Source organism: Balaenoptera ricei, chromosome 5, assembly GCF_028023285.1.
Source record: "Balaenoptera ricei isolate mBalRic1 chromosome 5, mBalRic1.hap2, whole genome shotgun sequence".
NCBI classification, from domain to species: Eukaryota; Metazoa; Chordata; class Mammalia; order Artiodactyla; family Balaenopteridae; genus Balaenoptera; species Balaenoptera ricei.
The window spans coordinates 29,179,510-29,467,867 of record NC_082643.1 but is presented as its reverse complement, the minus strand read 5'-3'; the positions used below and the strand labels follow the sequence as shown (position 1 = coordinate 29,467,867).

Below are 288,358 nucleotides of genomic sequence, written 5' to 3'. Positions count from 1 at the left end.
GGGCCTGAGAGAGTATTTAAATAGCCTCTTAAAGACTCAGCTAAGGAATCAGCTTAGGGATGACATCTTACATGGTCAAATCACTGTCCTTAAGGATGCAGCATATATGTTAAGCCAGTGATCACTATCTATAATCACTTCATGTGCTGTATCCTAATATCTAGAACACACAGAAATGGTAATTAAAGGATCCAAGTAGATTTGGCCCCATTCACCACACTCCCAGGGACCCATTAGTGAAAATTGTGTTTTTAATCCTTGTAACTTAGGCTCTTCCAGATCAAAGGCCTTGTTCTCAGTATATGTGTGTAGAGTAGGGGATATTTCCTCTAGGGATATAGTAATGATTCCACTGCATCTAAAACAATAACTGCCCCCTGATGATTGGGGGATCCTTATGTTGACAGATCAGCAGGTAAAAATGGGAATTACTATACTGGTGGGGATCTCTGACTCTGATTATCTTGTAGAGTTGGAGTTGCTGCTTCATATTGGGTATGGGGAGGAAGATGTCTGGAACTTGGAGGGTTCACTGGGACACTCCTTAGTGCCTCTACGTTTGGTGATAAGGGGAAAGGGCAATTCAAGCAACCAGGGCCTGACATGGGCAAGATAACCAGGGCCAACTGCTCAGAGATGAAGGTCTGGTCCTCCTACAAGCAAGCAAGTCAGATTAGTGCAAGTGTTGGCTAAGAGTTAAGGAAATCTAGACTAGGTGGCAGAGCGGAGAGATGATGGATATAGATGATGGCCTTGGGACCAGCCACAGCAGGGAAGAGTGTGGCTTGTTTCACGAATTCTGCTATTTTCAGCCTTTTTTGGCTCCAAGGTCAACCCTTTACCAATGAGGTTCAAGCGTCAGAAGGTAACTGCTCCAACTTCCCTACCCTTCAGTGGATTAGTTCTGGGATATATTCTACCTGATTTCTCAGAGCACCCCCAGTGGTGGTGAACCCCAGTTGTCCAAAGTGGTAGTCTGCTTATCAATGCACCTTTTGGACTTTCCCCTTTCCTTCTCTTGTTTGTCCACTCCATCCTACAAGCTTTCTGGGATCGCAAATTAAACAACCCACAGTCCAGTCCTTCTCACAGGGTCAACTTTTTGGGAAGCCCAAACAAAGATGGTGAGCTTTCATTATAAGTTTGTCTACCTGTACTTATTTGTTATTTGCTATGAAAAAATTTTATTGAGAAAAAGATTGCCATTTTAGTTGATAGGCCTAAGTAATACATATTTGTAGTAATGGTAAAAATGTGAAGAACAGTTTTTAAAGTATGATATTTTCACTAGTTTATAAAGAATGAGGAAATTGAACTTTGAAAAAATATGCAGTAATACATACTTATACCATAAGAAGAAGAATATTTTAATAACTATGAAAAGAGTTGGCAGGGCTGTCAACTATCAAGGAATTATTTTGAAATTGCTATCACTGGCCAACTACTATGATTAATGAAATCAACATTTTGCAGGAGAAATAAACATCACAATTCAAATTTAATAGGTATTCTTTTTTACTTTAAAAGTTGTTTGAGCTATTAGGTTACTCAGGGCACGTTTATCTTTCACTTTACAGAAGAGTTTTCATATACATGCATACACACACACACACACGTCTTCACATTTTACACATTTTCAAAGGGTAGCTCTACAGACTCATACATTTTAACTTTGGTAACACATGCAGTATTTCCCCTAGAACGTAGCTTACCAAGAAATCTGTGTTGGGGGCGAGTGTACGGTAGTTTTTCCTTTATCTCCTGCACATAGTATGAAACCCTCCAGAAGTGACATTGCTAAGCCAGATTTAGAAAGACCTCCACATTCACAGAGAGCAAGAAAATGTCAGTGTTGTCCTGAGAAAGCCAGAGAGTGGTCAGACGTCAGCAGTAAACAATATCTGCTCATTTTAAACTATACAGATAATTTGTTGAATAAATCCCATTTTATTTGTCTTCACTTTCGATGGAATGTTAGTTTCTGAAACCAAATGATATTCAGATTCATTCTTCGCATAGGCATATGGAATACCCAAATTGTGTCTTTGGCAAATTGCCCCCATCCAGGCTTCCCTGAACCTCTATTGTTTTTGTCTACCTAGTACTACTTATTGCTTCTTCTGGTGACAACTCCCCCACTTTTTGGAAGAATTGTTTCTCTATTTCAACCATGTGGGACCTTCTAATTGCAGAGCCACGATTTTCTGTTCCTGACATAGTGGCAGGAATGTGGTTAATCTTCATGTATTATCCACTGTCTTTCATGGTGGCTCCAAGAGGCTATGGAAGTGAAACCAATTAGAGGTCTTCTCCAGGGTTTTCCAAGAAGGGATAGGGATGGAGGGAGAGCCCTTTCTCTTCTAGTGACGATGCCTGAAAGAGCCATGGAGCTCCACCACATGGAGAAAGCTGGTCGGTAAGAATGAAGTCAAGTTGCAGAGACAGGTGATACAAAGGTTCAAGTCCTTGGTTCCAATGTTTGAGGTCCCCACTGCCCTCTTCTGGCCTCCACTGCCTTCTGGGGCTTGGCCATCCCCCTTTTCCCTCTATTCTGGGAGCTCCCCTAATATCTTTCCCATTATTCCTCTTTTGTGCTCAAGGTAAATCAAGTGAGTTTCTGGTATTTGCAACCAAGAGCTCTGATGAATGTCTGGCATTTACTTTTGTTTATTTGATCAAATAGTTATAAAATCACTCCCTAATTAGGCAAAGCATTCTACTACTTCTCCGTTTTGATTTCTCAGTCAGTGACTTCTCAGGCCTGGATGCTTCCTTACTGGGATTTTTCTTACCTGTTGCTCTCCCCACCCCTAGCTTAGATATTGACTAAAGCTGTTCAACGCTGCTGTCCTGGCTGCAGATTACAGAGGTAGGTAGACGCCACCTCTCGGGGCAATAGCCAACACATCTCTTTAAATTGTCACATTACGAAAGCTCAGTGTTTTCAGGCCATTCCTAGGACTATCCTGACCTTTTAACCCCAAGGATAAAAGCAAGAGAGCTCACCAAATAGCTCTTATTACAGGACTACATTACAGGACTGACAATTCTTAACATTTTTTGGATACAATTCTGCAGACCTGCTTCAATGTTGTTTTTAGGGGTTTTGTTTTCTAGTTCACTGAGTACTACCCCTGCTTTTAATCTTTTTAGAGTCGCTATGATGATGCATGAGAGTCAGCCATTTTCAGTTTAATTGTCACTCTTAATTGTTGTAGGTTGCTCGGGCCGCCATAACAAAATACCATAGACTGGGTAGTTTAAACAAGGAATTTATTTCTCACAGTTCTGGAGACTGGAAGTCCAAGGTCAAGGTGCTGGCATGTTGAGGTCCTGGTGAGGGCTCTCGTCCTGGTTTGCAGATGGCCACCTTCTCACTGTGTCCTCACATGGTCTTTCCTTGGTATGTGGGCACAGGGCAGGGGGGAATCTCTGTCTCTTCCTCTTTTTATAAAGCCACTAATTCCATCATGAGAACTTGGTCCTCATGACCTTATCTAATCCTAATTACCTCCCAAAGGCCCCATCTTCAAATAACATCGCATTAAGGGTTAGGGCTCCAACATACGAATTTAGTAGGGGCGGGGGGGCACACAAACATTTAGTCCATAACACTCTGATCAAAATTTGGAATTTGCAGAGGGAATATTTGATTGGCCTAACTTGGGTCATGTGGCCACCCTTGGCTAAGAGGTGGGCACCTATTTTAATCCCAACAAACTTTATCCATTGGGAAGTGGTAATTTTCCAAGGGAATTCAGATGCTATTGTCAAGAGGAAGGAGTGCCAAGCAGTTAAATAACCAGAAATGCCCACTGTGGGCAGCTTGCAACATTTCAACAGAGCTAAACTGAACACAATTGGATATTAATTGCTTTGTGAAATATCACATTCACCTGTAATATGTAAATAGATGAGAATGTTTCTCATGAAATTCTCACTAACATTTTTCACTTCAGTTAGCCTTACGAGGGATGCTAGAATCTTCTTTTTTCCTTCTTTTCATTTTTTCAGCAGAAAAAACAAAAAAACCCTCAAAATTCCAGAAGGAGGCTTTTCTTTAAAACATTTCCTTACTGGATCTATCTATCCCGACGTGGAAGGTTATACGTTACATGTCGCTAAGTGAAAACGAGCAAGTTTCAGAATAGCATGGAATGTCATTTTGATAAACTATTTAAAATACAAATATAACTGAACATGTTACCAGAAAGTCTTCATGCATACGCACCAAGCTTGTAATAGTGGCGTGGTAAGCAGAGTAACGGTCCCTCAAGTGTGTCCACATTTTAATCCCCAGAACCTGTGAATATACTACCTTACATGACAAAAGGAACTATGCAGATATGATTAAATTAAGGATCTGCAATGGGAGGATGATCCTGGATTATCCAGGTGGTCCCAATACAATCACAAGTGCCTTATAAGTGACAGAGGGAGGCAGGAGAGTCAGTGTCAGGGTAATGAGGTGTGAGAAAGGCTGGACCAGCCATTGCTGGCTGTGGAGAGGGGAGGAAGCCAGGAGCCAAGAATGCAGGCAGTCCTAGAGGCTGCAAGAGGCAAGGAAATGCATTTTCCCCTGGAACCTCCAGAATAGAACTCAGCCCCTGCAGCACCTTGATTTTCACCCAGCAAGACCTAGTTTGGATTTCCAACCTCCAGAACTGTAAGATAATAAATTCATGGGGGATTTTTTTAAGCCACAATGTTTGTGGTAATTTGTTACAGCAGCAGCAGGAAACTGATGCAAGTGGTTATTCTGGGGAAGAAGGTCTTGGGGGAGAGGGAAGTGAGAGGAGACATCAAAGGACATTAATACTTGTAAACTGGGAATTTTTGCAAGAATATCATTTGTATGCTAACCACTAATATATGTCTTTTGCAGATACTTTACAAACAGGTCATTACAAATAACTCATTTTCAAAAGACTTTGCTGAATTTGCTGAAATTATCAGTTTTTTTAAGGAAAAAGAATTTGCTACTTAACATTCATAGACTTTAAAAAAGTGTGTGCATATGTATGAGGCTTGTATTAGTCAAAGAATGTGTTAAGTTGCATGCATGTGTGTGTGTGTGTGTACACGTACCTATTTATTTATTTATTGGATGAAGGTCAGGGTTTCTTTTTCTCTCATGTAACTTGAAGACTAGAGGTCCAAAGGAAGGAGGCCCAGGGCTAGTTAGAGGCTTCAGGGTTATAAGTTTCTTGGTCTCCTTCTCAGTCTCTTGTTCTGCCATTTGCAGAGAACACGGCTTTCACTCCCAAAGTTGCCTCATGGCTATAAAATGGCTACAGGAGCTCCAGCCATGACATCTGTATTCTTGGCAAGAAAAAGAAAGAATAAAGTGGGAGGCGGAGGCAAAAGTGCCTCACATTCCAGCTGAGTCAGCCCCTCTTAAGGAACATTCTTTAAATTGGCATTGGCAATAATCTAGCCACGTGGCCACCTCTGTCCATAAGGAAGGTTGGAAAATGTAGGGTTTCAGCTGGTTACATTGACATCCTCAACAAAATCAGGGTTCTCTTAGTGAAGAAAAAGGGGAGAGATCAATTTTGGGTAAACAATTAGCAGCCTGTGTACAGACTTCAGTGACAACCAAATTATAAAGCAGGGACCTTTGTAACTATGTCTTTAAGGAGAAACATTATGCCATAATGAACAGTAGTTAACCATTCAAGGCAATATAAATAGACATACCATAAACATTTTATAACTGTTTAAAGCTAACCCATTGGAAAAAACGGCAATAAAAATTTTAAACCTAAAAAAATTAGTTCAACTCTGAATTGGTTTGTAGGACATCAACTCAGTAAATTTACTTTTTTTTTTAATAAAGTTATTTTTTTAAGCTTTTTTTGATGTGGACCATTTTTAAAGACTTTATTGAATTTGTTACAATACTGCTTCTGTTTTATGTTTTGGTTTTTTGGCCACAAGGCGTGTGGGATCTTAGCTCCCCGACCAGGGATCGAACCCTGCATTGGAAGGCGAAGTCTTAACCACTGGACCACCAGGGAAGTGCCTCAGTAAATTTACTTTTAAAAACAGTCCTAGTTTGAGATGAACTTCAGAAGGGATATAAAGTACCCCTCTTTGAAATTTTTATGCAAAATGTTTGTGTTCGAGCATTTTTTCTGGTTAAATGCTGCATACCAGGAGGTTGATGACCCAAAAAAGCTAATAACCATGGATCTAGGTGTCGTGCCCATTTGCAAGATACCAAACAACTTATCTAACTGAATTTGAACTGGGTTTCATACAAACATTCTCAGGCCAAACAAAAACTACCTGATGGAGTTAAGAGGGCTGGGGGGGGGGGGGGACACAGCTCGAGTCCAGGGGCTGATCAGAGACAAGTATTACATAGCAAAAGTCATAGGCTGTCCAGCCTCTGAAGAAGCAGGAAGGGACCAGGTCTCAGGCCCCCAGAGACTGAGCCACGGGGGCAGAGTAAGTGACATCCTAGAGAGGGCAGTATTTCATTTTGAGTCTGAGAAGTAAGAAAAGAACAACATAGACCATCTGTCTGATAGATCTACAAACACAGATATTTGGCATTTAGTATTAAAACTGTTTATCAAGCTCCCAATGCTGCTGATGAACAAATAGGAGCCTCATGTTCTGGGTTGCACGGTTGATGTGGGGGGAGGAGCAGGGCTGTCATCCATCAGTCTAATGAATCTACCCACACAGGTTTAAGACTTCAAGAGACTTGGAGATTAGGACAGAGTCAATTGGCTTATTTCATCCAAAGGGTCCCCAAAGCAAAAACAAGTGGTATAGTTGCAACATAATGGTTATCTGGCTTTGTAAACACCTGGAATTTTATTGACCAGGGAAAGAGCACCACTTTGGGGCTCCATCCTGGGTGTCTAGCCCACCTGTCGCCTGCCTCTGTTGTGGAGCGGAGAGCCTGTCTAATCGTTGGAAGTTCTCCGAAGTGGGGTGCCCCTCACAGGATTCTCAGAGCAGTCATTGCATTGCGAGAAGAACATGTTAGAACACTTTAAAATTGAATATCTTAAAAACAAGGGAGGGAGTTCCCTAGCCGTCCAGTGGTTAGGACTCTGTGCTTCCACTGCAGGGGGGAAGGGTTCAATCCCTCGTCGGGGAACTAAGATCCCGCGTGCCGTGCCATGCAACGTGGCCCCCACCAAAAAGGGAAATATGCGTGACGAATTTTCAATACGTGGACTGACAGCGGCAATGACACTAGGTAGAGATGTCTGATGGTCAGACCTCACTCACCGGAGGGGACATGTCTGTGGAAGGGTAGGGGCTTCACAGCTCGTGGGCACTGACTGTGGCATCCCACTGCTTCCGGTGTCTGGCAACACATGGACATTTATTTACGCCAGTTAAGTGGATTTATAGATCATAGTATCAAATTTTATGTAAACTAGCCTCACAAAATATACAAAAAACCTTAAAAGATTACATGGGAAAGAAAAAAAAACTCTTCTGATTGAAGATCCGACAAAGGCAAAATCAAACCAGATAATGGCAGAGTTGACATTTGTGGTCCTAAAACAAGGTTTCTTCAGCTACATGACACAGGAAAAATAAGGACGATCTGATTGGACCAGACAAGAAGTGGTTCCCACCAAACTGAAAATATCCAGAAGACTACCAGAAATATGGAAGGATATCTACCATCATGCACCTAAATTTCACTTTAGGTGTATCTATCGAGCTTATATTGCATCTGTGAAATGTCTTTTTCAACTGTGACAGCCATTAAAACCAATGAGAAAACAAACTGAACTCAGAAGGAGACCTTTGAATTGCTGTATCACAAAATGTCAAACCCCAATTTTCAAAAATAATGAAGCGTATTCAAACACATTGCACTGATTAAAAATAGCATTTTCAAGAAAAAAATTCATGTCACGAATAAAAATGAAAAATATTTTCAAATATTGTTAATTTCCAACTTAGATCATCCTTTGAAAACATCTATTTTGTGTATGTTATGATGTGCATCATATATAAATACAGCAATATGTGTATAGAACAAAATATAAATAGACATCCTTGAGAGTTTCTACTCAAAATGTTACTTACTAGTGGCCTGTACAATCAAAAATGTTTAGAAATCATTGCTGAAGATGATAGAGGATTGTAGTAATTTACTAATAAAATTATCTAATCCTCATCACTTTGGTAATCTTCCTGGATAACGTAATGCTTTAACCCGGTTAAAATATGATCTCTCCTTCCTTTAAACTCCCACAGCTGTAACTCGAAGGTAACTGTGCTTTGTCTTCTACTAATTACACTGAACACTTTCTTCTTGGATTATAATTACTTGAGTGGATGTGTGGTCCTCCTATAGACTTGAGAGAAAGCACACTGTGGACAGAATTAGGGTTTGAGTCATGGCTTAATTATTTATCTCCTCTAGCACTTAGCACCTAGGAGATGCTCATCAAAAATTTATTTGGAAGTTAAAAGAAAATGAGTAAGTGTCTAGAAGGCCTTTAGGACTGATGATCACAGTGGACAGTTTCATTATTTGACAAGTCATTGAGATAAACCACTCACTGCTGAGACTTGCCCAGAGTGAGTACTCTTTCCATTAGAGGGAACGTTTTCATCCTCTGATTGTACGGGTAACCGTTTATGCAAAAGACAGCTCGTTTCTGATCAGAAATAAAGGAGCAATATATTTAGCTAGTGTTTGTGGCTTGGAGATGCCTAGCTCATTCTCATGTGTTTCCTTTTTCTTTGGCCACAGGCGTGCTGCATGGGGGATCTTAGTTCCCCAACCAGGGATGGAACCCTTGCCCCTGCAGTGGAAGCGCAGAGTCTTAACAACTGAACGGCCAGGGAAGTCCCATGTGTTTCCATTTTAAATGACTGGGTCAAGCACAATGTTCTATATTGTTCTCAGCTTGACTCCTACATATATGGTCGTAGAAAACAAACTCAGTATCGTATTTAGCTAATTTATATATAGAGATTTTTAAATAACCTGCAATGGCAGATAACCTCACTGTTCAAAATAATCTTAATAGCTCGATTACTTATAAAATATGCAATAAGTTCTAATGGACTGACTCCTTGACAGTAGGAACTAAGTGGAATCTTGCTTTATGTGCTGACATGAGAATGTCTTATTTGACTTCAGCCATGTATCTGATTTAGTCGTGTAACTGATTCTCTTTTTTTTAATGTCAAAATTATTTTAATATGATCTCTCTGCTTGGAACAGGTCCATAAGTTCCCCTTGGTTCCTCAGTAATTTCCCAATTTGAAACCCCAGATCTAGTAAAAATTTAAAATTCTCCATTTGCCTTTGCAAGAAAGTCAGTGATAATCTGCTAGTAATTTGGGGGGTCATTTCTGCCCTACTAAATTCTGAAAGATTATGAAAAATTACTAAAGTATAAAAAATAAGTAGGAGATGGGTCTCACTAAAGAGATATGTTCTTTTATGACTTCTGCCCCAATTTGCCCATGCTTGGTAATGACGCACAGCGACTTATTTTTTACTTTCTAAAGAATTGATAACATGGAAGGACATTGGGCTGCCCTTGTATGAATATAACCCAACTGCCTTCCAGCTCTAGGGTTCAAGATTAGAATTGTTTTTTAGAAACAAGAAATAGATTGAGCTGAGCCATCCATAGCCCTACACTGAGTTCCCACTGTGACCGCTAGCACATAGAAAATCACTTGGTTAATGTATGATACTAATGAGCCTGAGATCAAAAGTCCTATTTCCATGCAAGAGAGTTGGTATATATAGAGACCCCATAGCACAGTCATAGCCCCAAGTACCTTCTGCCCTCTGGAATATACATGTCTCTGTTCGTGTGGAAATGATACAAGCCTTGGGTATGTCAAATGTTATGCCGCAAAACAAAAATCTCTGAAAACTTGGAAAGAGCCTTTTATAATGATTTCAATTCTGAGGGCTGGGATGGTTCATCTTATATGTCAACTGGACCAGGCTAAGGGATGCCCAGATAGCTGTTAAGACGTTATTTCTGAGTGTGTCATGAGGGTGTTTCCAGAAGAGATTAGCATTTGAGTCGGGAGAATTGAGTGAAGAGAATTGCCCTCACCAATGTGTGTGGGCCTCATCTGATCTGATGAGGGCCTGAATAGAACAAAAGGCAGAAGAAGGGCAAATTTGCTCTCTTGGCTTGAGCTGGGATATCCATCTTCTGCCCTCCGACATCAGTGCTCCTAATTGTCAGATCTTCAGACTCAGCCTGGGACTTATGCCATCACCTCCACGTCCACCCCGGCTCCCTGCTCTCAGTCTTGGGCCACAGGGCTTGAACTGGAACTACACCCCTGGTTTCCCTAAGCCTCCAGCTTGCAGACAGCAGATCGTGGGACTTCTCAGCCTCCATAATCATGTGAGCCAATCCCTCATTATAAATCTCTGTATCTTCTAGAGAACAAACTAGTGGTTACCACTGGGAGGGGATGGGGGAGGGACAATAGAGGGGAGGGGGAGTAGGAGACACAAACTTTGGGGTGTAAGATGGGCTCAGGGATGTATTGTACAGCACAGGGAATAGAGCCAATATTTTGTAATAACTGTAAGTGGAAAGTAACCTTTAAAAATTGTGTAAAAAATTAAAAATAAAAAACCTCTATATCTGTATCATCTATGCCTATAGCTATATCATCTCCTATTGGTTCTATTTCTCTGGGGATCCCTGACTAATACAAAGATGCTCTTCAGCAGATGGTCTTTTTTAAATTGAAGTACGGTTGATTTACAGTATTGTGTTAGCTTCAGGTCTACAGCAAAGTGATTCAGTTATATTTTTTTCAGATTATTTTCCATTATAAGACATTGAATGTGGTTGCCTGTGCTATACAGTAAATCCTTGTTGCTTAGCTATTTTATGTCTAGTAGTTTACATTCATTAATCCCATACTCTTAATTTATCCTCCCCCCTCCCTTGCCCCATTGGTAACCATAAATTTGTTTTCTATGTCTGTGACTCTGTCTCTGTTTTGTATATGGATTCATTTGTATTATTTTGTAGTTTCCACATATGTGATACCATATGATATTTGTCTTCAGACAGTCTTGAATGAAGAAATTATATCAACCAGGATCACTAGGTAAAAATGGAGAGCAAACTAATTTTTAAAGGGATCCATCCAGCCTCTCCATGAAAAGGGCACCGAGCCAATGTTGAGTCCTCATATTCTGAATTTTTGGAAAACAATAAAAATGAAGGACCCTGAACAAAAAAACTAGTTTTTCCTGTCTTGTTCAGTGTCAACACACTACAAGTTTTCTATAATGATACATTTTTATAATAATAAAAAGAATGCATTCTCATTTTATAAAATCAGGAAAACTCCAAAAACTATGGAGAATAAAATTTAAATTATCCATAATCCCACAATTCATTCAATTGCTTATTCGAGTAACACATATACAAAATTGCATACCTTACTATGTGCAGAGCATGTCTCAAGGCTCACCATCCAGAAATGTTAACTTCCAATTGCTTTCCTTCCAGCCCTTTTCTCAATACACTTTTGATAATAAAATAGGAATCAGATTATATACAGTTTTGGGTTCTCTTTTTCACTTAACATAGCATAAACTTTTCCAAATTATCAAATAATATTCAAAACAATGATTTTAACAGCTGCATAGTATCACATCACATGAATTTACACTAGTTTGTTAAACCATTCTACTTGAGAATATACACAATTATCAATTTTTCATTATTATAAATAATGCTGTGAGTAATATCCTTTGGCCACATATCTGATTATCTTTGGAAAATTTTCCTAGGATTTGGATTGCTAGACCTAAACCCTCGAACATGTTTAAGGTTCTAGATACACAGTACTCAGTTGCTTTCTTGAAAGACTGAAATGGTTTACATCCACCAGCTAAGAGAATGTCTGTCACAGTGAGATCCCATCCCTCAAAACAATGAGTATTAGCATTTAAAAAAGTCTTCGCCAACTGGGTCAAAATGGTTTTTCTTTTAATCTACATTTCTTAGTTTACAAGGTAAGTCAAGCTTTTAAAAAATATATATGTACCTTCCTTCATAAATTAGCTATGCATGTTCTTTGTCATATTCCAAGGAGTTGTTAATATTCCTTCTTAACATTCCAGTCTTACTATTGATCACGGAAGGCTTTGTCTTGTTGCATTCTGAGATCTAGCCCCTTGGTTGAGGCAAAGGAGGCGGGGTGGAGAAAAGGCTCGGAGTAGAAAGGCAGACTTGCTCTCTTAGTCCTTCCATCAACAAGGGATGACCTGGGCTAAGTCTCTTGGCATGTCTGAGCTTCAGTTTTCCCCTCTGTAAATAAGAGGATTTAATTAAGGGCCTTCCGGTCTTGTGACCACATGATGCTATAAAAAGATGTTATAGATCCATAGTTTCAAAATCTCCTCCATTATCATGATTTCATGAGCTTTCGGGAGGTAGTGTTAGTGGAGAAGCATCAACATGTAAGCTTTCTCCTGTTCCAACCTAGGGCTCCACTACCCACCAGCTGTGAGCAAATCCCTTCAGCGTTCTTAGCTCCCTGATCTGTAAATGGAAACTTTGTCTTACACGTTTATTGTAAGAATGAAATGAAGTAATAAAAATGAAAGTTTAAAGTATAATATACCACACACATATGTATATATATATGTGCACACACACATATATGTATATATATGTATACACACATATATGTATATATATATGTATACACACACACACATACACATACCTATACTATGAAGTTGCATTTAAAAGCATTTACTTTTCAAAAAAAAATACATAAATAAAAAATAAAAGCATTGACTGCTCATAAATCTCAGTGCACAAAAAAAAGAAAAATTATTTTTTGGACCCCATTACATGGACCCCACTTTCACATGAGACTCTAGACTCCGGGGCTCCAAAGATAGCAAGGTCACAAAGAAAACGTAAATAGAAACAAATGAAGCTAACCCTTCTTTTTCTTAATCTTCCAAGGATGGAGCCCCAAGTGATATATATATATGCAATTTTCTAAGGTAATTTTGGCTATCATGATTTTCTCCTTGTGAGTGAACCGACTCAATAGCTTAATTCACACATTAGGTAGGTGTGTGTATGTAACTATATGTGTGTGTATGTGTGTGTGTATAAGTATACATATACACATACATATACATGTATCTCTCTCACACATGTATATATGACTCACATATATACACCATGAATATATATGCATATATATATATATATATATATATATATATATACATATATCTCCCTTCTGTATGCATATGAGAACAAAAGTATGTTTAAGCTTGCCTCTCAGATTTTTCTGGAGAAAATGTGATTAGAAAAATGCAAACGACTCTCATTTTAATTCTTTCCTTTCACTTTTATCATTTAAAACTCATACATTTGATGGACTCTATATTTATAAAACTTGCTTAATGTATGGTATATTTGTATTGATCTGTACCAACAACCTCAGTTTGTCAGCAAATTGTACTTATACACCCACAGGTAAATATAGCGCTGTTCTGAGCACTGAGACTACATAACATGGAACAGACACCAGCTTGTGATCTAGGGGAGACAAGACATGTAAACATGTAATTATCTACATATGTACATAAATACAGTTCTGTAATTAAGGAGTGGATATGGGAGGAGGGGGATTTTACTGGTGGGTTAGTGATGTTTACTTCTTTCTTCCCCATAATATCCTGGCATTTTTCTCCCCATACCTGGGACATGAATTATATAATGCAGTCATTTAGGTTACATATCACATGGACATAAAAAATAGTCATTAATATTAACACCATTAAAAAACTGGCCAGAGGTATCTCTTCACAAAACAGGCCAGATTTGTCATTCTGGCAAAAGAAAATGGTAGCAAATATGAGCAAATTAAAAAAAGAAAATGAGCAAATACTTTTGGACTAAATTCAGCTTTCATAAAAAGAACAGATACAGGGTTAAGTATGAGGGTATCCCCTGTCCTCAATCAAAGGAACAGGGTGTGGAATATTGTTCGTGCTCTAAGACCTATTTTCATTTTCCTATTCATTCTTCACCAGCCCCCCTGGTTTTGTTTATTTTTTCCCCCAGCAAACATTCTTGTATGTGTTAAGCAACATTTCTAAACACTTTTCACATACTAACTCATTTGATTCACATAATAACTCTATGGGGCCACTTTACAGATGTGAAAACTGAGGCACCAAGAGATTAAATAACTCTCCGAGGTAGCTAGGATTCGGCTTCAGGAAGTCTGGCTTCCGGGTCTACATTCTTGACCCTGAAAATTGCACTCTCTCCTTAGCTGGATGGTGAACTGTGTGCATTTGAGTAGCTGAGGGGACGTGGATGGAATGAGGAGAGAAACAAAGGCTTTGAAAGTTATCCTGTCATTTGAGAACTTGAAAAGAGAAGAGAAAAGGAAGCCGACAGCCCGGGTTACTTGTGTGAAGGCAATGGAAGCAGTGGAAGAACAGGAAGTGGAAGAAAAAGGCAAAGAGACATCCGCGTTTGGCCTGCTCATCTCCTTGGTGACCGGATCTGGTGGTTTGGGGCTGAAGTAGCTGGAACTGGCATCTTTGCTTTCAGGCAGCAGGTGTAACTGCACCGGATCCACAGGGCTGCGTCTGCAACAAACCCACCAGAGTCTCTTTTCACCGACATTACGAAAGGGGTGGCGGAGGAAGCGTTGCTCTCTTACTCAGGCTAAGGAGTAGCCGCAATAAAAGTATTAACCTCTAGGTAAGATTACATTCTGGGCCTCAAAGGAAATTTTCCAGAAGGTGCCCTTTACCAAGTGTAAATTGGAAACAGTTTCCTCTCTTGGGCAAGTTGACTACTGCAGGCGGCAGAGAAAATGCAGTTTTGTGAAGACTTCGGTTTCTCTGATGCGTTCTCTTGAAACACAAATATCTAACAGGGGTGGCTGAAACAGTACATCCAGTGACTTTTTTCTTCCCTGTGTCCTTGGATCTTAACTTTGCCTCTGCCCTTAGGTGCCTATAGCATGGGCAAGAGATGGTAAGCACTTGCCAGCTGCAGGGAAACGTCCCCCTAAAGAAATTGGTATCAGCAATGAAGGAAAATGAGATTGTTTTCCAAGAGGTAAACAACAAAATGAACTACTGTAGAGCACAGGGAACTATATTCAATATCCTGGGATAAACCATAATGGAAAAGAATTTTTAAAAGAAGGTATATATGTGAGTGTGTGTGTGTGTGTGTGTGTGTATAACTGAATCACTTTGCTGTACAGCAGTAATTAACACAACATTGTAAATCAACTATACTTCAGTTTTTAAAAAATCAATATATATTGTATGGAGCAGAGATGTGCAACGTCATCACGTTGATCATAGTAACTTAATGGAAGATATCAACACAGCTAACGGAATAGCGGTCAATTTCAAGCCGTGTTGGATACTATGGGAGAAGGACAAGGAGAGAGCAGAGAGGCAAATTCATGCGCTCTGTTTGCCTTCTGAGAGTTTGCTAAGCACTGTGCTGAGGACAGTTAACAGATCTGACTTGCCCTGCCTTCGTGGGACCCCAAGCTCACAGCATCCATCTAAGAATAACTCGGGGGAAAGAGGCAGTCCAGGCCTTGGGCTTGCTCATTTGGGGCTATGAATGTTATTGCCCTTCCTGTATTGCCATCTGATGCTCATAGTTGATCACCCATCCAACTTGCAGACTATTGCAGAGAACAGTTGCACTCGCTCACTCCACCCTTTTATTCTTTTCTCCCCAAAGGAGGAGGAGTTACCCAGACTCAGGACAGCCTATCAACTCCTGGCCTCGTGTGCCAGGGGGCGGGGTCACGGCGTCAGGGCACAGCTCCTGCCCCTCGGACTCTTTTGCTCTCTTTGATCAGCCTGCCCAGGCCTGGGGCCTGTGAGCCTCACGTCTTCACTAGGCTACCTTCTGCCTTTTCTTGCCCTAGCTTCTTGGGATGCATCTTGGGGCACAGGGTGGGGGATGGAGGGGTAAGTCAGTTTGGCCTTGCCAGTTTGGGTGAGTTGGAGCCTGGGGGCTTCAAGAGACAGGCACTGCTTTGATCCCTAAACATTCCCTGGGCCTCTTCCTCTCACTGAGACCCCTACATGAGTGCAGGGTGAGGACTGGCAACCCTCACCTCCAAGAGATGCTTCAGGCCATTCTGACCTGATAATATTCAATCCTTGGTAGTCACCACCTCCCACCCCTACCCTGTCCCATTTTCTGTTTCTTCTTTTTTTTCTTTTTCTTTCTTTTTTTTTTTTTTTTTTTGCTATTTATTTTGTTTGTTTTTGTTTAATTTTTATTTTTACTTCTTAAACTTTTTGTTTTATATCAGAGTATAGTTGCTTAATAATGTTGTGTTAGTTTCAGGTGTACAGCAAAGTGATTCAGTTATACATACACATGTATCTATTCTTTTTCAAATTCTTTTCCCATTTAGGTTTTTACATGATATTGAGCAGAGTTCCCTGTGCTATACAGACCCTGTCCCCTTTTCTAATTCCAGGTTCACCAAGCAAGCTTCAATTGGGTTTTGAGTTCCCATGTTTATACTTATGCTTATGCTTGCTTCAGTGGTCCAGGCTGTGGCACAGTTATTCTCATCATAAGTTAATCAACAGACATTCTGGTTGTCCACGCCTCTGGGAGCTTTAGACGGCATGACCTGTGTCTGAGAGACTGACTCTCAGGTTGCCGACAAAAGTGGGCATCTGAGCCTGCAGAGCCGAGGAATGGGTACCTGCCACCAAATTAATGGCATCCTGTGAGCTTGTGCATGGCAACCAGCTTCCTGTTAACCCTTGGAAGCACCAATAGCTGCTGTCCCTTTATACGTAAAACTTCTACAAGAATAACCTTGTAAAGACTCTGAGAGGAGGGAAGATAATGCAGACAGAGCACCTAAGAGGTTGCCTGACACCAGGTAGACAATAAATATGGGAGTTACTGCTGTTATTGTTTGCATTTTAGAGATAACTATACATGTCTTGAATTACAGTCAGCCCTCCATATATGCGGGTTCCACATCAATGGATTCAACCAAGCTCAGACCAAAAATACTGAAAAAAAAAAAGTTCCAGAAAATTTCAAAGAGCAAAACTTGAATTTGCCACATGATGGCAACTATTTACCTAGCATTTACATTGTACTTAAAACTATTCACACAGCACTTACATTGTATGAGGTATTACAAGTAATTTAGAATGATTTAAAGTATATGGGAAGGGCTTCCCTGGTGGTGCAGTGGTTAAGAATCCGCCTGCCAATGCAGGGGACACGGGTTCTAGCCCTGGTCTGGGAAGATCCCACATACCGCAAGAGAAGCCACCACAGTGAGAAGCCTGTGCACCGCGACGAAGAGTAGCCCCCACTCACCGCAACCAGAGAAAGCCCGCGTGCAGCAATGAAGACCCAACACAGCCAAAAATAAATAAATAAAAATAAAAATAAAATAAAGTATATGGGAAGATGTGTATAAGTTATATGCAAATACTACACCATTTTATATAAGGGTCTTGAGCCTCCATGGATTTTGGTATATTCAGGCATCCTGAAACCAGTATACACTATACACTTAAAAGGAGTAGTAAATAACTACTATCCATAATAAGCAGGAGGCATTCCTTCTCATAATAGGAGACGTTCTTTCCCAACGTTATCTGTAGGCAGTAAGGTAGCAGTGAAGCCACAATATTTCTAAGGACCTGCAATTCTCTAGCCTCTTATAACTCATGCAATTACTTGGTCCAAACGGCTATGTCCAGCTCAACTCTCTTGCTGACTATGTGAGTTCTAAATTCTCCCAGGTGCCATCTGCTTTAAAGTGGCCTGCATTCATGACTCGCCTCAATATCTAATTCTAACCCTGCAAAACACAGGTCGTGGATATACATCCTGCATACGAACCTGTTCACGTTCCCTGTGCACTCACAAGATCAGGGTACATTCTCAGCTACCTTCTCGTTAGGCCCTCAGAGGCGTTCATTAATGCTCTGAGGGGCTCACACAGAAGGGCCTTCTTTGACCTCCACCTCCAGTAAGAAATCCACCACCCAATGCATATACATGCACAAGTGTGCACACATGCAAAAGCACACACACACTTATATGACCGAAACAAAACCCTTATAAAACAATACTTACCCTTACTATACAGATTAATTCTATTTTCTATTCTATTCTTTTTCTTTAAAAAAAAAAAAATACTGACTGAGACCTACTAGATTGATTTCAAAACCCACTAAGGACTCAAGACTGGCTATTTTAAGACATTGTTGTAAGTCCTGTGCGTAGAAGTCCCATGACTTGTGTTGTGTACCCAGCCTTGTTTGTCACCATATTTTCTCCTTGCAAGTCCTAAGAGTGACTTCTGCCTACTCTGAGGCTTTGTTAGGGTTTTTCTGTTGTTGCTTTTTGACATTTTGGTTAACAGATGATAATGTAGCATGATTTTAATATTATTAAATATTAGAAACTTATAAAATGTGGTTCCCAGGAAAGGCAGTTTAAGTATTCAAAAAAACAATTTCTGGGAAACTGGGTATGTTGAGCCAGTCCACGGCATGGAGTGGGATTATTGTTACTGTGCTTCACCCTATTAAGAGATCATTATCAAAGTACAAAAACCATCCAGAAACCTGGCACCAGGCTGGGACCCACTGGAGAGCGGGTACCCAGCCCCACTCTCCACGGCCCCCTGGCCTGCTGTGTGGTAGAGCGGAGGGAAAGCTCAGGGTCTGGGAGTCAGACCCAGGTTCCAAACCCGATGACACCATTTCCTAACTGCTGCAACCTCAAGCACACCGTGTAATCTCCCTGAGCTCCGGTTCTCTCATCTGTGAAATGGCTCTCATACCAAATCCATGGGCTCTGCCGGGATTGAGTGGGATTGTGTTGTGTGCATATCCATAGAACTCATTATGAGATGACCTACCACAATCAACAGTGCCCCTGTCCCTCCTAAATCCCTTTCAATAATTTGAAGTTTTTGTTTGTTTGTCTTTAAATAATAATTTGAAGTTTTAAACTACGGGCCAGGAATGGTGCCATGAGAGAAAACCAGTATCTATCTTTTTCCCCTTTCATTCTCAGGAACTCAGCATCAGATTGATCATAACCCTTGATTCATGACAGTGTCATCCTTGGAAGTCATGCATAACCTGCTTTTGCTTATTTGGTTAAATAATTATTTTTAACAATATCATAAGCACCTAGGAGCCCACCACCTTTAACCAAAGCTAGGACCTTGATGATAGCCTTTATCACAGTGCATCATGTGGTTCCCTCACTCCCTCCTCTGCACCCATCTACCTAATCCCCTTGCCTCCCTTCCCTCAAAGAAACCTTCATTTTTTTCTCTTTAATTCTTTAGAATTTAGAAAACCTACTGTCTTGGATGGAGTCAAGTTCAGGACCATGCTAAGCTGAACTTTGGGTGGAGCCTGGATCATTCATAAACCAGGCAGACACATGGGGTGGAGGTAGTGAGTATGCTGTAATGAGTATCTCTGCAACCCAAGATTTTTGTCACTGCTATTCCTCTTGTGGGGCAGTGGAGCGTCTTCCTTTTCCTCCTCCTCTGGTTGTGCATTCATTCTGTGCCATCCTCAGGAAAACAACACTGTGGAGGAAGTAAGGGGAAAGTTGAGCACAAGATAACTTGGTCTCTGATTAGTCCTCAGAAGCACAGTGGAAGCTTTTCCAAGGATCAATGGCCTTGGCTGAAGTAGGCTATGTATATCTAGACTGTGCTACCACTTTCTGGGTACATAGTTTCAGCAGGGAACTAAGCCATCACAAGCTGGCATGGAAAGACCTTGTGACTCTTGTTTACGGGGACAGGAGAGACCCTCAGCAGAGATAGCAGGAAATTCTAGCTCCACAAGCATAAAGAGATAGAACAGCTAGCTCCTGCCCTCTGTGTTTTCCCTCCGCTCCTTTCCCCCTCTCCCATCCCACTTTTCTCTTTCCTGGGGTTGAAGAATGCTTATATAATATCTTTTTGTGGAGAGTTAGCTCTTAATTATCCACTTTGTGGCATTAAAAAAAAAATCCTAGGTAAATTTCCCCCTCCATCCTACACATTACCGTAGCATCATCTCCTTTTCTGACTCAGCTAGTATACTCTCAAAAAGCAGGTGGATGCCAACTCATTATAAAATTAGCTAAATCAAGTGTGCAAACATATGCATTTCAATGTTGTTCATAAATTTGAGATGATCAGAGCTACTACTCTCCTCTCTCAAGATACTAATAAAAGTTTTACTTGAAGCCTATTAAATTGTTCCTTAGCTCTCTCCTTTCTAGAATAAATCATCTCATTTTTTACCCCACTGTCACAAGAATAAGAACCACTCCACCTACTTTCCACCCCCTAGTGCACAGATTATAGGGTGCAGGAAACCCTGCCCAAGAAATTGAAGGAAGTAGAAGAAAAATGAATTTCAGAACTTCTGCTGAATGTCATCAGAGATAGAGGGCATTTTTGTTTAGCCAGGTACCACTGATAACCAAAAGTAAGTCCAGGCCACTTGGAAAGCCCTAGAGTGTTAAGTTGGTTAATATATTTAGGTAGCAAGCTCTAAAATGGGGGAAAGGGGAGAGAAAAAGAGGAGGTCTCCAGGGCAAGAGAAAGACAGCGAGAAAGGAAAGACGACCAGTGTGAGGTTCCCCAATGGCACAGTCACTGAAGAGCTTCAGACGATGATGTCTGATATGGAACTTCATTTGAAGTTGGCTCCTGTTCTGAACTGTGCTAAAAGTCTTCATCCCTTACCCTCAAACTCTCACTGTGAGTGGCTCTACCCTACAGCTGGACGGTCATGGTGCTTTGGGGAATGAAGGAGTAGGCAGAGTGACCAAACTAAGCATTGAGCATGTTGGAAAGAACACTGCAGCTACGGGATGACTTGGCTGTTGGGGAGGCAGCCCTCAGTGTACACCACAGAGGGGACACTATGTCTTTCCTTCATTCAACAATCATTTTCTGAGAATGGAGCATGGGGCTGGAATGATGTTAAATATGTAGGATGAATAACACACAGGCTCTCCCCGTCACAGGTCCAAAGCCTAGAGGAGAGGGAATTAGGCAGTTATTCCAGCTCCATGGGATAAGAACAATAAAATAATTTATAAAGACACACAATGCATTAATAGCATGGAGGAGTAGAAGAAGATCCCAGAAGAGGTGATCCTTCAGTCATGTTTCAATTAAGAATTCTTTGGCTTCAAATAATAGAAAAAAACCAGCAATCAGATCCAGGGCCATAATTTGCCAACCCTTAGCTTAAACAAATAGAAGTCTAATATATATATGAAGAAACTCAGAGATGTGTGGTTATTGGTTGTAGCTTGGGAGATCCTGGTTGCCATTATGATCCCAGGCTCTTTCCATCTATCGGCTCTGCCTGCCCTCATGCTTGTTTTCTCATGACACAAAATGACTTTAATAGCTCCAGCATTGGGTCCACCCATGTTCAAGACAGGAAGAAAGAGGAAGAGGCAGCCCCAGCAGCTCTACTCTTGTGCTTGTCCCTTTTATTAGAAAGCAGAAACTTTCCCAAGAGTCCCAAGTGGTTGTAGATTTCCCCTTTGCTTCATTGGCCAGGACTGAGTACACGGTCAACCATGGCAACCAAGGAGGCTGCGGAAGAGACCATCTCTCTCCTTTAGAAGGAAAATGAACAAGGGAGGAGGACCTGGGAACGTGGTTGGGTCCATTCCAAGCAACTGCCATAAGCTGGATCCTAGTGAATGTAACAAACTGCAAAATGGACAAGGAAGGGTATTCAATATAAAGAAATGACAGATGAGAAGTCATAGAGTTGGGGGAAAAGAGCAACGTATTCTAACTGTTTACACAAGTTCATGCGACTGCAGCCCAGATGTGAACAGGGAAATGGGGAACAGTGGGAGAAGGCAGGGCTGAAGCATGATGACTTCTGTGGGCCTTGCCAGTGAGCTTGGGTTCTACATCTTTTTGTATCCCTAGCACCTAAGAGTGCCTTGATAAAAGCAGATGCCCAATACGTGTTAATGGTTCTTGAGACCAAAACAGAAGACAAACAAACCTCGATGGCTGAGGAAATCCTAACTAATTAAAAAGTAAAGATTGAGTCAAGTTTCTTGTTTTTGTGGCTCATGTTGTCCCCTTGTCTTCAATTTTGTTTTTATGATTAACCCCTAAACTGTACCAAGATAAAAGGGAACCAGCTATACCCGAGGATTGCCCATGCTCCAAAATCTTAGCCCCAGTCTAGCAACAAGCCCAGTGCAGCCCTGGGCACTGCCCAGACCCTCTCAGTCCGCTTCTTACCATGTTTGTACACCCTTCTTGTCTTTGATGTGCTGTCACATTCAACAGCCAGCACCAGCGGTTCTTCTTTGGAGGATTAACATTGCTACTGGAACCACATTGCCCACAAGTAGAGAGAACTGGAAATGCCTGAAAACTCCCAACCCCTGGGGCAGCTCTTAACCAATGACTGACAGCAGTGGGAATAAGAGACCCATCTCCCTTACCCAGGGGCAAGACAACTCTGAGGTATCACTTACCCTACACTCAGCATAACTTCCCCAGTGGGATTGGGTGGAAACCACCCTCTGCCAGTCTTTACTGAGATCCCATGCTTGCTTGGCATCTTTTTCTCCCCTGTCTGCTTCTCCCATACCTTTACTAGTCTCTCCTGGAAGAACTTCCTTAGTAAATCACTTGCTCATGGATCCTTATCTCACTAAATAATTGTTCCTGGGGAGCTGGAACCAGACACCCTATCTTGTATTACCAGGTAATACTTTATAGGTTTTGGAATTAGTAGGATCCGTTGCTAGAAACAGAAACTACCCAGATGTGTTAAACAGAAGGAATTTAAAATGGGAATTAGGCCCTTACAAATCACTGAAGCAATAATGACTGAGAATTTTCTCCAAATTAATGTCAGACCCCAAACCATGATCCAAGATGCTTACAGAACACCAAGAAGAATATATGGCAAACAGAAAACAAAACCAAAATAAACAAATAGAAACACACCTAGGCATATCATATTCCAACTGCAGAAAATCAAAGATAAAGAAAAAAACCTCGAAAGAGGCCAGAGAGGGGGAAAAGGACCTTACCTATAGAGAAGCAAAGATAAAAATTACATCCAACTTCTGTTCAAAAGACATGCAAACAAAAAAGGAGGTGAGGAAAATAAAGTGTTGAGAGAAAAAATCCACCAACCTAGAATTCTATACCTTGTAAAATTATCCTTGAAAAGTGAGGGAGGAAGAAAGACTTTCTCAGACAAACAGAAATTGAGAGACCTTGTCGCAAGTAGACCTGCCTTGCAATAAATGTTAAAAGTTCTTCAGACAGAAGGAAAATGACATAGGTCAGAAACTTGGGTCTAAATAAGGAAAAGAAGAGCATCAGAGAATAAATAAGTGAAGGAAAAATAAAACTTTTGTTTTTCTTAATTTTAATTGATCTAACACAACGGTCCCCAACCTTTTGGCACCAGGGACCGGTTTCACACGGGATGCGGGGGTGGGGTGGGGACACGGTTCAGGCAGTAATGCGAGTGATTGGGAGTGATGGGGAGCGGCAGATGAAGCTTCCCTCGCTCGCCCGCTGCTCACCTCCTGCTGTGCGGCCCGGTTCCTAACAGGCCACGGACAGGTAGCGGTCCATGGCCCAGGGGTTGGGGACCCCTGATTTAGCAGATAAGAGTTTGTTCAAAATAATAATAGCAACTATATATTTGATTATGTATGTTTATGTATATGTCTTACATATATATGTGCTTATGTATGCTTATATAGAAGTGAATGAATGACAGAAATGATACAAGGGACAAGAGGGAGGAATCAGGATTATTTTGTTACTATAAGGTACTTACATGACTCATGAAGTGGTATAATGTTATTTGAAAGTGGATTTGAATGAGTTATTAATGTGCATTGCAAACTCTAAGGCAACCACTAAAAAAGTTTCTTAAAAAGGGAGTACAATTAATATGCTAAGAAATGAAAGAAACAGAATCATATAAAATGCTCAATTAAAACCACAAAAGGCAGGGACTTCCCTGGTGGTCCAGTGGGTAAGACTCCAAGCTCCCAATGCAGGGGGCCTGGGTTGAATCCCTGGTCGGTCTGGTTGGGGAACTAGATCCGGCAAGCATGCTGCAACTAAGAGTTCACATGCTGCAGCTAAAGATCCCGAGTGCCGCAACTAAGGCCCGGCACAGCCAAATAAATAAATAAATAACTATTAAAAAGTTAAAAAAAAAAAAAAAAAAAACTACGAAAGGCAGAAAAAGTATGGAAAACAAAAATAGAACAAAGAACAAGTGTAATAAACAGAAAACAGTAACAATATGATAGCTATTAATCCAACTTTATAAATAATCACTTTGAATGTCAGTAGTCTAAATGCACCAATTGAAAGATAGAAACTATCAGAGCAGATCAAAAAGCGAGACCCAACTCTATGTGGTCTACAAGAAACCCACGTGAAATATAAAGATACATATAGAAGCATTCCATAGTCCTTTGATTAGATTTTAGTCTTTTAGTGAGCCTGTGCCTCTGGACTGTGCACTTCACAAGTATGTCTCAGTTTTTTCTCCCCTCTTAGGTGTGTCAGGATGGCTAGAGTGGGTTTGACTGGGGTATGTCCCTTCCTCAGGTCAGTTCCGCTTTGATGATACCCCAGGCGATTAGGCTCTGGTTAACCAGATTCTCCCGAGGGCAGGTCTTGTTAAGAAGAACAGAGCTCTCTGGCATTATTTCAACATGGTTCCTTTCCCCCCTCCCTTCGCAAGAAGCATGAGGAGATTTTTCTCTGATATTTATTGTGGAAATCTGGTCAAGTTCCTGGAGATATAACTCAGCATATTGTGGGAGCCTCCTCATGAAAGGGTGCCCCCGGAGTTTTTAACTTCTGAACTTCCAACTCTTTGTCAGTTACAATTCAGGTTTTCCCACCCATGGCGCATAGTTCATTGGGAGTCTCTGCTCCAGTACGCTACGACTTCCTGTATTCGCCTGACTCTCCAATCTTGCGGGCAGCAGTTTGCTGTGCGCCCTCCCCTCTCTAGCGGATCCAAGAAGAATTGCTGATTTTGTAGTCTGTTCAGCTTTTTACTCGTTGTTGGCTTGGAGTGGCAACTTCCAAGCTCCTTACAGGTGGAACCGGAAACCGGAAGTCTCCACGGCTTTATTCCCAATTGCCAAAACGTGGAAGCAACCAAGAGGCCCTGGAGTAGATGAATGGATAAATAAACTGTGGTACCTCCGGACAGTGGAATATTATTCAATGCTAAAAAGAAATGAGCTATCAGGCCATGAAAAGACATGGAGGAACCCTAAATGTCTATTACTAAATGAAAGAAGCCAATCTGAAAAGGCTGTACAGGTCTTCTTCATTTTTGAAAGTTGCCTATATGATACTTCATTTTTATGAAAGACCTGCATTAGTACCTGTTTTCACTAACAGAAAGAAATCCGAAGAGGATTTTCACTTTTATGAAGAAAGGTGAAAAGCGAAAATAGCGTTCTGCGTTTGTTTTGTAGCAAACAAGTTCCTTCCCAGGAACCACACTCAGCAACTCAGTAACAAGCCGCCATTGCTTTGAACTGTGTCTGTGGGCATCTGTGCTTCATCTCAATTTATTTCGTGCATCCATTAGCAAGATGTGTCCTAAAGGTGAATGCTTTTTCGCTTTACACAATTTCAGCTTACCAAAGGCTTCGTAGGAACTACTTTCGGATACAAGGGAAACCTGTAACCTGTGTGATTCCAGCTACATGGCATTCTGGAAAAGACAAATCTATGGAGACAGCAAAAAGATCAGAGGTTGCCAAGGGCTGGGGGAAGGGAGTGATGAATAGGCAGAGTACAGAGAAGTTTTAGAGCAGTGAATCTATTCTGTATAACATATAATGGTGGATACATGTCATTATGCATTTGTCCAAACTCACAGAAGGTACAATACTAAGAGTGAACCTTAATATATACTGTGGACTTTAGGTGATAATGATGTGTCAGTGTAGGTTCGTGGATTGGAACACGTGGACCACTGTGCTTCAGGATGTGGATAGTCAAGGGAGTTGTACATGTGTGGGGCTGGGGGCCATATGGGAACTAGCTGTACTTTCTGCTCAATTCTGCTGTGACCCAAAAACTCGTCTGAAAGATAAAGTTTATTAATTTAAAAAAAAAAAAAAGGGTAAGGTGGTTCATATCTCAGTATACACAGCTTATGATTAGATGGGTGGGGGGAGCAGGTTTCAGACAGTTGGTATAGAACGATCCTTTTGCATGTGTAAAAATGTCTAGAAGGTCATAACTCAACCATTAATAGCAGTTCTCTCTAAGGAGCAGAATTGAATTGTGGGAGGCGAGGACGTTGTTGGATGGTGGACTTCCACTTTTTATTTTAAATACTTCCTCAATATTTAAACTTTTTTAAAGCATCCGTTACTTTTATAATCAAAATTTTCATTTTAGAACATTCAAAAGAATGAAAAGAGGGAATTTCCTGGCGGTCCAGTGGTTAGGACTCCACACTCTCACTGCCGAGGGCCCAGATTCCATATCCCTGTTCAGGGAACTAAGATCCCACAAGCTGTGAGATAAGAACAACAATGACAATAATAGAATTAAAGAATGAAAAAGAAATTGATGAATAAATAAAGGAGTCTTTCCATGCAAGCCTCTTTGGGGTCTCCGTTTGTTTTTCTCTCTTGTCAAGAAGAAATAACATCTCATGGTTGTGAAAGTTAAGCCACGTGATGCATGTAAATCGATTCCTCCAGTGCCTTGTTTGAGTCACTTTTCATTCCTTCTTGCCCCTTCCCAGTTGTCTCCCAGCCCCCATCTTCTCTTCCCTCCAATTCCCCCTCTGAGCTTCTAAATCCCTATACTCCTGTCACCCTCTTTTCAGCATCCCCTCTGCCTTCCGTTCTGCCGCCACCACCCTCAACCTACCCCATCCCCACTGTGCAAGATGGTTACATTTTATGCAAAGAATGTATTCCTGGAGACCTCATATAATTCAAAACTTACATAATTCAAGCCTGCTTTTCCCACAGGACTGAATATAAAGTGCATGCAGGAGGGGGATGAATCTTGAAGTGCATAAATCTGCAAACGTGGTAATGTATATTTGCTTTAAGACTGCTTTTTATTTTCCCTGTATTTTCTCTAATATTTTGAAGTGCTCTCTCTTAAATTAACAGCACAGAGCATCATGAGAGTTGTCTGGCCTTCTCAATGGAGATTTAGCACATCCAAGTTCTGTACCAAAGTCCCCGACTCTCCTGAGTGTTTTACAGCTCTACCACTTAATGAACTCTTGGGTGACCTTGTTACAGGATTATAGGTTGGATATAAAGAAAATTTTAAATTATAATGGCAGTTAATGTTAAAATAACAGAGGAGAAGCCATCAGGTCTATCACAGACTTTGGCACGCAGGTAAAGGCTGTGGTTCAGTGGGCACTTACAAAGGATGACGGTTAAGGTGCTGCTGCCCCATGACCACAGAGCGAACACAGCTTCCCAACTGCTCAGCCCGCCAGCTCTGATAGCGTGTGATTCTTTTTTGGTTTTTTTGTTTTGTTTTTTTTTTCTTTTGAGGAAAATAAATAATATTTTCATTTATTGAGATACTTTTTCAACTACCTGATTACCTCATGAAACTCTCAAGACTTTATTATCCACATTTTACAGGTGAGAAAAATTTTTTTTAAATTTTTATTGTAGTATAGTTGATTTACAATGTTGTGTTAGTTTCAGGTGTACAGCAAAGTGAATCAGGTATATATATATATATATATATATATATATATATATATATCCACTCTTCTTTTTTTTTTTTAGATCCTTTTCCCATATAGGCCATTACAGAGTATTGAGTAGAGTTCCCTGTGCTGCGTTTTATAGCTACTTTATTTATTTATTTATTTATTTTTGGCTGTGTTGGGTCCTCGGTTCGTGCGAGGGCTTTCTCCAGTTGCGGCAAGCGGGGGCCACTCCTCATCGCGGTGCGGGGACCGCTCCTCATCGCGGTGCGCGGGCCCCTCACCACCGCGGCCCCTCCCGCCGCGGGGCACAGGCTCCACAAGCGCAGGCTCAGTAATTGTGGCTCACGGGCCCAGCCGCTCCGCGTCATGTGGGATCTTCCCAGACCAGGGCCCGAACCCGTGTCCCCTGCATTAGCAGGCAGACCCTCAACCACTGCGCCACCAGGGAAGCCCAGTGTGTGATTCTTGATGAAGGTTTTTAATGGGGGGAGAGGGAGATTCCAATTATCTTCAGTTTTGAACATAAAGTGAAACTGCCAGTGTTTTACATAGCACTTGTTCAATTTTACATAACTTCAATAAAATACCCTGTATATGGAGAAAATGTCTTGTTTCTTAGCTTACCCTTCAAGGTTCTTCTAGCTTCTATCTCCATCTCCAACTTTTTCTCCTTGGCACTCCCCTCCCCAGCCATACTGACACTTGTTTTCACCTACCTTAGCACATTTTTATTAGTTTTAAATAGTTCAATTTAGAAATGAAGATAATACAAGAAGTAGGCAAAAATAAAATGAAATTCATCAACAATTTCACCACACAGAGATAGTCATTATTAATATTTGGTTGTGTTTCCTTGCAGTCTTGTGCTGTCTACACGAACACAGAAGTCAGAGTATGTAGGTAAATTTGTATATGTAATTTTTAAATCACAAAGTGATGATTCAGTAATATTGTTCTGCAGCATACTTTTTTCACCTTATAATGTCATTAATCATTCTTCATTATTTTGTTAGGAACTTGATAGGCTTTGACTATATGCATATCCCATAATAGATTGAAAGAGTCCTATATTTTTGAATATTTAAACTGTTCACAAATGGGGGCTGTTGTGAACAATGCTGAAATGAAAATTCTTGTTGCTAACTCTTTACAAACTCCATGATTATTTCTTTAAAATAAATTACTGCAAGTAGGATTTCTGGGCCAATGAGAATGAAAAATTTCAAGGCTTTAAATATGCATTGCCAAATTGCCCTAGAAGTTGGAAACAATTTGCATTCCCCTTAGAAATATCTATGAGTCACTGCATACTCATTTGATGTGAGCCTTCTAATTCATCTATCTTCTCATTCATCTATCTTCCAAATTCAGATTATGATGTAAGAAAACCCCCAAAGGCAACCATGTTAATTTGTTATATTTTAAAATAACTTCCTATTAGTAGAGGATGCCACGGAGCCCTCAGTGGACTCTGCTCGGTTATTTCTTAGACTATAAGTTCTGAGAATGTACACAGTATGTATGCGTAAATCTCTCTTGGTACAGGACCACATAGAAGCAGGCTCTTAAATGTCAAAAAGCATTTATTAAGTGGGCTGATAAATGTATTTCACTTGCAGGCCTGATGTAAGTTATTTGTCTTTCCTTGGTCTCCTGTTGATGGCTTATTCATAGTAATGGATGGCATGGTTGAGTTCGTATGTGTATGTGTATCGTTTTGCCTTGATTGTTTAATTTTTAATTGATGGATATATGCTTCTAGCCTTTTGATGGGTACATTTTGTAAAATATTTAAAATCAATGAATTAATCTATGGTGCCTCAGAGACTGGATGTATCAGTCCCCTTGTGGGGACTGAGTCTATTCTGTTGAAATGTAAAAAATGGAACTCAGTTATTTCTCATATCATCCAGTACTAAGTGACAGTGGCAAGGTCACTGCAAATACACGCACAATGGAACCCAAGTTCATGTGGGAGATAATTGTCTCTTCTCACAAGCCTGTTTCTGTGTCTTCTATTTAAGGTTGGCATTTTGCAATGAATCCTACTCAAAGTTCTTTCTCTTTCAAGCATGTAACTCATGTGTATTTTGCTCTGTAACTTCCAGGCAAGGAACTAGAATTAGTAAAACAATAGCTCTCTCCCTCTACTCCTCTCTCCTGGGATGTCTGGTAATCTATCAAGAGACAGTCAAGTCATTAAGGGATTGATCCATCTGTTCATCTAAGTCATCCATTCAGAAAATGCCCAGTTAACAAACATCTCACACTAAGGGGCTAAAAAAGTCATGTGACAAAGAGGCACAACAATTACCGTAAAATCACATTAGCAAGTACATATATTCCCACTTTGGACACTCCCAAATCCTTCCTTCAAGTGCCAAAGGAAACCCCTTATGAGATGCCATTCTCTAAATTGCGGCTGTTTTCTCAAGGTGTTGACTGCTGCCGCAGGCTCTTAGTAGGAGGTGATTACTGCTTTCTCCTGGAATGGTGGGGGGGAGTGAGGGGATGGAGAATCTCACAGCCCTGAGAGGATTCTGAAAGGGAAAGAATTTAAATGAATAACCCTTTTTCTCAGGCTCACTCAGGTGGAAGAAGTCAGTACCTAGAGAGTATTACCCCCCCCATCACCCACACCCTGAATAATGGAAATCTTCCCATCAGTTGCAGCTTCTAGCCAGTATGCCTCTGAGGTATTATACATATTCTGTTCCTTTCCTTGAACTTTTTGCAAGTCAAGCCTAGTAGCTGCAAAGGGTAACAGCGAACAAAAAAATCTGATTTCTGCACCATGACAGCAATAATGCAAGTGGGGTTTTGCCATAAAAATCCCAGCACTGATGGTGGCACCAGCCATGGCCCTATCTGCCTGTAAACATGTCAACATACCAAATGTGATTGGAATGCCTTTCTGGTCCAACCCGCCCCATATCCTGAGTTCCTAAACCAATTATTGAGAGAATGAAGATGATGAAAGACACACTATTAAAGAAAAATCCATCTTTATCTAAAAGCGCACTAAGCAAGTATTGAAGTTCTCCATATTTGCTCCCATGTGGGTACCATTTCTCTGGTCAGTTGTGGCAGAATTCACATATGCCCATCTTAGATGAAGTGTATTGGTTTTCTCTCTTTACCTTTTTTTTTCTATTTTAGTTTTTCTGGAGATATTGAGCATCTTGTAAACTTGTTCTCTTTACTTGTAGACCAAATGTTTGATTTTGAAAGCACCTGTCCTGGTTAAAGGACTTGATAAAGTGTTGAAGGAAAATGATGCTTATCGTGAGGTGGCAGGGAAAGCAAATACAGCTGCCATTCTGTGTAGACAATCCATTGCCTACAAACAATCCGCTCTCACAGAAGACTTTCACTCCACTCTGTTTTTCAGAAACGAGACTCACCATACCCAAGGATTTTGATGAAGAGTCAATGGGCCAACAGAAATAAGAATGAGCATTATACTCGGGTCACAACATACAACTGGAGCTGAGTGTTAGGTGCCAACGAACATGTGCCATGGACTCATCTCTGTCTTGTTGAACTGACTCTGCTTCCGGACCTGTTCTGCCCAAGATGGAGCCATCTTTTGTGAAATACATCACCACCAGAGTGCTTTGTTCTGATAATGTATTACTCTAATACATCTGTTGCTTTAATGATATAGTGATGTAACACATTATCAGAGCAAGGACAACTGATGATATATGATGGGAAGAATGGTGCCATTCAGAAAATGAAGGATTCAAGAAAAGATTCATTAGAATTACAGGATAATAGCCAACACATGCGGACTCTGGAAACTGTAATCTTGGTCTGTTTCCTACAGTTAGATAAACACCTCCCTAGCTCTGCACCCCATCAGGCACCAAATTCCATAAAATATTGGTTGCTACATATTTTATAAACTCTTTATACATACTAACAATATCTCCCATGAACCTTGGGTCACTGCAGGCTCATTGTATCCAGTTACATTGTTTTTACTAGAAAGTCCTCCTTATTTACCCCTAACCATAGGAAATCAAGTAACATTGACCTCTGGACAGTCAGAACAGCATATCATCTCTCATTACAATAATCTGAACTCCAATCATTGTTCAACATTAATTATTGCCAAGGCTATAGAGTTTTTTGGTACTTGACAGTTGATCTTCATCCTATCATTAACCTGAGGTCAATTTAATCCCAACCTCCATTTTCAGCACCATACAAACAATTTATTTTTGCATTTTTTCAAACACACAAAGACAAACAATGTCAGACTGCTCCACATTGTTCTACGCATGACGAAGATTAAACATTTTTAAAGACATTCATACATCAGAGTTTGGAAAGCACCAGTCGATGGGAGCTCTGGAAATGAGATGTCGTGGTGATAGGTTTTCCTGTAGGAGAATTACATAAGAAAGGATTCAGAGAGAGTATGAGTTGAGGACTTAAAATACATTTTATTTTCGAATTTTTATTTGGCTCTGTATAAGCCAAGAAGAATTATAGTTAGCCTCTACTATACAAAACTATCCGCTATGGCATAGAATACCATACATTTAGTGTTTCTTTTTTGTTTTTGTTTTTAAACTTTGGGTTTATTTATTTATTTATTTATTTATTTATTTATTTATTTATGACTGTGTTGGGTCTTCGTTTCTGTGCGAGGGCTTTCTCTAGTTGCGGCAAGTGGGGGCCACTCTTCATCGCAGTGCGCGGGCCTCTCACTATCGCGGCCTCTCTTGTTGCGGAGCACAGGCTCCAGACGCGCAGGCTCAGTAGTTGTGACTCACGGGCCTAGTTGCTCCGCGGCATGTGGGATCTTCCCAGACCAGGGCTCGAACCCGTGTCCCCTGAATTGGCAGGCAGATTCTCAACCACTGCGCCACCAGGGAAACCCGCATTTAGTGTTCTTAAAGCCATGAGCAGAAATGATAGAAGAATTCAGAAATTTTATCTGCCTATAAGATTTCCTTTTTTCCTCCTGGAAATCAGAAGTCTGAACATATAGGAGAAAGGAAGCTGGAATTCCTGCTGAGACATTTATTTGGTGTTCTCTATTCTTCCTGACCTCATGCTTATATTGAAATGCCAGAAATAACAGTTTGACACAGCAAGGGCCATTGAAACAATAGTATTTAATGCATTTAACTGAAGAGAAAGTAAGCATTGTAAATGTAATCACAGCCAATTGCAAGTTAAACAATGCTTTGCAGAACTTTGTTGAATTCTCCTCTGCTGAATAAAATAGAAAACTTAAAAAGAAAAACTGCTAAAAAACATAAAACTAGGAAAGCATCCATTTAAAATTTTCCAGAGAATAAACACTTTCACATACAAAAATAGGTGGCTTTATATCCACGTATAAAATGTTATATATGAAAAATGGTTGAAGTCAAAGAAGTAAACAAAATCAACATAAACCCAAAACCCCCCTCTTTAGCTGTATACATTAATATATCTTTATTTGGATTATAAGTATTTATGTAGCTTACCAAGCAGTTAAGATAAAAATCCAATGTTCTCTGTTACGACTTTGCCTGGTGACAGAGTAATGACATTAAGTATAGATGTTTAACAACAGTCCAGGCTGAATACCGGCACTTCCTTTGTCTCTTGCTGTATCCACCAGAAAGGAGAAACTGAAATGCCTTAACCTTGGCAGGAAGAGTGAAATGTTTACCTTCTCCAAAACTATTTACTTGAGCAGGATTGAAAAATATGGCATACCAAATTTGAGATTCTGACTTGTTTCTATATGACTATTAATGCAGAATGTGGGGTTGAGGGTACTTCACACGTGCAGCTGGCATTGATGTCAGCTATTGCTATTCTCCTGACCTTGAACAGTAAGGGACTAGTTTCAAATCTGCCTCAGAGTGATTCCCAGGGAAAGCTCTCTGGTCACCGGCTATACCTTTAGTGATCACGAGACACAAGGGAAGCCGGGCTCCTCTTGTCCTAATGCCAACGGCTTTCTCACTTCCAGGAAGGAATGCGGTGCAGGGACGGAGTGAAAGTTCCCCTTTGTTGCTGAACTTAGGAGTTGACAACAAAAACAGGTGGGTGATAGAAATCTTAATAGAAGTCTCCCTGCCTTTCTGGCAGGCTAACATTCTGCATCGTGACCCAGTAGGCAGATCTGCCTGCCGTTCTGTGGGAACTCAAGGACAAAGGGACACAAGGCCAAGGCTTCCTGGAGCCCTAAAGTGTCTGGAATGGGGAGTTAAACTTGAAATTACCCCTTGGCCTTGGGAGAAAAGGGCTCTGTACACTAAGGCCTAGAACTAACTGGAGACCAGAAGGGTCATCTTGTCACTCTATCATCAATTCTTAGAAAATACAAATTTTAGCAGGAAAGGGGTTAGAATTACACTTTAAACACTGAGTATAAATTGAACTACACCAACTCACCTTTATGCTGATGTTTGGCAGGGGTCTTCTTGGAACTTTTATTTCAAAACCATTGTAGATAAAATCATTGTCTTCTTTTCCTTACTCCTCTTCACAAATTCTCCTCAGTCCCCCAATCTAACTGGCTTTTTTTGTAACATAAAGACATGGGAATCTTGATGAGAAAAGAAGTACATGTATGGGATCTCTAGTGGCCTTTAGCAAAGTATTATTTAGTATAGATCATGCAAACCTGCCAAAGGCAGCTGGCATTTCTCATGACACATCTTGTTAAAGATTTCTTTGGAATCTCAGAAACCTAATCAAAAATCTGAGTCAGTTAATACTGAATTTTTAAGTTATTTTAAGTAATTTCATGGTCACATACTGAGTTCTTCTACTCAGTGATGACTTTCCACATTATTTTAAAAACATCTAAATTTAATATGTCAAACAGAAAATGTTATTATCATGCATTTGTATGTCTGCATACCCAGAAGGATGGGGATTTCAAGTTAGATTTGTCTCACTTCTGGCAAACCACATGTGAAGATGGCATCTGGCCGAACTTGTCTGTAATGAGGAAGCAGAATCTTGGCATTCACCAATCTCCACTGCTGCTTTGGGAACAACAGTCCTAAAGTAAACAAGGAATGATCTACACCTTGCTGGGTGCACAAGAATGCGTGATGACAAATTCTCTCCAAAATCAGGGACCACCTTTGTGCAATTCTGTAAATGGATGCCGAGAATCAGGTCATAAGACCTGATCTAGTTATAAGATAACTAGATCTGTCTTCTATAAGATCTATAAGATCTATCTTCTAGTTATAAGATAAATAAGTTCTTGGGATATAATGCACAGCATGGTGACTATAGTTTACAATACTGTATTGTACATTTGAAAGTTGCTGAGAGTAAATGTCAAAAGTTCTTATCACGAGAAAAAAAAATTGTAACTATGTATGGTGATGGATGGTAACTAAACTTATGGTGATGATCATTTTGCAGTATATGCATATGTCAAATCATCACATCGTACACCTAAAAGGAATCAATGTTACATGTCAATTTTATCTCAGTAAAACTGGAAGAAAAAAAAAGATCTACCATATTAACCTGGAAGGACAAACACATGATCTCATTCTTGGAAGACTTTGTAAGTGAAAATCCCACAGAAACAAGTTGGTGTAGGTGGAATACCATAAAATATGTGGGAGCAAGAGTAGAACAGGAGAGGAGTGCTTAAGCCTATAGCATTGAAGAAATAGTCTACTCCACAGCCTTCTCTCCAACTGCTGACAAAGAGCCAGTGTCGAAGGAAAGACACGGGCCTTTTGCACGGTGGGTAAGGTGCTGAGTTCTGGCTGCCCGTGAAAGCGAGTTGAGCCAGACCAAGAAAACTCTGGGATGATGAAATTCACTCAAGAGTGAGCATAATAAAATCTCAACCTCTCATCAATGCCCTTTCCCCAAGTTTGCCTTCAATCATCACATCCTAAACCTCACATTGGACACCTGTATTCACAGGCCAACTTGAGCACAGAGCTCCATTTTCATGCAATCTAGATTCAATTGCTCAAACTGCATGCACACATTTATCCTGCTCTCGCAAATGTTGTTTTATTCATTAAAACGTAAGCTCAATATGCCTTACACAGTAAGGCCAGTTAAACAGAAAAGCGTGAAAGGATACGATGTATAAAATGTAAACAACAGTCGTCCCTCAGTATCTGAGGGGGATTGGTTCCAGGAACCCCTCGGATACCAAAACCCACAGACACTCATTTCTTTTATATAAAATGAGATAGTATTTGCACATAACCTATACACATCCTCCTGTATACTTTAAATCATCTCTAGGTTACTTATAATACCCAATGCAATGTAAATAGTGTCCACACAGCAAATTCAAGTTTTGCTTTTTGGAACATTCCAGAATTTTTTTCAAATATTTTTAATCCCTGGTTGGTTGAATCCGTGGATACAGAGGGCCAAGTGTAATTTCTCAACAAGCTTTCATTGAGTACCAACTGTGTAACCAGCTCAAAGAAGACTCAAATTAAATTCAAAATGAAGTTATGGACCATTAAGGTTCTTGATACATACACATTTCCAAATTGCTTTCTAAAAGGATTCAAACAATTGGCACTCCCACAAGCACTGGAAGAAAATTCCTGTTTCACTTTATGTCTTGCATTAAAATTAAAAACTTAAGTAAAGAGAGTGTGTCACACAAATTGTATATTATATAAACCCAGTGTCCTGTAGCTTTAAATATCTGACATCTTAGATATCAGAGGATCTAGCTTATAGCCTAGAGGATGGAGCTTCACATTTTAAAACAATAGGCACTAGTTAGGTGAGCAGTAAACAGAACTGTTTTGGTTATTTTTACACAGAAGCCAAGGTGCTTATGACCGCTTTTCATTTAACTCCAAAATCTATGGATTTGAAAATTTCCCTACACATCCATGATTTTCATGCAATGATAATCATTATCTCCCCTCCCATATTTAGAGATCCTAGATCCACCCATACCTTGATGAAGTGAGTCTATGTGCTCCTGTTTTTATTAGGTGACCCCAACTCCATGGCCAAACCTGATTGGACAAAGAGAGAATACCTAACCCAAGCTGAGCCAATCTGATTCCTCCTATTAAATATTGAAACACTTTAAGAATAAGTCTCTGAGCAGCAGGAATCAGTCAGATGGAGTCCAAATTTGGCACCATGAAAAGTCAAAGCTGAAATGATGGGCGGGCCAAAATTCGGAGTGGTGAATGGGAAGGTCGGCAGAAAGATGAACTAGAGAGACATGCAGAGAGAAGACCTCACCAGCACTTGAGTCTTACTGCCCAGTGACTGCCTCGTTCTTATGAAGTCTTCCTGTACTTCCTGCCACCGGGTTCTAGGAGATCTTTCCATGTCCTTAAAATTTATGCTATTTTGTAGTTGAACCAATTTGGTAAGAACAAACTCTCTCTGAGTATTGATTTTTCTACCCCCATTTTAAGATGCATTTCTCCTTCCTTCTCCCTGCCACTTAACAAAATTTCTAAAACAAGGATTTATCATAAAATCCAATGCATATTAAATGTAATGGGGGTGTTTCCTCTTGAAAATCACTAGATTGATGGTACATCTTGCATGTGATGACATCTCAGAACTGGAGGCTATAGAACATGGATGAAGGCAACCAGATAGGTTGGCCAGAGGCATGCTATTTACCCCCATGTTCACAGGTTAAAAGGGTCCTAATATATGGGTCTAGGCAGAGACATCTAGACATCTAGACATGTAGACTGTGTGTATATATATCACAAATTCAAAGTGTTGGGTAATTTTAAAAAAACAAATTAGGAGACAAAGCTTATTATATGTTTCTGAGTTCAACATTTTTAAACCAGTAAGCCCACTCATCACCAAAAAGTCTATATACAGATTGTCCCATCTGAAACATAGTTAGGGATTAACACCACCATCCCTAATTACATAATGAATTTTTTTAAACCCTGTTTCTAGATTTCGAGAAATTGAAAATTTCTACCAACTCTATCCAATAGAAAACAATAAAATGAAGAAACAGAGTTTGCTAACTTTGACCATCCCCAGAATCTGACTTAGCAACTTATGGCTTTCTCCATAGATGGACAAGGGATCTGATTTAGGAATTGAGTGTCACTCCCCGATGACCACAAAAGCCGCAGCCTCTCACGCCCCCTCCCTCTTTTCAGCCCATCTCCCTCTTGCCCACTGCAGGAAGGAAAAGAGCCTGCTTTCGTCTAAGGAATCTGAGAATTGGACACACAAAGAGGACTGTCAGAAGCACGGAGAACACCCCACAGAAGACGGTTCTTAAAGGGAACCACGTGTGTCTGGCATCTGTTTGCCATCCCTGTGCTGGTGGCGGGCTTTTATGAGTTCTAATTTCTGATGGGAGCAAACAGAACTACGAATGCATCCAGGGAATACACCTGGTGAGTACTTTCGTCGTTTCTGCATTTCTATCCGTCTGCTTGTTGTACTTCTTAATTTCTCAAACCCTCTAAAAATGCGTTGTGAGAGAACATAATGCAAATCCAAAAAAAATTAACAAATAATAAACATTCACATAGGATTGGTGGAATCATGCAAATCCTTTTGCTCATTTCTATGGGAGCCAAAGTTTGATATTGACTCAGATAACCAAAAGGCTTTTTAATTATTGTAACAGAAATATATTTGCTGCCCCGCCGGATGGGGATAATCATATACAGAGATAATGCTTCTTCATCTGCTTTCTCTCTGTCCAAAGGCCGGCAGACCTGCAACAGAAATGGAGTCAGCCGACACCAAAATTAAGAAAAAGCTCACATTCTGCTTCACAACTCACCAAAAGGCATAATTAGACAAAATCTGCCATCCAGGCCAAATGTTTAGGATCACCACTTTCCCAAAGAAGATGAAAGAAATTTTCAAAAAGTAGTCTTCCCTCTGGAAGTTTCCTCTAAAAGATGTATGATCTGGGATCCTTTGAAAATGAGTGCTCCATATTATACCTTTGGAGTTCAGCAATGTTCCACGTAAGGAGCAAATCACTTCTGAATCCCTATCTAGTGTTTCCCAATATCTGTCTAGACTTCCCTCCGTAGAAGTTAGGTTGGTGGCACAGTTCTTGCTGAGATGCCCACAGAATTGATCAACATGCAGCGGAAACCTCAGGATGACGTGATTCGTGCTATTTTCGGGTGATGAACGGAGGCTTGAAGGGGGAGAAGTCAGGAAGGGCTTCAAAAGAGATGAGTGTTGAAAGATCCAACTCAGATGAAGGTGTGAAGTCCACGTGGATGGCTTCGTGATGAGCTGCAGACGAAGTTCCCCACCTAATGGATGCATGTTCCCCCTTTTAGCGGGGAGACAGACAAAATATTCTGGGGGCCAGATTCAGTGTGTGGGCCTTCCAATTTATGTCCCCTACTTTAAAGGTGGCACAGGAAGCATTTTAGGGAGTGGGACAACATCCATAAAAACACAAAGTCAAGGAAGGGCAGGTAAGTCTAGAGGAGGTACAGAACTATGGGTAGCTGGCGGCAGTGTTTCAGGAGGGATGGGAGAGAAGATGGCTGTGGTTGGTTGGGATTGACAAAGGCTTGGAAAACTACTCTACTAATGTTAGGTTTTATCCTGAAAGCCCTTGCCAGCCAGATTATGTCTCTAAGCAGTGGGATGACATGAAAAGATTCCCTTTTAGTAAGATAATTGCCAGCAGGGCTGTGGAAGAGAGAGGCTGGAAGCAGGAAGACTGGTGAGTGATGTCAGGGACACGTGAAAGAGGTCAAGGCAGCGGCGATGGGGGTGGAAAAGATCAGTTCAAATTGAGGGATATTTCCGAGGCAGAAGAGATAAAGCTTGGATGTGGGAGTGAGAGAGAAGGAGACATTAGGAATGATTCCAAGGTTTCCAGCTTTAGTAAATGCTTAGGTAAAAATACCCATAACCAAAATTGAGAATTGAGGAGAGGAACAAACTGGAAGAGTGGTCATTTCTATTTGAGATAAACGCAATTTTAAATAACTGGGGTTGAAGCAGGTGGCAATATTTTTCTTTCTCTCTCTTTATTGTTTTAATTTTGAAACATCCCAAACATACAGAAAAGCTGTAATTACAGTACAAATGAATTACCCCTTTAACCCTACTAATTATGTCTAAGTTGCTGATCTGATGCCCCATCACCTTATGTAAAGAATACATAATTCTTTAGTACGTATTGCCTACAAACAGGAACATTCTCCCACATAAGCAGAGGATCACCACAAAATTAGGAGATTAACTTGAGACACTACTACCATCTAGTCCTCCACTCTCAGTCAAGTTTTGCCAAATGTCCCGTCAATCGTTTTTAGCAAAAGAATCCTGTCCAGAATCCTGGGCTACATTTAGTTGTCAGGCATCCTTCAGCCTGGAACCGTGCCTCCTTCTTTCCTGGCCTTCTTGTCCTTGACTCTTTTGAAGATTCCAGGTCACTTATTCTGTTGTACGTCCCACAATTTGGGTTTGTCTGTTATTCCCTCGTGATTAGATTCAGGTTATGCGTCTTTGGCAGGAAAATCACTGTGATGTTACGTTCTTCTTATTGCATCTTGTCAGGTGGTACATGATTTCAGTTTATCCCATTACTGGTGATGTTTGCTTTGATCGCTTGATTAAGGTGGCATCTGCCAGTTTTCTTCACTTTACAGTTACTCTTTTCCCCTATGTAATGAATAAGTACATTTGCTATTTCTCATCAAACTTTCAATTTCTTCATTCATTAGTTTATATCAGAATGGATTCATGATTTCTTTACTCAGTTGGTTATAATCCATTACTGTTATTATTTATGGATACGCTTAAACCATCCCAGATTTGGCCAGCCCCTTCAGGCTAATTTCTGTGTCTTTTGGACAAGGATGTGTCATTCTTGAAACACTTCCTTGCTTTCTGGCATAAATTAAGATATCCCAGGCTCATCTTGTACTTTCCCTACCAGCCCGGAAATCAATCATTTCTCTAAGGATCCTTGGTCCCTTTCTGTGGAGAATAATATTTAGAAGCTACATCCTGGGAGCTAGATGTGCTCATATTATTGGCGTGTTCTAGGCTCTCTCAGTGTACAGAACTAGGGAATAAATTTGTGCATTGTGCATATCCATCTACACACACACACACAAACATATATAGGTTCTCACACACATTTGTATCTCTACTTTTCATTTTTTATTTTATTTTATTTTATTCATTTTTGGCCTCACCGCGTGACTTGTGGGATCTTAGTTCCCCGACCAGGGATTGAACCCACGCCACGGCAGTGAAAGTTCCGAGTCCTAACCACTGGACCACCAGGGAATTCCTTGTATCTCTACTTTGTTAATCTATTCACATTTTCTGACACACACTGATACTGCTGATTCCAGTGTAATGGCACTGGGTTCCTTCTAATTTTCTCCTTTTCCACATCTGTAAGTCCATTATCCCATAGTAAAAAACCTGGCTCTCTGGTTACCTTTGGTCAGTCTACCATGTGTAACCCAAACCCCAGCTCTTCTGTTGTCCCCTCCCCTGCACGGGTGTCCTCCTCACCTCGCTCAGCCTATGACACTGGCTGCAGGCTGCCCCCATGAGAACCCTGCTCAGGCTCCTGTAGCCCATTCTGGGGCACACCCCACCCTCCCCGCCCGCTACCTTAGGTTCAGACACCTACCTTGTTCTGCCCCACCTAACAGCTTTAGGACCAAATTGTTCAGGAAAACAAAGGAAGAGAAAAGAAGAGCATAGAAAAGAAAGGAACAGAGGGGAAGGGAAGAGAAAGAAAAAGAGGAATGTAAAATATAGGCTTAGCTTAAAGGGGAAAGGAATTCACAGACAGAAGAGGTCCTCTCAAAGTTAAGGGAAGGGGATTTCCCTGGGCCAAAAGAGATTCCCCCCAGAGCACAGGGAAAGAAAGAAGTAGAAATCACTAAATGTCATCTAGAATAGCCCTCCATGAACCTCACATAACCCACCCAATAATTAGCTTTTGATGCATTTCATGGACTTGTATATTAACAGTTAAAGAGAAGCTTGCTACAAAGTGTAGTGATATGATTGTTATTTCTGGTATCATGACTGGACATGGCATCCCCTTGACATTTCAGTCAACAAATCATTTGAAGACCATTTGAGGAAGAAATACAAGCCCTTAGAGTTGTCAAAAAACCTTCCATTGATACTTTCTGGTAAGATCAATAATATGTCAGCATCGAAACTTGCAGAGTGGCTGTCATTGTCTTGGAAAAAAATACAGAGACAATAGTGGCACTCTCTCTCTCTTAAAAATTGCTACATCACCAATGCTGGGGATAACACAGAGGAAGATTTTGTGTGGCAAACCATAGGTATCAATGACTCTGCTTTGAAAAGTGATTCAGAAAATTCAGACACTATTGTAGTCAAGTTCCCTTACTAATACATGCACGAGAGTGATACATAATAAAAACTATGCCCCTAAGTCTAGAAAAGCCCTTTCAGTAAATATTAAAATATGTTCTAAGCCATAAGAAATCACTGTGCTGTTGTTTAACTGGCATCGTTATTTCCCCTAGTGGTTGTAAAATGATGACGTATTTTACAATCAATATCCTCTTTTTTCAGTAGCATGGTAGGAAACAGAGAAAGTGGCATTAGTGAGTTAGACTGAGAAAAGAGCCTTGCAAGGTATAGAATGAGAACTAGACCTGAAAGAACAGGAGACTGTAGTCTAAAAAGAGAACAGTGATGTTTCAGAGGTGGGGTGATTCTTGACGCTAACGAAGTCCAGAGGATGGTCTTGGTAAAGATTTGGGGAGAGAGAGACCAAGGTCACTGGCCTACAAGAGATTAAGGAGCTGTGAGGTAGGGTGTTTAATGGATCCTCTCCTGGACAATGACGTACCCGAGGCTGATGGCAGGAATTGGGATGGAGAGCAAAACAGCAAATAGGACTTCCAATTGCTGCACAAAAGCAGGAGGCTCATTTGGACATCGGAAGATTGCACCGAATAATGATGGGAAGAGGAGGCAAAGTTGTTACAAATTTTTTTATGAATCTTCAAATTCTTAGGAGAAAGTTTTAAAACTGTCTGTATTATGGTAGACTAAATACACTGCCATGAGAAAAGTTTTGTCTAACTTTCTGACAGTCATTCATTTTGATACCAAATGAGATTCCTATGGAATATGATCTTGATAGAGAAACATGGATTAAACTGAATAGACTTATGCAAATATCTGAGTTTGGATATTTTGAAACTCCATACAATTAATGTCTTGAACTGACTTCCTGTGTAAATGTGGAATTCAACAAATAACCCAGTAGCTTGATGTAATCTACGGCCATCAGAAATGCCCATTTGGTTGAAGACACATTTGCATATTGAATAATAATGCCAAATAGTGGCTTATTGACTTGATGGTTGATATTTAAAGCCATAGGAAGAAAGATAAACATAGCACTTGAAAGCCTAAGACCATTCTATACTTACATACTATTCCCTTGCCACTTTGCAAAATTAAACCACTGTGGGCTGGTAAGGAGATAAGTTAGTTGGGCCATGTCATAAATTAACTTCAAACATCAAAGCCAAATAAGTAAACTCAACTTCAGAAATGATCTCTTGGCTCAGACTTCAATAAACAGAGAGACGGCAGAGGGTTAATCCTTTGCTTGTTGGAGGCCAAAGATAGCGATGTGGTCCTGATTGTTCCAGAAATCGTACGAGAAAGTGTGCTTGTTTGAAGGTATTCGTAATAAATAAATGGTGCAGTCATGGTCATGAGAATAGGGACAAATGAAATTACAGCATGAGGACCAAAGCAATTGTTTTAGGAAATCTATTATTTATGAGAATCATCACAACCACTCAAAGCGTACTCAGAGTTGGGACAGTGGCGCTTCACAGCTGTTGAACCTAAACCCTCCTCTTCCTAGGACAGCACCGGCTGCAGGACAGACTACAAGACAGATGACCTTTGGGAGGATCTAACCATTGTGTGTCCTTAGCATCAAGGGAAAGATGGTCAAAAGAGAGATTTTTGCCTCTCCAGAAAGAATGCTGCACAGGAAATAAAAGTTGAAAATGGCACTCCATGTGGTAAATGAATATTAAAGAAGAGCCATTAATGCCACATATTTTAACCATTATAGGAATAGTCTTAGGGTGGGGAGATTTTTTTTTTCCCTACAAGAGTAATAAAGGATCCACTAAAAAAATCATTACTGGCTGCATGGAAATGAAAACACTACCACTATTCATTTCTTCTTCTGAGAGAGAGGAAGACAAAGCATTCAACTTCCAAGCTTTTAAAGTAATAGTGAGTTCAACAAATACAAGTCATAAGACTAATGTCTTTAAAACTGCCTCTGTTATGGTCAGTGGAGGGAAAAAGAAGGGACATGAGAAAGTTGAGGAAATGAAAGAAAGTAGAGAAAATAAGATGATTATATTCAGTCAATGGCTTTTCTTCCCAGACTCTGCTCCCTGCTCCACCCACATGTGAAGGCCTGCGGGGGTCTCCCTTTTCTACCTACCCCACAAACAGCCCCATTTCCCTCCTCTGCCACCCACCATCACACGTGGGTTAATAAAACGAAGTCATTCCAGGGGACTTCCCTGGTGGTCCAGTGGTTAAGACTCTCTGCTTCCATTACCGGGGACACGGGTTCGATCCCTGGTTGGTGAACTAGGATCCAACATGCTTCGCGTCGGAAAAAAAAAAAAAAAGAAGTCCTTGCAAACCCTCTTCAGGGACCTTCAGTTCCCAGTGTCACCTAAGTTTGAACAAACAACATTTTTTTTAACTTTCCTGAGAAGTTCAAAGTGGTTAGATTTAAACGGCCCCCCATTAATATGCCCCAACTCAGTATGTTTTCATCTCTTCTTTTTTCCCCCTATCTCAGGAAAGATGGTGCCCTTTCCTGTGTTCCAGCCTCACCCGTCCCCCTTGATCCTGAAGACTTCCTCTGTGGCTCTGTCCTTTCCACTAGTTCCTTTCCCTCTAGAAATTCATATTCTGTAATAGAAGCAACAATAAGAAATAACATCGGTATGGAATTTTTAGTATACAAAATGCTCTTGTGTACATAATTTCCTTTGAATCCTCACAACCTAAAAAAATAGGTATTATTGTTTTCCCACTTTTAAATCTCTGAGAGGTGAGGGGACTCGCCCACGCTCACAAGTGATGAGTGACTGAGTAAGGACTGTAATGGAAGCCTTCCAATTTCAGCCCCATCCTGCCAGCCGGCCGCCTCCTCCTTGGAATTGCCATTAGCAGGGCTATCCGCCTGTTGAGGGCACACACGCTTTCCTTGCTCAGCTGGTAAATCCCTGTGACCCTCCCAGGGGCCCTGCAGGACTGAGAAGCTGAGAGCTCCCAGGCCATCTCCTGCCAAGGCTGGTCTCACCCATCAACTCCAGGATGCTTTAGAAAGATAACCATTTTCCACGTGCCATGACTTGACAAGGTTGGGAAGTCCTAGGATGACCCATCACCCTGGTTTACCCAGGCTTCTCCCAGTTTTAGCACTGAGAGTTTGACACTTGGGCCTACAGGGAAGGTTAGTCACTCTGAGAAAGCTCTAACCACCTCTGTGTCCCTCAGACCGACGGTGTTTCTTATACACTGTCTTTTATGACTATGTTTCAGATTCACTCAATAAACATTCCTTGAGAGCCCTGCTGGAGTCAACAGCACTACCCTAGCCCTGGTACACAAAAATGAACATTCCGTGTCTCTGCTGCAAGGGGCTTGCAGTCAAGGGGGGAAGTTGGTATGTAGTCAAATGAGCACATGATGTGGAGTGTGATTGTAAAAACAAAAGCCAAAACAAAAATAACTCTGAGCATTACGACAGCCACAAGAAAAGAGGATTTCAGGAAGGAGAGGGTGACCAGTAGAATCAAACGCTAATGAAAGGATGAGGCCTAAGAGGAGCCCACTGGATTTGGTGGCTAGAACTGATGAGAAAGTAATTCAACTAGCACAGCCAGGGCAGAAAATAGCAGGTAGTGAGGACAACAGCCAGAGCCATCCTCTAAAATTTAAGCCAGAAGACTTCCACTTTTGATCATGAAGGGGTAACTGGTCACCAGACTAGCCCTCCCACCATAAACGACTAGAAAACTGGACGAAACATATGAATCAACATCAGCTGGACACTGGGCAACTGTCATCCCTAGGAGGAGTAAGCCCAAAGGAGCACGAGCTTTCTGCCTGGAGATATTTACTGGACCCTGGTTCTGGCGGGAAACCCAAGCAAAACACTGAGCTGAGGAGAAAGACTCAGGGCTCACAGAGGCAAACTCCTGACCTCTCTGCCTTAACTCTGCTGTTTTTTCCAAAGCGCAAGTCACCACCTGTCATTACAAGTTTTATTTTTTTCATTGTTGTTATTTTCTGTCTCCTTGTGACTCCCTCTTCAGGAATGTAATCTTCATAAGGGCTGCGCAGAGATACTATCTATTTTATTCGCTGTTATATCCCTAAAAGAGTGTGTGTAGTAGGTGCTCAGTAAGTATTTTTGAAAGACTGAAACAAAAAGGGAGTAGGTAATGAGGAAATAATGTCAGGAAACAGACAACTCTTTCAAGAAATGTGTAGATGAGGGAAAAGGAGAGATAAGTTGGAACCACAACAGTGTCATAGAGTTTCAGGAAGGGTATTTTGTAGAGAAAAGGGCTCTAAAACATGACCATATCTGAGGAATCCTGGTTGCATATGGTAGCAGGCTGATGGGCTGTAACCTCTGAAGATCCCGCTAAGGACTGGCAGTTGAGATGTTCAGTAGGGATGAAACTGAGGGAGAGTTGGGGGGTTAGAATATGACTAGAGAGAAATTTCACAACTCAAGATGGTGTGGGTGGTCTATTGCTACATAATAAATCTCTCCTTAAAAAGAAAACCAAAGGCCCAAAATGGAGTCAGTTATGCTCGACCATGCCACCAAACTGGGGCTTCATATCTAATCTAACTGAAACTTCAACCTCCCCCCAGAAATGCAGTCTTACTGCTCAGTCAGGAATTTTCTGGTCAACACCAATGAAGTAATCTGTCACGTGGGCATTCTCCAGCCCCCAAAGGAGGATGAGGTCATCTGCCACATAGACCCTTTCTGTTACCTGTAGGTAAGTTACCTAAGCCTGAAATTATCTTTTTTGTTTAGGACTTCTTTGTGTTGCCTTTAAAAACCTCTCCTTTTCTATAACCCTTTGGAGCTCCTCTCTACTTGCTAGATGGGATGCTGCCCAAGTCATGAATTGTGCAAAAAAAACCAATTCAATCCTTAAAATTTACTCCATTGAATTTTGTTTTTTTAGCACATCCCCCACTTTAGTGGCTTTAAACCATAACAATATATCATTCCTCACGCTTCCGCAATTTGGGTTGGGAAAGTGTCCACGGTGGTTTCTTCACCAACATGTCTGGAACCTCAGCTGGGATGGCTGGAACAGCTGGGGACTGGCCCAGCCTCTCTCTCTCCACCTGGGCTCTCACATAGCTAGCTTGAGCTCCCCCACAACATGGTTGTCTCAGAGTAATCAGACTTCTTGCTGATTCCTTGAAGGGAGGAAGTAGTAGCTGCCAGTTGTCTTAAGGCCTGGGTTTAGAAGATTCCAATGTCTCCTCTGCCACACTCTATTTACCAAAATAAGTTTCAATGCCACCTCAGGTTCCAGGGAAGGAGAAATAAATTATACTTCTTGATGCGTAAGGCAGCCTGAACCTACGGGGAAGAGAAACTTATTGGGAGCCATTTTTGGAGGCTAGCTATCCTGAAGGCTTAGAAAGGAACATCTTACATGACAATGAAGTCCAAGGTTAAGATGAGGCCACATCAGTGGCTGAGTGGAGATTATCATCCCCAGAGCCTAAGAGGTCAAGAGTCTGAAGGGTTTTGTCTTCATTAACAGGAATACCAGAATACCAATGGATGTTGGCATTCCATGGAACACAGATCTGAAGTCACTGGGGAAGAAGGAAGCTTTCTCTAGATGAGACATGATGGCGGAAAGGATGGAGAGAGGCTGGCATAAGTGAATGGTAGACTTCAGAAAAGAAAGCAGTGGAACTGAGTGCAATTAGCAGAGTTCAGGGAGGGGATCCCCTCTTCTCAGCCCATGAGCAAGAAGAGTGGCTTCAGCTGGAGAAATTTAGTAAGAGAATTGCATCATGACAGAAATCCAGGTTTCGGTTGCATTGATGAATAAGGGACCAAATTAAAAATGTAAACAAAATAGAGGGATTCCCCATGGCCAAAGGCAGATGGCAGAAAGATGCCATTGGGTAAACAGTAGTACTGAAATCCTGCTAATGGATGTGGGAATAGAGATTTGCTGGGAGAGTATTGTCTAGGGCGGTGTAAGAGGGATACCAGGAGGGAAGAAGTTGAACATTAGCAAGTAAGATGGAACTATTGCTCTTGCTGGCATTCATCCACTCAATGGGGGAGAGATGGTGAATGTTATCTGATCCAGATTGGTGTCAAGATTTTACATCCTGGGGGACTTCCCTGGCGGTCCAGTAGTTAGGACTCTCAGCTTCCACTGTATGGGGCACAGGTTCAATCCCTGGTTGGGGAACGAAGATCCTGCATGCCGCGTGGTGCAATCATGCTCGCTCGCTCTCCTCTTTTAAGTAAAGGAAGGAGGTATAAGAAGTAAGACATTCTGCGACATTTTTGTTGGCCAAAACAAAACAGAACTAACACAGTGTTATTTCAGAGGTTTACGGATTCGTTTGTTTGTTTGTTTGTTTTGGTTACACACCTGAGCCCAAGGATTACCAAGTATTTTACACACACTCAGCTCTCTTACTCTATAACATAGGTCAGCAGAAAGCACAGCTCCTAACCTGGCACCTCCCCCCCACCCCACTCTCTAAAAGGAACACACTTACTGATTTATAGTTTTTGCTGCTTTTACAATATTTTAACTTTGGAAGAGAAGTACACTTCTCTTTTTCATTAGGAAAAAAAGAGGACGGCAAGGAAATAGGGTGGTTGCAATCTGAATTGAATTAAATATTTTCTTATTTATTTTGTTTTGTGTTTTTCTTTCTCCTCCTAAGAGGTAAAATACACCAATTATGGTTCAGTAGAACTTGTTACTCAGTGGGAACAACCATTCACAGGGTTGAAGAGAAGAACACGGGCACGTCTGTCTGCTCAATCTGGTCTTCAGTGGCCTTCTGCCTTGGAGCGGGCAGAGAGGTGAGTGGACCTCTCAATTCTGTGCAGCCTATGATCCAACATACTTCCCGGAAACATGAACATTCTTGCCCCTCTGGCTCCAACACCATAAAACTGGAAGAAGGCAGGTTTGCTCGTGTGAGTGGGCTGTGGCTATGAGGGGGCCTAGGTGAGCATCCGTCTCCTGTCTTTACTAAATAAGACATAATAAAATAAGATGTCTGAATGGATAAGGAAGATGTGATACATATATACAATGGAATATTACTCAGCCATAAAAAGGAATGAAATATGCCATTTGCAGCAACACAGATGGATTTAGAGATTATCATACTAAGTGAATAAGTCAGACAGAGAAAGACAAATATCATATGCTATCACTTACATGTGGAATCTAAAAAAAAAAATGATACAAATGACCTTATATATAAAACAGAAATAGACCCACAGACATAGAAAACAAACTTTTGGTTACCAAAGGGGAAAGGGAGGGAGGGATAAATTAGGAGTTTAGGATTAACATATACACACCACTATATATAAAATAGATTAAAAATAAGGTCCTATGGTATAGCACAGGGAACTGTATTCAATATCTTATAATAACCTATAAAGGAAAAGAATCTGAAAAAAAGATATATAGATAGATAGATAAAACTGAATCACTTTGCTGTACACCTGGAACAACTATATTTCAATTTCAAAAAAATAAATAAAATAAAATGAAATAAGACATCTACCGAACTCTCTTGCCTAACACTTAAGCCTAGGCAGAAAGTTATCTGGCATTGACCCAACTTCTCTGAGGCATGGAAATGACTTACTTAAGATAATCCAGTCAGAAGCAGCTATAGAAAAACCACCTACTCCGTCTATACAGCAGCTTTCCCCGGGGACAGATTCCTTCCCTTCCATGAAAAAAGGTAATTCACTCCCCATCCACACCCACACCCAAGTCTCAAGGTCGAAGCCGGGTTAAAACAAAATTAATGTCTCGTGTGTGCGTGTTTTAAATGTTTCAGTAAAATGAACCTCTACCTCTTCACTCCTTAGATCATAGGAATTGCTTACATAACAGGGCACAGGAATTGTGAGGAAGGGAATCTACTTTTCCTCCATAATTGCTAATGATCTTTTCTCATTGTCCCTGGGGATTCCAGTACTTCGAATACTTCCCAGCAACTTCTTAGTTCAAGTCCTGACCTTTGATGCCAAACCAATCCATCACACTTTCCTTCTGGAGCCAAGAGTAGTGGACATTTGTTTTCTGGCCACTCAGCGTCCATACACCCTACTTCCTGTAACTGTGGTTTGGGGAGCCCCAGTGCACTCATCCCTGCTCCCTGTGGCTCCAGGGGCACGCCTACCACCCTCCCCCACACCAAGGGTCACTCCACGAGGTGACCCAGGCCTACGAGCACCGGCACACTCCTCCAAGGCCAAAGGTAAGTAAATGGCCAAACCAAAGGCAATGAAATACAATGAGACCTCGGGGATAACTTCTGAGGAAGAGCCCCTCTTACTTCCCATGCTGGATTTGAGAGGACAAAAAGGTTGGAGCAGTGCCTCCATTTTACTACAATGCGGACGCTGCCATGAAACCACTCCAGTAGGAGGAGGGGCTGGGAAAAGACAGCAGCACAGCCCAGAGAGCTGGCAGAGCTCAGAATCCAGGAAGCCTGAAGTAAACTTATCCTCGGACTTTTCAAAGAACCACTAAGTCTCCTTTTTCCTTAAGAGAGAATTTTGCAACCAAAAGAGTCATACCTGCTGCTCTGAGCATCATTCCAGAGACCTGTTTCTAGATATCTGTGATATTTATAAGCTCACTTTTTTTGCACACTAAATGGTTCTCGCATCCGCCAACAAATGTCCCCATTTTGTTGAAGCCGTCTTCGTTAATTCTGTGCAATCTAATGTTACAGCATAAGCATAAGCATAAAGCATAAGCTCTTTACACTTTTACAGAATCTTCTGTAACTTTCTCTCCTTCGTGTTCATTCACTTTTAATTCAGCAACAATTTATTGAGTGCTCAGCCCTTGTTCTTAGAAGTCATGAGGTGCACAGCAAAGGGAGCAAGCAACAAAGTGAAAAAGCAACCGACGGAATGGGAGAAAATATTTTCTAACTGTCCGAAAGGGATTAATGTCCAAAATATATAAAGAATTCCTACAACTCAGGAGCAAAAAAACCAATAGCCCAGATAAAAAATAAACTAAATACTTAAATAGACACTTCTCCAAAAAGACATAAAAATGGCCAACAGATACATGTAAGGACTCTCAATGTCACTAATTATCTGGGAAATGCAAATCCAAACCACCATGAGCTATCATCTCACACCTTTCAGGATGGCTATTTTCAAAAAAAAGCAAAAGATGACAAGTGTGGCAAGGACGTAGAGAAATTGGAACCCCTGAAAGCTGGTGGTGGGATTGCAAAATGGTGTTGCCAGAATGGCAAATAGTATGGCATTTCCTCACAAAATTAAAAGTAGAACTACCATATGATCCAGCAACCCCACTTCGAGGTACATATCCAAAAGAATTGAAAATACTATCTCAGAGAAGTATTTGTACACACTCATGTTCATTGCAGCGTGATTCATAATAGCCAAGACATGGGAGCAAACTAAATGCCCATCAACAGATGAATGGATAAAGCAAGTGTGTATACACATGCAGTGGAATATTATTCAGTCTTAAAAAAAGAAAGAAATTCTGGGGAATTCCCTGGCAGTCCAGTGGTTAGGACTCTGCACTTTCACTGCCATGGCTGGGTTCAATCCCTGGTCGGGGAACTAAGATCCCACAAACCAAATGGTGTGGCCAAAAAAAAAAAAAAAAAAAACAGAGAGAAGGAAATTCTGCAATATGCAACAACACAACAACACAGATGAACCTTGAGGTTATTATGCTGAGTGAAATAAGCCAGTCACAGAAGGACAAATATTGCATGATTCTACTTATATGAGGTATCTAAAATAGGCAAATGTATAGATGGTAGAATGGTGGTTGCTAGAATCTGGGAGTGGAGGAAGGACAGAAATGGGGAATGACTAACCCATGGGCATAAATTTTCAGTTGAGAAAGATGAGTAACTTCTAGAAACCTGCTGTACAACATTGTACTTATAGTTAATAATACTGTATTAGACACTTAAAAATTCATTGAGGGTAGATCTCATGTTAAGTATTTTTACCACAATAAAATGCAATTGAAGGAGGAGGAGGAGAAGGAGGAGAAGGGGAAGAGGAAGAGGAAGAAGAAAAGAAGAAGAAGAAGAGGAAGAAGAAAAAGAAGAATGAGAAGGAGGGGGAGAAGAAGGAGAAGAAGGAGAAGAAGGGGAAGAAGGGGAAGAAGAAGAAGAAGAAGAAGGAGAAGGAGAAGGAGAAGGAGAAGAGGAGGAAGAGGAAGAAGAAGAAGAAGGGGAGAAGGAGGAGGAGGAGGCGGCATGAGGGATGAAAACCTCAGCTTCAGCAACCATGCATAATTACAGAACAAGGTGGTGTGATCAGGAGAGGGAAATGTACAAGGTGATGGATAGCCCAGAGCAGAGGGCCTGGTTGGAAGAGCTGGGCGCTCCCAGCATGTGTCCAGCTTTTCTAAGATCTTCTGTAAGGTTGGATATTTGATCAAGAAAGCCTTTTCCTTCTTCTTTCATGCTCACTTTTAATTTTCTTTCTGTCTTGGACGATGAAGTGTTTGGAATCAAGAAGGCACAAATTCATTCAACATGGACAAACATTTATGAGCATCGGCTGTGCGCCTGGCACGGTGCTGGGCCCTGGGAACAGAATACCTAGTGTCACACAACTTACATTCTAGTGGGATATACAGACCACAAACAAGTAAAACATAAATAAATATCTAATATGATGTCAGCTGCTTATAAGAAAAGTAGAGCAGAGTTGAAGGATGGAGATGATGGGCAGGAGTTGAGGTGTGGGGTCTGTGTTAGATGAGGTGATGAGAGAAAGCCTCTCTGAAAAAATGTCATTTTTGCAGAAACATGAATGTAGTTGAGGTTATATGCTGTGTGATTATCCGGGGGAACAGCATTTCAATCAGAGGGAACAGCAAATGCAAAGACCTTGACAAGGATGACTTCTCCATCAGACCCAGTAGACACAGGGACACAATACTTTTAGGGGCCCATGAAAACGTCTTAATTCCTTTTAAAATCAGAAGGAAAAAATAAACTTTCAGATCAAAGGAACTATTTTAATGTATAACATTATACATTCATCCTTCTGCCAACGCAGTCATAAAATATAATCTGAATGTTTTTTAATGGAAGAACGTGCCCACAAAAGTCATGATGCAACCTTGGGCCCTGAAGAAGGAAACAGCTGGGCTTGTTGGAAGAGAAGCAAGACTATGTGACTAGACATGTCTGAGCGGAGGGAGGGGAACCAGAAGTGAGTTCAGAGAGGTAGGTTAGGTCAATAGGCAGGGAGAGTTTCGAGTCCTGGCTTGAAGTTGGGAGTTGCAGAGTGAATTGCTAAAAGGGAAAGGAGAGGCAAAGCAAAAACTCCAGCGCTCAGAATTTTTGACACTTTGTTGAAGTCTGCAATTGCAACATTGAACATTTCTGGCCATTTCAAGCAAGGTGCTCCCATTGACTTTTTAACTTTTCACCAACTTCTTATGGGCTACCAACTCCACCTGCATCTTGAGATCACCCTCTGCTGCATCTAAGCTTGGTATTTTCCTTCTGCCCTTGTACCGGCTTCATTGTGGGGTAGAATAACTTAGAATGACGTTGAAGTACTTTGTGATATTCAAATGCCATAAAGACGTGTCTTGCTGTCATTATAGTGAATAATAAGAAGTAATAATGCCTCCACCCAGGGATGGACTTTGGCTGAGAGACAAATGACCTTTCTTGCTGGCTCGTCTGCCTTGTGTCCGTACCCAGCACATTCAGGAATCTCTCAGCCACAACCAATATTTCAAGAAGGATTTGTCACAGTGTGTTGTGAACCCATAAAGTTTATGACACTGCTTGTAGCTGCTCATTTACTAATACCAGTGATATTTAAAGCTCCTCATAGCGAAGGCCTGGGCCACTTGCTGCCTCGCCCCTGTGCTGTCCTACATCCTGTTGAGACAATTGAGGTCACCTCCCTTCTCTCGTGTGCACACTCACATTGAAAATGACCTAGTGGAACCGGAGCCTGAGCCTGGCCAGCTGGGAACTCCCAGCATCCCCCAGACCTTTCAAGGTCCTTTGCAAAGCGGGCTGTGTGAGCGAGGAAGCCTTTTTTCCGCCTTTCTTCTTAGAAGGAAATACATTGGGATGCCTTAAAGTCTGTGAGGTCAAAAGGGCTCACGGATATTGTCAGAGTGTCTTTAGAAAGCCACTTTTTATTACATTCTCCTGGATGGGCAAATAGCAAATTAGAAATAATATTTTAAAAGTCGCTGTATTCTAGGGTTAGGGAGGGTTTTACAGGAAGGATGACAATTGGTTTTATTGAGTCCGAAGGGGAGGAGGAGCCCTGTTGGAAATTTCAACTTTTAAACTTGCAAGACTGCCTTTATCTTTCGGTAGTGAATGTGCCAGGAAAGGGGATGGCAAGGTGTAAGGGAAAAAAAAGTTTTGTTTTGGCATCTTTCAGTGTCTCTCCTCTTGGAGACTCATCTGGTTGCTGACGGACACAGCTTCTAGAAAGCAAAGTCCACGGATGACCCAGAAAGCCCCCTTGGGGGTCTTTTTCAACTGTAGGTTAATTTACAGTGGAAATGCAAATCCATCCAAGCTGCAGTTCCAGAATTCAGAAAGAAATTAAAGTATTGCTTATACACGGGCTTTGAAAATGTCTGATCAGGGAATAACAGTCCTGGATGTCTCCTTTTCTCTGCTTCTTCCCTTCGAGGTTAGCCAGCATTTGCGAATAAGTGAGCCAATTTACGAGGCCCAAAAGAAAATGAAATAAAACCTAAAACACTTGAGTCATGTAATCAGAGGCAGCCTCCCAGAGACTGCAGTAGATCAGAGGTGGTAATCTTCCTGCCCCCCCATCCCCTCCCCTCTCCACCTTTTACACACCCACTACGTTCTGGCCTGGGTGCAGGACCCAGAGAGACTGGAAGGGCTCCAGGGGAAAGTAGCAAAGATGTAAAAAGGGAATCTGGGAAGTACCAGGGCAGCTCTCTGCCAATATTTGGAGAATAGTCATGTAAAAGGGCAGACCTGTGCAGTATGGCTTCAGAGGGCAGAAGAAAGAACAGAGAGTGGAAATGCTAGGTTTCTTTTCACATTTTTTACTGTAGTAGAATGTATACAACATAAAATTTACCATCTGAACCGATTTTAGGTGTACAGTTCAGTGGCATTCAGTACATTCACGTTGTTGTACATATTGTCCTTGATCCATCTCCAGAAATTTTTCATCCTCCCAAATTGAAAGGCTGTACCCACGAAACAATAACTCCCCATTCTATCCTCCCCACAGTCCCTGGCATTCACTATTTCGTTTTCTGTATCTATGAATTTGATTACTCTAGGAATCCCATATGAGGAGAAGCATACGATATTTACTACCCCTTTGTGTCAGGCTTATTTCACTCAGCATAATGTCTTTAAGGTTCTTCCATGTTGTAGGATGTGTCAGAGTGTCCTTCCTTTTTAAGGCCGAGTAATATGCCATTTGTATGTATACACCGCCATTTAACCATCAGTGCAAATTTGGGCTGTTTCCACTTTTTGGCCACTGTGAATAATGTTGCTATGAACCTGTGTGTACAAATATCTGAGTCTCTGCTTTCAATTGTTCAGTGTATGTACCCAGGAGTGGGATTGCTGGATCAAATGCCAATTCTATATTTAATTATTTGCGGAACCGCCATATTGTTTTCCACAGTGGCTGCGCGTTCACACCAGAGTTCCAATTTCTCCACTTCCTCACCATTACTTATTATTTTGTTTGTTTGATAATAACCATCCTAATGAGTGTGAGGGAAATGCTAGATTTTGACTGACTCTACAAAAGAACTATCTCACAGTAAGTTTTGTCCAGTTAGATAGACTCTTCCTGATTATTTGGGATGATCAAATCAGAAGTTAGGCTAAGTAAGTGCTAACCCACTCCCCACGTGGAGAGTCTATAAATCTGTGATCCACCATGGTATTTGAGGGCCTTATTTATTTTTTGGTCTGATGTACATAAGATAAGAACAATGTATGACTTGCAATGATTTATTGGGGGTTATGTGTATATAAAGGGGAGATTGAATACTGGTGATTCACAGATTTGACCTACGATGTAATTTGTTTGGCATATATGTCCCACTGCTTAGAGATTTCACAACAAAATTTAGATTTCCTGCTTCTCTTAAAAGATGGGAAGACATGTGCGAAAGGGTCCACAGTCCCTGGAGTAGAGAAACAGGAGGTGGCCTCACTGCTCTGTTCAACTGTGTGCTACCCACTCCCCACCCCCAGCCCCTGTTGTTCATTTAGACAACCTCTCAATTATAAATGAACTGTGAATTTAGGTGATTTATGTACTTAAAGAACTTTCAATAAGATACAAGCTCTTTGACCAAAGCATCTGGAATAGGAGATTTTATCACATTTATCATTTTTCCTGAGGTTCATACATTCAATTATTTTGTTTTGTTGATTTTTAAACAAAAGTAACTGGATTAAAACCTAAGGTGTTACCATTAGAGCCTTTTTACTGAAAGGATGGTAACTTGTCATTATATTTGTTTCATGACAGCAGGGACCACGGTTCCTTTATCATACTGTATACCCAAAGCATAGGTGGCCTAGGATGATATTAGCCATTACTCTGCATTCAATGTTATTATTATTAATTATTGCATATGTTTTGCGGCAAGTTGAATGCTTTGTCGAACAGATAACTAACAGAGTGACACAGGTACTTGAAATAGTGTATAATTAAAAGCATTCATTCATTCAGAGCACATGGAGACTGGACTTGTCTTGTGACCTTAGTTCTTTCAAGAATAAGATTCCAACCTAAGACTTGGTTAAACATTATCAAACTTTGTATATGTGGGCTTTGTTTTGTTTGGGTTTGGGAAGGTTTTCTGGTATAACATTCCTTCTCTGAATTCAGAGAAAGTCCAGGTTTATAAAATAAATTTTATTTTTGATATTATATTTTTAGATTTTGTTTGCCTACCTGTTTTAGACAAAAAGAAGTGTTAAAAGGGAAAAGGTAGTCCTCATTCAGAACTATACTTTTTCCATAGGTCTATAACATAGACTTGTAAGTAATCCAATGTGGGTTATGATTTATGTCAGTTGAATGCCAAATAATAGTGGATCATTTATTTTGTTTTGGGCACAATGATGGGGGTGGAAGAGAGAGAATAGGTTGGTTTAAAACAAATCAAATCTTTTATTGAAAACCTCAATAAATGTTTTATAAGTGAAATTTATAACTGAATGAATGCCACAGTGCCTAAAATTCCTGCTATTAAAGTTGCTGCTCTGGGATAAAGCATGGGGAGTCTAGAAAGCAGAGGTAATATATTCAAACTTTTCCTCTAGTAGCCAAAGAAAACGAAAACTCATCCTCCGGGAATCTAGGGATAGAGCCTGAAGAGGTTTCCGGGAAAAATTTCTTTGAGACCTTGCATTTTCACTTGAAGTGCACTTAGAGTTTGGACCTCATAGCATAGTCTGTGCCATCAGGAACAGTTACTGTGCTTAGGGCTTCACACACTGGACTCATTTAAATCCCAAGCCAATGTCCTAGGGTAAGGACAATGCTGTCATTACCCCCACTTTCCAGGAGAAAAACCAAGGCACCTGGTATATCCAAATATATCTTAATAAAAGTATGTTTTAAATTATTTAAAAGTTAAATTACATAACTCTCTGCCAACAAATATTTGAGTGAAAGGAGCATTCCAGAAAGACAGACATGTTTATTCTGTGATATCTTGTACTTTCAGGCTACTTTATGCGTATCCCTATTGGAAAAAACACAAGTAAAAGCGATTTGTACTGCTGAAGACACTGGCATAGAGTGGGTAATATACTTAACTGTTCAAAATGTTTAAATTTTAAATTCAAAAGAATCTTTAATTATGACAATATATTTTAATAATGCAGACAGTAAAAAAGAAAAAAATGAACAGCTCTCAGTATTCCACTGGCTATCATTTTGGGGGGAATAAAACATGAAGGCACCTTGGGAGGTGGGGGAAAAAAGGAGCAGGTATATTTTGAATGAAGAAAGACTATGGGCTCCACCTGTCAGGAGAGGGTAGGTTTTGGGACTTCTCCGGTAGTCCAGTGGTTAGGACTCTGTGCTTCCACTGCAGGGGGCATGGGTTCAATCCCTGGTCAGGGAACTAAGATTTGGAATGCTCATTGGGTGGCCAAAAAAAAAAAGTAGAGGGTAGGTTTGGTGGGCAGTGCAATAGGTATTCCTGGGCGCTAAAGGGAGCAGCACTGCTGAGAGGGTAAACGGGCACCAAATATGTGGAAGTGGGGGTAGGAGAAAAGACAGAAGGTGTAAGGAATGGGTCCTGGAGAAAAACATCACCCACTTGGCAGTTTTGTTTAGGTCACCCCAAATTTATTCAGAGTGGAACTGAGATGGTCCTAGATCATGTGGGCCAAAGACTTTCCTTTGGGCAACTGATTCTGTTTGCTTTCTTTTTTTTTTTTTCCATCTACTATATTTAGTCAGCTGAGGTGGCCATAAAAACATACCATACACCGGATGGCTTCAACAACAATTTATTTTCTCACAGTTCTGGAGGCTGGGAATTCTGAGATGAGGATGCCAGCATGTTCAGGTTCTGGTGAGGACTCTCTTCCTGGCTTGCAGATGGCTGTCATCTTGCTGTGTCCTCACATGGCCTTTCCTGAGAAGGAGAGAGAGACAGAGAGACAGAGAGACAGAGAGAGAAAATGAGAGCTTTTTGGTGTCTCTTCTTATAAGGGCACTAATCCCATCATGAGTACCCCACCCTCCTGAACTTATATAAATCTAATTACCTTCTAAAGGCACCATCTCCCAATATCATCACATTGGGGGTTAGGGCTTCAACATAGGAACTTCGGGCAGACAAAATTCAGTCCATAGCATTTGCTAATTATGTGCCTAATATTGGGTCAAGGCTTATTATTACCTCTCACGTAGCTTCGTTCCCTGTTCTCAGAGTTCTTGGCTGGCCTGGAGAATTTCTATACTTTAAAGGAAAAAAAAAAACTCCTCCTAGTTTCATGGGAAATAACAAAGAAGTGTTAAGTAAAATAAGCCCTGGAGTTCTGCAAACTCTACACTGTCAAGGATAATATCTCTGTTTGCTCACTATGGCATTCCCAGTGGCTTGTGCAGTGTCTGGCACAGAGAAGCACTCATTAAATATTTGGCGAATGAATGAAAGGAGCTTGGATCAGTCTATGTTCAGGCCGTGAACAAAATTCACCTCAGATGATTCAAATGAAGAGCCTTTAACCAAGGGACTACTTATTGGGGTGTGGGTGAGGTCATGGGAATAAATGAGGGCTGATGAGGCATCCGGAGACTGGCAATGATGGAAGGCCATTACCACGTCTAAGGCTGAAAAAACAAGGGGAGGAAATAGTGTATCCCAAGTCCGGCGATGTCTGAGCTGTGCTCAGAAGCTGTATTCACGGAGGGACAGCGTCACAGCCAGAGACAAGGCATCAAAGCAGGGAGGGGGAACGAAGAAATATCCCTACCCCTCTGCCCTCCTACTCTTTTCCCTCCCACAAGTACCTCCTGTTGGCTGGCCCAGCTGTACATCAAGCCAGCCAGAGAGCTTGGCTGATGCAGTCACTAGAGGTCAGTTCCTAAGGCTCAGAATAGGGCGGGGAGGGAGTAGAATGGAGGAGGCAAAGGTGGAAGAGCCAGAGAAATGTGACCTCGACAAGGCACAGTGAAGTCCACATCCATTTCTGCTTGTCTCCGTTCTGGTTACTTGCAGAGATGACTTTGCTCTCTTTAATAATGTAACAATGGATGTCTACGTGGGAGCTCATACTTGTCTGTCAGGAAACCGGAAGCAACATTTCCTGGAGAGACTACCAGGGCATCTGTTTTGCCCCTTCTCTCCTAGACAAAAAGCCAGAGTCTCTTACGTATAGAATGGATGGACAACAAGGTCCTCCTGTAGAGCACAGGGAACTATATTCAATATCCTAGGATAAACCATAATGGAAAAGAATATAAAAAAGAATGTATATATATGTATAACTGAGTCACTTTGCTGTACAGCAGAAATTAACACAACATCGTAAATCAATTATACTTCAATTAAAAAAAAAAAAAAGCCGGAGTCTCTTGGCCTCTAGGGCATGAGGCCTGACCCATCTGTTCCTTGGGTTTCTGCTGGATTGATGGAGGGAGATAACTGGGGCTGAAGGAGAACACTAGTCATCGAATTATAATGTCCATAACCGCAGGTGAAAGGGGCCTTGAGCAGAGTCTTAACTGGGTGTGCCTCAGTTTCCCCAGCCATTAAGTGGAAAAAGAAGTGGGTCAAAGAGTTGATGTGAAGATGAATTACACAGCCCTTGATATAGTATATCCTTCTCCTCGCCGTATGTCACTGTGTTGATCTCAGACAGAAATACTGCTGGAGAAAACATTTACATTATGCAAAAGGCAAAACAAATCTTCTCATGGACACCCTACAAAAAAAAAAAAGGCCATCAACAACCTAACCTTTCTCTAAAACAACAAACAACCTGGCACAAACAGAGCTTGCACCTCCTGGGGTGCAAATTTCTAGAAGCATGACCTTTGGAAATTCAGTAATTCCTGCGATGCCTGTAGTCTGTTTTTAAGGACATCTTTGCCAGGAGCTGTATGGCAGCCAGTTCCCTGAGTCCCTGGCTTTCCCACAATACAATGTCCCGGTGCAGCTCCTCCGTCAGAGTGTAACTCCACACGAACTTGTTAATCCATTCACCAGAGTCTGTTTACTGAGAGGACACTTGCTGAACCAGTTGGGCTTCAGATGCCAGGACAAGTGTGTGTATTGTGGTTTAGGCTTTCTGTTTCTTCCTGCTGTTTTGAGCAATTAGTAGGTATTTTTTTTGGTCCTGAAGTTCCACTTTCCCCATTGTTCTTGAATGCAACGTGGAGGGGGGATGAGGTTTCAGAAACTGCTGCTGTAAGAGAACCTGTTCTTCCAACGTGAAAGTGACCCTTTGACCTGCCGTTAGGGTGCTGGGTTGGTGACTCATGCTTTCTGCTTTTAGGGTAATAGATTTGCACCGGTACACTGACCTCCTTCCAAAATACCTATGACCCTCACTGAAAGACTTCTGTAAGACAATTAGCCAAGGCCAAGTGTACCACGGGCTAACATTGGAATGGGATCTGAAGTTGGGCTTCATAAGCACTCTTTTCATGGAGGTATAAACATTTGATTTTGAAATGTCTGCAATGTTTCTGCTTAGAAGTGTAATACTTCCTCTCCTCTGCTTTTATTTTGAAGATTTCCAATTTTTTTATCAACAGTATATTCTCAACGGAGTCTATCTCTACGATTTGTGAATTTTTCTTTGTAATTTAAAAAAGTTTCTTGTAGACCCCATAACTACCCTTTATTCATATTTAAAAGAACCTTCCAGAAGCTAGTAAAATAATATCAAACCTATGCTGAGTTTTCCAGGTCCAATATTTAAAGGCACTCAGTTCTCTCATTTTGTATGTTACTAAATCAAACGCTTCTAAGTTCTGGTAGGTTTACTTAAATCCAATAGGATGAACAAATATGCCTTCACATTATCCTATGTTTGAGCTCTAATTTTCTGGAATAGCAGACAGTCACTAGTGAGATTCAGCTAGAACAATCGCCCAACGTCTCAGTCCCTCTAGTTTTTCGTCTGTGAAATACAGGGCTAAACCAAGTGATCTGCAAGGTACCTTCTGGCCATAAAGTTCTGTGATTCTAATTTGAAACTCTATTTTTCCCTCTTTATTAAAAATATTAAAGTACAAGATTAAGTGATGTAAGAGGGGGAGCATATAATAGCTAATTCCCATGGCATTATCATTTGCTGTTTTATATAAAAGTACTTGTAATCCAATGAAAAGGCATAGCCAACTGCTCAATAACCATGAAGACACAGTTGGAGCTCAGGGTAACTTGGTCTTTCCTCTCATGAGATACCTAACTACATAAAGTCTGGCAAAAAAAAAAAAAAAAAAATGGATGGAGGCAGATCGGTGTGACTACAGACCACAGAGATAGGAATCATGGAGGAAAGAGTATAGGGAAATCCACAGAAAGCTTTTTGATTGGTTTCTGTTCCCATTTTATTTGCTGATGACCAGTAGTCATGAATTGGGCTGTGTTATCTTTCTGTTTTTGGTTATCCTTACAGCCACACAACACTATAGTCTAAAGAGGGAGTTGCTTGACCTGTGAGTTGGATAAACAACCTTACCAAGATACCCCGGGTGGGTGTCCCATAGTGGGAGAAGAAGATGGGGAGTAGAATCAACAAAGGGAAAGACAGACATTGTAGAGACACTGAATCAGAGCCAGAGAGGGGCCGTGAGAGAAGCCACAAGGCATGAGGGGTCTTGCAAGAAGAGAGCAGTATGATTTGAGGCAGGTCAGAGGGTGACTGGGTCAGGCAGCAAAGAAGTACATTAAGAGACCAGACAAATCAGTTGGAAAAATGCATGAAAGTGGGAGCAGCTGCTTAGGGGAGTTTTTCATCCATGTAGATAAAAAAAAACAAGGCCCAGGGAAGCTACATTGATAGAGATGTTAAGAATCCCAGCAAATGAGGCTTGGGAGACAGGAGCTTAAGACTCATTTGGGGTTCGAGTTTGGAATAAATAAGGAGGGACTGAATGATCCAATCATTACAGCTGACAGGAAGGTAGGGAAACAGATCATAGAGATTGGAGATCAGGAACTTACCAAATCTAAATACCACTTGTGCTCCGAGATGGTGTTGAGATGAAGAACTATGGGGGAGAAATTTAAGGGAAAGATCCCAAGCACAAGAGTTTGGATGGAAGACCTCCAAAATGCCCAGAAACCTTACCTTCACCAGGTTCTCTGTCAGGTCACAAGCTTGTCCATCCACAACTTTTGAAAGCATGGTTAATCCAAGTTGTGACAAAACTTGCTGATCCCAGCCAGGCCCTGGCCTCCTAAGAACACATGTACAGATGACAGCAAAAGCCTCCCCCCCTCCGTACATGATGGCTGGTCATCGTCACCAGATACTGATTTACAACACGTGAGGTCCAGGTCAGGAGAGATGACAGACCCATATCTCTGCCTTGGGACAGGCACTCATTATTTAAAATGTCAGATGTGGAGGGCTTTGGGGGTTAAGAGCGTCCCTGTTTTAACTCTTGAGGCTAATAGCTCAGGCCCTGGGAAAGAGAGAGAGCTGGTCTTATTGTTCTAAGGGGTCTGAGGTCGGAAGAGGGTTGGGCCCTCTGTTCAGAGGAACTAGCCTCTCCACATGGCTGGACAGCCTGTACCAACAGTCCTTGGTGAATATACTACTTGCCCTCTGTGACAGCTCATTTTATGTGTCAGTATGACTGGGCTAAGGGATACCCAGATAGCTGGTATTATTTCTGGGTGTGTTTGTAAGGGTGTTTCCAGAAGAGATGAGCATCTGAATCCATAGGCTGAGTAGAGAAGACTGTTCTCACCAGTGAAGGTGGGCATTGTCCAATCCACAGAGGGCCCGAATAGAACAAAAAGGTGGAGGAAGGGCAAATTCACTCTCTCCTTGAACTCTCCTCTTCTCCTGACCTTGGACACTGGAGCTCCTGGTTCTCGGGCTTCTGGACTCAGACCAGGACTTACGCCATTGGCTCCCCCCCGCCACCAATTCTCAGGCCTTTTGACTTGGACTGAACTACACTCTTGGCTTTCCTGGTTCTCTGTCTGACAGTTGGCAGGTCATGGGACTTCTTGGCCTCCATACCCTCATGAGCCAATCCTTATAGTAAATAAGTAAATAAATGAATGAATGAATGAATAATATTTATTTCTCTGAAGAACCCTGAGTAATACATCCTCTCTGCATCTCATAAGGAATCTCATCAAAGAAGCCAATCTTGGGACACACAAAACCAACTCTCAGTTCCTGGAGATAAGTGGGCTTCATTTTTTGAGAAGTGTACCAATATTTACAATTGGATTTCGAGACTAGTAAAACATCCACCGAAGTTCTTTTTTCTCTTTAATTGTATCTCAATTGATTTCTAGGGCAGTGTTTCTCAAGCTTTTTGGAATCAGGACTCCTTATACTCTTAAAATTATTGAGGTCCCCAAAGAACTTTTGTTTATGTGGGTTATGACTTGATATTTACTACATTACACATTACAACTGTGGAATTTCTAAAATATTTATTTATTAATTCCTATATAAATAACAATAATGAATACAAGTTAACACATTTTTATGAAAAATAATTATATTTTTCAAAACAAAAAATTTAGTGAAAAGAGTGGCATTGGGTTACATTTCTGCAAATCTCTACAATGTCTGGCTTACTAGAAGACAAGCTGGATTCTCATACCTGCTTCTGCTTTCAATCTGTTGTGATATGTTGCTTTGGTTAAAGACATAAGTAAAGAAAATCAAGCCTCACACAGATATGTAGCTGGAAGAAGGGAGGAACATTTTAGTAGCCTTTTCAGATAATTGTAGATATTTTTCTTTGACATACCACCAAAACTTGGTGAGTGCTAATTTCTTAAAAGTTACTGACTGTGGAATCTGAGACCATGTCAATGACTTTTTACACTCTTACATTAAAATCCACTGGTTTATCTTGTACTTTAAGTAGATCTTTACTACAGCATGATCTTGTAACATCATGTATTGGTCATTTGGAAAATATTGCACTCCACAGTTCTTCCAAAACGTTGGCACAATATCAAAAAGTCACATTCATTAATATCACTATGAATCTCATCAGAAACATATGTAAGTATCAGGAAGCTGTTAAAGTCACAGTGATGGATACAAGTTATCTAAAATTCTAATTTTCACTTCTAACTACAAATATTATCATTGCCAAAAAATACCACGAATTGTTTTCTTTGAAGTTACAGGCTCACTTCATTCATTTTTGGAGAAATACCCAAGTCTGAATAATCATAGTTTGCGTGTCAGTCTTTCTTTCAAGTAAAAATAATATTCCATGGAAAAAGCAGCTATATCAAACCATCTCACGAGCGATTTTCCTTGAGATAACGATGTACTTCAGTATGCAGCAGAAGTACTTTCTATGTACCTAACATTTTGCCACAAAGAATATTTAAAAGTCTTGCACTCAAGGGTCGAGATTTAATAAAATTAATAATTTTTACTGCTCCATCAAGGACGTCTTTAAATGAACCTTTCTTTGTTTCTTTAAGCGAAGATGAGAATGACTACTAATACTTTTTTGGTGCCATTGCCTTGATCTGAGCTGCTAAGGTGCCGCCATTTTATTCCCATTGCTTTTAATCATCAGTGCAGTGTCAACACAGATAAAAGAGCAAATAATATTTTGAAAAGAGTTTTGACCTCAGGGACCCCTCTAGAGCCCACACGATTCTAGGGGGGGCGGTGCTCCTCTACCACCCTTAGTAGTACTTGGGAAAGGATAGAATTACTCCTGTGAGAGTGAGGGTTTATGACACATTGTCTTAGAATATATAATTTTGAGAAAATCTATCTTAATCTTACATTTGAGAGGTGACAGAGATGGAGGTGGAGAGAGTACTATAATTATTAAGATAAAATATGCTTTCAAAAACTTGGGCCATGGGGGTGAATCAAATAGAATATTCCAAAATAATGACTACGGTCAACAGTAATCCAAATTCATGGGTACGTGCATCCAAGAGGCACGCATTCCCCAAATAATTTATCCACTCGATTTTGAAATCCATTGTAGCAACCTCCAGCTATTTACCTTCCTAATATTTTAGGTTCGTCTAACATTAAAATTAGCTTGTGTTCCATAAACATCTAGGCATTGAGGGTGAGATGCCAGTGCCCTTGAAGAGTGCTTTGTAGCAGAGAGAGATACTAAGTTGAGATTGAAACAGAAGTTGTTCTGTCCTTATTTCCATTTTCTATTGTTGTGTACTACCTCAAATAATTTTTGGAAAGAGGTAGAGGTATGAACAAATTCAATTAAAAATGCTTTTGGCTGTTGATAGAACACCTATATAATTAAACGTTGACAGCATTTGCCTGCGTGCCTTTAAAAGGTTGCAGGAAACGTACTCTACTTTGAAGAAAGGCTTAAAGTGTGTTTTCAATTACAGTGTACTAAGCACTGGAAAGAGTCAGCAATTCAGGAAAAGGTAGTGGTGTATCTGTGCCAAGTAATAGCCCCCCATATCCCAGCTAAAGGCTCTGAGGGAGCGATGGTGAAGTGTTGTGGCCGTTCTGTTGACCTTGTATTAGGTTTAAAGATGCTACACACTCAGGGCAATGACTCTGTTTAGAACGGTAGGCTCTGATTTATCATTCATATACTAACTTCACGTCCAATGCTACTGACAGTAGTCAAAATCATGGCACCAGTTGAGTTTGATCTGAGTTGGAAGATAGTTCTATTTCAAATTGGAACTCGGGGAAACTTAACTACCAGTTTACTTAAGACAATATTCAAGGAAGAGTTTGTTTAAGCGTGATGTTCCATTTCAAACTTGACTGCTCTCTGTTTGGTTTTAGATTGAATCCAAGCAGGTGTTTCAAAACCTGCGTCAGATAGCATTACCTGTCACTGGGAAGCTAGATCTTTCAGGGGAGGTGGCAGAGAGGGTTTCATCCTGAGATTTCACTATCCATGAAAAACATCTTTTGGGAGATATAACACTCTTTAAGCTTCTCCAATGAAAGTGTGCAATGTGAAAGCTTATTGTTATTTTTGAAGGGGGTGTGTAGGGATTTAACTCCCATGACTGTCTTGAACACCACTCCAGTTGTGAGAATTCAGTCAGAACCTCAAAGAGGCATTAGCTACCCGTGTAAGCGTATGGAGTGTCATTTTAATGTTCTGTATCTTTGCCGTGCCTCCACCTTCTTTGATGAAAAAGTCTATTTTAAAATTTGTAAGAAAATATTTAACATAATAAGATGATGAGTCAGAGGTTTGAAAAAGCTAAAAAGGGAAGATGTAGTTAAATAATGCACCTTTTTTATTTTTTAGCTACATCTGACTCACGACGTATAATGTATTCGGCTAAGTTCAAAGTTTTCTCTTACAAAGAGAGTTTTATGAAACAACTCTTCTTCAGACTGTTTTTTACTTCAATTATAGTAGCAGGTTTTGGAGTTTAAATCATTAACAGCCTCTGAGTGAACTTTTATCCAAATGACTGCAAGTCGCAAAGAGAACAGTCCTCTTTCACCAAGTACCTTTTGTGCTGGAGTGAGACCCGTCCTTTTCTATTTTTCCCCTTTATGTCTCTCTTTGAAGAAAGATGTGTGATTTGTAAAGTAATGAAAGTATGTATCAGTTAATGAAAACTGCTATATTGAGCTCACAATGCAAACTGGAATTGCTTCAGGGTAAGCTTCACATACCTTCAATAAGCAGGGAAAAAAGTAAATTTTAGAAGTCAAGATTGCTGTAGGAGTATCATGTAGCAGTTAAATCGACCATCAGGGGTGACCTAATCTTATTTTTCCTCCTTTGTCAAGGAGCTGTAATTTTCATTTAGGCAGCCTTTTCCAGTTTTAACTCCACTGGACACTCCAAAACGGGGCACTTATTCCATCAACCTAGTTATTGATTTCACCATATGTTATTTTATTTTATTTTATTTTTTGCTATTTTTATTGTAATGTTTTTGGAGAGTGCGTGGGAGACTGTCACCTCCACAGACTTAAGGTGAATGGGTGAGAGAGTAATTCTCTGAGTGCCAAAACCCTGAAGAATTTATGTAGTTTAATCAACAAAAGAAAGTTAAGAGAGAAACCTATTTTCTCTCGAAAAATCAGTAAGAATAATGAAATAATCGTTGTTTCAAGAGTGGGAAAAACTTTTTTTCCCCCTAGATCTGGCGAATAGCGGGATAAATTTGAAGAAGTCCATCCCACCCCCGCACGCGCGCCCCCCATTCTTTCCAGACAGAGCGGTTGCAAATCCCAGCCTGAGTCCGCCCTGGGAGCCTTAGGGCACCTTCCTCTTTGCTCTGTGTGTGTGTGTGTGTGTGTGTGAGAGTGTGTGTGTGTGTGTGTGTGTGTGTCTAGCTCTCGCTCTTTCCTTCAGTCTGTGCCTCTGTGTGTGTGTGACAGAGAGAGAGAGAGAGAGCGCGAGAGGAGAGAGAGAGAGAGCGAGAAAGAGAGCGAGAGAGAGAGAGAGAGAGCAAGAGAGCGAGCTGTGAGCTGTGCTGCCGCCGCCGCTGCCCTTTGATCCCGACATTAGTGTTAGGGGCTCGGAGACACAGAGCGCGGCCATAGACACCGACGCACCGGCACTCATTTATTTATACCTCCCATCACACACGCGAGCATAGGACACACACACACTCACACCTATTAGATCCGTTTCCATTGAAGAATATTACGCTCGGGGACAAGCCAGGTGCACGACCAAAAAATTAAAAAAAAAAAAAAAAAAGGAAAAAAAAAAAAAGAAAGGAAAGAAAAGAAGAAAACCCCTCTTCTGGCTCCAGGAAACAAGCTTCAACCCATTGCACACACCGGAGAGAAGGGGTTTCCCCCTGCCCGCCCGCGCGCCCCCCAACTACCTCCCCTCTCCTGCCAGTGTCTGCCTCTCTGCCCCCACGGGGGTTTATTTGATCTCACATTAACCAAGGAGGAGAATGTGAGAAAAGGGGGAAAATGCCCAGGAGGAAGCAGGAGCAGCCCAAGCGCCTTCCCTCACGTAAGTCATCCCTTCTCCACCTCCTCTCGTGCCATTTTCTCGCCCTCCCTCTCCTCTTTCCCCTCCGCAGCCTCCTCCGTTGTTTTCTGCATTAGTTTAGGGTTACAGAGGTGAAACTGACAAAGACACAGCCCGGGTTACTCCTCGTTTAGGTCTGTGCTGAGGCAGCCATGTTGGTGATGATCAGCCCCGTGCCCTTTCTATTCTCTCTCTCTTTTTCTTTCTTTCTCTCACCCCCCCCCCTTTTTTTTTCCTTGAGATCGGGCTTTTTTCCCTTTTCCCTCCCCCTCCCCCTCCTCACTCCGGGTTGCTGGGGGGAGGGGGCAAAAGAAGGGAGGAGGGGAGTAGTGTGGATGCCGGGGTTTTTTTAATCGGGGGTGGAGGGGAGGTGGGAGAGGTTGGAATCTTTTTAAACAAGAAATTCTTTGCGGATCCCGGTGCCTGAGGGTGCGGGGGTCGGGGCGCGCGGAGGGCTGGGGGCCGTGACATGGCGTTTGGGGGTGTCGGGGCGAGGGCGCGCGGCCGCCTGCCGAGTACGGGATCCAGGGAGAGGTCCGTCTCCGGCTAAAGGTTGCGCCGGGGCTGGTCGGGCCCGGAGCCGCCGGCGGCAGCGGCGGCGGCAGGAGCAGGAGGCGGAGGTGGAGGAGGCGGCGGCGGAGGAGGGGAGTCGGGGGCGGGCGAGGCGGGAGCGGCTGGGAGGGTGTGGGGGCACCGCACACAAACACACGGGTACACACGCGCCGCCGGGCGGCTGCTCCCGGGGCGCCGGGGCGAGGGGGCGCGCCGGGGCGCGGGGGGCGCGGGGCGGCCGGGCTGGGGGCGAGGCCCGGCAGCGGCGGGCGGATGTGGGGTGCGGGAGCTGCGCCGAGGCGGAGGCAGGAGGCAGGGCGGCTCGCGGCGCGCGAGGTCCCTGCAGAGCCGAGGGGAGGGAGGAGCAGGGCTCCTGGCCGCAATAAAATGCGGGGTCAGTCGGAGCAGACGGAGCCGGGCGAGACTCGGGCTCTCAGACCCCCCTCCCCGGCGAGCCTGAGCAGAGTCCAGGACTAAAGTGCATCACAGCCCTCCCCGGCTGCAGCCACACACCAACTGGAGACACACACCGCCGGCACGGCCCGGTCCCCTTCCCCTCCTCCACCCGCGCCCCTGGTCCCTCTCCGCCCTCCCTCCGGCTTTTCTTTGCGAGACTCTTAACTTTTCCCCCACTCCCTCTCCAGCTCACACCCCCCCCCCCACCCCAATCTTTCTCCGCTTTGAGTGTTCCGAGATGCTGCTAAAGCTAAAAGTGAAGGAGAAAGAAGCAACTAAAAATATCCCCCGGGGCCGCCCGGCTCCTTGAATGCAGGGAGGAGGGGGCAGGGGAGAAGGCGTGGGGCGGGGTGACGGGGAGGAGGGGACGCCGGAGGCGCCGGAGGGAGGGGTCGGGGGAGACGGAGGGTCAATTTCTCTTCGCTCCCCCCGCACTGCTCCTCTCTCCCGGCGGTTTGGCGCTGCTTGGAGCCCGAGCCTGCAAAACCCGGGCTGGGGGCGGGAGCGGAGCCGGAGCGCCCGCCCGCCCGGGTGTCAGGCCGACGTGGTCGGTCACCTGAAGTTCACGGAGGGTGGGGGAAGGGTTAAGGTTATGGTGTCTCGGGCTGGGGTTGTGTGTGAGCGTGTGCGTTTCCGCTGCAGACAGGCAGCGCGATCGATCTCCCCCTCGCGAAATCTCCGCGGCGGTGCCTGCCCGGGGGACGGGCAGGGGGCGCGGGTAGCTCGGGCCGGGCGCCCCCGTGCCTCCGTGTCACCCGGGCCGCGGCCGAAGTGGCGAGCAAGGGCACTCGCAGGCAGCCCGCTCCGCAAACATTCCTCTTTCTTTCCCCTTCCCGGTACGCAGGAGTCGACGCACAGGGCTTGGGTTGTGCTTTTTTTCCCCTTCCTTTAAAAAAAAAAAAAAAAAAATGCCCCTGTGCAGTCCTTTCTTCGCCTGCCCGCTAGAGGTTCTGAGGATAATATCACATATGTAATATATATGCACATAAAATCATTCGCAGGCGGCTGGGTGTGTAGGGAAATTTTGTGCGAGGAAGGAGAAGGCGGCGGAGTCGGGGAGGGCGAGTTGGGAGGCTCCGCGCTGCGATTCACAGAAAACTCGCAGCAGTTGGTGGAAGTGTGTGCGTGCACATGGTCGGCCGGCCGCAGTTCCCAGCTCTTTTCGGGGGCGTTTGGGGGCAGGGAGAGGAGGCAGGAATCCTGGGGGGGCGTCGGGGGAGGCTTGCCCTGCTCGGACAAAATGGGCTTCAGTGTTCTCTGCGAACTTGCCCTTAGATGGCAACTTTGGGCGCTGATGAGCTTGTGTGCGAAAACCAGGGCGGTGAGGTTATTTGGTCATTTTCCTTTCTTCTTAAAAAAAAAATCTTGGCGGGGTGAGAGGGAGGGTAGGAGGGGAGAAGGGATTTATCTGCTCGGTTGTGACGGAGATGGAACGCCTTCCCTCCCGTTGTGGGTAGTGCAGTCGGGCAGCTGCAGCCTGCCCTGCTGGTGACCTTGACCCTGACCTCGTGCGACTACCCTCTCCGTCTGAGAGGAAATTCAGGCTCCATTTTAGCTCGTGTGTTTTGGTGGGCCTCTCCAGTGCGCTGGGGCCTGGTGATTAAGTTGTATTTTGAGAGTGGGCTCTCCCACCCTGTTCTCTAATTGAATACTGTTATCCACTCAAGTTAAAAAAAAAAAAGAAAGAAAGAAAGAAAAAATCAACTCCTTCTCTCAGTCACATAAAGCCACTTTTACTGAAGTAAAAAGCAATTACCTTTAGGAAGCACCGTAAAAGTCCCTCCAGTTTTTAAAGAGAAGCCTAATTTGCGAAGCTTTCTCCACTTACCTTTGGTTTGAATGGACTTTTGTGGATGTGTGCTGCCTGTTTTAAGCATGGTTTACACATGTTTTGTGAGCAGTTTGCATTTGAGCTAAGAGCAATTTCTGGGCAAATGGTGTATTTTGCAATTCAGACACAGAAACCCAAGGCTTGCTAAGTGCTGAGTGAGTCTTGAAAGAACTTGCAGTGGGGTGGACTTTGGTCAAATTAGTGTTAATTTGTATTTAATGTAGAATATAATTGTAGCCCTAAATTCCAGTTTTAATGCTAAGTTCTTTGTTTATTTGTTTGTTTATTTGTGTGTGGGGGGCAGCCGGATTTTTCTTTCCCTGGAGAACCATTTTGTATCAAAGTTAAAATATAGAGAGTTGGGAGTTGATTGCTCTAATAGACTGTCATCCTGAGTTTTTAAGAAGTTATATAGGGGCTGACTTAACATTTCTCCATAAAAGAAAGGAGTGATATGAGTGGTTTTCAGGGTGGGAAAGGTCAGAGGGGGGATGAGATGGGGAGGATTGCTTTTGAAACCGAAAAGCCTTCTGAGTAAATACAAGTGCTTAAAAGCCACTATTGATGTAACGTTTTTAGAATTTAGAGAACCTGTAAACACATTTAAGAAGTTCAAATTAGAATACAAGAAAAGAAACTTGTGATAACTGCATCTCTAGAAAATTTAAGATGCTTTCCACTTCCTCTTAGGTCCCCCCCCCCTTGCCTGTGTACCCTTCCCCCCATAAACCATTGCTGCTAATAAACTCTTTCTATGTGTTATTAAATATGATACTAGCCAGCCACAGTGGGGAATCTCCAAAGCCCACAGTCCTCCCACCCTATAGCACAGACACCAGGGAACCTGGAAGTTCCACCCTCCAGTAGATTAGTCCTGGAAATCCAGACTAGCACTTGGTATTATCTGATACCAAGTCTGGGGTGAGCCTCAGCCCCTGGCACGGAGTCCCAGCAATTCCCCAGGCTGGGCTTCGTTCTGCTAAGGTTTCCTAGCTCCTTCTGTTCAACTAGACACCCATGGGACTGTTCAGTACTGAATTAGCTTTGGGGATGGGCGAGCCTTTAACCTGACACTACTAACCTAAGCGTTAGATTTCTGATTTAAAATTCTACACAGTCCTTTCCTCCTGGGCCTCTGAAGTAAGTGTGTGTGTGTGTGTGTGTGTGTGTGTGTTTGTTTTTGTTATGTGGGCCTCATACATATGCAGAAAAACAAATGGACTGTCCTATAGAATTGAATGGTGATCCTATTGGCTGCAAATCAAAAAGGCGAGCTGCACTAGCTTTCAGAGGTGACCCCCAACCAAGGGTGTTAAACCTAAACTATTTTTGAGAAGTGGATTTCAAAATTATTATTCAAAATAAAGCCTTTATTTCTTGGCCTAGAGCAGTAATTATCATTTTGGGATTTAAATACGACTCTGCTGCAGTTGATGGCTCTTTTACAAAAGTTCTTTCCATTAACAGGGTCCAATACCATGTTCCAAAAAAATGTCCTAGAGGTCCTTGGAGCTATACCATGTGCTTATCTTTAGCAGAATCCCGAACTGCAGCGTTTAAAAACGTTTGTCAGCCTGAGAAAGAGGAAGAGAGGGAAACTGATACCGTGACTGTTTGCCAGGCCTGGGGCTCAGCCCTTTGTGAACATCATTCCATTTGGGATCACAAACTGGAGAGGGAAAGGGGTGTGTTTGTTGCATCTGTAAAACCTTTGACCATCGGTGCCATCAGCACTTTTAAGATTTCCTCATTAGCTTCAACTTACCCCTAAACGGGTATGAGTTTAGATTCTCTTCTGTTTATCATTGGAAAGCTGCCCGATGCCTATTCCCGAGGGGGACCACAAAGGAAAAGTTCATAAAACAGTTGTTTTGTTATTCCAGTATTTTCACTGTTTACTCAGTTGTGGGTCAAGACCAGAACAGGTTATTGTGTTCATCATGAACAAAACTTTAAAAATTCTTTCTTGCTTTCTAGTAAAATTGGGAAACAAAATGACTGAAAAGCAACAGGATCCCTTATTTTTATATTTTTACGGGTCTTTATATGTCTGTTGAAAGATAGAAGGTAGAAGATTGAACTCTTTCCCTTACTTATTCTTATTAAATTTTTTCAGTGAACAGACAGTACCTCCTGACTAGGACAGGGACCATGGGGAAATTTTTAAAATCTGAAATAGAAAACTATTTCACTTCGGATGATTCTGGGGTACCACAAAGCAGGCTTGCTTGATGCTGGGCGAAAATGCCTATCTGTTCTCCTTAAAGAAATCCATGTATTCCTAATACAGTAAGTAGGGTCCACTGAACTTTGCTGTTAAAATAAGGAAGATAGCTCAAAATTGCATTCCTTCTAATGCTGCAAAATAGTTTCTAATAAAAAAAAAATTGATTTTTAATTTGTCTATGTGTTGCCATCTCGCTCTGGGGATGACACAGCTGGTGTGAATTGACAAGTCTCCTGCACCAAGTGTTAATAAATCACGTTGGGGAAGTATAAATTGGACAGCTTTTGGCCAGTGTTAGAGCTTGCTGTGCATTTGAGTTTTTAGAGTCTTTGAATGGCCTGTTAGGAGAGTTCCTAGGGAGGTGTGGAAAGTCTTGATCTCGCGAGGCTTATCAAATTAGATGGACAAAGGCTGTGGAAACAGCCAAGGGATCTTGTTGTACTGATGGAGTAACCAGGCAGGCTTCTCCTGGGGTCACAAGTTGGTTTAAAATACAAGGATTAATTAATTAATGTCAAGATGTCCTTGTAGGAAAGACCAGATTCGAAATGTGTAGGTAAAGCAGTTTATTTAGTAATCCCAGGAGTTCAGATTGTGTCTGAATGATTTCGTTTCCCCAAAGAGAAAAACTCATCCGGTAGCACTAACCCTGGTCACTTCGTGCAAAGTGGTGTCTTTGGACTCAAAAGATGATAAGGTGCGAAGGAAATGATGGTGGAGCCCAGATTGTCAGAGTGGAAAAAGTTCTCTTGGTTTCCGTGACTGGTCAGTCATGCCCTCTGTGAAAGCTGAGGGCAGCTTAGTCCTGGGAGGAGGTTAATATATCCTTTCGCTTTCCTCGTTTGAAGTTGCCTTGTCTCTCCTCCACTCTTCCTTTTTAAATATCTGCTGGAGTATTAGGACAGGAGGACCGAAAAACAAACACAACAGGCTGGAGCTCATCTCTCTATCCTGAGTGATGTGTTAGTAATTTTCTATAATTTAATCAGACTGATCGCAGAACAAGATAATGAGAGTGTGACCTACAAAATAGGACTTTTGGGGGCGTGAAAGGCTTTCTAGCAGAAGGTTTTTACAGGACCACGAGCTTTGTGGTGACGGCGTAGATTTTGACTTTCCTCTTATCCGAAAGAAATCCAGACCAGGCCTAGTGATGGTAAGACATGTGGGTTTTTTTTGTTTTTTGTTTTTTTTTTCCATCAGATTTCATTACTGCTTTGGCCTCAGTAAAGGCACTCTAGAATCACATTTTAGAGATGCAGATTGTCAGTGAAGACGCTGTGTCCTGTTTCTTTTCTATTTCCTACTTTCTAGGTGTAGCTCAGTAACGCATACCATCTAGGACCATGTGTACAAAATACTTTATGGTTTATGGTAGCTGAAATGTCTTTTGTCATATTTTATAAGAAACTAATGTGCAAAGCACAAACCTCAGAAATAGCTAAGAGATTTAGTGGGCTGAAGTTTCTAGCTGCTTTCCCCCTTCTGTTTAGGAGCAAGTTTTGTACTTCTATCCTCCGTCTGTACATTACATTTTTATGATATTAGAGTATAGTATATATGTCTAGATGCTGAAGCAGGGACCTCTCAGATGGCTTTATCATTCCCCAAGGACCCACCTTGGGATAGAATCGCTGTAGTTACAAGGTAGTTTCATAAATTAAAATCAAACTTTGGCTTGATACTAATCTTTAGCTGCATGGGTGCATATTGCTGTTTATTTTATAAAAGTCAGCCTCACTGCCTGTGTACACACACACACACACACACACACACACACACACATACACAGAAGCTGCACTGTAGCTAATTTTATAAAATGTACAGTGATACACGCCCACGGTCTGAAATCAGCATGAGGCCTTTAGCCACTCTGTTTTTCACAGACTGACCCAGAGTTATAGTAAATGCAGCAGATTCTGTGTGCCTAAAAAGGATATTGTTTCCAGCCTCCCATTCCCTTCTTGTTAAAAAACCTCTACCACTGAAGCTCTCTCGAGTTCTTAAATGACTAAGGCTTAGGTACTCTTGCTTCTGTTTTTAAGAAATTCCAAATTCAGCCAAGTTCTATCTCCCAGCAAGGAAGGAATGCGTGGACCTTCTCCGAGGCTTGGGCCTGAAAAAGCCAACCCCAAAATAATCCCTCTCTCTCTCTCTCCCTCTTTCCTGTAATTTCTCCATGGGTCAGAAAAGTGGTTAGAGCCCCATTAGAAGTGAGTTGTGAAGGGAAAAAGATGAGGGCTGAGAGAAATGTGCATCTCTGGATGAATTGTTTTGAGTGCTCTGAAGAGGTTGGCTTTCAAAGGGGAATGGAGAAGCCCAGGGAAGATGGTCTTTTCCATGATTGATCATCAGCAGCCTGCTTATCTGTGCTTTCGAAACAAGCTACTGTACTTGAGGAGGGTGATAGATTTTTCTAAAGTTACATAGTGCCAGTGTCTTGGGTTGTCTGGTGGTATATTTTATTTATTTATTTACTTACTTATTTTTATTATTATCGGAGTATAATTGCTTTACAATTTTGTGTTAGTTTCTGCTGTACAGTAAAGTGAATCAGTTATATGTATACCTATATCCCCTCCCTTTTGGACCTCCCTCCTACCCACCCCCCATCCCATCCATCTAGGTTGTCACAGAACACTGGGCTGAGCTTCCTGTGCTTTATAGCATGTTCCAACTAGCTATCTATTTTACGCATGGTAGTGTATATATGTCATTCCTAATCTCCCAATTCGTCCCACCCTCCCCTTCCCCCCTCTGTGTCCACATGTCCGTTCTCTACGTCTGTGTCTCTGTTCCTGCCCTACAAATAGGTTCATCTGTACCATTTTCCTAGATTCCACATATATGCGTTAATATATGATATTTGTTTTTCTCTTTCTGCCTTACTTCACTCTGTATGACAGACTCTAGGTCCACCCACATCTGTACAAATGACCCGATTTCATTCCTTTTTATGGCTAAGTAATATTCCATTATATATATGTACCACATCTTCTTTATCCATTCATCTATCGTGGGACATTTAGGTTGCTTCCATGTCTTGGCTATTGTAAATAGTGCTGCAGTGAACATTGTGGTACATGTATCTTTTTGAATTATGGTTTTCTCAGGGTATATGCCCAGTAGTGGGATTGCTGGATCGTATGGTAGTTCTATTTTTAGTTTTTTAAGGAACCTCCATACTGTTCTCCATAGTGGCTGTATCAATTTACATTCCCACCAAGAGTGTATGAGGGTTCCCTTTTCTCCACACCCTCTCCAACATCTATCATTTGTAGAGTTTTGATGATGGCCATTCTGACTGGTGTGAGGTGATACCTCATTGTAGTTTTGATTTGCATTTCTCTAATGATTAGTGATGTTGAGCATTCTTTCATGTGTTTGTTGGCAATCTGTATATCTTCTTTGGATAAATGTCTATTTAGATCTTCGGCCCATTTTTGGATTGGGTTGTTTGTTTTTTTGATATTGAGCTGCATGAGCTGCTTGTAAATTTTGGAGATTAATCCTTTGTCCGTTGCTTTATTTGCAAATATTTTCTCCCTTTCTGAGGGTCGTCTTTTTGTCTTGCTTATGGTTTCCTTTGGTGGTGTATTTTTAAAAGTTTTTGTTGTTGTTTTGTAACAAGAGAGAAAATATCATGTGATTTTTGCCCTCTTTTCACTATGTCTACTGTATACTGTACATCTTAAGTAAAAAACGGAGACCGTACATGCTTTTTAAGGTCATAGAGCAGTGGTCCAGTGTACAGGCTCTGGTGCCAAGCTGTTTAGATCTGAGCTCTGACACTAACTAGCTGTGTGACCTTGGGCAAATTACTTAACTTCCCTGTTCTCTGGTTTCCTCATCTTTCAATAGTGATAACAGTCCCTATATCATAGGGATATTGTATGGATTAATTGAATACCTATATAAATGTCAATATTATGTACACACACAAAGCCATACCTAATTAGTGGCTGCTTTGTAGAAAGAGCTCAAGAAAGATTAGCTATTATGAAGTATATGAAATGTTTCCATTTGCTTAGTGTGTGATTACACTATAGGCATATCTGACTCAGAACTTTTTGGTGATGTCTGTGTTTATTATTATTTTTAAAACTTTTCCATGTATCTCATAGAGTAAATAATAGGATACGGTAAAATTCTTTTATAAGGCTGTATAATAGGGCTTGACAAGTACTTGTTTCATAGGCCAACAATATTACTTTAGGCTTTTACTACAGGAACAAGTTCCTCTGTGTGTATGATTTGACCTGAATTATATCTAAATTGTGTAATAATCATATGAATTTTGACTGGGTTTTACTGTAAAGTGATGATAGTAAATCCACAGTCCCAGACTTACACTGAGATTCAAATGAGAAAATAAGTGTTTAATAAAAATTTATTTATTCATTAATTTACCAGTCAATCCACTGATTAAAATTACCCAGGGGAAATTTCTATTGGGTTTTCCATGTGTTACATAGGTAATAGTTCAAATTTTGCGCAGAAAGAAGGAAAGACAGGGTCTGCTGTTTCTAATTGCAGGGGACCAAACCAAGAGAACATTAGATGATTTAGGGTTTTTTTTAAATTTTAATTTTATATTGGAGCATAGTTGATTAACAATGTTGTGTTAGGTTCAGGTGTACAGCAAAGTGATTCCGTTATACATATACATGTATCTATTTTTCAAGAATTTTAGAAGAAGGATTGGGGTATGTGTGTGCTGTATGTGTGTGTTGTGTGTGTGTTATGGATGATATTAGAAGTCACAAGCTAGTGGCCTACTGATATGTTTTGCCCCATACAGTATGTTTAAAAACTCGAGACAGCTTTTGGAAATGGTCGGTTTCACATACAAATCCAGATTTCCAGCTTCTTCTGAAAACTTGGACGAGCAAGCAGCACCAGGCCACCTCCCCACATGGCAGCAATCTGCTGCAGTCGGTGGCGGCTGTCTCCCTTCCCTGGCATGTGCTCGCCAGTCTGCCACAGTTCCTGCCCCTGGGCTGCCGTGTCCCCGTCTGCATGTACATCTGCCCACCCCCCTGAAGTGTCTTATCTCCCGGCCCCCACAGGCCGGAGTTTGGATTAGAAACTGTTCTATATTCCCCGATATTCTGTAATCTTTTAATTTATCACTGAAGCTAGTGTACGATAAACCACATCCTATGGAAGTATCAGGAATCTGTCTAGGGTCGGGATTAAGATCCTGGTACTAGATGCGTGAGCTCCATCCTGGCTGTCCCACATTTTGGCTGTGACCTTGGCAAGTTTCTGCACTTTTCCTGTTTTCTCATCTGTAAATTGGGAAAACGTTGTAGGTCCTATGGGGACAAAGTGAGTTCATCCATGTAGATATTTTGATTCGTGTCTGGCACATAGTATGTGCACAATAAATGCTGGCCACATTAAGACACTCGAGGTGTGAATTTCTTTCTTTTTTTTTTGTGAATTTCTTTCAACTAAAGATCTCAGTACGATTGCTTTAACTGTGCTGTATAATCAGTCAATGACAACTGTTGTTGCCTATCAGTTTCAGATCATCATCAGCCAACCCAGTGGTTCTCTACCCTGGTAGCCCATTATAATCACCTGGGAGATTTTAAAAATACAAACACCCCCCAAGATTTAAATTTAATTGGCCCAGAGTGGAGTCTGGGCATGGACATCCTTTAAAAGCTCCCCAGGTGATACAAATGGATAGCAAGAGTTGAGGACCCTTGAACTAACCAGAACTCCCACTCTGGGCTGATGCCATGTCAGCCAAAAATAAAGGCATGATTTTGAGTCTGGGCAGCTTATTGATGAGAATCTGTTAAACTCTTAAAACCTTTAAAAATAGCTCATGGATCTGAGTAATTGACTCCAACTCCTCCAGATCAGAAACCAGAGGTTCAGGGAAGGACCTGTACTAAGCAGGAGACACAGATTCCAGTCTTCTCTGTCACCTTCTCCCACCACAAGCACCAGGGTTTCTCACTAGCGTTGTGACCTTGGGTGAGTCACTTGACCTCTCTGTACTTGCGGAGTGCCGTCTTGTAAAATGGATAACAGTACATTAACCACACCTTCTCTTTATAGAATGCTTACTGTCCACAAAACATTTTTGTCAATACCATCTGCCTGTGAGGCAGGCAGGGAAGAGCCCTTCCTCTTACCAATTGGACAGACGTGGAAACTGGGCCACAGGGAGGAAGAAACTAGCTTGAGAGGTCACCGGAGCGAGTACTATAAAAGGCTGGAGCCCTGTGAAGGGCGGGTCTCTGGGCTCAGAGCTGCTCTGAGGTCTGTGAAACCTTCACGGGGTCTCAAGCTTGAAGGATATGCCTTCACCACCTGCACCTCTTCTCAGACCCTGCACTGCAGGAGGCCCCCTAGGTGCTGATGGAACACATACGTTGCCCTGTGATTCACAAAAACTTGTGCCACCAATTGTATTTCTTTCCTCAAAGATTTATTTTGACCTTAGACTAAGCAGAGGGTCATGCATCATAGAACAGAGTCACATGCAGTGATGTACTTTCTGGGGTCTGAATTATGTGCTCCATATGGAGAACACTGCCTTCATGTAATGGCCTAGAATAGTGAGTTGTTTTCTATTCTGTGCTTGTTTGGCCCTACTTGTTAACCCAACAATCCTCTCTGGATCATGAAACACAGCTGTATTTGGAAGGAAACAAAGTGTGGGACACCCTATGCTTCAGGAAATATTCCGGAAATGTGCTATATGATTTCTCCCTTCTAGGGGAAAGCAAACCTCCAATAATAACTTACTGGGTTTTAATCTGACCTTAAGAAAGAGGGAAATCAAATTATAGTGAGCTGCTTTCTGACATTTATAGAAAGAGAGGAATTTCATAATCTAGAAGTAGGGTTTGGGTTGGCTGGATGACTAGATCACAGAAGTGCTGTGTACCAGTGGCTACTCAAATACATGTTGATAGATGAGAAATATATACAAAAGAGAAGAAAAGAATACATGTATTTTATTTTATTTTTTTTCCTTTCTTTTTTTATTAATTTTTATTGGAGTATAGTTGCTTTACAATGTTGTGTTAGTTTCTGCTGTACAGCAAAGTGCATCAGCTATACATATACATATATCCCTTCTTTTATTGGGTTTCCTTCCCATTTAGGTCACCACAGAGCATTGAGTAGAGTTCCCTGTGCTATAGAGTAGGTTCTTATTAGTCATCTATTTTATACATAGTAGAGAGTACACGTATTTTAAATATGATTTGTGTACTCCATGAGACTGGAACCATGGAAATCACAGATACTAACTGTTTATTAATTTATTCTTCAAAATCTATATTGGCTTTTAATGACAAAAGGAGTGCATGTTTAGTATAAATAATTAAAGCAATGTAGGAATATTTATAGTAAGATGTGAAAGTCTCGTTTCCCAACTTACACCCCCAGAGATAACTGCTATTAATCAGCAAGCAATATTTAAAATTCAGCCATCATTTGAAAAATGGATGCATTTCAGCAGAGTTGGCTAAATTAATGTAAGAACTGAATTCAGGACAAGGGTGATAACATTGGCCTTGTGAACTGATTAGATCACATGCATAATAGTGAATTCCAGATTGAGTGCCCTGATTTAAAGGGGGACATTGATAAACTACTCACCAGAAGGGAGGCAACTAGAATGTCGTAGGCTCTTGAAATCATCATGTGAGGAATTAACTACTGAGGCAATTGGGAGTACTTAAGTTGAAGAAAAATGTGAGGGTGGATAAAAATTGTGCATGGTAGCTACATTCAAATATATGAAGTTCTGTCAAGTGAAAAAGGGAGTAAACTTACTCTGAATTGTCATTCATCCTAAATTCTCACCTTGTGTCTGCTAACTGATACTTGATTCATCCATCCATTCATTCATTCATTCATTCAGGCAGCAGTAACTGAGTGCTTCTGTGCCAGGGATTAAGGATCTGTGGAGCTGAATAGAATATGGTCCCGGCTCACAAGGATCTCAGAGCCAAGCAGGCAGAGAAGGAGATGGAAACAAATAACTAAAATTCAGCTTGAAAAGTATTTTCATAGATTTCTGAAATGCTGAGCAGAAAACAGACACTAGGATCCACAGGGTAGAAGTTATAGGGAAGATAACTTTGGTTTCTTAAGATAAGGGCCTGTTGAATAAATAAAACTGCCCCCAAATGAAACAGAAGATCTTGTGTTTACAAAGAAGCTGGTTCCACCACCTGTCAAGGGTGATTTTTTTAAGGACTGCAAGTAAAGAGGGGGTGAGATGGGGTGCAGAAATGTTGAGAATTCTATCGAGCAAATGCTTCTTTGCTTGGTTTCTCTTATAAAACAGGAAATCTGCTCCTACAGCGGGGAGAAAACATCTTTCAGTATAGTGAATTGAAAGGCTTTTGGGAATAAGGATACATGGATGTCAACACACATTAGAGCAGTGAGGATTTGATCAGCTGAGAGTTGGAGCCCCTGCTTGGTGCTCATTCATTAAGAAAAAGTTTTGAGCATTTACCTGGCTCATAAAAGTTGTATAGAACGCAGTCTGTGCTGACAGTTCTTTCAAATGTTGACACAAAACAATCACAGAGGATAAGTACAAATCAATATGCCAACAGCTGCAAGACAATAATGTATGAATTAGGTGTGTAAATGTTTGAGGAAACTCAGAGGGAGAGTAATGGATAGAAGATTCTTGGAGAGGATTGGTACCTAAAGCATCCTCAAGGATGTGATGGATTTAGATCTTGAGACGAGAGAAGAACGTTCCAAGCAGAAGAAATAGCATTATCCAAAAGAGGTTGAAATAAACCAAAAGTAGGCAGGAGACACTAAGGAACTTCGTTGAACCAGAGCGGGCATATTGGTGATGTAAGGATAGGAAGTAGGAAAAATGTAGTAGGAGCTGGCCCAGGTGATAAGAGATTATGCTGGTTAAGTTTAGTGTTTTGGATACAGCACAAAATCAACTGTGAAATTTGGTAGTTTTTTCATTGTGCTGTAGATGGAGTTGGAGGATGATGGCCTGAAGGAAGAAATGGCCTTTTTAAGTAGGGAGGGCTGTTGAAAAATCAAAGTGAATGGATGGCAGTGGCTGTGACTGCTGAAAGTGTCCGAGAAGAGACCTGCCCCGGTGATGGGTTTCTCTGGGGCCCGTGCTGCAGACCCTCAGCCAGGGCTTAGTCCCTGCCCCTCCTCCAACCACCCCTTCCATACCTCTTTGGTTTCCTTTGGCAAAGAAAGCTTTAATGCAGTGTCTCCCTTTGGAGGTTGCAAAGTATGTGCCATTTACAAAAAATAATATATCTAACATTCATACATATATAATGAAGCATAATGGTTAAATGAACATTAATAAACCTACTGACCAATCTAACAGATTTCAACGCTAGCAAATTTCTCCTGTACTCTTCTCCTGCTACCTGTTCCCATTTTCCTAAATTTTCTGTTGACCATTCCCCTTGCTTTTTCTCTATAGCTTTACCACATTTAGTTTTGCTTGTCTTTGAAATTTATAAAAATGTAAAAGTATTAAAAAGGTGGCAAATAGCATGCATTCGGCACCTTGGATTTTCATCCAACTGTTACCTTTGTGCAATGTATTCATGTTGATGCATTTAGCTGTGGTGCATTCATTTTCACTGCTTCCTAGTATTGTACTGTAGAAACATACCACAGCGTGTGTGGTTTGTTTCTACTTTTTGCTGTGAGAACAGTGCTCCTGTGAACGTGCAAGTACATATCTCTTTGGCCTGAGTGAAAATTTCTCTAAGACACTGGTTCTCAAATATTTGGGTCTTGGGACCTCCCAAAAGTTATTGAGGACGTCGAAGAGCTTTTGTGTATATGCATTGTATCCATCTCTATATAGCATAACAGAGATTAAAATTGAGCAATTAAATATTTTTATTGTTAAAAATAATGGTTATAACCCGTTATCTGTTCATTATAAATAGGATATTTTTATGAAAAATACCTTTTTCCAAAAAAATTTAGTGAGAAGAGTGGTATTATTTCATAATTTTACAAATCTCTTTAATGTCTGACAATACAAGATTATCATATCTACTGCTGCATTCAGTCAATTGCAGCATGTTGTTTTGGATGGAATATATGAAGAAAATCTGACTTCACACAGATATGTAATAGCCTTTTCAGATAATTACGGCTATTCTTTGGTACTTTGCCAAGACTCAAAAAGAGGGAGCTTCTTAAAGCTATCCCTTAGCCTAGTTCATTGTAATGTGGAATCTGAAACCATTTCCATGAATTTTTTGTATTCAGTTTCATTAAAACCTACTGGTCTATATTGCAGTTCGAATGGATCATCATGGATGTACCGTCACACATGAGTTATTTGGAAAGTATTGTTTCGCTAAGTTCTGTAGATCTACCAAATGTTGAAACATTTCATTATACAGTATAAAAAATTTATTAATGTCAACACTGGTCTTATTTGAAAAGTCTGTATTGGAAAACTGTCAAGTTCACAGTGTAGGGTACGGGTTTTCCAAAATTTTAATTCTTGCTTGAAAGCTTGAATTTTATCATTGTCTACAAATGCGGTCAGCTTTTCCTTAAAGTATCAACCTTACTTCATTCACTTCCAAGAAATTGTCTGCCAAATACCCAAATTTGAATGACCAAAGTTTGTCAGTTATTCTTTCAAGTAAAAGTGATATTCCATGAAAAACGTTGCTGGTTCTGCTCCCAACTCAATCACACACGTACTTTTCCTAGATACAGCCATCGTACTTCAGTCATGGCAGAAGTGCTTTATGCACACATTTCATTACATTTAATATTTTTAAAAAGTTTACTCAAGGGTCAATCTTTAATAAAATTAATAATTTCTACTGCTGCTTCATCAAAGATATTCTTTTTTTTATATATATAATTTTTTTCTTTTTGACCACGCTGCACGGCTTGTGAGATCCTAGTTCCCTGACCAGGGATAGAACCCACACCCCCTTCACTGGAAGCGCAGAGTCTTAACCACTGGATCGCCAGGGAAGTCCCCCACCAAAGACATTCTTAAGTGAAACTGGCAGGGCTGTTTTGTTTTGTTGTGTGTGTGTGTGTGTGTGTGTTTACTGTGAGTGTGTGGTGGTGAAGAGTGCAGTGATTATTAGGATGCTTTGGTGCCACTGCCTCTATTCGAGCTAAGGTGCCAGCATTTTACCCACCATTGCTTTTGTGTCATCAGCGCAAATGTTAACAGAGTGAAAAGGGCAGATAATATCTTAGTATTGCTATGAAAACAGTTTTGATCTTGAGGATCCCTGAAAGGGTCTCAGAGACCCCTGGGGATCCACAGACCACACTTTGAGAACCACCTCTCTAAGGTGCCCGCAGGGGAACGGAAATGCCAAGTCTTGGTGTTTGTGCTTCCTCAGCTTTGCTTGATAATGTTACAATGCAGCACTTTGTGGCTATTTGCACTGAAGAACCCCAAAGGCAGGGGACCCTTCTCTCACAAGGGTTCTCAGCCTCTAGGAGGTTTCTTTGAAGTATCTTCGAAGTCTTTTGTTCCATCTGCAAATTTGGATGAAAACAGGCATTTTGCTCTATAACATATATTGTTTTAAAATAATGTTTTAAATAAACTTAGCAGTTAAATTACTTTCCTTCCCCACAAATACATATGTCAAAACGTTGATCTATGAAGATGCTCCATGTTCATCCTGTGACTTCCTGGTACCCCCTTTAGAGAAGGAGAACTCCTGTGGATACCACGGGTTCAGCATGATTTATCGTGGAGAGTGTATTGTTGCATATGGAGATGCCTGAGATTTTCAGGCCCGGGGAGCTGGAAGGATTTCTGGTCTTCTTGTGATCCCTTTCTGGGCTGCTGGCCCCACCATTCATGAACCCACCGACCCAAGACAGAAACCTGGCTGTAATCCTACATGCGACCCATTTCCTTTCCTCCCACATCAAATGGACCACCAAGTCTTTTGATTCTACTTCCAGAATATCTGTAGCATTCATCACGCACCCTCCCCACCACTGCTTTCATTTATGTTGTTATTTTCTCCCATAAGAATTAACATCTTTTTTTTGCCTCAGTCTCATCTCCTCTTCCCCCACCCCAGCCTCTGTATAATCCAGTCTTTACACTGTAGACTTTCTAAAAGACTCATGTAATCCAGATAATCCTTATTTAGGATCTTTCAGGCATTCCCTGAAAGGATAAAGTTTGCTATTCTTAGCAAAGTATAGAAGATGCTTCATCTTTTGAGCCCCCTTTCTTCTGCCCTCCTGTGTGTCCCTTATTTCAATCGTATCGAGTGATCTGTTTTGCAGACCACCATGCCTATATCTCCTTACCTTGGCATATTCTTTTCCCTACTTCTGGGATGTCTTCAACCCATCTGATTGGCCTGATAACCTTCTTCTTATCCTTCAACACTCAGTCCTCTGAGAAACCTTCCCTGCCTCCCCTCCCCCCATCATTGTCCCACCTCCCGGCCAGAATTAGGCATATTAGGCGTCCCCTCCCATGTTTCCCATGGATCTCTCATCATACCTCCCATGCTACATTATAATTGCTTATTCGTCTATGTCCTTATTGACTGTAAGCTTGGGGCATGGATTATTTCTTACTCATTTTTGTACATTCTTGCACATAACAGTACTTGGTATATAGTAAGTGGTCAGTAAATATTGTTGAATAAGTGAATGAAAGGAGAGGTTAAGAACAGGTCACAGAATCCAAGATAGAAGGCGTTCTATATACATTATTGAATATAGGAATGAGTGAATGAATGCATGAATGAATGAAAGAATGGGTCACAGAATCCAAGACATAGGAGGTGTTCCATCAACATTGTTGAATGAACGAATGGAGAAGTTAAGAATGGGTCACAGAATCAAAGGGTTATAGGGGTACAAAGGACTTGGGGGACTATCTCCTGCTATCTTCCTCTCTCAGAAATGAGAAAACGATTTGCCTGAATTGTTTAACTGGGCTGGGTGGAGGTGATGAACAGTGCCACGAACCTTCCCATGGATGTGGCCTAGCAATGACTGGAGAAAGTCATGTGCTTCCGGAGGAGACTTGCCGACAAGAACAGGGGCCATGGCCTGCACCACAGGGGGATACCACAATCTGAGTGCCAGAGAGCACTTTTGTGGTTGGAAGTTTGTGGCATTCCAGACTGTAGAGTCTCCCCTCTGTTATTGGCTGCTGCTCTCCGTCTCTGTCCTCAAACTGTGCCAAGACTGTAAGATTTTCCTGATGACGGGGCATATTCTACATCTGGATTCCATGGTTATAACAACCAGAAGTTTCCTGCCCTTTTTGGTTGAGGTGATTATGATATAGAGCTGGGTAGCAATAGCAACAATTTTGAGGTAAGCTCTACTATTTAAAATACCCTGTTCTCTCATCTGAGATTTCTAGGTGCCTGGGAGGGAGGGAAAGGGAAAACTATATTCACTACGTGCTAACTCTATATGCCAAATACTTTACTTACATAATTCTGATTTACCTTGACAATGACCCTATGAAATTGCAGGTATTAATATCCTGTTCTACACATGAGACAGTGAGCCTGTAGATGTTGGTAGGGTCTAGTAGGAGGCAGAGTGGGATTCGAGTGGCATTTTCTGGTGCCAAGGCTTGTGCCCTTTCTGTTTTGCCATGCTGCTTCATGTTCTAGAAATGTTGTGGTTTTTTGGTTAGGCAAAACCTATTGTCGCCTCATTTTATCAACTGGGTGAATTCTTGAAGTTGCATATATGTTATGTACTTAAAAGGAGGAGAATCTGTAGTTTTCTAGTTCAATGTTGTCTGTGCTTGGCAGTTTGCACAAGCCTTGCCATCTCTGCAGGACCATGGGGCCTGAGAGAGGGAGCAGGTGTTATTACTCTACTTTACACAGACAAGGGATCTGAGTAATGGGAGGGAGTGTCCCACAATTGTCTGGTTCATCTCTGTGGTCATAACATCCAGTCTATGGATTGGTATTTAGTAGGCTCTCCGGTTTTTGTTAAATAAACATCAGGAGTTATATACCTGGTAAGTTCCAAATTCAGGCTGGAACCCAGGTCTCCAGATCTGAGCTCAGTGCTCTGTCCACTGCTAAACCATCCTGCTTTTTCCCAGAGCCCTAAGCAGAGAGATGCAAGAGTGAACTCTCATTGGCCTGTGTGGGATTTGGGAACCCTCTGATATGGCTATCTGGTGGATTTCCACAAATCTAAATAAGCACATCTGGCCCCTTAGAATAAGATCTCTTTATTGTTTTTGTTGCTCTTCCTTTAAATACTTCAATATAGGATTTTAAATCATTTCCTATCATGAATTTGGTAAAGTAGCAGGATACAAAATTAATGCACAGAAATCTCTTGCATTCTTATACACTAATGATGAAATATCTGAAAGAGAAATTAAGGAAACACTCCCATTTACCACTGCAACAAAAAGAATAAAATACCTAGGAATAAACCTACCTAAGGAGACAAAAGACCTGTATGCAGAAAACTATAAGACACTGATGAAAGAAATTAAAGATGATACAAACAGATGGAGAGATATACCATGTTCTTGGATTGGAAGAATCAACATTGTGAAAATGACTATACTACCCAAAGCAATCTACAGATTCAATGCAATTCCTATCAAACTACCACTGGCATGTTTCACAGAACTAGAACAAAAAATTTCACAATTTGTATGGAAACACAAAAGATCCCGAATAGCCAAAGCATTTTTGAGAAAGAAAAACGGAGCTGGTGGAATCAGGTGCCTGGACTTCACACTAGACTACAAAGCTACAGTAATCAAGACAGTATGGTACTGGCACAAAAACAGAAATATAGATCAATGGAACAGGATAGAAAGCCCAGAGGTAAACCCATGCACATATGGTCAGCTAATCTATGACAAAGGAGGCAAGGATATACAATGGAGAAAAGACAGCCTCTTCAATAAGTGGTGTTGGGAAAACTGGACAGCTACATGTAAAAGAATGAAATTAGAACACTCCCTATCACCATACACAAAAATAAACTCAAAATGGATTAAAGACCTAAATGTAAGGCTATAAAACTCTTAGAGGAAAACATAGGCAGAACACTCTATGACATAAATCACAGCAAGATCCTTTTTTGACCCACCTCCTAGAGAAATGGAAATAAAAACACAAATAAACAAATGGGACCTAATGAAACTTAAAAGCTTTTGCACAGCAGAGGAAACCATAAGATGAAAAGACAACCTTCAGAATGGGAGAAAATATTTGTAAATGAAGCAACTGACAAAGGATTAATCGCCAAAATATACAAATAGCTCATGAAGCTCAATATCAAAAAAACAAACAACCCAATCCAAAATGGGCAGAAGACTTAAACAGACATTTCTCCAAAGAAGATATACAGATCGCCAACAAACACATGAAAGGATGCTCAACATCACTAATCATTAGAGAAATGCAAATCAAAGCCACAATGAGTTATCACCTCACACTGGTCAGAATGGCCATCAAAAAATCTACAAAGAGTAAATGCTGGAGAGGGTGTGGAGAAAAGGGAACCCTCTTGCACTGTTGGTGGGAATGTAAATTGATACAGCCACTATGAAGAACAGTATGGAGGTTCCTTAAAAAACTAAAAATAGAACTACCATACGACCCAGCAATCCCACTACTGGGCATATACCCCGAGAAAACCATAATTCAAAAAGAGTCATGTACCGCAATGTTCATTGCAGCTCTATTTACAATAGCCAGGACATAGAAGCAACCTAAACTGTCCATCAACAGATGAATGGATAAAGAAGATGTGGCACATATATACAATGGAATATTACTCAGCCATAAAACGAAACGAAATTGAGTTATTTGTAGTGAGGTGTATAGACCTAGAGTCTGTCATACAGAGTGAAGTAAGTCAGAAAGAGAAAAACAAATACCGTGTGCTAACACATATATATGGAATCTAAAAAAAAAAAACCCATGGTTCTGAAGAACCTAGGGGCAGGACAGGAATAAAGATGCAGACATAGAGAATGGACTTGAGGACACGGGGAGGGTGAAGGGTAAGCTGGGACGAAGTGAGAGAGTGGCATGGACATATATAACACTTCCAAATGTAAAATCGATAGCTAGTGGGAAGCAGCCGCATAGCACAGGGAGATCAGCTCGGTGCTTTGTGACCACCTAGAGGGGTGGGATAGGGAGGGTGGGAGGGAGACGCAAGAGGGAGGAGATATGGTGATATATGTATATGTATGGCTGATTCACTTTGTAATAAAGCAGAAACTAACACACCACTGTAGAGCAATTATACTCCAATAAAGATATTAAAAAAATAATCATTTCCTATCTACCTGCCACTTCTCAATACAATGATTGGAAAAGGATCGATTATCCAATAATAGACTCATGGAGGACGCACACCAGGAAGATCCCCGAGATCATCTAATGCAGCGTTTTTAAAACTAAAAAGAAAAAAAAATTAGTGAACCCTTGTCTTTAAGGAGAGCGCTCGTGTATAGATAAGATCAAAGTTGGGCTGCAGGTTAGCCGTGTGCTGAGGTGCAAGGTAAGTGGATCCACACAGCCAGGCCCTTCCCTGGAGTCCTAGGGTTTTTGAGGGTGTGGTTTATAAATCCCTGATCTATTCTAAACCCCCTTATAGATGAAGAAACCGAGGCACCAGGGTCCTTAGTGACGCACAGAAGTGGCTGGCTTAAGAAGACGGTGATGAAACTTGTTGCCATCTGTCCGAATTTCCAGTATTGTTTTAAGCACCATTCTGCTTTGATTATAAAGAAAAATTACCTACTTTTGTGCCTGTTTCTGTGCAGCCCCTTGAGCTAAGAATGGTTTTACATTTTAAAGCGTTGTTTAAAACAAATAAGCAATGGCAACAAAAACAAAAAAACAAAGAATATGGGACAGAGACCATATGTGCACCACAAAGCCTGAAATATTTACTGTCTGGCCTTTCACAGAAAAAGATTGCTGACCCTGCTTTACAGGATTCACTACTATTGACGTTAGTGTGGAAATACCAAAAGAATTTGGCTTTCTTCTAAGTAGCTTCAAACCATGTAGATTGAAAACAAAGCCTGAGTAGTTGAGAATATTTATATCAAAAAGCTTTTCAAATGAAAGCTTTAAATGGCCCTATAGCTTTTCATCCTCCTTTTCAAATACCAGTTATTGGTGGAGGATAAGCTAGGTAACTTAAGTTCTTATAACATGTGGGAGAATATTGCAGCCAGAGGGCTGCAGAGAGTTCTAAGTTCTATAAGATGAAAAAGAAGTGGTGTGGTTATTCAAACAGAGAATTGGGGCATTTTACAGACTCCCAAAAGGTTAACAACGAGAGGAGCTGACATACAAATAATATAAGAGGTCACTCCCGGGAAATGGCCAGGCTCACTTTGGGGCCATACATCTGTGCGTCAGAGGAATTTTTTGCTGTTGTTGAGCATTTACCTTGGGGTTGAACCTTCATCTGAAGCAACATTAGACATATTCCCTGACCTCAGCCTTATCACTTGATGCATTTCCAGAAGGACTGAGCTTTGTTGGGAAGCGGAATGAATGTTTTCTTCTCTGGAGCATTGCTCCTGGTGACAGACAACTAGAAAACAGTGCCAGGTTTCTTTCAGGTGAAAGACTTAGCAAAGTTTTCTTAGTGAAACCCCAAGTGGGCATGCCTGAGGAAAGTCCGGGAAGAAAGGAAATCACCCCTGGAATTCTTCAAAGAGACTTAAGTGGACAAAACCGGTGGACTCCGGGTTGTTAAGGGACTGTTAATCCAGCTCCAGGGTATTCTGGCTCTTGGAATTGCCCTGGTTTGTTGGTTGCTTGTAGATTTTGTTGTATCCACTGTCTTTTGGCCTTCTATCGTTGACTTCGTATGTGTGCGCCAGAAGGTGGGCAGGGAAAAGAAAGGGAGAGAACAAATAAGAGAACATTTGACCACTAGATAGCAGCCCTGGCACAAAGCCTGGTTCCAGTAAAGGTTAAAATTGTTGGCCTAAATCAGTGTTTAAAGTTGACTTTGAGTTAGGGTTGTCCTTGTAAGTGGTGTTCTTTGGTGTCATGGATTCTCATGCATAACCCAAAGAAATATTCTCACACAATTCCAGTGCACCATCTCCTTTTGTGAGTATGTGGGAGCTAGGAGCTGCTTCCTCTGCAGCTTTTGTTTTATGTGTATTTAATCACTAAATAAAAAGCAATTTCCTCTCCCTTGCTAACTCTCTTATCCCCTAAGGCTCTTTTCCTTCTGGATATACATATATTTTTAGTCAATAAAGGGCTTACTGTGTGAACTTTTCTGTTGGCAGTCAGAACAATTGTGACTGTGATATGTTTCATTCCAAGGTGCCTGCTGTCAACACTTGGTAAATGTGCTCACAAAGAAATGTATCATTTTATGTATAAGCTAAGATTTTACTACGTAGCCATTTATCTCTCTATAGAGGGCTGTTCTTAGACTACAGAGTGCATTATTATGTTATTACGGCTTGTTGTTGTTGTTAAGTTCTTTTTTGATCTATTAAGAATTTCCTGGTGATTTCAGTAGTTTGGTAATTTATCGTTCATCTTAGAACAGGTATTGGTAATGTTGGGATGAAAACATTTACACAAGAGGAAATAAAAGTCAAGGAAGCAGATAATCAACCTATTTATCAGCCTTAGCAGACAATTTTTCTGGTAACACCATGGTAGTCATGGTAAATTTACTTCTGATTGCTTGAGGGGACAAATTCTATATGCTTTTTGTAACATGGAGGTGCCTGAAAGGGTTAAGTAAGCATCAAGGAATCAGTCTGTGGACTAACCAGTCCTGTTTTGGTCTCTCGATTGGCCTTCTGGCCAGTGGGTTCATACTATATTTTCAAGTATCCCCTCCTTTTTAATTTGCTACAACATATGTGGTGATGAGTACATATATACACACATAGATAGATAGATAGATTTGTTTGTTTGGAGATTTCTAAGTTGCTCTAATAATAAAAGACTTCTCTTGCGTAATGTCTTTTTCAAAATCTTACATTTGACAGAAATTTGGCTAAAGTTTAGAGAGAAGCAAAAATAAACTTTTAGTCTATAATCTCTGCAGCCTCAGGTGACTTCACACTGAGTGGCAGGGTGGTCAGTTTTGTGCAATAAACCCAGCTTATACAAAAGCTACAGTACCAGCTGAGGCTATGGTTTAGAATCCAGAGGTGAACAACCCCAGAAAAGAGTCTCAGGCCTTCATTCAAACTTAAGTGTATTTGTTTTCTAGGGCTGCCATTACAAGGTGCCACCAATTGGATGGCTTAAATGACAAAAAAAAAATTTCTTTTAATAATTATTCTTAATCGATAAGATCCTATGACAATTATATGCAATAATTTAATACAAACAAAGCAAATAGATATTGTATTCCCATGATTCAAAAGAGGGTCAAACGAAAGTAATGTATTGTCTCACTGTTCTGGAGGCCAAAAGTCCAAGATCAGCGTGTCAGGAGGGCCATGCTCCTTCTGAAGGTGCTAGGGAAGTATCTGTTGTGGGTCTCTCTCCCAGCTTCTGGTAGTTTCTCGACTTGTGGCAGCACAACTACAGTCTTCACATGGCTTGTCCGTCTCTGTGTGCAAATTTCCCCTTTTTATAAGGACACCAGTCATATTGGATTAGGGCCCACGCTAATGACCTCATCTCAACTTGATCGCCTACAAAGATCCTATTTCTAAAATCGATGACATTCACAGGTACTGGGGGTTGGACTTCAGCATCTTTTGAAGGGACACAATTCAACCTATGACACTTGGTTTTCATCTTTAGTTTGCACAGTTTTAATAAGCCTGGTGATTGTTTTTTCAGTTATGGCAGACAAAAAAGTTTCAAATTTAGAAGGAAGGGGCTCTGTGTAGGGCATAATAGAAAAAAAAAATGAAGAAGTCAAAAGACTATTAAAGTAAGAATAGTAACTTAAAATACCATTGCTTGGGGCTATTTAATATGGGGGCAAGCTGCTGAAAAGTCCCAGGAGTTTCTGAGACACATCTCAGAACATAATAATCATGTTACAAACACAGTAATTATGTTTCACACATCCTGTTTGAGTATGTATGCATTTTTAAATCCCATCAAAACAAAATAAAAATATGCTGACTACATCAAGGTACTTTGGTACTTTTTGATTACCTGAAATATTACTTTTTTGTCAAGTTACTCATATTCCGAAGGTATGAGTTTGAACCTCGCTTTGTCACTAGGTGTGTATATTAAGTAAGCCTTTTGGAAACTTGGTTTCCTGGTCTGTAACGCGAAGAGAGTACAGTCTACCACGTAAAATTATTGTGAGGATCAAATTTGCTGGTGAATATTAAAACACCCAATATAGAACCAGGTACATTTCCAGTGCTTTATACATGATTGTTTACTCGTTCAACAAATGTTTATTGGGAACCTGCAGTGTTCCAGGCCTCATTCTAGGATTCATTCATTCACTCAGCGATGATCACTTAGTGATTTAGTAGTAGAAGCACTGACCTCTGCATTGGGACATCTGAGCTCAAGTCCCGTCTTTTTTGTGAATCAATATGGGACCTCGGGCAAATCACCAGCTCTCTCTAGGCCTCTGCCTAGAGGCTAGACCTATGAACTCATCTCCAAGGCTTTTCCATCTCTAAAATAATACCTATAACAAAATTCAGTTTCAACAAATAGAGTTGTAGTTCTTGATATCCTACGGATCCATTGTATCCTCCTGGGAAGTTACCTTCTGGGCTTCTGCTTTGCTCTCTGAAGTGGGGCGTACCAGGACGAGTGCTGTTTTCTGATAGTAATAATAGTAACACTGACAGCCGCCCCTTACTGAACTCTTGACACTGTGCTACATACTTTTCATACATTCTTGCTTCTCCGAATAGGGTACATGTTTCTCCAAAGCAGGTGGGTATCCAGAGGGAAATGGTGCACTTTCCAGGAGAATAAATGTTTCTGGACGGTTTGTGAGAAATACCCCCGTATTATTAAGTAAGGACAAGCACAGCTATAGTATAGAGTGCAGAATTCACTTGAAATGTTAAGCTAAAACTCAAAGAAATGTGGGGCTTCCTGGAGGGGGCATCAGCTTCAGTCCCACGTTTCCCTAAGCTGCTGTTGTCTTTTCTTGGCCACCAGGGAGGCTCTGGTGGAAAAGTTTGCAAAACAGGCTCTTTTCCCTATTCTGTGTTTGACTCACATGAGAAAAATAGAATTGTCATTTGTAATTTGGAAAACAGTTCTCATTTCCAGTACAGACAAGGGCTACCTTTCTGATTGTTAAGCCCATTCTTCCTTCTTTTTTAAAATATTTATTTATTTATTTTTGGCTGTGTTGGGTCTTCGTTGCTGCGCACGGGCTTTCTCTAGTTGTGGCGAGCCGGGGCTAGTCTTCGTTGTGGTGCGCGGGCTTCTCATTGCGGTGGCTTCTCTTGTTGCGGAGCACGGGCTCTAGGCACGCAGGCTTCAGTAGTTGTGGCTCACAGGCTCTAGAGCACAGGCTCAGTAGTTGTGGCGCACGGGCTTAGTTGCTCTGCGGCATGTGGGATCTTCCCAGACCAGGGTTCGAACCTGTGTCCCCTGCATTGGCAGGCAGATTCTTAACCACTGCACCACCAGGGAAGCCCCAAGCCCATTCTTCTTTCTCATTCATACATGTGGCAAATATTTGAGTGTGTGCTCCAGTGAGTACCATTCTAAGTGCTGAGGATACAGCAGCAAGCAAAACAAAGCTTTCTCTCTTATGGAGCTTCTATTCTAATAAACAGTTATGTTTGAGGGGAGACCTGAGGAAGTAAGGGAATCAGCCATGTGGCTCTTTTTGGGGGAAAAATCTTTCAAGCAACGGGAATAGCAAGTGCAAAGGCCCTGAGGCAGGAGCCTACTTTATTAACAAGGCAGAGTGGTAGCAGATGAAGCCAGAGGGATACAGATTATGTAGGGCCTTGAGGTCAAGGTAAGGGTTTTGGATTTTATTCTGAGAAATGTGAGAGGCCATTGTGGAGGCTTTGTGGATGGAGTAGTGGAGTTGGAGATATTTTTAAAAGCTTACTCTGGCTGCTGGCTAAGAATAGTGGGGCAAGAATTGGAAGTAAGGCAACCAGTCAGAAGGTTACTGCCAATCTCCAAAATATACAAGCAGCTCATGCAGCTCAATATCAAAAAAACAAACAACCCAATCCAAAAATGGGAGGAAGACCTAAATAGACATATCTCCAAAGAAGACATACGGATGGCCAACAAACATGTGAAAATATGCTCAAAATCACTAATCATTAGAGAAATGCAAATCAGAACCACAATGAGGTATCACCTCATACTGGTCAGAATGGCCATCATCAAAAAATCTAGAAACAATAAATACTGGAGAGGGTGTGGAGAAAAGGGAACCCTCCTGCACTGTTGGTGGGAGTGTAAGTTGATACAGATACTATGGAGAATAGTATGGAGGTTCCTTAAAAAACTAAAAGTAGAACTACCATACGACCCAGCAGTCCCACTACTGGACATACACCCTGAGAAAACCATAATTCAAAAAGAGTCATGTACCACAATGTTCATTGCAGCTCTATTTACAATAGCCAGGACATGGAACCAACCTAAATGTCCATCGACAGACGAATGTATAAAGAAGATGTGGCACATATATACAATGGAAGATTACTCAGCCATAAAAATAAACGAAATTGAGTTATTTGTAGTGAGGTAGATGGGCCTAGAGTCTGTCATACAGAGTGAAGTAAGTCAGAAAGAGAAAAACAAATACTGAATGCTAACGCATATACATGGAATCTAGAAAAATGGTACTGATGAACCTAGTGGTAGGGCAGGAATAAAGATGCAGACGTTGAGAATGGACTTGAGGACACGGGGGAAGGGGAGGCTAGGACGTAGTGAGAGAGTAGCACTGACATATATACACTACCAAATGTAAAATAGATAGCTAGTGGGAGGCAGCCACAGAGCACAGGGAGATCAGCTCGGTGCTTTGTGACCACTTAGAGGGGTGGGATAGGGAGGGTGGGAGGGAGACGCAAGAGGGAGGGGATATGGGGATATATGTATACGTATAGCTGATTCACTTTGTTATACAGCAGAAACTAACACAACATTGTAAAGCAATTATACTCCAATAAAGACGTATAAAGGAAAAAAAAAAAAAAAAGGCTACTGCCATGGTCCAGGCAAAGGGTGCAGTGCTGTATACGAGGGTGGGAGTTGTAGTAATGGTGAAAAGTGGCAAAATTTGGGATGTATGTTGAAAGTAGAACCAACAGAATCCACAAATGAATTAGATGTGTGGTGGTGGTGAGAGAAAGAGGATAGAGGAGACTGGCTGTGGCCTTTTGGTCTAAGCAGTTACAGGGATGGAGGAGTTGCCATTCACGTTGAGATGAGCCGTTTGACGGAGGAGCTTCGGTAGTTCCTCGGTCACTGGAAGATCTGGCAACTTTATATGAGAATATTGAAACTGGCTTAGATACTGTTTGGAACTCACTCTGAAGATAAGGAGCGATGTGTTAATTTGTGATACCTTTGTTTTCCTCGTGGACACTTCCAACAAGAATTTGCAAACACTGCTGTGTGCAAAATGCTCATTTTGACCCAGGAGCCCGCCCTGCTATCTCAGTCTGCGGACTCTTATCCTCTCCAGACTTCCTCTCATTTCCCCATGCCCTCACGGCACCTTTTCCCCAGTTGGACTGGTGACAGGGATCTGGTTGTCTTCTCCACCCTGGCAGTTTAAAATAACTAGCAATTCTTACATTTTCTTCTTGGCCACGCTGACAGCGGATGGGTGCCACCGGGCATCGGTGTTCTGGAACTGCGGTCTCTGCGGCTTGGTCCTGAAGAGCCGATTACCTGCCCATGCCTGTCACTCGGACTGTGGACTTGGAGCCCCGAACCCCTGAAAGGTCTCTTCGCTGAGGGCAGAACCGGTGTGGGGGGATGTGCTGAGGCTTTCAGCCTACAAAGGGACAACTGAAAAATTGGCAAGTAAATCGGCCTAAACGAGGATATGTTTTACGCTCAGAATCACAAAATGGGTTCCGAACCGCCTGATGTGCAGCATACTAAACCTTTATGAAACATTAGAGAGGTCATTGCTTTTGTCCTCCTGGTGCCTCTTTCCTCTCCTTTCTTCTGTGACCCACATTGAGCCATTGTTAAACCTGCCCTCTAGCTTCAGCGATAGGTCCAGGGAGTGGCACGTGACCTGCAGCAGTCAATCGGAGGAGGAAAGACCTTTCTCCCATGGTACGTCATTGAGAGTGAGAACCCAGAACCTCTGCGGCCAGGTTTTTAGCCTCCTGGGAAAGGTGGTCCGAGAGGAGATGTTAACCTCCGAGAAGAGACTAGAGGCAAATGAGAGGGAGCCCTATGGTGCTTTCCACACCCTCTCTGAGGGACATTGTGTCCCTCTCAGTGATGTAGGGACCAAGAACATCACCTATGGCTTCCTGCAGTCCTGCTTGTCATTTACAACCACAGAAGCCCTACTACCTACCCCTACTATGGGCAGGGCTTCGAGGGGAAATACAAAAGTGACTTGACTCACGGTCCTGCCCCAGGAATGTATAACCTAACGGTTTGATTTCAAAAGTAGTGGGGACTTCCCTGGTGGTGCAGTGGTTAAGAATCCGCCTGCCAATGCAGGGGACTCGGGTTCGATCCCCGGTCCGGGAAGATCCCACATGCCGCGGAGCAACTAAGCCTGTGCGCCACAGCTACAGAGCCTGCGCTCTAGAGCCCGTGAGCCACAACTACTGAGCCTGCACTCTAGAGCCTGTGCTCCGCAATGAGAGAAGCCACCGCAATGAGAAGCCAGTGCACCGCAAAGAGTAGCCCCTGCTTGCCACAGCTAGAGAAAACCCACATCTGGCAACGAAGACCCAATACAGCCAAACATAAATAAATTATAAGTAGGTAAGTAAATAAATAAATCAAAAAAACCCGCAAAGTAGTGAGTAGGGTAAGGCAGTTGGTCAAATCTGCCCTTAACAAATCAATAGACGGTGAGTTTTTAAAATGTGAAGAATCTGGAAACATTTTCCTTAGGTGAGTTTATCTAACATTGGTCACCAGAATATTAGCTTACTCCACAACTGGGCTGTTTCCTGTTTGATAGCTCACAGAGGAGCAAGCCCTCTTATGAGTGAATTTCCAGTGCCGTCTGTTGAAATCCTCTTCATCCTCCGAGGTCCATTTCCAAAGCCACCTGCGCAATTGGAATGATTTGCTCTCTTACGCACACACGACTCTTGCTTGATGGTACTAGTCATTGTGTTTCATAGGATTGCGCATTCCTGGCTTCCCTGTTGATTATAAACTGTTGGCCTAGAAATTGTTGCATCCCCGAGGCGCCCTGTTGCAGAGAACAGTTCCCCGAACATGGTAAATGCTCAGTAAATGTTGAATTAAACCAATTATCAGCATTGGTTTTACGAATAACTTTTGTACACGGCTCCACAAACTTTGCAAACTGCTTTTGTATACAGTTGCAAGGAAAAGTCTGTTGTATGAGTTAAGGTTTGTATTCCAGGTATAACTGATAATACTGATAGTGACGTGTGGCCTTTAGCTATGGATGTGTATTAGGTGGAAAGTGAAAACATGGAAGATTTGTAGATGAAAATGAGCCAGAAGGTTAGGGACCAGGTGAATACACCTGTGGTCACAAGAAGAGGGTGTTGGCTGCCAGAGGCCTGACCATGAGTCAGCTCCATCCAGGCGAGTCCTGAGAGCTTAATCCTGGTTCTCTGCAATACCTGCTGGTGAGATTCATGTGGCCCGACTGGTGGGAATGGTTTGTGGGTAGACTTAGAAGTGAGGCTTTTTGGCTTCCATCTCCACTCGCTTTCACCTCAGCCAAAAGGCGTGAAAATAGGCGACTCCTTATATATTTTTTTCTCTCTCCTCCCGATCTTTCTGAACGAGGACCTTCTGAGTTGAATATCAGTCCAATGAAATGCATCTGATTAAAACTGTCAAACTGAAAAGGAAGTGAGTCGAAAAAAATGCAGCGAGAGTTGTGGCTCTCAAGTTACCCAGTTTCTCTGCTTGAGGACTGAATTGTAAATAAATGTGTTAGTGAAATTTGGTTTTGTTTTCCCCAAAGGAGAAGTCTTTGCCACATGGAAACAAAATGTATTCAGCATATTCTCATTCTGTAATTGCACCGTTTCTATTCTTAATTCTTCGAGTTTCTGATTTAAAGGGAAACACACCAAAACAGACTGTTGCGTAAAATTGACAGGAATGAGTGTGAACCTGGCTGTCAGAGACATAGGTTGTCGTAAAATTAGCAATGGAAATAGCTTCCTGTTCTGGAGGTTAAAAATAATGGATCTAGAAGGGAGTTATTTACACGGGCAGCTCGGAGGCTTCCCCAGGAGCCTGTCAGGAGAGCTGTGAGATCCAAGGTGGAGGCTGGATGAGCGGGGAGCGTCTGCAGGACAGTGGCCTGTGCGCTGCCCTGTGATTACGTGCCACTGTTCCCTGCCGGTGACAGACCAGGAAACAGAACAGCCTCGCAGCCCCGGGTGGGGCTGGGGGATGGGGTGTGTGCGTGGGGGGGAGCCTCAGGTTGGGAAAGAGCGTCAAAAGTCAAGCCTCACTTGTTCTGAAGTTCGTGATGTCCAGCAGATTAATCCCCTAGATTGCAGGAATGCTATTGGAGCATCCCGGTGAGAGAACCTTTTCTCATCATGCGGTGTGAAAGGCGCGGGGGGTGGGGGTGGGGGGGTGGCTGGCGGGTGGCGCTGCAGACCCCGCTGAAGCGGAGCTCCCCGCAACTGGACCAGGAAGAATGAAACTGAATGTGAAAATAAAACAACAGCCCAGCAGAAGGGAAACAAAATTAATATGTGGGGGAGAAAATCCTTGTTGCCGCCGTTTTATGAACTGAAAGCCTATTTGTCGAAGCCTGTCGGGACTTTTCTCTAAACCTCTGCAGGTCCCAACTTCTCTTGCACTCATTTCTCTGCGTGCATCTTCCACCTTTTACTTGACCTCAGGTGATGACAGAACAATTTCGGAGATGTTTCTCCTCGGGTTTCTGGTCTGGCTCCTTCTAGGTCATGCCTTACAATTATTTGCTGGTTTATTACTTGAAAAACCTCGATTTCAGGAGCAGCATTTTTGGAAAAGTGATTAATAGAATATTACGAGTTTAAAAATATTCTTTAGGTAGCCGAGTTTCCTTGCACTGTACAAGAGAGTGTATGTATCTCAGTGAGCATGTCTGCAAAGCAGGGAGAAATGGATGGTTAAGAAATATCCCGGGGTTTTAAAGGACGTAAATTGGTCTGTTTAAGAAATGTTTTGTTTGATTGTTTGCTTGTTCTCGGCTGTGTTTTGGTGAGGTTGAGGAAGTTGCTTTAAAAGTGGATATCAACTGTTTGTATCACTCTTTTTTTTTTTTTTTAACTTTTTATTTTATGTTGGAGTAAAGCTGCTTAACAATGCTGTGATAGTTTCAGGCGCACAGCAAAGCGACTCAGCCGTACATATACATGTATCCATTCTCCCCCAAACTCCCCTCCCATCCAGGCTGCCACATAACATTGAGCAGAGTTCCCTGTGCTATACCGTAAGTCCTTGTTGTTGTTTTTTTAACTCTCTTTAACGTTTGGATCTCCTTATCACTGCTTGATGGGATTAGAGCCTGAATTCTTCAGTTTTGGACCCACTCACCGGCTTCAGCACATTTGGAGGGGGAATATTCTTGCTCACTTAGGGTCTGGAGGGGGCAGGAAATTAAACTTTGCCTTTGGAGCTTTGCCAATAGATGTGTTGAATTCTTCAGGCGTTCGATATCAATTTTTGACCTCAGCAACAGAGAAGAGGCAGAGAGGGAATGGAGAGATCAGAGTATAGGAATAATGGATACTTACCTCTTAATGGTTTATCTTAAAATAAAGAGTGAATACTGTCCTTATGACTGAGAATTCTCTTGCTGATTTCTGTTTCCAGAGGGTAGAAGGATAGCTGGCTGGGGGTGAGAGGACAGCTGCTCAGAGCTTTCTAGAAGTTGCTATTCAGAGGGCATCTGGCAGGGGCTTTGAAAAGGAGCCTTAGGCCAGGTGTTGAGAGATTTGGGTTTTGGGTTCCAGTGTTAGCAGTAGGTTAGCTGTGTGCCTTTGATGCAATCAGGTAACCTTTACCGTTTTTAATAGTCTCAGTAAAATGACAAGACTGGACACATTTGTGGTTGTAATTCTTTGTGGTTCTCAAAACCCTGATTTTATGTACCTTGTTAATTGCCTCATACTACAAGGTTCTAGACCAGTCTTCACTATCTCGAGCTACTCTAGTTTGACAAAAACATAATCTACAAGTATTTCCTTTTGAAACATACATTTTCCTATGTTAGTTCATTTAGTGAGTGCTAATAAAGATCAAAGGAGAGATCCTTGAACAAGATCTTCAACTATTCTTACTGGAGTGATTTTTAAATCTTTTACTTCTCTTATTATTTATAAGATCATTCCCATGTGATTTTTCCGAAGGATGAGGTATTTAATCTGAAATCAAGACAGGGGCTTTGCCAAAGGAACGTAAAATTAGCCCTATTGTTGAAATGGATGTTGACTGCTTGGTGTTTGGTAAAAGCATCCCTACGAGAAGCCGCTGGGGAGATGGGTAGTTCTGGGTTCCGCCGATTTCAGGAAAGATGAAAAATGTTGAAATCAAATGGGAAGAAGGAAATGTGGCAAATCACAAGGAGCCAGACTGTTCTTAACAGAGAAAACTCAATTCTGTCTGCTTTTTTCCAGCAAATTCCATTTGATATTTTATATTTTCTTGATAACTTAATAAGGAATCTCAGGAAGGAGTTGCAGAACTTTAACTTAGTGAAAGAGAATTTGTCATTTGTGACATTTCTCCTCTAAAGAGCAGGGGAAGATCAGTGTATTAGCTTGTAGTTCGTACGTTACTACTTGCAGCTATTTCTATTGGGAAAGGAAACAGCATGTTATACAGCAAAACTTGGCACAGTGGGGGATTTTGGCTCAGTCCCTAAACCTTCACGGAACTCTGCTAGGGACCAGGCATTGTGCTAGGAACATGTGGGATCTGTACATAATAAGAAAATCCCTGCCTTCAAGGAACACCACCACTTAATTTTTTAGAAGTTAAGTCCGTAGCAGACAGTTCATTTAGAGTAATATAATACCAATATTTAAAAAATGGGAATGTTGGGTCTGCATTCCAAATATGCACAGAATCCGGCTACTTCTCCCCACCTGCAATCACCTTGAGCTGGCCTCCCTGTTCCCACCTTGTACCTGCGTTCTCTTTTCCACACACGGCCAGAACAAACCTTTGAAAACCTGAGTCACATCATGTCACTGCCCTGCCCCTCCCCCTCCAGTGGTTCCCAGTTGCACCAGATGCAAAAGACCTTTCAATAGTTTACAATGTCCTACTGATAGGCATGGCCTCCCTCCTTTATAACTTACACATTCTCCCTCTCTCTCTCTCCCTCTCTCTCTCTCTCTCTCATTCGTTATTTCTCTTTCTCTCCTACTGCTCTGACACTCACTCACTCACTCCACTCTCCCCACACTGGCTTCCTTGCTGGTCCATGCACATGCCAGGCAAGTTCCCACATCAGGGCGTTGACAGTGACCCCCTCTGATCTGCCTGGGCCCCTCTCCCAGAGATGGCTGCCTGACCAGCTGCTGGCATCTTTCAGGTCTTTGCTCAAATGTCACCGCCTCAGTGAAGCCTCACCCAGCTACCTTATTTAACATGACAACTCACCTCCTACCCCTTACCTCCAATCCTCCTTGCCCTGCTCTGTATCTTTTCCCATAACACTTACCACCCTCTGGCTTACTGGAGGATTTACTCATTTATTCATTTTGTTTAACATCTGTCTTTCTCCACTGGAATGTAAGCTCCAAGAAGGCAGGATCTTTGTTTTGTTCAACGTTGTTCAGTCTAGAACAATCTAGAACAACGCCTGACTTGCAGCAGGCACTCCCTCATTATTTGTTGAACGAGTGAGTGAATGAATGAGAAAGAGAGATTAATTCTGACTGAGAGTTCTAGGCAGAATCATGAGGAAGAATCCTTTGAGCTGGCTGTTGAAGGATGGGCAGAGTTGGACCGTCGGGTTTTCTAGGGAAAGACATTCCAGATCAAGGGAATATTTTGAGCAAAGGTAGAAAAGTGGCGGAGCCCACTTGTGCTCCTGGAATGGCAAAGAGTCCCAACTGACCGGTGCCGGGGGCCAGTGAGAGCAGTAAGAGTGGACAGATAAACTAATGGATAGAAAAATAATGAAAGGGGACTCTGGGTGGAGTGAGGGAACAAATTAGTAATCACTGCCCATGTTGAGAGGGCAGGCAAGTCGGGGGTTGGAATCTCAAACAAGCAGCATGCGTTGTCCCTTTAAGAAATCAGGGAGAGATTGTCCCTTTAAGAAATCAGGAATGTGAATAGTGTTTGCTAATGAGATCTCATTTTTATATAGTACTTGACTGTTTTCAAAACATGGTCACATGTTTATTATGATGGAGGCTTCAGAGCAACTATGTGAAGTTGGTATAATAGCTAATAGGCAGGTTTTTATTTACATGATTTGATCAACTTAAAGTTAATTGCATTTTACTATATCAAGCCAGCTAAATGACGCGTCTGAGGTTGTGGAGTTAGAAAGTGGAGAAGCGGCTTCCCACTGCCTTGGGTCTCATCACACTGTGTTTTCCCTTCTGCCAGTCTGCCTCTTTCATTCCCACACGATCCTAAAGATGTCATGCTGGGATTTTTCACCAGGGTACAAGCTTCTTCCCATTTCCCCCATCACTGAAAGTAGCGGTTTCTTCTTTACCAGATCCATTTTTCTCTTTCCTCCTTTTCCATTTCACTTTATCTGGAATAATTATGAGAACGATGAACACGTGTAGAAGGTGGGTGTGTTTTTACCTTGGCCTGTTCGGCATCCTTTCAGGCTTAGGCTGAGACGGTCTGACCCAGCACCTGACGTGCTCTAAAGTTGTGTCTGTCTTTCGTGTGGTTCTTGGGTGGAAGGGCAGAGGAAGCATGTCCACGACTCCATTTGAGTGTCTTCAGGCTTGCTTGTTGCTCGCTTTGGGAGTAAACCTGATCTTCTTAATTCCCCCAGATATTAGTAGGCAGGACGAGGCGGAGGGAGAACTCAGTGAAGGAGAACACTGGTATGGGAACTCTTCAGAGACGCCGTCGGAAGCATCCTATGGAGAAGTCCAGGAGAACTATAAGCTGTCCCTGGAGGACCGGATCCAGGAGCAGTCCACTTCCCCCGACACCTCCTTGGGAAGCGGGACCCCCAGCAGTCACACGTTGGAGCTGGTGGCACTGGACGGTGAGGTCCTGCGAGACCCACTGCAGTGTCCAGATCACCTCTCTCCCGGCGTGTCTTCTTTGTGTGATGATGATCCCGCGGGCTCCACCAAGCCCTTGAGCAGCAACTTGAGGCGGCTGCTAGAGGCCGGGTCCCTCAAACTCGATGCCACAGCCACGGCCAATGGCAGGGTGGAGTCCCCAGTCAACGTCGGCTCGAATCTCTCCTTTTCCTCACCGTCCCACCATGCCCAGCAGCTCAGCGTGCTGGCCAGGAAGCTGGCTGAGAAGCAGGAACAGAATGACCAATACACTCCAAGTAACCGTTTCCTATGGAATCAAGGTAAGTGGTTGCCAAACTCAACCACCACCTGCGGCTTGTCCCCGGATTCAGCCATCCTCAAACTGAAAGCTGCAGCCAATGCTGTTCTGCAGGACAAGTCGCTGACCAGGACGGAGGAGACCACGCGATTTGAGTCCTTTTCCTCCCCTTTCAGCTCCCAGTCTGCCAGCTCCACCTTGGCAGCTTTATCCAAGAAAGTCAGCGAGAGAAGCTTGACTCCTGGCCAGGAACACCCGCCCCCGGCCAGCTCTTTCCTTTCCCTGGCTTCCATGACCTCCTCAGCGGCCCTTCTGAAAGAGGTCGCAGCAAGGGCTGCTGGGACCCTTCTGGCTGAGAAATCATCACTGGTGCCTGAGGACCCTCTCCCGCCACCGCCTTCAGAGAAGAAGCAAGACAAAGTGACCCCGCCGCCACCTCCGCCACCTCCGCCACAATCCTTGGAATTATTGTTACTCCCAGTTCCTAAGGGAAGAGTGTCTAAACCCTCCAACTCAGGTATGGATGCTTTCATTTCCATCATCTTGTAAGTCTTTTTTATTTTTTTACCTGTCATTTGCAACGTCTAATTCATTGCCTTCTTCGCTTGGGTTCCCCATCTGATCTGAGGCAGGAATAAAAAAGCAGGAGCATGACAAAATATTTTAAGTAAGCAGCCTAGGGGGTTCTTTCATGTATGTGTGACACAAAAAACTTCACCAATAGCTTTAGTTATGAAAGGTAATGAATACTCTTAGAGACATACAGTACTCCTCCGTTGCATAGAAATGATTTTTTTTTCTTTTTCTTAGCAAGTTCCGGCTAGGTCCACACAAGATATATTTAATAGGGGAAGATCAAAGCACCTTTGTCATGGAGAGCATGGCATCACTGAACAGAGGGGAGAAGAAAAACTCACTGCTTTTGAAACAGTTGACAAGAGAGAGCTTACCGTCCTACTGCCTCCATGACAAATGGACTTTTGTATCAGCAGTAGCTATTCTGCCCTAATGTACCACACTGTATACTTTCCTGTTAGCATTTATATTAATTTTTGGTGGAACGTAAGCCTTGACTTATCTTGTTCTTCCATAATTTCTTGTCACACAAGAACTCTGAAGAGTATTGTCATTCAGATATAATCAAAGCATTTCCTGCAAATGCTTTATTTTATTCCAGTCCAATCAGATTCTGAAGGAATGTGCATGTGGAAAATGTGAATCATGGGTTTTTCTTGTGGAGACGGTCTTTCCAAAGGAGAAGTGGCCGTTTTATAGAGCCTTGACATTCACAGTTATTCATCCGAGGGAGAAATTTAGTCACTTGAGTCCTCACAGTGGAAACATCGTTTCTTGTACTGGTTTGTTTCTAAATTATGCCCATGGTAAATGCAGGGTCCCAGAGATGGATATATGGAGTTTCGGATGTCTCTTGAGGATATCCTGCCAGACTGGAACAGGAAGTGGGCCATGTGTGTCCTCATCAGTAGAAATGCTGCCATTGTGTGTGTCTAGCCAACTTTTGATTATTTGCAGCCATGTTGATGACAGGGGCTTAGAATGGCAAATAATTGACTGAACAATCACAGCTAACATCAGTTTGATGCATTTATGACAAATTTCCATTTAAATTGCTGAGTGAGCTATATGCCCTCATTATAATTACTTGAAAACTTGTGTAAACAGCAGAACAGAACTAGGAAAATGGATATGTGGAACTTTTATGACTCTTTAAGTGATCCAAACTGCTCACTCCAGGGTTTCTGAAGTGTCAATAAAATCCTGGAATGTTGATTAATTCTGAGTTTCCCTACTCTTCACTTCTCACTCGCCATCTGGGGAAATAAAGAGAGAAATGGCTAAAATTAGGAAATGGGAGACAAGCAGAGGGAGTGGGGTAATTTTGCAAGGGAATAAATCACTCCTGGTTTATAGAAATTTCATTTAGGGGTAGCAGCAGAAAGAGAGGTATGGCTATCTAAGTAAAATGTCACTTTATAAGTATTCTCCATCTGGTTATTAAATAACTGTATTAATGATGTTTCTCCTGTAAATTCACCTGGACATTAGTTACTTGGAAAAGCTTACACAAAATTAGTAATAAACTTTAGATGGCTAAAGGCTTGGAAAGAGGGAACTGATAAAACTCTCTCCTGACGGCAGACTCTAATGGCTTTGTAATTTTCAAGTGTCTTGGGTGTAACCAGCAATAGTTATGAAGTGTGATCTTTTCACTCAAGTGACTAGATGCACGTGAAGAGGAGAGAGAGGTCACGAGCTTCCAGGGTGGGCGATAGACTGTTTGCCTGTTTTGTTGCAGGATCTACACTCCAGGAATGAGATGTGCTCCCTTTTTGGTTTAAATGCACTTAATCCGTGCCCATACCTCCACAGGCTTCTCAGCAGAATTGAATATGGAGATCTATAAGAAATTGATTTTTTCTTTTTTCTTTACTGAATTCATTCTGTTGCTGAAACACTTAATATTTGAATCAATGAACATGTTCCAACTGAAAGAGGAGAGAAAAGAACTTCTCAGAATGGGGCTCTGCCACCCCTTTTGCTGATGGACAGGGACCTGTGCCCCCTGTTTTGCACATGCCTCTGTTCACAGTGCAAGACTTGGCAAAGCAGCTCCATTGACTGAGTGATTGTATTTAAAAAAAAAAAAATTCATTTGGTAAAACTCACGCAAGAGAAAAGATCGCTGCAAAGAGAAACACGAGGGCTCTTGAAATGATCCCCTGTGTGTCCATGTGGGCGCATCCTAAATTCAAGTTCTGTTTCTTTAGAACTTTTATTTATTAAACCATAGTTGATTTACAATATTGTGTTAGTTTCAGGTGTACAGCTTCAGATTCTTTTCCATTATAGGTTATTACAAGATGTTGAATATAGTTCCCTGTGCTATACAGTAAATCCTTGTTGTTTATCTATTTTATATATAGTGATGTGTATCTATAAATCCTTTACTCCTAATTAATCCCTCCCTTCCTTTCCCCTTTGGTAGCCATAAGTTTGTTTTCTATGTCTGTGAGTCTATTTGTTTTGTAAATAAGTTAGATTCCACATATAAGCGATATCATATGATATTTGTCTTTCTGTCTGACTTACTTCACCTAGTATGATAATCTCTAGGTCCATCCATGTTGCTGCCAATGACATTATTTCATTCTTTTTAATGGCTCAGTAATATTACATTGTGTGTGTGTGTATATGTATGTATGTGTATATATATATACCACATCTTTATCCATTCATCAGTTGTGTGTGTGTGTATATGTATGTATGTGTATATATATATATATATATATATATATATATATATATATATATACACCACATCTTTATCCATTCATCAGTTGATGGACATTTAGGTCGGTGGACAAGTTCTGTTCCTTATTGCATGGATTGGAAATAGGAGAGGGGGTGCCTCTGTGCACTTTTCACTTAAAGTGAATGTCATTACTTCCCAGCATCCTAACTGGATTAAGGGTTAAGAAGTTGATAGAATATCTGATTTTGTTATTTACTTTGTACCATGGAGAGATAATTTGGCTGATGTTACTTGAATCACTGGTTTTTGAATCTGAGGAGTGGAAGGGAAGGTGGGTCTTCTCCGTCTGCCCCCTCCTCTCCCTTTCTCCACACGGTACTGTTGGTTTCAGGACCACCTGGGGGCTGGATTTGGATGTGACTTGACTTTACCTAAAAAGCATTATGGGAATGCAGTGAGAGCTGTCACCCACACCTCTAAACAGTTCTCGTGATTATTTTTTTCCTTTACTTTAGAAAGAAATCTTAGTTTAATTCAAAATAAGTAGGTGGAACGACTTCTCACAGCAGGGAAAGGGTTTCTGTTGCCTACTACTTAAATAAACAAATAATAACCAAAAAAAAAAAAAAATCCACAGAAATAAGTTACACACCATTCCGATTTCAAGGGGGGCTTTACATTTTAAAGCTGTTTCTCAAAATGTTGCAAAAAGGGCATATAAAGTTGATTCTGGAGTTACAAAGGGAGATGTGCTAGAAAAGCTAGTCCTGTCTTGAGTCATTTAGACACTAGCATTTCTTTGACCTTCTTTAGGTCACGGGAAGTCCAAACCATGGAAAAAAAAAGTGTCTTTTAGGTCTGCCCTTATTTGTCTTATTTGAACAGGATTCGGTTGTTGCCAGGTCATGGTGTATTTAATTCCTTAAAGAGTCCACCACTCGATAGCCGTTCCCCCTGCAAGGAGAGGTGACACTGGAGGAGGAGGTTTCTTTCATGTGACCCTGCGCCCCGGCACATGCCACACTGCTCCTCTGAAAGGGGACATGATAGAGAGAAGATCATGTCCATTTACTCTAAAGATAAATGTCACACATTGACTCAATTCTCTTTGAAGCTACTGTTCTGTTGCAGCTCAGAACAAAATAAATGGTTTTTATTTTAAAGACAAAGTTTCTTGTAGAAGGCCAACAAGATTCCCAGGATGCCAGGCTCCTGGTTAAAAGAAATCACTAGGCGAGTTTCCGAGAGAGTGTCTCCAAAGCATCTTATTTTCCTGAGTAAAATTTAAATATGCTTAGAAGCAAGCTGGTCTCATATAGCTGAGAGCTAAGAATATTTCCTGGGTCAATAGATACAGTTTTCTGGCTGCTGTTTTTATTCCTGTTTGTGAGATGTTATTAACATTATTGCAAAAGCAGAGAAAGTCCAGGAAGGTCAGGTCACCTCTTCTGATACTCCCCTTAGGTCCATTGTTATTAGAGCCGTAATCTGGGGATGATCGCATAGAGGGACTTCCTTAGAAAATTCACTTTTTAATCAAGATTCAGAACTATCTGTCACCGATCTCAATTATATTTCCCCAGTGATTTAAACTTAGACTGCTTCTAGATATCAGACTTCTCTCTTAGTTTTACTGAATGCTTACCAGTTGTTAAAATATGCATCGACTATCTTGATGTCAGTAACAGCAGAAAGACCCTGTGACATCCATTGCCAACATAGGTTTTGTTTCCCTGAAATAGGAGTTGAGAGACATGCCCAAGAAATTCCATGGAAAGATGTTAAATCCATGTATATGGTTAGGAAGGAGGATGATGGCTCATCCTACAGAGATACGCACTAGTAGGTTAGTGGGCCTAGAGGGGGGACGGATGGTGCAGGGATTAAACACACCCAGAGCCACCTGGCGTCTTAAACTCCTTCGATGTGTATGGAAAGGTCTGTTTGCAGAAACGACCCACTTGCAAATTATCTTGCTGCTTAGGATATAACAAGGCAAAGTTTGATTTCAAAGCCTACAAAACAATTACATTTGTTGAAAAAATGACCTACCTTGAGTTACAGCGATTTAGTTAAAAGCCTCCATGATTTTTTTTTTTTTTAACCCAATGAAGTTTTTATGTATAGACAATAGGGCAGAGCACCAACCGGACATGAAGAGATTGGCTGTCATCCCCACCCTTCCACTAACAAGCAGAAGGACCATAATAAGCATAAATCTCAGTTCAGTTTCCTCAACTGTGCACTGAACTGGTCGGAATTTATCCTCCCAGATTGTTTCGCGCTTTAAAATTCCTTGCTTTTGCTTTCTTTATTTGTCTATCAACTCAAAATAAAACTTTTTCTGTTTTTGAATTAAATATGTTGCTTCTTAAAATTCCCTATCAAACCTTCTGCAAGATTGTCTCTCTGCCTTGGACAGATCCTGTCCATTGTAAATAGATGACATATATCATTGTACTTTATTAATGAGGTAGTCACACTGCATGCATTTTTAACATTAGTTGCTCCAAAATTCATTTTGAAAATAAGTGAGCTATGAGTATGTGAACATCTCTATAAGTATGTGATCATCATGGTTTATATACTCATTCTTTCAACATGTGTATTGCCATACTCTGTGAAAAGCATGCGCTCTTGGGTTAACATACTTCCGCTGGGACTTACTGGCAGCTTCCTGGACCTTTTTCTTCCATTTCCAGCCCATGTTTCATTTTTTGATACTCTCTTGACCCAGCCCTTTCCACTTAAGTTCAGTATGGTCCAACACACAATGACTGAATTGTACTTGGTCCCCGGCGTTGTTTTCGATGCTAGAGACACTAGGTAAGGACTTCCAGCTCTGCCCTAGCCAGTTCCTGCCTCCACTCTCTTCTTCTTTTCTCCTTCCATCTTTTCCATCTTTCTGTTTCCCCTGCTGAGCTGAATTTGGCCATCAGAGTTCTGCACAAGCTGAGCTGGACCTACCTGAACAGCACAGTGGATTGTTGCTGAATTTTATTTCCTCTTGGCTCCGGGAATAATCTGCCATGTTGGGCCAAGCCCTGAGCTACATATTTCTTATGTGATGTCAGTTGTTTAAATTTACATCTGCCTGGGGGCTTCCCTGGTGGCGCAGTGGTTAAGAATCCGCCTGACAATGCAGGGGACACGGGTTCGAGCCCTGGTCCGGGAAGATCCCACATGCCGCGGAGTAACTAAGCCCATGCGCCACAACTACTGAGCCTGTGCTCTAGAGCCCGCAAGCCACAACTACTGAGCCCTTGCGCCGCAACTACTGAAGCCCGTGAGCCCTAGAGCCCGTGCTCTGCAGCAAGAGAAGCCACCGCATTGAGAAGCCCGCTCACTGAAACAAAGAGTAGACCCCACTTGCCGCAACTAGAGAAAGCCCGCACACAGCAACAAAGACCCAGCGCAGCCAAAAATAAATAAATAAATTAATTAATTTAAAAAAAAATTTACATCTGCTCTGGTGGTAAGTGTTCTGCTTTGGAGGGAAGAGTTTATTGTCACTACTATTCTTACCATAGCTACTACAGATAGCCTCCATTTACTGCATGACAGGCCTTTTACACACATTTAGTATTGCTTTTTATTCCAATAATATTATTGCTTATAAAGAGAAAATGTTTTCTCCAAGGGAGCAAATTAGCAGCTATCCATCCCACCAGGTCTAGCAGCATTTGGTGGAATTTAGTTTTGTTTGCAGTGGTACTAACTAGTGGTGTATCTGGGGGAGGTTGTTCATCGGACAGTTGTAAACTAGGTAAAATTATGAACACTTCAATCCTGTTGCCTCAAGAATGTGTGGTTCATTCCGAGGAAGTGGTCGTATTTCCTTAGGCTCGAAATTTGAGTGAAATTTACAGCTGTCAGTTCCTTGAAAATATTTTGGCATACAAAATAGAGTCCATCCTTACTTCCTCTTTTCTCTAAAGTAGTTAACAACATCGTATACGCGTGGAGGGCATCCTACTAAAATATGAATTTTTTTAATAAATAAAAATGCAGATATTACCAGGGGAAATTACTGGCCAATTTTTAAACTCGATCTTTGTGTTCTGGTTACTTTTATCACTGGCTTCTGTCTTCCTTTCCTGCAGCGATCAGTTAAAAATGTCAAATAGATACAGGAGTGTAGCTATTTGACCACATATCTTGCTGTTAGTTTCTCTTCAGTATGAGTATTTGAATTCTTTTTTCCCGGTCAATCCAAGGACACCCTAATTTGTGCACCATGCATGTATATTTTGATATTAATTAAAGCTCAGGAAGCATAGCTCCCAAATAAGATACATTTATATGAAATATGAATATGCAGGGTTCAATGTAGCATAGTCTGTGATCCATTTGCCATGTAGAATACGTGATTAGGGTAGGGGCTGGGAGGGCGTCAGTAAAAAATAGGAAGCCTGTTGATCACATTAGGCAAAGCAAGTTCTCTGGGGGAAGCCAGCAGTGTTCCTCTTGTCAGTAAATGCCCTTCGATGGCCTTCCTATGATGTGCCAGGAAATCTCAGGTCAGTGGAGGACATCTCAGTTTTTCTCTCCTCTCCCAGACAATCGTGTAAAATTAGGCCGTTTAGGGTTTAGACGGTAGGAAGTACTTCCTGAAGATGGGAATTAGTGGAAGCCTCTTTGTGTATCTCTTTCTTACTACTTTGATGTTCTTACAACCCCAAGTAAACATCATCATTTCCCCCCCCTCTGGCTTATGACACTAATCTCACCTAGGGGCCTGATTCGGTCTTTTCTCTCAAATCTGTTGTTCAACATGTCATCTTTGTGATCAGGGTATCAGAGTGGAGGGAGTGACAATGCAGGATTGAAAGTGAGAGGCCGAATTAGGGATAGGTCAGGAGAGGTCAGCAGAGGCAATCAACAACGAGACGCAGCAGGAAAGCTCGCTTGGGTTTATAAAAAGCGTGTTTATAGGCCTCTGCGAAGTGTGCTTTTCCTAGAGTAAAAGGAAATCCTCAGTCCCCACCCCATCCCCCAATCAAAAAAAGGAAATACTTGTGATGGAACACATCACAAGGAGAATTTCCAGACTTGAAGGGTATATTTTCAGATAGAGGATTCTTTTTCCAGGTGCTTGGTTGAGCTAACCAATATTGCTTACACCTGTAAAAATGGCATCTTTGGCGTGCCCCGACTTTATTCCAGAACTCTTCTGATTCCATCCATTTTAAGTGGCTCTTTGCATGTGGAGATTCAGTTGACTCCATGAATACATAATATGATCATTTTAAAGTTTACACTTGGGAATATTTCCTTTTAAAATTATGAAAGTAATGCATATATTAAAAAATTCCAATGGTACAGAGGAATATACAATGAAAACAAAAGTTTCCCACCATGACTCCTTCCCTTTAATCCACAGTCCTTTAAAATGAACTGCTTAATGTTTTCCTGGGTACGGTTCTAGACAATTCTCATACAAATAAAACATCATTTTTTTAAAATAAGATATCATTTTTTTGTTTCATTTATTCATCCCATTCTTCCTATTCCCCTCTTTTTTTTTACTTTTTTTGCTCAAGTATTTAAAAGCAAATCCCAGACCTCATATTCATTTGCTTGTAAATATTTACATATATATAAGGACTTTAAAAACAAATAGCCTCGATAACTATTACAACATTTAACAGGATCAACGATTGCTACATGGTATTATGGAACACCTAGGCTATAATCAGTATTTTCTTAATTATCTCAAAAGTGTCTTTTTATAATTGCTTTGTTCAAATCAGGAGCGAAATAAGCTTCACACCTTGCGTTTGCTTTATATGTCTCTTAAGTGTCTTTTCATCTATAACCTCTTCCCTTCTTAAAATGCCAGTTGAAGAAACTGGGTCATCTGTCCTACAGAATGTCCCACATTCTGAATTTGGCTGATTCCATCCCTCTTGGTGTGTTTAACATTTCTAAAAAACAACCTGTATTTCCAGTAAATTTACTAGTTATCTAGAAGCTTGATTAAATATTTTGTAAGAATATTTCATAGATGGATTATCAGAGGGCACACAATGTCTGTCCCATTTTTAGTGATGTTGAGATTAATGGTTTTAGGTGTTGTCAGCTTGATTCATCCTTTAGAAAGTCCCCTACCAACCTTTCACTTAATGGTCTGAGAAGCAATTGATTCCTATTTTTTAGAAAATAAAAATAGAATCTCCCTAGACACATAGTTTCAATTCTTGCTTTATCCACCAACTCTAATATCTTGGACATGTTTCTATATTAGCATCTATAGGTCTAGTTCATTTTAAAAAATGGTTTCTCATCTTTTATTTCATGAGCGTATTACAACTTATTGAATCAGTTTGGAAATGTTCCTGATCCCTCATGATTAAGAACAGACAGTCTGAGTCCTTAACTCTACTCGTTTTTAGTTCCTCTATCCCTAAATCGCAGAGGCTAGTGTGGCCCTGAGCAGTATAAGTTGATAGACCAGATGTGTAGCAACAGAGTGTCACAATAGACACCCTCCCCTTTGGGGCTGGTGGAGGAGAGAGTGATCTCAGCTTTCCTTGGAGGAAGTAGTTGGTTTGTTGGCTTTCCTGAAAAATGGAAGCATTTGCAGCTACCCGGCTGTAGCTCTTCCCAAAGTGAGTAGTGGGGCCCAGTCGCCGTGCAGAGGAGGGCAGTGCATCTCAGTGGCCACCAGAGGGACAGAAGCAAGAGGGTGGCAACCTCTGACCTTAAGACCCCCTGATGGCCAAACTGGCAGCAGCATCTGCTGAAGCCGAAACTGAACAAGTCAGCAGTAGGAGCCTGAAATTTGTCTCCACTGGAGTTGGGCTTGTGAGGTTTATGATGGCTGTTTGGTTTTCACTGTGGTGTTTTTCTCGGTCCCATTTGACTTGTCTTTATTTCTTACCCTTTTCCAAGTTCAGGAATTCAGATGTGAACTCGAGTCTGGCAGTTTCCTTCAGGAAACAAAGGCTCTGAAGTCAGGCTTCTCTGGGCTGAGCTGGGACAGATGCCCTCCGAAGTGTGGGATGGCCTCTGGAAGCAGGGCTTTCCCAAGGCAGGATGATCAGATTCTGAAAAATGGAGGCCAGATGGAAGTAATGAGATGAACGTGGGTTTCTACCTGAAGAAAAGCAGTAATAAAGCTTCCTCATGGATATAAAGTCTTGGAATGGCAAAAAACAAAACAAAACGAAGCAAAAACAAACAAACAAAAAAACCCCCAAAAACCCCACAAAACCCCAAAACCCAAAAAACCAAAACCAAAAAAAACCCAAAACCAAACAAAAAACCCCCTGAAGCCCCCCAGTTCCTTGTTAGTGTTCTTTATAGAGCAATGCATGTGAATTAGCGCTGGACGCAATGTGCCTTTTTGTTTTCCTTAATTTTCCTGTCTTTCTCCTTCTTCCAAGCCTCAGAAGAGGAAAGCGGAAAGCCTTTCCAGTGCCCCATATGTGGTTTGGTTATAAAAAGGAAGAGTTACTGGAAGCGGCACATGGTGATTCACACAGGTTTAAAAAGTCATCAGTGTCCGCTCTGTCCATTCCGGTGTGCTCGCAAGGACAATCTCAAATCCCACATGAAGGTAAGCCACCTGCGGATGGGCCTCACAGCGAGGCAGGCACAGCCAGGGCCCTGGCACAGATCCATGCCCAGAGCTCAGTGCTGAAAGGCAGATTGCAATGCCAATGAAGCACATTGAAAAGGATCTTGTAAAGGATTTCATTATAAGCATCTTCAAGTCCATTCGACAACCCAGAACTTAAAGCAGAGAGCAGCTTCAGTATCCAAATAATATACGTAGTGTAGAACCATCCTTTCCTATTGGGAAGCAACAGCCTAACCTGGCCTTGCACGGTGATGCATTTTGGGGCACTAGGAGGAAAAGTTAGGGGAGAGCAAGAAGCAGGGAAAGACGGGTTCAGGAAGGACTGCTGGACCTGCCCCCCTTCCTGGAGGGAATGCCCTCTTCTGCTGTTGCTTTGCCGTCCAGCTTACACACCCAGAGGCACACCCAGAGACATCTTATAGGGAGCGTGAGGACATTGAAAGACACCTGGGCTTTAACTTTCACCCTGTGGGAGACTTGGGGGCCACTCCTGACAAGACTGAGTCCCCTTGAGGCTGACAGTGTTTGAGCCGTCATAATTCCCGGGATCACACTTAACAAACATCTAAAGACATTGTTTTCACTGTCCTATTAGGAGCGACTGGGGGGCTTGCGCCTGTAATGAGCATATAGGGAATTGACTAGACTATGTGTCACTCCTATGTGAGCTGGGGGGAAACTTTTTAGCAGACCCTCTTAATGCTAAGGAATGCAAAGAGGAAACCCAAGAGATCAAAAAAGCATGGCTTCTGAATTTGACAGGTTTGCCTTTAAATCTTATTGTGTAACTTACTAGCGAAGTGGTGAGCAAATGAGTCTTTAGACTTAATTTTCTCATCTGTTAAATGGGAATGATTATGTTCGTCTGGAAGGGATATCATTAATATTTAAGGAGGTATTAGCAAAGTATCTGACACAGAAATGTTCAATGGTAGTTATTTAATTTCAATAGCTATTGTTGAACACCTTAATAATAATAACCATCATTTTCACTGATGTTTGCAATATTGTCTCACTGTTGACATTATTTATAAAGTGTTTACTTTCCTGCCATAAGAAGTAGAGCATGTGTACATAATTTGCTTTTTTCAAAATATTGCAGTCTTATCCTTCTGAATAGATCAGTAATCACTGTTTAGAATTGTTGATCTAAAAAGGTATGATCAGACAGAACCTCTACTGACTTTAGGAAATTGCTTGGAAAATTAAAAAAAAAAATTAAAGCCATGATATAATTTGTTTTCTACCATTTGCCTTTGTCTCCAGGGAGTAGCAGGCCCTTCATTTTCAGAATCCATTTAACCAGGGGTTCTGGTTGGTTGAATTTTACTGAGCCGACTCAGTGTTTTACTTGCATCCTCCTCATCCTCTGTCAACTCTTTCCCAGCGTAAAATCTTGTATTTTACACCTGCAAAGTGGATTTCATTAGCAGGATGAGCCTTCCAAAGAAATGCCTTTAAAACTAAAATTTGTTTTTGTTACCGTCTCCTACTCTGTGTTTAGAAATCAGGTCTGGCAAATTTAAAGCTTCAGTGAGCAGAAAACTTGCATCTGGCCTGACACCTTGTAAGCCTGTTTTCAGCTCAGGGTCACTTAAAACAACCTATTTATAAACCCATGGGGAAAAAAAAAAGCTGGGTTTTCAATAGCAGGAACTGCTGACCCTGAAACTACAGGGAGATGAGTTGGGTGCCTTGATGATACAGACCGTGGGCCATGACAGCGTTGCAGATGAGAGCAGCCAGGGATCTGTGGGTCGTGGGGTCTTAGAATGCTTTCAGAACAAATCAATAACCAGTACAATAAAGCAGTGGTGTGAAATGACTACTTTATTCAAACTCATGGTGTCCCAACCTGTTGAGCTTTTGAGGAGGGGAGTGTGAGAGGGGCTTATGCAAGTTTGATTTCAACAGATGGTGTCCGCTTTCTTTTCTGTTCTCCACCTCACTTATGGGCCTGTGTTTTTTGCTTTGATCAAAGAATTCATGATTTAATTTGGATGAGGCATACTTTCATTTTGGTAGATTTTGAAAACATAGTCTACAGAGAAATGTAATGGCTGTGGCCTTAGGAATGAATATTCTTTGCTCTGTGCGCCAGAGGCTACAAGATGGATAGATTTTCTAAAACAAGCCCTACCTCAGAAGTAGGGGCCGTATAGCCTATAGATTAAGATCTCAAACTGCGTGGTAAAAAAAAAAAAAAAAAACCTCAGTTAGAATCTCGATTCCGTGACTTTCAGTAGCTGTGGAGCTTTGGGTGAATCATTTAGCCTCTCCAAGGCTCCGTTTCCGCTCGTGGAGATAATAATCACACGATCTATCTCACGGACTTGTTATAAGGGTTAAATGAGATAACAGATATAAAGCACTTAATATGATGCCCAGCATGGAGAAACACTCAATAAATGCAGCTACTGTAGTAATTATTATCCAAAAGCCATCTGAATATATATTTACATTTAGAAATAAATCGATGACATGGCATGAAAGAATTACTCTAAATTTTATTGCTTTTCTCTCTTCATGACATAGCTTTAGTGTTGAGAATTTAGAAAAACTGATAAAAAGAATCTGAAACTGGCCCTTAATCCCATCACGCAGAAATAACCATTATCATCCTAATCTGTATCCTTCTATATTGATTACATAAAGCTACTTAAGGAAAAATGGGATTCTACTTTATTTGTTCAACAACTACAGTACTTACTGGGTTCAGGCACTGTACAATTTTCTGAAAGCCTGCCTTTCCTCCTTCATATATCATGCAAATGTTTTTATGGCTTGCTGCGGAAGGAGCTTGTAAATGCCTCCAGCTTCCTCGGGGTTATCTTAGATTTCCATTAAGTCTTTTACAACTTTCCTGGATGAGCGAGCATACAGGAATTAAATGCGGAATTCATAAGCTAAAATTGAACAGAGAAGGTGAGGAGGGCTGAGATCGGGAACGTGGGTGAAGAAACGGCAAGAAGTAGGCAAGGGTCAGGGCGCCGACTTTCTCTAGTCTCAGCCCTGCCAGCTAAGGAGCTGCCTCCTAGGTAAGCGCCCCCCCCCACCCCCGGCCTGCCTGGTCCCCTCAGTGAGGTGGAGGAGATGCTTCCCGAAGTGTCCTCGTGTTTGTCCAGCTGCTTCCAGGAGGTGGACCCGGTGATGCAACAGCCCTTATACTTCCCACCTCTTGGGGTGGTGACATGCTCTCTCTGTGAAGGATGACCAGCAGAAAGCAGGTGTCTATGTGACCTGGAAAGAATGACACGCTTTAGTCAAGTGTTTCCTGACGGTAGCCGACCAAGAAGGGTTTTTAAGCCGATGTCGGGCTAAAGAGAGTACAGATGATCCCGGAAAGAGCTTTTCTGTCGGGAGAGCAGGGGAGAGCCTTCCCTCCAAGGTCAAATGCGAGCTCTCGCCCCTCCGGGAAGGTCTAGCTCTTATAAAATTCTAAGTGTGACCGTCAACACTTCATCCACTGTTTTTCTTTTCAACGGTCACTCATTTTTCTGCCACTAAATATAGCCGGGCCAGGATCGGGTGGAAGAGGAGAGCCGCATACAGGACTTGGGCACAGACGCTTTTGAATCCAGGGCTCCCTGTTTGATTTTAGAACCTGGGCTCTGTCCTTTTCCTTTTTCCAGAAGCTGCTTCCGGAGCTTCTGTTCTTGGATTAGCTCCTGTCCTCTCCCGGGGCAATAGATGTCAGGACACTCCTGAAATGGAATCTGCCCCACCGCACTGCTCCCAGGGACGACGGAAGCTTTCAGCCTCATGACCTTTGCCACCTGGTTCCGGGGCGAGCTGTGGCTGGCACCTGTCAGGGTCCCCTGGGGCTGTGACCTGAGGCCCCCAAGGTGCTTGCTCCTGTGTGTACTGGTTGGAGGAGAGGGTGGGGAATCTTCCCGATTCTGTGAGTGAGAAAGTAAATGAATCGCTCTGCTCCAGAGTGAGGTCCCTTTGTTGTGAAAGAACAGAGACAGTTAACAGCTGGTGACAAAGAGTGTGTGTCCCCCCAATTCCAGCCCCTCCCGAGGTGGCAGAGGGGAAGCCTTTTAATGAGCAAGGCTTTGCTGTAACTGAATGTAAGTGTATACGGTTATTTCTGTGGAGAAATTCAGGCTTTGGGGGACCCAGAGTCTCTTCTGTTGTTTTTTTCAAAAAGCCACAGTGGGGTGCTGTAGTGACAGGATCTCACCATTAACTTTTAATTTCTTTGCTTTTGTTGGTCACTCCACATTATTTAAAAGTATGTTTTGGCTGGTGAATAATGCTTTTGGATTGCACTCAGAATGCATAAACGGCTGTAGTAAAACTTGCACTCTTGGAAAGGAAGCCCGTGCAGAGGGGCCAGGTGGCCCAGTGGATTAAGGAATCTTTAACCTTTAACCTTCCTTAGACCTGGGTTCAAATCCTGCCTAGATCACCACTCAAAGATGAGAGGTCGGTTTGACTTGGGTTTTGAATTCCAATCACTCGTTTGTCCAAAATCACACAACTCCCCAAATCTTTTGGCCCAAATCTCCACCATTGTCAGTTGCTACTCAAGGGAGGGCCAGTCCTGAAATAGCAGGGTGGAGCAGGTCAGCACTGAAGTACATTGGCAGAGATGAATGGGGAAGTTACAAGCTTATGAGCACCTGCCAGCTCCAAGCCTGGCTCGGGCCAATGCAATGATTTCCTCACTTTTTCAAGCACTGAATTTGATTGTGACAGGAAGTAAAAAAAAGTTTCCAGCCATTTTTACAGGTACTGTGCAGGCAAGGCTGGAACTGTGTTTAAAAGTCTGCATTCTTTCACTGCAGACAGAACCACGTTTGCAAACACTGGTTTCATCTTGCTGAGACAGCTTGGTGGGCATCAACCCCTGGTTTTTGTCCCCCTCTGCTTCCTTTATATGTCATGTTGCTCTAGCCACGTGCTTCGGGGTCTCAGTTTCTCTGTCTATGAAACGGGAATACCCTGGAGGCATTATTTGCCACATTCTTAATTACCTAGAGAAGCATTTTTGAAAATGGAAATTATGTTTGCAAAACATAACTAATTCTCCGGGTGGTAATAATTGGGTCCCTGCAGTGTATTTATATTACTTGACAGGTTACCTCTATTGACCCCCAACTAGTAATTATGTAAGTTCAAATTGTGCTGGGTTTATAATGTTTTCTCTGAAGACATCAACCGAGATGGGATGACTAGAATATTAGGAGGATTCTACCCCAGACGGCCTCCATTGGCAGACAGCATCCTCCGTTGTGAGTACGGCTTTACTAATGGATTCTTAACCTGCGTGGACCTGCTTTATGTTTAGGGATGGCCCTCACGACCTGAAGCACGTAATGAAGTGCTCCTCTGGTGATGAGATTCCCCGGGCCAGCCCTCTGTACTGTGAGGAAATTGTCGCTGAGTAGCGTGGATGTACAACAGGGCGTCTTCCGTCAGCACACAGTGGCTAGCTCACTCTTCTTGCTTCTCCGCCAGGTTCATCAGCACCAGGACCGGGGAGAGACCTTTCAGTGCCAGCTCTGCCCTTTCACTTCCTCCCGTCACTTCAGCCTGAAACTCCACATGCGCTGTCACCAGCACTTCCTGAGGACAGAAGCCAAGGTGAAGGAGGAGATCCCAGACCCCGATGTCAAGGGATCTCCCCACCTCAGTGACAGTACCTGCCTGGGGCAGCAAAGGGAAGGAGGAGGGACAGAGCTAGTGGGGACCATGATGAAGTCCAGCACTCCAGAGAGGACTAGCCAGGGTGGGGCTGGCGTCTCGCCTTTGCTGGTGAAGGAGGAGCCCAAGGAAGATAATGGCCTGCCAACCTCCTTTACTCTGAATGCTACCGACAGGCCGGCCAACCACACGAAGCTGAGAGAGCCCTCCGATTATGCAGCCAACAGCGCGTCCGCATTGTTCAGCCAGGACATCTCTGTAAAGATGGCGTCTGATTTTCTCATGAAGCTGTCAGGTACTTGAAGAGGGTTGTCCTCTCTCTCTCTCTCTCTCTCTCTCTCTCTCTCTCTTCTCTATCTCTCTACCAGTGTTCTCATCTACAAAATGAGCTGGTAGAACTAAGCGATTTCAAGATCGCTTGAGATTCCAGTTGTCCGCACTCTCATACATTTTCTCCTTGAGACTTGTTTTTTGCAGTCCTTTGGAAGTAGGCGTGGCTGTGGTTTGGGTCTAAAAACAACAGGGGTCGTTGATTTCCTTCCGGTTTTCCCCCTTTATGAGTTCTTGCTGTGGGGGACAGGTCACAGCGTGAGCCAGGGTGGCGACAGTTCTTTGTGTGACCTTGAGCCCTATTTAACTTGTCTCTCCGTTGGGTTCTTTAAAGTGCTTGTATGAGTCATCTTGCTTTGTGTTATTCAAGTTCTTTATTGCCTTGATTTAAAAGATGTTTAAAGGACATGTATACAGAGACTACTATTAGCAATTATAGAGTTTTCAAATTTGAGCAAATGATAAAATTATCTTTAAATTTTGTTTTTTCTAAGGGAAAGTGTTTTTATTGTGGTAAAATATACCTAACATGAAATTTACCACTTTAACCATTTTTAAGTATACAGTTCTTTGGCATTAAGTACATTCACACTGTTGTGTAATCATCACCACCATCCATCTCTGGAACTTTTTCATCCTCCCAAATTGAAACCTTGTACCCATTAACCAAGAATTCCCCATTCCACCCTCCCCTCTGCCCCTGGTAACCATTATTCTATTTTCTGTCTCTATGAACATAACTACTCCAGGTACCTCATGTAAAGTGTGATTAAAAAAAGTTTTTTTTAAACATTCTTTTGCAACTGCCCCAGTGCCTTTTAGAAAGAAGATGGAGTATGTTTTAAAAACTTATTACTAATTGATATCACTTTCACCATCAAATTATGCATGATGTTTCTTTTAGTTTGTTTTCTTTTTTTCCCTCAATTTCTTTAAGTTGTGGAGTTGAATGGGGGATGTAGAGATGCTGAGGGAGCGCTGTTTTTCCTGACGTTTTGGAATGAGAAAACATGTTGTGGGTCTGTGCTGCTACTCATTATATTTTTTAATGTCTGATTTTAAATTTTAAAAGAGATGTGGAGGGTGGGGAAAGGTCGGCTGAGAATTGGTTCTATCTTTCAGTGAAGATGGCAGTCCCCACGATGATTTCCAAATGCCATTTCAGCTCTTTGGAGATTGACAATACCCTTTTAAATGGAGAATAATTGGTCACCACCTTCCTTTAAATGGGCTGTGAGTCGCATTTCACTAAATGTCATCGCCAGGTGAATTCGAGGTTCTGCTTCACTCTGAAGTCCCTTTGCTCAGTGACACTTCAGTCAGGTCTTCTGGAATGTCCCCATCACCCCAGGTCTTTGCCCCTCAGGAGTGCACTGCGCTGGTTGGAAGAAATGAGGAAAGGCAGGGGATGGAAATGAGGCATCGCAGAAAGAACTGGGATGGAAATGTTAAAGGGAGGCATCCCACCCTGCAAGATGAGTGAGCTCGTCCTACACCGGAAATGATCGGGTGTCAGGAATTCAACCGTGGCAGTGAAGAACGCTCTTCCCTTGTCTTCTCCTCTTCCATCCCAACCTAGGGGGACGTGTGCTCTTTGAGACTCTGCTTTTTGTATTTAAACATTTTTGAAAATGTGGGGGAAATTCAGGCTTCTGGTTTTCCTTTTGCCACTGATCTTTTAGTTTTCACTTCTAGGAGATCGCTGGTTCTTCTTTGATGGTCTCTCCCACCAATGTCATAGCAAAAGGGGCTCCTTTTCTGGGCTCTTCTAGCACTTTCCCAAGGAATGCAATGGCATATTCACGTAGCATAGCTTAGAAACGGGGACATTTCCTTACTTAGCAGACAGGGGAAACTCAGTATGAGGTTAGTAACTCTTAGGAAGAGGGTACTCCCTTTACTCCAGGACTCCGGAAAGTTTTTAATCCTGAGGAAGGTGAGGGGGGTGGAGGAAGGTTTGATGGCACACAATTCCTGCTGAGCTCAGTTGTGAGTGCCCAGCATCAGGCTGTAATTAGCCCCAGACCCAGTCTCAGGGAGCACAAGATAAGGCCTGTGGCTTCTGGGAGCCAGGCTTGCAAACAGGAAAAACACAAGAGGAGACGCCAGTCGGTAGGTTGGGGTGAAAAACTGTGCACCCAGGCCTTATACTGTGATCTGTTTTCTCAGTTGGCTATTGATAGGGACTTGTTTACGGGTTTGGCAGTCGCAGTATTTACTGACTGATCAGTTGGCATAAGAAAACAGATAACAAATGCACGCTGTTTATGCAAAAGGCCTGTGCAGCTATTTTATGGTGGCTTACTAGAGGTCCTGAAACCTGACTTGTGTGCACTGTTACCTAGCAACCTGTTACAAAGTCACCGGGGAGTGAGATGCATTGGTAATTTTTTTGTGTGTGCGCGTATTTGGATGTAAATGTAAACTTGGTGACAGTGGCAACGCAGCCCACGGGAAAAGGAAAGGAATACATTATCCGGAGGTGAGGGGGGGTGATTATTTATTTATTTTTCTTCCACTCGCTCTCTGGTTGGTCAGGCTCTGGAATTGATAGCTCCCATCATTGTGGTGTTCTAACTGTCTGTGTCTGTGACTGTGATCCCGGGACCAAAAGGCCAGATCCCGGGGAGCTGTGCCTGAGTTTCTAGCTCTTTCCCTTATCAGATGTCGGGTTAGCATCAGGCCTTGTCCCTAGGCATCATAACGGCGCCATTGTTCTTGCCATGAATTTTTGAGCTGGGCTCTGTGTGTGCACCTGCTGGGACTCTAGGGTGCAGCTGTTTGTGGACACCGGGGCTGGGAGTCTCTGTGCCAGCCACATCACAGTCTGCAGAACCGGAGCACAGTGGCAAATTCAAGCGTGTCCGTACCTTCTTGTTTCCAAAGGAGAGATGGAACACACTTGATTCTTTCTTGCTTGGTGATTAAGGGGAGTCTTTCTTGCTCCCACTGGATTAAAAATCACTGGTGGAATCCTCTTTTTTTTTTTTTTTTTAAACCTTATAAATGTGTAAAGCATGCTTACTTTTTTTTTTTTAATTTATTTTATTTATTTATGGCTGCGTTGAGTCTTCGTTGCTGTGTGCAGACTTTCTCTAGTTGTGGCGAGCAGGGGCTAATCTTCGTTGCAGTGCGCGGGCTTCTCATTGCGGTGGCTTCTCTTGCTGCAGAGCACAGGCTCTAGGTGTGCGGGCTTCAGGAGTTGTGGCTCACGGGCTTAGTTGCTCCACGGCATGTGGGATCTTCCCAGCAGATGGCTCGAACCCATGTCCCTGCATTGGCAGGCAGATTCTTAACCACTGCGCCACCAGGGAAGCCCTGGAATCCTCTCTTAAAGGGACTCTAAATCCTTCCCTCCCTACCCCCATTTTGAGGTTTCCTAGTGTCTGTGATTGTGAAATCAAACCCCTTCCCCGAACCGTCTACTCTTCTTCTGCCTGAGCCCACACTTAACATTCCTTCGTCCCTCAAGATTAACCTTGTCCCCTAGGACCAAGGCTTTCCAGGCTCAGCACCGTAACTGATTCAGGGAAGAGGATGGGACAGTCCCTGCTGCTGGCTTTCTGGGCTGATGGAAAAGAGAATTTTGCAAACTCTGCTCCAAGTTTCAGCCTAGGAGGCAGGCCTTTGAGGGCTGCAGCCCTGCATATTTGCATAGATCTTTCTTGGGAGCCAAAAGGTAGATGCAGACTGTCGCACGTCAGGGCAAGGGATTCAGTAGCCGCATGACTGGGGCTGTGCTGGGGAGAGGAGATAAAATTCCTACTGTTTCTGTGCCTTCTCTCCTTTATCCAGTAGCAGCTCTCACCTTGACTGACATTAGATTTACCTGGGGAGTTTTTTTTTTTTTAAATGCCAGGGTCCAGCCCCACTGCCAGAAATTATGATTTAGTTGGATAGGACCTAGACCTAGACATTGGTGTTTTCTTTTTCTTTTTTTTTTTTTGGCCACACTGCGTGGCATGCGGGATCTTAGTTCCCCAACCGGGGATTGAACCTGCGCCCCCTGCAGTGAAAGTCTTAACCACTGGACCACCAGGGAAGTCCCTAGACATTGGTGTTTTCTTTAAAATCCTCAAACGATTCTAAAATGCGGCCAGGACTAAGGACCACTGATGTGGAAGATAAACTTGGTACCTGTTTTTTTGTTTGTTTGTTTTTCAGTACACCTATAGTTTTTCAGTGCAGCTCTCTTCCCTCACTTTCTATCCAAGACCATGAAAAAGGCCTGGTGGTTTGGGATGGGTCTGAGGCATTCACTATAGGTCAAGGTTAACAGGAACTGGAGGCCTGGGTGAGTCATGGTCATTGAGCCCCACGTTTTCCCTCGTGGAGCCACATGACAGGAGAATTAAAAGAAGCATCTTGGTATTCTCCAGTTAGAATTAGAAAGTCTCAAGACTCATCTAGAACATCTAGGAACTGGGAATATCATCATTAGACGCCTGATTAAAAGTTGCCTGCTGTGGCCTTACATCATTTCTCTTTCTGAAAACTACACTTTTCAAGATATCACATTTAAATCTAACTCTCCAAATTAGAACCAAGCAGTTGACAGAAACTTGGCATCTCAGTTGTTGGCTGGGAATATCTTTTTATCTTTTTGTACTTGGTTTTTTGAAAATAAAAGATACAAGTCATTTCAACTATTTTTAGTTTGGAAACTGGCCAAAAAAATTTATCCTGTCTCCCACATTCTATTAATTTCATAAAATTCGGGCCGAAACATCTTAACCATGAGGGGTGGACTTTGGAAAACAGTGACTTGCAAATGGGTCCACGCTGAACTGTTTCGAATGTGTTAGGAGCTCAGTGGTAAAATGGCAAAGGTTTTCTTGAATAAACGAAGGGCAGCTGGTGAACGTTTGTGTTGTATCTTGCAGTTTCCCATGGGCCTTTGTTCCGCCACCTCCATCTCTTTCCCATAATGTTATGCATCTGTAGTTACAATACGGTTTGTCTGTAAAGGGCAGCTCCTTATCCTGTGATACCTTTGTTTGTGCTGCGGAAGAAGGACGGGGCCGGGAGATGCCTGTTAACGAGGCATCCTTATTACCTGGTGGCTCTGATTGGCTTTCTGTCAAACATCTTAGCATCCTTCTACCAAGGAAGTGCCAGCCTTCTGCCATTCACGCCCTCAGGCTTCAGTGCCATTAGCTGGGGCTCTCTCCACGCCTAAGTGTGCCTACCCCCGGTGGGTTTATTGTTGGCAGTCTTCCTTTGCATCTTCAGTTTGGCCCTTTTTTTTTAACCCTGCCTGGCTTTTCTCATGATGGGCACTCACTGATCACTTGACTAAAATTCCTGGTGTCAGAAGCCACATTGTGGGCCCTCACATGTTCAGGCAGCCCGAATGTCCTATTGAAATCCTGGATTTTACCGAACCTGGTGGGTGATTCACATGAGAGGGAGAGTGTGACGCTTTCTTGTTTTTCAGTGACTTGCTGCTCCACGAGATGAGGGCTGATCTGAGTCACAGAAGGGAACAGGTGGCGTAACAAGAAAGTGGGACCTGGAGTTACACACGTGCTCAGGCCTCCAGGGATGGAGACTTTGTGACACTGACTCACTGTTTATGATTTTTCCTTAGCAATCACTTACATAGTGCCTGCTCCTTGCCGTTTAACCCGTTTGAACTTTATAACAACCCTAGAGGAAGATACTGTTGGTATTCCCATTGTACAGATGAAAACTGAGAAACAGAGAGGTTTAGAAACTTGCCCACATTTACACAGCTAGTAAGTGGTGGGACTGGGATTCTAATCCAGGCAGCTGGGCTCCAGCATCCCCTTCCCCAAATCACAAAGTAAGGAAGTGGTGAAACTGGAAGTTGGCTCTGTTCTCTGCCCTTGTCTTTGTAGAGTCAGAGTCCCCAGCAAGGGAGCCATTCTCTGAATGTCGTATGTTCGATGCCACCGGAAGTTGTACTAATACTTTTAGGCTTTTCAGGCATTGTTTAGTGCAGATGGAGTAGTAACAGTAAAGCCAGTTACAGTGTGTCTTCAATGGCTCGTAACAAGCATGTAGTTGAGGAAACCAAGACCGGAAGTCAGTAGTGTAGAAGGGTTGCCACTGGAATCCAGACGTTTCTTTCCTCACTGTGCTGGATAGAGTTCATCTCATTCCAGAACTGTCCGCAGAGTAGTTGTTTATCTTGATAGACTCTTGGGAAAATTGATCAAACTCTATGTTTCTGCAAAACTGAATCCAGGTCATTTTCTTCCTTGCCTCAGAAGTACATTTTCTTCCACTCACTACTGTTGTTACTATTGTTACAACTTCTACTATTGTTATCCTGAGGCTTATTACTAATCAGATGGGTTTCCAGTGAGCCAGGCGCGGTGCCAACAACTTGATGTAATTTCTCAGTTAACCTTCCCAACCACCCTGTTAATGTTAAACCTATTTTATAGATGAGGAAGCTGAGGCTTAGTAGGTTTTGGCGACCGAGGGATAGAGCAGAGATTCAGCACTGCCTAACTATGAAGCTTGGCTCCTGACCACTTAATGAGCTATTACCTAATTTTTTTTTTTTTTTTTCTCAATCGAGTGAACTGTCTTTTGACCTCAGTCTGCTTCACTGTTTATTTTCCTTGGCTTCAAACCATGACATCGTTTTTAATGCATGCTAATTCAGTCACTAATCTGGTTAAATTTTTTTGTGTCTTCAAAATACACCCACAATCCATCCCTCGAGGGCGGCCTTTCCTGGCCCACCAGCTCCCTCCCGGATGCCTCCTCCGCCCCAGGACCCTCCCTCCCCGCCGCCAGGCCTCCAAGGCGTTAATGGACTCTTCTGATACCTCTGGCGTCAGGTTGTGCCCCTGCCTGGCTTCTTTCTCCTGAATAATGGTATCCCTACTCCTCTCAAGAAAAATGCTGAGTTTTCACCAGCTGGTAGACACTCCCCCTGCCCCCCATTTCCATTTACCTGCCTTCCCTCATGTTCCAGGAGTCCGGTCATTGGAAACATGGAGTTCCATAAATCTTCCTCCTGTTAGGTAAAATGGGGGAGGGGGGTTCTAAAAAGAATTAATAATGTTATTAAAACCAAAATAACTAGGGACTTCCCTGGCGGTCCAGTGGTTAGGACCCTGCGCTTCCGCTGCAGAGGGCACAGGTTCGATCTCTGGTCGGGGGACTAAGATCCCTCATGCTGTGCGGTGTGGCCCAAAAAACCCCACAAAATAACTAGTTTAATGCACCTCTGACCCCCAGTGGTTCTGTATCTTTGTAGAGAATTTCTAGCCACATTGCGCTTTATTGCTGTGATATCCACCCCTACTCCCCGCTCCAGTGATACTTAGAATCTTAACATCCAAGTTGACACTTGTATTACTGCTTGTGTCTTAGTCTTGCCTCTTCAACTATATTTCAGATTGCTAAGGGGTGGGGAGGGGCAGCGGCAGGGGATGATGTTTCCTTTATAATGTCTTTATCTTTGTATCATCCACAATGTATTCCGTGGTAGATGATAAGAAAGGTATTCCATTAGTCATATATATTCTGGGAGTCAGGTTTTCAGAGGTTGTGGTATTGCTTCACTTAAAAAAGATTTACAAATTCACAACCAGCTCCGTAGTGCCATAAAGAGTACGGAAGAAAGAGGTGGTCCATGGGAAGAAAGCAGGCTGTTCAAAGGGAGCCTCAAAGGGTGTGAGTACCTTGGTGTTGGCCGGGACCTCAGCTTCTGGGGCCAAATCTAGGAACCGGAGTCGGTCACACAGGGAGTTAAGTAACAAACTGGTCCACAGTTTAGCAGCTCAACACAATAGCCATTTACTTAGCTTACGAGTTTGGGGATTGGCAGTTGGGCATGGCTGACCGGTGTGCTTTTTCTGGTCTCGTCTGGGCTGACTCATCCATCTGCAGGACCTTGCCAGGTTGCCAGGGCATGGCTGGTCTAGGTGAGCCCCAGCTGGGAGGGCTTCTCTCTGTCCCCCAGGGTGTCCCATCCTTCAGTGTGTTAGCCTGGGCTCGCCCACATGGCAGCTGGGCTGGCTTCCAAAGGAGAGAGCAGAAGTGCTCCAGGTCTCTGGAGGCTGGGCTCAAAGCTGGCCCAGCGTCACTCCCACCACCTTCCAGTGACCGAAGCCAGCCACTCCAACCCAGATTCAGAGGGCGGGATAATCTGCTCCACCTCCTGATGGGAAGATCTGCGGAGTCACATGGCAAAAGGGGTGGGTTTTCAGGCAGAAGGGATCCTGATGACCATTTTGCAGTCTCCCAACGCCCAGAGTTCTTCAGACTCACTGGGTGTTCCACAAAGACAAAAAACCCTTAAAATACCAATGTATGAACCAGAATGTCAGTATAGTAATTTAAAATGACAAGTGTAACAATCAAGAGCAGATGTCATCTGGGGCAGATGGTCACCGACTTCCCTGAAGAGTGTTGGAAATATATGATCCAATCTTTAGGTTTTCTTTTTTTCCAGTCTCAAGTCACCTCAAGCTGTTCTTACATGCAAATCACTCCACGGCTGTTCCTACAGTTCATTCTTTGGATGTGTTAATAGCGTGAATTTAAAATGCAGTTTTCTCTCCCATCTACTCCCGGCTAGAGGCTTGATCGGTTTTCCAGGACTGGTCCTTCCTGCTTTTGACAAGGGAGATATCCTGTCTGTTAAGTGGATTCCTGCAGATAGCTGCTCTCGCTCATTATGTGTGGCTTGTAGTAGTTTCGTTCACGGAGAAAAGCCTTATTTATTTATTTTAAAGTTCTGTGGCACTGCCTATTGTTATTACCCTTGACCCTGCTCGAAAGGCTCTTTTGTTTTCCCTTTGTCGCTATGTCTATAATCTCAGTAGCTGTCACAGGGGACCTGCGCGGCCCTGGTCCGCAGACATAGACACTGAAGTGTGACCGAGGATTAGCTCAGGTGGGGATGAAAGAGATAATGAAATATAATGAGAAATATAAGATGGTTAAAACTCCGCTAAACACTAAATATAAAATGACTTAAGGCCAATTAAGTAGTTTACCTTATGAGAGAGCAAGATTTGAAAATATTTAGCTAATGTTTTAAATAAACATTCTATTTGAATATAATATGCTTCACTGTTATTAATTATTATTTCATGAAATCTCGGCTTTCCTTATGATTTCCGAAGGCAATTTATTTTCTTCTCACCCAAAGTGTATCAACTTGTCAAAAAATCCCAGGTGCCCAGACAGATCATACATCCTTACATACACTTACAAGGGAACTTGGGTAGTTATAACAGCCCTGATTTGTGATCTGGAGAGTTGAGCTCTGATTCTGATTCTTTCATGAATGAGCTGTGTGGTTTTAAAAAGGTCATATCATTCTCTGAGACTCTGTTTTCTTATTGTAAAGTAAGGGAGTGGAAAGCAGTAATGGTTTTCATTTTGTTTGTTTTTAAACATTAAACCCATTTTTTTCCAAACAAAATCTTAAGGGCAGACTCAATATATAAAACACAAAGAATATGTAGTTTAATGTATTTTTAAATTTAACTTTATTTTTTAGGTTCTCATGTATTATATTTATTTATTTTCAAAGTCCAGCAATTCGAAAATAGTTGCTAAGTGATAATCCCACACACGTGAAATTAGTGTTATGTTAAGATGAGGTCTTACAGCAGTATAAGCATCTAGTGTATTTCTAAATTTATTTTGCTGATTGCAGCTTCAAGAAATACCATTTACACAGCGACATTGTGGCAAATGAGATAAGATTTTTAACAATTCACCTTGTAATCTCAGGATCCCTTTAATTAAATGTATTCAGCTGCTTGAAAGAAGAGTACAATAATAAAAAGTTTTTGCTTCAAAGCTGACAACATTTAGCAATTGCCCTTATTCCTTATCACGATAAAGGGCAGACAAGAAGCACCCCAAACTTTCAGCATGTACTAAAGCCATCGATAATTCTATTTTAGCTACTTGGTTATTACTCAGACCATTATTTGGAAGTTTATTTAATCTCGCTAGTCTCAGATTCTTCATCTACAAGATGGAGATAATGGTAGTAACTACTTCAGAGGGTCGTTGAGAGGATCAGATAAATTAATCCAAGGAAACAGCATACTCCCTGGCCCATATTAAGTGCTCTATAAATGACAGAACCAAATATGTGTATATCTACATATTTCTGTCTGGCTGTTAGCCATGATCAGAAGCTTCACCAAAGCAGATACACTTGAAACTACCCTGGCACCTAATTTAAGGCAGTGGTCCTCAACCAGAGGCATGCTCAGGGGAGAGTAAGGAAATGTCTAGAGAAATTTTTGTTTTCACGACTGAGAAGTGCTACTGGCATCTAGTACGTAGAGACCAGGGGTGCTGCTAAACATCCTACTGTTTGCAGGACTGTCATCCACAGCAAATTACCCAGCCCAGAATGTCAGTGGTGCTGAGGTTGAGAAAGCCTGATTTGAGGCATACCTAGAGACTCTAGTCGTACCATAATTGTACAGTTTTACATGCACAGGCCTGAATTTTTGGAAAGATTAGTGTATAGCCAAGCACTTCCTTATTTATGACATATTACTAGAACTCTGCCACTCCTAAGAGGTAGGGAGAACTGCATCACAAGTGATACACAAAACTGAATTAACTTGTTAACTCAAGTTAACCTATCAGTGGTCTCCAGTGACTTGACATTTTATATATAACAGAGCTGAGGGTCCACATTTTAAAATTAAATTTTAAATTAGTTTCAATAATCTTAAAAGCTTACATTGGAAACCGACATTTATTGGAACCCCAGAAGCTTATCCTAGGGTTGGTTCCTTGGGACACTGTTTGAAAACCACCAAATCTGTGGTCCCTTCCAGGTCCAAGGGTCTTTGGCTCTGCTTTAGGGGGAGCTAGTAAGTAAAATTCTCAATGGCCTAGCTTTTTCATGTACCAGTTCAGCAGTCACAAAATTGCCAGAGTCTGAACTGAAAGAGAGCTGGGTCTTATTAAACTCAAGGAAAGTGTCGTTTTCCTTCACCAGAGGAAACGGACAAAACAGAGCAGTAACAGTCATGTTGCCGTCCCTTCTTCCTCTTCCACCCTCTTAGATCTTCATAAAATTCTTCCCCACCAGAAAACATGCCTTTCCTTCAGCTTACACGCCACCCTTCCTCATTTCTCGTTCACAATGCTTAGTTCACATCGTATCACTTCTGCCCAGAGCCCACAGTGCAACTGCTTGAGTTAGTTTCCTTCTTAAAGGCGCTTGGACTATCTTGGAGAGAAAGGAGAGCGCTTGGGCGCATTTTCAGCCAGAAGCCCTGAAGTCTAGTGTCTCTGATTTGGAGAAGTCAGTCTGTTAACCTCTTGGGACCTTAGTTCCTTCACCTGCAAGATGAAGGTAGTAACGATGCCTGTCTCTTGTGGTTGATGGAAGGATCAATTCCTGTATAACTATTCAAATGCTAGTTGTGTGCGTTACTGAAACAAATAATGGTCTTTAAGGAAGTTATACAGCATTGTCCTGGGGGTGGGGATGAGAGGGGCTTAGACAGAATCTCGAAGTGTACTGAGGACACCTCGCCGGAAAGACGGGTTCCTTTTACAACTCATTAATGCTGGCCTATTAGAATTAGAAGCTTGGAATCATTTTATCCCAGTGGCTTTCCCGTTCCTTTCCCATATTAGCCTTTGTCTTGAATCCTTTCTAAATCCTGATTTAGAAAAAGCTGATTTGCTTCCTTTCAATGGCAGCCCAACTCCATCGAGCACATGAACTTACAGATGTACATAATTTTTAATCATAATTTTCTCAGGTGGCAAAGTGTTTGAACAGTGAGAGAAGGGAGCTCTTGGTCAGTGGGGCTTCCTCACCGCATTAAGTGGAGTGTCTGGAAGCCTAACGATACATAAACGGAAGTCAAGGTAGTTGCTGTGAAAGTCCTTTACAAACTGAGTTCCATACGTGCACCCATCTTCTTGTTAGTGGTAAGAATGAAGTAAAGGCTAGGCAGTGAGTCTTAAATTACTGCTTTTCTCTTAGCAATTTCCCCAAAGAGAAAACAACTTTAGTTTCACCTTTCCCTATAGAAAAAAAATTTTTTTTAATTAAGATAATAAAAAAATGATGGCAATTATGCAGTCATATTGATGTTAAAATATAGGGCTTTATGCACTATTCTCAGTGTAAATATTTCTGGTAATTGAAAAAAAAAGCAGGGTAGCCTTCATATTGCTATTTTTACATCATCTATTTAGATCCCAATGTTTGGGAAACTAAAATCTGGACAAATGAGTGTTTCCCACATATTTTTTGATATGTCATTAGCCATACTTACATTTCCCTAGCACATTACTAGTTTTATGCCATTCTTGACATTGTCAGAATGAAAACCAGGTATGAAGTACCTTGCAAGTTTATAAAACAGCAACATACAGCTTGTCTATTATTTTTTTAAAGTGTCTTATTACAGTTCTGTTAAATCTGGGTTGTACTAATAATGCCAAATATCTTTTTTTTTTTTCTTAAGTCTTATGTAGCACATATTCTGACTAATGCTCCCAGAAGCTACTTATATCTTCAGAGAGCATTGGCTTCGTGGTTGCCCTCTCCAGCAGTTGGGATTTGCTTCTAGGGCCTCAGTAGTTTCCTATCTCTTTCCTAGGCTCACTTAGAATTTTTTAAAGTTTCAAAAATAAAAGATGGAAGCCTGAAGCATTTTTAAAAATATATAACCATTCACTTTATATTGTTCCTACCCAAAGAATCAAAGTTACAGACTTAATAGACAGCACACCATTTATTTATTATTATTATTATTATTTTTAATTTTCTTTATTTTTTTGGCTGCGTCGGGTCTTAGTTGCAGCATGCAGGATCTTTCGTTGCGGCGCACAGCCTTCTCTCTAGTTGTGGTGTGCAGGTTTTCTCTCTCTAGTTATGGCGCATGGGTTCCAGAGAGCGTGGGCTCTGTAGTTTGTGGCATGCAGGCTCTCTAATTGAGGCACACGAGCTCAGTAGTTGTGGTACGCGAGCCTAGTTGCCCCGCGGCATGTGGGATCTTAGTTCCTCGACCAGGGATGGAACCTGTGTCCATGCATTGGAAGGCAGATTCTTTTTTTTAAATGATACAAATGAGCTTATTTATTTATTTATTTATTTATTTATTTATTTATTTATGGCTATGTTGGGTCTTCGTTTCTGTGCGAGGGTTTTCTCTAGTTGCGGCGAGCGGGGGCCACTCTTCATCGCGGTGCGCGGGCCTCTCACTATCACGGCCTCTTGTTGCGGAGCACAGGCTCCAGATGTGCAGGCTCAGTAGTTGTGGCTCACGGACCTAGTTGCTCCGCGGCATGTGGAATCTTCCCAGACCAGGGCTCGAACCCATGTCCCCTGCATTGGCAGGCAGATTCTCAACCACTGCGCCACCAGGGAAACCTGGATGGCGGATTCTTTACCACTGGACCACCAGGGAAGTCCCCGACAGCACACCATTTAATTACTCTATCGTGACAAACTTAGGATGCTCTTGGAAAGGGTTTTATGAAGGATTCTGGAAGAAAGGTTTAGGGTGAGAGAAGCTTTAGGAGGTGGCCAGCAACCACGCCCTCCTGCTGGAAGTGGTTGAAAGGGGAGAAATGTGCTAGATAAACAGAATCCTCTTAGGAACCTCCTTCTGTAGAGGTCCAAAATACATGCTTGAAGATTGCCCTAGAGACTGTCTTTGTTCCCTTGGGCTCAGATGCCAATGGCACTGTCCCCAGAGGGCTAGATTTTCAGCACTTTCCTTGAGATTTTTCTGGGTTCCTCCTTTAGTAATGCCAGAGTCCAAGTGATCATTCAGAGACACCTCAGTAAGAGCTGTGGGGTAGTAGCAGAGCTTTTAACTTTATCTGGAAGGTCTTATCCCCAGTCTCATGATCAGACTTGAGGAAAGCACTTCCGATTGCCTTTGGTGGAATATTTTGGGATTTGTAGCTTTTGTTTACCACAAGTAATAATGGAGTGCCAACAGATGTCACTGATTTGTGACCAACATATTATATTTACTCAACAAATATATGTTGAGCTCCTGCTGTGTGCCAGGCCCAGTTCTAGGCACTCGAGATACATCAGCGTTAAAACAAAGATTATTGCCTTCATGAAGCCTACCTTTGAGTTGAAGGAATAGACCATAAATTGTTAACATAATAAATAAGAAAATTCTGTAGTATGGATTAGTCTTTAGGGCTGCCATAGCGAAATACCATAGACTGGGTGGCTTAAACAATAGAAATGTATTTCTCACCCTTCTGGAGGCTGGAGGTCCAAGATCAAGGTGCTGACAGGTTTGGTTTCTCCTGAGGCCTCTCCTTGGCTTGAAGATGGCTGCCTTCTTGCTCTGTCCCCACATGGTCTTTCCTCTGTGTGTGCACATCCTCTGTGTCTCTCTTATTCTCAGGACACAAGTCATATTGGATTAGGGCCACCCCCTGATGGTCTCGTTTAACCTAATTATCTCCCTATCTCCAAATACAGTCGCAGTGAGGGTTAGGGCTTCAACATTTGTATTTGGGGAGGTGGGACATACACAATTCAATCCATAACAAGATGTTGTCTGGTGATAAGTATTTTGGATAAAAAGGAAAATTAAGGACTTCCCTGGCGGTCCAGTGGTTAAGACTTTGCCTTCCAATGCAGGGGTGCAGGTTCAATCCCTGGTCGGGGAGCTAAGATCCCACATGCCTCGTGGCCAAAAAACCAAAACATAAAACAGAAGCAATATTGTAACGAATTCAATAAAGACTTTAAAAAAATTTATTGAAAAAAAAAAAAGGTGGGGGAAGACTTCCCTGGTGGTCCAGTGGTTAAGAATCCACCTTCCAATGCAAGGGACACGGGTTCGATCCGTGGTCAGGGAACTGAGATCCCACATGGCGCAGGGCAGCTAAGACGCGCACCACAACTACTGAGCCCACGTGCTCAGGAGCCCACGTGCCACATCTAGAGAGCCTGCGTGCGGCAACGAAAGACCCCACATGCCGCAACAAAGACCCGACGCAGCCAAATAAATAAATGAATAAATATTAAAAAAAAAAAAAAAAGGAAAATTAGAGTAGGGTAAGAGAGTTTGGGGGACTGCGGGTACTATGGGGTGGGCATCACAGTTTTGATCAGGGTGGTCACGGTCTTCATTGAGAAGGTGGTATTTTAGCAAAGACTTGAAGGTCAAGTTACATTCAGGTGTTGTTGTAACACAGGGACCAGAGATGGAGGAGTGGTGTAGTGGAGCTAGGCAGGGGACACAGGGTGGGCAGCCCATGCACCTGGCTTCTTGTCTTAGCTCTTCATCTTTCTGGTAGTAAAACTTCCAAGTGTCACTTTAGCCCTCTGGGGTCCAGTTCCCAAATATGCTGGTCTGTGTGAACTTGTGACTCCAGCAGGGATATTCTTCGAAGGGCATGAGGTATAAAGAAAGGACTTTGTGTCTAGGTATTGGCTGGAGGTAGATGGTGGGCAGGGGGTGATAGGCGTGCCCTTTGGGGATATATTTTCATCCTTTTTGTTGTTGTTGTTGTTAAGCAGGAGTGGGCTTAAGTCTCATTCTTTTTTTTTTAATAAATTTATTTATTTATTTGTTTATTTTTGGCTGCACTGGGTCTCTGTTGCTGCGTGTGGGCTTTTCTCTAGTTGCGGCGAGCGGGGGCTACTCTTCATTGCGGTGCGCAGGCTTCTCATTGCGGTGGCTTCTCTTGCTGCGGAGCACAGGCTCTAGGCGTGTGGGCTTCAGTAGTTGCGGCATGAGGGTTCAATAGTTGTGGCTTGCGGGATCTAGGCACACGGCTTCAGTAGTTGTGGCGTGCAGGCTCAGTAGTTGTGGCACACGGGCTCTAGAGTGCCCGCTCAGTAGTTGTGGCTCACGGGCTCTAGAGTGCAGGCTCAGTAGTTGTGGCACACGGGCTTAGTTGCTCCGTGGCATGTGGGATCCTCCCGGACCAGGGCTCGAACCCTTCCTTGTCCCCTGCATTGGCAGGCGGATTATTAACCACTGTGCCACCAGGGAAGCCCAAGGCTCATTCTAAGAAGCATTTCTAAGAACTCTGTATTAGGATGAGATCTTGTTTCTTAAAATACCAGCACATCTAAATTAACCAACTTAAAGGTCCTACTATGTGGCCCTTTAAAGGCGAGCAAGATGGCTGTGAAAGTGACAAGTGGTAAAAGAGGCTGCTAGTCTTCCTTCTTGGTTTTTCCCAAGAAAGACCAGGAAGTAGTATGTAGCTCAGTGGGTGAAGGCCTGGTAAGGTGTAGCCAAACCACAGAATCTATCCCATAATAGGCCAGTTAGCTCTGCCCTGACCACACACTCCACACCAGCCAACCATGCTAGAAATGGAAAAAGGACATTAGTGGAAAAACTGGTGAAATCTGAATAAAATCTGGATCTTAGATCATAGTAATGTGAATTTCTTCGTTCTGACAAATGCTCCATGGTGTTACATAAGATGTTAACTTTAGGGAACACTGAGTGAAGGATGTAGGGGAAGTCTTTGACCCCTCTTTGCAACTTCTCTGCAAATCTAAAATTATTCCAAAATAAAATTTTTTTCTCTTAAAAATGCCCATTGTGGACTCGAAGATAACTTGGGCTACAGATATTGACCAGAAAGACAATGCCAAGTGCATGCCCCACTGTTTGTGGGACAGTGGCATCAGCTTATAATAAGGCAAAAGTGTTATATCTCCATTCTGAGCTTTTCTCTTTGGCAAATTCTCCATCCTCACCTGACCACCGCAGTCTAGGTTTTTGCTTTGGTTTTTGCCTCTGACTCATGTTTATATTCAATATTTTATGGCAGAATAACTGTCTGAAAGCATTATTCTATAATAGGATTAGGTAGGTAGAGTGCTAATAGGTCAGAGAGGCAGCAGCATATACAGGAAAGAAGACACTGGAAACCAAAGAGAAAATGCCCAAACACTTTGTAGAGGCAGCGCTTCCTAAAATACGATAGGTTCCAAAGATTCAGAAGCCCGCACTCTTCTGAAAGTCCTACGCTCATGGAGTGACTTCCATTTTTGTGCTCAGGGCTCAGCCTATTTTGATCGGGTTGTGGTCCCTCCTGTGTAGGCACGATGTGATCATGCACTGTATACTTCATTAAGTTGGGAACAGCTAAGAGTGGGACTGGCCTTTCATACATGTATATGTGTGTAATCCTTTTCTTCTTTTGACAGCTGCAAATCAGAAGGAGCCCATGAATCTTAATTTTAAAGTGAAAGAGGAACCTAAGGAAGAGGAGGCTCTAAGTGCCACGTTGCCTCGGTCCAACTATGTGTTCAGCCCCGAGTCTGAAGTGCCAGCCCCGAGCGTCTCTGAGGACACCCTTAAGCCCCAGGAAGCAAAGGGCAACGTACTAAGGCGGGATATGTCAGTCAAAGCAGCATCTGAACTTCTCATGAAACTATCAGGTACTTGATTTCTTCTAAAATATTCACATTCTGATACCATCACTTGCAAGCCACCTGGGCTGCTTCCTGCATGGGTTATAATTAGCCTGATGGCGGCAATATCACATTATTGAGGTGAATTCAGGAATGATTGGATTACTTGGCTAAAATTCCTGTGTTGTGTGTGAGTCTGTTTGCGGATGTCAGCCGTGTACCTGTCTTAACCCTTTCCTGATTATGCCTGCAAATTGTTGGAAAACAGTGCTGTTTTCTAAGATGCTGTAGGTCATAATTTTAAATGGGTTCTAATGACATTCAAAGCACTTCTGTCAATTGATCAAAATAGCTATTCTTTCCTAATAGAGGACCTTGCACTGTTTGGTGTTTTTGTACTATATTCTTTAAGAACCATTAAAAATATTTTTCTGAACTTAATAAACCATTAAGATGGCACTTGAAGTGATTACCGATAGAGTAGCAATAAGATTTTATAAATAGAAAATCTCATAATGGAATGTTACAGTGATTAATCTAAGTTCTTAAGGCAAACAAATAATTTTTATTAGTATCTAAATGTCATTTCAGCCTATCAAATGTTGGCAAAATGGGTTATAATTTGAAATTCATGTATTTTGGATTTTTTCCCACCCAGTCTCCTATCTGCCCCATGCCCTTCAGAACAGATAGAAATTTAGTGTGTTTTAAAATTCAAAGGTATGACTTTAAGAACATGGAAAGAAAAGTTATGTAAATAATAGTACTTACCAATTCATATCCCATCCTTAGTTCGCTGCTGCTTAAAAATAATTTTTAGAGACTCTACTCAAAATACTAATATGAATCAAACACTGTTTTCAGTTTTGTAACTTGGTGTGCTTGTAGGATGAAAGCAAGATATGTATTAGGGAGACCCCTTCCCAGTGTAATTCCACCAGCAATTCTGTGTTTCTGGTTGACCAGTAGGTTGGAAAGTAAGAAATTAATAATTATTTACTTAGGGTTGTTGTATTAGAACAGTTGAAATTCCTGTATTTGCCATTTGGTGGGGTTAAGAATTCTTTCCTTTGATGTTAATTTAAAACACACTGGAACTTCCGGGGGACATGATTTGTTACAGATAAAGCATAATACAGTTATTACCTTGTCGCCCCATTTTTCTAAACTTCGCAGTGATAACGGAGCTTCTCCTATGTAAATGGGAGTTCTAGCAAGATTGTGCTAATTGCTAAAAGCTGCAAGTTTAAAAAAATGATGTTCGAGCCCACATACTTTGAACCCTCCCTCCTGTGTCAAAAGGTCTTGGTGACATGCAGTAATCTGTCTGTTGGTTTTCCAGTCAATTCAGAGAGGTCACACAGCTCTCTAATGCTTCTCCCATAACATAGAGTTTCACGCTCTTCCAACAGTGACTCCTATCCCCTCCTGGTGGTAAGATTCCAGTGTGCAATATTTCTATTTCAGAGTTTACTGTGCAGCCAGCACTGAGAGCAGAGGAAGCTAGGGTGGCACCAAAAGATAATATGCAATAATGAGATTTCAGGAAAGATGTTCTCTAAGGAAAACATTTTATCTTAGTCCTTTTGGATGATGCAGTTTGAGACAATGAAGTATGAAATCATTTCCTAGGTAATAAGAGGTTCCCGAAATAGCATATAGGTAGGCAGCCATGCACATTTAATGATATTTTTGGTCAGCAATGGCTCTTCTAAATGTTTATGTGGGGTGTTAGTGAGTACACGTGCTGTGGGGTTCGACACTAGTTGAATCTGGAATTCCCTGGTCGTCCGGTGGTTAGGACTCCACGCTTTCACTGCCGAGGGCACGGGTTCCATCCCTGGTCAGGGAACTAAGAACCTGCAAGGTGTGTGGCGTGACCAAAAATTAAAAAAACAAAAAACAAAAACAAAACAAAAAAGATAACAGTTGAATGGATGACATGGTCGTGTTTCCACAGGTCATCTGCCCTGCTTCATGCTGTGGAAATGAAAACTTGTTTGAAGACTAAGATAATTATTGTTTTGCCCTGAAAAAATTTTCCAGTATTCTGTATGCTTTGACTTAGGTCAAAGAAATATGCTTCACAGTCTCTACCTTCTAGATGCTTGTGGTCTAGTCAGAAGTCATCCAGGGCAATGGAATTCATTCAATCAGTGATTTGCACTTGGAACTTCATACTGCTACAGTCTAGCAGACTGTGGTCACTAAACTGCGAAGAAGTTTCCAAGTCAGCCCTAAAAATAGGAATGTGACTTAAAAAAAACACAAATGTCTTTTCATTCCGAAGCCGCAAGGTAAAGAGGACTCACCCTTTATTAGGTTTAAAGTGGATATTAGGGTTTCTAATCACGGATGGCTCGGTGCTCTTGGAAGAAGGAAGATGTTAGGAAAAAACCGCCTATGCTGTCTTTCCTCAAGTTATAATTTTAACAATTTCAATGTTTACGCCCTGAAAGCCATCTGAGGAAAGGACCTGTCAGTGTCTTCAGGCCCTCCTTTCCATGCTATTTCCTGGTATAGACAAGAGTAGTCATGCGTTTCTCAAAGCATCTGTGCAGGTAGTCAGGGCTGCTCCTCGTCTAATACCCCAAAGCCTTGATGCAGGTATTCCTGTGGGTGGGAGTCCCTGCCTTGCTAATTTTCATTTATGGTCTTCTGTCCCGCTGGGGAAAATCCATATGTTTAGGAAGAGTTAGGTGAGAAAAGTACGTCCCATGCATTATCATACATTTTTTTCCTTCTTTCAGTTTTGACCCAAAGAATAGCTACCATGTGGAATCAGAGGATTTTTCATCTCTCTTACTTATTTCCTTGAGATTCAATGCTACGACCTGTCGTAGTTTAGGCCCTTTCGGTCTTTTCCTCGAATTAGCAAGACGAAACTAGTCAACCATTTGGCTGCCTCATTTCCGGTTTTAAATTAATTTATGTTAACTCCTTCACGATGGATGTTGGGCACATGGCCAGGTCAAATATCATGTGAAACTTTCCTAGGTGGAGAAACCTCTGTAGGCATATTGTTTTCCAAATTAACATGTATGTTTTATGGGGAAAACACAGATGCGTTAACAACCAGGTGAAATTTTTCATTAACTGTGTGTTTAGGAAAATCTGAGTTTTCTTCCTTCCTATTTCCAGTTGTCAATTGGGCAGTCAAGTGCCTGACAGCTGGACCAAGTAAATTGATTACCATGAAGAAAGCAACCCGCTCTAAGGAAACCACTGGGTGTCTGGGACTACTTGTTGTTACATGACATGAGAAAGCCGAGATAATCAGACTTTTCTGCTAAGTGTATATTTGCCAAAGATAATTCCCAGAAGTCTTGATTTAAGGAGGCCAAAATCCTGAAATCCAATAGAGAGACTAGGTTACATCAGACAGACTAAGAGAATCAAGTCAGTCTTAATCTCTGGTTTTGCAACGTCTAGTGACTCTGAAAACTTAGAGAACAGATGTGTTATCACAGATGTGATGTAATGCTCTAAGTGACCCAAAGTTTTATCTGCTCTGTCTCTGTTGTGCTTTAAGAGAAGTAGCTATATTGTAAATCAACTATACCTCAATAAAGAAAAAAAAAGAAGTAGCTACGCTCAAAGAAACAAAGAAATGCCCTCTTCTACCTTGGTCGTGCATATATAAAATGTACCACATGTATAATTGAACCAAGAAGTAGTAGATAAGAATGCCATTTAAAAATATGAGTCCCACAAAAAAGAAGTAGCTGGAAAGCTGGAGCTATTCAGAATCATTAATGAAAAAGTAAACATTTAAATTGATCTAACATGGTAAATAAAACCTCACATTAGACCTTGATTCAAAATACGTCTGTTGGTTTTCCTTTTTCTGTGCTCAAAGAGGGAAACTGCATCGATTTATATTCATTTCTGATTTATATTCATTTATCCCCACCTAGTCTTGGAGAGAAATATAAATTATAATTGCCTCTTGTAGAGGAATCCAGGCAGGTCCTGGATTTGAAATACATAGTGATGTAGGGTTCAGGGAATCACCTACGTAAGAAAGGGCTTTAGTGCAGAGATATTTAGAAGCAGGTAACTTGGCTAGGATGAAGTTTTAAGGTGAATTCAATCTCCGAGGTGAACTGAAGCAGAGAGGAAAGGTACCCAGAGACTGGCTTTGTGAACAGTTTTAATTGGGGCCCTTTTGGTTGTAAGTAACAAATCCTCTTCAGCTAGTTGAGGCAGGAAAGAGGAATTTAATGGAAGGTGCAGGTTTGGGGTTGACTTCTGGAATGAACCCAAAGGTAGGGATGCAGTAGGGTGTCAGGCATCCCCTGAGGCCAGAGACTGGAAGACCGTATGGAGGCCAGGAGGTCCCTGCCCATCCCTGCTTCTCTGCTCATACAGATGGACTTTTTCTGATATCCAGCCCACATGGTAGAACATGACAATTGCCATCACCTTCTGAGTATACCCCTTGTTCAAAAGAGCAGCTAAACAGAAATGTCTCTTTTTTTTTTAAAGATTTTTTTGATGGGGACCATTTTTAAAGTCGTTATTGAATTTGTTACAATACTGCTTCTGTTTTATGTTTTGCTTTTTTTTGGCCGCGAGGCATGTGGGATCTTAGCTCCCTGAACAGGGATCAAACCTGCACCCCCTGCATTGGAATGCGAAATCTTAACCACTGGACCGCCAAGGAAGTCCCTAAACAGAAATGTCTTAGTCCCAATCCCAAATTCCAGCTGATTGCCTCAGCTCCGATTGGGGCCCACCAGTGGAAACTTCTGCTGTATCTAGGAACAAGGGCATGTTGAGCAGACATGGCTGCTGTCATGTAGGATTGCTGGGAGGAGGAGAATCCCCAGAAACGCACCTTGGATGGGCAAGAGTGAGGGTAGTGGGAGACCAGGAAGATAAGCAATATGTCCGAACCCCAAAAGTTCGAGGAGCAGATTACGGGCATTGCTGTTAATTAAATATTGAATGCAAATGTGTTTTGGCCTTCGGGTGATGCTTGCCTTTCCTCTCTGGTGGAGAAGACTGCCCAGCCAGGACCCAGCCTACCCAGCAGCAACTCTGTATGTGCCGAGGCCCTGCTTCTAAGTGTGGTCCCCAGACCAGCAGAATCAGCGTGAGTTGGAGAAGACCGAGAGGTGATAGAAATGCAAATTCTTGAGCTCTACTGTGGACCCAGCTGAAACTCTCGAGTTCTTTATAAGCCCTACAAGTGATTCTGAAAGCTAAGTTTTGAGAAGCACTGTGCTGAGGAAATGGTTAATTAGAGAAAGAAGTTCGGTCCATCCAAAAAAAGAGCGCCTTGGGTTGAAACTGACAGAGAAGAAAGCTCTCTTAAATGCACATTTTGCCTTTTAAAAAGAATCATCTGTCTTCAGTGGAGATTCTTTTTCATTTATTAGGAAATAATGGTATCTGGGAACCTTTTTTAGAAGGGTACGTGTACCTAATAAATCAAGATAGCGTTGGTTGTTAGCCTCAGATAATGCTGCTTTTTTCCCATGTGCTTTGCTGTTAAATTTCAGGATTATTCCTGGGCAACGTGTGCATTCCTTTAGGAGGGAAAAGCTCTCCACCCTCAGCTCCAACAAATCCAAGGTCACGTCGGAGACTCTGCTGTTCTAAAGAATTCCTTGAGATAAAGTAGGGATTTTAGCTAAATAAGTTCTCAGGGCAAAAACTATTCACTGTTCTATTTGATATTTCTCCCTTGGAAAATCGTAGTCTATCAAACTTTTTTATTTTTTTAATTTTTATTTATTTATGGCTGTGTTGGGTCTTCGTTTCTGTGCGAGGGCTTTCTCTAGTTGTGGCGAGCGGGGGCCACTCTTCATCGCGGTGCGCGGACCTCTCACTATCGCGGCCTCTCTTGTTGCGGAGCACAGGCTCCAGACGCGCAGGCTCAGTAATTGTGGCTCACGGGCCCAGTTGCTCCACGGCATGTGGGATCTTCCCAAACCAGGGCTCGAACCCGTTTTCCCCTGCATTGGCAGGCAGATTCTCAACCACTGTGCTACCAGGGAAGCCCCTATCAAACTTTATAAGCTATGACTTCAGTAGTTATCTGCAAGGATGGAAAATAGGTGTCTTCAGTTTATATTAATATCATCTCTCGTTTCCCTCCTTCAAACTTACGGGTTATTTAATTGAATGGTGGAAAGAACCTGGGAGGCCTAGTTTTACCTAGTTCCTGTGATTCTCCTTGCTTACAGTGGAAAGTAGAGCACACTCCTAAAGTGAACAGGTGGACAAGTTAGCCAACTATAAAAGAGTTAAAGAGTAATTTAGAAGCATCAGTAAAAAAAGTATTTTATTTATTTTATTAATGCTGTCTATTTATCCCGTTGTCAAATAGGTGGTGCTGAGGAATTTGAAAGCATGAAAATGTCAAAATGGCCTAGTCTAATCAGTCTGCACTTGAAAAATGCTTTTTTTCACTTCAGCTTTTTTTGAGCACCTAGAGAAACCTACTGAACCCGGTACTCTACTTTTCTAATTATATATATACATATATATATATATGTATATATATATATATTTTTTAGATTGTTATGTCTCAGAGGGGACTTCTAGACTGCTTTTAAAAATACCATCCCACTTTCTCAACATCTTTATTGAGATATAATTCACATACCATAAAATTTACCTATTTAAAGTGTACAGCTCGGTGGTTTTTAGTATATTGACAGAGTTGTGCAACCATCACCACGTCTAATTACAGAACATTTTCATCCCCCCCAAAAAAGAAACTTTATACCCATTAGCACTCACTCTTTACCTCCCATCTCCACCAAATACTCTCCCAGCTCCTAATCTACTGCCTCTCAATAGATTTTCGTATTGTGGACATTCCACATGAATGTAATTACCCAAGAAGTGTCTTCTTCCACTTAGCGTAATGTTTTCAAAGCTCATCTATGTTGTAACATGCATCAGCACTTTATTCCTTTTTATGGCTGAATAATATTCCATCAGATATTATTGGAATGGATATACCAATAATGCAATACTAATTTTATACATGGTATTAAATGGATATACCACATTTTGTTTATCCATTCATCCATTGTCGAACATTCGGGTTGTTGCCCAACTTTTGCTGATAAGAACATGTGAAGTTTTTGTGTAGACATATGTTTTGTTTCTCTTGGGTATATACCTCAAAGTGGAATTCCTGGGTCAAATGGTAACTCTACGTTTAACATTTTGAGGAACTGCCAAGCTGTTTCGCAAAGCAGCTGCACCATTTTATATCCCCACAGCAATGGATGGGAGTTTGAATTCTTCCACATCCTTGCCAAAAGTTGTTATTGTCTGTCTTTTTTATTATAGCCATCATGCTGGGTGTGAGCTAGTATCTCATTGTGATTTTGATTTGCATTTCCCTGATGACTAATAATGGTGAGCATATTTTCATGTGCTTATTGGCCATTTGTATATCTTTCCTGGAGAGATGTTTATTCAAGTTCTTTTCCAACTTTTTAATTGAGTTATTTGTCTTTTTACTTTTGAGTTGTAAAAGTTCCTTATATATTCCGGATGTAAGTCTCTTATAGGAGGTATGATTTGCAAATATTATACTTTCTCTCATTCTGCTGATTGTCTTTTCACTTTCTTGATGGTATTATTTGCAGCGCAAAAGGTTTTAATTATAATCCAATTTATCTCTCTTTTCTTTTGTTGCTTGTTGCTTGTGATAATTAGGGAATTATCACATTTCCATAATTCCAAAAATTGGGTAAAAAATGAAGACTTGTTTAATATTAACATGAAAGCCTGTCTTTATGTATATTAGCACCATATTTAGTTTTCAGCTATAAAGCCTATGAAACCTAACTTGACCTCCCTGATTTCTGTTTTTGCTATAGCATTATTCTGTACTTCAGCTGATGGCAAAGGATATTCATATGTCAACTTTTTAAATGACTTTTAATGAATATCACCAACAGTGGTCTTACAACTAATGAGGAGATCACTTTGTCATTGCCATATATATCCTAAGCTACTCTCAGGATATATGTGTGTGTGTGTATATACACACACACACACACACACATACACAGAAACCCATAACTGGGGGAGTTAAATCATAAATAAGCAATTAGACTCTTTTTTTAGCACTTGAAAACTCAGTGAGAATTGCCGATGTTTGGAGTGCAGAAACTCTTATATAAACAGAGAATAGATCACTTTAATAAGATAAAAATGTAACCTGTGTATATATCCAGAGAATTCCTTTCCTGAAGGTCTAGATTTTGTTAAGCTCAGAGGGTATACCTTGGTGTTATTTATCTGGTTGTTTAGACAGGACAGAGTGGGAAATAGCTGTATGCAGCTCTGGAAGAGCCATTCTCTTCCCAGCAAGAAGAGGGAACTTGCTTCCAACAGAAGCTCCCACCATAACTGGTGTTACCTTCACCCTTTGACTAGTAAGCGCCCTTCTATTTATCTTGGGATTCCACACACAGCTTCCAAATCCCCGAGCCCATATACCTGAGTGGTGGCTTCTGCTTCCCGCACCTCCCGGGGGAGGTCTCTGGGCTCACACCCCAGGCCAGCGCCTCTGTGCCTCCTTTTCCCCTTAGAGCCCTCACCCTTTGGCCACCCTTTTGCTTTCTTGACCCGGCTTCCTTCACCTCCCACACTGAGGCCTGGGCCTCAGAAAGGCCAGACTCAAAAGGGCTCTTGTTTTACTATCATCTCCCCGGTGCAGGGCACATATGTTAATATAGCTACAAAAATTTGTATTGGCCTGTGTTTCAGAAACCAGGCAAAAGCTCAGAAAGGAATTTCATAGGCTCTACCTTCACTACAGATGCCGTTTCTGTTTGGCTGGACCGGGGGATGGAAGTCTGTAAGGCAAAGGGTGCAAGCTGGGGTTGGGCGTGGTGAAGGGGTTCCAGATCCTTTACAATACTGAGCAAAATAACTGAGAATGACACCTAGGAAATGTGATCGCAGTCGGCCTAGCGTGCCCGTCTCCTGTATTCCTGTGTCATTTTCTGTTTTCTGATAGAAATAAAAAAAACATTTCTACAGACATTACACATGACACAAACAGTAGCACAGAGAGGCCATTAGTAAGTACTATTTGATGGTGACAGCTCTTAACAAGAAGCTTTATTTTCTGAGGGAGCTGATGGCAGTGTGAATGCAAATATTTGTGTAACCAGTCAAACATTCTGTTCCATTTTTCTCTCAGAGGACCAATTTCCCTGCCAGGTAGAAGCTGTGCATCTTGTCACTGCATTACAATCTCTTACACCACTCTTCGCTTTTTATGGCTCCTCCCCTCAGACTCTTTGTCTGTATATTACCACAGTTAGGGTCTTGTGAGGGAGAGCACGGTCATTATTTTCCTCAGGGAGAGGTCTAAAACATTCTCATTCCACGATGGTTTTTCTTCTCATTGCCGTATTAACCCTTAACCTTTACCTTATCCATGTCAAAGAAGGGGAACATTTGCATGTATAATTAAACCCCATGGCTTCTGTGCCCATCTGGCTACAGGCTGGTATCACAGCCCTACCTCTGGAGAAGGGAATCCTGTGTCTGATGCTGAGTGGCCACATCCCACCGTCCCACTGAGCAGGGGTTCAACTGGGTGGTGGTACTCGGGCCCATCAGCCACATTGAGCACCGGAAGATACACACAGGGTGAGACTGATGGAGCCCATTTCCATTGGGCCGGGGAGTGTCTATATTAGCCCAAGAATGGAAAACTTTCCTGAAGAGAACTACTTCTCCCTTTTGGCTTCTGTTACTCTTATAGGAAGATGAAGGCTTGAAGAGTGGTATTTTCTCATTATCAAAGTGCGAGAACCTATGGCATTCTTGGTCTTCTTCCTAATAAGTCTTCTATTTACTCCACCCATGTATACATTTTCCCCATATTTAGGCCATCTTGAGTTCGTGCTCTGAGTTGATTTACTTCCTGTTTTCTAAATATGGGATAGCAGCTGGATTCGAGCACATTTCCTGGTTTCTCGTGGCTTCCACATGCTTATATCATTTATCTCCACAGCTGGAGAAGTGAGGGGCAATGTTAGAATATACATGTGACCCACCATCTCTTATCTTATGTCCAGAATCAAGTGGAGAGGCTCACTGTTTAAAGAATACATCACGAACTTGTTTCCTTACTTCCTCTGACTGCCAACCTTAGCCCCGTAAACCCACCTAAACACACACACACACACACACACACACACGCATGCTTCTCTCCTGTCGCTACCAAAACTCTTCCTACTGTTTCGGAGTCGGAGCAATCAGGGGGACAGCCTTTCTGGAGGCTTCCTGTGGTCCACATCCATGTTGCCAAAGGTATATTTAATAGCCCTCTGGTCGAGAGGGAGAGAGACCCTTAGCAGGGCTGAAGGATTAATGGGACTAAAGGTGAAATGGCAGTGATTTGTGGGACTTACTTACCTTGGAAGCAGAATCATTGTGCCTCACTCCACCTTTAAATAGTGGCAGAAATCTTCACTTGGGATTCATCAGTGCTTACGTAGCCAACCTATTGTGTGTTATGTAGATAATTTTTTTCTGCACTTATTTTTTGAAAGCTGTAGAATAAAGAAGAAAACTGGGGACTCGGGATAATTTAATCGAGACAGATGGTTGTCTCCTTTCAATCACTTGTATTAAAACCTTTATTTTTGGGACTTTCCTGGTGGTGCAGTGGTTAAGAATCCACCTACCAATGCAGGGGACATGGGTTCTATCCCTGGTCTGGGAAGATCCCACATGCCATAGAGCAACTAAGCCCGTGTGCCACAGCTACTGAGCCTGTGTGCCACAGCTACTGAAGCCCGTGCACTTAGAGCCCGTGCTCTGCAGCAAAAGAAGCCCCCACACACCGCAACGAAGAGTAGCCCCCGCTCGCCGCAACTACAGAAAGCCCGTGTGCAACAACGAAGACCCAATGCAACCAAAACTAAATAAATAAATAAAATTGATTCTTAAAAAAAAGAAAAACTTTATTTTTTTATCTTTATTTAAAAAAATTTTTTTCAAAACAAAACATTTTATTGAAGTATAGTTGATTTACAATGTTGTATTAGTTTCAGGTGTACAGCAAAGTGATTCAGTTATACATATATATATGTACATCTATTCTTTTTTAGATTCTTTTCCATTATAGATTATTGCAAGATATTGAGTAAAGTTCCCTGTGCTATACAGTAAGTCCTTGCTGGTTATCTATTTTATACATTGTAGTGTGTATGTTTATTCCACCCTAATACTGTATAACATAGTTTCTCCTAAAAAACGTTGTTCATATTAGAAAGATTTTCCTATGTGACTCCTCAGCTTTCTTGGAGATGCCCAGGGCTGAAGTCCTCACCCCGTGTGTAACAGGGAGAGATCAAGCCTGAGGGCCTACTTCTCAGTTAGGGGTCCCGCCTCCTCGTCCCCCTCCTCCTGGTTGACTGTTCGTCACTCTTCACCACCTGCGCTAGAGAGGACACAGGAACAGAGAGAGGAAGGGACATTAAGATGAGTCACTTACGTTACTTGCAAGTAGCTTTGATTTTTAAAACATTCGGAAAAGAAGGTTGAAACCCAGCTAAAATGCATTCGGAGACTATCCGTGCACTCCATGTCTCCAAGAAGTATGAGGAATTAGAGCCCAGAGGGAACGTTTCCCACTGTCACATGGTCTGGTCCCCACTCCAAGGTTTCCCACAGGCATGGTACCAAGGATGTTGCCCCATCGTAAGCAGAGGCTCATGTATCATTGGCCATGAGGGCTTTGATTTTTGGCAAAAGTTTGTAAAGGGGGTTAAATGAACTCTGTACCTTAGCTCTTCTCTACTTCTCATCATAGCTTTCCTTTTCTTCTTTATGGTGTTTCTTTTTGTTGTTGTTGTTTTCGTTCATGTTCTCATTCATTCAGCACTATTTATTGAGCCCTAATATTTTCTAAGCCCCATTTTGGGCACTAGGGACACCAAGGTGAACAAAACAGTGTCCTTTCCTGCGTGAGCCTGCATTCTCTTCCCACCCCATCCACCGCCGCCCATGCTCACTCTGGGTCGTGCCTGTGTTCCACTCTCTGTTATTATGCAGTGTTCTGCTTTCTGCACCATCTTACCAGCCCTTCCCTGCCTGCTGGAAACATTGACCGATGGAAGAAAAGCAGTCAGGGCTTCTCAACAGAGATATCCTTGGGACACGATTCAGTAATATTTAGCACCACCTAAGAAAAGCATTTTAAACTTGTCTGCATATACTAAAGCCCTTTTACCATCTGTTAGTGGAAAATATTTAAAAGTTTGGTAAGACTCTCAGTTATTGAAATAAAACTCTTCATTTGCTCCTTCCTCTCCTTGGGCATTAAAGACTCCCTCTTCCTCCCTGAGTGTCAAGCAATGGCCAACCCATCACTGGACAGAGATGGATCTTGCTTTTTGGTCATTTTTTTATGTCAGCAGGAATTCTGCTGAATCTTTCAGGAGTTCTGTTCAAAATCTACATGCACACCCCCCCCCCCCACTGTTCCTGCATTCAGGTTCATAGAAAGATATATAAAGGCCTATTAATCACAACAGATGAGGTGGACAGGACTTAGATTTATTAAATGGCAAAGGACAATGATGTTAAATCGCTTTAGGCTTAGATCAGATACTTTAATTGACCCTTTTTCTTTCTTTTTTTCTTTTTTTAATGTGAGACAAGAAGAGTATATTCTGGACGTTAGATGAAAAATAGGTTAATTTTTTAAAAATGAGATCATTTGGAACGTTACCAAATGGCAGACATACAGTTTAAATGCACATCTTTAGCTAATTCCTCATGAAATCATCAAATGAAAAGAAAACAAGACGGTTGGGAGAGGTTTTACTTTAACACCGGGACACTCAGAGTTCAACAGATAATGGCTGGACCCCTCCACGTCGTCTGATGGTTGGAGAAGCTGATCTCCTGGAGCCCCCAGTGACTCAAGGATTTTAATTCTTGTCCTTGGGACAAAAGTGAAATTGAAGGCAGCATTTGTTATGCGTGATGGACGTATTCTGACTAGTGATCACCTCCCCCATGGCCAGTCTGAGGGACCTTCCTAAACTACCCTGTGTAGTGTAACCCTGGGCAGTGTCATACCCTGAATCAATTCCAGAACTTGTGCTGCAGCTCTGGGTCCCGTTTAATGGCCAGTCTGAAAACACTGGCAAATGCCCAGCTGAGGTATCTCAGACGTGGACTTCTTACGTTGCTTGCTGATGTCAGGGAGGCGAAGACTAATTGAAAAATGCTCAGAAGAATAAACTTCAAGTGCTTTGCTCTGATGGAAAATGATACGTTTCTTGGACCCCTGAAAGTGAACTTCCAGGTCTCACTGACTCTTTATGATCTTTAAAGTTTGAGTTCTGTTGTTTTTTTTGTTTGCTTGTTTCAGGGCATATTTTTCCTTGCAGACACAGAACAACTAATAAAGTGGAACACTGGGTGCTCCTTATTTTGTCTTTCTGAGTTGACCTCCTGCTTACCCCCTGTCCACTTAATTGTGAATTCTAGTGTGCAGAGCTCACTCTTCAGACATTTGTTAATTCTCCTTCCTAAGTTGCCAGGTAGTGTACTGATAAAGAGGGGAAATGCAAGTTCTCTTATGGTTTTGCTGATCCAATTCAAAGGGCCAATTCTGATAAAATATCTTTGAAATTGTTATAGGAATAAAAAATGTGGGGCGTGTGCGTGTGTGTGTGTGTGTGTGTGTGTGAGAGAGAGAGAGAGAGAAGAAGGAAGGAGCATACAAAAAACCTAGACCCCTCATTCCACCATTTTAAACAAGATTCTCCTAATGTTTAGATTACTGTGCAGATTGGTTTCACCACCTGGGAAAGATGGTCTGATTTAATTAATCAATTAATTATCTAATGAGTTATTTAAGTTTGTGTAGAGCTTTGCGTGTTTTCCTCATAGGTACTGGCTTGATCTCATGATTTGCTCAGTTCCTTCGGTGCAGTTCTGGGTGAAATGTGTGTGTGTGTGTGTGTGTGTGTACTGGAGGTCATTGTGAGGTTCTTCTGTTGAAAAATACTGTTTTTTCCTTTTTTTTTTTTTAATTGAGGGGGAAAAATTCAATTCCCTACCTCACACCATTTAGTAGCCGTGCCCTCAGCTGTGCCTGTTACCCTCAAGTCCAGAGACCATGCATTTTATTCATTCCGGAGAATAAGCCTCCCATTCTGCTGTTCCAAGAAGATGCAGTGGAATGCTGTTCTTGAAAGTTCTTGTGTATTCGGAAAACTAGAGAAAAACTGCTGCACCTCTGTTTTCTTTCGTGGAGAGCGTTTCTTCTCTTTTTCCCCAGGAACAGATGACCGATGTGCCCAATAGGGACAGTAGGAGCCTGTGTTGCCTCTCCTGGGATGTGGCAGCTGCTGTGGATAAGCCCCAGGCATGGGTTTCCTTCCTCAGAGCAGGACTGGAGAGCTTTTACCTCACCAAGGACCACTGTAGAGACAAATGAAGTTCATTTTTTTTAACTGAAGTATAGTTGATTTACAATGTTGTGTTAATTACTGTCGTACAGCAAAGTGATTCAGTTATACATACATATACATTCTTTTTTCTATATTCTTTTCCATTATGGTTTATCATAGGATATTGAATATAGTTCCCTGTGCTATACAGTAGGACTTTGCCGTTTATCCATCTATATATAATAGTTTGCATCTGCTAACCCCAGCCTCCTGCTCCATTCCTCAGCCCCCTCCCCCGGCAACCACAAGTCTGTTCTCTACGCCCATTATTCTGTTTCTGTTCCTTTGTGAACAGATAGGTTCATTTGTGTCATATTTTAGATTTCACATATAAGTGATATCATATGGTGTTTGTCTTTCTCTTTCTGACTTACTTCACTTAGTATGATGATCTCTAGTTGCATCCGTGTTGCTGCAAATGGCATTAATCCATTCTTTTTTATGGCTGAGTAGTATTCCATTGTATATATGTACCACATCTTCTTTATCCATTCGGACAAATGAAGTTTAATATATAACTTCCCATGGAGAAGCATGTACCAATCCAGTCCTTTAAAGAACTTAAGACCTGTCTCAATGTTCATGTCCTTCTGTCCCGTGTGATGGCTCCTGGAGAGAGACAGGGCAGGAGACGAGAGAGGGAAGGAAGAATCACACTCAGCATCTATGCATCAGGTTCTTAATTTTCATAACAAGAACGGAACTGTGTTCATGTGCATTGCACTGGGGACGCAGCTCCAGTTATAGGGTGAGGAGGGCGTGGCTGCCCAGGGGCTCTTTCCCTCCCACCTGCTGCTCTCTGAGAATGCAAAGCGTGACGCAGAGCATGAGACTTCTGGGAAATAACATTGCCATTTCTGCTCGAGCAGGGCTGGGGCTCGGTCTTCTCCCTGTGCCACCCAGGAAACACAGCCCAACTCTTCATTCCGTCTTTTTTCTTAAGGGTATTTATTTTTTTAATTTCATTTTTATTTCATATTGGAGTATAGTTGATCTACAGTGTTCTGTTGGTTTCATGTGTACAGCAAGGTGATTCAGTTATACATATACATATATGCGTTGTCTTTCAGATTCTTTTCCCATATAGAATATTGAATTTTCCCATTACAGAATATTGAGTAGCTGATTTTGGCAAGGACAAAGTTAAGTAAGAGAAAGCAAAGGGAGACAGCAGCTCGCCTTCATCAGATTCCAGCGGTGAGCCAAGCACTGCCATGGCATGATGTTACCATGCAGTCTCTTTTCTTGTTCCTGGTCATCTGTTTCCCTTTACTTGGTCTTTTGACCTGCATTGTCGTTCACAAAGTGTTAAGTAATGAACCCGACACCTCCAGGAATCATTTTTTTTTTTTTTACCTGGACCATGTTTTTGTGCCCAACCCAGAACTTTGTATCTTTGAGGATGGCAAGTTGGAGATAAAAGATTTTTAATTTATCTGATTGACAGGGGTATCACTCTAGAAAGTGAATTGTTTCCAGATGGCATCGTTGGCATTGCTTCTAGAGGCTCTTTTAAGCTTCTTGTTATTCAAAAACACTAGCTCAGGATCATGATGGCAGTCCAGAGAGAGAATGGCCAATTTTTGTTTTTCATTTCAATGCCACTGCCAGTGCTGCATCCTTTCGTATTTTGTTTCAAGTTCATAGCATACGTGAGTGTCTGCTGCAGACAGAGTGTCTCCGGCAGTCAGGGAAGGGAGAGGAGCATTGCACACCTACTGTGTGTTCTGCCTCAGGTGATGCATGTGACAAACAGCTATTAATCGCATCAAATGTGCAAAGTCCGGGGATGAAAGATGAATCAGAGCCAGGCTGTCACTGAGCATTCAGTCCACAGGGGAAATGAAATCTGTAGACAATAACCACAGCGCAGTACAATGTTGGCAAGATCTGAGCAATCTAGAGGTAGGACCGAGGAGGGAAAGGTGCCATCTGATGAAAATAAAAGAAGGCTGCTCAGAGAGGAGATGTCTAAGTTATTTTGAAATCTGTCTAGGGAATTATCAGGGTATTTAAGAGGGAGTAAGATGAGGAATGGCCGGGCGTATTCGGGCAGCTGGCTTAGTTCAGTATTGCAGGGAGAGTGGGGCTGGGGCTTTTATATAGGGCAGAAACTAAGGAATCACTGTACGGGTGCAGGAGCCCAGGGGCGGGAGTGGGTGGTGCCTCTGCCCTCACCCCGCTTCCCTCTGCCTTTCTATGCACATGGCTGCTATGCTGGACCACTCGCTCTCCACCTCTTCTCGCTTCTTTTTAATTTAAAAAAAATTTTTTTTTTCTTTTTTGGCTGCGTTGGGTCTTCGTTGCTGTGCGCAGGCTTTTCTCTAGTTGCGGCAAGCGGGGGCTACTCTTCGTTGCGGTGCACGGGCTTCTCATTGCGGTGGCTTCTCTTGTTGTGGAGCACGGGCTCTAAGTGCGTGGGCTCAGTAGTTGTGGCACACAGGCTCAGTAGTTGTGGCTCGCGGGCTCTAGAGCACAAGCTCAGTAGTTGTGGTACACGGGCTTAGTTGCTCTGCGACATGTGGGATCTTCCCAGACCAGGGCTCGAACCCGTGTCCCCTGCATTGGCAGGCGGATTCTTAACCACTGCGCCACCAGGGAAGTTCCTCTCCTTGCTTCTTTTCTTCTTCCTCCTCTGTAGGAGTAGATGGTAACATTTCCTCCCCATCCACCGCTCTCTACTCGACCTCCCTTGCTGATCTCACCCAGTCCCTTGGATTCAGATGACTTCCAATCTGTCTTTCACTAGTGATTCTTCTCTTACTGCCTCTAAGCCATCACGACCTCTACCTCCTGCAGGAATTACAGATACTTAGCCAAAATAGGTATGAAAATCTTCCCTCATGTTTCTCCCCGACCGAACTTTTCTGTTTTTCTACTCTTATTGATAGCATTTTCCAAACCTCAGAGGCCTCTAAAAGTCAGAGAATTGTTATTTTCTTTTAATCTCACCTCTCCCTTGTCCAGACCATATGCATGGTTTCTTCACAATTACTCTCACATTGGTCTCTTCATTCTTGATTCAGACTCTTATTCAGTCCACCACCAGTGCCTCTGCGTTCAGCCTCTGGAATATCTTGTGAGTCTTTTCTACCCTCATGACCTTTAGTTCAGGCTCTCATCATCTCGTTGCTTGGATTACTACAAGTCCCCATCAACGCCCCCGTTTCCATTTCCTCCTGTCCCTTCATCCCGTACGAGTGCCCCTGCCAGATTGCCCTTCTGAAATGTAATCTGATCATGCTGCTTCTCCAAGCAAACCCCCCCAAAGGCTGCCTCCTCGCCGGCTCCCCTTTCAGGACAGGCTTCCGGAGCCAGCATCTTAGTTTCCATATTCTGCCCTTACCTACCTCTCCAGTGTAATTTCTCTGGAATATAATCTGACGCTCTTTGTTAAACAGTATGTTAAATGGAAGATCTGGCTTCAGCACCAAGGTTACAGCATGAAGAATTTTTTAAAAAATATGAAAACTCCTGGCCTAGAGTCAGAAAGTAGAATGATGGTTGCCAGAGGCTGAGAGAAGGGGGAAATGGGGAGTTAATGTTTAATGGGTAAAGTTTCAGTTGGGGAAGATGAAAAATTCTGGAGAAGGATGATGGTGATGGCTGCACAACAACGTGAATGTATTTAATGCCACTGAACAGTGTGCTTAAAAATGGTTAAAAAGATACATCTTATGTTATGTATATTTGAACACACACCTCTTGGACCTCGTGGTCAAATGGAGAGAGTATAAAAGTGAGAGGTTATTGAAGATTGGGCGAGGGGATTTTGGCGAGAACTGGGCTGTGATTCCCCCACTGCAGGGTACTGGAGATGGAGGAAGGGGTACCAGTCTCTCATCCCAAATCTAGAGAGCACGGCTTGAGGGACGTCATCCGGGAAGTTTGTCCCATGTTTTCCTCAGTTGGGAGCCTGGTGGCCTGGTGCCTGACGTCAGCCTGGGGAATCTAGAGGGCAAATCGCCTTGGTGTCTGAGTGGAAGAGAGCGGCTGCTGGGCTGCGTGGGGCCTGAACTCACCCTTTTTTGTCTGATCAAATAAGGAGGCCCCGGTGTGGACCGGATTCCCACAGGAGGGTCAACAGGGGTGTTGTCTTAAATGCTGTCCGGGGGGGGGCTGCCTAGAGAGTTGATGGTACCCTTGCCCGCCTTGAGATGGAGGCCCACAGGCGGATCCCCACAGGTGGTGGAGGAAATCAGTGAGCCCAGGCTAGAGGCCGGTCAGCCAGGTGAAGGAAGCGCAGGGAGAGATCACCGCCAAGTTAAAGGTCTCCGAAGACCCGATGGGAGAATCCCATGAGAGAAGTGTCTGCTTGCCTAAAGAGGGTAAAACCATTCTAGATCAGGTCAGCGAGGGAAGAGCTTCACCTCCCCTCCCCTCTCCTCCTTCCCTCCTCCTTCTCTAGTTTCAGGATCAGGAAGGACAGCTAGAGTGCTGGGGAGAACGTGAGAAGACAGGGAGAGGGAGCGGACCCCACCATTTCCGCCCAGTCACAGGCGACCTGTGGGCCCTTCCAGGGGGGGAGCCGGGATCACCTTCACGGAAAGGCTGAACTGTGGCTTAAGCTGTGGGGTTGGGCCTTCTGGATTCTGAATCAAGACCGTTCTTTTGCTGTTTAAAGGGCTGTAAGGCTTTGTATTACCTAAGAATTATCGGGTTATGGGCCTGACTGAGATTTCACCCAGGACCAGGCGAGGAACATTTTCCTACCAGGCAGGTTTAAAGAGACAATGGCAGACAAAGCTAGAGTTGCTTTTACGTTGACACCGCATGAGTCCTGCTTACCCAAGGAGCCAGTTCCACCTCTCAACGTTGGTGCTCCAGCCGAACGGACAGTGTGATATTTATTCCCTGGGCGCCCCCAGTCGAGTACAATTCCACCTTTGTGCTTTGGTTCGTGGTCTTCCTCGACTCCTCTTCCCACACTGTGTTTTAATTTCACTTCTTGTATGAGAGGGCTGTTGATACTTGTCTGATCATCCATCCATTTGGATTTAAACTGCTTGAGGGCAAGAACCTTGTCTTATTTGTCTCTGAATCCCATGAATCATCTATCATAGTTCTGAGTACATAGTAGACATTGATAAAAGATTACACCTAGGGGCAGGACAGGAATAAAGACACAGACATAGAGAATGGACCTGAGGACACAGGGAGGGCGAAGGGTAAGCTGGGACGAAGTGAGAGAGTGGCATGGACATATATACACTACCAAATGTAAAATAGATAGCTAGTGGGAAGCAGCTGCATAGCACAGGGAGATCAGCTCGGTGCTTTGTGACCACCTAGAGGAGTGGGATAGGGAGGGTGGGAGGGAGACGCAAGAGGGAGGAGATATGGGGATATATGTATATGTATAGCTGATTCACTTTGTTATACAGCAGAAACTAACACACCATTGTAAAGCAATTATACTCCAATAAAAATGTTAAAAAAAGAAAAAAAAGAAAAAAGATTACAGAATGGCCGAGTGATTGATGAATGAAATAATCCAGTTTGATAGCGAATGTATATTGTGCTTATGAAGGCAGGAAAGAAAACAGTATTATGGCATTCCTGTTGCTTTTTTTCCCTTCTGTTGCCAAGCAGAGTTTGAATAGGGCTTGTTGGAGCCATGAACCAACTCTTCCGATGCTACCAGACATGCACACTGTTCTGTACACTTCTAAAGAGGAAATAGCATCTTTTTATGGGTGTATGTAATTGTTTTCCGTTTTAAAAAAAATTTAGGTGAATGACAAGATATCCATATTAATCACAGACAAATTACAGAATACAAATAAGCGTTGCAGTAAACAGTCCCCTACACCCCCTCCCAGGCATCAGGCACTGTTAACCCTCTCTCATCTCTTCCCATGTGCCAGGTTCTCTCTTGAAGTAGCGGTAGAGCCCACTGGAGTCGAATTAATATTTGTGGCGTGGGAGTCAAAGCTAAGAGTGAGTGGAGTGAGGTATTCAACCGTTGCTATGTTAGGACGCCCCAGGCAACAGGGAGCGAGCTGGCCTGGGGACCAAGTGGGATCTGTTTCCAAGTCAGCTGCCTCCTGCATCCTCGGCCAGCCGGCCTGAGATGGTGATGAACCAAGCTGGAACTTAGGAGGAGTTGCTTCTTCTGCTTTGCCTTGGGTGCTGATTAAATGGGGGCGGGGAGAGGAGAAGGGGTGAAAACAAGAGTGTGGCAAAAACTTTACAGCTGTGGTTTTGCCCTCCAGAGGACACTGGCGATGTCTGCAGTTGCCTGTAGTTGTCACAGCTAAGGGGCTGGCACTCCTCGTATGTAGAGAGTAGAGACCAGAGATGTGCTAAACACCCTGCAGTGCACAGCACAGCCTCTCACAGCAAAGAAGTATCTGGCTTCAAATATCCATAGGACTGAGGTTGAGAAACCTGCTTTTAAAAAAAAAGGCAAGAAAACACTTGGCAATGATGCTACTGCATACAAGAGCAAGGACTATAAAAATATTTATTGAACGATGTCTCACTTGCCCATTGAGAGGTCAGTTTGAAAAGTCTTCTCGGTGAGTCTGGAGTCTATCAGGTAGATTACAAATGCTAAAGGTTTTTTGGGGTTTTTTAAACATCTTTATTGGAGTATAATTGCTTTACAGTGGTGTGTTAGTTTCTGCTGTATAACAAACTGAATCAGCTATACATATACATATATCCCCATATCCCCTCCCTCTTGCGTCTCCCTCCCACCCTCCCTATCCCACCCCTCTAGGTGGTCACAAAGCACCGAGCTGATCTCCCTGTGCTGTGCGGCTGCTTCCCACTAGCTATCTATTTTACATATGGTAGTGTGTATATGTCCATGCCACTCTCTCACTTCATCCCAGCTTACCCTTCCCCCTCCCCGTGTCCTCAAGTCCATTCTCTATGTCTGCATCTTTATTACTGTCGTGCCCCTAGGTTCTTCAGAACTTTTTTTTTTTTTTTTAGATTCCATATATATGTGTTAGCATGCGGTATTTGTTTTTCTCTTTCTGACTTAATTCACTCAGTGATCAGTGTTTTGTGCATTGTTGAAAAGTCAAGAGTTGTCATAAGGAAGAGCAGAAAGCACTTCATTGAAAATCATACTTGAAATTATCCCAAGTAGCTTTTAAAAACTGATTTCATTAAATCCAGTGGCACAAATAGCCAGGTGGTTTTTAATCCAGGGGCAAAGCTGGGGGAAAGGGGGCTTGGGGGAGATAAATAATGGAGCTCCTTTCTAGCTTTGTTCTTTTTATGTTGTTGAGATTTTTATTTTTTTAACAAAATGACTCTCTCTCTAGTATCCCTTTGTGTTTGTCTTCAGGCCTTGGAATGACTTGCAAGGTTCAGAGACATCATTATGTACTTGTGACACTGACCCCACTATTTATTTTCCAGATCCTAAGTAGTTTGAGGGGACACAAAGAGGGCACTGTGTGTGGTGACTGCACCTATGGGTGATCTAAGGGAAGGTCAGGATGGCTGTCAGGTCCCCAAATCCCTAAGTGGACAGGGGGTGTCTTCAATACTCAAGAAAGAATCAGGGACTAGAAATAAAGGCAGAGACCCAGGCATGTAACTTGGAAAGCTTTAGATTCTTCTTTTTTTATTTTTTATTTTTTAGCATGATTGAATCAATGGACGGTTTTTATGAGCTTCACAGACATGCAGAGAAAAAAGAAAAAAACAGCTTGGCAGGAATACAGGGAGGGGGAAAGGATCTAAATTAAATATAACAGTTGCCTGCAGTTTAGTTGCTGACAAAAAAACAAGTCGTTTTCTCTGAGAAGCATGTGTAATATGTCAGGAAGAAAAAAAGCACAATTAGCACACTTCTTACATGAGATCTTATGGATAGCACCATATTAATTTTAATCATTTAATTAAAAGTACTCCACTGTCTTCTTTTTTTAAATTTATTTATTTTTATTTATTTTTATGGCTGTGTTGGGTCTTCGTTTCTGTGCGAGGGCTTTCTCTAGTTGCGGCGAGCGGGGGCCACTCTTCATCGTGGTGCGCGGGCCTCTCACTGTCGCGGCCTCTTGTTGCGGAGCACAGGCTCCAGACACGCAGGCTCAGTAATTGTGGCTCACGGGCCCAGTTGCTCTGCGGCATGTGGGATCTTCCCAGACCCGGGCTCGAACCCGTGTCCCCTGCATTGGCAGGCAGATTCTCAGCCACTGCGCCACCAGGGAAGCCCACTACTGTCTTCTTTATTGCAAATCAATAAAGTATGCATGTACCTGACTTTCACCTGTCTCATACTTGGCAAGGAGAGCGTAGCTTTCTCTGACTACCCAGCTTATAGCAATGAGATTTCCCCTGTCATATCTCCTAACTGTCCCAAGATCAGCACCTGCTTTATGTTGCCTCTTATAGTTTTATCTGTCTACCTATCCATCTATCCCTCACAAATTACCACAAACTTCGTAGCTTAAAACAACAGAAATGGGGTCCAGAAGTCTGAAATCTGAAGGTTCTAGGGGAGAATCTTTCCTTACTCCTTCCGGTTTCTGGTGACACCAGGCAATCCTTAGCTTGTGGCAGCAAAACTCCAGTCTGTCTTAGTCCGTTCCGGCTGCTGTAACAGAACATCATAGACTGGGTAGCTTGTAAACAACAGAGAGGTATTTCTCACAGTTCTGGCATCTGGAAGTCGAGGGTCAGGGTGCCAGCACAGTCAGGTGAGAGCCCTCTTCCTGGTTCATTGTCAGGCATCTCTGCACTGTGTCCTCACGTGCAGGAAGGGGCGAGGGAGCTGTCTGGGGTCTTCTTTATAAGGGCATTAACCCCCATTCTTGAGGACTCCTCCCTCATGACCTAATCACCTCCCAAAGGCCCCACTTCCAAATATCGTCACATTGGTGATTAGGTTTCAGCATATTAATTTGGAGGGGAGACACAGACAGTCAGTCTTACAGCACTGTCTCTGACCTCACATGGCCTTTTCCACTGTGTCTGTGTCTTGTCCTCTTCTGTCTATGATATGGACACTTGTCATTAGATTTAGGGCCTACCTGGATAATCTAGGATCATCTCATCTTGAGATCCTTAACTTAATCACATCTACAAATACCTTTTTTCCATATAAGGTCACATTCACAAGTTCCTGGGGTTATGACATAGTCATATCTTTTTGGGGGGCCACGATTCAACCCACTACCCTATCTATCTATCTATCTATCTATCGAATCCTTTTTGGTTTTTGTGTTTTCCAGAATGCTGAGGACACAGTAATAACTAATAAATGCTTACCAATTTGAAAGTGTGGCCTTATTTTAAAGTGACCCAAATTAATGGCTGGGCTAATTGTCCCACCTTGTTTCCAAGACGTTCTCTCATTAGCTCTAAGGAACATATGAACATAAAGACACTCCAGCCTTGCAAAGTAAATGTATGTTTCAAACTAAAGACCAAACGTTCAATAGCCACACCTAAAGCCAGAGCAGTCAGTAAGGTGAAATGTTATTATAACTTGTAAGATTGCTGTTTTTGTAAGTGTTAATCCTTGGGCTGCAATTAACATCCTAGATGGTCTTGAGGATTACTAGCTCCCAGCAAGGTGTAAATGTCTCAGTTGAATCAACCCTATTTATCCTTTATTAATTTAGGTGCTGTAGAAGAGAAAGAAAAAACATTGATCAGAGCTTTCAAAATAGAGGGAGAAAATCATAGTATGAATATGCTTGCTCTTAATTGATTCACTGAAATTGAGTACATTATAAAACAAGGACAGATATTCGTTGTGTTCTCTGTAAGTCCTGGAAGCATCATGGCAGAGAGGAAGGAGTGTGTGGCAGTGATCGGGAGACTTTGGTCAAGAAACCTGGTTCTAGATCTGGAGCCGTAGGCCTGGTTCTGCTGCCATTTGTGTGGCCTTGGGCAAGTCCCCTGATTTCTCTGAGCTTCAGGTTCCTTCCTTTTCTGGAAACCAGATGGATTAAAGTAGAAGTTTTTCAAACTGTGTTCCAGTGTGCCACGGCACCGTCTTCTAAACTGCTCCCTGACGCAAGTTCTCTCTGTGATTAGAAACTGGGTTTGGTTCAGAATTAAGAAACTCTGGCGTTTTTGTTCTTCATTCACCTGTTTGCAGCGGAAAGCTACAAAGACACTCAGATGGTGAAGATTAAAGAGGAACCCATGGAGGTGGACATCCAGGACCCGCAGGCCTCAGTATCACCCAGCCGCAGTGTTGGCTATAGCACTTTAATTGGGCGAGAGAAAACTGAACCCTTACAGAAGATGCCAGAAGGCAGAGTGCCCCCAGAGAGAAACCTCTTCAGTCAAGACATCTCTGTGAAGATGGCATCCGAGCTTCTTTTTCAACTGTCAGGTACGTTTCCTCGAGGGAAAAAAAAAAAAAAATGTCAGTAATGGGGACTAATTGGAGGGAAAGCCACTCTAACGAAGTAAAAACACCTGCATTATAGGATTTTTTAGACAGAAATCCATTTTGTTACTTTAACGTGTATACCACCTCTCAAACGAAGAGTTCATCAAATGCTGCCAGGTAGAACTCCTGCCAAACTTTCTTTAGTAAATAGTTAAGAATCATTTGAAATTAGAACTCTATTCAACTCCGTGCAAATGATCCCTGTTGCCTGGACGAAACGTCTCACCTCTAATTTTGTTTAGGCAGTTGATCTGATTAACAGCCTTTTTTTTTTCCTAATGTGCAAAAGATAAACTTCAATTTACTCCAACAGTGACTGAGTTACTGTGAATTCCAAATTAGTGTGGTCGGAATTAACGAGATTTTACGGTGTCTTGCCAAAAAACAAAAAAATCAAGGAAAGGGGAAGGCAAAAATGAAACTGTGAGGACTGTTTTCCAGCTATAACATAGTAGAACATTTCCTGTAAACCAACTTTTTCTACTTCAAATACTCAGAAGTCAAAGTTTAGGAATCAGCTAAGTGATCACCTATTACAAAGCTAAGGAATCACCTATTCTAGCTCAGCTAAGTGTCTTGATAGAATAGGGGAGGGTCCTAGAACCTAAGCTGTTCTCTTTATCAGCTCATTCAAGCTGCATGGTCTTTGTCCTTATCAAATTTAATGTGCTGTTATTGCTTGAATGTGATTGAGATGCATGAAAGAGACTCCTATAAGATTCAGACTTATATAGAAATACAGATACTTTGTCCTTGGTCAAGCATTGGCCTACATACTGAAATTCAGGCATCAGTAGAGTTTGTTCCTAATATTTGATAAACTCTGTTTTGTTATGGCTAACAGATTTCAAACACCCATTAAATGCCTCATTATTTAAGTATTGACTTTTCTCCCCTAAGAAAAATACCGGAAAAGAGGAAAGAAGCTAGAATCTGCAAGGCATCGTGATAGCTCACCTCCTCATTGGCCTCATGACACGCCCCCATAGCTGTGAAGTTATCAGTCGGTGCCGAAAATGGCAGGCTCGGAGTTCTCAAACAAGGTCTCTGTTTGTGCAGAGCTCAGAGAGGTGGAAACAGTTAAGTCAGTAAACTGAATAGGCCACATAGATCTTTGCAAGTTCCAAAAAAACTCCAAACATGCAAGATGCTTTTCTTTAAAAAAAAAACAAAACAAAAAAAAAACAGGCTGAAAGCATCTCTAAAAACAATATAACTTTGAAAATGATTTAGCAGTTCAAATTTGCAAAAGTGTGGTTCTTTTCAAAAAGTCTCTGTCTCTAGCAGTACATTATCATGGTCTACTATCAGCTAAAAACTTTGTGTCTGAGAGTTCTCACCCTGGCGCTGTCACTGACTGCCTGGGTGACCTCAGGCAAGTCATTTAGCCCCGATTTCCTGCTCTCTGAAAGAACACTGCCTGTGAATCCAAATTCACCCTCATTGTCACTGTTGAACGGACAGAAAGGAATTGTCCACGCAAATATGCACACGGCAGCTTCAGACCAGTGTTAAAAAGCACGGGACAGCGTAAATCTTTGTTTAAAATTTTCCCCCAAATCCGTAAGATTAGGAGTTTTTCACTTGCCCTGCTGTTGAAATCTGAAACCCTTGTAGAGGTGGCCAGGTTTCCTCTGGAGACTTAAAAGAAGCCACCGAGAGCTGTGACAGTCAGGGCAGAATCCTCACATTTGAACTGGATGGGGAAGACCAGAGGTCAACTTTTGTGTTCCTGAAAGCTAATTAAATAATTTCTGACAGCTGGTAGATTCAGACCTCAAGACAGAGTAAGGGAGAGTTTACCTCCTCTTGTCTAATGATATTTTTTGTCCCCTGTGACATTTATCAGAATGTGCACTCGATGACTCTCGCACCCAGAGGTCTTACGTTTGTTTTTATATCCCGTCTCACAAAGGGGCCTGACAATACAGAATGCTTAAAGGTCGTCATCCAAGTCAGAAGCGGAACGGTTGCAACAACTGCAGTTTTCATGCTGAATCAGAGAAAAGCAGACATTTTCAGCTGGGGAAAAATATAATAGAAAGAACTATCTTTATGCACATCTGTGTGTGTGTGTGTGTGTGTGTGTACATGTACTCACTGAGGCCTGATGAAAATCAGACAACACATTTGTACTTTGTTAGTAACTCTTTCCCTTTGATTGGTTTTTAGTAAACTATTTTGGTAGATGCTATCGACATGCTTCTGTTGCCTGTCTTTACCAATAAGACAGGAAGGGTTTGAATGTTTAAAAAAGAAACCAAAAGAAAACCACAACAGAGAAAGAGGATGTTTCTGCTTCAGCCTTAAACACACAAATCGAGTCAGAACAACCTAAGAGATGTCTGTTTCATCCTTTCTCTTTACAGAGAAGGTGAGCAAAGAACACACTCACACGAAAGAAAACACCATCCGGACGACCACCAGGTAGGCCACTGCGGAGTCCCCTCGGAACACTCCCTCTGGGGGCCATCAAGCCCACGTCACAGTTTGAGCAACATTCCTCCAACCGTTCTCTCCCACTGGGTTCAAAAGTCACCCCTTTATCATCATTTTGTGTTTGAACTTTGGTTGGTGGAAACAACACAAAACGCAAAGGACACCAAGGGGGAAGGCCATTCATAGTTATTAAACATCTAAATGTGTCACTTTGCTGGAGAGTTTTCCTTATGCTATTATTTTTTATTCCTTACAATGATTGTGCGAAGTAGATAATATTATCCTCTTGGCAGAAGTTTCCTGACTGGAGAGTTGAAGTGGGTGGCGGGGCTGTATTTGGGAGCTGGGTCTGTATCTCAGGAAAGCCTCAGTCTGTTGGTAGACCGAGGTTGAACTGCGTTCCTAAGTAGCTTTGCAGCTGTGGACTGATAACTTGTCACCAGGGACATCCCAGCTTTTTAACTCACTGCATTGTTAGGAGGGCAAAAATGTAAAAAGCAGAAGAAAGACAATGCTTTCAGAAATTGCAGGAAAACTGACATCACTAACAACTGTAGGTGAAGGAAGCTTTCCATTTGCCAAAGGCAGTTGAAGAGAAGGTCAGCCAGGGTGGGCTGCCCATCAGGGTGGGTCAGGCAGGGTGGGCTGCCCATCCTGAGGCTCGTAACCACCCAGACCTGAACCGTTGCAGGCAGGTGCCAACAAGTGCAGACCCACCTCTGTGGAAAGGGAGCTTGGGGGAGAGGCCAGCTCCCCCGTGGCAGGCTTTAAGTCAAGGAACTGTACTTTCCTGAGCAAACTTAGATTCTTCCTCCTGGGAGCCGTTGATTGGTTTTGTGATTTAATTCTTGCGACGGAAGATCAACAGTGTTTTTCCTTTGGATGTGATATGAGTCGACCTCGGACCATCACCGGGCACATGAACGGTGTTCATTTGAACCTTAACGCGAGTTTTTTCTTCTTTTTAACTCTGTGCATCGGAATTTGGGACTATCAAGTATTAAACAGTAATTAAAACAGAGTCAGCTTGCTTCGCACGGGGTTTATATAGTATTAGGGACAGAACCTGCCTCTAACCCAAGCATGGTGTTAGGCTTGCCTCCGTGTGTAAGTACGCTGATGGGAAATGAGTCTTTCTATCTGGTCTGTGCGTTGTGTTGGGAAATGGGTCTGGGGGATGGAGAGGGGATTTTGTCTGTTCAGTTGGATGCCCAAATAGGAGATGTGAACTACTATAGATTCCAGCCTGCCTTCTCCATGTAATCCTAAGGCTATTTTTTTTTTTTTTTTTTGGTATCTATGCTTATGTTCATGAGTCTAAACACATGAAATGGGCCAGATTGGTAGACATCGAAAGACGGCAGATTAAAAATAAGAGGTGTCAATTTTAATTTGCTTCCCTAGGCTTCCTGAAGTGTCACAGCTCAGGTTCCCTAGAAGCAGAGCCCTAGACAGGGATCCCTGTGCGGGTGTGTTATTGAGGGCGTGCTGTCAGAGGGACCTGCAGGGATGCGATGGGGCGGGAGAAGGAAGGGGAGCTGAGCAAGGATTCTAGGGCCAGTTGTCTCCCGCAGAGAATTCTGGAGCATGAATTGCACCACAGAGGAAATCCTGCCTTGAGGTAAGGGGGCCAGCTCTTGGTCCCCCCTCATTATCCACTAGCTTCATCGGGGGATGTGTAGCCTGCCAGGTGAGGGGGGCTCCAACGGTGAGGGCATTTCTCACTACAAGCAGCCGACACCCCTGGCGATGCGGGGTGAGTGCACCAGTGTGGTAAAGGGGATCTGGGCAGGACCCCAGCCCCATCTCCTATGGAGGTTTTCTGCGGGCTCTTTAAGATTACATGATAATATTTACCTAGCAGAAAGGTATGCTGCGAGACCCTGTTATTATGCTTTCCAGGTGTTCTCTGGGAAGAGGTAAGTGGAGGTTTGAACTAGCCCCAAACAAGTGAAATGTACAATACCTCCTAGCCTTGGCTGGAGCTGAAGCATAATTACAGGATAGAAGAGAGGGGTTTTTTTAGCCATTTGGCAAAAAACGGAGCAATCCTTAAATTCTCCTGTTGCTGGGAGATTATGCGTAAGAAGAAATCCAAATCAGATCTTTTGCCCAAAGCAAAACAAGAGGTGCTTCCTATGAGCTTCCCCACCCCTACAATGTGGTGTTCAGACATCAGTGTTATAGGTTTCTTGGTTTCTTGTTCTTCTACAAAATCCTTGGTGTGTTTTTATTTTTCCTTTGAGTAGGCAACTTGCCCAATTAACCTCTCCTCAAAGAGATCTCTTTTTACCTTCTCACCTCATTACTTCAGGTTGAATAGAATCAAGCTGCCTTGTGCCAAGAAATCCTCTTTAACCTGAGTTAACCGATAGCAGAAATAAGGGGGAAAAAACGCCAACTCTCTTCTTTTTTGATTCCCGTTTTGGAAGAAACTCTTACTTTTGGAAGAGGTCTGCACAAGGTCAGCTAATGGGGTTATGTTTTAAAGTATGATCTGTGATACTTTCCAGAAAGATTTACATCGAGGCTCCAACTTCCCATACCTCCAGATTTTTTAAGTACTTAGTGGGATGTTTGGTTAGTTATCAGATTTCCCACGTTTGATTTCCTGGAAGAAGCTGACTGTCCAGAGCGATGGTTCATGATGGGAATCAAAGTTCGGAATTGTCCATGTTTCAGAGTTGCTGGGCACATTTAAGATAGTTGACTTGTGAAGGGCAGCCTTGGACGCTGGCCTCAGCGCGGTATTGAGATCAGGCACATCCAAATGCTGACGGGTGCCTGAGCCCTTCCACTCAGTGAGATCTGCCTCTGGAATCTGGAGATCCAGGGGAACCAGAGGAGGAAAGAGATGTGCAATGCTGAAAAAAGAAACTGATTCTCTCCGATTCTCTCTCTGTCCTTTATCAACCCACAACTTTCCCCACTGTTGTTAATCATTATTAATCTTGACTCTCATGCCAAACACAAGAATGAAGAAAAAGTGTAGCAACCCAAGTGTGAAACACTCTGTCTCTGGCAGTTCCGATGTGTGCTTACCAATGAGATATGGGGGTGCTGGTTTCCATGCCCGGGCACCAAGGCAACAGGAAGCCCGTGGATGTGCGTACAGGTAACTCCCCATCCCATAAGGGCTGATGACTGCACCTCTCTCCTCATCCAATCCTCCCTCGTCACAGCTGTCCATTGGCCATTCTGCTGTTTGTTAATTCCTCGATTATAAGATGGGGAGACATGGAAAGAGAAAATGATGTTGGACAGCATTCCTTGTTAGCCATTTTTTAAAAGAAGTTCTAGGTAAAGCTAAGGGTTGAAACTGATAACTAGCAAGTTTCTGGATCATTGGCTCTTGACCTCATTTTTCAAAAACTCTTACAATGGAAAATTTCAAACGATACAAGAACAGAGAATGTACCCATGATCGAGTTTAAATAATTATCAATTCATGACCAATTCATGTTTCATCCATCCCTTCCTTTTGTTCTTCTTCCCCGTAGATTATTTTGAAGCAAATCCTAGACATCATTTGAAGAACTGGTTTGAGAACGCCTTTTTAAAAAATTATCCTAAGAACTTAGACTCAGCTGCTTCAATTAGGATCATCTTCCCAAAAGTAAAGGAGAAAACCATCCACCAGGGTATCCCATGTGGCCAGGCAGAGAAATCAATCTACTTAGCAGCCGGGATGATTGGATCATCTGGCCCTGCTCACCAATGCCTTGACCCTACCCTTCCTTCCACCCTTGTCTGTGCCCTCCTAGGAGCACCTCCATTGAATCAGTCCTTCAGTTGGAGCTTCACTGTAAATGCTAAACAGCAGTTCTTCTGCCTGTTTAACCTTAGAGTCTAGAAAATTCAACCTAAGTGTAAAGAAGTCTGTGCGTCCCCTTTGAGATAGCCTGTGGCATTCTTAATGCCATTCTACCTGACAAATGAGATGGGGAGAAGGTCCGCCCAGACCCATGAGAACAGAAGGACTGAATGCTTAAGAGACTAACGCAATCTTGGTGTTTCGATTTCCTTTCCCAACACAACCCTAGGTTCTGCTGGGAGCAGATAACCAGCTAATATGATCATTTGTAGATGAAAATATATGAGGCATGATATCATAACCAGATCCCAAAGTTTAATGGAATAAAAAGAAGATCTACATCTTCTGACATGGGCCATCACCCAGCCAGATGCTGGATAAGATCGAAATAGGAAAATGGAACCCTAGAGTAAGAATCAGATAGCTCCTGGCAGGTGAATTGGACATGCTCGATGTTGTGTAACACCATGAACTTCAAACAATGGCTGCCAAGAACCCTCTCTTGGTTATTTGTTCTCTCTCTTCCCCATTAATAATTCAGCGTCCATGGGGCTATAAGATTACAGGCCTATAAGAAAAACTTCTCACACCTGGCTTGCTCTATTCCAAAAGCAAGGAAGTATTTACCTGAATTGTTTTTTTCTCCATTACTAGACAAAAAGCAGAAGTGGGAAAATCAGAAAGGTAGAGTCATATCATGCTGTGCCGACCAACATTTAATTTGCCCAATTTTCAGAATTTGAAATGCGGGCTATTTTTCTGTGATTTAGATAATGGCACTTACAGTGTTTACTAAAAGATATATGTACTTGGAAGTGTTCAATATAGAATTTTCCTGTGTGATTGTTTGGATGCCTGTCCTTAAATATTTATGAGTCAGTAATAGAAATTGCACAAATTTGTCAGAGCGTGATGTGCTGCTTCAATTTGTGCAATTTCCCCTTTTCAATTTTTAGAAGACATAAGAGAACAATGCTCCATTACCTTAAGAAGTAAAAGATTACACATAAAGAACACTGGATTAGATGGAAGCAATTAAGAAAATAAACAGGAAACAGAGCAAATTAAATTGGTAATTTTTGAGTAGCTCTCCCTATAGTCTCTTTACCCTTTATATTTTCTAACTTTAAAATTAAAGGCACAGAATTTTGTTTCTAAAAAATGGAAATTGCTACTAATTTCATGGAATCCCTCCAGTTAGGACATTCAGTGTTTTTTTGGTGAAGTCAAAGCTGCTTGTTGGGCCATTGAAAAGTTTATAAAGCGCCTTTGCTCAAGACACTGCCATCTACTGGAATACTGTCATAATAAATATGTAAATCTTTGTTGTCTGTGATGTTAAGTACCCACCCCCTCCACCCACCCAGTAAGGTACCTTTGTGCAGTGCACAGCCTGCACCACTGTATGTAGCTGCCCTGACACAAGTGTTGACTGGAGAGTTTGTCACTGGCAGTCCATCCTTCTCAACTTATCTTTGAGTTTTCATTTTTCAAAGAAGTTAAAACTCATCCTTTAAACAGTGGATCTTTTTTTTTTTTTTTTTTTAGATACATATAGCCTCAAACTACTTTGTGCATTGCTCTCATTTGAGTTTTCTTCCTTCTTATCGCACCAAACCTTCCTCAGTACTTTTCTCTATTTCTATACACCATTGTCCTGTAGGTATCACGCTCTGCCATTTTTCCTCCCACCCATGACCTCTACGTTGAACGGTTATAGTTGAGACACTGTGCTTCCAGAACTCTTTAATACGGTGTCACTGTGAAGAGTTTAAATCTTCTTTTCAAGGATCTGAAGAGGGCTGTGCCTTTCTTTTCTTCATTTCCACGGGTTCTCCCACCTTTATTTCTACTGGCTTACAACTGTGTTCCATCTGTTTGCGCAGCTCAGAACAGTCAGGAACGAGGTATAAATGTGTAAGCCTCTGTAAGTAGACAGATCATGCACAGGTGACATGTGACATGTGGCTCAGATGCCAGCTTCTTCTAATCTGGGATTTTCTCTCAAGGGTGTCTCCATGGTTGTTACTAGAAATATCTCCAATATTCCAGGGTTGACCTCTGTTTAGGGGGGAAGGCCCTGGTGGATGACGCAGCAGGCCAGGGCCCATCCACATTTCACTGGGGTTACCTTCAACTTCCACGGGACAAAGGGTCTCGCATCGCTGCAGAGAAAACTGAGTTCATCTGTGCTCTGCTTGCCTCGGCAGAAGCCCATTGTCCTTGTTTATGTATAAAGTCAGATTCCTGCGGGAGATCCAGGTCCCTCCACGGGCTGACATTTCACGGCTCCTGACGTGCAGGTTCAGTTCCGCGGCTGCGCCTGGCTCCGGCTCCCCAAGGTCTGGCCTCCCGGCCACAGCCGCCCTCGACAAGGCCTGGCATTGTGCGCCTTGTCCTGAGAAGTTTCCTGGCTCCGCGGTGGATGAATGCTCGAGCCGCAGCAACAGGAATTGTTCCTTGAAAACGTGGTGTTAGGTTGTACGGATTGGCCCAACTCTAGGACAGCCCTAAATAGAAGGCATCTGTACTTTTTCAGAGAAGAAAATTTAAAAACATTACCAAAATGAATTCTCCCTAAAATGTTCTACTTTTCTTCTACAGTATTTTAAACAGCCTTTTTCTTCCGTGGCTCTCAGCCTTCTGCAACTGAAGTTGACTGATATGAATGGGATCAGAATTTAGATACAGTTGCCCCCGCCTGTGTCTTTTACAACTGCCTTCAATTATATCATCCCTCAGACTACTCTTTAAAAGACTAAGAATCTCTTTAAAAATAAAGGATCCTGAACTGTAAATCTTAATCATTTGTTTTAAGTTTAAAAAATAACTTTTATTTTCAGAGAATATAGGAGAACATAAAGAAGAAAAAATACCCACTTATAATCAATCCTGCTACCTAGAAGCAACGACTGCTAAGTTGGTGGTGTGTATCCTGGCTGAATTTTTATCTGTTTAGAGATGTATACTTTCCCATCAAAACTGGATCCTACTATATATACAGTTTTATAATCTTCTCTTTTACCTAGTAATATATTAAGAATTTCTTTCCATGTCAGTAAACATAACCCAATATTATTCTTTTAATATTTGCATGTCATAATTTATTTAATACTTCTCTTATTCTTGGATATCAAGGGTTTGGTTTGGTTTGGTTTTCCCAAGTTCTTGCTAATTCTGGGATAAATTGACTCGAGAAAGCATTCACAGGTTTCAGGCTTTTGCTATGAATTGTCTAATTGACTTTCAAAAAGGTTGAATCTACAATTTTACCGAAAGCTAATGAGAGAATATTTTAAAGGTCTCTGTGCTTTATCATTAAAAAAAATTTTTTTTACCGATTGGGAGGTTAAAAAGTATATCTTATAGTTAAAACCTTTTCATTTATTGATTCCTGGTGATATCAAGCATTTTGTTCATGAAGAGACATTTTTATTTGTTCTTTTGTATTTCTTTTATTGTCACTTATTATTCTGTCTGGTGGTTTGTCTGGGTTGAACTTTTTGTGCGATTGTTGATATTGATTTTTTTATTATTTTATTTAATATTTTTTTATTTATTATATTTATTTAAAGCAAAATGAAAGGAATAATGCAATAAACCACCATATCCCCACCACCCAGATTGAACAAATGTTTGCTACACTTATTTCACCAATCTTTTCTTCCTTATATTTTAGATCACATCCCTGACATGACATTCACTCCCACATTCTTTAATATATATATATCTCTTAAAAAATAAGGACATTTTCTGCAATACCATTGTACACCTTACAAATTAACAACACATTCGATTGGGTTTTAACTGCTAAGAAGGTTCTAGCTGATCAGCACCAACCAAGTGTACAGCCTTGTCAATGAGGAGGAGAAGAAAGCACATCTTGGCTTTCTTATGACCTCCAAAAATTAAAGAAAATCTGGTGCCTATACATGTAGCCGAATGATGGAGTGACCTTGCTTCTCCATCTGCCCACAAGCCCCATTTAGAAACCCACTGAATCTGCAATGCCAAGTCTCAATTTGTAGATAAATGCCCTGGCTGAAGCTTGCCAGTGTATAACGATTCATTCAAGCTTTCCTCACTACAGTCCTTCTTTCTTTGAAAATGTGTGTGCCCAACGTGATGGATGACTGGGTTTCCAGGCCTAGCCCACTGGGGTCATAAGAGGGCTTCTCTGTTGTGTCCCTTTTAAGCTTGAATAGGGAACTTGCTGTTTCACATCCTCAGGGCTGTCCTCAGGTCAGGGACTCGCAGTTGTTCTTAATCTCAAGCACTCTGCCCCACCGCCACATCCCCTGAGCTGCCACCCAGGGTTCTTTTATTAAAATAAGTAAGTAAATAAAATCATTCAAGAGTAGGGGTCCTCGGGAGGGACAGTATACATGAGCACCATTAAAGCTGTGTTTTCTTTCATTATAGATTACCTTTTTAACTGACTGCAAGAAAGTTAACAGGGAAACTGGCACCGACTTTTATATCTAAAATGTTGATATCTGGGCCCATTTCAGAAGAAGCAGCTACCCGGTCTCATCCAAAATGAAATGAGGGCCCAAGCGGGCAGGTAGGATGACCACCTGCTGTCTGCAGTGACATACAAAGATGGCTATACTGGAGCAAAAGGACCTTACCCGGGTTGCAAAGAGAGCTCAAAAATCCTTTTCCAAAAATCGGTAGAACTAAGCAGTTAATAGATTTCAAATACAATGATTTATCAATATGTTTCAAAACATACAGATATGTAAATATATACAAAAGAAATATTGAGCATCCATTATTCTATTATAAATTATTAGCAAATACCCAAGGACAGTAACATTTGAGAAAAAAATAAGCGCTACCTAAAGAAAATTGCATTAATCATGAAAATTAACTTGAAATAATGTTATTTGATCTTTTTAAAAAATGGAATATCTAAAAATAAAGTGTGGCAATGTGTTTGTTGTTCAATTGTGAGCGTATTTTCATGCAAGCTAGTACAGCTTCTCAGAAAGTTTCTTCTGACCTTAAAGTACTTGAAGAAATTTTGAGAAGATAGTTATAACTAATCCAGATATTTCCCCTGTTCCTTATTTTCGAATAATCCTATCTGGATATGTTTGAAAAACTTTTAAAACTAAAGGAAACCGCAACCCTTTGTGTTCTGTGTCAATGACTATAACCTGTTATTGTTAGCAAGGTGTAGTTTTGTTCAAGGACAATGTTTCCGGTTTGTTCTCATTTCCTTTGGTTGCAAGATGTATACCGGGAGATCCCATGTGGAAGTTACCTGTATCCATTTCAATCTGCAACGTTCGTATTCCATGTAGTCAGAAAGTCTTGGGACTAGAGTGAGATTTATTCTTGGAAGAATGTAGTCCGTCGCCTGTCTCTGCTTGAGGCTTTTGGAGGCATAGAGGATTGTTTTCTTGACTAGCGCCTCCTGCTCATTTCAAAATGTTAACGCAGTGTGTCACTCCTGGGTCTAAGTGATTCAGAGGTCAGAGTTTTAAAAATATCAGTACAATGGTGGTTGATAAATGTATGGAATTTCAGTTCTTAAAAAAATTAACCTGATACATCCATACAGAAAAGAAGTATTTCAGTGTCCTGACTTGAGAGCTGGGGCTAAGTAGAGATTGAGGCAGCCCTGTTACCAGGACGGACAGATGGCCATCTGGTGAGGTGGCCCAGGGGCTGGGGTCTGCTGGGAGGCAGGTAGCAGCTGCAGAGGGAAAACATTGGCTTCCACAGAACTTTCCCACCACAGAAGGGGGCTCTGGCTCTCCTTCCGCAATATATAGCTTCTCCGAAATATCTAAGTCAGATAATTTGGTCTTAAAATTTCCTTAAAATAAAACAAAATGAAATAAAAATTAACCAACATTCTTTTGGACATATTTAATCAGCTCTTAGAAAACAATCCAGAAGCCCTGTTATGTTATATGATACATAGCTGAATAAATAATTAAGTACTTTTACTTGAAAAAACACCATCTTTTTTATTGATTAAAGAAAATTTTGTCTATGTGCGGATTGAAGTCAGAATATCACTTCAGGATGATTTGCCCGAAACGCTTACATTTAATAGAATTTCATTCTACCCTGAAATATGTAGATCTTTCTAGAGTCTGAGGACAAATTCATTGCAGAGCAAAGTCTTTTTTTCTTATTTAATCTTTCTTTTCTATTTGCCATCCCCAAGTTCAGTCCTAAAAGTTATTGTCTTTTAGAAGGAAAAAAAATGACTTCTTCTCTGGTGTTCCTTTTAAATTATAGTGCCACTACTAAGCATGAAGTATTTTTTCTTAACTTTCTCTTACATACTATATCCACCTTATTCTTTTCCTTTTTTGTTTTGTTCTGCTTTGCTATTGCCATCAAAACAAGAATTCCCGTAACGTGTAGGTTTCAGTGGTGGCACCCCGGGGGGGATGGTTTGTAAGTAGATGGGCCTTCTGTTTTTCACGAAGCCGAACTCCTGTCGGCACTCAGATGTTAAAGGTGGAAATATTTGTGCCGCAGTCAGCAGTTAGCAAAACGTATCCCTATTTAGAGCCATAATCTTTTATGGACTCTTTTATTATTTATTGTAAATCGTTTCTTTCTGCAGCCCTGAGCTGTTGACCTCACAGCCCATGCCATCTAATGCCTGGAATTGTCCAGTCACCGTGACACCAGTGCCCCTTCCTATTTTAACCCTTAGATTTTCTGCAGGAGAAAAATCAAAATACGCATTCATTGTCCGTTTCATTTTTATTCAGAAAAGAAACTCGAATAAATAAACGTTTTGTCTTTTCCAAGTAACAAAAGGCAGGAAAAGTAATGGGGGCGTTTGGCAGTTCTAAGTCTACACCAACATCTTCCAGATGCTGTGTCTGAGTGTTTATCGAGTATTTATACGAGTTAGCTAGTGTTCAGGTGGCCTGTCATTGTGCAGGACCAAAGGGGAGCCACTGTGGAAGGTGGTGATTTTGTTAAATGAGAATAAGTGACAGTCCCTTCCGCCATTAGCTATTAGTCAACCTGCTTCTCTACCAACTTTTTACCAAAAAATGTGAACTAGAAATAAATCATTTTCTGGACGGATTTTGCGTTTTCCACTTCCTAAGCTCTCTTTCCGGTGGAGGGGCTTTTTCACACTAAAATGACTAAATTGGGTCAGGAAGCACGAACCACGCGGCATTTGCTAGCTTGCTCCTTTTTTCCTGGAAGAATTGGTAACTATCTAAGCAGTTGAAGGACGGTACACACACGCTTCAGAGTCTAGTACATCGTAAAACCTGCAGTTCATTGACTCTTTTCCTCCCTGAAAAGTGCAGACCCGGTTCATCCTGTATCGGGTACCTCCGGGGCCTCCCCTCTCTGCCCGCCACCCTCTCCCGTCACCCACAGTCCCTGTGGCCTGAACGAGGGGCCAGTTTGTTCACCACAGAGCTGGACGTCCTCTGAGAGCAGATGGGCTTCTGCACTTTACAGACCCTGTGAGGCACAGGAAAAGAAAATGGGCCTAAGGATGACCATCTCCACATTCTGAGAATGACCTTGCTTGGTGCTAAGTTATAAGTACAGCATCTTCTGTTCTCAGAACACAGGCAGAAAGTTAAAGATAACCAAATCATTTTTCACATGTTCTATTTCTCAATTGACAAAGCCTTTCTTTGGTGACCTAGGATCCTGCGTACTGAAACAGTACTCCCACCCCCCTTCCCTCCCTTCTTCCACTGTCTCTTCCTTTTGTTCTGTCAGTTCCAAGAAGGATCCATGACTTTGTATTGTCCATGCGTTCCCTAGATGTTAAGAGACCAAGCAAAAGGCAGTGTAGTTTAGTTTAACGGGCAAGGGTGCAAAATGCGATGCCAACAGGCCTGGGTTCAAATCCTGTCTCAGCCCACGGGCATGGACAACTACTTAACTTCTTTGTACCTGAGTCTCTTCATCTGTAAAATATGGATGATAATAGTAATCGTCGACACCCTATAGAGGGTCCTTGTGAGGATTCAATGAAGTTAATATACACAAAGCCCTTTAGAGCAGTGCCAGATACTTAGTAAGCAATACACGTGTTAGTTGCCATTTTTATTGAGCATGTACGATGTACTAGGAACTTTAACATGAAATATCTTATTTAACCCTTTACAGCTCCCCTATAAAGATGGTATTTTAAAAGCTCTTTTCCAATGATGAAACAGGCTAGGGAGGTTGTTGACAAAGATCACTTCACCATCAAGTGGCCAATATGGAATTCAGACTCAGATCCTTCTGATTCCAAACTCAGTGCTAAACCACTGCACTCTCACTTCCCAGCGTGAATGGATCCGAATGCGGAGCATTGCAGCGGGGTGTCTGGTCTGAGACATGCTCTGTTAACGTAGTATCTTCTCTTTATAGATAAGACCTTACACCAGTCTTAAGCTGCCTTGACTTGTCAAAGTTTCTCCATTGACTCTTTGCCCCTAACATTGCCAGTCCTTTTGTGCTTTTCTAGTATCCAGCCTCATCCCCTTCTAATTCTCCACTTCTTCAGGAGAAATCTTTTCTTTTCTATACAGGATAAAGCTGGCCTCCAGGGTAGAAAATTATTTGCAATGTTGTTTCCCTCAGCGATTGCCTCCGTTTCTTCTGAGCGGCTAGATGGTAATAGGGCTTCACTCCGCATGTGCGTGAAAATCTGTTGAAGAGAACACGTGACGACGCAGAGCTAGCAAAACCTAGGATGCGCCTCCCAGCACGTAGCGTGGCCGCCTCTGCCTGCTTCACCTGGAAACCTTCGGGTTGGTTGGAAACGTACCTGTGGTCTTTACCTGCCCTGTTTCTTAAGCTATTTTTCAATCTGCCTGTGTCGCTGCCGCTTTGCAGTGTTGGCCACCAGAGTCACCACGTCCCATATGGACTGCTGCTCTGGCCGCCTGCCTTGGGTTCTCCAACCCACCGGGCGGAGCTTCCTGAAACTGCGATCATACTGCGTCCCCGCCTTACTGAACACACCGCCGGGCTTTCCAGGACTGTTAGGACAAAGCCGGGATCCCTGCACTCGGTGTGCCCACCCTGCCCGGCGCTCCAGCTTCACCCCGCTCCGCAGACTGGCTGTGATCTCTCACTGTGCAGGGGACACTTCCCCCAGCCACCGGGAACCCTGACAACCCTGCTGTCCATTGAGGTCGCAGCTCAGCTGTGGCTTCCGCAGGAGACCCGCTCCTGGCCGGGCCCGCACTGCCACCCCGCGCCCCTCCCTTCCACAGCGTTAGTCTAGTCGTGGTAGCCACGCAGGTCTTTGAGCCCTCTTAACAGTTGCAGCCGTAGCCAGTTTCGCTGATGTTATGTTCCCAGTGCCTGGCCTGCCCAGGCACTCACTAAATTGCAGTTACTGCAAAACTGAGGGAAAGAGGGTAGTGCACACCTTTCTCTGTGGCAAGAAGGGTGATATTCCTAGATACCTTAGGGGGCCTCTCTAGGGGATCTGGGTGTCCCCAAAGGAAGTCTCCACATTTCAGACCAAACAGTTCCATGAGCTTCCTGAACTCTCAGATTCCAGTGTCATTCCAGGGTAACCGAAGGCCCATTGCCTGACGTTTACCCTGTGCCCTTGGGCCAGCCGGTGGTGGTTCCCATCTGAACTGTCCAATCAAACACGAGCATGTCATTGTCACCTTGTATAGATGCTTCAGAGCTGAGGAGGTGGGATTCGAGAAATCTCACACTCTGGGTCTGACCAACAGTCCTCCAAGGGCTCTACCTCCTTAGAAGTTCTTTGATTCTAAACAGTTTCCTTTGTGGAAGAGTTAGAAATTAACCGAATCTCTCCAGCGGTCAACGGACCCTTCAGTATCAGAGTGGCCTTTTCTTCATGCATCTTATGCAAGGAAACTCTAATCTTTTTGTCGACTTGTGAGGAAAGGTTGATTAATTTATGCTCCCTTTTGAGCTAGGCAGAGATACAGATAAAAACAGCTTACGCTAATTGAGCACTTACTATTTGCCAGACACTGTGAAAAGCACATTCCATGAACCATCTTACTCAGTCCTCCTAGAGTAGGTATAGATGCTATTAACGTCCCATTTTATAGACAAGAAACGAAGACTCAGAAAAGTTAAGCGATTTGTGCAAGGTCACACAGCCGTAAGTGGTGGAGCTGGAGTTTGGACCTAGAACTGCCCACTCTCAAGTGCACTCTCTTAGCCTCCATGCTGCCTTGCTTTATCCTTTCACAAGTTTTGTATCACTTGCAGGTTTTGAGTTGTTTGGCACAAAACAACGTCTCCCCACTCCCCATCACTGACTAGCCTATAGCCAGTTCACTTTTTAAGCCTATTTAAATTGTTTTATGTTTAAGATACAAATAAAAAGCATGCCACACATTTTCAGAACGCTAATGGAAAACTGATGAATTCATAAAAGTGCTAACAAAAGATCAAGATAAAAAAAAATTAATTACATGGGACTGAGTGAACTGATGAGGATGAGTATAATTTTTGTGACTTTCTGTTTGAATTAAAAAAAAAAATCCCACAAGGACTCAGAGGCAAAAAATATACAAATCAATTTTCCCTGCAAAGTAAAGGAGCTGTTACAGTGGAGGATTACTGGACTGAATGTCAATATTATGACATAGTATGAGTGTGTTTCATGTTTGGTAATTGCAATCATTGTTGCTTTTGTTGTGGTCATCCATTTACAATGCTTGGTGTCAGCTTATTTATCTCTTGTAAAAATAAAATACAGTGTGTGTGTGAAAAAAAAGAGAGAGATAAAACAGTCTGAGGAAAGGGTAATGATTAAAATTTTATTATCAGAAACAATACAAAAAAAAAAAGAAAAGCATGCCACACAAAGTTGCATCAAATCTAGCCTGAGAGTCATGTGAAACTATACTGTTAACTGTGTGTTTTATTTTTAAAAGATGGATATGTCTTCCATTTTTATCTTAATCTTTCCTTTTTAATATTTAATAACAGTAAGCCGTAGCCTTTTGGCATGTTTGGAAAAGCAGCACCAGTCATAGGAGTCCTAGGCTTGCGTGACCCCAGATCTGTTCCTTCCCCTGATCTGCAGTTTTGCAGGAGCCGATCCGGCAGGCTGTACATCTCTGACTTCCGGGAAGGTTCAGCCAATCAGAGCCTTTGATGTGGTGGGGGTGGGGCTTAAGAAAGAGGCGGGGTATTTCCCTCCCTCCCTCCTTGCCCTCCCTGTCTGCCTCCTGCTGCGGCTGCACCTCTGTGGTCCCAGCTCCCTGCTGGGCAGGCTCACCTTGCCTCCAGCTTCCACCAGGTGACCTCAGTTCCCTGGGCTCCATTTACCTCTGCCTTTTGTCTCTCCAGCCTCAGCGTGCTGGTGGCTTCCTGCTAGCTCTGGGCTGCGCTGCTGGCGCCTATGAACCTTCCATCACCTGTGCACCGAGTGAAATTTGCTCTGTTGTACAGTGATAGGGCTTCCCGTGCTCCATGTTGGACTCTGTTGTGTATTCCAGTATTCTCACACGTGATCGCAATATAGTTTACTTTAGAGGCATGGGAGATGGAGCCTATGACTGGGTTAAAATCCTCTGATTAAAAGCAGCCAAAGTGTTTGTGTTCACTATGGCTGTGGTATAAGGGGAAAACCCTGCCTGGGTGTCTGGTGTCTAGTTCTCGCTGAGTCACTAGGGGAGCTTAGAATCACTCAAGTCAAAGCCTCAGTTTCTTGAAAAATGAAAGTGCTCCCCGGGGTCCCTTCTGGCAGCCCCATTAGCTGGCTTTAACTCCTTCCAAACCAAGACAGTTGTAGGATGCAGACTCAGTTCCTGTGGGGGACCAGCGAGTTGTCTCCATCGGCTCGGCGGACCCTGACTCCAGCCATCTGCCCTTCCGAGGGGTGCCATTGGTCCCTGAGGGGTCAGGTGACAAAATGTGGGCGAGCTGGGGCAAATCTGTCACCACTCTGGAAAGACCTCCAAAACAGGCTTTTCTGATCTGACTCATGTGCTTGGTCTTCATTCAGGCACAGCTCGCTCCCAGATCATACAGTGCAAAAGTAAAATTTACTGCTCAGCTGTCCTGATAGTGGGTTTAAGAATGTATCAAAGATGTTTCATCTGTTCACCTTAAGTATACAACCAATAGGCAGAATGTGCAGATGGCACTTGTCTGATGTAATATAGTCTCTCTTTCTCCATTTTAAGCACAATCTTACAGTCTCTAAACAGCATTTAAAAAATACGTTATCCCACATGTTGTTTGTGTATACGTATATATTTGGGGCCAGATGCTCTGGGTATCTTAAATAACTTTGATTTACTAAACTTCCCTCCTCCTTCCCCACCCCCAGCCCTTTCTTTTCAGAAGATACATTTAGACAATCACCATTCACCTCCAATTCAAAAGACCTGCTGCCCAGTGAATCTGTGCTTCACGGAAGAATATCAGCTCCAGGTATGGAAACATTGTCGATTTTGCTTCTACTAATGGTTGCTTAAAAATTACTTTTCTGAAATGCGTGGATTCTCAGATACGTTCGTTCAGTTTATAGGCTGAAGTTACTCATCTGAAGCTAGGTTTTTGAAAGGAGAGAGAAAATTTAAATAGCCACAAAAGTTTGTTAACAGAAAAAGCAGACAGTAAGAAAGCTCTTCTTCTTTGCTGCAGGAGCTTATTGTTCTTTACCCGCTGATGTTTCATTCGTAGAGTGAATTCCTTTGAAATAGCGAAGTATAACCTGGAAATAATTTGCTTTCCACGTTGTCAGTATTTTAGGCAGGCAGCCAGGAAGATGGAGGAGGACGGTGGCAAGACCGCTAGTCGCGGACCGGGAAGATCATGACCCTGGGGGGGGTGTAGGCCACCACAAAGACCACTTCGGTTTCCATGGCAGCAACACAGCTTGTTAAGACAGTCTTGCCACCCAGATTTCGCCTCTGTTCTGAGAGGATCCGCATAGATCCATCTACCGCTCCCTTTTGCCACCTCAGCATCAATGCACAATTTCCTATCCACGCTTCCTTTTTCATTGCTCCCTTCCCGAGCAAAAAGAAAGATGTGCTTGCTGTCCCTTTACCAACAGCATGGCCATCCCTCAGGACTTACGAGTGCATTCTCAGAGTTGTCATGAAATGAGAACATTTGAGAACCCCTGCCCTGGAGTCCCTCCTCCCTTCCCACCCCTCCCCCACCCCAGTACCACCAGTCCAGCTGCCAGGAAGCTTTCAGCTCCCAATCACTGAGAGAATTTCAGAAGCTCTTGGTGGCCTCCACACCCATTCATGTGTCCAAGAGAGACCAAGGCCACATGTGTGCACGAGGGGCTCACAGCAGGGTTGTTGGCCAGGAATTCCTGCAAGAATAAAGTCCGGTGTCCCCCTCACACGCAAGGAGCCCGTGTCACAGATGCAAATGGCTGCAGGGCTGCGTGTTTTGCGATTCAGAAAGAGCCAAGGAGCATCTTCTGAGATACTGGCTTGTGGATATCACAGGTCGTTGGAAGTGGTCCGTGACAAACAGTGGGGAAAAGGGCACTCCTTGTCGTTCTTTAGTCTTGTGATGGCAGATCCATTTCTCCTCATCTCTATAGAGTCCAGGGACCTGCAGCCTTGTTAGCCTGGCAGGGCTTTTCTATTCAAACCCCATAAATAACATGCTTACACAAAAACACATTACATAATACCTGGTTCTAGAGGTGGAAAGAAAGTCTGGTTAGTTGATGTCTTCATTCTCAAACAGGGGCTATTTGAACTACTGTTTACTTCCCACAGTGTCTTTTTGAATAACCATCTCCCTGTTCCCCAAATTATCACCCTGCTGTTAAGTTGATGGATTGTGACTTTCTAATGTCAAAATAACTGCCTAGTAATTGCCTGTCAGAATGCTGTGACCCATACAGCCAGCATCCCATGTTGTATATACAAACCCTGCATTGCTGGCTTAATGTGTGGCTTGGCTATATTCTAAGAAGGGTTTATTGGTCAAGTTACAGCTCGCCCTCAAAAAGTCATATGTTTAACTATGTGTGTTGTGTTGTCGGCTGGGGAACTTCCTATGATTCGCTTGACAGACTTTTATTACAAATTAGATAAACTCACCCTTAAAAAGTGAACTCTTATTTTGGGGGGAGAAGTCAGCATAACTGGGATTTTTTTAATGTAAATCCACCATTCTTGAGGGATAACCAGTCTCTGTTCTTGAAAAGGCAGAGGATAGGCAAAATGACTATATTTAAATTTTGCCAAAATAGACAACTAAAAAGGGCCTATTTAAAGCAAGCAAGGTAAAAATGCTTTAGAAATGGAGAATTAGAAAAATTAAAAGTGGTAAGGACAACCTGGTGATCACAAAGTTCTTGTAATCCGAAGATGTATTTTGTAAGGAAAACCTTGATAATTTGGACGAATTGTGGAGAAGACCAATCTGAACTAACAAAAGATTGCAGTATGGAGACTTTTCAAGAAAACATGTGTTTGACATCTGGACAGTGATAAATGGCCGTTGTGTACCACCTACTCAAGCTCCCCAGTCCCTTACCCACAATTCTGAAATCCATAATTTTTTGAATAAGTTGTTTGGTGGCAAAACCTAATGGGAGGCTATCTATATCCTTTATGTATTATGCCAGGGATGAAATCCATACATTTTTGTTGCAGAAATATCAATGTGCTTGATTATGAAGGCCCATCGGAGTGTTACATAAAATAATATCTTACGCACCATATTATCATCTGAAATCGGAAAAAGTATGAATCCCAAAATACATCAGGCCCCAGGGGTCTTAGATAGATATGGTGGACCTACGTCTGTTCCAGGACTCTGCTAAATGCAGTGCTGGGAACAAAGAAATTTTGAAGCCACAGTTAAAGATCTTAAGATTCTAGGGTGTAAGAATCATAAATTCCTATAGAAGATTTCGGAAGACCAAGTGGGCAGCAGATTTCGGAATCACTGACGATGTGGCAAGAACGAGTTGTCCTATGAAGATGCTCTAGTACTTACGGCAGCATTGTTAATGAGGGCCTGGATCCGAGAAAAGGAGGACGGGGATAGGACAGGCAGGAAATGGGCTAGTTGACTAGTTTGGTTAGCTTTGTTATCAGCAGGTTGAATGAGGGACCTATGGCGGCTGTGTAGAAATGGGGAAGCCAGGAAGGAGATAGCTGGCTTTAGTGACTAGGCAGAAAATCATTTGTTGTGAGTATATAAATAAAAGCCTCAGCACCCTTGGACATCTTCTCTTGGGTAATTTAAACGTCACCATTAAAATATTTTTTCCATTCTTTATTTACTTAGCAAACTTCTTCTTGCCACACATCATGCAGAGATAAATGTCAGCCTGGAGAATGATCTCAGAGTCCCAACTAGTGGAGACCACAATTAATGAGGTTTAATGTGCCTAGTTCCAATCCAAGAAGGCCCTTGCAAATGCTGAAAACCCACAGCATTAATTCAACGATATATATTGGTATATATTTATATACCTCTATCAGTGGGATGAAATTCTCTCCCATTCGCCTTTGGAGTGAGACCACGGGGCAGGAGAGTGTACCACGTGAGAGTATCGTTGAAGGCCTGGCAGCTCCAGGCCAAAGCGATGCACGCAGTGGGTTGTGATTGTGTTTCAGGCCTTGGAGCACGAAGCAAGCGGTGTGGGAGAGAGCAAAATGGGGAGAGGTGGTAGCACCGCGGATCATGGAAAAATTGAGAATAGCACTGTTAACTAGGCATTTGCCTTCGGCAGATGGTCTCTAAGACACACAGCTGCCACCATCCCAGAGAAACAGAATAAACACAGAGCTTCGCAGTGTCCTGGACCCGGTTGTTGCCACTATTTCTAGACTGGCTTTCCTGTGAACCAAAAAATGCTCACGAGCCAAGACCTAACATTTTTACTTGCCGTGAATGTCTTAGGCGGAGGTAACACCAGGAATCCTTAATAAAACAATGAGTTAAAAGCTGCTGTCATTGTCTGCTGGAGGGATGTGAGGACAAAATAACCTGAAGGCCGTGAATAGGTGACTGAGTGCACCCTGGCTAGTGCCGTGGCTGGTGGGGATTGTACAAAAGAAATAAAAGAGATTTCCTATTATGGGGGAGATAAAATTACAGACTCTGTGTAATTTAATGTACTTTGTCTAATTTATAGTTGTCTCAGTTTGTAAAAGATTTACACTAATAGAGGAAAGATTCTGAGGTCAGGTGTTTTCCAGGGCACGAAGGGCAGTTCTGTGCAAGGAGTAGACCCATTGCCATGTACCTGCAGCTATTTCTGTTTTCCCGTCGTCTTTCCGAAGCAAAGGCTATTAAGAGAAGGGTTTACGTCCCGGCACTGCTTTTAGGCGATGTGGAGCTTCAATTCTGTTTTATTATGATTTTGAAGTCACAGTATGTTTGCTCTGTATTAAGCCAAAAAAAACAAAAACACAAGCAGAGCGGGTGTGAAGGAAAATGCAGGTCTCCGTGGAACTCTTTCCCTGTGTTTGGAGTCACCGATGCTTCTGTTTGTTATTTCAGATGGAGCTTAGAGTCAGACAATGTAAAACATATCAGCAGTTGTATTTGTAAATCCCTTCACCCATTATTTGCTAAATTCCCTTTAAAAAAAGAAACTCTTTTTGTTGTTATTGTTCATAACATCCAAACAAGAAGTGAAGGACATGGGCAAAATTTAGTTCAAGACTTGATATGCCAATCAGGTTTGACGTTAAATAAAAAGGCACGTTTAGAATGGTCTGCCTCGTCCCCAGGCCAATTCTTGATCCATTTTCCTCTCTCTGTTCTGCCCATCACTCTAATACAAGTTGTACCACGTCATATACACTTTTCTGAGATCTAAATTAATGGTGCCTTGCATTAGAGTACCACCAGTGACTAACTCTTGGCCTGCCGTGCAGCTGCCCAGATAGGAATGACCTCTCTCAGGCAGTGGGTTTAAAAGATGTGCATGTCACCTTTGTTTATGCTAAGACGTCCCGACTCATATCTCGAGAGAGAGAGACATACCAAGCTTTCCTGGATTACAGCAAAGTGTTTTCTTCAATCCTTTTTCAAACACAGCAGATTCTTTTAAAATTCAGACTAAGTCATGGATAAACAGTGGAACGTTGGGTGTTGTTTGGTGTGTATCATTTTGTGGCTTAAGCTCCTTTTTGATTAAACAGATCCATCCTGTACAGAGGAGGAAGTTAATAGTTATCAACGACCTGCTAAATTGTCAGGCCCGGGATCTGTGTCATCTCATTTAATTTTGAAAACAACCCATTGAGACATAGGAATTATGCTCAGTTTACAGGTGACTAAATGGAGGTTCAGAGAGATTTAATACCCTTTTTCCAGTTTCATTGAGATATAATTGACATATAACATTGTATTCGTTTAAGATGTACAACCTAATGATTTGATATACATATGTTGCAGAATGATCACTGCAATAAGTCTAGTTAAAATCCATCACCTCACATTGTTACAAATTTTTTTTCTTGTGAGAACCTTTAAGATCTATTCTCTTAGCAACTTTCAAACCTGCAATGTGGTATTGTTAACTACAGTCACCGTGCTGTACATTTCATCCCCAGAATTTATTTATCTTACAACTGGAAGTTTGTACCTTTTGCGGAGACATTAAGGGTTTCATGGGTTCAGAGATATTGTGGGTTCAGTTCCAGGCAACCACAATAAAGCCAATATTACCATAAAGTGAGTCACACAAATTTTTTGGTTTCCCGGTACATATAAAAGTTATGTTTACAGCATACTGTAGTCTATTAAGTATGCAATAGCATCATGTCTAAAAAACAACATACATACCTTAGTTAAGAGATACTTTATTGCTAAAAAATGCTAGCCATCATCTGACAATGCATAGTTGCCACAAAGCTTCGATTTGTTAAAAAAAAAAAAAAAAGCAATATCTGCGAAGCACAATAAAGCAAGATATGCCTGTAATAACTTGTTCAGAATCATCCAGTTGGTGAGTGGCAGCCCGTGAATTCAAACCCAGAACTCCACAGTGCATTTTCTCTCTTTCTGCCCTGTCACACTGCCTCCTAAGTCAGGTAATGTGTCACCAGCAGTGAGCAAAGAAGCACATCTCTCCAGTGTTTGCCCATATGTACTCCCAGTTGACATCTGAAGTAGTACTGATGGATGGCCTTCTTTTAGTTAGGAATAAAAAGTAGTCCTTTAAGTAAGATATTTCAAAGCAGTGACAAGATAAGAATGTACTGTTTATTAATATAATGCTAATTTTGTCCTCTTCCCTTTTAATTCTTTTCTTTCTTCCCTTAGTGCTTTGATATCTAGTAATCATAGTCACTTGGAATGTTTCTTTCAGTCAAGAAACTTTAAAGAAACAATGTTTCTTTTCAGTAACCTTTAATGGAGTGTCTGAGCTGTAGAAATAAGTTTCATGAACCTGGTTAAAACCTCCTGCTTAAATAAGACACATAACACTGAAGTGAGTGGTGATCTGATGAGCAATGCAAAAGGAAAAGTTCTCCACTGGGAATCAGGAGAGCCCGGGTTTAGCCCTAGCTAAGCTTCCAGTAGAAAGAGAATAGAAGAGCTTCAAGCTTCTTCCACATCCCCTCTTTTTCAGAAACTGCCATCTGTAGTGGTACTGTGACCTCAACTCAAGTTTCTTTATTTTCCTTGTGGAGCCAAAACTATATACTGGTATGGGGAACATCAGTTTAGTCTACTAGAAATTCTACCACACCCACTAAGAGTTGGGGAAGGGACATAATCCTTGAAGGACAGTATTGGGGATGGTAGTGACTGAGAAGCGGGCACAAGAAGGGCATCTGGGAAGATGGACCGTTTCATTTCTTGATCTGGCTGCTGATTGTATGCATGGGTAATTTTGTGAAAATTCATCCAGCTGTGTTAAGGCTAATTGTCTTATTCACAAATAGGTGGGTCTTGATGCCACGTGGCCACCTCCAGGCCATCAATACGAGTGCATCTTCACTTCAGAGACTATGAAAGTGATGACGATGCCAGCTGTCTTTCAAGTAGACAATTTTTAGTTTACAGGAACATTTCCATTTGTAGCACAAAATTGCCCCGAATTAAGTGACATATAGTTTGATATCTCTGATTCCCGTTCTGTTTCAAATTGGGAAAGCATTCTGCACTGCTTACAGCATTTCTCTGATGTACTTACAAAAGATGCCCTATGTAGTCTGTCCAGCTGTTTACTAGAGGGAGAAGGTTTTGTTGTTACAGAGCTTCCTGATCCAGATAATGTTATTTGAGGCTAAAAATGATGTGCTCGCAACTAGCTCCATTTGTCCCTCACCAGCCTAGTTTGGTCTCAGTCAGAGTGTAGGTGAATTCCAAAGGGGAGCTGTTGACTCCATTAAAAATTCTTTGAAGAGAAAGGTCTTCGTGTCCAAGTTAGTCCTTCTCAAAAATGTGACTAATCAGGTCTCTGCAGACCAGCGGTTGTGGTGTTGACACACTGAAGGGGTTTAATTGTGGTAACCTTTCCAAAGGAGAAATTTATCTCCAGTTTAGACACCTCACCTGAGCTATCTATGGAAAGCCACAAAGACAGGGGACAAAACTGTGGTCGCTGGGCTAAGTCCCTTTATCTATGCCCAGATAGCACCGGGGCTGAGTCGCTTGGTATTGAAGATAATCATCAACACTTTCGTGTTTGCACTTTGCGGGAAATGGTGACATCCAAAAGCCCTTTTAAAAACCCAGTTTTTTGGGCTTCCCTGGTGGCGCAGTGGTTGAGAATCCGCCTGCCAATGCAGGGGACATGGGTTCGAGCCCTGGTCCGGGAAGATCCCACATGCCGTGGAGCAACTAAGCCCGTGCGCCACAACTACTGAGCCTGCACTCTAGAGCCCGCAAGCCACAACTACTGAGCCTGCGAGCCTAGAGCCCGTGCTCTGCAACAAGAGAAGCCACCGCAATGAGAAACCCGCGCACCGCAACAAAGAGTAGCCCCCGCTCGCCGCAACTAGAGAAAGCCAGCACACAGCAATGAAGACCCAATGCAGCCAAAAATAAGTAAATAAAATAGATTAGTTTTATTTAAAAAAACAGTTTTTTGTTATGTAAATTAGTTCATTTGTGTCATGTTTTAGATCCCATGTATAAGTGATATACGATATTCATCTTTCTCTGAATGAGTTACTTCATTTAGTATGATACTCTCTAGGTCCATCCATGTTGCTGCCAATGGCATTATTTCATTCTTTTGTATGGCTAAGTAAACATACTTGTGGTTACGAAAGGGGAAGGGGGGTTGGAATTAGGAGTTTGGGATTAGCAGATACACACTACTATATATAAAATAGATAAACAACAAGGACTTACTTTATAGCACAGGGAACTATATTCAATATCTTGTAATAAAATATACTGGAAAAGAAAAAATCCAGTTTGAAGACTTTGTTTCTCAGGTGTTTCTCAGGTTAGGTCCCTGAGGCTGTGACCATTTCGGCCCTGGCCTGATATCTTCCTGTGAGCAGAACATAAAATTTTCTGCATGCCATTTATAAGGCCTCTGCAGTGCCCGTGGTTGTATTTTTACTTTTGCAAAAACTACTGAGATGCCTGGAGAATGAATAGTGCTATAAAAGGTCAAATTCTTGAGTATGTGTAATGGACGATGGAGAGTATTTGTTTGAAAATTGCCATGTGGTGACCCTGGCTTCAGTTTGGGACCAGCTAATTCAATCTACAAGGCCTTTTCTGTATATTCAATATGTTCTTCCATTCCTTTGCTATCAAAAATACATATTCTCATTTCATGCAATTTCTTCTTTGTGTTTATTCCTTTGCAGGGCAGCAACTGCCCTCCGGTAACCAGTGTAGAAAAAAAGAAAAGCCGTTCCGCTTGCAAACTAGACCATCTATTTTTCATTCAAACGGATCCATTCTGTATTCCCATATGTAGGCCAAACGGGGACCTCTCTGCAGTGAGAGAGACACCCCTGCCCCACGTCACACCACAGCCCTTCCTCCATGTGGTTGTTGGAATGACGGTCAGGGGCTTCAGTTGGGGGCTGTTCTCCCTCATGCAGTGTGTTTCCTTTAGCAAAGTCCTTACCATTTCTCTTCTCCGTCTATCATCCAGAAAAGGAAGGTGTGAACTAGAAGTGCAAAAGTATGGGCAGTCTTTGCACTGGCTTCATGAGATCCCTGGTTCCCCACGTCCTCCTCTGGAGTTCTACTGAGACCTCCCACACAGGGGTCTCGCAAGTTCTCTGAATTCAACAGGTCCCAAACTAAACGTATTCCCCACCCCACCCCTGCTGTCTCCATCCCTCCCCTCCCCAAATAATGAAAACTGATGAAAACCCTCTGCTCTATCTTTTTTTCCTAGCTTGTTGAGTAACATCATCACCTCCCATGGCACAAATCATAAGGTTCAATACCATTTGTTTGCGTTCCTCCACAAACAGATCCTAAGGCAAGGATTTGTGCAAGGAGTTTTGTAGGAAGCAAGACCAGGAAAGCTTGGGAGAGGGACGGGCAAGCGGGCCAGGGAAAGGCAGGCAGCCAACAGAAGGTTCCTTCTCAAACAGGTTACCTGTGTAGACAATTGGAGATTAATGTCACTGGGGAACTCTGGGAAGCCATGGAGGACACACACCTCAGAGTTTTCTACTGGAGGGACTGAGAGAGGTGAGATTCAAGCTGCTCCCAGGAGAGTCAATTCCCCAACGCCCTGGTCTTACTACACAGGTGGTCAAAGCAGGCTCCCGTGGCCAGAGGAAGCCCTTGGCAAATGTAGGCACGTGCTGGTAGTGGGAAGGCAGGTGCTGAAGTGATAAAGGCAAGGTGATGGCAGGAGAGGGGGCAGGAATGACAGTATTTGCTGCATCGTTTTCCATTACTGCCTCTTTCCCACCTTCCACTTCCAACCAGTTACCCTGCATGATTCTTCCTCCTACCTCTCTCCTAAATGCATGTTTTCCTTTCTTTCCCAGCTGCCAATAAGCTTGTTCGAGTCTCCATCATTAGTCCTCTGGGTTACAACAGTGGTCTCTCTCAGGTCCTCCTGTCTCCAGTGTCACCCCTGATGGTCCCGTCTTCCCATCCTGCAGCCGTAATCTTTCTAGAAGGCATATCTCCTCATCTCACTCTCAGCCCTAGTGGCTTCCCATTGCCCTCAGGATAAAGTTTAACTGACACCTGCAGTCTCTCCCTATAGGTTTGTTTGTTTGTTTGTTTGTTTAATAGCCTCTGCATTCCCCTTCCACTACAAAACCGGATTAGGTGCCGCTTCCTTTGATCTCCTTGGATATTTAGAATTTCCTGTTTATTTAAGCATCAGCCTTCTCCCTTAGCTGTAAACTCCTTGGTGGGCATAAGCTGACTTGTTGACCATGGTATCTCCCAGAAGCCACCACCAAGTGTAATCGCTCATCAATCTTGGATGAAAGCATATTGTTGAAAAACTATGTTGTTTGTAGAGCTAGTGTTAAATGTTCTAAGAGAGATCTGATGAGACTTTGATTATGACACAGATCCGATTTTGACTGTAGGTTTAAATGGACCTCTTTATAAATGTAAGGTGTGCAATAAAGCTTTTTTCAAGTATAGTTGGTCTCCCTAGCTAATGTGGGTAACTGCCATGACATAATTCTCTTTTAGAATTAAACGGTTAAGCTTGACAGGAGAAAGATTGCAGGGCTATTGTGTTCATTTTTTTCACCTTAGATATAGATCTAACTGCCACAAAAGAAAGTCTAGAGCAGCATTTCTGAGGGCAGAGAGTGGAAGATGGAGGTCCAAGAAGACTAGATGCTTTGAGGTAAAAGGTTAACACTGGAATTAATGTGAAAACCCAATACTGATTTTCATGCATAATAATAAAACTTCCCAGGCGTAAAATTCCCTGTGTCATTAGTCTCATATTAAAAAGTTTGGAATTATTTCAGATAGAATTGTTTTCCCATCCGTGAGCCAACTGCTTTATGAGATGAGCTCCTCCTTTAATGTAAATTATTTTATTGAGAGACAGTGTTATATTTTGATCCAAATAGGGCAAAAGTTCACATAAGAGTCTCTCATTCATACTAAGGGGAAACTGTGTGAGACAGATTTGAATTCAGGCCTGAAGCTCTCTGGAATTTGGGCAGCCCATGAAAGGGAATTTTTTTTTCTTGCAAATTATTAAAAAATGATACATGGCTTTTTCCTCTTGCTTGGGAAATGTCCCCCAGATTTTCTGACACTTCCTCAATTGTTCCTTACACCTGAAGAGAGAAACAGTTTTCTACAGCTGTCAGGCTACACCCCTCCCTACTCTTACACCTTTCTCCTCACCTCTGCAAGAATCAACTGAGATGAGCCCCCTGGAGTTGGAGATTCCCACACATACACAGCCATTTCTGCCCTCAGCTACCTGTCTTCTCCAGGGCACTCTGTCTCATCCCCATCTTTTCCTTCTCTTTTTCTATTGTGAGCCATTGTGGGGTTTACATGAGGCAAGACCTACGTTAAATATTCTACTAAAGATGTCAATAAGAAATGAATTCTCCAAGTTACAGAGAAATACAGTGCTCCCTGTTATTTTGTGAACTTTAACCTTCATGTCCCATTCTAGGAATTTAATCTACCAATAAACTTGAGCAAGTAACACTAAGGTGTATGGACAAGGCTGTGCTCGCCGCATAAATATATGAAAACAAATGAAATGTTCATAGGTAGGGAACTGGTGAAATGAACCATAGGACATTCGATGGAAAATTCCAGAGCTATTAAAAAAGGATAAAGGAGATCTTTTAGAATTTATATGAAAAGATGTCTAAGATATATTGTTAGATTTTAAAAAACAAAAAGCTGGCTACAGACAATATGTGTGACATGATCCCATTTATATATTTTTTAAAGAGGTGGTACATTTTATGTGCGCACAAAATGCTTGCATGTGTGGAGGTAATTTCCCCACAGATAAATTCTGAACAGTGATTAGCACGAGGAGTGAAAAAGACTGGGATTGGGAGAAGAGGGATAGTAAGTGGGAGGCATTCTTTCATTTTTCAGTTTATATCCTTTGTTCTATTTTTTTTTACCGTTAATTTACACTTTTATAATTTTTTAAAGTCAGCAAAAGTAAAGTGAGATACCTATGTGTTCAAATCAATTTTTTTTTTTTTTTTAGAATCCATCATTTATACATATGATGACTTGGATCCCTAATGAATAATCTCTAAATTAAGTGAACTACTAAAAATATGGATAAAGCAATGATTCTTAGCCATCTTCCCTTGGTGAACTGCCCCAGCTAGATGCCAGAGTTAAATGAGTGTTTCATACAGTTGATGAGAATATAAATCAGGTTACAAATCTGCATGAATGGTGTGACCCCATGGTTTGTAAAAATGTGTGCATACAGGGGAAAAATCAGGAAGGATAGAAATGTTAACTGCTATCTCAGGGTAATTAGGATTTCAAGTGACTTTTACTTATATTTTATGGACTTCCATTTTTACCATAAACATGCATTATTTTTATCATCAGACACATCATTTGAACAAAGGTGAAGCTATCTTGTTTGTTCTGGTACTGAATGCTTGACACCACTTGGAAGTTTTTATCATGAGGTTAATGCCTGGAGCTTTGGACAAGGAGCTCAACTTCAACAGAACCATGTTCAGATGTGACCCCAGAAAAAATGGTAGACCTACAAAAGTGAATGGAGATATTTTCAGCTGCAAGAGATGAAAATCTTGGAAAAAGTCTTGTAAGGGATGTTTGGAACGTAGAACCTATCTTAAGGTATCAAAGCACTTCAGACTAAGGGATACCAACCATTCACATGTCTTGCTCTGATTGGCAACTACTGCCTTCACGATTTCCTCATCCTCTGTTACGTTCACCCTTGGGTACCTTCTTCCCATGCAGGGCTTTCCAGTCAAAATGCCTCATCCATCTGCAAATTCTAGGTCCCTGCCTTAAGTATCCAGGAATGAGTCACTCAGATCAGTTGCTTCTCTTTTAACTTGAATAGAATTAGACTCTGGGATGTTCAGTTGAAAGATTCATGAATGGGTAGGTCCCAGGAAAGGCAGTGGTGAGGTTATCAGGGAAATCAGCTCTTTTATAGGAACGGGAAACAGAATAATTAGGGAGTCAGATAACCCAGAGGTAGAATGATATACAAATAAATAAATAAATAAAAAAGATTAGGTCCAAACTCTGGCTGTCAATCTTTGCTAGAGTATGGAGGCAGGAATTAATGGGTTATGCGGATTTTAGGTAACTATTTTGTCTTAAAGGCAAGATGACTCATACAAATTACTTTTTTTGCTCACTAATTTTGTATGTACTGTGTAGGTACTTGCCAAAAGAAAAGCAGGGGAAAATTTTACTCAGGAAAAAAAAAATGTGTACTCTTGCAAATGCTTTTAACATGTAGGCATGCTTTCGGTATGTGAAAGTTATTTTTGACACTATTTTTGGCCAAATTGTTTTTCATTTTTATGAAAAATGTTAATTTTTAAAGCACTCCGGTCTATCTCCCAACTGTTACTTTTATCACTCGAAAATGTGGTATTTTAAAAATATCATCACTGGTGTCATACTAAGACTTGCCTTGGATTACAAGCCTTTCATAGTAATTAATGTCTTTTTTTAAAGGCATTTGGACATGAAAAAGGAATAAAATGAAAGTTCACCAAAATGTTCATAGCAGTTGTCTTTGGGTAATGATGGGAACTGTCATTGTGGTTTGGGGTTTTTTTTTTCCCCCACTTGTCTGTGTTCTTCTAGTTTTCTATAATGAGCATGGAACACTTATAAAGAAAAAATCAAATTTATTAGAGGGTGTAAGTTTGTTAAGGGAGAAAGATAAGAGTCATGATGCTTTGAGTTGCACTATAGTCATTCTCATGGTCACACACAAGATGGGCCTTTGTCCAAGGCTCCCAAACATCTTGTGTTACAATGAATAAATATTGGTAGAGTTGTTTCAAAAATTTTAAGTTACATATCCTGTAAGTTATTAACCAAGAGCTGTGAAATCCTCATATGAGATACAAATATGACCGTAGTCTTTTAAGTACATATTTCAGTTTGACTACTTACTAAGTTCACTTGAGGAATGATTGAAGTTTGAGGATGGTTCCTTATTTTCAACCTTACAAGGGAGATTAATGAATTAAATTTATCTTAGGGCACCTGCTGTTGGAGAAGAAGTGCACACCATCTTATTTAACTGGGTCGTTGAAAACGGTGTTTAATGGAACAGCCCTTTGTACTGTTGCATTGCACTATTGGTCTCATAAATATCATTCATTTAGGTATAATTAACAAAATAATAGCTGCTGATGGAGAATGTTTTCAGTAGTTTTATCAAGAAGTAAAATGAGCATTCACATTTTTGTTGCATCTGTTTAGTTTCCTAAAAGAAGAGGTCAATTAGAAAAACGATCTTCGTGGCTACAGATTCACTGCCCCTTAGATAATTTTCATTCTTCTCCATTAGCGTCAGAGGACATTGAGATGCTATGAAATGGGGATTAAATATAAAAGGATCTGAGTAGCATTAAGTATTTGATGAGCAGTCTGAGAAGCTATTATGAGGTGTATGCACCCCTGGGGTAAAAAGAAAGTTTATGTATTCATTCAACAAACGCTTATGAAGCAGCTATGATACGCTGAGTACCTTTTAGGTCTGGGGAACAACAGTGAACAGAACAAAGTCCTTGTCCTTATGGGGCTTACGTGCTAGAGATAGAGACACATGATATACAAATAATTATACAGTGTGTATATAATATATACACACACATATATAATAACATTGTGGAAGTATATAATATATATTTTTATGGAATATATAATTTTATTTCTATATTATTTAATAACATGAAAAAACTAAGCTATGTAAGGGGGGTTGGAAAGGGACCATCGAAGGTAGGATGGTCAGAGAAATTTCTCTCTGAGAAGGTGCAGTTCTGGGTAAAGGGAGCAGTTACTACAAGGCCCAGAGGGGAGGATGGGCTTGGCTTGGGGAAGTGGCAGCAGGAAGAGTGGCTGGCTGGAGGAGAGGGAGGGAGAAGCACTTACAGAGGCTCGAGGAGACTAGCAAGGGCTTGGGCTTTCCTGCAAGTATCCAAGGAACCACTGGAATGTTTGGAGCAGAGAAATGACAGAATCTCACTTCCATTTTAAAAAGTTAATCTGACTTCTTGTTTAATCTTTAAAGCCTTAATAAGGTCCCCTGAAAGGCTTAATGGAAACAGAGAGGCCCTGAATAAAGATAAGAGAGGCAGAGAAAGTTAATTTAATTTGCTGGGTATTCTTTTTATAGTGGATGGAATTTGTGCAATCCCTGTAATAATTAATTATTGGTGGTGAGTATTGCCCAATGTTTATCTCATTTCATTTTTCTTACTATTAAGCTATGAAAGAGGGATTGTATGGCACAGGGAACTATACTCAGTATTTTGCAATAACCTATAAAGGAAAAGAATCTGAAAAAGAATATATATTTGTGTGTGTGTGTGTGTATAAAACTGAATCACTGTGCTGTTCACCTGAAACTAACATGATATGGTAAATCAACTATACTGCAATAAAAAATAAAATTTGTTAAAACTAAAAAAAATTTTTAATTAAAAAATCAAAAAATATATATATTTTTTTAATATAAATTTATTTATTTATTTTTGGCTGTGTTGGGTCTTCGTTTCTGTGCGAAGGCTTTCTCTAGTTGCGGCGAGCGGGGGCCACTCTTCATCGCGGTGCGCGGGCCTCTCACTGTCGCGGCCTCTCTTGTTGCGGAGCACAGGCTCCAGACGCACAGGCTCAGTAGTTGTGGCTCACGGGCCCAGTTGCTCCGCGGCATGTGGGATCTTCCCAGACCAGGGCTCGAACCCCTGTCCCCTGCATTGGCAGGCAGATTCTCAACCACTGCACCACCCGGGAAGCCCAAAATATTTTTATTTTATTATGTTTAGTTGAATATTTTGGTTTTTTTCTTAATCAGTTAAAATGACTATCTAGATAGTTAACTGAATATTTATGGAAAAAAGTCTACAAAACTCAATAAAAAAACGCTTGGAAACTCACAGAATTTGAAATCAGAATTATTTTTAAAAATGACAAGACAAATCCATTATTTAGAATTCATTGTAGAAAAGAGAATGCCTTCATAAGTAAGGGGAATTTAGCTTCACCAAGAATTGCTCCAGCATTATTTATAAAGAGCTATGGCAGGGAACTGTGAATTCACCCATAAAAACTGCAAATTACTCAAACAGATGCTCACAAAGCATGCCTAGAGGCTATTGTATATGTGTGTCTTGCCAGTTCTGCCATTGGAGAGGCGATTTACAGTCGTAAAACCACTAATGATGGCTCTTTACAAATGTTATACCAAATTATATTGTGTAAGACAATAACATCCGTTATTTACAACAGAAATCCTAAATGTTTGTTACCTACATACATTACTGACAAGCAGAAGAGCTCATATTTGCTAGTACATAATATGACTCTTTTGGTGTGTGTGTGGAGCGGGGAGGGTGCCTTTCCCCAATTCAAGGAAATAGCACGTAATAAGGAAATTTCTCAGAAACACTACCAAGTACTAAACCATCAAAAACTCAGGTTCGAGTTAAATATGTGCCTCTTCCCACCTCTCTCCAGCAATCCTCAGATGTTGAAATCCCTTTTTAACAATATTTTATTTGTCATCTGTAATATCTGAGGAAATGGAGATCCTTCCTAGACTTTTTGAGACTTGCGTCATACAAATACATTGTTTGGCTAAATTTTTGTTTTAAGTGCTTTCCAACCACCAGAATAGAGTAGATGATTCTCTAGACTAGACCTGTTACCATACAATTTTTCAGCCAAGTCGTTCAGAGGCAGTTTGCTGAGATAGGGAATGAGGTAATAAGATTCAGTGATAAAAAAGCAGTCCACTTCTTGCTGGCAAGCTGTGAGGTTGACTACTTAATATTGAGCTGGAGAGTGAGACTGAATTACAGTTTCCTCCAGGGTGATGCAGGCTTCAAAATTCACTGGGGGAAGGGTTGAGGGTGGAGACAAGAGAAACCTTTACAAGCGGTCCATTTACATCTGTTTACACTCATGAATGTGTGTGTGTTCATTTTCTTTTGGCATGTGGGAAGAAACTGGCCAAAATCTCTAAAAGGGCTTTGCTATTTTACTTTTTTAAAACATTGTTTTTTTATTGAAGTATAGTTGCTGTACAATATTATATAAGTTACAGGTGTACAATACAGTCATCCACAATCTTTAAAGGTTATACTCCATTTATAGTTATCATAAAATATTGGCTATATTCCCCATGTTGTACAGTACATCCTTATAGCTTATTTTATACTTAGTAGTTTGTACCTCTTAATTTCCACTCCTATGTTGCCCCTCCACACCCACACTGGCAACCACTAGTTTGTTCTCTATGTCTGTGAGTCTGCTTCTTTTTTGTTATAGTCACTGTTTGTTGTATTCTTTAGATTCTACATATAAGTGATATCATACCGTATTTGTCTTTCTCCATCTGACTTAAGGGCTTTGCTATTTTAAATAGAAACGTCCACTTAAGAGATTTCATAGTTAGCAAGTTCTTAATTGACTCATTGTTCCCTAGCGATGGCGGCCCCTTTTCAGGGTAGCACACCATATGTTAGAACAAGTAATAACAAAGGGAAATGAATTTGAGAAAAACTGCATCCATTTTGAGAAACTGGATTTTTTGTGTGTGTGCATCGATAACCCAACCAGGATGTTCCTGTGTGCTTAGCACACTGAATACATTTAAGTCATTTTCATTTTACTGGGGAGCTGCGGTAAACCTGCAGTTCGACCTTTGGGAAATCATTACTGGCTTAAGCTAAATGATATTGCTGTCTCTATTACAGTCTTGGAGTCTTGGGGAGTCATATACACTGATTCATAAGGATTCCTTTGATCAACTGGAAAAACTTCTCTCTACTCGGAAGGAGGACAGAGAAGTCTCATAGGTCAGATTGTGAGGTTGACATTCTCAAGATGATGCTATCAACTCCTCTCAGATTAGATCCATGACGCTTTCTAAATCCTTTTGCAAACAGCTGAATTCCAACAGGACTACCATTATTTGTGCAATTGAAGAACGAGAGTGATCCCAATACACCGCTAGCAAAGAAGTGATTATCTTACCCTCTTGAAGGTGGTAACCAGCTTGGACTCTTTTTTATTTTGTTTTCCAATTGCTCAGGTTGATGGGATTAAAGAGGTTTTTAAAGAAAGAATTTTAAATATGCACAAGGAAAAAGATATGTGCGGCTATGTTATGTATTGGTTTTAATAGACTCGGGCTCTTAAAATGCTTGATCATAACAAAATAGGTGGAAACATGTACTGAGTTGGTGGCCTTCAAACTTTTGGACAAAAACCCAGAGTAAGTTTCATGTGTTTATAAACATGTATGTATATGTGTGTGTTAAATGACAGTGTAAAATATATAGAGATAGGTTGGTTGATCGATTAAGATAGGTAAATGACACAGTCTTCACTATGTACCATGTCTGGTATTTTCTAGTCTATCCTATTTTATTTCACCTTTTTTTTTTAAAAAAAGGGCTGGTTGAGCCCAGTTCATTTCATGATCTGCTGGTGGGTCACACCCAGCAATTTTATCATGACTGGGCTAACCGATAAGGAGTGTTCTCCTCCTTTGAGTTCCCTTCTGGCAAACTCAAGAAGGACCAACTAGGTGCCACCTCCTTTGGTCTTGTTTTTTTTGGCTGCCTTGGGTCTTAGTTGAGGCACGCGGGCTCTTTGTTGCCATGCTCAGGCTTCTCTCTAGTTGTGGCACACGGGCTCAGCTGCCCCGTGGCACGTGGGATCTTAGTTCCCTGACCAGGGATCGAACCGGTGTCCTCTACATTGCAAGACTGACTCTTAACCACTGGACCACCAGGGAAGTCCCAACTCCTTCGGTCTTGACTCAACAGGCTGGTTTGTGCCAAACAGTTTGCAGATCCAAACTCCCATCCTATTGAGATGATTGGATCACTCCTGAACCAGACCTTTGAAGCTGTGCCCCACTGTACTAAAAATAAACAAAACAGAAGAGGAACCAAACCTTTCCCAGAGTGGTCTGGTACTATTGGTCTTTGTATCTCAGTAGGAACGGGAAAGTAATGATGTTTTGCATGTGAGTGAATCTCATTGAAGAACAAATGTCTCTAGATTGCTTTTCAAAATTTTAAAATAATGGCAAAGTGAACTTAAGTGGGAGGAAAAGGATAGAAGAAAAAATTTGAATTCTGCATTTAGCCATTAATTGAATTGAGTCCTTAGTATCTGAAACCAGTCTTTGGTTTTGCACCTTCTTGCATATAAGTAGCTATGACAGTGTCCATCCTTGATTCTTATTCAGTGTGTTAGGCAGGGGCTGAATGACCCTCTCTCCGCAGTATGTTGCCTTTAGTTCCCATTTTTAAAAATAATTTCCTATGAATAGCAGATCACCCTTCCTGCCTTCCCCCACTCCTCCGCCTCCCCCATGAATGGTAAAAGGCTCAGGTTGAAATAATGGAGTTTTTCGGTTGCTGGAAATAATGGATTACAGTAATCAGCTAAGCTTTTTAAAGCATGTGTATTGAAAGGGAGAAAAAGATATGTCTTGGATTCCACCCACTCCAGGAATCAGCAAAGAGAGAATTCTCTCAATTAAAACAATGAAATTTCATCCCACCCTTGGGGTATTACTTCTGCTCTGTTGATGATAATGAACATCAAGTTGATTGGCTTCCCACGCCCTGACAGTCATTAGTTATGCCAAAGGTGCTGGGGATCTTCCTAATGAGTGCAGTGATCTGAAAGAAATGTAAGGTGACAGCCTTTTCCTCACCTCACCCCGGAAGCCCCATCACAGGACAGGTGACGGGCCTGATGTATCTTTTTACAGTACACTTCTTCCTCACTCTCTCTAATAGGAAAGAGATTTTGAAGATATTATTTGCTTGGAATGAGCTGATTCTGTGGAACATAGAAAAGTTTCTATTTGTCACCTACTGTATAGCACAGGGAACTATACTCAATATTTTGTAATAACCTATAAGGGAAAAAAATCTGAAAAAGAATAGATACAAATATGTATAACTGAATCACTTTGCTGTACACCTGAAACTAATACAACATTGTAAATCAACTCTACTTCAATGAAAAATAAAATAAAATAAAAAATAGATCCATATGTATGTGAAGTATTGCGAAGGCTATCAAGGTAGAAGAACTTGACTGGTAGGGCTAAAAAAGCTTACGTATTTGAAGATACCTGCAAATAATTCTCACTTATTACACATATACAGTGCCCAAATGTCTGAAAAATATGGTGCCAGCAACATAGAAAGGCTAAAGGAATTGGAAGTTTAATAGGGCAATGTTCTCCATTCTGAAAGGGTCAAATTTTCTTCTGTCATTAGAGTTTCTACAAAAGAATCCCATTCAGACATGGAGGATTTTTTTTTTTTTTTACTTCACATAGGCAAATATTTCCATCTTAACCTTGGACAGAGGAAGTTGGACTAATAGTTAAATGTGATTGGAATTATGCCTATGACTTCTTTTACTGCCTTGTGAATTTTCTTATCGAAAGCTCAGTGAACTTCTTAATTCAAAAATTAAGAATCAGCTCATGCTCCTTGCCCCTGGTAATCATCAGGGTGCCACTATCATTGAAGGTATATTAAGGACCTAGCTGTCTGTGTCCCAGCTAGAATTTAAAGTCATAGTCTGCTTTCTCAAAATCTGCAACCTAGGCTGGATGAGATCTACGGTTCTCAACTGGGGTTGATTTGTCCCCCCAGGAGACATTTAGCAGTGTCTGGTGATATTTTTAATTGCCATGACCAGGGGGCAGGTACTACTGGCACCTATTGGCTAGAAGCCAGGGATGCCAGCAAATATCCTGCAATGCACAGAACAGGCCCAGCAACGAAGTATTATCTGGGCCAGATGTCAGTAGTGCTGAGGTTGAGAAACCCCACCTTAGGTGTTGGCAGGTGTACCTAAAGGGCATGTTGAAAACTAAAAGTCATAGACCAGATATACAAATAAAGTGGTATTGCTTCAACTGTGTATAAACACAGACTTCTGGAAATTTTTCAAGTTTCTAAGCTAGGGTTTTGTTATTTAATAACTCTATTAACATTTGCACTTGTTTCGTAATAGACAACTGGGCAACGGTGACACTCTTTCTTTCATTATAACAGTGGCCAGAAACAAGCATCAAACGTGAACAGAACCTTGCTCGCGAATTCTTAAAATCTCAGGAAATGGAGGATATGCATTATGGAGCGGGAGTCCTATTCCCTATGAAGTACCTGAGCCTACTTTAAACGATAAAAAAAATTACATGTATCAGTTAGGATAAAGTTTTGATGGCTGTAAAAAAGGCCAAAGTAACAGTGGCTTAAATAAGGTAGAAGTTTATTTCTCTCTGATATGTCAGCCAGAGTGTGAGCAACCTGGGGCTGCTGTGGTGGCCCCAGGGTGGCCAGGTTCCTTCTATCTTGTTCTGCCAACCTTGGTATATAGCTCCCATTTCACCACCTAGGATGGCTGCTCCATCCTAAACAGCAGGAAGGCAAGAAGAAAGTCAAGGGCATGGCCCTCCTTTTAAGGGCATGACTTAGAGGTTGTGCACGTCACTTCTGCTCATCTCACTGTCTAGAACTTAGTCACATGGCTACATGTAGCTGTTAGGGAGACTGACAAAGTTTTTTGTTGGGCAGACATGTGCCCAGGAAAACCTCAGGGGTTCCCTTATTAAAGGAAGAAGAAAAGCATGCATGTGGGAAGACAGCTTGCAACCTCTGCTTCAGATATCTTGTCTTCGGTTAATTCAAGGTCAAGGAACCCAAAGACTGCTTAATGATTCCAGTTGGCCTTTGGTCAGGGTAGAGGGCACAGACTGTGATGATGTCTACAATGGCTTGTTATTTCACTCTGTTACATTAATCCTCAATCACATGTAGGGCAGTACGAGCTCAGGAGCTGAACTGCCACGGTTCAAATCTTAGCTCCGCCACTTGCCAGCTGAGTCGATTTTAGCAAGCTTCCTTCCACTCTTTGTGCCTGGATTTCCTCCTTTGTAAATTGTTGGTGGTAATAATACCTAACTCATAGGCTTGGGGTGAGGTTTAGTGAAGTCATACACATAAGGCACTCAGACCAGTGCCCATCAGAGTGACCTACTAAGAGTTCTACACATTGTTATCATTGTGGTGGATTCCTGCGCCTGACTAGCTGATTTCCTATCTGCCAATTTGAACCTTAACTTAGTAAACACATACATGTCTGTCAATTTCATTTGGTTTTAAAATCCTAATAAAGATTTGTTGCCTTGACCTAATTTTGAGTCGTAGCTCCCATCCCCAATAAAGTTATCAAAATGTGGGATTTGATTTGGAATGAAAATAAAGCTCAACCAGGATTGATGTGGGCTTGAGCCAACTCATGAACTAGTGGATTGCCAGCACTTTACATCAGAGTCACATTGGTGGACAAGCTAGAAATTCAGAGTAGACAACTAATGTTCTGGCTGCTTTGTCAACTACCTGTTGATTTCTCTGCAGATGTCAGAGATTTCTGCTCTGATCCAATCAATTTCATTAAACTCGAGATAATTCTTTGCTCTTCAGTAAAGGAATTTAAGAACTCACAGCAAAAACATTGCAATTCAGAAGATCTACAAATGGCAGTAATTATCATGCTTTCTACACTATTTCATATTTCAACATCGTATAGCAGATATCCATCCCTGAATTCTGAGCAGATCACTAAAATTAAGGTTAGAACATTTTTAAAGCTGATGAATGTACATACATATCTGTGTGTGTATTACAGAAAATCCTCTGCAGGTGATAATATAGTTTGGCCCCTAAAACACACATGTTCTTTGTTAGGTCATTTCCTACTTTTTACTAGTATAAATTTTGAAAGCAGATTAGTATTTTACCTCTATATGAAGTAATAGAAATGCAAATCATGTATATTGTTTATGGAATGCAGGGTGTATTTTCTATAGGCTATAACATACTCTGATGTGAATATAAAGTTAGTGGGGGCAGCCATACTCCAGTACACAAACATTTGTCTTGATTTTCTTCTCAAAGTCCCTTTGGTCCTTACAACATAAAATTTAATGGATGATTCTACATCTATTTACTCTTAAATTCAGTGAGGAAGAATGATGGTGACTCATTATAGCAATTCTTATTATTTTATCAACAGAAAATGGTAAAGAAAACAATTTCACCCAATCACATGGAAATGGAAGTTATTTATTTTTTAAGGTTTTTCAGTTTTTTTGTTTGTTTTCTGGCTGAGTTGGGTCTTCGTTGTGTGCGCGGGCTTCCTCTAGTTGCAGCGAGCAGGAGCTGCCCTTCGTTGCGGTGCACGGGCTTCTCATTGCGGTGGCTTCTCTTGTTGCAGAGCACGGGATCTAGGTGCTTGGGCTCAGTAGTTGTGGCTCGTGGGCTCTAGAGCACAGGCTCAGTAGCTGTGGCGCACGGGCTTAGTTGCTCCGCGGCATGTGGGATCTTCCCGGACCAGGGCTCAAACCCGTGTCCCCTGCATTGGCAGGTGGATTCTTAACCACTGCACCACCAGGGAAGTCTGAAATGGAAGTTATTTAGACTGACCTGTATCAAAATATTTACTAGGAAGGCTACAACTTTAAGCACTCAGAGGGCATGTGGGTTTAACAATGTGAATATACAACAGCTAATGATGTCCAACCCTAAAAATAAAATACAACGATGATTTCCAGAATAAATCATTTCCATTTCTGCCATAGAAGTTTTGGTCTCTTAAAACTCAGCATATTACAGTATAATGCTTTAAAAAACTATTCAGGACTTAAGGAAGCAAGCCCTAGAGTGCAGGTTCCTCCAAACAGAAGGATTCCACTCTTTTTCTCTTTCTTTTTAAAATAAATGAATACAGGAAACAGAAAGGCATAGAAGGAACTTGTGAGAATGAGGGCTAATAGCCTTACTGGTGAACAAGCTCCAGAGAAAAAGGGGACAAAGAACTTTTCCTGTGATGCAGCATTTTGGGGCGGCGGTAGCCGCTGTGAATCTCTTAAAGTTCAAGGACTTCACAAACCTCTCCTTGGCCAACTTGAACGAAGCATAAGACTCATGTGAGTCACCAGGTGAACAGTTGTAACTTGATAAAAAGATAATCCTCTGGCTATTATTATATCAAAGCAGTAGACGGAGTGTCTGTAAAGGTCAAATGTGAAGCTTTCCACAATAATTTTACCTAAAGGCAAAGAGTTTACCTTTAAGAGCAAGATCTGTACTTTGTTCTCTAGGGTCTCTGTTATCCAGTACAGAGATCGTATCCAGCACACCGTGGCTTGAGCCAGATATGGTTTGTTTGCGGGAGACTCTTCAAGACCTTTGGTTTTTGTTTTGAGATATTATACAAGGATTCCATTGATTAATAATTATTGCAAATGTGGTCCCAGAATTGTGTGACTCAGGGCCACTGCCCCTAAGAGACCAAAATTCTTGATAAAACATTACACGGTTCCTGCCTTTTGACCTTGCTCTGACTTGGGAGGACACCCCCAGTATGCGTGGTTTGGTTCAGTATCTGTGAAAAGGGGACAGAACCTACCACAGAGGCTGTTGGGAGGAGCCAATGATATAATTTACTTCAGGTACTTTACAGAGCGCCTGATGCATTGTTAGCTCTCAGTAGTAAATTTTATTATTGGTGCTGCCGCCATATTTCCTGCACAGGTGCTAAGAGGGTAAACGGAGACATGATATTAAATGTTCATAGTTGGTTAGAAATTCGATTTGCAAGTGATGAAATAAGGTATCCCCCCACCCTTCTCCCCACCACCACTTCACTACTCCCTGATCCTGCCCCCTCCCTCTCCTCCCCCTCCTTCCCCCTTCTCTGCCACTCAACCAGTGTTACCAGTTCCACGGGCATCCCTCCAGAGATACTGTATGCACAGACAAGTGAAAAGGTATCTGTATATCTGCGTGTATCCATATTTATTTTTGGAACGTTTATTCTTGAACAGCCCTCCACTTGAAAGGATAAAGAACCTCCTTTCAAGCTGATAATTGAAGTAGGGAAATGAAGTTAAGAGTCTCTTCCCTGCATGGTTGCAAATGGCAAGATTTTCTACCCTGTGGAATCAAACGGTTACATCCTTCTTGATTTAACAAGATAAAGAGGACATTGGATATAGAGGATCCTTTTGACAGGGTAGACACTGAGGCCCCAAAGGGTGGTTCACACTGGAGTTTATTACTGCATTCAGCAGGCCATTTTATCTCCACATAGAGACATGATCATTTAAGCATGTGGGCCCAATATGCGGGTGCCCAGAATCAACAACCAACTCTCTTTTACATATTTGTATATGCTTTGTTAGCTGACTGGCTCCAAATTAAACTGAAGGGGAATTAGAAGCCTTAGTTGAGGAGTCAGTGGTGTAAGACACCCTACTCTAGCTGAGCAGATAGAGCAAGGAATTTCAGAAGAATGACAGTTGCTTCCACTTCCCTTCTTTCAATCGTTCCCATTGCCCCCCACACGTGAACCTAGTCAAATCAGATTTAGCTCTTCCACATTCCATCAATTAGGGCAAAAATTATTGGGTTAAAAGGGCATACTTCTGATTATCCTGGTGCCTAAGTAATATGGTTATGTTATCTATAAATAACACAGAGAGGGAAGCAGATGCAGTCACTCCCCATAAGCAGTGATTCTGACATCATTTGTCAGGCACGGATGGTTAGTAGGCTTAGTGTAGGTATCAGAGTTTGCCATTTTGGCTAAACCTTCACTTTGGAAGAGGAAAGAGGTGTGCCATTCCATTTGAAAGCCTTTGGAAACTCGCTTTTTACCCATGGTTACCTGCCAGACCAGTATTTGGGATTTGATGTTTTTCAGTGCTCTGTTCTCCTGGAGATATTACTGGTTTCCTTAACAGTAGAAATAGTTCTGTGAATTGGCTCTTGACAGGTAAAGAGCTTTCCCATTGGCCTGTACGGGTTTTGGGTATGTGTACGCTTTTTAAATGAGAAATGTAGATCTCTAGGAGTTTCACCTGACATTATCTCCTGTGAGATTAGACTGTGACCACATTTTCATCTCAGACAACACCGACAGGACCTTGAGGCAAATCATATGCTCGTACACTGTTGAAATCAGAATATGGCGGCATTCCGATAGGAGGAGCATTTGTGAGTTCCCATATTAAGATTAAATGCAAGAATCTTTGTTCATGCAACATGAAGGTTACAAATGTGCGTATGCCAAAACTGGGAAATAGAAAATGAGATTATCATGGTGACATCTGTTCTCCACTGTAGTACGTGTTCTATAGGACAGTGTACGGGTTGAAGACTGATTAGTTATGCAAAGCCATTGGTAGGTAGTGTGATTAAGAACCTGAACTTCAGCCTGTGGGGAGGCAGGGGGAGGAGGTAAGGAGGGCACTGAGCCAAGACTGGTTCACTCCCAATCTGGATTTTACTGTATGACTCTAGGCAGGCAATTAGCTGGCCCACACCTCAGGTTCTCTATAAATTAGAAGCAGTAATAGAAGCCTTCTCCCAGTTCTCCCTGGTTCACAGAAGGTGAGGCCAAGATTATTCTGAGGCGAAGTTTCTAAAGAATGTTGAACCTCCATCATCATAGTTTGAGGTAGTAACTTTCTGTTATGGGGTAGGAAGTGGTGCAACATGGGACAGGCTAGGACTTCTCAGCCTTATCTATTTGCAAGTGGTTTACATTAATTTACATATATCGTGCATCAATGCTTTTCTCTCCTTTGCCTATAATTAGTGAAATTTTAATCAAATCAACCAATATTTATTGATTGTCTATTACATTTAAGATCTATGTAAAACGAGACGCTAGGAAGAGATGCTTTCAAAGATGACCAAGTCAGGGACTTCCCCGGAGGTCCAGTGATTAAGACTCCACGCTTCCGGGCTTCCCTGGTGGCACAGTGGTTGAGAGTCTGCCTGCCAATGCAGGGGACACGGGTTCGAGCCCTGGTCTGGGAAGATCCCACATGCCATGGAGCGACTAGGCCCGTGAGCCACGATTGCTGAGCCTGCGCGTCTGGAGCCTGTGCTCCGCAACAAGAGAGTCCGCGATAGTGAGAGGCCCGCGCACCGCGATGAAGAGTGTCCCCCACTTGCCGCAACTAGAGAAAGCCCTCGCACAGAAACGAAGACCCAACACAGCCATAAATAAAATAAAATAAATAAATTTATTTAAAAAAAAAAGACTCCACGCTTCCATTGCAGGGGGCGCAGGTTCAAGCCCTGGTCGGGGAACTAAGATCCCACATGTCATGTGGCACGGCCAAATAAAAAAAAATAAAATTAAAGAATAAAAAAACAGATGACCAAGTCAGAATATATGAGAAAGATACATACATACAGCCTACAGTAATACAGGACATATAGTTAAAATATATTGCATTTCCACCATGGACTAAGGTTGTGCCTCCACACTTCCAAATTTATTATTTGATCTTTCTCTATTTTGATTTGTAACCAAAATATTGCATTGATATTTTTGTATTTAATTTATTTGATTTCCTTTTCAGTTTGAAAATTGAAATGGAAGGAAAACATCTTTTTTTTTTTTTAGATTTCTCCTCTCGCTCAGCTACTTTGGAGTTGTATCACTGAGTATTTTCTGTTCCTTACCATATCCTTAGGCTACTGGATATTTGCATTTTTGGTTTGTAAGCTGAAAATCCTCTTCTTGCTCTAACTTTAAATGATTAAATAGAAGTGGTTTCGAGTTTTCATTTAGTTATATTGATAATAGTAATGCCTTAACTTTCATATTCAAGTTCAATTCTTCAGACTCCTTGTCCATAGGATATGTGTTTGGAGTAGGATTAAACTTATATTAAACCTTCCATGCTGTAGCTACATTCTGTTCTTTAACAGGGACATGTGTGTTTAAGGCAGCTGATAAGGTTGTACTTTCATCTGAAACTATAAAATGTAGCGACACTTGCCATCTAGGAAAGAAAAAAATTAAACACACAACTTTGGTCTCCTTAGGACCCAGTCCAAAATCCGCTATCAGCCTTTTTCTACTTTGACACAGAGATTAAAGGTCCTTCACAAAAAAGGGGTGACGCATCCCATGGACACACCAAGTGTTACGTGCAGTATGAGGAAAGCCAGGGTGCATATTCTTCCAGGCTGGGGATCTTGGGTTCAGATCTCAGCTCCACCTCTTACCAGCTGTGTGAGAACAGACTGATTCCTTGAGCGTCTCGAGCACTGATTTTTCTCATCGGTACAATGAGGATAACAATGAGACCAACCTTAATGTGTTGCTTTGAGGATTAAATGATATAATATAAGTAAAGGATTTAGCCACAGTGCCTGGAACAACATAAGTGCTAAGTAAATCTTAACTAGTTGTATGTATAATTCCTCTTTCAGCTACATCTAAATCCACAGTTTTCTCCCCCGTTAAAGATAGTACATGGATATTCAAATAATTGACAATAATATTATTGTGGAGATGGCCTGTTTTATTTATTTAAAAAATAAAATGTTTGCCAGCTGTGTTACTTATTATTGTTGTTAACAAATTATCAGTGTTGCCAATCATTCAGACACACTTTCACAGGAAAATATTAACAAGGTATGTCCCAAACCCATGTTGGTGTGCCCTACCTGGGGAAAAATAATTAAAGAAACCAACAAGCAGAAATCTTCATCATATAAAAACATACAGCTCTGCTTAATCAAATAGATAGTATTTCTGGGTCCAGGAGAAAAATATTTGTGATGAATGTTGCCTTCAAATGTTAAATCTACCATCAACTATTGCAAATTTTATAATGTGCTAAAACCCAAGGTCAAGAGAAAGGCAAACTGGAAGAGTTATATTTTCTGTTAATACAGAATTCAATAGATTAGGAAGCAGAGAGAGAAGACTGAAAATTTGAAACTGGATGTAGTCAGTCAAGAATACTGCAGTGTCTGGGAGCTGATAAGGGCTTTAAGGAAATTTAGAAATCTTTAAAGGAATGGATGATATGATCAAGGCTTGTCCATAAGAAAAGAGAACTAGAATAATTGAGAATACCAGTGGATTCCAATGCAGTGAAGGGAACTACAGAATCCCTAGGGGCTTACTTGAATAATATTTGGAAATGACTGTGACCTGAATTTAAAAAGAAACATATTAAATATTTTTAAAATACTCTATAGGTGTGGTGCATAGCACATCATATAATATTAGAAGTAAATGAACATTAAAATTTTTAGTATTTTAAAAGTTAGTTTAGAAAGTCTGAATTTTCACAGTCTAGAATATTTTATAAAGTTTAAATTTTTTAACAATGGTGATTTGCTTTTAGTTTATTCATTCCCTCTTCTATTCAATAAATAAATATGGAGCACCGAATTCAGCAATTTACAAGAGGAAAAAGAGAGAATTCTCCCATTTGCCCAAGCAGTGGTAGTGTTTTCCCTCAAGGTGTTTTCATATGTGCCCATACTTTATAATAATTTATAGAAGAAAATTTTTTTGATTTAAAGATTCATCATCACCTAATACAGTCATGGGGTAGCTCCACACTTGAATGCCTGTTCTTTTACTTCGCTGGGAAAAGTTGAAAGAAAAGTCATTAGAGGGGCTTATTCTGGGACCAATGAAAGCTGACCTGAAAGGATTTAATTAAAATTTACATAATTGGTGCTCAGATTTTTGATATCCAGCAACCCATCAGCAGTAAAGACCTGGGAGGAGACCCGAGAGGAATCAGGCAAGAGAAAGGAGTCGGCGGGCTCCGAATTCCACCATTCTCTCTCCATCTAGGTCCTGGGGTAAGAATTTGGGTTGCCCTAGTAAAGCCTCCTTTAAATTTATGCAATCACGGATGCTTCTTCTTCATGGCTGGTGAATATAGGAAAATTTAAATTGGAACAAATCGAGATTGTAGCAGATAAATTTGTCTTTGGTGAGATAAATCAGAACCCTTGGATTTTCTTCTTTAATCTTGTACAGTAGTATCATGTAACGAATGGTTAAGGGTTTGGGCTTTGAAGTCAGACTTGGGTTTGGGATAGACTGTCACTTACCAGTTGCATGACCTTGAATTCATTGTTCAGCCTCCCTGAGCCTGATACATCTTTTCTTGTAAAATGGGAATGGTAACAATAGTACCTAACCACAGTGCCGTTATACGTTTCAATACAATATGTGTACATGCATAATAGAGTGCCTGGCACAATGGTAAATCCTCTGTATCTGTAGCATATGGTTTTAATTATGCATTATCTCCTTAATATACTTTTTTAAATTAATTTTTATTGGAGTATGGTTGCTTTACAATGTTGTGTTAGCCTCCACTGCACAACAAAATGAATCAGCCATGCATATACAGATATCCCCTCCCTTCTGAACGTCCCTCCCATTTAGGTTACCACAGTGCATTAGGTAGAGTTCCCTGTGCTATACAGTATGTTCCCATCAGTTGTCTATTTTATATATAGTATCAATAATGTATATGTGTCAATCCCAGTCACCCAATTCCTCCCTCCCCAGCCCTTTCCCCCTTGGTATCCATACATTTGTCCTCTATATCTTTGTCTCTATTTCTGCTTTGCAAATAAAATCATCTATACCATTTTTCTAGATTCCACATATATACGTTATTATACGATACTTGCTTTTCTCTTTCTGACTTAGTTCAGTCTGTATGACACTCCCTAGGTCCATCCATGTCTCTACAAATGACACAATTTCATTCCTTTTTATGGTTGAGTAATATTCCATTGTATATATGTACCACATCTTCTTTATCGGTTCCTCTGTTGATGGACATTTAGGTTGCTTCCATGTCCTGGCTATTGTAAATAGTGCTGCAATGAACATTGGGGTGCATGTGTTTTTTTGAATTATGGTTTTCTCAGGGTATATGACCAGTAGTGGGATTGCTGGGTCATATGGTAGTTCTATGTTTAGTTTTTTAAGGAACCTCCATACTGTTCTCCATAGTGGCTGTATCAATTTACATTACCACCAACAGTGCAAGAGGGTTCCCTTTTCTCCACACCCTCTCCAGCATTTATTGTTTGTAGATTTTTTGATGATGGCCGTCCTGACTGGTGTGAGGTGGTACCTCACTGTAGTTTTGATTTGCATTTCTTTAATAATTAGTGAGGTTGAGCATCTTTTCATGTGTTTGTTGGCCATCTGTATGTCTTCTTTGGAGAAATGTCTATTTAGGTCTTCTGCCCATTTTTTGATTGGATTGTTTGTTGTTTTGATATTGAGCTGTATGAGCTGCTTATATATTTTGGAGATTAATCCTTTGTCAGTTGCTTCGTTTGCAAATATTTTCTCCCATTCTGAGGGTTGTCTAAATGGAATCCAAATTGGCAAAGAAGAAGTAAAACTGTCACTGTTTGCAGATGACATGATGCTATACATAGAAAATCCTAAAGATGCCACCAGAAAACTACTAGAGCTAATTTATGAATTTGGTAAACTTGCAGGATACAAAATTAATACACAGAAATCTCTTGCATTCCTATAAACTAACAATGAAAGATCAGAAAGAGAAATTAAGGAAACAATCCCATTTACCATTGCAACAAAAAGAATAAAATACCTAGGAATAAACCTACCTAAGGAGACATAAGACCTGTATGCAGAAGACTATAAGGTACTGATGAAAGAAATCAAAGATGACACAGACAGGTGGAGAGATATACTATGTACTTGGATTGGAAGAATCAATATTGTGAAAATGACTATACTACCCAAAGCAGTCTACAGATTCAGTGCAATCTGTATCAAATTACCAGTGGCATTTTTCACAGAACTAGAACAAAAAATTTTACAGTTTGTATGGAAACACAAAAGACTTCGAATAGCAAAAGCAATCTTGAGAAAGAAAAAAAAAAAGGAGCTGGAGGAATCAGGCCTCCCTGACTTCAGACTATACTACAAAGCTACAGTAATCCAGACAGTATGGTACTGGCACAAAAACATAAATATAGATCAGTGGAACAGGATAGAAAGCCCAGAGATAAACCCACACACCTATGGTCACCTAATGTATGACAAAGGAGGCCAGAATATACAATGGAGCAAAGACAGCCTCTTCAATAAGTGGCGCTGGGGAAAACTGGACAGCTACATGTAAAAGAATGAAATTAGAACACTCCCTAACACCATACACAAAAATAAATTCAAAATGGATTAAAGACCTAAATGTAAGACCAGACACTATAAAACTCTTAGAGGAAAACATAGGCTGAGCACTCTTTGACATAAATCACAGCAACATCTTTTTTGACCCACCTCCTAGAATAATGAAAATTAAAACAAAAATAAACAAATGGGACCTAATTAAACTTAAATCCTTAATATACTTTTAAGAAACTCTGATATTGTTTTGCATAATGGAGATATGCTGCCCAAATGGGGTGAATCTCATTGGCCAGAACTATGTTTCAAGGCAAGGCCCTAACAGCAGTGGAAGTTGGGAAGGGAAGTGCATGATTTTTAACAAGGCACAGTGCTACCCTAAAGAAAAAAGTTGTCGCTCTGTTGGATATTGAGTAAGTAATCAGCAGTGTCTGCCACAAAGACATAAGAATGACACAGCTCCCAGGCCTAATGATTTTCTAACAAAGAGTTATAAATGTTCTCAACATTGGGACATTCTGAGGGCATTTGCTAAGACTTTAAATCTTACCATCATCATTAAGAAGAGAAGTGGTTACTGGTCTATGTAAGTGGCAAGATAATAACCAAAGCCTCGTAGGTGTCACTCCTGAATCAGTATTGTCAGTTTGCTTCCCTGTTGCAATGTAAAATTTGGTTGCCATTTAGTTCACCAGTCATGATCTTGGTGATGTGACTGTCTCATTTATTCAGTAAGCATTTATTGAAGGTCCACTGATCTTGGAAATACAAGTAGAGGGAAAATATAGAAGCAACATCCAAATTCCCAATGGATTTCTTGTTAAGTTGAAGTTATACAGAGATGACAGACATCTATTGGCTAAATTCTGCCAGTGACTCTCTCTGTTTGGATGCTTAGAGAAGTTCCCTAAGATGCTCATGTGATCAGCCTCACTGGAATTAGGGGTACCAAGTCCTAGCCATTTTCCATTACCAGAGGAATCCAGGTTCTGTTTTCTTCTATTGATTTTAAATGAAAAAAAGCAGGTGTAGAAAACACTTATGGTTCTTTACCAAATTAAAAGTCCGTTAGTAAGGATTCATTGAGGCTAATTCTTGCCCAGAATTATGCAAAAAATGCCATAAGACTTTTCTAAGTTGATCCCAGGATGTTTGCTAATAACCAATTCCACAAACCCATGTTGGTTGTAGATGTTGGCATAAGTCTTATGGTTGAGAGGAGCTTGAGTGAGACTGTGGGGCAGTTACTTCCATTCTCTGGACCTTGGTTTCCTTATATGTATTGAATAAGAAGAGAACATTGAACAAGATAATTGTTAAGGTTCCTCCCTGAAGTGAGATTTGGGGCCGGATGGAGATGTAGTTACTCTGGAGACCTTGATTCTGTTACTCAACCCTGTGTAAGTTTTAAGTTGTGGGGTGCATTGCGGTGAGAGAGGTCCTCGAACTTTATGCCTTGGTTTCATCTTCATGGAAGGGAAGCAGTTAGGGTTAAAGAAAGATGAGTCCTCTCCTGGATCCAATGTTCTGTCAAGTAGAGTTTAATAGAGTTCCCTCCCAAATTCTACCAGATGGATTTATTTCATGAAAATTCTTGGAGAAATACTTCTTGGACCTATGCATGGACTTTAATGCTTAAGTTTGTTAAGCATTAAAGTTTGAAATGAGGCCAAAAAAGATCAAGGCTGTGAACTCTTTTATGACTAAAAATCTTCACCCACTATTTTTAATTGAGCACAGATTGACTCTTGCTAAATTCTGCTATCTTAGCTGTTCCTTGATCTGACATCTTGACCAGCAGAAAATCCCATATTTTGGGAGCGTGTTTGGAATGGTCTTTAAAGGGGAATTTGGTTGCACTAAGACCTGCAGAGAGGTGGTCATAGGGAACCTAATAGTTGTGTTAGGACCTGCCATATTACCCTAAGTTGAAGTGACCCTTAAAAAGAAAAGGAATTTGTAAAGGATATAGAACCACAAACACTAGAGCAAAGATATTAACCCACAAAGGGTCCTAAACCACAGCTGACTCCTTAATTCACAAGCAGCCCTCAGAGGGCGGCAGCTTGTCTTAAGCCCCTGAAACCAAAGGACAGAGCCAGCAGGGAAAGGACTAACCAGAAAAATCACATGCCCTGCCTGGAAATGATTGGATAGGTTTTAACCCTATAGAAGAGTACTGACTCTAAATGCTGAGGGTTTCAGAAGTTCATTTGCGATATGCCTCGAAACTCTCCAGGCTTGATGATGAAAGAAAGAAAGACTCAAAATACCATCTGTCATAATGGAAAACCCATGTGGCCCCACAGCCTCTTCCTCATTGAGCAGCTGATGCAGATTTAGTCAATCTGGACAGTTATTTATGTGTTGAGGTCACATTTTGGCCAATCTTTTGCTTATGGCTTTAACCAAATAAAGCCTTCTCTCTCCACATTTCTCTTGCCAAAGTCAGGTTGAGAGATGATTCTTTGAGAGGATTATTTTGGCAGGAGATACAGGGATCTTCTCACACAGCAAAACACAGCGACAAAGTCAGATGATACACCAGTCAGGGAGCTAAAAGATGTTAAAACTGGAAGAAGCAAATTAAAGTCCTTTCCTTTGCCCCTCTTGTTCTTTGAGGGGTTTTGTTTGTTTGTTTGTTTAACAAAAATGTTCCCCAAATGTCAATGAAAGGCCCAAGGGAACTTTCTGTAGTAATAACTAGTTTACCTCAGAGGGGCTTGGCTTTTAGGATTTTCCCATTTGATCTTCCTCTTGTTCCTTCTTTATTCTACTTCATGACATATTACAGTTTCTAATTTCTCTGTGGCTGGAAATACTCTAGGCTGACACCTTCAAGAAGAGAGACAGAAAGAAATCCTAGTGTCTGTGAACTGTTGCTAAATCTACACATGTCCACTTGTAACCAAGAAATTAAACTCAGGGCCAAAACACAAGAGAAGAAAGAAAAGTCCCTTCCTTGTTTGTGGTCACCTTTGGCAGTGATTCCATATGGCTTGGAGGAGCTTCAGTGAGACCCATGGTCTGCTGTCTCCTCTCCCAGCGTCACTAGCCAGGTTACCTGGGCAATCAATTCAGTCCTCTGGGTCTCGGTTTCCTTATATGTAGGAAGAGAACATTGAACAAGACGATCCTTCAGGTTCCTCCCTGATCTAAGGTTTGGGGAAGGAGGGAGCCTTAGTGACTCTGGAAACCTTGATTCTATTATTCAACCCTGTACAGGTTGTGGGGTGCACTGAGGTGGAAGAGGTCCTGGAATTTTATGCCTTGGTTTCATCCTTATGGAAATGAAGGAGTTGGATTCAAAAAAAGCTGAGTCCTCTACTGGATCCAGTGTTCTGTCACGTAGAGTTTGATGGAGCTCCCTCCGCAAATGTACCAGATGGGTTTCTTTCATGGAAGTTTTTGGAGAAATACTTGATGGATGGGCTTCATCTTCCCAGGATCTGTGCATGAAGAGACCTTTCCCCTTGGATGACTAGGTCACAAGAGGAGGAGTTTGGCATCCTGTCTCTTGGCTATTGGGCCTCACCATTATGAATGAGGGGCCTCAGTTCACCATAAAGGGGAGGAGCTAAGAGCCTTGCATTGGGACCACTAAGATGAGGTGACTCTCCAAATGCCCTGTTCCCGTATTCCCAACTATACTGTAGGGGATAAAAGTGCTTGCTCCTGCACACCTATTTACTTCATTTAAAACAAAAATGTATTTAAGGAAGAGGCAAAGACACAAATGGCAGTCAAAGCAAAGACCGTGAGTGAAAAGTAGAGAGAAAAACATCTAATGAAATAGTACCAAGTAGCCAGGAATTTATGGGAACAATTTATGGATATCTCAGGAATCAGAGTATAAGAGGATAAAGGGAAATAACATGCTTTGTAGGAGAGAGAATCCTCTGAGACACTGTATAAAAAATATATCATCATTAAATAAGTATTTTGCTATAAAAGAAATGAAGAAAATCATTTACATCTTTTTAAGATAATGAAACAAATATTAAAGGATATGGGAATAAAGATGAAGAAGAGCAAATTTTGAAAAATAATACCTATATTCCAAAATTTTTCGTGACTTTGGACTGATTGAAAAGCAGTTAGTGTTATGTGAATTTTTCTGTGATGTGTTATGCTTCAATAAAAAGTTTTTAAAAAACATATTCCTTAATAATTTAAGAGAAACTTTTAAAAAGTTTTTTGAGCAGAACAAAAGAAGACAATTAAGATGGAAATGGGCTCAGATGGCTGTAAACTTATTGCTGTTGACAGTGAACATGGAGAGTTCTTCACAGGATGCAGGAGTTTTGAAATAAAGCTTGTCAAAGGCCAGACCTAACTTCCAAAGGCCCAAGACCAAGAGTAACCATAGGAGGGGTTTCAGTTAAGAACGTCATAAGTTAGAGAAAACCCAACTAACAGTGGCTGAAACAAACAGAGGTTTATTTTCCTCATATAAGAAGTCCAGAGCGGTAGTTTCTGCCATTTTTTCAGCTACTGGAAGATGCCATCAAGGACCCAGACTTTTCCCATCTTTCCCTTCCTCCATCCTTGGCAGGTTGATTTTCATCCTCAGGTCTCATATGCACAAAATGGCTTCCATAATCTCAGGCATTTCCTCTGTGATCAAGGCAAGAAAAAGAAAGAAGAGGGCCAACACCAAGCCTACCTTTCTCTTTGTCAGGAAAGTAAAAGCCTTCTCATTGGCCAGAATTTTAGCACATGACCACCCCAGCTGCCTGTAAAGTGGGAATAGACAGGGGAGAAGGGAAGTTGAGAATAACTATTGGGTTAACCAAAAAACAGCATCTGCCAGAGAATTTGTCTTGACGAGAATAGTCCTGTGGCTTGTTATTGGGAAGAAGTAAGGACAGAGGACCTTTGGGGATATGGCTCAGGACTGCAAACATTTCCACTAATAAAATCATTCAATCACGGTTCTTGGGTTGAGTTAAGACACCATTCAGAAGGCAAGTAGCCTTATTTTTCACCCTGAATTGGCCATTAGCCTTAACTAATGGTATTTCCAGGGCTCAGTCTTTCCCACTATAAAATAAGAATAATGTTTATTCCCTGCCTCACTTGGATCCTTTCATTCAGTCATTCATTTCTTCAACAACTATCTACTAGCCTCCTGCTATGTATCAGGCACTGTGCCCATGCCGAGGATGCACAGATAAATCCTTCAGAACCCCCTCCTTCGGTGACTCACCTTCGAACAGGGAGAGGAGGCCAGCGAACATAGTTACTGAGCACCGCTGCATGTTGGACTTGCTGGGTACTCTGTATTAAAAAGATGCATATAATATAGAAGATATGTAAACAAATAATATATCAGGTAAAGTGGCGCAATAGAGTATTCATAAAAGTGCTTTGGGACAGAGAAGGGGAAATGACTCATTACCTGGGGGACTGGAGAAGGCTTTACCAAGGAGATGCAGTCTGAGATAGCGCTTGAAAATGAGCTGGAGTTTGTGTGCAGAAAGAGGTGCCAAGGTGGGGAGTAGCTGCTGTGGGGGGGGGGGGGCATAGTTGGTTCAAAAGCACTGATGTCTCCAAAGGCACTAGCTTGTTCCCGAAAAGGCAAGTCGCTCACTCCGCGGAGCCCTTGGATGGTGGGAGGTGAAGTGGGGAGCTGAAGGGGGGAGATGGTTGGAGCCAGAGTATGAAGGACCTCAGGATCCATGCGCAGGAGTTTGGCCTGGGGAAGCCATTGGAACACAGGACGAGACATAACCTGATCTGGGCCTCAGAGAGATCATTCTGGAACCCGTGAGGAGGGGCTGTTGGAATGGAGAGAGGGCCTGTTGGAATGGTACCCATGAGGCTCTTGAGGAGGCTTTTGCAACAATCCTGGTGAGTGATGATGACTCAGTTAAGGCAGTGGGATTCCAGAAAGATCTTTGAGGTCTTTGTGGTTTTTTTTTTTTTTTTTTTTTTTTGGTTTCCGAAGTTTATCAAAAGTCAAAGAACAGGAAAACTTTACATTAAAATATGGCAAATTTAGCTTTCACAGTGTCCACACACACACAAATCAAATCGTGATATCGTTTTGTTAAACCTGTAGCATGTGACCGCAGAGGTAACCAGGCCAATTCGTTCGGTTCCTCCGAGAAGGCGATGGAGCACAGTACCTGTGACTGTGAATTGAGCTTTAAGACGCACACCCTGGGGACACTCGCCACTGTCCGTGCAGTGATCTGCTTAATGTAGGGTTTGTCTGTATTGCAAACGCATAGAGATCAGTACAGGCCTACGCATCCGCTTTTATAAACATTTATCAATAGGTTCACAATTTAAATAGTTTTCAATGTTTCTGGCAACTTTCGATCCGCAAGAGCTGCAGACAGAGTGCGCTGCTGTCTTCCAGAATGCTTCCTGGAGAGCCGGTGTCCCAGCTGGCAGCTCTCCACGGTGATGGGGCCAGTCCGGCTTCCAGAAGGCAGGCTGTGGTCGTTCTAAAGCCTGGCCTTGCTGGCTGTCCATCACATTCAGATATCACTCTGGAACCAGATGGACAGCTTTTGGTGGTACATACACAGAGACAGGAAGAATCAAAAAATTCTGTGTTTTTCTCCCATGGCATGTGGCTGACACCATCTCCAGGAAATGTGGGAGGACGTAGCATCTGCTGAGATCCATTTCAGCTCCGGGAAAAGGAGAGCAGGCCTTTTACTTTAGTACTTGTTTAGGCAAAGTGATAATTCCCCTCTCGCCCCTGCACCTCCACCTGCAGCCTCACCCCGCTGTGATTTCAAGGTCGTGTTCTGGGAAGAGGCTCCTACGGCCAGGTTGCCTTGCTCCTGCGTGTGAAATGACAACGGGCGGCCGTAGCAAGTGCAGACAGCAAGCGGGGCAAGGAGCTGGTCCTTGGACAGGGCTTGGGGTCCAGGTCCCAGGGGTGTGGCTGACCAAGAGGCCCCCGTGGTGCCTCTCCTGCCTCCACGGCTGCAGGTGGGCCTTCTGCTGGTCCGCAGCACAGCCTTCATGGTTCTAACCATTTTCTAAGCCAGTGGAGGGAATTGGACTTTTCATGATGCTTCAACGTCTCAACGTGTGACTAATATTATTAAGAGACGTCTTTCTTTTTAATTGCAACTACTTGTTCAGTCTGTGACCCAATTAGTTCATTCTTGTGGTGAATGTATTGGAAGACCCTGTACCCTCTTGATCTCTCCTTATGATTATTACTATCATCCTCCTTTGAAGCACTGTTTTGATTACACACTTCAAAGGAGCTGCTAAAATACCCTCTTGCGCCATGCGGTGGAAATGCCCATGGCTTGGACTCAAGGGCGGTCGTCTGAGAGGGGTTCCTGTCCACACATCTCAGAGCCCTGTACCTCCCTTTTCACCTTCCTTCCCCCAAAATTCCGCCCCTTCCCCTGAAGAGGCTCGTAGTCACACATTCCTACTCTAATAAGAAGACTAGCTCTTCTCTCTGAGGCCCAAAAAGCTACATTTAACAAACACAGGTAAATCAATAAATGTGCCTTATCAGTGTTAGGATGGCTGGCAGGTGCCTCACAGCAAACATTTTTGCAATTTCACCATCAATCCCCCGCCCCATTCCAAACACACATTCGTATTTACTTCTTTCCTGAGATCACACTATCTGGCAAGTCTGAATTCAAATGAAAATTGATCCAGTTGACTCACCCAGATCCAGGTGGAAGCCTGTATTTGTAAATGGGAAGCAGTTTTAACCAAATTGTGTGAAATCAAGTTCTTTGTTCTGATGCTGTCTCTGCCCAGTGGTCTGAATGTTTTCATCTACTTGGTTTTTATGAAAAGTTCTTTCCATGTGGTATCCGGTTCTATAAAGCACTACCGTGCTGTAGGAACATTCACAATAATTAACTGAAGTAAAGGACAAGATATTGACTCAGTAAATTATTTGTCTTGCTCTTCAGGGTTGAGGCCAAAAGCCCTATTAGTGGTCCAGACAAGTGTCCTCGTGGAAGTGTCCCCTTCCCTCTTTTTGGTACTCTGTCATCTCTCTCCTTACCTTACTGTAGAAGGAATGTTTGTAGACTCCATTACAGTTCAGTGAGAAGAAATACGGATGAGAAAATTAAAGGTAACTCAATGAATAATGACAAGAAAATAAAAACTTTTTAAGATGACAGGAGAAGGTATTAACGCCCACTTAGGTCATTCATGGCTGCGAATTAGGTACAGAAGACCTTGTGGTTCTCGTCATTTTCCCTAATATGATGAGACTTTTGGGGAAATTCTGGTTGTGTACTCTTGCATTAGGGAGTTTTATGGGGAGTAGTGTCTGAGTCCGTTCAGGCTGCTGTAACAAAATACCACAGACTGGGTAGCCTGTAAACAACAAAAATGTATTGCCCACAGTTCTAGAGGCTGGAAGCCCTAGATCAGGGTGCCAGCATGGTCGGGTGAGGGCCCTCTTCCAGGACACAAACTGCCTACATCTTGCTGTGTCCTCACGTGGCAAAGGGGCTAGGGAGCCCCATGAGGCCTCTTTTTTAAGGGCACTAATTCCACTCATGAGGATCCACCCTCATGACCTAAGCACCTCGCAGAGACCCGACCTCTAAAAACCACAGCCTTGAGCACTAGGGTCTCGATATATGAAGTCAGGGGGGATACACACATTCAGACCATAGCCAGGAGTACGCAGTTGTCATCCCTGAGTCTGTGTAACATTAAGTTGCTCATTAAGGATTCTGCACAACCCAGAATATAGGGCAAAGCCTGTTTTCATAAAGGGCAGTGAAAGTGTATTTCTTTTCAAGAGATGGAACCATCTATTTTTACATCAGAATCTGAGCTTCGGCCTTCTTGATTTACTGTCTGGTGGCGAGGGTCTGCATTTCTGGAATTTTAACATGCAACTCAACCATTCACTCATTCAGCACCTATTTATGGAGTGCCAACTGTATACCGAGCACAGTGCTAAATCAAGCTGTCAACCTGCTGGAGGGTTAGGTCCACTAACCTTTAGTGAGGAAGGAGAGAAACCACGGGAGACTTGACTAAAATTGGAATCCATGTGCCACCACAGCTTTCAAGAATGGCCTTCTTAGAGACAGGAGCTGAGCATGAAGACCAGAGGTTACTTGGACTTATCAGTACTTGCAGTTTACCAGCCACATTCTTCAGAAGGAAGTCTTTGCTTAAGTCCTGAATGTTGACTAAACTGAAATGTGTTCACGTTGCCTTGTTTATTCCTCATGCTGCTTTGTTCTTTTGGCCCAGAAACAGAAAAGATAGTCCTGGAGGCAGGAAATGGGTTGCCCTCTTGGAAATTCAACGACCAGCTTTTTCCCTGTGACGTGTGTGGGAAAGTATTTGGCCGACAGCAGACATTGTCCCGACATCTGTCTCTGCACACAGGTGAGTCAGGATCTCCCTGCCGGGCCTTCTCTCCCTGGACCACCAGCTTCTCCATGATCAGGAAGCTGTGTCTCTAAGAGAATTAAACCAGGAAGTGGTAGAAATGTTTTTATCTGAACCTTTTCAAGCCATTTTACCTGACATGTTCAAATAAGGCTCTGGAAAGGGTTTTTTATTTGTATTGAAAGGATCCATTGAGTTCAAGGAGGATTGATGAGAAAAGATACACATTTTTAGGTGTGTTCAGGTAAAATTTCTCAACTCTAAGGAGTTTATTGCTGTCACCTTGAGGGTGCAGGGCATGGGGCTGCACCCCATCTTATTGGATTCATCTCATTGCGGTAGGTGGAAGCAGAGGGGAAAAGAGCACCTTGGTGGAGAAACAGTCTCTGTCTTTATTTACATATAATAATGGAGAAATATGGTTGATTCTGAGTGTTGGGAAGCGGAAACCCGAATAAATAGTAACTTAGGGCTTCCCTGGTGGCGCAGTGGTTGAGAATCTGCCTGCCAATGCAGGGGACGCGGGTTCGAGCCCTGGTCTGGGAAGATCCCACATGCCGCGGAGCAACTAGGCCCGTGAGCCACAATTACTGAGCCTGCGCGTCTGGAGCCTGTGCTGCCAACAAGAGAGGCGGCGACAGTGAGAGGCCCGCGCACCGCGATGAAGAGTGGCCCCCGCTCGCCGCAACTAGAGAAAGCCCTCACAGAGAAACGAAGACCCAACACAGCCATAAATAAATAAATAAATAAATAAAAATAACTTCAGAAATTATTTAAAAAAAAAAAAAAATAGTAACTTAATCAATGCAGCAATAATAAGCAAGGACAATAAGAAGTGAGGTAAAATCAATAGCAAACAAAAAGCAAGATGGAAAATAAAAAATGAACTATTTCAATTTTTACACTGTAGATCAGCCTTGTTAAAAATTCAAATGTGTCTTATTTACAGGAAACACAAAACAAAATGGTAAAGAAAATAAAAGTTTTGTATCTCACAAAATTTAAAAAGGCAAGACAGTATTAGTATGGCAAGATTAATTTCTCTTTATATATATATATTTTTTAAATATTTTTAATCTTATCTATTAAACCACTAAAGACAAAATTTAGTCATATACTTAGCCACAAAGAAAACTTTCACATGTTAAAAAAAGTAGAGGTTCTACAAGCCACATTCTCTGAGCATACTTAAATGAAATTTAAAATAACCAAGGATCCATAAATTGTCCTACCTAATTGGATCAAAGGAAAGGATCACAAATTCCAGACATCTAGGAGGAATGAAAGGGGAACATTCATCCTTAACCTGGAACGAATAGCTACAGCTCTGGTCCACGGGACATTTATAGACTTAAACATTTTAATTAGAAGGGAAGAAAAACGAAAATAAAGGAACTTAGCACTCATCTTGAAGAATTAGTAGAAGAACAAAATCTAGGAAGAAGACCATAAAATAGATAAATCCCTTTAAGTCTGATTAAGAAAGGAAAAGGAGGCAGAAATATTCAAAATTAGCAATGAAAAAGGAAGCCTAATTCTTTTTTTATGCAATGTTTAAAGATTACTTTCCATTTACAGTTATTACCAAATATTGGCTCTATTCCCCGTGTTGTACAGTACATCCCTGAGCCCATCTTACACCCAGCAGCTTGCACCTCCCCCTCCCCCCCATATTGCCCCTCCCCACCCACACTGGTAACCACTAGTTTGTTCTCTATATCTGTGAGCCTGCTTCTTTTCTGATATATTCACTAGTTTGTTGTATTTTTTAGAGTCCACATATAAGTGATATCATACAGTATTTGTCTTTCTCTGTCTGACTTATTTCACTAAGCATAATGCCCTCCAAGTCCACCCATGTGGCTGCAAATGGCAAGATTTCATTCTTTTTTATGGCTGAGTAGTATTCTATTGTATATATGTATCACATCTTCTTTATCCATTCACCTGTTGATGGACATTTAGATTGGGAAGCCTTATTCTTAACACAGATGCTGTTAAAGAATTATTGGAAAATAAGGGCAACTCTATGGCAAAGAAAAACAACGGAAAACTTTAGAAGACATAGATAATTTAAGCAAAATTTCCAAAATTGACCCAAGCTGGGTTAGGGGGAGATGGTGGTACTTAAGTAAATCAGTTACCAAAGGGGAATTTGGAAAGATGATGGAGATACTATTAATAAAAGCATCAGGTCCAGAAACTTTCCCAGCTGGGTTCTTTTTAACTGGTTGAGACTAGGAAATTCTGATATTATTAAACTTTTGCAAATGATAGAAAAAGATAGAAAGCTCAACAGTTCACTTTATGAAGAAATCATAACCTTAATACCAAAACTTAACAACCTCACTTATTAATACAAATGCACAAATTCTAAGGAAAAGACTCTCTTCTATCTGTACTGCAGGGCTCCTCCCCCGCCCCGCGAAGCCCGGGCCACCAGCACCTCAGATGCTGGGGACCACCTATAATAATAATGATGCCTTACATTTTGTTGCAGGCAAATCTTTTTCCACACTCTTTCCCGTGAAGTAGATAAGACAGGTATTTTCTTTAAGGTGAGCCCACTATTACAAATTCAGAACTAAGGACAGAAAAGGAAGTTGTTCTTTCCTTCCTCTGCTACCATCTGTTACCTTGATCTGTACCTAAAAGCAAAGCCTGCTCCTTTAATTTCCTTAATTAATCAAATGAATTCAGAATGCCACTCTGGAAACAGCCCTGAAACATCGTCAGTTTTATGAAAGGGCTTCTATTAAGAAATCAACTAAAGTTTTTTATTTTATTTATGTAGCATGAAAATTTCCAATTAAGTTATTTCATCTGAGTCCCTTTAATTTCATTAGTGTTTGTTTCTTGGCTAACTCAGGCCTGCAGCTTAGGAAAAATGATGGGGCTTCTCTTACACACCAGTCCTGCGAAGGCTGTTCCACAACCCCTTCGTCAGCTCAGCACCCACCCTGGACTGACACATGTCGGGGCTTGGACACACGCACACACACACACACACACACACACACACACACACACACACAAAATATTCTTGTAGCCTGCATGGAGCTCACGTTATCAGGAAGAGGGGCCTGTAGGTTTCCAGGAAAAAGCAGATGGTCCAGTTGCCCCGGAACTTTCTTTCACCTTTGAAAGTCTGAAAGCAGAAGCGACCTGCCATGTGAAGACTTTTTAGATATTTAAAGTTCCAAAGTGTTCCCTTTGTCCCCACTGGAAATGAGATTTGAACCCTCCTTTCCTTGATACCCTTAAGTGGTCTTTTGCAAGGTGTTGGGATTTCATTTCTGAGAGTGGTTTGGGTTTTTTCCTGTCCCTTCTCCCCCAGAGGAAAGAAAATACAAATGCCACTTGTGCCCCTATGCTGCTAAGTGCCGTGCAAACCTGAACCAGCACCTGACCGTCCATTCGGTGAAGCTGGTGAGTACGGACACCGAGGACATCGTCAGCGCCGTCACCTCTGAAGGCAGTGATGGGAAGAAGCACCCTTATTATTACAGGTGAGCTGCCCGTGGAACCTGCTGGTCCAGGCTGCCCAGACTTTCTTGAACACTCCCTGCCCATCTGCTAGGGCACACATGACAAAGTGTCTTTTCTCAGTCACAGGGCTCAGCTTCCTTTTAATATTGACTTTGCTTGGATTGAACCCTGTGTTGCACTGACTCCTTCCTGGCTTGGGTGACCCTGGGAGAGTTAATTAAAAGGGAGGAGGTCTTAGAGGTGGCTTTGTGGGGCGGAGTCCGGAGAGTGGCAGGGCTCAGGGGTGATTAGCTGTGAGGTCTGGGCAGCTGGGAAGCTCCCACCTTTGTCACTGAGCACCTCGCTGCTTCCTGAGAATTATCCTAAGGAGAAATGAATCTGAGAACCCTGAAGGAATAGCCCTGGAAGTATTGCATACTTTCCCCTGGCTGTGCTATCCTTTAGTACCTGGAATGGTATGTTTCTCTTCCATATTCAACCGTGAATCAATATTCGGTTTGTTTGCTATAAAATCCCGAGTTTTCAGGCTTGCTATCGAATCCTGCCCGAGTTTATCAGCGCACTGGCTCTGCTGATGTCTTGGCAAGGCTGCCCCACATCTCTTTGCCCGGAGGAATCAGTTAGGTTAATGTACAGCATCTGGAATCTGTAATTTTAAATTAACTTTATGATTATTTAGCATAGTTATAGCATGAATGGGATTGTTACATTATGCTGGCACTGAGTCTGTCTGGCACAGTGACCACTTCAGAGGTGTCCCAGAAAGTGGAAGAATTTTCTAAAGCAAAGCCTTTTGGTGGGAGGAAAACACGTGTCAAGGTCCAGATTTCGGAGTGTACCGCGTGCTTCTCCCTTGAGAAGCTCACCCTTCTCTCGTCCCGTACAGCTGTCACGTGTGCGGATTTGAGACGGAGCTCAACGTCCAGTTTGTCAGCCACATGTCACTCCACGTCGACAAGGAGCAGTGGATGTTCTCCATCTGCTGTACAGCCTGCGACTTCGTCACCATGGAGGAGACGGAGATAAAGGCGCACATCGGCACCAAGCACACAGGTGACCCTCCCCGTCTGCCCTTCTCACTCGCCTCTCCTCCATCCCCCGCCGCCCCACCTGGCATGGGCGTCCTCATCGCCGTGCGACACTGACACTTCCTTCCCGAAGGAGGGACTTCCTCAGGGTAGCAGAGCCGCATCCCTCTGTATCCACAAGGCCATTGCCCGGCCTGGCTTATGCCTCGCCAATCTGACAGATTCACCGGCTCAGGTGCGGTGGAGAGGCGAGGGCTGTTTGCTTGTTCCTCATCCTGGTCATCACCATCGTAGGTAACAGTCATGGAGCTTTTATGACGTCCCAGGCTTGCACCTTTGTGCCCCAGATCTCATTTAAGTCTTAGAACAACCCTCTGGGGTCAGTACCATCGTGGGCATACCACATAGGTGAGAAACTGAGGCTTAACAGAGGTCAGGTGTTCTCTCCAAGGTCTACAACCAGGAAGTGACTGCAGATACTCAGACCAGAACGCTTTCATGCTAGAGCCCACCCTCTGTGACCCTGCTGTTCTGACAGCCCCAGGCAACCCTGGACAGAGGGCTGCCCCTTTCTGTCTTGCGGGGCCAGAGCCCTGTGCACCTAGTTCTGCGGGCTCTGCCCCTCTTCCCTGAAACTGCAGCCCTGACCCCCCCCCAGAATGATGCATGGCACCTCTGTTCAGGGGCAAAGAAAGCCAGCTTCTCCTGAAACAACTCAGTGGCTCTCTAGCCTGCGGCCAAGACTTTGCCAGCACTTTCCTTTCCTTTAAGGTTCTGGCCATACTGGTTAACTTCATCCATTTAATGATGTTAACATTTGGACTTCACCACGCAATCGTCCTCTCCCAAGTAATGGTTACAGATGACACCAGCGTGGCGTCATTAAGTGACAACGGAGAGGAGCTCCCCCTGCGTTTTGCTTACAAGTCATGAGCTCACGTTGCTGACTGCCAGCCCTGGGCGGTGGATCAGCCCCTTGCATCCTCGGCCCTTGAAGGATTCGGGAAGGGGAATTTCCCTGACAGCTGAGCTGACAATGTGCACGGCCGAGGAGAATCTCTCTGTGCTTTACTGGCCGCTTTGGCTCCGTGGTGCCAGCAGCAATAAAAGCTTGCTTTTGTCAGTAAGCGGAACAGCTATGACTCGGAGGTCTGCAGAGAACCGTTATGCTGAGTGAGGAGGTGCCGTTTTTACAGTCAGTTGTCTGACCATAACCATATTAGTACTGTGGGCAGCGGGTGAGCTGGGAAACCCGCATTGAGACAAATGAAATTCAGCATTTCTGGAGTGGCCAGTGGAGGGAAAGGCCAGCCTCTCTTCCATTTCCACTGGCTTTCAGATTTTTTTTTCCTCTTGTCTGTTACACTTCCTTTCTTCTCACCCTCTCCACCCCAAAGTATGCCTAAACCCAGTTAAGAACTTCTCTCCTCCCTCCCCTAGCCACAGCTCTCTCCACCCCACCTCAAGAAAACTATAGAAACCATAATGGCTGGAAAGATGTTGGACTTAGAACCACTTAATTGTCATCACTGGAAACTTCACATTCACAAGCAACTGACGCAAGGTCACTGACCTCCTAATTGCTACAGGGAACACGGTGAAGATCTTGTTCCCTTTGAGATGGTGGGACCCCTGATCTAGCTGGAAAGAACATTCTTGCTTGTTAGCACAGAGAGCCCAGAGTGAAATGCATTAAAGAAGTTTCTTTTGTAACGCAGTAGAAGCCTTTAGTGCTGCTGCTATTAGGCAATAAGGTTCTATCCTATTTTATAAGCCAGGGGTGCTAGCAAGGTTTTTGTAAGGGCCAGGTAGTAACTATCTTAGGCTTTCAGGCCATACAGATTCTGTCACTGCTATTCAACTCTGCCATTGGATGGAAAGTAGCCGTAGGCGATGTGCGAATGAGTGGGCGTGGTGGTCGTAGGCAATATGCAAATGAGTGGGCGTGGCAGTGTTCCACTAAAACTTGCTTTACAAAAACTCAAGGCTAGGTTTGGCCCAAGGGTTATAGTTTGCTGACCCCCAGTTATAAGCTTATGGCCCCACAGTTTGGGTTTCTCGTATTTAGCTGCTGCTTTGAGGTGTTTGAATTTAACCCAAAGTATGTCAGTCTACATCTGTAATCAGTAAGCTGTGTAATTGCAAAGTTATGATATAAAGCAGTATGTATGCTATATAGTATAGATAACAATATATATTCCTGAGAATGAGGAGCTTATGTAAGGCACTGCTGTGTCTCCAGCACCTGGAGCAGTGGCTGCACAGTGTAGGTGGGGAGTAAGCCTTCATCCAGTGAATGAATATAAGTGTGCAAGCACATCTACACACACATGTGCACGCCAAGTAAGAAAACTACTGAAACGTGGCCCTTGCCTGACCTTAGAGTCTACTAACTTATGTATATACAGGCATACCTCGTTTTACTGCACTTTGCCTTATTTAGCTTCGCAGGTTTTTTTGGGTTTTTTTTTAACGAATTGAAGGTTTGTGGTAACTCTGCGTCGAGCAAGTCTAATGGTGCCATTTTTCCAACAGCATTTGCACACTTCATGTCTCTGTGTCCGTTTTGGCAATTCTTGCGATATTGCCAGCTTTTTCATTATTATTATATTTGTTATGGTGGTCTCTGATCAGTGATCTTTGATGTTACTATTGCAAAGAGATCAAGACTTGCTGAAGGCTCAAATGATGGTTAGTATTTTTTAGCAATAAAGTCTTTTTAAATTAAGGTTATGTACATTGTTTTTTCAGACATAGTTCTGTTGCACACTTAATACACTACAGTATACTGTAAACATAACTTTTATATGCACTGGGACACCAAAAAAATTATATGACTTGTATTATTGCAATATTTGCTCTATTGGTGTGGTCTGGAACCGAACCATCAATGTCTCTGAGGTTTGCCTGTACTCTATGTGGAAGAAGTCACTTGGGATGGAGGAGAGCACACGTTGAATTCTAGATCCTGGCTCTAGACCCCATGTTACTGTAAATAGCTCTGGGAATGTAAGAACTCATTTAACTTCTCTGGGCCTCCATCTGTTCCCTGAGTTTTTTTAATGAGTAGGAGATGCCAGACAGGCCTGAGATTCTCTAATTCTGTGAGCCTTGTTCCCTCATTTGATTTACCTGTCGTAGGAATGGGCATCTTTTATTTCAGTACCCTAGGAGATCTGAAGTGCTTTCTTGTTACCTAGTAAAGTTGTGATCTACGTATGGGATGAGCTTTAATGAATAGCAGATTTTTACTCAGTCTTTCTTAGAATCCACATCCTTCTTCATACTTCCTTACTGGCTACTCTTACCCAAGGCACCCTTGTGAATGAAGTGCTGAGCAGGTATCTGAGGAACTGTCCTCTGTTTAGTGTTTCTTCAGTGACTCTCCCTAACCCTCTTCCTCCACAGCTCCTCGTCCCTGCAGAGAACATCAGCAAGATAAAATATTCCCTCTGGTGCAAATTTTGCTGCAGTCTTTAAATGTTGCAATAATGGCATTGAGGAATTTGAATAGCTATTTGGAAAATACAACCATCTGTATGTCACGTCACATTGACACCAAAATAAGTGCCACATGACTTACCCAATCCCTGTTAACAAATCACCCCTAGAAAGGCTTGAAGAAAATAGAATATTTTTCAAACTTCCAGAGTAAGAAGAATTTGTAAAAGCTTAAGTGACAGAAGAAATCACGAAGGAGAAGAATCAGGAGATTTGACACAGGAAAATTTCTCCTGTTTGCAAAAGCAAAGCAAAAGAGAAGGAAAAGGAAAAGAAAAACCCACAGTCTGAAAAAATGTGTCTGTAAAAATGACAAAATGCTAATCTATTTACAACATGGAAAATTCATATAAACTGGTAAGAAACACTTTAGGTCTCCAATTAAAGGATTCACAAAGGACATGAACTGTCAATTCACAATAAAAGAAATAAAAGCTAAGGACTTAACATCAGGAAAAATGTTCAAGCTCGCTAGCCGTCAAACTAAAACTCACAAGTGGCTTATCTTTCACCTATTAAGTTAGGAGCACGTCTTGTAATGTCACCCACTGTTGCCAGAAGCTGCCGATCCTCCTGTGGCCATGGCCTTGCAAAGTGGTAGAACTTTTGAAAACTAATTAGTATATACCAAGAGCCTTGAAAATGTAATACGCTGTGACCCAGTAATCCTGCTTCTGGGAATTTATCTGTAGGGAAAAAAAAAAAAAAAAAAAACCATCCAGTGGAATATTAATTTTAACTTAAAATTCAGTTTTAAGGAAATATTTAAGTAGAGTAGGATAAGTTTACCCCATGGATATAATCATATCATTTAAAACTATTAATTCATAATTATTTTCATAAATTTTTTGAGCACCAACTGTGTGCCAGGTATATAAAACAGCATGGGAAAATACAAAGTGTTCGTTATCATTATTATTATATTTTGTAAATATTATATGTTATATTTTATAACATAATAATATATTTTTCAATAATGCTTACCATGAGCCAGGCATTGTTCTTAGCACGTTGCATATAAAAACCCATCTGGGGCTTCCCTGGTGGTGCAGTGGTTGAGAATCTGCCTGCTAATGCAGGGGACACGGGTTCGAGCCCTGGTCTGGGAAGATCCCACATGCCGCGGAGCAACTAGCCCCGTGAACCACAACTACTGAGCCTGCGCGTCTGGAGCCTGTGCTCCGCAACAAGAGAGGCCGCGATAGTGAGAGGCCCGCGCACCGCGATGAAGAGTGGCCCCCGCTTGCCACAACTAGAGAAAGCCCTCGCACAGAAACGAAGACCCAACACAGCCAAAAAAAAAAAAAAAAACCCATCTGAGCCTCACCACAAACATATGAGCCAGGTGCTGATATTATTCCCATTTTTCAGATGAGGTAATTGAGGCACAAAGTACATACCTTGTCCCAGGTCATACAGCTACTGAGTGGAACAGATGGCATTCAAACTCAGGTATTCTGGATCTTAAGTCCTTATTCTTTATTTTTTTCTTTATTTTTTTATCAGAGTATACTTGGTTTACAATGTTGTGTTAGTTTCAGGTGTACAGCAAAGTGAATCAGTTATACATTTATCCACTCTTTTTTTAGATTCTTTTCCCTTATAGGTCATTACAGAGTATTGAGTAGAGTTCCCTGTGCTATACAGCAGGTTTTTATTAGTTATCTATTTTATATATAGTAGTGTGTATATGTCAGTCCCAATCTCCCAATTTATCCCTCCCCCGACTTATTCCCTGGTAACTATAGGTTTGTTTTCTACATCTGTGACTCTACTTCTGTTTTGTAAAGAAGTTCATTTGTACCCTTTTTCTTAGATTCCACATATAAGTGATATCATGTGATATTTGTCCTTTTTTTTAAATTTATTATTTTTTTTTATATTTATTTTTGGCTGTGTTGGGTCCTCGTTTCTGTGCGAGGGCTTTCTCTAGTTGCGGCAAGTGGGGGCCACTCTTCATCGCGGTGCGCGGGCCTCTCACTATCGCGGCCTCTCTTGTTGCGGAGCACAGGCTCCAGACGCACAGGCTCAGTAGTTGTGGCTCACGGGCCTAGTTGCTCCGCGGCATGTGGGATCTTCCCAGACCAGGGCTCGAACCCGTGTCCCCTGCATCGGCAGGCAGATTCTCAACCACTGCGCCACCAGGGAAGCCCGTGATATTTGTCTTAAATGCTTATTCTTAACCACTATGCAGTTAACAACAACAATTTTAAAATAAAGATGCTCACTTTTTCAAAAATAAAAAAAAGAACACCAAAAATGTAATGTTGTTCGTATTGAGGCAGCAAGAGGGTGGGTACTGTTTTCTGGTCTCAGTCTCTCAATCTGTGTCATTTTAAATTATGAAATATTTAGGTTGTTCACGTTCTCTTCCGTTGGCTGTCCCAGTGTTTGAGGTTGCATTACCTGTGCACAGGTGTCCTTCACCAAAAATCTTTGCGATGCCGAAGATCAGCGATGGCTTGGATTGCAGTGAGCCTTGGATTGGGTTGACAAGGGCGCCCTGGGTCACTCCCTACAGATACAGCAAGGGGAGGTGTGAACTGAGGGGAGAGGAAGCTGTGTAGATGAGGGATTACAGAGCGCGTGGGCTGGGCTGTTCCCCATGCTGTAGCCCAGAGCGTTTGCCGTGGCACCTCTATGTTTATACATTTATTAATTTAGGGAGCTCTCCCCAGTGCCGTAAGCCTGAGGGTACTTGAAGCTACTCTTAAAGATGGTAATTAAAATTATCTGTTTTAATTCTAAAAACTAGTTTAAAGTAATCACTCGTAATATTCTGTTGATAAGACTAGTCTTAGAGGATGGATTTGGTGAAGCAATGTCAGGGACTCAGGGCCCCCCCTGAAAATATCCTGTTTGCCTACAAAATGTGACTGAACTGGTTCAATATTTAGATAAGACACTGGCAATCATGGTGCTGGCTTTCCTTGTACCAAGGGAGGAATGTATTCTAAAGGTATGTTCCATCCCTTCTCGTGGGTCAGTAAGTGAGGTCACCTACTGTCTGCCCAGGAACCAAGTTCACTTCTGCTAAGCAACAAGATTTTAAAAATTGTCAACTTGGGACTTCCCTCGGTCCAGTGGTTGGGACTCCAAGCTTCAATGCAGGGGGGCGCAGGTTCAATCCCTGGTTGGGGAACTAGGATCCTGCATGCCATGCCGTGGGGTGTGCCCAAAAAGTAAAACTAAAAGGAAAATTTAAATTGTCAACTGAAGTAAGGGTTGGGTGCTCTGGGCATAAGTGCAGCTCTGACAGGAACAGGACTTGAAAACATTGTAAGCCGGTAAATATTTTCCCTTCCTCATTTTACAAACTTTTTTTAATTAGACAAGTAATTTATGGTCACTCCAGAAAATGTTGAAAACCCAAATAAAAGAAAACAAGCATAAGGCTGATCATTTCATACGCTGGATGTAGCCACCATTACAGCTTTGTTTACTTCTGGATTTTTTATGCCTATATATAAAATATGATTTATATTTTTAATCTCCTAATAAAGGAACTTTGTTTCTAGAGTTTAAAATCACTAGATTACTTAATTGGCTGATTTGAAGGGAAGGGAAGCACAGTCTCCCTATATTTTCAACCCTAGCCTAAAACTATGGGATTGCATTAAATTGGCTTGGGGAGAATTGATGTCTTAACAATATTGAGTCTCTTGAACATTTACAATGGATAGCTCTCCAGTTATTTAGGGTTTATAATGTCCATTTTTATTTATTACAGTTTACCTTCAAGTGATATTATACCTCTTCATATGTAGTATAAGAACCTCACAATAACTTCTTCTCTCCCAGCCTTTATGTTATTGTTGTCATACATTTACCTATTATAAACCTTATAATACTTTGTTATTATTTTTTAAACAAAATTACTTTTATTATATTTTAAAGAGATTTTAAATCGAAAGAAAAATTCATCTATCTACCCATGCAGTTATCATTTCCAGTGTTCTTCATTCTTTTTGTGTAGATCATTTTTTTATATTTGGTGTCATTTTCCTTCTGCCTGAAGAATTTTTTTTTAACATTTCTTATAATTTGGGTCTGCTGGTGATGAATTCTTTTGACCTTTTTTTGCCTTCATTTTTGAAATATATTTTCATTGTGTATAAAGTTGCAGGTTGACAGTTGTTTCTTTCAGTACTTTATAAAGATGTCACTCCACTACTTCTCACTTGCATTGCTCGCAGTGAGAAATCTGCTGTCATGCTTATTTTTGTTCCTCTGCACGTAATGTAGCTTTTTTCCTCTGGCTGCTTTTAGGATATTTTTCTTTATCACTCATTTTGAGCATTTTGATTATGATGTCCCTTGGTATAGATTTCTTTATCTTTGGGGTTCATTGTGTCTCTTGGATCTGTGGGTCTGTGGTTTTCCTCAAGTTTGGGAAAATTTTGGCCTTTTCACATATTTTTTCTGCCCTCCCTACCCCATTAGGGACTTCAGTTGAACTTCTATCAAGCTACCTGCAGGCGTCCCATAGCTCACTGATGCCCTTTTCATTTTTGTGATTCTTTTTCCTCTGTGTTTCATTTCAGATCATTTCTATTGCTATTTCTTCAGGTTCACTAATCTTTTCTTCTGCCATGTCTAAATTGCTGGTAATCCCACCCAGTGCATTTTTCATCTCAGACACTGTAACTTTCATCTCTAGAAATTTGGATTGGATCTTTTTATATCTTTCATGTCTCTACTTAACTTTCCAAACATGTGGAATACAGTTACAATAACTGCTCTTATGTCTTTGTCTGCAAATTCTAACAGCTTTGTCAGTTCTGGGTCAGTTTTGATTGGCTGATTATTCTTTTCGTTTTGGGTTGTGTTTTCTTGTTTCTTGGCATGCTGATAATCTTTGTTTGGATGTCAGACGTTGTGATTATTACCTTGTTGGGTGCTGTATATTTTATATTCCTATAAATATTCTTGACCTTTGTCTTAGAATTCAGTTAATTACTTGGCAACTTTGATCTTTCTGAGGTCTTGTTTTTATGATTTGTTAGGCAGGTCTGGAGCAGTGCTCCATCGAGGGCTAATCATTACCCTCTATTCAAAGATCTTCCTCAGTTTTCTACTCAATGCCTTGGGAATTATGAGTCTTTCTAATTTGGCCAGTGGAAACAGACACTGTTCTCTAAGCCTTTCAGATGGCTTTTTTCCCTCTAACTTTGGGTAGCTTCCTCACACACATGCTCTGACCCCTACTCTGCTGAATGTCCTTGAGGGACCCTCTGCAGGTCTCCAGGTTCCTCTCCTGTGCTGCTCTTTCCTCTCTGGTGTTCTGTCCTGCAAAGTCCAGCCATGTTAATCTCCTCAGACCCTCAGCTCTATCTCCTCAACTCAGTAGGTCTGCCAGGCCATTCCCCAACCCTGCACTGCAGCCTGGAAAGGAAAGTCTCTCAAGGCAGGAAGCAGGGCAAACCTAGAGCCGGCCTGTTTTCTTTCCTCTCTCTCAGGGGTCACTCCTCTTTATTGCCTCATGTCCAATGTTGTGAAAACTATTGTTTGATAAATTTTGTCTGTTTTTTGTCAGTTGATAAATAGCAATGGTAAATCCCGTCTCTGAAACTCCAGCTTGAATGGTAGCAGAAGTCCCCTGACACTAGATTTCAGTGGCCTCTTGATTTGTTTACTCCTGGTTTTGAGGGAGAGTCCTGTGCCCTGATGAAGAGTATGGACATTAGAGCCTGATCAAGTGAAATCTCTGCTCCACCACTTCCTAGCCATGTGACCAAGGCCATGTTAACCTGGCTGTGCCTCCCTTCCCTAGTCTGTAAAATGGGGTTGATAATAGTCATGCCTCGTTGGATTTTTGAGAGGATAAAATGAGATAGCGCATTTAAAGCATGATAACCCATTTAACGCATCTAAAGTTTCTAGAACTTGGTAACACATTCATCTTAGCTATTGTTGTCATTTTATTTTAATTCTTTTGAGACGCCAATAAACACTTGCCAATTGAATATCTACTCTTGGCCCAAGAACCACAAGTGTCATCACCATAGGTGACTGGGACCTGGGATCCAGCGCTGGGAGAGCTGGAAACCTCAGCTTGTGCTCCCTGAATGATGATGTAGACATGAGGCCCCAAATCCCCCACCCATAATTGCTATTATTCTAGGGTTTTCATCTCCTAAATAACAGACCTGGGTTTGTTTGTTTTTTTAATGTTTCAGGGGAAGACAGGAAGACCCCCAGTGAATCAAACAGCCCCTCTTCATCCTCCCTCTCAGCTCTGAGTGATTCAGCCAACAGCAAAGACGATTCAGACAGCTCCCAGAAAAACAAGAGCGGAAACAACCTGCTGGTCATCTCTGTCGTGCCTGGGAGCCAGCCCTCACTGAATAGTGAGGAAAAGCCAGAGAAAGGTAAGGGAGGAGGTGGGCTGGTCTACTCAACCCTACCCACTCTGGCGGGGATGACCCAGTCTTGAGAATAAGCCCTTGACAGAAGTGACGTTGGAAAACAGATATTAGGCCTGGGAACAGTATAGTACGTATCATCTAAAATTTACGTGTGCTTTTTGGCTTGATTTGCATCCGTATATGGGGTGGAAAGATGGGGAGTGTGACACTGATTCCGAAGCTGTATGTTTAACTCCTTTTAGCCCGGAGATGCAGGGAACAGTGCCTGGAAGGGTACAGCTGGAGGGTGGGGGGGTCTCTGTCCTACTCCTGCCCTCCTGTCCCTCTGCCCCATGCACCCGTACACCCAGCCTCGGTCCTTTCAGGGTTCGAATGCGTTTTTTGCAACTTTGTCTGCAAGACGAAGAACATGTTTGAGCGCCATCTGCAGATCCACCTCATCACCCGGATGTTTGAGTGTGACGTGTGCCACAAGTTCATGAAGACCCCCGAACAGCTGCTGGAGCATAAGAAATGCCACACTGTCCCCACCGGTGGGCTCAAGTAAGGAAAGCAAGTACAGAACCTTTTACTGTGTTGTTTATTAAACACCCTTTCCCCATCCCTACCCTATCCCCTCCCCTGAAGGTTTTGGGGTCATGGAGAAGGGGGGGCTTGGCATGGGGGGCGTTAGTCAGGCACCTCTGCTGCCTTTAGCTGGATAGGAATTAGATCTGCCCCCCAGGAGGTTGGCAGATACCAGCAGGAGAATCCATTTCACAAGACGACTTGCTGAAGCAGCTCGGCACGGGCATGCAAGGGTAGACCCATCCTACACTGCTTGAGTTTTGCTCAGACTTGATTTTAAGGGACTTGGGGGTTAGTGTCCCCAGGTGTAAATCATTACACTGACACTGCACTTCACCCTCTATTTTTTAGATGATTTGCTGCAAGTCTTTTAAATAAGCACTACAGCTACCCCATACACACACCCACCCCCAAATATCGGATCCTTGCCAGTGTGAACAGGCAAGAGGCACCGTTTTTCATGCAAAGATCATGTGCCTCGTGTCTTCCAGCACATATGCCTTATGCCTTCCCAGGAGCTGGAATTGGGATCTCCCTGGTGTAGCCTTCGTGAGATCTGACATTTCCGGTCACATGTTCTTCACAGATCCCCAAAGACCTAGACAATGAGCATCATCATTAACCAATATTTGCAACAAGCCCTCTGGTCTGAAGAGAGACCCATCCGTTATTATCAAATGCACTGTGTGTCTGGCTTGATAATAGGTGCTAAAGGGCAAACAAGGAATAAAACATAATTTCCACCCTCGGGAAATGTACGTCCGAGCACAACCACAGTTTAATCTTCCCAGTGCTTCTGAAATCAGAGTCCCTGTTCATGAGGCACTCATGGTCTAGTAAAGAGAAAAAAGCATCTGTCACTGGGCACAGAAAGACATACCACTTTCAAAGCATAATTATTCATGTTTGGCTGAAATGATCATGTTATTAAAAGAATGAAAAATGACATTGTACTTAATAGAAGAACAAAAAAACCTTTTGTTTGTAAACCTTTTTTATCTTTGAAACTCACAACTTGCCAGAGAAGTGGCATGACTGTCCTGAATGGGTGAGGGGTGGAGAGACCCAGAAGGAGCCTGGGAGTCGAGTCGGGGGCTCCGTGCAGGATGGACTCCCCGGGCTCCTGCCTGGTCAGGGGGACCCTCCTCAAGAACTTGCCCAGAGGAGCAACACCTACTGTTGGATCCCATTTTGTTTCACCCTTGGGGGTGATTAGGGGGGAGGGGGAGGGGTGGGTAAATGGGATGGGGGGAGGGGCGATTATCATTCCCGACCACCAGTAAATGGGAAATGCCTAGCACGAGCTTATTTGGGAATTTGATTTGGTTTATTCCCACTGTCCCTTTCTAGATATTTGTGTACTCATGTTTTAAAAAAAAAAAAAAAAAAAAAAAAGCCATGTATTTCCGTGGTTGGAGTAGCACTCATTGCCCTGCCCAGACGCCCAGTCACACCCATTACCTGCGGCCCCAGCCAGTTGTGGCTTTGCCAGTCAGGCCCCCTTTCTTCGGGGACCTAAGGAATCCCGAGCCTCCAACCCACTGGGGAGGATGCAGAGTGAACGCTGTTGCTTTTGTGGGTATAAAAGCCCACTTCCCGTACAGCGCTAATGGTCCCCTATGTAATAGTTTATGTTCTAGGATGACCAAGTAGAAGAATACTTTGAAAAAATTGCTAAAGCCTTCTGGCTGTACAGTGCGTCTTTGTTTTGTTTTGTTTCGTTTTCCCTTTGCCGTATCAGAGCATTAATTTGCCTGAGAGAGTGTCTTTACGATAAAAAACGGGAGCACGGAAAACCCTTAGCACTCTGCCTGAGCAGCGAAAGAAAGATTGAGCCGTGGGTCACAGAAATGTCCTTAACGTGAAACAGACTGCCGATGTCTAAATTGCTTTTCTGTGATGGGACTGCTTGTACTCTATATCCTGTTCATAATGCAGATCAAATAAGATTATACTATTATTTTTCTTTTGCCGTAGCTCAGGACAGTGGTGAGTTTCAGACTCCTCTAGGTAAGGCCCAGCTTGGCGTAGGGGTTGTGTGTGCACCTGACCTGGGAATGGGCTTTATATTTCTCTCGTGTGCACTCTTCTGTGAGCTGAGGTTCCGAGGCTAACGGCGGGCTTGGTGCTGAGGAGCAGTGCACGGGCACTGGGTGTGTTGGGCTCTGCTGAAAACCTCTCCAAACCCTCCGAGGACGATTCACTCCCAGGCCCTGCCCTGCAGGTGCCAGGCCAGAGCCGAGGCAGCCACTTTTGCATTTGCATTCTTTTGGTAAAGAGAGCACACACGCTACAGCTATCATATCAGCCACCGACTCGAGCCCGGCAGCTTCTACAGAGCGAAGCTCAGCAGAATCCGTAAACCTGCCCTCCCCGTCCTCCTCGCCCCTCCGGACAGCCGGGAGGCTCGGGGGTAGCGTAGCCTCACTGCCTAGGATGGAGAGACCCAGGCTTTGTCCCAGGGCACAGCCGGCCCGATCAGGCGGCAGAGCTGGGACTGAAACCGGCCCTTCTGGATAGACTCTGCCTAAATTACCCGTAGAGACCAGTCCAGTAATGAATCAGTGCCCACCATGTGCTGAGTACTCTACCGAGCTCTGCAGAGAATGCAGAAGAAAAGGGGGACACGGTCCTGCCCGCTGAGGATTTATGATCCCTTTGGATGATTATTAGTTCCATGACGTAATAACACTAATCATTAATAATGCATTAATAATGTCTTCAAGCTCCAGAGAGCAGTCGCCTCCCTCCCCCCCTCCCTCATTCCTAGATGGGCTGGTGGGTGGGCTTCCTTCTGCCGAGCCCGTTGCTGGTCCTCCCCCCCCCCCCCCCCCCCCCCCGCCTTCCCTGATGGAGACCCCAGGGCTGTAGGAGACAGGTTTTAGGAGCACAGGTCTCTGCATCTACACACACACTCCCACACGCAGACACACACCCAGGCCTTCTCGTCCTAACCACCCTTTAATCAGCACGATTCTGACCCCTACGACTTTCTGTTTGCTGGAGGTAGCTCTCCCCCTATAAGCTGTTCTTCAAAACTCTTAGCCTTTCTGCGTGTGCTTGGTGTGGTGCATGAAAAGTCGATTCTTTGTGTTGCTCCCATCTCGAGGGGAGGTCGTGAGGGTTAGCCCTCGGCCGAGGCCACTGGGGGGGGCCGGGGAGGGCTCCGAGGGGCCGGGCGGGGAGGACGGAGGGGAGAACCGCTTAGCCGGGCGCCCCCTCCCGCACTGGCTCTGCTCCCCTTCCTGGGGGCCGGCGTCCGCGGGTGCAGCCAGGAGACCCCGAGCAGGCCGAGGGACGGCTCCGTCCGCCGCAGAGCCAGAAGAGGGTCCTCGTCCCCCACCCCACCCCACCCCACCCCCGCAGGAGGCGGCAGGGCCGGGCTGGGCAGGGGGCAGGCCGGGCCTCGGAGCTGGGCGGGCGGCCGAGGGCAGGCTGGTGAGGCGGGGAGCAGCCGGGCGGCCGCCGAGCCCGCGTGGCTGACCCGCCCCTGTCCTTGCTTTGCCCCCACCCCGCCCCCCGCCCGCAGGTGCCCATTCTGCATTTATTCCACCAACCGCCCCGCCGCAATGGAGTGCCACCTCAAGACCCACTACAAGATGGAGTACAAGTGCCGGATCTGCCAGACGGTGAAGGCCAACCAGCTGGAGCTGGAGACGCACACCCGCGAGCATCGCCTCGGCAACCACTACAAGTGCGACCAGTGCGGCTACCTGTCCAAGACCGCCAACAAGCTCATCGAGCACGTGCGCGTGCACACCGGGGAGCGGCCCTTCCACTGTGACCAGTGCAGCTACAGCTGCAAACGCAAGGACAATCTCAACCTGCACAAGAAGCTGAAGCACGCCCCGCGCCAGACCTTCAGCTGCGAAGAGTGCCTGTTCAAGACCACTCACCCCTTCGTCTTCAGCCGCCACGTCAAGAAGCACCAGAGCGCGGACAGCCCCGAGGAGGACAAGAAGGGCCCGGCTCCGGCCCCCAAGGAAGCCGCCGGCCCCGGGGCCCCGCTCCTCGTGGTCGGCAGCGCCCGCCACCTCCTGTCTCCCCTGTCGGTCATGTCCGCCTCCCAGGCTCTGCAGACCGTGGCCCTGTCGGCCGCCCACGGCGGTGTCCGCGGCGGCGGTGGCGGCGGCGGCTCCGAGCCCAACTTGGCACTCAAGGCCTTGCCCTTGAATGGCTCCCCTTTGCGCTTTGACAAGTACCGGAACTCGGATTTCGCCCATCTCATTCCCTTGACGATGTTATACCCCAAGAACCAGTTGGATCTCACATTCCACCCTCCCCGACCTCAGACTGCGCCGCCCATCATCCCATCCCCCAAACACTCCTTCCTCGCCTATCTCGGACTGAGAGAGAGAGCGGAGACTGTCTGAGGGCAGCCGGGCTCTGTACCAAAAACCAAGAGACAGAGACAAAAACACAAAACTCACAGAACTTAAACACAACCCCAGCAGGTGTACGTTGCTGCAAAACCTACAGACCCGCCCAGGTCTGACCACGTGTACTGTATATCTTTAGTGAGGAATAGAGAATTGGCTCTGTGTGTATACCTATTGCATTGACCTGAAAGCTGCTTTATCCAATCTTCAGAGAGGTGACCTACTGCATCCGTCTACCTTCAGAGGCATGCCTCCCCAGCCACACACTCCCACCCTCAGCCCTTCTCCGTCCTTTGAAAGGAAATTCGTCTTGTTAAACCCTAAAGAGAGTGTCCTTAATAGCAATCAGCACTCGTAAGCTTCTGTACCGGTGCATTTTGTTTTCTGTTGGGTGAATGGGGCGTGTGGGCGTTTGTGGATTTGGAAAGAGACAGCCGTGTGTCGTGTGCCATAACATTTGCACATTCTTCGTACTGGCTTCTTTCACAGGGATGAACGTTCTTTGCCCTCCTGGGTTGTTCATCCACGGCAGTCGCTCCCCGAGCTCCTTCATTACCTTTCCCTCTCTATTTTGTGGCTACAGAGTGGTAGGGCCTGGTGCTTAGGCGATGAAGGAATGGTAGACAACTCAGTGCTGCCTGAGATTTCCGACGGAGTCCTGGAGACCTTTTGCTCGCATCTCTGGTTATGAAGATGCGAGCAGTTGAGAGCCCCATCTGGAAGAAATAGCTTGCAGCGCTGCAGCCAACATCACAACACTTAAGTGTGTTTTGTGTGTGTGTCCATACGTATGCAGTGTGTACGGTACACACACACAGTGCATCATTTTTTTAAGGGCAGATTATATATATATATATGTATGTGATGTATTAAAGTCAGTGGTTACCATTTGTTTGCAGGAAAAGAAAAATTGTATGACTGAAAAATTTTATGGTTGATAAATCCAGCCAAGGAGATTAAAAGGGGTTTGGATAAATTCTGGGTATAAATGCTCAGACTAAAAAAGAAATGGCAGTTTTGCACAGTGCTTTTGGTCTTGCACTAGTTTTTGTTTCTCATCTGCAAAAAAGAAAAATAAAATAAAAGGAAGAAAATGTACCTTTTTTATGGAAAGAGTAGACTGTATGTTTGAAACTTTTGTCATAACCTCTTTGACATATAACGACCCAACAAAAAGGTGCTGTTTAGTCCTACCGTTCAGTTTATGCCCCTGAGACGTTTCCATTGTGTTTGCAGGTCGTCAGGCTATAGCGGTATTCTCCATGTTATTAATAATTCTGTATTCCATTTTGTTAACACCTGGTAGATATAACCTGCTAGGAAGCTAACTTTATACTTATTTAAAGCTCTTATTTTGTGGTCATTAAAATGGCAACTTATGTGCAGCACTTTATTGCAGCAAGAAGCAGATACAGATTGGTTGTACAGCCCTTTGCTATTCTTAAAAAGTAATGGGTGATTTAAAAAGAAGAAAAGGAAAAGAATCTTTGGCTAAACATGTTAATGGCTTGTATTTTTTAAGACAACAGAATTTCCAGTATGAAACAGGCTGAAGAGCAGAAAGAAATGTGCTTTGTATAATAATGAGACGTTTGGAATATAAAAGTTTATATATTATTTATCTATTGAAGAACTGGTGTACAGGAGAAATGCTTTCTTACTGCGTTGCTGTTTTCCATCATGTGTTATCCTAGGGTTGGGATTTTTTTTTTTTCATCTATTCCACCGGGGGAAAATAAAAGCATCCCTAATTTTCTTCCTCTAGTCAGTTTGCTTCACTGAAAGCTCCCCTTGAAATTGGTACCGTTCTACAGGAGTCCAGAAGTCTGTACCTTCTGTCCACACCATGGTCATCCCCTATACCCACCCTTCCTCCCCCAGACCTAGCAGGTATGCTACACTTCCCTTGCCAGTCATCCAGCCCTGGCAAACCTGTTTACACTAAGGAGATGTCTCCAGGGGCAGGGAAGCTGAGCCAGCTAGGGCAGGAAGCTCCCGCACCCTGGGTCATCTTCCAGCAGAGACATCTGTTCTTGGCCACGTTTGAAACGTCATTCAACGTCGCCATATCAATGTCTCAGTAAAAGACACTATAGACAGTTATGGACAATACACTCCAAGAATACTGGGCTTATGGGTGGATTGGTTTTTTTAAAGTCACGTCTTTTTCCCCATATAATGGAGAATGTGCCACTTGGCTAATCATGTGCTTTCACAACTACAAGTTCAGTGATGTCAGGAAAGAGGGCCATGGTGATCCCACAGAGGCTGGCAGAAGGGCGAATCCCACGTGAGCACCAGCAGGTTAAAAACCTGAAGGGCGGCCCTGACAATTAAAACTGCAGATTTTACAGCATGCCACTTGTGCAATACGAGGTCCTAGGGTGAAACTTTCAAGATCAAGAAGGGTTTTGGAAGGAGACAATTACCGCTCAGATGCTTGCCACTGAACTTGTATTTGAATGACTTAGTCATGCTTAATGTAATTGGGCAACTTTTTTAGCACTTTGGAAAGAGTCATCCATCTTTCTGGTAAATTATAAAAGTTTTCTGAGTGAGAAAAGGTGTGTTTGGAGTTTGTTTGACTTTTTATATTATTATTATTGTTATTAATAAAGAAAAATCTACAGCATTTTTCAGACTCCACCGAAGTAATATGTACCCCTGAATTTGGTTTGCAGTTTGATACTCAGGGAAGGATGTATTCCATAGATATCCTTTCCGTGTAGAACACTAATGTCTTTGAGATAGTCACCTGCCAACTAACTTCAATTCTGTTTTCACTATGCATTCTTCAATGAAAGCTAGCTTATTTTTCCATATAGTAATGCAGTTAGAGCTCTCAGCACTTTCTTCTCTCCTTTTTTTAACTCCTCATATTATGTTCAGATGATCATACTGTCAAGGTTTATGTACATTACTGAAAATTTGTATTGTATAAAGCTTTTTGCATTACAAGGCTGTACAGGGTCATTTTGACAGTAACTGGTATATTCCTTTGCATCTTATGTTGCATTGCCAATTTCTAGTGTATCCAGTTTGGAAGTATAATATACTCTAATTAAAAAAAAAAAAAAAGGTTGGCTATACTCTTGTTTCTTTTTCTTTCTTGGGTGCCATCCTTGGCTACTTGTTAATCTCACGGTTTTGTCTTGCTTTGTTCTGATTTTCACATTTCAGTGTATTTTAGATAAGTTAAGGAAGTGTCCACTACTAGTTATAACTACTGCAAAATGCAAGTTTTGAACAACCATGGTTCTAATGCAAACTGTTCCTATGTAAATCATTCATGGCCATTAGGATCAAGAGCGTATCCATCAATCAGTACAGCTGCAGGCCGGCTCCTTCCTGAAAATACTTAGTGACATTTAAAAGTGTTCACCAGCCTTACCCTCTCCTGCTTAACAGCATTTTATTGACCCCATAGCCATAGGGGGGAAAAGCAGATGAGTAATTCCATTTGTCTTAATGAAGTCTGGCAACTATGAGACTGTAATGAGGGGGGAAATGATATGCTTTGCAAGCTAAATAATAATCTATCCAAATGCAAGTAAGGGTTCCCCATTCAAAGGAAGGTGCCAGAGAAAGAAACTGAGCCCAGAAGAGAGAAAGAGAGAGAGAGAGTGAGAAAGCACACTGATATGTTGAAACAATTTTTTTAAAAATCCATTTTTAAGTTCTGTCCATTAGAGAACTTCCCCATGAATCCTTGATGGTTGATGAAAAATATAAAGCAGCAAAGGAGAATATTTTGCCTGGTTCACAATTTGCATGCTTCTAAGTATAATGTCCTTGGCTTGTTGGAAGAAATTTTGAACTGCTTCACTCTAACATTTAAAAAGATCAAATTTACCTTTTATAAAATGAGATAATGTAGGAGAACCCACTTTGAAAATGGCCAGACACTATTCTCGCCTTCATTTGTTCATCCAGTACCTGTGTTTAAGTGATTGAATCAAGTTCTCTCACTTGATTCAAATACTCAGTTTGTTTGGGGATGACTGGTATTTATTGAAAATATTAAAGTAAGTCAGACTTCTTGGCTTTTTGCTAGCACTACAGCAGGCATGGCATCTCATTTTGTGTACGTATTTTTTTCCCTTAGATTCCACACCTACCTCACATTTTCCCCTTGGTTGAAAAAAGCCAGAAGTAGAAAGAAAATAATCATCAGTTTGGCAATTGTTTCTCCTGTTAATGGGCTCCCAGTGACGTTGAGGAGTGGCTGGGATGGGAGCCCATGACAGGACAGACCTCATCCTTCCTCTCCTTCACTCACCCAGAGAGCGCTGCATGTGGACTCCAAGCCAGTCATGCGGCCCCTGTTTGAATTTAATACCAGATCATCCATACTTTTCCTACTGTCGTGTTAAATAAATAGACTGTAAGCGAAGACTCAAGGCCATGTTTTCTATAACGTCTCTACAGCTGATTGGCCGCATTTGGTGGACACCAGAAACCATCCTTGACCGTTTCATAGAGCCGCAGTGCTGGTCACGGGGGAACAAGGAGAAATGTCAAGGCTTGATGAGCACCGGTACCTCCATACCCACAGTCAGGGCGTCACATTAGAACCCTCGCTTGCCAAAGGTCACGTGGGGCTCATGAAGGATTTGCAGGGGAAGGCATGTCTCCTTAGTGGCCGAAACACAGAATCAAGTCACCTCGGGGCTTTCAGTCCTTGGAGAGGAGCTCATACAAAAGGGGAGGGAGGGATGGAAAGGGACAGCAGCTGAGTGATCTCAACCGTTTGAAGTGGGACATAAGCGGTCAGGGGGCTCGTGCAAAATAAACAAAATCTCATCAGTTTTTCACTCAGAGAATGTAAAACTGGAATCTTTCCCAACGGTGACTTAGAACCTGTGTGCAAAATCGCAGGATCTGAGAATACGCTTGGGATTCGGACTCCATTCCAAGGAGCCATCAACCACAGATGTTCAAGAGACCCCAGCCAACAATCTTTTGCTTATAGAACTGTCTCAAAACAAGAATCTCACGCAAAGTGAGCTTTATTTTGCAAGTAATTACAATTCACTAAGAAAGCAAATGTCCATAATGCAGGCCCTGGGGTAAATAAAATGTGGCTCTGGGGACCTAGGGGCCCATTCTTCTCCCGTCCAAGGTCTGAATTATATGAGGTTATCAATCAGGGTCTCTTCTTTATGAGGTAGTAGTTCTCCCATTCATAATTCTTTCTTGATAGTTGGATCTGTAAAACAGGAAAATGTCAATCCTGCTCATGTTGGTAGGAGCTGCAAAGGAGAAAAGGAAAATCAATTGCTGTATCCCCTTAGAATTCCTTTTTTGATGGAGTTAAGGTAAGTATAGTTAATTCGTTGTCAGTTTTCAATAGAATTATAGAACTAGAACACAGAATCTATCTCAGTTCATACTTCTAAATTATTTTCCCCTACACCAGCCCCTACAGGTGGCTTTCTACCCTATTTAGTGAGACTATCTGGATTACAGATAATGTTATCCAACCACAAAAGACATTCCTGTGGAGTTAGGTCACCTGAGTTTGAAGTCTGACTCGAAAGCACCTTATAAAAAAAAAGATTGAACTAGATGGTGTCTAAGACCCCTTCCACCCTAACAGATAACATATAATATACGAAGATTCCATTACTCTTTCTAAACAAGCAAAAGTCAGTAGTCTTTTGAAGCAAAAGTGGTCACAAAGCAGAATCCTTGCAGGGCAGTTAGAGCAAAAAATGGCACCTCAACATTTTCAAGCCACAACAGACTTAAGGGAGAAAACAATGACTAAAAATATTTTTTTGCCCACTTCAGAGTTTGGGAGGCCTAAAATGTGTCTCTTCTGATTAAACACTAAGTCATCATGCTTGGATTGCCTGCAGTCATCTTGAGGGTGGCTTAAACGTATTTTACCAAACTATGGGTACTTAATCTGGTGAGATGAGGTGGGGGTATCCAGGTGGGGATGGAAAGGTTTTGCCCTGCCCATCTTCATCTCTCTAACTCTGCCCCCTCCCTCTCCCACCACCTGCTTCCAACCTCCTCACAGTACAGCTGTGACTGCTAAGCTCTCTGCCGACCATGTTTCAGATGTTTTTCTGGGGAAGAGCAAATGGTTTCTTTTAACAGGTAATGAAAGACATTTTAGGTTTAACATAATGAAAGAATATATTGATACTATTCTCATTTTGCCACTTTTTGAGAAAGACTCTCAGCCCAAGAACTCTAAGCACATTATCAAAGCTCCCAGGCTCTTCCATTGGATAGAAAGGCTCCATGTGTTTTACAGAGACACAGGAAATATCCGATCTGTCCCCATCATCAGACAAGCAAAACTAAAAGAGTAAACACTGGGCTAGGACCTGAGAAATTTATCTAGGCATCCTCCAGCCTGAATTCTAGAATGATGTCTCTCCAGTCTGAAAGATTTCTAGATAAGAGATGCCATCACTAGGCTTCAGTGTTCTCTTATTTTTATTTAACTGCAATTCCTAATTAGTGGTCTACAGACTTCTCAGTGTGTATTATAAAGGACCATCAGGGACTTCCCTGGCGGTCCAGTAGTTAAGTCTTAGTTTTCCAATGCAGGGGGTGTGGGTTCGAGCTAAGATCTCACATGCCTCGCGGCCAAAAAACCAAAACATAAAACAGAAACAATATTGTAGCAAATTCAATAAAGACTTTAAAAATGGTCCACATCAAAAAAATCTTAAAAAAAAAAAAAATAAAGACCATCAAGTCCCCTGTCCCCTTATGTCCCACTTCAAATAGAATGCCTATTAGAACATTCCCCATGCAATGAGTTTAATCAGCATTTGTAGCCTCTCTCTCTCTTTTCTGGGTTCTACTAAAAAGCTGAACCCTGACATTTATTTTGGAAAGAAATTCCAGAAATAAAGGTGGGAAACTAGATTCAAGCAAGTAAGAGGGGAAAGCCAATCCCAGGGCACATCGGTGAGTTAGTCATCATTGTGAACAACTGGGATGCAGTCCGTCTGGGAAACCTCACGAGGAGCTTTGTAAATAAATGTATTTCAGAATTGACAGCCCAGGGGAGAGAAGGGAGAAGGGACCGGAGTAGCCGCAGCGAGTGTTAACTCCCTTGCACTTCCAGCTTTGCCCATGATTTGGAGTGGCTGAGTAAGTCCCCACAGACAGCCACAGAGGTGGCAAAGAAGCCAGTGGTGCAGAAAGCAAGAGCTGCTTGGTGAAGCTGATGGAAGGTGCTGTCAATCACACCCGACCGTAGCCGGTTGCTACAGCAAAGGCTGGAGTAATAAGGTGAGTTTGTGAGATGCCGAACAATAGGCATCTGATAAAATGGTCATATTTGGCTTAAATGTTGGCATCACTTTAGCCTCTAAACCAACGTTGGCTACACATCCAACCTATTAGTTTAGCTTGAAGCTCTTCTCCTTTCCTCCACTGGGAGCTGGGCAGAGCCAAGGCAGTGTTGGGTCATGGTGCAATGGAAGGGAAGAGGTGGCACATGAGAAGCAGGTAAAGGCCCTCTCACCTGTATGGCTCAGTTTAGAGTCCTCCCTCCTTTGGCGTTTGCTTTTTGATTTCTCTAACGAGACTGAGCCCTTCTAGGACTTGATTAAGGGGAAATCACTTGACAGGGACATGGGCTGTCTCCCACCTCAGAGAGCCTCCTTGACCTGGGAAAGCCCCATGAGAGCCCAAAATGAGGCCAGCGGCGAGGGGCCATCCCCCAGACTCGGTGGCCACCTTAAGCCCAAGCAAAAGGCACCCTGGTGGCTCTCCTAGGTCCTAACTTCTCGTGAATGCAGGTCCAGCAAAGGGGTTGGCAGCCAGAACTCATTTAGGAATAAAAAAGTTACATTTGCCTGGCATTTTCTTTGCACTTGTATCTCCCACGGGAACCTGGGGCTGAACAACGAGGTATCTGTCTTCATGGAAAACAACTGACTGAAAATTGAAATGTTCAGATATTTCACCTGTTTCTTTCCATCTCTAACCCACAACTGGCAGTCCTTTCACTAATGGAAGATTGCGCTAAGCATGGTTACGTAGAACATAGACAGACTGCATAGAGAACATACACAATACAGATATAAACATTATAGATTTGCATTTGTGTGAGAGCATCCAGAAGAAAGACCATGAATTTTATTATTCTGGAATTCACAATATTAAAAGATAGTATTTTTCATTTTTCCTTTGTACTGCTGAAAATAAATACAGGTTGATGAAAGAGTAACATATGAAAAGAATAATTAAGGGTCAAAGAAATCTCATTAAGCAGAATATCCCCTTGCCCATCTTTTCTACAATTAAATAAATGGGCATAGCAATGGGTCATCACCATACTATTGGTCAAGGTCCCATCTCTTTATGGCATCAGGCAATAGACATGGCAGCAATCACTGAATATGCAGGAGTCTTGGTTATGCAAAGAGGCCAATGTGTCTTTTTAAATGGGCAGAATAATAATTTCCCGTTGATGAAGGACTTTACAATTTGGCGTGTCTGCCTGTGAGGAAGGCTAAATTGTGTTTATGCGTGATTTTGTGTCACAGGATCCTGCCTTTAAATATGAGTTCTTCACATTACCCATAATCCACTGCCTCGCTCATTATTATTCTCTGCACCTGTTCTCCATAACCCAGAGTTTCCATCCCAGTTGCCATGTTCTAAAGCAAGCCCAAGCCTATCCAACCAATCACTTCTCCCTGCAAACCCCAGACTCCACTTCCACTCTAACCTTGACCAATTTCTCTCCTTTGCATTCATTATTTAGTGAGCAACCAATATGCGGAAAGTCATGTGCTGGCAGCTGGTAAGAAACAGAGATAAGTAAGATACATTCCCTAGCTTTGAGGCATTTACCAACGCATAGAAGAAATGCACTTTTGAGCAAATGCATTATAATACCAGGAAAAAATACGCATAAATTGCTATAGAAATATTGAATAAAGAGTGACTACTTCCAACCAGGGTGACAGGAGGCTTTGTGGGGGACAGAGCATGCCAACTGTAATCTAAAGGCTGAGTAGGATTCTCAGAGGCGGGAAAAGTGGGGAGGGCATTCCAGATTGAGAGAACAGCTTGAGGAAAAGCAAGAAGGTGAGAAATTGCATGGTGGGTTCTGTTGTGCTAGAAGATTATAATGAAACCAAACAAAGCCAGCTTGTGCAGGGCTTCGAATCCCTTGTTAAGGAGCCTGAACATCTAAACGACTCTCTAGTTAATAAGAGCTAAGAAAAAATTTTGAGGAAGAGAATGGCAGGATCTGACCTGTGTGTTAGGAAGATAATTCTAGCAGCGCTGCAAAAGGAGGACTCGAAAGACAAAAAAGAACCCGAGAGACGTGGTAGGTTCAAATATCCTGAACTGAAGGCATCATGTTCTCCCTTAAATCTGCCCCTTAAGCATGTGTTCTTTAGACCAATAAGGGCACACCCACCCTCCAAGTTACTTGAGCTCCAAAACTTGGGGTCAACTTTGCCTCCTTCTGTCTCTCCTCTGCCTTTCTCTTCCTCCCTTGCTTTGGACGCTAATCCATCAAATTCCTGCTCATTTTATCTGCCAAGACTTGTCTGAATCTCTCCTGTCTTTTCCCCTCTTCACATCTTGGCGCAGGTCCTCGGCATCCTTGCACAATAATTTCCTCTCTGAATAGGACAGTCTTGGGTAGAAAAGCCTGTGAAGAAAGTATTCTAGAGATCAGAAGAAAGTTCGTGATCAGACTTGTAGACACAAAGGTGGTATTTGGAGCCAGCGGCGAGGGTGACAACACGATGGCGGCAAGAGCAACAACAACAAAGGCACCAAAGACAGAACCTTGGGAGACGCCAACTTTACAAGAGGAGGAGGCCACACAGGAGACTGAGGAGCAACGATCAGAGAAGTCACGGCCGAGCACAGCGCTTAGAAGGAGCCGCGGGAAGAGGGTCACTTACATGAAATTGCACAGAAGGATGAGGAGGCTGAGGTTGAATTGCACAGCCTTTACCGATTTGCTGGTCCTTGGTGATCTTTCAGGATGCAGTGTCAGTGACAGGTTGGGGGTGGAAGCCAAATTCCAACAGGTTAAAGAATGAATTGATGGTGAGCAGCTGGTGACATGGAGAAAAGTCTACTCTTGTATTAAGTTTGGTAGTGAAAGAAAAAAAAAAAATCATGCGTGCCTCGTACTTGCCCAAAGATGTCAAATCATCCCTTCCCTCTCAGGGAGATCTAACCTGTCCCATTCCCTACTTCACAGTCCTTCGAAGAGAAGAGAAAGCTGCTGACCTTACAATCCCAGCCATGCTCCAAACCAATTTTCCTCATCATTTTTGGTATAATTCATCCTGTGAAGTGCATGTGGTCTGTCTTCATACCATCCCAGCTCTTGCTATCGGCCTGGACCAGTTTCTGTCAGTCAAAGACATCTGCAGGAAACGGGCTGCATGGATAAAATTTAGTAGTACTTCTCCTAAATACAAGAGTCTGGAGAATTGCAAAAAAAGAAAAATGGTCAAGGGATGGAAAGCCACCCCCGCCACTACTGTGGCCAGAATGATAAAATAATAAGGATTCCAGTGTGAAAAGATGAAGGCTTAGAAAGGAATATGATAGGTCTCTTAAACGACATGATGGAGGGACTTCCCTGGTGGTCCAGTGGTTAAGACTCCATGCTTCCACTGTGGGGGGCACAGGTTTGATCCTGGTCGGGGAACTAAGATCCCACACGCAGTGCAGCCCGGCTAAAAAAAAAAAAAAAAAAAAAAAAAAAAAAAAAAAAACACATGATGGATATGGCCAGAAAGGACAGACTCAGTCACCAAATTCCAGAAGATTAGACCTCAGGGGTAAATCCTGAAGCTTAAAAGTGATTGTTTATGTTGGAGCCCTGGTCTCACGCTACCCTGACTGTCATTTCCTGATGCGTTGCAAACCCCACCTTTGTGGAGAGCAGTGGGTCTCCAGCCCTTCTAGGATGCACACCACTCAGCTGGGGTAAAAGAGCTACAACTCAGCGATCCTCCCCATGCCTGCTGCCAACTCGCCAACAGGAAAAAAATAACCCTCATCAGACATAATGGAAAGAAACGTACAGGGTTTTATGAGCTGGAAGTGAAATAATCTGTTTCTTATTAAACATCATGAGAAAATTATTAATTCATGCCAGAAACACAAATATAAATATTATCATATTGAAAGCGTTTATTCTGAAGGAGACCATCTGGCAGGGCCTCACAGACCACACTTTGACAAGCAGAGTGTATGTGTCACCCTGGCGGGCTCTTCCATTAAAGCAGTGAATCCAGAGGAAGTGAAAATGGAAGGGTTTTTAAAGGGGAGTACTTTGCAGTAATGACATCTGCTAGATACTTATCACATGTTTCTCTAGAGGTGGGCCAGCTTGTACAAATGCTATTATATGAAAACTTAAATGTTCAAAACAAGGGGTAGCGATTATTTCAGAATCTCTCCCCTTAAAATTGGATTCTCTTCTTGGGTACCAAATTCCAGAAGAGTATATACCTGCAAATGTATAGAGCATTCATTGCTCAACATAAATGTAGGAGGGAAGTTGAAGGAAAATGTAGGAAAGAGAAGACACAATTATAGATTAACCAAAAATTGAAAATACAGAATCCTGAAAATATGAAGTAAATGCATGGTTCTTTTTGGTAAAATGCAGTTTTAAAAACCTCACACTGTCACTTTTTTTTTTTTTTTAATTTATTTTTGGCTGTGTTGGGTCTTCGTTTCTGTGCGAGGGCTTTCTCTAGTTGCGGCGAGTGGGGGCCACTTTTCATCGCGGTGCGCGGGCCTCTCACTGTCGCGGCCTCTCTTGTTGCGGAGCACAAGCTCCAGACGCGCAGGCTCAGCAATTGTGGCTCACGGGCCCAGTTGCTCCGCGGCATGTGGGATCTTCCCAGACCAGGGCTCGAACCCGTGTCCTCTGCATGGGCAGGCAGACTCCCAACCACTGCGCCACCAGGGAAGCCCCTGTCACTTTTTTGCAGGAAGGCAGGGGGATATCTATAATTTGGAAAACATCCCCCTCTCTGGAGACAGATGGAGCACTGTTTACACACAAAGTGGAGGAAACCCTGCACTCCAGAAAAGAAGAAATGCTGATGGCAGCTTGAAGAAATGCCTGATTCCCTTGAGGATCCACGTGGACCGTTTTCATCTGCCTGCCCTACATTCTCAGAAGACTCTGAGCTTAATTTTGCTCACATCTTCTGCCTTCACTTGCTCCAAGGTGCTACTGTTGGTTGAATATCAGTGCTGTGTTGGAACCTTTCCCAAACCTCTCTCCTCTATGTCACAAATCAAGTCCAATGGGTAGTCCTAGAGAATCTCTGAAGAACAATTCCTCAGTCTAGAATAACGGAGGTCAGCAGAGCTGACCCTGATGGGCTTCCAGTACTTGAGAGTTTACTCCCATCTTGGCCCTAACCCAAGACCACCAGGTATCCACCTACCAAAGTTCAATCGCTACATATGGAGTCATCCGAAAAGGGCCACATGACACACCAAAACGATATTAATAGGATATACTCCATTCCTACTTCCTTAGGCCTGTCTCAAATGCTAGTGAGAATGCCAGCATCTATCAACGAGGAGCTCCGTGTCTGTCAGGGGTTTTGAGGCTACACGGTAGTTGGGGTTACTCAAGCCCTAATTACCTTTTAGTTAGGAGAGTGAGTAATTCAGATTACATTCTCTTCTCTTACTGTCTCTTCATATCAAACACTTTAGTGTGTATATTAGAAGTCGAAGAAATGGCCCCCATCCAATCCAAATCTCCTAGGAGAATTTGGAACCTCAATGTTAACACCTGTATTCCTCATATTTTTAAACATTTAATAACTATCTTTAGTCCTTTTCAAAAGGTAAGACACGCACATGATAAATAAAAACCAACCCAATGATTATGTTTCAGGAAGAATAATTGTGTTTGCATCTTCTGCTTTTCCTTTGCTCAAAGATACTCTGGGTTGAGCCTTTCCTAAATCTCTCTCCTGTATGCCACATACAAACTCCAATGGGTGGACTGAGAGAATTTATAGAATGAATTCCTCAGGCTAGAATAGTAAGCTTCTGGGGGTGGGGGGGGTGAGGCGGGGGATGGCAGAGCTTCATACACCAGAACTTAAGCCAAGGGTCCTGACCTGCTATAAGTCTGGTCACTGTTCTGCCATCTTTGTCCAAATTTATGATCTATTCAGGACAGCTCATTTAGTGACAAATGAGATTACAGGAATGAGGGAACAAACTATTTGCCTATGCTTCTTATAAGCTATTAGTCATAAAAAGGAATATTTAGGTAGGTAGATGAAGGATGAGTAAGAGAGAGAGAATGAGAGTTACAGAGAAATGGCAGGAATTTGGAGCATCTAATTTCATTTCCTCATTATATACAAGAAGAAACTGTGGCATGTACGGGGTGGGGGAAGGTCAGAGAGGAGAGAGAGAGAGACAGAATGAAACAAAGATATTTGCTTAAAAATTTATAAAAATAATAATTTTTTCTATAAGTCATATTAACCCAAGGTGGTCTTATGGTTCAGTTTCAGCATCAAATCCCAGAAAAACAGTCCCACAGAAAAAAATATAATTAACAGCAATTCAAGTCTTAGCCTCTCCATAAAACACCAAGGAAGGGAGTACATTCTTGATGTATATCCAAAGATCTTAAAGATCTTCTTAGGACATTTTCTTCACCTCACTGACAATGAACTCCTCCAAACCTACTCTTCTCACTCTCTCTAGAACCCCTTAAAGTTCTGCCCAAAGTTCAGGCCACATAGCCACTTCTCTCTCCTCCTCAGAACCTTTATATAGATCAATTTAACCTTTCTGGTTTATTCCTCACCACCCCACATCCTGGAACTAAAGGTTTGGGCCTTCAGATTGAAAGAGCCTATCAGTATCAAGGAGGATAAACTTAAAAAATAAACTCACAAATAGAGACATCATAATAAAACTCCAGAACATCAAGGTGAAAAAGACAGTGCTAAAAGAGTCTACAAAGGGGTGAGAGTCAGATCAACCACAGAAGTTTCAAGAAAATAATGGAACAATAGCTTAGAAATGCTCAGGAAAAATGAATTTGGACTTAGAGTTCCATAACAAACCAAACTAACACTGGAGAGAGATGAAAATAAACTCTCAGGAAAGTTTATTATCCACAGACACTCTCTGGTGGAGAAAGGAGAAGAACAAAGGAAAACCTACCAGAGAATGTACTCCAGCCAGAAGAAAAATGAATCCAAATGATAATGAAGGGGTAAAGGAGAATATATTCGGTTTTTATTTTTGCAATCAAAAAGTAACTTTTGAAAAGATTGGGGAGAAAGAAAAATAGGAAATACAACTTAATTCTTGACTTTTATATCCATTCCATTTTACCTTTGTATAATATGTCATTACAGCTTACAAAATGCTTTCAGATAAACTGTCAGTAGCCATAATCACAGGACCTACAAAAATATGTTTTAAGAGGGACCATGTTGGAACAAATAATAATTCCAATAAAACCTGGAATTGCCCTTCCTGAGGGTGGTAATGCTCTTCTTGCCATGGAAGCTAACTGCCTTGCACCAATCATCATGATCACAATGACAGTGGCTCTGAGGAGGGGCGATGAATGTCAGGTTTAGTAGACTGTTTTTCTTACTCTGCCTACCAAGTTGGACTAGATTATGAATTGGTAGGGAAGGAGCTCAACAGAAGTAAGAACTATAAAATTTCAGACCAGCTGATGCACTGAAAAGGGACTCGTTAGACGCTCAGGCTATGAGGGCTGGGGACTGGAAACCTCTCGCTGCCAGGATGTAGCCAAAGGGACCCACTCTGTGCAAGAGGCCGGCTAATAAAAGATCTTAGGCTCCACAAAGGCTTCTGTTGAGAGGTCTATGGTGCTATTGCCTATGATGACACACACGATGAATTTAGGGCTTGGAATCTCTCGCTTGAACTTTTTGACGCCATCCCGGTGTGTGCCAGAAAAAGAGCAGCTGTCGAAAAGCAAACATTTTCCTGTCTCTAAAAATAAAATGCTGGCAACACTTCAGACCCCTGTGCCAAGATCTGGCCCTTCCCAGGATAAACAATAGGTGGCTAAGCTGATCGGAGGCAGGCACTGAGCCCTACGTCCAGCCTGGAATGCCTAGGTGTGGCCATGTGCAGCTGTAAAGCTAGAAGCCGGAGGGGGCCCTCCCTTCTCCACAGCTGATGGAGGGCAGCTCCAGCCCCCCAGCCAGGGACCAGCTGCAGCAGACTTGGGTTACACCAGAAACCTTGACGCAGCTGAGGTCATAGAACTCCCACCAACCCCTGCCCTCACAGCCCTGGGGTGCACGGTGACGGATCTGAGGGCCTGTGAGATCCCGTCCAGAGAAAGTTCCCTACGAAGGAAAGTTTCATAAGGATCTATCCGCATACACCACTCAGGGCTGTGGCCATCCCCCGTCAAAACCCATCATGCCCAGCTGAGAGCCCTCACCTGCTAGGCGCAGGCCCCATAAACCACCTTAGCGTGGAGATGCTATAATAACTCATCCTTCCCACTCTAATTCCCTCCCAGCTCGTCAAATGCTTCTACAGCCCCTGTGCCTTGTCATTAGGGTTCAAATCTTCCCGAGACCATAAGCTTGGCTTTTTGCTGGTTTGGGGAGTTAAAAGGGCTAAGAGGGGGTTAGGGGAAGAGAGGGACTAAATACAGCAAATATTTGCAGACATAATCACTCCAGAAACATGCTTCAGTGGAACAGAGTGTAGGGCCCACCCAGATGACGGATGTCACTCACCCAAGTGTCATATCATAAATAAAACTGAATGAGCCCATTCTCCTGCGGAACCAGAGTGACGCCTGTTCACACTATAAATATTTATGTAGTCATGGTCCTTAAAAGACTTTGTTTTTCCAGGTAAGTAGACTTTAATGAAAAAGTTAAGCAGAGCTTTTCCTGCCATTACGGAACAGTCGCTGCAGCTTTTCAACGGGTATTCCACGGAAAGGAAAAGAAAAAGAAGAAAGAAGAAAAGGAAAAAAATAAGGCTCCTTCCCAGGAGGCTGCTGCTTGGGGATCTCATTTATGCCAGTCAAGGTTCATTCTCATTCAGAAAGTGACAGCCGTCAATGGGATGGCAGAAACCAGAAGAAGCTCTATGGGTCTCCTTCGGCCTGTGTAATGAAGGGAGCACAAGAAAATACTTGTCACCCAAGTTCAGACCCCTACCACCACCTCTGCCAGGTGAGACCGTCTCCTTATTGCTCTCAGCTCTCTCTGCCTGCCTTAGTAACAGAAAAAATGTACACCTCACCCCATTACTCCGCTCACTGGAGAAGCATTCTCAGAACGTGAGGATGTGTGTCTGGGTGTCTGGGAGTGTTCATGTAAAGTCCACCACTCCTGCTTTTATCTGCTCCTGATTGCATGAAGCAGGGCACCCCAGAAACCCTGCCAGCATCTGACCCGCTTTTCCTGCTCTCTTCACCTCACACCCTCCGCCAAGAGCAAACCCCCCTTGGGCTCCCAGCAGCGCTGTCATTCTCCCCTCCTCCAAGGCACTGTGGCAATCCTGCCACCTGGAGCTCCGGAGCCATTGTCTCCACAACAGTTCATGCTAATTTTCATGTCACTTTGCAGTTTACTCATCTCTTCAATGTACCAAAACCCTAGCCCAAGTCCACCAAGCCAGTTGCTTTCCCAGGGCTGGCCTTCTGCCCGGGCTCCCTTCCCCTCCAAACCTCAGGGTGGCCCCTGCTATGTCAGCCTGAACTGGCCTCTCTGGGAAAACTTGATGATCGCTTGGTTCTAGTCTCGGGAAATCTTGTTTCACAAGGAACAAGAGTCTTTGGTTTTGTGCGATGAGTCACAGGCCGCCTCGACCATGCCTATCTGGGAAGGCTGGGGCTGCCATGTATGGGCCTCGCTCTGTGCCACCCACCTCTCCGTGTAAGTCGCAGCTCTTTGCCAGGACAGCCTGAGTCATAAAACTCAGCACATTCCTTAAGCGTTGGATAGTCTTTCCTTGCGATTACTTTGCTTTTGTTTTATGCAGCACCTGGTTTCATTTTAAAAATTCAAATAAAATCTCATGGTCGGGGCTCGGGTGGGGTGGGGGGGATAGGAAGGAAAGAGAAAAAGAAGGGAGTGAAGCCTAGGTTAGGGGAAGGAAGAAGGGGCTGTAACTCCCCAAATAGGCAAGACCCAGAGCAGGACAGAGAGTGAGGGGCAGAGTAAAAGGCAAGGGAGAGAGAGAGAGAGAGACAGGGAATGTGCTAGAATTGAACTGAATTTGATCATTTTTCTGTATGTGATAAAGCACATGATGTCACTCTCCTCCCCAAATTAGGCCCCAGGTCTCAGTTAGTCCTTTACTCATAAACCATGGGAACTTCCGTAAACCCCTACACTTTCTGCGTCTCCTCAATAAAGTGACAGACTTCTTTTTGACGAATTCTAAGGAACTTTCCAGTTATAACACTATGATTCTACGAACCTATCTGTTCCCTTTTTTCTTAGACCACAAACCCCAACCCATGTGTATGGGAATATTTTTCCAGAGGCTAACATTTGTTTTTTGTCTTTAGGGGACAGAGGAATGGGGGACAGCAAGGGAGAAGGTGTAGACCCAACCGTATAAATGTTTCTGGCCAAACTGAATTTCTGTGGCCAGGTTATTTTGTAAAAGCATCCGTAAAGCTGTTCACACCGGGTTTTAGAATTTAAAGAGTATTCTATTAAGCTATGCTTTGCAGTCCGGAAAAAAAAAAACCCAAACACAAACACTGAAAGAAAGAATGAATAATACCTATTAACATAGAGAACTGTGCTTTCTTGGAGTAGTAAAACGTATTAATTACAGCACAAGACCAGGACCGTTAGGTATTTAGACCTTCAACAGAGGCCGTCACCTCCCTCTGCCCGAGATCCTCTCCACGAGGCTGGCCAGGGCAAAACCCTGAAGGTTTCTGAGTAGCTCCAAGGCAGCATTCCAAAGCACGGTTTGGAGACCTTAAAAAAACCATACGAAGGGATCCCGGGAATCAGACCAGATGGTTTCCCGGGAAGGTATTTAGCCTAACTTGGGCTAAAGAACAAGAATAACCACTAGGAGGTTTGGGAAGGGGGCGGGTATGTAGGGGTGGTGGTGCGACTTTTAATTACCTTTTCTATTTAACAGAAATCATACCGGGACGGCTTGGTAAATGGGAGTAAACGGGGCACCGGGCAGAGAGCCGGGCGCGGGCGCGGAGGAAGAGGTGTAGCAGGAGGCAGCTACTTCCGTAACCACACGTGGTTCGGCGTCCCCCGGTGGGACAGCAGCCGCGGAGGCCCTTCGCGCCGGGACGGCGGCGTTGCCTTCCCGAACGCAGGGTCTCCGCGCCCTCCCTCCAGCGCGCTCGGCGCGGGCGGGGACAGCGGGTAGAGGATGGCGGTGGGAATGCAGGGGGAGGAGGGTCGCAGAGCCGGAGGAGAAAGAGCAGGAGAAGGCGGCGGACACTAGATCCGGCGGGGGAGGAGGATCTTGGAGGGAGGAGGAGGATCTGCGGAGAGGCGGGAGGCGAGCGGACGGGAGGAGCCGGGAGACGAAGACGGCGGCGGGGAGGGGCCGGGCCGTGGGCGGGTCGGGTCGTGGGCGGGGCTTATGGAGGCTCGAGGCCCCTCCGAAGGGAGCCGAGGCGAGAAAGGCCGCGACTCGCCCCGCCCCCAGGCTCCGCCCCCGCCGCGACGCCGGCCGCCCCTCCTCGCCAGCTTGCTTCCCGGCGGCGCCTCGCGCGGAGGAAGACCTGGCGGTGCAAGGCTGCAGCTCCGCCGGCTATTGCTCTGAATACAAAAGAGCCTTTCTCACGCCCCTGCGCCCTTCTCGGCCCGGGACCCCCGGACGGAAGGGACTGGCTCGTTGGACGCTGGAGCCGACGGCTGTCGGGTCCACACCACCATTTCTGTGGTTCTTGCAGAGAAGTGTAGTTCCAAGTATTTATTTTAAAGGAAATTTTAATAATGATTATAACGATGACTTTTGTCCCCTCTTCCAATTTAAGAGAAAAAACAAACTGAGGGATGAAGGCGTTTGAAGCCCCGGCAAGTGCCCAAGAAAGCTACCCTGCCCACGTCCGGGTCTTCCCGGGCCCTCTCATACCTCAAAGGCGTTAATTAAGCAAGCTCGGGGCCTCCAGCTTTGTGGCTTCGTTTTCCGACTCAGCTAAATGATGAGAACGGTCCTCCCAGACTGTAAACGGAGTATTGATCAGCTTCTGAGTCTTCAGATGAGCTAGTCTTGCTTGTAGAATTACATGGTCCCCGAAGCTGGAAAAAAAAATGGCCTGGTTGTCAGCACTCGCCCATCCGCTAAGGTTACTTTTTTGCACAGAATTGGGAATTAAATTGCCAAGACATCGGTAACGAGCAGGAATTGGGATTGTTCCTGCATTTTCTTCCACCTCCTTTAACCTTCCTATTTCATGTATCGTGTCTGTGTCAGGAAGCCCAGATCAATAAGCAGGAGAGGAAAAAGAGGCAAGAACTCTTGGAATCAATAACCGAACCATTCAGTGCTTCTCTACTGCCCCTTAAATCATCCTTTAGCGGTAAGATTTTTTCCCCCTGTCTTCCCTACCATCCCTTTAGTCCAGACATTCCTGGGCGTGGATATCTCTGCTTTCCAGTGTTACATCATGAACTTCTAGAAGACAGGACCCAGAAATATAAATATGCAGAAGATGGTTACCAAAAGCATTAGACACCAAGCAAATACTTTTTAAAGTGAGAATACTGTTAATGATGGTTGAAATTTTCATTCAGTCCTTACTCATTGCTGAAAATCTCATTCAGTCCCTACTTGCTGCCGATGCAGGAACGTGTACATTTTACATCTCAGTGCTTGTTCCCATTCCCCCAAATATAATGCCTTTTTTTTTTTTAATTAAGATTTTTGCCTTGTCCTATAAATTACAAGTTGTGATTTATTCTTTGCTCAGAACTCTAGGCCCAAGGCTTCCCAAACAAGTACCCCATATTAATTGTGTGGGGTGTACCTGTGTGTGTGTGTGTGTGTGTGTGTGTGTTGTACTTTTAGCCTGTTGCACCATATAAACAAGAGCAGGATGTAATGTCATTAATTTGTCGGGAATTGTTGACTAAAAAGAAGCTACTGTGAGTATAGAAAATTCACTTTAGGGGAGGGGGTCGGGGAAGCACCTCGAAGAGACAGGCAACTGTTCCCTGGAACAGCTGCGGACACTGGCAGCGGAATTGCTTGGCATCAGTACAACTCTGTGCAGCAAGAGGGATTTATTTATTTAACAATAGTTCATGATTCTCCCGGGCAACTCCCAGGAGGCCAGCTAGCAGTAAATATACTTTCAGGAAATCAGCTACCCTTCCTAGAAGCAGGCATCAACCCTACAGGGAAGAGAGGTCCCTGGCTGCCCGCATAATACAACATTCAGTGGACTGCCCAGCTTCAAATGCCCCCGAATAACTCCCTCCACAGCCTGCCACAGCCCTGCCCTCCCGTGCTAGGAGTGTTATCTGGTAACTTTCTGGAAGGCCACCATTAAACAGATAAGCTACCTGGGAACGGAGGTGGGCCGTTCAACCCTGTCCCATTAACTAAATTTATCAGATAAGCTAGTTGGTGCCACAGACTAGGGTTTTCCAAAGTGATATGTATATATACTGGTGGTCCTTATGATAATGTTAGGTGGTACTTGAGTAACATTTTTTATTTTAATGGTCAGGTTTTGTTTTTGGTTTTTTTTGGCCTCGCCGTGGTGCAGCAAGCGGGATCTTAGTTCCCCCACCAGGGATCGAACCCGTGCCCCCTGCAGTGGAAGCTTGGAGTCTTAACCACTGGGCCACCAGGGAAGTCCAGGTTTTTTTGTGTAATGCACATAACTAGCATACCAAGCCCATGGTATTGTAAATATAATTACTTAGGGTGAGGCCACATGTTTTAAGTCAATTTAAAGAGAAATCTTAATAAGCAAAAGTAATAGGATAGCAGAAATCGTTGTTAATTTTATATTAAATGAGGTGAAGTCAGTAGGGTGCTTGTAGAAACCAGTTTTTATTCTTTCTTTCTCTAGAAGTCTCTGCCAGAACTCTTAAGATATAAGAATCCCATTTTCACATCCTGTTAAAAATTACTGGGTTTTGAGAACGTCTGAGTAGGCAAGACAAAGCCCCTGCTCTGGAGGGCCATGTCACGGGGACCGGGAACAGGAGATGTTGGGTAGCAGAACGGGCACATGAGAAAGCTGAGCCCAGGACCCTGGGCACCCACGGTGGGTCCCCAGAAGGGGAGGACAATCTGAGAACTTATTGCCTTTTTCGCAAGAGATGGAATCTAGCGAAACCCTGATGTCACTGAGGAGAATTTGGACCATACGAGAGAAATTCCAGTCCCTAAAAGCCTCTTTGAGGCTTGTTTCCAAAATAACTGTAGAGATCTAGACAAGAAATGTTCGTGATGCTTTTGGGAAGACTGCTTATCAGAATAGTCTATTTCTATAGTCTTTTCTGTTTATCACATTATTGTAAATTGTGGATTACCTTCACACCAATTCTAAACATACACACACCTCCACCCTCACGGCTACACTGTGCAAAATTACTGACGCTCCCAGGGATCCACCGTTGGGTGACAAGTGAAAAGATTCTTACATGCTTCGGGAACTCTCTCCTTAGTCAACTGTACTTCATCAGGTTCTCAGATGCTGGCTTTTTAATTCTCACATCTGGCATGAAGAGACAGCCAGTGTGTAAGTGCTCGTGGTAGAGTCTATCATAGTATGAATAAATGAACTGTACAGACATTCCTAAACCATTTTTTAATCAATAGTTCATACACACTACCTACCTCACACACACACACACACACACACACACACACACACACACACATGCTGCCCTCCCACCCCGACCCCCAGCTTCTGTCACCATCACAACCTTTTCACAGGTACACTCTTTTTCAGAGCTGCTGCTAGCAGCGCCTCTGTGGGAATCCTCCCAGTGTTTACTTCTGCATCCTACCATCCTTACAGTTACGTTAGGAGAGGTACGTGCAATGATGTAACAAAGTGCATGATGGGAGGAAGGAGGCAGAAATGCAAAAGGCCTTAAATGACTTCAGACTCTGGAATGGATGAAGATATCGGATAAAGATCATAATTACAATAAAAGCAGAACATGAATGTAAAGTGGTAGTTTTGGATTGGACTTACAGGTTCTTTCATAACTTGGAGGTGCTAGAGGAAAATCCCCAGACAGAATTCGGTGCGCCTGTGAAAAAGAGAGATTAAAAATAAAACCAACCACTTTCACAATCGAAACTTAATAAAATTCCTTTTCCACTGTTGTGTTTCCACTGTGTTGACCTCCCCATTCAAAAGGCATTTGATACTGCTGTCAGCAGCCACTATACTAACAGATACTAGCAATAGGATAGAAAGACAAAATTGGAGAAAATACTTATGAAATTGCTCTCCTTATATGCAAATAGCTTACACAAGCCAATAAGAAAAAGCTAAACACCCTGGTAGAAAAATGGGCAAAGGAGGTGAATACAATCACTTCTCGTTGCTCATGGATTCCATATTTGAAAATTTGCCTGCTTGCTAAAATATTTATGTAACCCCAAAGTCAATACTCGCAGCACTTTTGAGATTGTTCAAGGACATGCCCAAAGTGGCAAACAGTTTGAGTCACCTGACCTGCACGGTGTCGATGGAGGTCCAACAAGAGCACACTCTTTCTTGCTTCAGCTCTCATACAGTAAACAAAGTGTCCTTTTTGCAGCCAATTTAATGCCACATGTTCTGCATTCTCATGTTTTTTGTTAATGACTTCACTGTTTAAAATGGCCCCCAGGTGCAGTGCTGATGTGCTGTCTAGGGTTCCTAAGTGCAGGAAGGCTGTGATGTGCCTTACAGAGAAAATACGTTTGTTAGATAAGCTTTGTTTAGGTACAAGTTATAGTGCTGTGAGTTCAACGTTAATGGATCAACGATATATATTAGGGCTTCCCTGGTGGCGCAGTGGTTGAGAATCTGCCTGCCAATGCTTGGGACACGGGTTCGAGCCCTGGTCTGGGAAGATCCCACATGCCACGGAGCAACTAGGCCCGTGAGCCACAATTACTGAGCCTGCACGTCTGGAGCCTGTGCTCCGCAACAAGAGAGGCCGCGACAGTGAGAGGCCCGCGCACCGCGATGAAGAGTGGCCCCCGCTTGCCACAACTAGAGAAAGCCCTTGCACAGAAACGAAGACCCAACACAGCCATAAATAAATTAATTAATTAATTAAAAAATATATATATATTAAATAAGGTATGGTTAAACAGAAACACGCATAAAACAAATTTACATATTGATCAGTTGGTGAAAACCGTATGACCAGAGGCTCACAGGAACCTGACCCTCCATTTCCCTTAGGAGCAATAATAGTTCAGTATTCAGTAATTCAGTGTTAGTGGAGACTTTAGAAAAGATAACTATGTTGAATAATGAGAATTGACTATAAGTCATAAAAGAGCTATGAATAACTAGTAAACAGAAGATGCTCAACCTCACTGATAATCAAAGAAATGAAAGTTAAAAGGAGATTGAAATATCTTTATCAAATTAGAAAATATCAAAATTATTTTTTAGAGCCAGTGTTAGGGAAAATATAGGAAAACAGGCACTCTTGTGGATTGCTAGTTCATAAGGCCAATTTTCTGGAAGGCAATTTGGCTGTACATCAAAATTTTAAATAAGCATCCCTTCTAACCTAAGAATTCTACTTATGGGAAAGGACTCTGAGATGATGATTGTACAATTGCAAAAATTTACATTCAAATTTACTGATCCCAGCATTATTTATAATAGTTACAAATTTAAAAAACCTAAATGCCCAGCAACAAGGCATATTTTTAAATTGATACATCCAGTCAATGGAATATTATGTATCCATTAAAATAATGATTGTGTTAACATTGAAGATGTCCATGAAAACATTAAGTGGTTAAAGCAGATTACAGAGGACAATGGATCCCATCAATGTACTCTAAGTGTATGCCTGTGCGCATCTTTATGTATGCATAAGTGTAGAGAGACGTTTCTAAGGAAGTTCACTAAAATGTTAATGGTGATTATCCCTGGGGAGAGGGGAAGGATTTCAGGTGACTTTTACTTTTGTCTCTATTTCTCTGTATTATTTGAAAGTTTTCAATCAGAGAAAAGCTGTTTTTGTTTTTAACTGTCAATGTAGTTTGTATCGTTATTGTCACACATGGGAAAGAGGAAAAGTTGGTGACTATTAAAAGAAGTACAGTATCATCAGTTCACAATTATAATATTGGTTATCTCTGTTTCTCCATCATCTAGAGGAACGCTACACACATAATAAGCACTCAGGAATAAATGTTTAATGAATGAATATATTAAACAATAACTCCAACTCCCTCCAGTTTTTTTTAAATAAATAATATGCAGTATGCAATCATTTAAGCTCTACATATAAATGATCACTGAGAAATGTTGGACTTACCACTCCATGCTTGACATCAAATGAATTTTTAAAGGAACTGGTTATATGAGGGAATAGTCCTGCGTGCAAATGAAGAAGGAAAACCAGGATCAAGCCCAGTGCTAGAATAAAATTTCTTACATTCCCAATTAGGCTATACCAACAAATTGTATACACATCACTTATTTCCCTTTAGAATTTGACCAACAGAAAAGTAAGCGGTAAAACAAAGCTATAACTAAAAGTTAAGTCATAGTAAACATTCTGGAGCTTCTGGGGTGGCTGGGTAAAAATGTTTGTTTTTTTATGGTACATATTTCAATATTATTTTAAAAAGAAAGCCATACTGATAATAGCTAAGAAGACATTGAAATTATTTGAGTCTATAAAAAAAAAGTGTTATCAGAATAATTCAGTTTTATATGTCCTTTGGCTTTCTCTATGAGGTTTTCCTGAAGTAAGTCTAAAATAGGGACTGTGTTTCAGTCTTTATTAATTTTCTTAAATTTTAGTTCAGCTACAAAATAATTCTTTATGTCCCCTCTCCCCCATAGAAAAGAAAAGTTAACCTTTCAAATGCTCTACTTTTTAAAAGATTTTAATTTTTTAGAGCAGTCTTAGGTTCACAGCAAAATTGAGAGAAAGATACACAGAGTTCCCATATACCACCTGCACCCACAAATGCATAGCCTCCCCATTATCAACATTCCCCCACCAGAGTGTTAGCCATTGTTACAATTGACACAACTACACTGTAACATCATAATCACCTAAAGTTCACAGTTTCCATTACAGTTCACTGTTGATGTCGTACATTCTATAGGTTTGGACAAATGTATAATGGCATGTACCCATCATTATAGTATCATACAGAGTATTTTCACTGACCTAAAAATCCTCTGTGCTCTGCCTATCTATCCCTCCCTATACAAATTTTAGAATCACTTTGTTGATACCCACAAAATAACTTGCTGGGATTTTGATTGGGGTTGCACTGAATCTAATTTCAAATTCCACTTGTTCATTGCTGGTATATAGGAAAGCAATCAACTTTTGTTTATTAACCTTGTATTTTGCAACCTTGCTATAATTACTTGTTACTTCCAGGACTTTTTTTGTCAATTCTTTTGGATTTCCTACATAGAAAATTGTGTCATATGTGAACAAAGACAGTTTTATTTCTTCCTTCTCAGTCTCTATACCTTTTATTTCCTTTTTTTGTCTTATTGCATTAGCTAGTACTTTCAGTATTATGTTGAAAGGAGTGGTGAGAGGAGAATCCCTGCCTTGTACCTGATCTTAGTGGGAAAGCTTTGAGTTTGTCGTTAAATATGATGTTACCTATAGGTTTTTTTTTGTAGATTTTCTTTATCAAGTTGAGGAAGTTCTCATCTTTTCCTAGTTTACTGAGACTTTTCCTAGTTTACTATCATGAATGGGTGTTGAATTTTGTCAAATGCTTTTTCTGCATCTATTGATATGATCATGTGGGGTTTTTTTTTGTTTTTGTTTTTGTTTTTTGCTTATTGATGTGATGGATACATTAATTGATTTGCGAATGTTGAACCAGCCTTGCATACCTGGAATAAATACCTCTTGGTTGTGGTTATAATTCTTTTTATACATTGTTGGATTTATCTGCTAATATTTAGTTGAGGATTTTTGCATCTGTGTTCATGAGATATGTTTATCTACATATCTCTTGTAATATCTTTGTCTGGCTTTGGTATTAGGGTAATGCTGGCCTCATAGAATGAATTAGGAAGTATTCCCTCACCTCTTAACCTCTGAAAGAGATTGTAGAGAATTAGTATAATTTCTTCCTTAAGTGTTTGGTAAAATTAACTGGTGAACCCATCTGGGCCTATTGCTTTCTGCTTGGGAATGTTATTAATTACTAATTCAATTTCTTTCATAGATATAGGCCTATTCAGATTGTGTATTTTTTTCTTGTGTGAGTTTTGGCAGCTTCTATCTTCAAGGAATTGGTCCATTTCATCTTGGTTATCAAATTTGTCAGCATGGAATTGGTCATAGTATTCCTTTAGTATACTTTTAATGTCCATGGGCTCTGTAGTGATTTACCTTCTTTCATTTATTTCTGATTGTAATTTATGTCCTTTCTCTGTTTTTTTCTTAGTTAGCCTGGCTAGAGGCTTATTGATTTTCTTGATCTTTTCAAAGAAACAGCTTTTTGTTTCCTTTATTTTGTCTCTTGATTTCCTGTTTTCAATTTCATTGATTTCTACTCTACTACATATTGTTTCTTTTCTATTGCTTACTATGGATTTAATTTGCTCTTCCTTTTCTAGATTCCTAAGGTGGAAACTAAATTGATTTTAGATCTTTGTTCTTTTCTAATATATGCATTCAATGCTATAAATTTCCCTCGAAGCACTGCTTTTACTGCATTCCACCAATTTTGATAATTTGTGTTTTCATTTTCGTTTAGTTCAAAATATTTTAAAATTTCTCTTGACCTTTCCTCTTTGACCCATGTGTTATTTAGAAATGTATTGTTTAATCTCCATGTATTTGGGGATTTTCCAGTTATCTTTATGCTATTGATTTCTAATTTAATTCTACTGTGGTCTGAAAGCAGACATTCTATGATTGCTATTCTTTTAAATTTGTTAAGGTGTATTTTATGACCCAGAATGTGGTCTATCTTGGTGAATCTTCCATGTGAGCTTGAGAAAAATGTATTTTCTGCTGTTGTTGGATGAAGTTATTTAATAGATGTTGATTATATCCAATTGATTGATATGTTGTTGAGTTCAACTATGTCCTTACTCATTTTCCTCCTTCTAGATCTGTCCATTTCTGATAGAGAGGTGTTGAAATCTCCAACTATGATAGTGGATTCATCTATTTCTCCTTTCTATCAGTTTTCACCTCACATAGTTTGATACTCCGTTGTTAGGTACATACATGTTAAGGATTATTATGTCTTCTTGGAGAAATGACCCCTTTATCATTATTATTATTTAATGCCCTTCTTTATCCCTGATAATTTTCCGTGCTTCAGAGTCTGCTGTGTCTGAAATTAATAGAGCTATTCCTGCTTTATGTTTCATTGGTATTAGCATAGTATATTTTTCTCCATCTATTTACTTTTTTTATAGCAATTATTATGATTTGAAGTGTTTTTTTTTTTATTTTTCATACTACCAAGCATCTCAAAGCTTTCTCAGTTACTTAGTTTGCATTGTAAGCATTTATTTTCATTTAACTTTGTATGGTATTTCTAAAACTTACATATGATGAAAATCAAGTAATCCATCCATTTACTTTCAATCTATATGTGTCTTTATATTTAAAGGGGGTTTCTTGTAGATAACATATAATTGGGTCTTGTTTTTTGATCTACTGATAACCTCTTGCCTTTCAATTAGTGTATTTAGACCATTGATGTTCAAAATGACTATTGATACAGTTGGATTAACATCTACCATATTTGTTATTGTTTTCTACTTGTTGCCCTTATTCCTATTTTTGTCTTCCACTTTTTCTGCCTTCTGTCATTTTAAATGAGCATTTTATATGATTGTATTTTGCTCCTTTCTTAGTATAATTCTACTTCTTTTTTTTTACTTTTTTAGTGGTTGCCCTAGAGTTTTCAATATACATTTACAGCGAATCCAAGTGTAGTTTCAAATAACACTATAGCACTTCACGAGTATACCTTATAATAATAAAATATTCCTATTTCCTCCCTCCTGTTTCCTGTATTATTTTTGTCATTCACCTCACTTATATATAAGCATACGTATATAAGTATATACATAAGACATATACATATACATAAGCATACATAATTGAATACATTGTTACTACTATTATCTTTGAACAAACTTACCTGTTAGATCAATTAATAAAAAAAATTAAAGTTTTTATTTTACCTTCACTTACTCCTTCTTCGATGCTTTTCCTTTTTTTAATGCAGATCCAAGTTTCTGACCTATATTATTTCCTTCTCTCTAAAGAACTTAACATTTCTTGCAAGGTGGTTCTACTGGCAAAAAATTCCCTCAGTTTTTGTTTGTCTGAGATAGTATTTCTTTCTCCTTCACTTTTCAAGGATACTTTCACAGGGTATAGAATTCCAGGTTAGTGGGGTTTTGCTGTCAACATTTTAAATATTTCACTCTACTCTCTTCTTGCTTGCATGGTTTCTGAGAAGAAGTTGGATATGATTCTTATCTTGTTTCTTTATAGGTAAGGTGTTTTTCCCCTGTGGCTTCTTTCAGGATTTTTTTCTTTAACTTTTACTTTCTGTGGTTTGAAAATGATATGCCTATGTAGAGTTTGTTTGTTTGTTTGTTTTACATTTATCCTTCTTGATGTTCTCTGAGCTTCCTGGATCTGTGGTTTGGTGTCCAACATTAATTTGTAAAAATTCTCAGTCATTATTGTTTTATATATTTTTTCTATTTCTTTTTCTGGTGTGCCCATTACACCTTCTATAGTTGTCCCACAGTCTGTTCTGTCTGTTCTGTCTTTGTTCTCCTTGCCCTTCCGTTTTGGAGGTTTCTATTGAGGTAACCTCAAGCACAGAGATTTTTTCCTCAGCTGTGACCAGTTTTCTAATAAGCCCAACAAAAGCATTCTTTCTTTCTGTTACACTGTTTTTGATCTCAACATTTCTTTTTGGTTCTTTCTTAGGATTTCCATGTAGGCTTATATAGCCCATCTGTTCATGCATACTATCTATTTTATCCATTAGAGCCCTTAGAATATTAACCATAGTTGTTTTAAATTCCTGGTCTGATAATTCCAACATCCTGCCATGTCTGGTTCTGATGCTTGCTCTGTTACATCAAATTGTGTTTCTGCCTTTTAGCATACCTTGTAATTTTTTCTTGATAGCAGAATGTGTTGTACCAGGTAAAAGGAATTGCTGTAAATAGGACCTTAAATAATGTGGCGGTAAGTTGTAGGGGGAGGGGAAGCATTCTATAGTCCTATGATTAGGTCTCAGCCATTTAGTGAACCTGTGCCTCTGGACTGTGAACTTCACAAGTTTTTCCAAGTTTTTTTCTCCCCGCTTAGGTGGAACAGAATGGCTAAAGTGGACTGGAGTTGGGTATTTCTTTTCCCACATGGAAAGCTAGGGTAAGCTGGAGTTGGGTACTTCCCTTCTCCCAGGTCAGTTAGGCTATGATAATACCCTGGCAGATTAGGCTCTGGTTAACTAGCTTCTCATAAGGGTAGACCTTGTTAAGAAGAATACAGTGCTCTGGAATATTTCGAAATGGTTCCTTTTTCCCCTCCCCCTGCCGGAAGCACAAGGGGATTTTTCTCTGATATTTACTGTGGGTACCTGGTCAAGTTCCTGGGGGTAAATCTCACAATACTCTAGGGGTTGCCCTATGCCTGGGTCCTTTTAGAATTTTTCACTCTCAGACTTGTCTACATTGAGCCTCCAGCAATTTGTCAGCAATTACTGTTCAGGTATTCCAACCCTGGCACTGGTTCCTGTAGTGGCTTCCACTTGTGAGACTCTGCTCTGGTAAGTTGTGACTCTCTGAACTTACCTGCCTGTCTCTTCAATCTTGGGGGTGTCGGTTTGCCCTGTGTCCTCACCTCTCTTATGGATCTAAGAAGAGTTGTTGATTTTTCACTCTCTTCAGCTTTTTACCCGTTGTTAGGACGGAGTGGACTCTTTCAAGCCCCTTACATGCAGAACTGGAAGCCAGAAGTCAAGGTAAATTTATGCTTGGAACATTCTTCTATGATACACAGCTTATACTCTTAGAAACGGAGGGAACCAAGACTATGCTGAAATTCTAAAGCTATACATTTTTCTCAAGGTCTGAAGAAGCTCTAGTGTATTTTTTAACAATTTTATTGAGGTTCATCCACATTCCATATTTCGTTCTTTTTATTGGTGGGTAGTGTTCCATTGTATGAATATATCAGATTTTGTTACCCATTCACCAACTGATGAATGTAAGGGTTCTTTCCGATTTTCGCTACTATAGATAATACTGCAGTGAACATTCACATGCAAATCTTTGTGTAGACATTTGTTTTCATTTCTCTTGAGTGGGTACCTAGGTGTGGAATTGTTAGATCCTATTGTAAATTTATGTTTAACTTTTAAAGAAACTGTCAAGGTGTTTTCCAAGGCAGCTGTGCTACTTTACATTCCCACCAGCAATGAATGATGGTTCTGGTTTCTCCACATCCTTACCAACATTTGTCTTTGTGATTATAGCCATTGTTATGAGGAAAAAATTATAAGTTATACATTTTCTATAATATGAAAAAATTAAATTTGATTAAAAGTAAATAAAAATTGATTTAAAAAGGTAAAGAGGGTCTGGTTTGGCATAAAATGATGGGGCCTGGTCAACAGGGATGAGTCAAGGGAGAGGAATAGCATTTGGCAGATACTCATTATTTGTGTTATTTTATGCTGATAAACTTTAAAAAACAGGCTATCTTAAGCTAAAGTCAAATAAAGAGTTCAATAATTATTTAGCTAAATTCAAGAAAAACTCACTTTTTCACAGCGGCAGTTAAAGCATGTGGATAAGAAGTTTATCCTGCATAATTAGCTCTGATTATTCCATTGGCTGTAAATCCTTAGCCTTTCAAAGCTCTATAAGACTTTTATAAATCTCATAGGCCTGCCAGAGGCTTTAAGTAGTTTTTTGTCACCCTCCCTTTCAAGAATTATATGAGATAATCATTAATTACTAAATTATATGATTTTATAATATAGAAGTTTTATAGAAAGTAATTTTGAGGCGTTTGATGGATTATAGGGGGAAAACAGGCATTAGAATTTGTGCTAGACCACTGCATGAGGGATTTACACATTTATGTTCATCTTTTAGCCAAACTTGGTCTTTTTCTAACTGAGCTAGAAACATCTCTCATTTTCTTCAGTCTGTTTACGGAGAAGAACACCAGCAAGCTGCCATATGTTGGAGTTCGGTCAGCTGACGATTTTTTTCTTTGCAAGTTAACAATTGACAAAATAGAGCCCACAGTGCAACTTGACCTTGGCAGTTTCAGCTGGCCTTTTAATTAAGGACATTTAACATTACCCTAATTTGCTACTGTGTATCCACCTCCCTGCTTCCACTTCCTCCTCCTAGAATTGCAACCAAATTGGGCAATTTTGTTGTTGAAACTAACAATGTCAGTAACGGCCAACAAATTCTACCTTACATATTAGGTCCATAAATCTTGCGCCAACCCTGATGGAATGCCACAGGTATTTGGTTTAAAAAGTGAATTATCAAAAAAGCAAGTGTGGGTTTGCGAGCACCGCTCTTTCAGAATCAGAGAAGATCAAGTTTGGAAATATTCTTGGTCTTCTAATCATGTAGTCCACCTACTGGGTATCTGTCATTGTACCGCTCTCAGCTGTATTTGTGATTCCCTTTTCTTGTCTTAGATTAGGGGATCATATGATCTACCTACCCATCCCTGAGGTCCTTGAAACTTTGAGTTCCTTGAAATGAAGCTTCATGAACACAAAACATAATGTTGGAAAGTGAAGAAAAATAGTTTTTAACCTTTTTGGAGTACTGTGGTCTTAAATTGTATGTACACAAAAGAGGAGAATTTAGATCAAAGATTAACAACACTTAACCAAGAGTCCATGGGCACCCTGGAGGGATCCAAGAGGTATGCATTGTTGGTTTGTACAAGTGTCTCAATGGATGTTTTTCTGAAGATAGGGCCCAGAGCTTTCATCAGGCTTTTCAAAGTGCCTCAAAAATATAAGGTATTTCAAAGAGAGAATTGCTAACCATTGGGATAGATGACAGAGTGAATCTTTTCCTGACAGATTTTTAAGAATAAGGTATTTAATGGTCTGTATATTAGGTAAAAATTATTCTATCAGTGTTAAGTTTCTTACGTGTGATAATAGTATTACAGTTATGTAAGAGAATATTTTTTTTTTTTGCTAAAAGAACATTCTTAATTCCTAGGAGTACATGCTGAAGTATTTAAGGATCTACTGTTATTACACCTGTAATTTACTCTCAATAGTTCAGCAAAGAAGTACTATATACAACTATCAATAGGGAGAGACTGAGATAAAGCTCTATGTTAACAAATGTGGCAAAATCTTAACAATTGGTGAATCTGGGCAGAGAGTAGGCAAATATTGGTTGTACAATTCCTTCAACTTTTCTATGAATTAAAAAAAAAAAATTAGGACTTCCCTGGTGGTCCAGCTGTTAAGACTCCACGCTCCCAATGCAGGGGGCCCAGTTCGATCCCTGGTCAGGGAACTAGTTCCCGCATGCCACAACTAAAGATCCTGCACTCCGCAACTAAGACCTGGCACAGCCAAATAAATAAATAAATATTTTTAAAAATCTTTGTGTATAATAAGGCATTCACTTATTTGCCTTAATTTCATAACTATAGGCAAAGAAGTGCTATTATCATATTTTATAGATGGCAAAAACCAGGCAGAAAAAGATTAAGAAAACCAAGCAGCAGCGTCCCAAATTACATTGGAGCCGTAACCAAGGACAGACCTAAAACCAACGTCTTCTTCCCATCTTCTCCCCACACAGCTCCAGCCCGTCCCGTAGGCAGACCCATGGCTTGTTCACACAAGCCCCTGAAATCACTGTAGTGCCCACTGTCGTGCTATCTTTTAAGTTCACGGGCAAAAGCAATCGCAGCCACTTCCTAGTCGATGTTTTGCTTGAACAGCAAAGTATGCACGGTAACAGATGGCATCTTGTGACCTTCTTAATAACAGGCTCGGCTGCCAATGTTCCCTTGTGTCCAGTCTCTGCAGGGAATTTGGAAACTCTTGCCTTACACTTGAATATTTTCTGACAAACACATTTAACCATTTATTAGACTGTTTCCTGATTTCAAATAGAGGAAAACAAAATTCCCAACTCCTGAAAGGGGCGTTGGTATTCCCTGGGTCTGGGGGCCCATCCTGGGAATCTCTGGGGTGTGCTGGCCATCATCTGGCGTATATGTCATTTTGAGTGTGGAGAGGACCTCAGTCCCAGGCAAACCGCTTCCCAGGCTGCCTAGATTTATGGGTGGCCAACCTAAGCTTTTCTCTTTCTGTTGTTTAAAAGAAATGTCTGCGCTCCCCCCAGCCAGGCATACAAATTAGCCAGAAAACAAGCTAAATCCCGGCATTAGAAAGTCCCTCTGCTGTGACAGCCCACACCAGGAGTGAATTCGGGAGCCCCGTGGTGGGTGAGGCTTGTCCTAAGCCACTTTGCTCCCTTCCTCGGGCAGCCGCGCTGTCGAGCTCCACAGTGGGAGTGGGAAGAAGAGGAGGAGGGCAAGGATTAGGTGAGGAAGCAGCCTCCCGGCGGCCCTGCTGGTCCTCTGCTCTCCTGCAGGGGCAGCTCGCCTTTGTTAACAATGGAAGGCACACAAGAGTGGCCCTAGGAGCAGCCGATATTCGATATTCATGTCGAAGCCTGAGGAGTCCTCTCCTCCCCCAGCAGAATGGACCTGAACGGCTTGCACCAGGAGTCCAGGTACAAGCCATATCAGTCTCCATCAGGCAACAGGTGTGTGTGTGGGGGGGGGGGGGGATGGGATGGGTGGAGAAAGTGCTAGAACATTCTCAGTGCAGGTGGTAGGAGTGCAAAGTGTGGAACCTCAGGGATAAACATCTCAGGTGACAGGCACAAGATGGCGTGAATTCACAAGCAGGAGGAGATAGGTAGGAATTAGGTTTCTGTTTGGCGGCGTTTCATCTGGGGGTTTCTCCTGGTAGCTGAGGCGGAGGAGGTGAGTCTTTCCCGTTGGCCCCAATTCTGGCCTTTGGAAAAGAGGATGCCTTGGAGAGGGGCGGTCCTCCTGATGCCTCTGCCTGGGAGATGCTGGCCTGGGTGTGGAGGAGCCCGGATGACGAGCTGCGAGTCTCTCCCAGGACAGCTGGGGCAGATTGCCTGGTGCGGTGGCCATCTACCCCTTCACTGTTCTGTCCCGGGGCTGGCCTGTTGCTCCTTCCCCAGACCGACCAGCAAACCTGCAGGAAAAGTCCCTCTCCTCAGGCATGCCCTACCCCATCTGCCCCCACCTTCACTCTGGGGCCCCAGCCCCCAGAAGCAGAAAGCTTTGGAAATGCTCCCAGAGCAGCACAAGGGGGCACATCCCTGAGACGTTATGGAAACAAGGTGAACAAAGCCTGGAAGCCACAGGACACCCACAGCACGAAGAAGAGGAAGGTACCCCCCTGCCTCGGGCGCTGCGGGCACCAGCTCTTCTCCCGCTCTCTTTCCTCTCTCCCGCTCTCCCAGATCCTGTTCCCCGTCACTGGTCTACACGACTGCGTGTGTGTGTTTCAGATTTGTGCCTTCTTCAGCCTGTTACCGAGCCTGGGCGGCGGGTGGAGGAGCGCGTACGTCTAAAGCCGTGCACCAAAGGCAACAGTGCCATTTTTTTTTTTGGCCAAGCCGCGCTTGGTTTACGGGATCCTAGCTCCCCAACCAGGAATTGAACCTGGGCCCTCGACAGTGAAAGCACGGAGTCCTAACCGCTGGAGCACCAGGGAATTCCCTCATTCAATTTTTAAAGTATTACAATTTTATGTGCTGCTACACAGGATTTTAAAGCCTGCCATTGGAAACACAAGTTTTTGTTTTTAACATCTTTATTGGAGTATAATTGCTTTACAATGGTGTGTTAGTTTCCGCTTTATAACAAAGTGAATCAGCTATACATATACATATATCCCCATATCTCTTCCCTCTTGCATCTCCCTCCCACCCTCCCTATCCCACCCCTCTAGGTGGTCACAAAGCACCGAGCTGATCTCCCTGTGCTATGCGGCTGCTTCCCACTAGCTATCTATTTTACATTTGGTAGTGTATATATGTCCATGCCACCCCCTCACTTTGTCCCAGCTTACCCTTCCCCCTCCCCATATCCTCAAGTCCATTCTCTAGTAGGTCTGTGTCTTTATTCCGGTCTTGCCCCTAGGTTCTTCATAACCAATTTTTTTTTTTTTTTTTTTTTTTTTTTTTTTTTAGATTCCATGTATATGTGTTAGCATACGGTATTTGTTTTTCTCTTTCTGACTTACTTCACTCTGTATGACAGACTCTAGGTCCATCCACCTCACTACAAATAACTCAATTTTGTTTCTTTTTATGGCTGAGTAATATTCCATTGAATATATGTGCCACATCTTCTTTATCCATTCATCTGTTGATGGACAGTTTAGGTTGCTTCCATGTTCTGGCTATTGTAAATAGAGCTGCAGTGAACATTTTGGTACATGACTCTTTTTGAATTACGGTTTTCTCAGGGTATATGCCCAGTAGTGGGATTGCTGGGCCGTGGAAACACAAGTTTTTGAAAGGTTGCTTCAGTAAAAACTACATTCTAATTTTTGAAAGTACTTTATGAATTCCCTTTGGGAAGACAAATTCTATGTAACAAACTGCCTCTATAAGGAAATATATTGTGGGAAAGAAAAAGTCAACCATGGAAGGTCCATAAAAACCACTGTTCAATATACAGTTAAAGGACATCTGGTTTGTACTGAGCCCTGTCCTGGGTGCTGGAGATACAGAGATGAACAAGACAGACAAGCTCCTTCACTCATGAAGCTTATGTTCTAGAAGAGGAAAGAGATAACAAGTAAACGAATACAATAATACATGGCAAATTAGGAACTAAGATGGAAATTAAAAATGGAAAGAGTGTGAAGAACTGACTTTAAATGTAGTGGCTGGGGAAAACCTCTCTGAAGAGGTGACATTCAAATTCAAACTTGAAGGATACAGCTCAGCAGAGCTGAGATCATTGCATTCCAGCAAAGAAAATGTATGTGCAAAGGTCCTGAAGTGGGAAATGGCTTAGCAGTTTCAAGTTTCTGAAAGAAGCCAATGTAACTGGAACAGAGTGATCAGACTGGACAGATAGGCAGGGTCCCATTTGTGCAAGACCTTACAGCCTTGGTAAGGAATTAGGATTTTATTGCAAGTGTGACAGGAAACAGAGAAGTGACATCATCTTGTTTATGCTTTAAGATCTCCCCATGTAAAGACATGACTTATGGGCGGTCTGGTGAGTTCTTTTTACGTTTATAAGTCTCTTGAGGTTTGGAGAAGGCTTGGCAGGAGAATAAAAGTGAGAGTGAAAGAATAGGAGAAAAAGAAGATGTTAAAAATGGACACACACACTCTTGAAGTAACATGACAAACCATATTCATGTTGCCCTCTCAGAATATTATTTGGTTCTTGTAAATATTTTCCTGGATTCTGTCATCCTTGTAAAAGGCCATATACCATAAAGAGAGATCCAGGTAGCTGCTTTAGGGACTTGGAATTTGTTATGTGTGGCTAGGGAATATCCCAAGAAGATCTTACACATGCTGTCACATCTGGGCTTTGATGTGTCATTCTATAGATAACCTCTTCCCTAGTACATACTACGTCTCCTGGAAGAACAAGAATCAAAGAGCCCAGTGTACCCTTTTGCAAGGGTAAGTTGGGCTCATCCTGGAGGGACACAGGCTTGGCCTTAAGAATGAGAAGAGGGAAAGGAACAGCCCGTGAGAGCTACCCCAGCTGCCCCCCATCCCACCTTGCTCTTCATAAATTGCTTTTGCTGGAGAGAAGCTTTTTAATTAAACAAAACTTGCTAGAATCTGTCTTAGAAAGTTGAATTGTTGAACAGTTTCTGTCTGTGGTATTGCAGTTTTAGGATCCTTGATTTTAGTTTTTATTAGCGATTGCTTTGTTCTTTGAACATGAGAGATGAGCGTATGAGGCGCCAAAGAAGGGAAAAGCCACAACCATATCATTTGGAAAGAAAATTAACAGTGACGCAAAAGGAAAACCCGCCTTAGCGTAGGCAGAACAAATGAGACGGAACTCTTTGAAAGACAGTCGTGAAAAAGAATTTGAGAATGTTTTTCCTCTGATGATGTGAATCACACTTAAGAACAGCCTGTCTGATTTGCATATCTACGAACGGACACTTTTTAAAAAAAATTTTAATGACATCTCTCATCTGCTATCAATTCTTCTTCGTTCTTTTTTTAAAAAATTTATTTATTTTATTTATTTATTTATTTTTGGCTGCGTTGAGTCTTCATTGCTGCACGCGGGCTTTCTCCAGTTGCGGCGAGCGGGGGCTACTCTTGGTTGCCGTGCACGGGCTTCTCATTGCGGTTGCTTCTCTTGTTGCGGAGCATGGGCTCTAGGTGCACGGGCTTCAGCAGTCGTGGCTCGCGGGCTCTAGAGCGCAGGCTCAGTAGTTGTGGCGCATGGGCTTAGTTGCTCCGCGGCATGTGGGACCTTCCCGGACCAGGGCTCAAACCCGTGTCCCCTGCATTGGCAGGCGATTCTTAACCATTGCGCCACCAGGGAAGTCCCAATGGACACATTTCTACAAAGAGACAGTCAACAGACCAATGTCCACTAGTGGTGAGCAAATTTATCCAGTGGGCTTGTACTGACAATCTGATCCTTGGCTTCACGTTTTAATTCCCTTCATTAGAAGCTTCTAGCACAAAGTTGATCATCCAAAAATTAGACATGGACATTGAAAAGAAGCACAAAGGAAAGTTATCCTCTGGCCAAATTAAATAATTCTACTCTGACATACTGTCACCCCTTAATGAAGAGTGTAGTCATCAGTTAAATTAAAATGACCATTCCATTTGAGGAAAGTGAAAAAGGCAACATGGGCGAGGTCCATTAGTAAGTCATCATTAGGAATACAACATTTATGTCCTTTCTACCTTTCTTCTACCAATACTTTACCATAAAGACAGGAGAGGAGATATAGGAAAACAAAGCAATAATTATGGTACAGTGGTAAGTAATTTAATTTCCCCTACCCTAGCTCAGACTTGTCTCCGAGCTATGTAGTGTGTTTCAGTTTCATGTTTATTACTGCAAACGGGGAAAGAAAGTCTTTCCTGACTTTAACAATAGCACAGATGGTTAGCTGTCCTGTCTCTTGCCTCAACAAACCATAGAGGGACACGTAAAACCCATTTCAAATGCACTATTCCCATAAAGTTCAATTTTATGAGGAAAGCCAGCAGAATAGTGATGGTCCATTATTTAGGAGAACCCCATGAGGCTGCAGGATGGTCCTGACACTATCCACCCTCCTCCCACAACACATGGGTACATATTGAACAACAAATACAACAAAAAGTATTAACAGAATATTTTATAAGGTGCTTTAAAAATCCTAATTTGAGATAATCTTTAGTCTTATTAAACCTTCAAAGATTGAACCCTGAGAGGCGGAAATTATATGAGAAAAACCTATTGTGTTTCTTCCCCCAAAATCAGAGTGTGTGGCAGGAGGGCCAGCTGTCCCCTTCCACAGTGTGCAGTTGTTACTGGGAAGAGTCTACCCAGCCCAGGAATCTAAACTCTCTGGCATGTAGGTGGGGCCTTGTGACCGCTTCTCCCACTGGAATGTGAGCATATGAGATGCGAGTCATGTCCAGGCTGAAATGGTGAAAAAGCAGGGGTGCCTTCCTTACCCTTTATCCCCTCCCGCCAGATGGAGAGAAAGGACTCTGGGGCCCCAGGGGATGTGGAACCCCAAGATGAAGGAAGTCTGTGTCCTTAGATCACCCTGTGGAATGTCTGTCTGCAAAACACCCTCCTGGGCCTTTAGATGAAGAAAAAAAACTGTGTTTTAATGTGTTAAGCAACTGGAATGTGGAGGTTTATCTATTATAGCAGCTAGTGTTATCCTGATTTAACTAAAACGGGGTGAAGGTGGGTTTGGATTAGTAAATGGAGTTTCCTAGCTGGTGGTTTATAATGGTTTGGTTTTTCTTCCCAGTTCTTTGATGTACCCAGTAAAGCTCAGATTCCATTACCTAGAGCTCCAAGCTCTGGCAAAAGGTACATTCTGGGACTAACATGGAGGAGGAAGTTTTTTTGCCCTGGAATAACTGTTATTTTTAAGAGCGACAGATCCAGAGTGGAACATGCTCATTTGCTTGCTAGAGACGCCTTGCCTTTAGTAGGCAAATGAAAACCATCTGGATGACAATCAAGAACATAAAAGTTATCAAGACAGCAAACTTGGCCAAAAGGCTGTGCTCAGAACTGATCACGTTGCACTTAGCTTTAACATCTGTGGTCTCTTGGAGACCAGCCCTGCGGGCAAAGCAGTTTGGCAATGACATCCTAAAGAGAGCAAGTACAAGTTATAAGCTTATGGGTTTATAAGTCACAGACTATGGACTTAACAGGGCTTTTCACTCACCCTTTCATTTGATTTCTTAAACTTCGATGCTTCTTCTCTTCCTCTCTTTCCACTCTCCCAACCGTAAAATCTCATTAAATCAACCCAAGTTGGACTTTCTCATTGTCTTTAGTAATTTGTTTGGTCCTGATTTGTCATAAAAGGGTAAAATGTTCAACTTTTGTACATGAAAATCTCAAACATTAAGTTCAAAATTGTTTTCACAGGATTTCTGAGACCTTCGCTAGAGAGTTGTTTTCAAAATAAGATAAGTGCTATGAATGGAATAGGAAATATTACCGTAATTATGTTGGTTTCCCAGGAAAACTTAGTAGCAATGGGGTAACTTGGGGATTCACAGATGCTGTGTCTATCTTTCAAAACATATCTGTAGTTCAGTTTCCCTGAATCCAGATATGACACTCGTTTTAGTCAAGCAGTTGGCTTGGCGGGAAGCACAGTCATCAATTTCTAGAGGGCAACACAGGGTGGCCATTGTTTTAGGGCCTCTGATTGGGGGGAGGAGGGTCTCCGAGCTCCGGGGACCTGGAATGTGTGTGTGAGGTAAGGATAGAGGGGAATTATCTCAGCCTAAAGAGTCCTAAAATGCTCCTGGACATGTATTCAGCCCACAGACTAGCCCTAATAACTCCTGAGATGACAGCTGGTGGCCCAACCTGTATCTTTCTTCTCCTAACCTGCAGCAGCAATTGAATCACTAGAGGGTATTAATTTTTAAATGTACATTTCTAAGCCCAACCCCAGTAATTATTTTTCCAATAGGTTTGGGGCAGAAGGTCTGAGGCAGGTAATCAGTGGGCCAGTTTCCTGACTTCTATGGGAATCATTTCTTTGCTTCTCCTTATATTCTTTATTACCCAGGCAGATATACCCAACACTATAGTTTGGCTTAGACTGTTTTCTTTTTTTTAATTTTATGTAAATGGAATAATACAATATGTATTGCATCTGGCTCAAAATGCTCAATATAATGTTTGTGTCATTACAAGGTGTAACCATAGTTTGTTCATTTACACTGGCATTGTATGATCACAGCACTGTCTGTGCATTCTGATGCATTCTATGCATTCTGATGAATAGTACATATTGTACATTTGGCTTGTTTTCAGTTTTTTGGCTATTACGAAAAATGCTGCTATGAACATACTTGTACATGTCTCTTGGTGCACGTGTGACAATGCATTTCAGCTGCGTATATACTTAGAACTGCTAAGTCCTAGGAAATTTATAGCATCAACTTTAGAAAACAAGACCAAACTGTTTTTCTAAAGAAAACAATTCAATGCACACTCCCACCAGATGTACATGAGAGACCTCATTGTTCTACACCCTCACCAGCACTTAGTATTAATGGTGTTTTTAATTTTAACCTTTCTGGAAGATGACATGAGTAAGCTCATTGTGGTTTTAATTTACATTTCCTGATTACTAATGTGGTTAAGGACCTTTTGATAAGTTTATTGGTCACTTGGATATCTTGGTTTATGAACTTCATTTCAAAGTCTCTGTTCCATTTTTCTAGTGGATTGTCTTTTTCCTACTAATTTGTAGGAGTTTTTTATATGTATCATAGTTATGAGCCCTTGGTCAGTCACTGAATTGAAAATCTTGTCTTCCTCTCCGTAGCTCGCCTTTTCATACTTGTAAGGGTGTGTTTTGTTAAAGAGAACTACTTAATTTTAAGATAGTCCCATTTACTTCACTTTTTCTTTGTGGTTAGTGCTTTTCGTGTCTGTTTAAGAAATCTTTGCCAACCTCAAGATCAACAAGATATTCTCTATGTCGTCATCTAATGGATTTGCTGTTTTGCCTTTCACACTTAGGCCTCTAATTCATCTGGAATTAATCTACCTGGGATCGCAAACATGACCTTTCTCCACTGTTCTGCTACCTTTCTCATAAATAAGTGCCCATATATGCATGGTTCTGTTTCTGGGCTCTTTATTCCGTTCCATTGGTCTATTTGTTATCTTTGTGCCACAATGCCATCCTGCCTTAATTACTGCGGCTTTATAGTAAATTTTGTTATCTGTAGAACAAACCCTCTTACTTTGTTCTTTTTTGAGAGTGTCCTGGCTATTCCCTGGCCTTGAATCATCTTGTCAAGTTCCACAAAAACACCTATTGGAATTGCATAAATCAATTTGGGGAAAAATAATATTTTTATAATATTTAGTCTTCTAATTCATGAACATGGTTTATCTCTCCATTGACTTAGATCTTTATTTTCTCTCACTAATGTCTTATAGTTTTCTGTGTGGAGATCTTACACATCTTTGTCTTTATTCTTAAAAACTTGACATATTTTAGCACAGTGGCATTCTTTTAAAATTTCATTTTAAAAATTGCATCTGGCTCAAATTAATTAATCTACCTGGGATTGCAAACACAACCTTTCTCCACTGTTCTGAGTGTTTTCACTGGGAAGTGAAAATTTGGTCTGGTAAGTACTAATTTTCTTTTATATTTCCTGTTTTTAAACATTCATGAAAATTTTGTATCGTGCTCCTTCCTTTATTATAAAAATTTTTACTTTCCTTTATTATAAAAATGTTTCTGCTCTCCATTCTACCTGTGTTATAGGCATACCTTGTTTTATTGGACTTGGCTTTATTGTGCTTTGCAGATACTGTGTGTTTTACAAATTGAAGGTTTGTGACAACCCTGTGTTCTCAGATGATGGTTAGCATTGTTTTTAGCAACCAAGTATTTTTAAATTAAGGCATGAACATTGTTTTTTAGACATAATGCTATTGCCCACTTAACAATATAGTGTATACATAACTTTTATATGTACTGGGAAACCAAAAAATTTGTGTGACTTGCTTTATTGGGTTACTCACTTTATTAGACCAAACTGCAATATCTCCGAGATCCGCCTGTACTTTTCTATTGCTGCTGTAACAAACTAATGCTCCCTATTTGTCCCGTGGCCTTTTAGTAAGCCCTGGCACAGCGCCTCTTCATTTCAGAAGCATGATCCAACATGCTGCTGCTTTTTCATTCAGGGATTTGTTCTATAAGTACCAATGCAGAAGGGAAAATCATTGCTTTTCAAAGAATTTGGGACTCTTCTGACAGGCCCAGTCAGAACTCTCCCAGTTTTCATATTTTCTGGGTTTGTATACCTCAGAGAGTCCAAGGTTGAGATAGGGAAGCAAGCATTGCCTTGAAGATTCCCCTGCTGGCCTAGAGGTGCCTCAAAATTCACAGAATTAGCAAAGGGACTTCCAAAGTTAACTGAGGTGTCAACATACTCGAGAGCTATTAAAAATGCAGCGACTGTGTAGTTCACTGGAATACACCAGACGAGGCATCCAATTGCAAAGTACTTCTGAGACATTTTGGCTTTAAGCATTGTTGTGATAATTTGGAAAGCCCTGGAAGGCAAAATAACTAGTATTTGTTAGGGTATTATTTGAATTATTCCTCACATCTCAAGTTGGAGCCAATAATCCAATTGATTTTCAAATAGATTTCCAGAATTTGGACAAGATATTTGACAACCTACAGAGGGAAATATTGCATTACGAATCCTCATCTTTTCCACATCCTCACTTAATGCTTTCTGTCTCAAACTCACTGAGTTGCTCACAGCTGTCAGATAACACCTGGGATTAAGTGCTCGCTGCCTTTGTGCACTCTCTCCTCCAGGCAGCCCTCCTTTCTCTCCCCACCTCCTAAACCAGCTCAGAGGAAAGCTGCTTTACAGAGCTCTTTCCAGAAACACAATACCCCGTCCCCGCCCCACCCCCCCACCCCCCACCCCCCCCACCCCCTCCCACCCCACCCCCCACCCCCGCCACAGACACTGATAAAATCTCCTTCCCCTGTGCTGGTTACTTATTTCTGTGGTTTCAGTTACCATATGAAACTGAAATTAATGTTTTCTGTGGGCCGGTCATAGGGCTTGGTTTATAGTAAACACTCAGAATATGTCTTTCGGGCCCCCAACACTTGAATTCATCCAGAGACAATTCATGGTGGAGGGCAGAGGAGGATTTAGTCCTGCTCCGAGGGAATTTTTCAATTCCCCAAAGTGGAAAAACTAGACAAGAAACAAAGTGAAATTCTCAAAAGCACCTCTTTGCTGAGCAGAGAAGACAAAATATCTACATCTTAACTGAATACTCATATTTTAACTTTTCAAGAGTAAAGGTAGTTGTGCATAATTTTAGGAGTACTAAATAGAGAATACAAACATAATTTCAGCTGGTAACTGACATTTAGCTCTTCCTCCCCCTGACATTTACCCAGGAAAATATACAGCGCGGAAGTCTACAAAGTGTCTCAGGGTTGACAATACCCTCCTCCTTCTAACAGCATTCTCATCCAGTTACAGTGACATCGCTGTAACTTGTGAATCACAAAGGAATCTTACTGGTTACACTCAGGCCAGTGCTGTCCTGCTTGAAGTTGGCCGCACGTGGAATCATCCAGCTGCTTTTTCCGGTAACTGCCCGCATATGTTGTTACAGACGAATCTGACCACCTTGTTTCATTCTGCCAAGATGCTCCAGCCTTCAGTCGGATCAGATCAAACTCTTGAGAAGTAAGAGGGCTAAAGGGCAGAAGAATTTGTGGAGTCAAGTAGAAGAAGTGTGACATGGCCTGCTCGGAAGGACGACTTTTCAAGCCCTCTGCGTAAGGAAGAATTAATTTCCTTTTTGTAGCAAGAACTAATTGACCCGCCTCACCAAACTCTTGTGACTCTGACAGTTCACAGAATGCAGAAGCTGAACTCTCTTAAAGTTGCCAAGCAACAGGTCACACAATTCCACAAATACCACCTTCCATCCCCCCAAATTTCAACTAGCAAAATTAGAAGTTATATAACTTTCTGGCTTTTGCTCTAAGCGATAAACTGCTACAAATTATGGCAAGAAAGCAGGTGGCCACTGCTTTTATAAATAAAAGAGTGAGTCCTAATCACGGTGGTTTAAGACGTGGAACAAGAGGACAGTGGCAAGCATTCATTTCCTCTAAAGACTGGCCTCCAAGGGTCTGGAGGCAAACGTGCCCCTCTTGTGATGTCAACGATAGCAGGTGACTCAAACGGCTTCTTGCGTGTCATACAGCAATGATGCTGAAACTGGCAGCATGCAGAAG

The 288,358-nt window shown here is 42.2% G+C and overlaps 2 protein-coding genes across 4 annotated transcripts; one reads left to right on the top strand and one right to left on the bottom strand.

Moving 5' to 3' along the window:
• The first annotated feature begins 68,190 nt into the window (after positions 1 to 68,190).
• ZNF827 (zinc finger protein 827) lies at positions 68,191 to 246,545 on the top strand. Of its 3 annotated transcripts, XM_059922573.1 has the most exons (15): positions 68,191 to 68,750; positions 104,957 to 105,991; positions 116,137 to 116,309; positions 121,800 to 122,280; positions 139,459 to 139,692; positions 164,206 to 164,445; positions 166,875 to 166,932; positions 183,042 to 183,145; positions 224,093 to 224,230; positions 227,571 to 227,742; positions 228,609 to 228,775; positions 238,431 to 238,622; positions 238,985 to 239,171; positions 241,164 to 241,196; positions 242,716 to 242,768. In XM_059922573.1, exons 1-13 carry the CDS (start codon positions 68,708 to 68,710, stop codon positions 239,164 to 239,166), a joined length of 3,219 nt encoding a protein of 1,072 aa, XP_059778556.1. In that variant the 5' UTR covers positions 68,191 to 68,707; the 3' UTR covers positions 239,167 to 239,171; positions 241,164 to 241,196; positions 242,716 to 242,768. The 3 variants fall into 3 exon arrangements, with proteins under 3 accessions (XP_059778556.1, XP_059778555.1, XP_059778554.1); XM_059922572.1 differs by lacking the exon at positions 241,164 to 241,196 and having other exon boundaries at positions 238,985 to 239,162; positions 242,716 to 246,545; XM_059922571.1 differs by lacking the exon at positions 241,164 to 241,196 and having other exon boundaries at positions 238,970 to 239,162; positions 242,716 to 246,545.
• Positions 246,546 to 262,725: 16,180 nt separating this feature from the next.
• Positions 262,726 to 287,857, bottom strand: C5H4orf51 (chromosome 5 C4orf51 homolog). Its single transcript, XM_059924339.1, has 4 exons — positions 287,631 to 287,857; positions 283,111 to 283,170; positions 268,057 to 268,117; positions 262,726 to 262,833 (listed from the first exon to the last, which is right to left on the bottom strand). The coding sequence occupies exons 1-4, from the start codon at positions 287,855 to 287,857 to the stop codon at positions 262,726 to 262,728; spliced, it is 456 nt and encodes a 151-aa protein (XP_059780322.1).
• Positions 287,858 to 288,358: the final 501 nt, after the last annotated feature.

Bases quoted from the DNA above. Each gene is read 5' to 3' on its own strand.
- ZNF827 (XM_059922571.1), top strand. From the start codon at position 68,708: ATGCCCAGGAGGAAGCAGGAGCAGCCCAAGCGCCTTCCCTCAC. The intron at 68,751-104,956 runs GTAAGTCATCCC...TAATTCCCCCAG, and splicing joins GCCCAAGCGCCTTCCCTCAC to ATATTAGTAGGCAGGACGAG. The intron at 238,623-238,969 runs GTAAGGGAGGAG...CCGTACACCCAG, and splicing joins TGAGGAAAAGCCAGAGAAAG to CCTCGGTCCTTTCAGGGTTC.
- C5H4orf51 (XM_059924339.1), bottom strand. From the start codon at position 287,857: ATGTCACACTTCTTCTACTTGACTCCACAAATTCTTCTGCCCTTTAGC. The intron at 283,171-287,630 runs GTAAGATTCCTT...TGCTCTCTTTAG, and splicing joins CACTGGCCTGAGTGTAACCA to GATGTCATTGCCAAACTGCT. The intron at 268,118-283,110 runs AGCTAAGTGCAA...TCATTTGCACGC, and splicing joins CAAGAGACCACAGATGTTAA to AGGACTATTCCCTCATATAA.